Source organism: Gorilla gorilla, chromosome 16 (genome assembly GCF_029281585.2).
Source record: "Gorilla gorilla gorilla isolate KB3781 chromosome 16, NHGRI_mGorGor1-v2.1_pri, whole genome shotgun sequence".
Taxonomy (NCBI): domain Eukaryota; kingdom Metazoa; phylum Chordata; class Mammalia; order Primates; family Hominidae; genus Gorilla; species Gorilla gorilla.
This window is the reverse complement of record NC_073240.2, coordinates 58143582-58358063: the sequence shown is the minus strand read 5'-3', so window position 1 is coordinate 58358063 and position 214482 is coordinate 58143582. Positions and strand designations below refer to the sequence as shown.

At 44.1% G+C, this 214482-nt stretch overlaps 1 protein-coding gene and 2 pseudogenes across 5 annotated transcripts; 1 reads left to right on the top strand and 2 right to left on the bottom strand.

The window, feature by feature from the left end:
• Nucleotides 1-40689: 40689 nt before the first annotated feature.
• Nucleotides 40690-213836, bottom strand: CGNL1 (cingulin like 1). 5 transcript variants are annotated; one of them, XM_055364037.2, is made up of 19 exons: nucleotides 213742-213836; nucleotides 150602-152218; nucleotides 149733-149827; nucleotides 147738-147843; nucleotides 137144-137245; nucleotides 136457-136605; nucleotides 134928-135063; nucleotides 128289-128501; nucleotides 74454-74660; nucleotides 72880-72984; nucleotides 67738-67890; nucleotides 66633-66803; nucleotides 62567-62728; nucleotides 59643-59732; nucleotides 47609-47692; nucleotides 46791-46915; nucleotides 45708-45816; nucleotides 45169-45332; nucleotides 40690-44053 (listed from the first exon to the last, which is right to left on the bottom strand). In XM_055364037.2, exons 2-19 carry the CDS (start codon nucleotides 152201-152203, stop codon nucleotides 43918-43920), a joined length of 3909 nt encoding a protein of 1302 aa, XP_055220012.1. In that variant the 5' UTR covers nucleotides 152204-152218; nucleotides 213742-213836; the 3' UTR covers nucleotides 40690-43917. The 5 variants fall into 5 exon arrangements, with proteins under 5 accessions (XP_055220012.1, XP_030858181.2, XP_030858180.2 ...); XM_031002321.3 differs by having other exon boundaries at nucleotides 40690-44056; nucleotides 213742-213830; XM_031002320.3 differs by lacking the exon at nucleotides 213742-213836 and adding an exon at nucleotides 204051-204465 and having other exon boundaries at nucleotides 40690-44056.
• LOC134757315 (2-iminobutanoate/2-iminopropanoate deaminase-like) lies at nucleotides 88245-106313 on the bottom strand (annotated as a pseudogene).
• On the top strand, nucleotides 185176-185275 carry LOC115930859 (uncharacterized; annotated as a pseudogene).
• Nucleotides 213837-214482: the final 646 nt, after the last annotated feature.

The window sequence follows — 214482 nt, the reverse complement described above, 5'->3', positions numbered from 1 at the left end:
TAATCCTCACCAGTGCCCTTTGAGGGAGTCACTGTTGTTACCTTGTATCCCCATTTTGCAGATGAAGACGTTGACTCACCTAGGGATTGAGCAACACAGCAGGCGACCCACTGGCCTCTCAGTGGCAAAGGTAGGATATGAATCCCCCATTCCGACCCTAGTGCCTTGCTTGTCCCCTCTGCTGTCCCCTAACAGAGGGAGGAGGGAGTCCCAGGCCAAAAGAACTAGCATGCACAAAGATGGAAGGAAAGCAAGGGAAGGTATAAAATATGTTTCAAGAATTGGAAGTATCACAGTGCAGAGGGAAAACAGTGGAGAAGCAGCAGAAGGGAGCTGAGGACATCATGAGGAACCTGTGTGCTTAGCTGGAAATTTGGCCTTTATCTTGAGGACAAAGTGTTTTTCAGCAAGGAAAGACACAATCTCTGTCTACTGGTCCTTCAAAGCCCGGGTCAAGCACTGCCTCCCCACGGAGCTCTCCAGAAACCCCTTCCCCAAACACGCATGCTCAGGAACTTAGCAGCTCCGCGGGACCGTGTCTTCTGTTAGAGTTATCTATGTGTGTGCCTGTACCCTGTCCTTCTGGAGGGCAGAGGCCAGGCCTTGACCCTCTCTGAATGCCCAATGGCACCAACAGGGAAGATGCTGAAAAAAAAAAATGTTGCTAAACAGAATTACAGATGATCCTGTGGAACTCACTCCATTTGTAGATGAGGAAACTGAGGCCAGTGTACACAAGTGACTTTCCCAAAGTTGCACAGCCTGTTCTTCACCATCCCCATCATCATCCTCACAGCAGCTGTGCCTGTGTCCTAAGTGCTTTATATGCATTTTCTCAACCAGTTCTCACAATGCCCCACAAGGTGGGCTACAGTTATCGCCCCTGTTTTGCAAATGAGGAAACTGAGGCCAGAGACATTAGGTTAATTGGTGAGCAGCTGAGACTACACATCTAGTCTTCTAACCCAAGTCCTTCTGCTCTTCTGCCACACTCCTCTCTGCATCCTCCCATCCACCTATCCCTTCCAAAAAGAAAATTGTTCATGACAGGTTCCTTCCCATTCCACTTCCACGAAGCCCTCTAATCTACCCAAGTCTTTTTCATATTATTAACATCCTATTCACACTGTGTTATAGCTCTTTACAAAAGCAGCAGACGGCTCACTAGCTTGTGAGCTCTGTGTAGAAGCTGGATCTTGTTTACATCTCTGCCTGTCCAATATCTAGAGCAGGTAATTGACGTGCGGTAGTGCAAGTAAATGTGGAAAGAATGAAGAAATGTTATTACAGAGTAAGATTTCAACTCACTCATGGTCATGCAAAACAGAAACTAAGATCCTTGCCAACCCAGCTCCTAGGGTGGGCCAGGGACTCCAAGCAATTTGGCAGCTGAAGCAACAAGAGCCCCAGGGTTGTCCCAGCCAGACCATTTCCCCAAAGCTGGCTGACAATCGCCAAGGCCTGTGGGTGGTGTGTCCAGGCAGATGCCAGGCCCCGGCTTATACCACAGCTCCTCCCTAATAGGCCAGCACTAGGAATCTCTGAGGTCATAAGGAACTGCAAGAGAGAGGAGAGTGGGGAGCCCAGAAAGTGGGAAAGAAGGAAAATGGGAAGACAAGTAGGACTGAAATCAATGGAAAAGTGGATCTAGAGTGGAGAGGAAAAAGTAAAAAATGAAGTCACAGTCACTGGTTTCTATTAATATTTCTGAGAGAAGATGATTTTTAAAAAAAGATTGACTCTTTTCAAAAGAGGAATCAAAAGCTGAGAACTTCTGCCCAGTCAGAAGTCCTCTGGAGTCTACAGAACCGAGAGTGGGGAAGAGGGCCAACGGGAGGGGAACAGGGATAAGGGTCTGGTGTAGAAGTTCTCCACATTCCCTTGCAACATGACTCATCTACTCCAGACCCTCTGAGCATTGGTGATGAAGGGGTTGCTAGTGTTTGGGCTGGAGAGAACAGGAGCTATGACAAAACAGTCTTAGCTGTCATCCTTTTCTATCCACAGAAATAGCCACATAGGCCTAAGAGCAGTCCTGGATTTTTCTGCTAAAGCACAGGTGTGTAGAAAATTCCAGATTGTCTGTATAAGCACCCTTCATTTTCTCGTAATCAGTTACTGAATTTTACCTCCTTCTCCCATCCCAGTTCCTAGAATTATCTTTCATATCCTCTAGGTCTCTGCTTCTGAATTGTCTTTGTTGCTTTCTGCTAAACTCTTTCCAAATTCCATTGGCATCTTTAGTTGAGAGGCTTATGATAGGACCCTTTTCTCCAGCAAAGTCCTGAGCAGCAATGACTCATTATTTCTTGCACAAATGATCAAGAGTTAAATCACTGGACAAGAGCACACAGTAGATGAACCCAAGCAATGCTGGCCTTCCTGATATTTCGTGCCCTCTTCACTCTTATATCTCTGAAGCTTCTCTTTCTTTCTCTCCCATTCAGCTGCAACAGCATCCCGAAGTCCTGGCATATTCTCCCATTCTGCATGCCAAACAGACCAAACTTTCACAATAGAAAAAGGACACATTTCCAACCAAGGACAAGGGTAATACATTACAAAGCCCCTTTGGATAAAGTAGAACAAGAAACACCCCATATTCACAGGTTGTCCGAGAAACAGGGAATGGGGCCTAGAGATAAGGAAGGCAGGCTGAAAGGAACCCAAAACCCCAGCCAAGTCATCCAGATACACAGCAGTTATAGGCCTGTCTAGACACAAGGGCTGGAACCACTTGCTGATCCACCCTGGGGAATACAAGCTCATTGGAAATCATTCTGTTGGCTCGCCAGTTAACCCAATGAACCAACAGGCAACCGGCAGAGTAATAATAAGCCAATTCATGGAACAAATATGTACCAAGCACCTACTGTGTACTGAGCACTGGGGACTGAGGTGAGTAAGACAGCCCCTGTCTTCTAGGAGTTCACAATCAAACCAGGAAGAGAGATGTGCACTTAGCAAATAAAATGATAGCTAACACTTTTATATGGCACTTACTGAGTTCACAAAGCTTAAAATGCATCAACACATTTAACTGTCGCAGCAACTTAGTGAGGAAAGCATTATTATGTCCCTTACTTTGCAGATGAGAAAATGGAGCGGCAGGGAGGTTAAGTAACTTGCCCATGGTTCGAGCACTAGTAAGTGGTTAAGCTAAGCTTCAACCCCAGGCAAGATGGCTCCAACATCTGCATACTTGACAATTCACCTCCTCTACTGGGATAGGGGCCAGATTTGAGGTGTGTCCAAAGCACTTATGGTAGGCAGGAGGGAAGCTGCTTGGGCAAAGAACAGTAAAGGCTTTCCTGGGAAGGTGGCATAGGAGTTGTTGGCCATGAAGAATGAGGAGGAAAAGGTAAGTGCATTCCAGACAGAGGAGCTGGAAGAAATAGTGGGTCGGGGGATGAGGGAAATGAGTTAGCCAGTTCAGCTTGAACTTCAGGGCAGGAGGGAATGGCCAGAGACAAGTAGGGTGGGGTTAGATTGCAAATGGACTTGAATAAAATTGAGACTTAATAGCAGATGATGAGCTATTAAAGTTTTGCAATTAGTGCAGTGATATGATCATATTTGTATGAAGAAAGATGGCAGGCAGCAAAGAAAGGAGTAAGGATGGCAGACAGAGCCTGGAAGGCGAGTACTTTGGAGTGCACTGGAAGTGTGGCCATGACGTAAAGAGGCTCTGCACTAGGGCAGTCGGTGGCAGTGGAGTAGAAAGGAGGGGATGGATTCAAAAGGCAGAAAATCCACAAAACTTGATGACCAACCAAAAGCTGGAGAATTTTTGTAGGCCACCCCAGTGAATAGTCGACAAATACCTCTACAGATCCTGAGGGATGGGGAATCAGCTAAGAAAATGAATGAAATAAAGGATGAGTGATTTCTTTCTCAGCCTTGGGACTTCACCCAAGTCTGAGATTAAACACAGTGAGACAAACCTCAAAACCTAGAAGAAGGCAGCATTCTTACTTTTCAAAGTAGCTACTACTGTGAGCTTGGAGAAAACCTTTTGATACAAAGGCAGAAACCTTACGTATTTCTTTTCTCGGGAAGATACACTGATGACTGTCTTTAAGAGGAAGTAGACTCCACCCAATGTCAAAAAAACAGTAATAACAAAAAGGAAGGAATCAGTCAGGTGAGACACGTGAAAAGAATTAGGGGCCTTCCTGAGAAGCACGGGGCAAGAAGCATCTCTTTTTGTAGCCCACGTGCTTCCTTGAGTAATTTACCCCAAAAGTTAGTGACCGGTCAGTAATTGTCATTTGGACAAATTAAAATATGAGTAGTAACTGTATTTAAATCTATACCAAAAAAAATAGACAATCTATAAAACGGAAATTCTTTTTTGCTCTTTTTTTTAAAAATAAAAAGTCCTGAAATGTTTTGTGTGCATATTCAAGCAGAACATCTGATATGTCTATTTATGCAATGACTGTCATTTTAGGTCACCCTCTCCCGGAAGTAGATTCTGAGCCAAGGACTCCTATGTAGGTGATCATTAGGGAGGTGCTCCCAGGAGAAACCAGGAAGGGAGTGGGAGACCCAGGGAGGGGAAGAAACAAGCAAGGATGCAACCTTAGGTAAAGTTTCAAATTCAGCCTGATCCATGGGCAGCTCTGAAGTATAAATTGCACCTCACAGCTACTTCTGCCTCAAGACAAAAGAACTAGGGCATTTGTACTCTATACTAGTCAGTCATTGGCTAAAGTTTCCCCGGGTATGGGGATGGAGGGTGGGGGAGGTACATGAACTCTCCGGCACTTGCAGTACTCCACAGGGGCAAGGAACCTGAATATCCTTGGAAAATCCTCTGAAAGTCACAGGCACAGACCATTAGCATCCAAGGATGCAAAAGCTAGGGAATGGACACACAGAGCAGGTGAAAGGTGGCTGAAGAGATATGCATGGGTATCAACTGTGTCCACTATAGCTATATATTATTTCTGTAAACAAATCAAGATATAAAGGTAGATACTGGCCAGGTGCAGTGGTTCACGTGTAATCCCAGCACTTTGAGGGGTTGAGGCTGGTTAATTACTTGAGCCCAGGAGTTCAAACCAGCCTGGGCAACATAGTGAGACCTCTGTTTCTACAAAAAATAAAAAAATTAGTCTTGCATGGTGACAGGCACCCGTGGTCCCAGCTACTCAGGAGGCAAAGGTGGGAGGATTGCTTGAGCCCAGGAGGTTGAGGCTGCAGTGAGCCATTATTATGACATGGCACTCCAGCCTGGGCAACAGAGTTAGACCCTGTCTCAATAAATAAATAAATGTAGATACCAGTGGGTATGTAATATGTCACCGCTTAGAGTAAAATCTCTGGGACAATGATAACAATAAACCACTGAATGGCCCACAGAGTCTGGTACAAAACAATGTGGATACAGACAAAGAATCAGGGGAGAGAACACTCATCTACTGATGGAAGAGATAGGATCCAAAAAACAAATAGGCTGGAGCCAGGAGCAGAATCTGACGAGATGAAATCTGGCGGGAATAAATTTGTGATCCTAACCTTGAGTTCAAGATCAAGAAGAGCACAAGACAGGACTTGGCAGACTCAGCTCAGCAGCAGCATGTGCTACAGATGCCTATGGAACTCAGCATGGCCAGTAGCTCCACAGAAGCCCACCCTTCTGTGCCCTAGAAAATCTCATCTGATTTCATATGGGATTCAGAGGAAGGCAGCTACTCTGTGGTGCTGGCTGAAGCATGCCAGAATGTGGCCTTCAGGTCTGGGTGCTGTGGTTTAAAGGAAAAGGGAACACCCAAATGATTTCAGAAGAACATGACCCAGAGGGTATAAGAATGGTGGGAGATGCAAGTGATAGAACTGGGAATATTGTTCTTAGAGAAGAAAAGGCTGGGAGACATGTTAAATGACTTCCCTTCTTGAATGTCACTCACTGTGGCAGAGAGATTAGACCTTCTGTGTAACCCATAGTGTAGGACAGGGGCCAGTAAGCAAAAGCTGCAGAGAGATGGAGTTCAACCACAATGTGAGGAACAACTTTAATAGCCAGAGCTAGCCAAGGGAAGGGATAAAGGAAAGAAATTGGGAAGGGTGGAAACGATGGGCAGGGATACCTCAAACATAGGCAGGGAATTCCCTATCCCTGGAATGTGGCTCTGCCAGTGGTCACCAAGCCAGACTGCACACCAAAGCTGCCTGGGGACTCGCTAACACTGCACCTTGGGTCCCAACCCACAGCCATTCTGATTTCATGGATCTGGGATGACACCCAGGAAGCTATATTCTAATAAGCTCCCCAATTTTTTTATTATGCCATCATCCAGCATTTGTACTGGGCCCAGGTCTGAGACTGCTGCTGAAGACAACTCATCAAGGATGACTAGAAAGGACTCAAGCTCATGTGGGGAAAGGGGCATAGAGTAGATATATTTATTCCCTTCAAATTCCAGAGGTCTGGGGCCTTGGGATTGTGGGATTCTAGCTGTCAAATCAGAGGAGTCCGTCTGAAGAACACTGTTTAATAGACAGCATGGGCTTTGGAGCTAAACTAACATGCATTTACATTCAGGCTGAGGAGTCCTTCTGAAGAACACTGTTTAATAGACAGCATGGGCTTTGGAGCTAAACTAACATGCATTTACATTCAGGCTGAGGAGTCTTGGGCAAGTCATTTTCATTCTCCAAGTCTGAATCTTCTCACTTGTGAAATGGGGGATAACAGCAGCACCTCCTAGGGTTGTTGTGAGGCTTGAAGGAGGTCATAAAATATAAACTATATGACTGTAGTAAGTCATAGCCCTCAAGAAAACTGAAGACCCTTCTAAAGAAAACTAGGAATTGCCTGCTTATTTTTTTGGTAATGCTGAGTATGAAAGATGACATAATACTTTTTTAAGTCTGGAACAATTTCTTCAAAGCAAAAATATTGAGTGTTCCATGCCAGTGTTAATATAAGACATTTAGAAAAGAATAAAGCCCTTCTTTTCCTCTATTTGATTTGCTTTATTAAGACAGATTAATATAGACAACCAATTTATTCTTAGCATGAAAGAAGAGAATCATAAAACTTTTAAACAGAACAGTATTTATTTTTTAATCCTAAGAAGATCGATAATACTCTCTAACATTATTTTTCTGCCTTTAGGCCTCCAATGAACTCATGTAAACAGGTTTCCATTATAGCGTCTGTGACAAGTATAAACTTTACCATAAAACATAGAATATGAACCATTTTCCTCTAAGTTCAATTTACTCTGTCCTAAGTTGCTATCTGGCCCCACTCCAGCTGACAGGGGTCTTTCTGATATGCCAGTAGTGGCTTCAGGCAGGGTCTCTGCTTGTGGCTGTGAAGGTTGTTCACAACACAAAGACTTCTGTCTAAAAGAACTAATGTTCCCCCTGACAAACTGTGCCACTGACACCGTCCCTAAAAACTCCATAAAACTAATCCGGGAAGAAGGGAGGGGAAGAAATATAAATAAGCCAAGCTTGCAGCACACTCAGCATCCATCATAAGACCAGCTCGCTGTCTGACCTGCTTCCTCATGGTTGTTTGGTGCCTATGGCCTCAAAATCATGTAGATCCTGTTCCAAGATTATAGTTCCACCTCACTACTCTCTAGATAACAACATGAGTATTATCAAACCTTAAGTTTTCCATTTGAGATATTCTTCAGGTCCTGCATACCAGTGAAACTATGGACATCAGCTGGTCTGAAGGACCCCATGAAAGTGGACCCACCAAAGAATGTAGTTTCCATGTCCTGATGATTTCATGTCCCTTACCCCAACCAATCAATGACCCCAATTTTCCAGCCCCTCACCCTCCATGATCCCCTTAAAAGCCCCAGCCCAGAACTCCTCAGAGAGGTGGATTTGAGGGTCTCTTCCTATCTCCTCACTCAGCATTGTGATGATTAAACTTTTTCTCTGTTGCAAACCCTGCTGTCTCAGCATATTTGTCTGTTACTCCACAGCAGGTATATGAACCTGCTGGTCCTGTAATACCCCCAGCTTGGGGCTATGCTCACTAGAGAAAGGGATGCCATTTCTAATTCACACAAAATCATAGGGATTTTGTGGATTTCCTGTCCTGGATATGTGGGGCTCTGTCATTTTTGTGCAAAATCCACCCCCCCGCACACAAAATAACCTGTTCCTGCCCTTAGCCTTCCCCAGCTCAGTTAATGGGGACTCCTTTCTTCTAGTAGCTCAGCCCCAAATCCCTGGAATCACTCTTGCTTCCTCCTCTTACTCTCATACCCTACATGCTATCGATTGGTTTCACCTTCAGAATATATCCGGAATCTAAGCCCTTTCAATTACAGGGGCTTAAGCCACCATCACCTCTCCCCTAGATCCTTGCAGTCCTAACTGGTCCAACTGCTTCTGCCCTTGACCCCCAAAGTCCATTCACAACACTGAGGTTAACCCACACTGCTCTGCCCAAAGCCTCCAGTGGCTTCACAGCTCTTCAGATAAAAGCCCAAATCCTGGGCATTTGTCTGTGTTTCCATCCCCTAAGTGAGACCCAAGTTTGATGAGGCAGGGGTTTAGTGTGTTTTGTTGATTACTCTAATACCAACATCTGCAACAGTCAGTGCCTGGCACAGGACATGCAGTAATTCATTCCTGAATGAATGAGTGAGTGTTCTTTTGCCATATCCCCAGTACTGCAGCATGTTCAGATCAGTCCATCCAAGATCCCAACACCTCTGCATAGGGGGTGGTATGGGCTCCATTACTCACTGGACCTGAAAAATACATCTACTTCCGGTCCAAACTTCCCTCTAATCTGACTATTTCTGCCTCCCTCACTCAACAGCAGGTCGTCTCAGACTTTCCTCTTCAAGAATAAATGTCACTAATCTCTCAGTAAGTTGGGGTTTCTAAAAACAAAAGGAACTGCCTATTTGGACCTGCATAAAAGGCCCTGGAGCAAGAGAACAGAAAGACTTGGAGAAAGAGGGAGGAATGTGGAAAAATACCTACAGCAGTAAAAACAAGGGACGACTTAATCACTCCATCAGTTGTGTAGTGACACACCTTAACACTTTATTGCAGTCATTCATTCTCATGTCCCCATCACCCTCCTCTAATGGGAGTGAGTGCTTGATGTCAGAGGCTACTCATTAATCGGAGCAGACACATGTACATCCAGAGACACACAGTCATCATGCTGGGTGCCAATCCCCAAACCCTGCTTCACTGCAACCTCAGAGCAGGAGTGGAAGGAGGGACTGGGAGGCTGCGTGCTTCTGTCTCCTGGACACACGCTCTGTCTCTGCCTTCCCACAAAAACACCCCATCAGCACCCTCTCAGTCAGCATCACTTCACCGTGACCTCTTCTGATAGCCACTCAGCTCCCACTGTCCCTGTCAGGCAGGGAAGATACCCTAGTGTTATGATTACTCCCATCAGAGCAGATGGGACAGGACCAGGGTCTGCTCAGAGGGGCAGGAAGGGAACTTCAAGATCTACCCCAGCTGTGGGGGCTGATGGTGAAATTGAGTTTAGCTGAGAAACGGGAGGGAGCTACTTAAGCAACTCCCAGTCACAGTCCCAACCATCAATCAGGAACAGGGAGTTTAAGATTAAACAGCTGCAAATTCTGATAGGTGGGCTGAGACCTGCAACAGAGCCAGAAGAGACACCAGGGTGGGCTACCAGGGAGCTGCGGGACTTCAGGCACAGAGCAAAAGGTTCAGGATAGGATGACCAACACGGTCCAGTTTGCCTGGATTTTCTGTTTAGCACTGAGTCCTCTATCTAAGGAAGCCCCATTGGTCCCAGGCAAACCAGAATGCTTGGTCACCCCAGATCACAGCAGCCAGCAAAGATACAAAAGCAAGACCAGACCCTGATATGAAGAAGGGATGCTGGGGACACATGCGGAACAGTGACTCCAGAAGAGTGGCCCAGACAGAAAGCCCAGGTATGAGGACCAGGACAGAGGAGAGAAACTGGACTTAAAAAGAGGTGAGGTTAAGTCCCTTCAAGGAGGTTAAAAGACATTCCATTTATTTTTTTTTAAATCTGTAGTCAAACAAAATTGGTAAAATCTAGGTTAAACAAAAGCAGGCAGGTTTAAGACAGTACATACTGCCCTAATGTGCATGGAGCGTCTTCAAAAGAAGAAAAACTATTCAGGGTTTTTCCAACTTAACGGACCACAGGGCCCTCCCAACCCCATGGAATACCTGCTATAATAGAGCCCATAGGAGGCCAGCAAAATGCAAGCCCAGATGGGGACAGATACTGCTTAAAGCAGCCTTTCAGGAATGTGCCTTATCTGGAAAGAAAAGTTCGTTTACACGGAGACTGATTAGCTGGGTTAATCATTGTCAGGCTAGAGAGCCAGATGGAAGGACAAAGTCTCCATTTTAGACCTCATGGCCAAAGGGGGGCGGTGCAGCCTCCATCGGAGGGATGGGTCTAGAGTCAGCCATTTATCAGAGATTAAAGTACTGAGGCTAAGGACTGTCATTTGTCATACCAAATGTCTGAAATGGACATCAGCTTACCTGGTGACCCTCTATTCAGAGAAAGGAGGGGCCCAACTAACCCAGGAGTGGGATTAGGAGAAGCAATTTTCCCCAGCCTATGGCCGCATTAACTCTGAACGGGTGCAGGAAGAGGGTGAGCTGCCCTGAGAGTGACTTCTGTGGCTTCCGCATTTATCTTCATCTCGATTGGAGGGAAGCAGCTGGATCTGATCTGGTGGGAAGAGAGAGGACACACAGAGAGTTCTGGAACAACACTGAACCTTGACATGCCTGGTGCTGGCAACACAAGCTCACTGGGTGCTCGGCCTTGAGAAGAGCTGCTGGAGCATTTCTGGGAAGCTGAGTGGCAGCCTCCTTCAAGAGCAGATTTGTGTTCCTAGGGACGAGCCCCTGCGGGAGAACAAAGGTGGATAAGACCATCGAGGGCTTAGGTTTACAGTTCTTGGCATGTATGACATACAGTGTGGTGGAAAGAGCATCAAATGCAGGCCAGGGAGCCTGGGCTCTGGCATATCTGTGTTGACCTGAAGTCTTCACCCCTCTGGGGCTTTACACTCCCCCATGATAACTGAGAGCTTTGGAGCAGATGCTCTCCAAAGCTACCTTTTAGCTTTGACATTCCCAAAGCATTGTTAAACAATGTGATTCCCAAACATTTCTTCGTTGTTCTTTATTCAAGTTATTGACTGTTATTTCCTCCAAATCTTAAGCAGTTTACTCTTATTATAGGTCAAGCCTCTGCCACTGGGCAGAGTTGCAGGTTAGGTTCCCAAGAAAACTAGATACAGCTCCCCTGTTGGATGTTTAGATCAAAAGACAGGAGAAGCCACCTGCACCCAACCTACATCCTACACTCTAGTAACTGGGATGATTTCGACTTTCCAGAATGTGCTATGGGTCTCCATGCCTGTCTTTGCTTGTGTTCCCTGGAACACAGACTCTGAGGTGGGGACTTGCGTGCAGAAGGGTTTTTGGGAAGTACTCTTAGGAGACTCCCTGTCCTGGAGTGAGGATGGCAGGACTGGTAGAGGGAGGAGCTGAACTCTGATGCAGCCACACCAGAGGCCTCAGCCAATTCCATAGGGAGCTCTGGAACAGGATGGCTCTTCAGAGTTGTCCTCAATGTGGAGAAGGGAGCTGAGCCTTTGTACCTACCTATTAACCAGTCCCTGGATTCAGGCTTGCCCTGAGGAAGGGACCTAAGATTGGGGAGGCAGCTTACTCCAGTCGAGGGCAATTCCTGTGGGCCATCGGCATCCTCCATCACTCCCTGCAGCTGGGTGAGGAGGATGTGGGTGGCACGTTGCAGCATCCACTGCAGAGTCTTTGCTCATCTCCTCCCTCAGCCATGCCCAGACGCCTTCCCCTCCCATCACTGCTGTTGTGCCTCTCCCAGCATTTCACTACTTTTTGTGTAACCAAGAAGTCCTCAAGGATAAGACTGCCTTATGCATCTCTGTTGCACCAGACTTCTACATCTGAAAAGTAGCAAGAAGGAAATAGAATATACTGAATCAATGAGGTCTCTGCATCAGACTATGGGTTCAAATCCCACAGCTACTCATTATGAGAGTACTCAATTTCCTTCCCTGAGCCTCAGTTTCTCCATCTGTAAGACAGGAGAAATTGTCATTTTCACTGTCTTTTAAGGTGGTTAGAATTAAATGAATGATATAAGTTAGACATCTGGCACATGGTAAGCACTTAATTAAGAAGAGGAGCAGAGAGGCTGTCTCCTGTAGCCTTTTCTCACTGGCCTATTAGGGAAGATCTGGAAGGGGAGGAGGAGTCAGGGAGGAAGAAGCTGTGGGCAGCTGTGACCATGAGTGGGCATCTTGGGGGAGCCATGGGCCCTTAGCAGTGTAGGGGCAGGGGGAAAAAAATGAGGCCAATCCCCCAGGGAGTGTAGGCTGGGGGTGTGATCCCCTGACTATGGACAGCTGGGAAGGTCCTGACATGGGAGGGAGGGAAGTTGAGGGGAAGACCTGAGGGCAGGCTCAACCCCAGCCTTGAGCTTGTGTCCTGTTTCAGAGCATCGTGTCTTAGCCCTTCATCAGACATTATCTTCACAAAGATCTCTGAAAACACTCACTCCATGGTGTTTATCATCCTCCCCAAACAATGTTCTCAGTGAATAAGCAGACAGACATATCATAAATGCCAGGCGTTTCCTCCCTCTCCCGTTTAGATTTCAGGACAATGCATTTATCACTGTTTTATCATATGGGCCACCACATATACTTCTGAAAACAGAAAGCAGCCTGCATTTGAGGAGGCTAGAGAGCCTGACCGCCTGTATCCTGTCTCCTATGGGGCCGGATACCCCACTGCAAGCCCACTTCCACTTCCTCCATTCCGTTCCTCAACAAAACTATCCAGAAGAGAAACATTTTCCCATCTGGAGTGGAGAGAGACCTTTGTCCTGCCTACATGAGGGTGAAAGGGGAAGGCACCCTGTGACTAGACACTTCTAACTCTCCAGCCTTCCTCGCAAATTTCAATGAAGCCTCTACAATCTTACGGTTTAACATGATTATATTCAGATTGTGGGCATTTTATATTAAATGTTATGATATTTTGCTTAAGATCCTACAGAGTACAAATAGATACACACATGTCTTGTGTTAAAACTTTACTTAGAGTAGTAGCATTTGTCATAAATACCTGGCTAAGATGAAACCTCCTTGGTCCAGCTGGCTCGGCATATCATTCTGTTTGGACAGTTTGAAATGAGGGTCAGAATAGACCCTAACTTCAGCCAACTAAAAAGTTGTAGCCTTTCTCACTGGCCTATTAGGGAAGATCTGATTATTCTATTTCAGGAAGAGGAACGGGAGAAGGAGTCAGGGAAATAAATTGCACTACTTTGCAGAATTGCATAGCTTCCTTCCTTCCTTCCTTCATTTATTTACTTGGCCATCTCTTCATTTACTAACTCAATGGACATCCAGTTATTGAGTACTTTCAATGTGCCCAGTATTGTCCCAGGGTTGTAGGAAATACAAGGATGCATAAGACTCACCATTGCCCTGGAGAAGCTTGCAGTTGGGAGCGGGGCAGTGGGGAAGAAAGGCAGGGCTGCATGAAAGAATTGTGTGTTTGTGGACCTAAGAGGGTAGTAGAGAATGTGAGACAGACAGGATGGCATGGACGGGGTTGGGCTAGCCTCACACTCATAGTTCTTATGGTTGCCATGAATTTTGCCATTACATTTAATCCTGAAAGCGCTAGGAAGCCACTGAAACATTTTAAGCAGAAAAGCCCAATAAGACAAGACTGTAAGTGGCACCACCAACTATGAACAAATGAGGGGTGATGGTAAAGAACATGACCTATCCAGTTTATAACCCAGGCATCAAAATGTGCCATAAAGACTCCATAAATATTTGTTGAATAATCAATGAATTCATGAAGATGTTTCAGAATATCAGGGGAGGTGTAATTTCTGGAGATAAGAGGATAGGAGGGATTGGGACCTTCTGGAGTCTGGAAAAGGTTTGTAATTATCACAATAGGAATCCAAGAGATAATAAGAAAATGATGAATAAAATGATTGCCAAGCCGATCAACATTATTAGCCATCAGGGATATGCAAATCAAAACTACAATAAGACACTACTTCACATACATGAGTGGCTATAATTAGAAAGATAATAACAAGTGTTGGTGAGATATGGAGAAATCAGAACCCTCATTTGTGCTGGTGGGAACAGAAAACTGACTGACCACTTTGGAAAACAGTCTAGCAGTTCCTCAAATGGTTACATATAGACTTAACATAGGTCCAACAATTTTACTGTCAAGTATATATCCAAAAGATATATACCAAAGATATATATATATAGGTCCACTCAGAAATTTGTACACAAATTCTCATAGCAGCATTATTCACAACGGTCAAAAAGAGGAAACAACCCAAATGCCCATCAACTAATAAATGAATAAGCAGTATGTGGTATGTTCACAAACAGCATGTTATTTAGTCATGAAAGGGAATTGAGTATTGATACATTCTACAAGATGGGTGAACCTTGAAAACATTATGCTAACTGAAGAAAAGCCAGTCACAAAAGACTATATCTTGCATGGTTTCGTTTGTATGAAATGTCTGTAATAGGCACATCCAAAGAGGAAAAAAAAGTATATTAGTGATTGCCCAGGTCTGGAAGGACTCCTAAAGAGTATGGAATTTCTTTTTAGAATCATGAATATGTTCCAAAATTGATTGTGGTAATGGTTGCACAATTCTGTAAATATTCTTAAAACCATTGGTTTGTACACTTTAAATGGGTGAATTGTATGGTACGTGAATTATAGCTCAATAAAGTTGTTACCAAAAAAAGACACAGTGATACACATATTTGTGGATAAAACTTTTACACACACACACACACACACACACACAGTGATTGCCAGACCATGGGGAGTCCAGCAGGGGAGTATCATGACTTTGTAGCGGAGCCAATCAGTCTGATTTTCTTACTTTCTCTGAGCAGTCTCAATGGTTGAGGGGAAAACAGCACATGAAAAGAACAAGTCAGTAATAAGCAACAAGAGTTAACAGTTGCTGAGAGCATCTACAGACCAGACACTATAGAAAGCTTTGTCCACATTCTCTCATTTTATGTTACACATGTCTACGTACATATATACATATATATTCTATCACATCCTTCCAATGAGGTAGATGCTCTCATAAAGTCAATGTTGCCTCCCCGAGCATGGGAGCTGGAGCCAGAGGCTTGAGTGGAGGTCAAGGAGGGTGATATGTTAATGCACCAGGAGGGGCCCAGGCACCTGTAGTCTCAGGAAGGGTAAAGAACTGGTTCTGAGAGTGGAGCAGTGGCTTGCAGAGCTGCACATAACCTGAGGAATTAGTGGTTGCCTCTCTGACTGTGAGTTCTCAGAGATGGGATAGTTTGAAGCATGGTGCCTTCCAAGGTGAGGAGGAAGTAGGGCTGAACAAAGGGCGAGGGGTTTGGTCACAGGGCTGTGACAGCCATGACAGGTTGCTCATCATCCCCAGTGGTGACATGATGGAAGTCTTCCAAATCTCAAAATTCTATGAATTTCAAGGGGATGGACATGTCGAGGACACATCCCTGGAGGAAAGTGAAGGGGAACTCCGTCACCTACCAACCAAATGTGGAGATGGAACATGCAAGAACCAGGACCCTGACGAATACAATTGCTTCTGTCAGTGGTTCCCAAACTCTCCATTGCCAAGGGCATCTTTCAGTCACACTCGCTAAGAATAGCACATTTGGAAAGTTTTTGTCTATCCAATTACATTTTAATGAGTAATTAATTTGTTTTCAACATTTCTATTAATCAAGGAGATTAACAATTGCCAATTAGAGCTTCTAACGAGCTGAGACCACCAACCTTGCCTGGCTGGATTGCTGTTGGCCCCAAGCCAAGAAGCAATGATCCCATCAGCCAAGGCAGCAGTGCTTGGGAAGCTGTATATTTTCTTTCCGTCAAGCTTTTCAGAGTAGCGGAATGGCCTGCAGGTCCCCATGAGAACATCACCAGGCCCAAAGGGTGCATAGAGCCTTGTGTCAGGAATCATTGTCCTCATCTTGTCCCCCATGGCCTGGGCCGTCTTGCCAGCAGGCAGAGCAGAGGGAGGGGCAGCTGTAGATTGGGCCAGGATTTGCGTCCCTGAAGGACAATGTGGTAATTAACATTAAACAGAGGCTAAGGCATTGAGATTTCATACGCATCTTTCCCCAAATTTCTAAAGTTGTGCCAAGCCTGTGTGATTTTGTTCTTTTCAATAAAGGCAATCTGTTAGGTTTAGAGTCTAGAGGGGAAAACCAAAAGAACGTGAGCCATTTTTGTAATTTTAATCTTTCTAATAGCCATATTTATTGACAGTAAAAGGAAACAGGTAAACTTAATTTTACTCATATATTTTATTTAACCCAATATATTGAAATATTATCATTTAACATTAATATTAATTATGTTACTAGTAAAATGGTAATAAGATATTTTACATTTTCTTGTACTAAATCTTCAAAATTCATCGTGTATTTTACACTCAGGTCATTTCAATGTGTACTGGCTACAGTGTGAGCGCTCAATAGCTGCAGGGTGGTAGTGGTTACAAAGCTAATAAGAAGAGGAACTGGAATTGGGACCCCCAAGGGGGAACTGGGACCCTGTTCCGACCTCCAAGTCAGTTCTGTCCCTGCTGCTATGCAAGACCTATTTTTGTTCCAACACAAGTTAATGACTTCTCTGAAGATTTCCTTAAAGGTTACCCAGCCCAGCCACCCACCCAAGGTGGAGGGACCTATTGATGTGGCCTGGAGTTCACGGGAACATCATAGCACAAGATAAACTCGCTCAAGGAAGACATCAGGGCCAAGATGATAGACTTCAGGGCTACTCGCTCTGTTGCCCAGGATAGAGTGCAGTGGCTCAATCACGACTCACTGCAGCCTCAATCTCCCTGGGCTCAGGGGATTCTCTTGCCTCAGCCTCCCAGGTAGCTGGGACTACAGGCATATAGCATCACACCTGGCTAACTTTTGTATTTTTTTGCAGAGAAGGGGTTTCGCAAACTCCAACTCAATTAGATGAATTCTGGCTCCATAAGAAGCATGTGTTTCCCGCTGGGGCCTCCCCTCCGACCTTCCAGAACTTGGCACTCAAACTAGGTATATCTTATCCCTTCCCCAAGTCCCTGTCTAGCTGCTCTATCCACATACAAACTCAGCGGCTATTTTCTACCATGCAGACTGGGATTCAGAGGAAGAACCTGACACAGGCAGGGGAAGCAGAGGAAGCAATGGGGAGAAAGAACTTGCAGGGTTCCTGCAATGTTCCCTGATTCAAATTCCCTGTTCGTGGGCTCTGTGAGACATCCCTCCAACCACAGAACAAGTTCTTTCTGCCACTTGAGGTCATCTCAGTGAGTTTTGGATGATTGCAGCCAGTTGACCCTAACAGCTGGGCCTCACTTAGAGGCCCAGGAGTGGGCTCCAGTTGAGCAGAAGCCTGCAGCCTTATCTCTGCTTCCTCTTCTAGATGGCAGTAGGGCCACCCCAGTTTGTCCCCACATCCCATCAGCATTTCTGAGGATTTTGTTCAGTTGCAATTCAAGTTTACTGGGGTCCTGCCATCGAGGACCTAAGGCCTCTGTGGGCCTCTGTCCTGTCTACTCCACATTCAGAGCCCTGGCTCTCTTCCTGTGAGTCCAAAGCTGCCCATCAGGTCTTCTCTGATCCCCAGTTGGAACACATGCTCCTTCTGCATTCCCACCCCCCTTACCGCGTCCCAGGCTTCACTGTTAAGCTCCCACTTCCTTCTGTCCTCGCTGTCATTGGAAAGCTGATTGGATAGCCAGCTTCCTCACTTAGTTGTGGGTAAGGACAATATTAATCACCTTTTATTTTCTCAGGTTTCTCCCCACACATCTCCTTCCCTGTGCCTACGAAGTAGTAGGTGCTCAAATGTGTTGACTGAAGGAAGGACAAGATGAAAGGAGAAAAGGAGTGAAGGAGGAAGCAAAGGAAGGACGCTTCAGCCACTTAGTTAAAGTATAAGATAACATCTAGTCTAATTCAATTCTAGACCAGACTGCCTGCAGGAGAACCTCACCAAGAGGAGCCAGGCAGCAAGGGAATTGCAGCCTGCATGGTGCAGACAAAACAGCCCCGGAATGGCATCTTTTTCAGGGAAATCGAAAGGTCTTAAGCAGCGAGCTCCCATCATTCAGATCCTGAATGCTCTAAGGGGATCATACAACTGCAATTTACTTCTGCATATGCATCTATTACGGTGTTCACATCTGAGTGCAGCACAGAAACAGTCTTTTTTTGTTGTGTTTCTGTTTGTTTGTTTTGAGATGGGGTCTCACTCTGTCGCCCAGGCAGGAGTGCAGTGGCTCAATCACGGCTCACTGCAGCCTCAACCACCTAAGGCTCAGATGATCCTTCTGCCTCAGACTCCCAAGTAGCTGGGGCTACAGGCACACATCACCACACCTGACTAATTTTTGTATGCTTTGAAGAGATGGGGTTTCACCATGTTGCCCAGGCTCGTCTCAAACTCCTGAGCTCAAGCGATCTGCCTCCCTTGGCCTCCCAAAGTGCTGGGGTTACAGGTGTGAGCCGCCACACCTGGCCCAGAAACAGTCTTTAAGAGGGATGTGGATATTCAAGAATTGAAATTTAGAGACTCAGAAAATGGACCTAATGACAAACAAATGTTTTTTGAGAGCCTAACTGTTTCCAGATGCTCCACTGGGCACTGGGAATACAATGGTCAGCAAAATAAGCACGGACCATACACATGTGGAGTTTGTAGATTGTGGAGTCAACAGCACACATCAGAAATTGACTCAAAAAAATTAAAATCTAAAGGCAAATAAATGTTAAGCCATTATTTTGAAAGGCAAAATTGAGATAATAGAATAAGGTTTGGATTCAGACCAGAATTGGGTTCAAATGCTGATTTTGCAACATTTAATGAAAAGAAGACAAAATTATACACACACAGGGTTTTAAAAGTCCAGTGGTTCTATAAGTTTATAATGAAAATTAGCAACCTCTTGCCCCTTGATCCCCATTGCTTAGTCACAGCCACTTTTAACTCTTTAGTCTATTTCTTCTGGTATTTATCATCATATATTTCAGTTACACACTTATATGGCCATATCTAGATTCTGTTTAAATTTTAGATCCCATCTAGTGACTCTTCATGTGGAAACTGAGGTTTTGGTCTCCTAAATCTTCCTCCCACATGCCTCCTCATTCTTCAAATACAGCTGTATCGTAATTTTGTTTAAATCAATAATCACGGCTTATGCTCTCTGACCACGTGATCATCAGTCACAGGCCATGAAGTGCATTTTATAGTAATATTTTCTTTCGTATACAACTTTTTGTTTTTCCTGAAGCTAACAACTATCACCCTTTCTCCATGTATTTAGCTTTTTATGTATTAATACTTATTACTAACTCATCACTAGCTTTCCTTCAAAAGTGACAGTCTGTCACATGACCAAACTCATCCGGTCATATGTCAACAGCATTTTTTTTCTGGAGACAGCCTCCACCTCCACTTCCCGGAAGAGCTCTCTAAACTCCTGCTCCAGCCTGGACTGGTGGGGCTCCAGGCAGCCCCATGGTGCCATCCTGGGGCTTCGCTTGCCGTCATCCAGGGTGTCCTCTGGGCATTATCTCCTGGGATGGGTTACCTGCTTCCTTTATCTCATGCTGTCCTTTTTTTTGGATAATTCCCTCATTTTGGAGGAATATACCCAAGGGTAAATAGGAATTAAGGATTTCAAGACATTGTATTTCTGAAACTGTCTTGATTGATAGTTTGGGCATGTACAGGATTCTAGGGATAGAGAAGTAATTCTCTCTTAGAATTTGGAAGGCATTGCTGCACGGGTTTTGGCATCTAATGTTGCTTTTCTTGAGAAGTCTGATGCCATCCTGATTCCTGATCTTGCCTTGCATCCCCCTAGGGATTTTAGGGCCTTTTCTTTGTCTCTAATGGTCTGAAGCTTCACAATTACAGTAGTCCCCCCTTATCCACAGTTTCCACAGTTTCTGTTACCTGTGGTCAACCACGGCTCAAAAATATTAAGTGAAAAATTCCAGAAATAAACAACTCATAATTTTTAAATTGCATGCCATTCTCAGTAGCGTGATGAAATCTCAAGCTGTCCTACTTCATCCAGCCCAGGATATGAATCATGCCTTTGTCCACCTCTATATGCTACCTGCTCGTTAGTCACCTAGTAGCCATCTCCATTATCAATTTAACTATTGCAACATCTCAGTGCTAGTGTTCAGGGAACCCTTATTTTACTTAGCAATGGTCCCAAAGCACAAGAGTAGTGATCCTGGCATATTGTTATAATTGTTCCACTTTATTATTGTTGTTGATCTCTTGCTGTGTCTGATTTATAAATTAAACTTTATCACAGGTTTGTATGTATAGGAAAGAAAATGTTGTATATATAGGGTTTGGTACTCTCTTGGTTCATTTTGTGTTGCCATAATGTAATACCTGAGGTTGGTTAATTTATGAATAAAATAAGCTTGTTTGGCTCACGGTTCTGTAGGCTGTACAAGCATGGCACCAGCATCTGCTTCTGGTGAGGGCCTCAGGCTGCTTCCACTCATGACGGAAGGAGAAGGGGAGCCAGCATGTGCAGAGATCACACAGCAAAAGAGGAAGCAAGAGAGAGGAGGGGAGGTGCCAGACTGTTTTTCACAACCAGCTTGATTAGGAACTAATAGTGTAAGAAGTCACTCACCCCCAAGAAAGGGCATTAATCTGTACATGGGTAATCTGTCCCCATGACCCAAACATCTCCCATAGGCTCCACCTCCAGCATTGGGGATCAAATTTCAACATGAGGTTTGGCATGGTCAAACCTCCAGACTACAGCAGGTACTATCCGAGGTTTCAGGCCACCACTGGGGGTCTTGGGACACATTTCCCAGGGATAACTGGGGGCTGGGCACATGCATTGTTGTGGGTGTTTTTCATGCATTGTGCTTGGCACTCTGTGGACCTTTTACATCTATAGATTCACGTCTTTCAGAAATGGAGAAATTTCTTGAATTGTGTCCTTCTCCCTTCCATATTCTCTGTTCCTTGTCTATGGAACTCCTTGGACTGATCCTCTAATTTTATTATGTTTTCTCTCCTGTTTTTCACCTCATTTATGTTATTACTCAACTTTCTGGATAATTACTTCAATTAACCTCATTTTCTAACCATTAAATTTAGTTTTTCTTTCTGCTCTCAACTTTGAAGTTCCAAGGATCATTTTGGTTCTCTGCTATGCTAACCTCTTGTGCTTGTCTATGTAATCTCTGAAGATTAATCAATCACAGGACTTTGTTGTTGTTGCTATGGTACAGGTTTCTTTCTGATGCCCAGATTGCTTGTTTCCTCCCTAGTTCCTTGTTTTGTTTTGTTTGTTTGTTTTTGTTTTTGTTTTTGTCTATGTCTTTGATATTAAGGACTTCTCTCAAATGCCTGATGACCCTTGACTGTTCGCTCATATTTCAGAGTGAGGCACCCAATAGTTGATGGGGTGACATTCATCAACTATAGAATTCACCAGAGGGTAAACCACTGAGCAATTTCACCAAGGTACTCCCAACCCTCAACATCTTTTAAATTCTATATAGGCCTGAGCTGCCAGACATCTTCCCTAGAAAGGAATCCTCGAGGCTCCTGCTTGGAAGAGATCAACCTGGCTGCCAGTGCTCTTGGAGCTGGGCCTGGGGAGGAGGCCAGTGGTGTCACCACTCAGCACATATACTCACTCAATCCCCCATGTGGCATGGTACCCTGTCCTCAGCTATGCTGCTGCCCAAAGCTGGCAGCTCCAGAGAAGAAATATCTAGACTTCTAGCAGGAGGAGGGAGAGGATCTAGGGACATTGAAATATTTAATATACAAACTTTCAACAAATCCTATTTTTAGCTCCACCTGTGCCCATTTTCAGAGGACTCTGCCTACTTCAAACTTCACCCCCAACCACATAGGCTGTGCCATTTTCTGGTCTGTTAAATTGACACTTTGCCCTCTCCTTCCGGCTTCCCAGATGCCATTGCTCTTGCTTACTCTCCTATTCTCTTTTATAATTCTTGTTTTATCAAGTTAAAAAATCCCTTCAGTGTCATTTTCATGGGGTTTCAGGAAGGAACAGTACTACTCAAGCATGTCAACCTGCCCTGTTTAACCAAAAGTCTAACTATGCCATCTCGCTGAGCTAGTTCATGTCTCCAGGCCTTTTCTTCCTCATCTGGAAAAGGCTGAAAAAAATACATACCTTATAGAGCTGTTTTGAGAATAAAATAAAGTAATGCTTGTAAAGCACTATGTATGGTTTCTGGCACATAATATGTGCTCAATACATAATGGCTATTATTCTCAGTTACCAGATCCACTCTAGCATGCAGAGTGGAATTTTTTTTTCTGCATTGCATGCACAATGACAGACAATGCAGCAAAAAATATTCAGATTATACTGAGGTAGAACTTCCAAAATTCACAAAAATTAGATAGTGGAAGTAATTCTTAGTCAAAGATGTCATCTTTCTATAGCCATAAAATTTTAAGACTCTAATGAACAGTCACAGTTTGGGTTAGTTTAGACATAGTCCTCCCTGGGACTAGATGAGATGACCTCTGAAATCACAAAGAAGCAATTCATCTCTGATGAATAAATATCACAAGGAAATGGAGCAATGGTAATAAGCCCATCATTCCCAGGTATTTGAATTGCTTTATTTTCCAGGCTGGTTGCTCATTGGAATATTAGAATTTTCTATGAGTGATATAACATAGGACAGGAAACAGGCAGGTGGACTGTACCAGAAAGTGGTGTCGTATAGTATTGCAAGGATATATTTGCACTGGAGCTGGGAAATTAATTTGAATTTAAACAAGAAATAACCAGCCCTTAGACGACAAGCCTTCATGAACCAGGATTCTGAGCTGCTCAGGCTTAGAAAACACACAGCTCTCCTGGGAGTTGAGTTTTGAAGGGGGTTCATGCATAGAATCTAGTTATCTTTTTTTTTTTTTCAGGGTGAGGTGACAGACAATAAAATGTTAACACAGAGAATGCTTGGGAATTTATAAACTTTGGTGAGGAAGAGAGGTAGAAACATGGTTTCTCTAAGGAGCAGTCATGCTTGACATTTTCAGAGGAAACTGGCATACACATTGATGCTAATGTTGGGGGAAACAGTTGTGTGTGATTTATAGATGATGAAAAACATTTGACAAGAATCTTTTGCAAAGGCTATCCTTTTTAAGGAGTCATGGCTGTAAGGAATGTTCTCTCAGGCATAGAGAACGGGTTTACAGATAAGAAAGAACACTCATAAACAGCAACTGCCCTGTGGAAGAACTGTAACCCCAGGGCCTTCTAACTGCTGGGCCTACCATCAATTTTTCGCTTCTTTTAAAAACTTAGCGATTGCATGTTCACTATTTAGGAACACAAACTAGCAAAAACAAAAAGAAAAACTTCCTGAAAACCTGCCACCAATCTTAGCTTTTTCACAAACGATCTTTGTATAAGAAGAAAGATGTAGAAAAATCTTCTGGTTTGGACCAGGGGTGGTAGCTCACGCCTGTAATCGCAACACTTCGGGAGGCTGAGGTGGGCGGATCACGAGGTCAGGAGATCAAGAACATCCTGGCTAACATGGTGAAACCCTGTCTCTACTAAAAATACAAAAAAAAACTAGCTGGGCGTGGTGGCAGACGCCTGTAGTCTCAGCTACTCGTGGGGCTGAGGCAGGAGAATGGCGTGAACCCGGGAGGCGGAGCTTGCAGTGAGCCGAGACGGCGCCACTGCACTCCAGCCTGGGCGACAGTGCGAGACTCCGTCTCAAAAAGAAAAATCTTCTGGCTTGGACACAGTACTAAGTTCCTACAACGATGCCAAGCTTATGGCCTGCACACAGAGGGGGAGTCTTCTAAGACTAGCTTTGAGGGAGCCTCAAAAGCCATTTTGCTCTATCATAGCACCTGACATCTTCATCATTACTGATACATTTATACTAGGGAAATATCAGGACTCAGTGAGTCTCTTGAGGAAAAGCCAGCATCTTATTGGCCATTACACACCTTAGCAGCGGTTACATTGCTATACTAAGGCCAACACCTTGGAAAGCAGAGCATAGGGCTCTGGAGAAAAGGGAAGTAACACGGTGCTTTGCAAATTGCAAAGACCTGTACAAAGGGAATGTTGTTATTATTGGTCCAAAGCAATGGGATTCTGGGTAAAACTGTGATAGAGGCTCTGCACCAAAGACATCAGACTCATAGGTCAGCAATGCCAATAAAACTCGGATATCAGTCCGAAAACTGTGGGTCACCAAACAGAGACAACTGTCTAAACAACATGTGCAGTCACGAGACATGCAGGCCTGGTATCCCTGCCAAGAGGGTCAGAGTTGTGTGGAAAACTTCCTCTACACTCTGGAATTGTGCCCTGTGGCTGTGACTGCCTGGCTTTTAGAGACTTCATGGTAACTGCAATTAAAAATGCAACAAACCCTCATACATGACAGGTGGGATTGTAAAGTTATACAGTCACTTTGGAAGACAATTTGACAGTTCCTCAAAAGGTTAAACATCAAGTTACCTTATCACCCAGCAATTCCATGCCTGCAATGTACCTAAGAGTATTGAAAACATACGTTCAAACAAAAACTTGTACACAAATGATCACAGCGGCATTCTTCATAATAGCTAAGATGTGGAAACAACACAAATATCCATCAATTGACGGATGAAGAAACAAAATTTATATTTTGTTTGTGTTCTATTTATATAATGGAATACTATTCAGCCTTAAAAAATAATGAAGAACTGATCCATGCTACAATATAGATGAACCTTGAAAACATGCTAAGTGAAAGAAGTCAGACATAAAATGCCACATATGATTCCATTTATATGAAATGTCCATAATAGGCAAATTCATAGAGATAGAAAGTAGATTAGTGGTGGCCAGGAGCTGGGGGATTTGGGTGGGGAGAATGAAAAGCGACAGTGGTATGGGATTTCTCTTTTGGGTAATGAAAATGTTCTGAAATTAAACAGTGGTGATTGTTACACAACTCTGTGAATGTATTCAAAGCCCATGTATTCTACACTATAAAAGAGTGAATAATAAGGTATGTAAATTATGTTAATAAAGGTTTTTTATTGTTGTTGAGATGGAGTCTTGCTGTCACCAGCCTGGAGTGCAGTGGCATGATCTCAGCTCACTGCAACCTCTGCCTCCCGGGTTCAAACAATTCTCCTGCCTCAGCCTCCTGAGTAGCTGGGATTACAGGCACGTGCCACCACGCCTGGCTAATTTTTGTATTTTTAGAAGAAACAGGGTTTTGCCATGTTGGTCAGGCTGGTCTCAAACTCTGCCCTCAAGTGATCCACATGCCTAGACCTCCCAAAGTGCTCGGATTACAGGCGTGAGCCACTGTGCCTTGCTGGAAGCTACTACTAAAAGAAAATATCTGAAAACTCAAAGACTTTTTATTCTTTCCTACCTACTGGCCAGAGATCTCTTAGCCTCCCCTCAGTATGCTAAAAGTACATGAGTAAATAGTCTGCCAGAAAGGGTGGAATAACCTGGGGACTATTACACCGTACAGTAGCCAATTCCATTTTTCTATAATAACTGGCAATGAACACTCCCAGGCATTTTCATTATTAGTGAAAACTCTGCTTAGAACACAGAACAGAATCAGAGGTACAGGAGCAGCCCCCGAAGTTACACCTCTGGTTTGGTTGTCTGATTCAGGAAGGAAGAAGGTCAACTCCACAAGCCCCACCCTGGCAGGTGTGCGGAGCACGAGGGGGCCTTCCTGAGAGAGCAAGGAAGTGGGGCGGGAGATATCACTGCTGACGAAAGAGACAAAACCACATCCAGCCAGGGGCTGCTGTTGCAGTATGGAGTTCCCCTCCGCGATGTGAGCAAACAGAAGAGAGAAAACCCCATCTCATGCCAGGATCCTTTCAAATAGGTCTCTTTCCCAGCCAAGCCTACTTTCTGCGACAGTTTTTCCCTTATATACGAAGCTTCTAGCAAAACACCCAGCATAGAGTGGGAGCTCAGTGAATATTTGTTTCATGAATTAATAGCAACATTTCTTATGATGGCAAACAAAAAATAAATAACTAAAATGTTCTACAATGACCTATTGGGTCATGCACAATTATGGTATGCCCATAACTAGGCAAGTCATTTAATATTTCTATGCATAATTTTTTTTGCTAAAATAGAGTAATAGTACCTATCTCACAGGGTTATTGTGATGATTAAATGAGCTTAGGCATATAAAACAAATAGAATATTGCATAGCATATAAAAATTACAAAACAAATGTTAACTATTAGTATTATCATTCCATGGAATACAGTGCAATTATTAAAACTGTGTTGAAAAAATATATTTTTTTGAAAAAATATATTTTTTTGAGAAAATATCTTTTTATAGCTGGAAAAATTCACAATAATTTAAAAAAATAAGCTATGTAATAGCATAAACAATAAGATTCCACATTTTGTGAAATAAACATCCATGTAGAGAAAAAAGCGTACACAAATATACATAAAAATATTTATAGTAGTTATTTCTAAATAGTGAAAGCAAGGGGGCTTTCTTTATTATTAATTGCTTATCTATTTTTCAACGGTCAGTATAAATTATTTGAGTAAGTATAAAAATTAAAAATCCAATTGAATCAGAAAAGCATTCATATTATTTGACACAATAATTCCAATTTGAGGATACTATTCTTTAAAAAAAGTCCCAAGTACCAAAGAAAATATTGCCTGTAAGAATTAGGTAAAGTGCTGGGCGCCGTGGCTCACGCCTGTAATCCCAGCACTTTGGGAGGCCGAGGCGGGCGGATCAGGAGGTCAGGAGATCGAGACCATCCTGGCTAACACAGTGAAACCCCGTCTCTACAAAAAATACAAAAAAAATTAGCTGGGCGTGGTGGCGGGCACCTGTAGTCCCAGATACTCGGGAGGCTGAGGCAGGAGAATGGCATGAACCCCAGAGGTGGAGCTTGCAGTGATCCGAGATCGTGCCACTGCACTCCAGCCTGGGCGACAGAGCGAGACTCTGTCTCAAAACAAACAAACAAACAAACAAACAAGAATTAGGTAAAGTGTGATGATTTTTCTATAAATTATAGAATAACATATAATGAGTTTAAAAGATTGATGTTCAAAATAGGCGTTAAAAAGCATTAGAGTAATGCTTGAAAATATTAGAAAATGCTATCTATATTAAGTTAACTGGGATACAAAGGACGAGTATCTGATCTCAAGCATATAACAGAAGTAATCATTGGCAGAAACAATAGTTGACTCTCTGCCCTTTGTTGAAGTTAACTATATTTGTCACCTTTTGACCAGAACAAGGTGGATTCTTTCTCAACAATTTACAAATTAGCCAGAAACCCCTAAACTTAATAGAACTTCAGTTCTTCCAGGTGGAGGGTTGTCCTATGACATAAAACTAAAATCATTAAATCTATCCAGTCTAGGAAAAGAAAAGCCCAAGAGGAAATATGCTGTCCATGTATGAAATCATAAACGTTCAGGTAAATATAGCCCTGTTCATTTATCAAAATGTGAGACAAACAAAAGTTATTTTAATTCTATCAGTATTTGTCAGGCACCTGCTACAAACAAAGATGAATAATGAGACAGACTTTGTCCTGGAGAAGCTCACCACCTAATGATGTAGGAAAAAATAACTATAATCAGCTAACCACAGTCCGGAAGCGCTGCAAGAGAACAAAATACCACAGGAGCCCAGGGAAGGGGGAAGTTTGGATTTGAAGCATCACCTGGGACGTAACCTTGATGCTAAAGCTTTACACTAAAGCATGAACATGGTTTTGGTAACCGGCAGACTGAATGGTCAAATTCCAAGCAGGGATGCCGTCCTTCACTGAACCACTGATGGGCATTGGGGGTAGCTGATCACTCTTAGAGCTGTGTCCCTGTGCACTTGCAGAATGTGTCAGCATCTCAAGTTGACAACTTCTTGAGAAGTTGAGGGAATGACGTGGGAGAAGGAAAAGATCTCAACAGCCCAAATCCAAGAAGCAGATCTTTAAGGGCAATGCAGTGTTTTAAAGCGTGCTATAGAAGTACATGAGAGGGGGACCACACTTAAGCACAGCCCATTTAAAATGCTTTAATTGCCTATCTGTGCAATAAGACTGAACCAAATGAATATTGACAAATCCGCTAACATAATCTAGTCTTGCCTTGCATTTATAAAGGTTAGGACCCAGAATTATAATGTTCTGTTTAATTTCAAATGCCTGCTGTCTGACAGGGGCTTTCTCCCGAGAAAGGCGTGGTTCTTTCCCTCAAGGGGCTCCCACCCTGGTGTGAAGAGACACACACATCACAATTTCAAAGCCTCGAGGGAGGCACGGGCCTGCCTGGGGACAGCCAGAAGGTCCTGCTCCCACCAGCACCCTTCACTTTTAGAGCAAGGAGGGAGTGACCAGCATGGACTAGACAGAGGGGGAGGGGTCAGGAGTTAACTCACAACCAATGTTAAAAATGGACTTAAAGAAGAAAAGGATGTTAGCCTGGAGAAGAAAGAACTTAGAAGGGGCCTAAGAGCCTTTTTGGCTATAGAGCCACAATGAGGAAAATGGGGAGAGTGGGTCAGTGCCACACATCCCCAGCAGCAGGCAGCGCAGAGATGATCACATCTAACAACACAATCACTCCTGAAATTCTACAAAAATCCACAAAAGAGAGTACAGAAAGAAACCACAAACAGGGCCAAAAAAGGATGGGATGAATTCAGGAAGATAGGAGAGTGGGGGCTGAACTTCCACCGCTGGGTAATAAGGGAAGCAGGGACGTGAGGACAGACGTTCATGTCTTCCCACAGGAGGCCTTGGAGCTGCTGACAAGGCATCTCCCAGATGACGGAGCAGGCGTGGCAGGACGCCATCTCGCTCAGCGCAGCATCTGGTTAATGTCAGCACCGGATCTGGTGACGGCTGGTCTCTGCTGAGACATGGCAGGAAGTGTGCTGTGAGATCTGGTTAGAGGATGTCAAGAGGACCCCCTTGCCACAGCCTAACCAGTGTGTTCTGGACCCCACGTTTCCCTTTCCAAACTCTAATCCATCCTATCATTGCTCAGGGCTTTTTGACTCTGCTCCTTCCTCCCCTCCCCACACACATAGAACCTTTTATTCCAAAATCTAGCAGTACATCATTGGTTAGTAGAAAATAACTCTCAGAGCCGGGTGCGGTGGCTCACGCCTGTAATCCCAGCACTTTGGGAGGCCTAGGTGGGTGGATCACTTGAGGTCAGGAGTTCGAGACCAGCCTGACCAACATGGAGAAACCCCGTCTCTACCAAAAAATATAAAATTAGCCAGGCGTGGTGTCGCATGCCTCTAATCCCAGCTACTCAGGAGGCTGAGGCAGGACTATCACTTGAACCTGGCAGGTGGAAGTTGTGGTGAGCCGAGGTCGCACCATTGCACTCCAGCCTGGGCAACAAGAGTGAAACTCCTTCTAAAAAAAAAAAAAAAAGGAAGAAAAAGAAAATAACTCTCATAACTTAAAACAAAAATCAACAAACAAATCCCCCCCTCAAAAAAAATCCTATAACATAAACTTCCCAACCACCTAAAAACCCAAACTCAAAATGTGTTTCTTTTGTCTTCCCTTCTTGAAGGAAGTAGGTCTGCACGGGCCTCCCCATCTCCTAGAGCTTGCACACAGCTATGAACCTGCTCTCAACAATGACTGGACACTTCCTCTCGGTTCATGGAAAAAATTGCTCGTAATTTTCCAGTTTGACTCAAGCTATCAGCTGGCGATACAGTTTTTTGCCAGCTTTACAGTCATTACATTACTCAAACAGAAACCCTTTTGCAGGTGACCTTGAAAGTTATTAAAAACTATTCTCTTTTTGAAGGAAGGACTTGTTGGGGGCGCCTGGTAGAGGATGTCTCGACTGGGTCTGGTGGTGACGACATCCTGGAAAAGGAACAAGATCCAAGACACCAATCATTCTCTTATACAACGCATCCTTGAATTTTGAAGAGCCTGATATTGTGGATGGTTTGTATTGTCACTTGGCAGCAAAAATAATCTACACTGAATACACAGAAATAGTCCTCCACAGCCTCTGCCCGGGCTTTCCAGGTTTGACCACTGGGCAGTGCCTGTGATGCTCTCTGCTGCCACCCAGTGGATATACTGAGAAAGGTCAGGTAGGATGTTTAAACCCAGAGGTTCTCAGCGTGGTCCCCAGACCAGCAGCATTGGCATCAAATTCTTGGCTGCCCTAGAAACTCTGGGAGTGGGGCCAGCAGTCTATGTTTTCACAAGCCCTCAAGGTTATTCTGATGCACACTGAAGTTTGAGAAACACTAGTGTTGACTAGGTAGTAATTTGCACCCAGGGATGTGTGAAATGGATCATCAGATTTCTCCATTGGGAGAAGCCGATTGTCCTTATTGATGATCAAGGATCACACCTTTTATAGGAACTAATTTCACTGGCTATTTTAAAAAATTACTCGTCTTCTCAGAAATGACAAGAAGGCATAAACCCCAACTCCTCTGCTTTTTATCCAGAATCTCCTGATTATAAGCAGCTACTGCTTCCTTGTTACTAAGAGTGGTATTCAAGGTTCTCCAAAAATATGGATCCAAACGTGTTTTCCAGTCTCACCTCCAGTAATTCTCCACTTCATTTATTCAAGATTTTAATGCAACTGGCTGATCCTCTGAGCCCAGCTTTCATCCCCGTGTTCCCTCTGTTTTCTCCACCAAAGATGCACCCTTCTAGGAGATTAAAATTTCGTAATAAACAATTCTAAATTTTCAAGCCCATTTTAAAGCCCTTTCGAATGCCATTTCCTCTATGAATCCTGCCCTGATTGCTCCAGCCAATGACAGCCCTTCCCATCATGAACCTCCACCACACTTCATCTATATCTCTTTTATAGTGCTTTAAATTCCATCCCTTGTTTTTTTAGTTCTCAGTGGACATTTCTGATCCCGTTGGGTCCAGAACTGAGCCTTATTCATCTCAGCATAAGCCAGTGCAGACTAGGTGCATAGTGACTGCCCTTTGAAAGGTATGCATGAATAACATAGGTCTCTCACAAAATAGCAGCTCACAATAAACGTTGGAATTCAATTTGTTGCAATGCGAATATTACAACAGTTCACGTAAGAGTAACATAGGAACACCAGATCACCTGGGCAACACTGGGAAGGCAAAGCTTCGTTTTGTCCAAAGTCCTCTTTGGGACTTCACCACTGATGGGTGGGGCCCTGGATTACAGGAGCCACTAATCTACTCCTGTGCCATATTTGGGCCAGAAGCGTCCAACAGCTCCCCCTGCTGTCCACCTCAGCTATTACATCAGGACTGTGAAGCCTTCCCTCACCCATCAGTCTCTTCTTTAAAGAGCCCACCTGAGATCCCAGAAAACCACATTTCTGCAGCCACTACTAACACCTGGTTGAAAATGCTGTTCCCCCCATCCCCCCAACAGACCCAGAGCCTTTGGTCCAAATCTCCTGTTGCCATCTCAGGAAGATGAGATCTGGCAATATTTCCCTCCCAGGCCACTTCCTCCACTGGCTCCCATCCTCACTACCTTCCCCAATAAGTGTTCATATGTTTAGAGTTTTGACCACTGTGGACGTGTTAGGGAAGAGAGATGCACTGGGCCTGACAATGCAGCTGGGGGTAGGGTGCCCTGTAAAGAGAACCAGAAAGGCAGTGGGAAGCCAGAGGGCAAGAGATCCAGGAGTCCCCGAGAAAAATGTACAAGAAGCAGAAGAAACAAAATAAACTAGAAACAGTGATTGTCTCTGAGTAGAGCCTGGAGAAATGAGCGCCAAGGATGGAAGACTCACTTTTCATTGTTTTACCCTCCTGTACTATCTGCATTTATTTTACGTGCTACTCAAAAACCACACTAGACAATAAATAAAAAATTAAAAGGACTCACAAAAGGACAATTTCTAAAAGAAACTTCACTAACCATATAAAAAGATTGCCCTGGTGAAAGAAAGATTAGTTTATTATTTGGGAAGAAATGTTAATAATCAAAGCTGAGGGGAGAGAGAAAGGGAGAAACTGCCACATTTGTAATTTCTTGGGTCTGTACAAACTAGTAAACCCTTCTGAAAAGCAACTTGGGAACTGTATTAGTCCGTTCTCACACTGCTATAAAGAACTACCTGAGACTGTGTAATTTATGAAGAAGGAGGTTTAATTGACTCACAGTTCTGCAGGCTGTACAGGAAGCATGACTGGGAAGCCTCAGAAAACTTGCAGTCATGGTGGAAGGCAAAGGTGAAGCAAGCACATCTTCACATGGCAACAGGAGAGAGAAAGAGGGGAGAAGTGCCACACACTTTTAAACCATCAGATCTCGTGAGAATGATCTATCACGAGAACAACATGGAGGGAATCTGCCCTCATAATCCAGTCGCCTCCCACCAGGTGCCTCCCCCAACACTGGGAATTACAATTCAACATAAAGTTTGGATCACAGAGCCAAACCACATTAGGAACTTTTACAGAGACTTAAAGATGTTGTCTTTCCTCTTCTCTTTCTGGTCATCTAGCCAAAGCAAATTATTTGAAAGATGAAAAAGCTACGGATACAACAGTATTTGATGTAGGAAGGCAGAATTCCAAATCCTAAACATTTGTTAATATACGAATAGTATTATAGTTAACTGATGATAGAATTCACTCAATGTGATGTGATTTTTAAGTGTATTTTTAAAAAGCATTTTTAAAAAGTGATGAAGATTATCTAATATCAATAATGTTAAGTGATAACAAAAGCATATACAAATCATATAAACACTGCAGTTGTACCTATGCTTTAAAAACTGTGTAGGAAAAAAAGACTGGAAAGAAATGAGCCAAAATGCTAATAATGGTTGCATCAGTATGGTGGGGTTACTTTCCAAATTTGTGGTAATACAGTTACCTTATTCTATATAGAAAAATAAATATGTAAAGGAAGTAATGAATCTTTTCAATCTCCCCACCTGCCAAGCAGGAGCACACGGGAGGCCTCTTGGCAAGTTGAGGTGTCATACCATTTCAGGACCATCCATCTAGGAAACGCGTACCTAAGAACACCCACCACCATGCATGCCTCTAGTTCCAAAGTGTTCGAAGAGCTACTCCCAGGATGTAAGGATTCCAGCTCCTGGGTTGAACTTAAAAGTTTGCTAAATGTAGTTCACATTCCAATCATAAAGGGTCCAAATGGGATATAGCAAAATGAACAAGGCAACTACCCCAGTTAGCCCAGGGATGTGTAAGCACCCCTCTCACCCACCCAACCATCCAAAGAGGACTGCGAGCACCATAACCCATAGCGACAGCACCCAGGGAAGAACAATGGTCAATTCCACACCAGAGTTGGGCGTTTCAAGGGATGAATGAGTGTATTAATCAAGGATCCTCAGAGGATAGAACCAGTGGGTGTGTGTGTGTGTGGAGAGAGAGAGATTTATTATAGGAATCGGCTCATGCAGTTAGGGGCAGAGAAGTCTCATGATTTTCCACCTGTAAGCTGTAACTGAGTCCAAGCCCAAAGGCCTGAGAATGGGGGTGTGGGGGGGTGGGTAGCAGTGATTGTGTAACTCCCATTCAGAGTCTGAAGGCTGGAGAGCAAGGAGCGCTGATGTCAGAGTGGGAGAAGACGGATGTCTCAGCTTAAGTAGAGAATGAATCCTCTATTCCCCCACCTTTTTGTTCAGTTAGGGCCCTCAGCAGATTGGACGGAGCCTGCTCACAGTGGGGAGGGCCATCTGCTTTACTCGGTCTGCCGATTCAGAGGCTAATCTCTTCTGGAAACACCCTCACAGACATACCCAGAATTCATGTTTTACCAGTTATCTGGGCATCCCTTAGCCCAGTCAAGTTGACATCTAAAATTCACCATCACACAGAAGATGCCACCACCGTTCCACAGGGGACAGAGCTGGTGAGACCTTGGTCTTTGTGAGCCTGAAACTAGACATGTGGCCACTAAAGGAAAGCTGAAAATGCCACCCCCACAACAGGCCAAGAATTCAGTGTTCTTTCCAATCAATATTCTTTAGTATTTATTCTCCATACTGGAAGGACAAGGGGAAACAGTGCTCTGGGGTGAAAATGGAGAAGAAAGTCCTCCGGGGCAGTTTTTGGTGTTCCTCTTTTACTGTTTAGGCCTGGTCAGGTCTGGTCCCAAACTTGGACATCCCAGCTCAGCCAAACCTCACCCTGACACTACCTGCCTGGGTCCACTCTCCTTACAGTGCAGTTCAGTCACTGTGCCATTGGTCAGGTCAGCCCTTGGGGTCTTACCACTCCCCGGTGTGGCTACTAAGGTACTGACTTCCTTTACACTGTTTTTTAAACAATGCACCCCTAATTACACTTGAGATATTTTAGAATCTTGGTAGAATTTGAGCACCCTACAATATAGCTCCCAGCCTGGCCTGCCCTGGCTCTGCTCCACAGTGTCCCCCTGCCAGCCTTCCCCGTGCCCAAAGACTCCGCTGTGTGGATTCCACTATAGTGACCTTCAGTTTCTAACTGAAGGGGGTGATCTTTTGTTTTAAAAAACTGCAGGGCATTTGTGTGAGCACCCCTCTCACCCATCCGACCATCCAAGGAGGGCTGCAAGCACCATGACCCATAGCAACAGCAGCCAGGGAAGAACAATGGCCAATTCCACATCAGAGTGTCTTGGTTGTTCTTCCAGGTCTTCAAACAACTGCTTTTAAGAAATTTTTGCCCACCTTTTCTAGTTGTTCTCAGCAGAAGAGTTCAGTTTGATACCAGCTACCATGTCATGCCTGAAGCAGAACTCAACTCCTTTCGAAGCAGATGGCATATAAAGCAATCAGTATTTTAAAAACTCAACATTCAACACTTAATTTGCCAAAAAAATGACCACGAAAAAATAAAAACAGCCTTTCACTGTCTGACTGCCGCCATCACAGGTCGCATTCATGCGCCCGGGAAGGGCGCATGTCCCAGTCGGCTTTGCTCTATCACCACAGCGTCCCCACTTGGCTGAAGTTGACATCTGACAATGTGAAGGAGCAGATTTACAAACTGACCAAGAAGGGCCTGACTCCTCCACAAATCGGTGTGATCCTGAGAGATTGACATGGTGTTGCACAAGTACGTTTTGTGACAGGCATAAGAATTCTTAAGTCTAAGGGACTTGCTCCTGATCTCCCTGAAGATCTCTACCATTTAATTAAGAAAGCAGTCGCTGTTCAAAAGCATCTTGAGAGGAGCAGAAAGGATAAGAATGCTAAATTCCTTCTGATTCTGATAGAGAGCCGGATTCACCGTCTGGCTCGATATTATAAAACCAAGCGAGTCCTCCCTCCCAGCTGGAAATATGAACCATCTACAGCTTCACCCTGGTTGCATAAATTTGTCTATGTACTCAAGCAATAAAGTGATTAAAAAGAAAAACAAATGACTAAATAATCTACATCAACATAGGCCTCAAAAAAACATAATTTTGAATGTAAAAGTCAGAGTACTATGTACAAGACACTGAGATGTATATGACATTTTAAAACACACAAAACATACTACATGGTGTTCATGGATGCATACATGTAAAAATAAAATTGAATAGAATACCCAGCAGATTTGAGAATAGTGGTTGCCTTTGGCAGGGAGTGAGGGACAAAAAGAGAACTTCAATTTTATCTGTCATGTTTATTTAAAAATGTAAGGCAGACAGATATGAACAGCTGTTAACCACTGTTAATTCTTGGTGGTGGAAACATAAACAAACCAAATCCCTCCATTGGAAATGCCCAGAGATCAGATGTCAAGCCTTGTTACCTTGCCTATTTCTTCCTTCCTCTCATTTGCTCCTCCCTAAATGTCCATGTTGCTGTTGTTGGTAGCAGAATCACTGTGACTAAGTCCACAGCTGGCTTAACATCTGCCCAGCAGGCTGTGGACACAGGCTGGCACTTCTTAGAAAGCACACGCTCCACATGATGACCAGCGCAGGGGTGGAGGGAGCGCTGTGCTTCCAGCCTGCACCCCTCTGACTCTCTCACAGGGAATAACCAACCCTGGTTATCTTGGGTGCACCTAACCTTTCCACAGGGCCTGGGAAGGCCACGCGACTTTAGTAATCCCCAAAGCAACTTGCACCTTGATTTTAGAATCCAGTAGCCGTGAAAATACAGACAAAAGAAAAAATTTTGCCATGAAGGGGAGGAGGTAGAAGAGTGAGTTATTCATTCTCTGCTTCAGAAAATGAACTTAGTTTAGAAAATCATCCATGTCATCCATGTCAGGAACAAGCACTGCTTAGGAAGGCCAGAGCTTTGGATCCTACCCAGTCTGGAGGAAGCGGCAGGTTGAAAGGAGGCCAGTTCTGGTTTCTAGTTCTTCATTATCTAAATACAAGCAGCAGCTTCCCCAGGAAGAACAGACAGAGACATGAGGGAGCCGGAGCCCCAGAGGGAGCTTGGGCACCCATTTTACAAATCCCTCGCTCTGCAGGGAGTCCTATGCCTGTCTCCAAAGAGCCTCATTATTCATGCCCAACGATAGGCAGGGACGGATGAAAGGCGGGGCAGCCCCAGCCACGGAGAGAAGCGAGCAAACCAAGGAGCTGGACTGGCAGGCTTCTCGGCCCTTTCCAAGGCAGCAGGGGCTTTAACTGGAGGCGGCTGGCTTATCTTAATCTCCAAACCCTTTCCTGGAAAACAAGCCCATCCTAGAACGGCGAGAGGCCCAGAGGTAGCTGGAGTCAGTGAGTCAGGCTGGCAGCACGCAGCAGGTGGCAGGGGGTTTTGCAGAAAGGAGAGGCAGGCCATCTGCCTTCCCTTAGAGCGGGCCTCAGGCTGCAAGCACAGACTTGCAATCCAGAGGCCCAGCCTTTGTGCCCAGTGTCCTCAGCTAGGGAAGCCGGCAGTGACTATTTCAGAGGGGCAGCAGGGTGAGAATGTACAGGGTAAGGGTGAGAATGTACAGGGTAAGGCCACTCTGGGTGGTTAGAGTGACAGACCTGGGACTTTAGCCACTTTAGCTACTAGTTGGGTGACCCTGGGCAAGTTACTGATCTTTACACACAATTCCTAACATGTGAAAGTGGGTAACGCCACCTACCTCACAGGGTGCAGATTAAATCAGATAAAGTGCAAAAGATTCTTGGCCCATAAGATCTGCCCAATTATGGCTTCTGCCCTGTTAAGGGATCTTAGGCATTAGTTAAGAACCATTCCCGCTGCCCCAAAATACTACTGAGTCTGTTCCCATAGTAAAGTTTTACAGTCCCTGGGAGGGGTCCAGAGGAGATGCCCTGGATCTGTACATGTGGCAGGGGCACTACCCACCACCTGCACACACAACCCTTCCCACCTCCAGCCCACCACACACTGCGCCAAAAGGCTGGTCCTACTTCCACAGCTGTAGCCCTGCTACTCACGGGAAAGGCTGGGGGCCCAGGCATCCGCCTCCTTCCAGATGAGCTCTGCACATGCCCGTAAGTCCCAAAGCTTGCTGTGACCTACAAGGTTTCTCCCTGTCTGGACACAGGTCAGCCTCCTGCCCACTCACAGGGAGGCAGAGCCCATTCCCACTGGGACCAGTCCCCCGGCTTGGCAGAGACTATGCTGCCACCTCCAGGAAGGCAGCTCACTGCTGCGAAGCCCAGGTTTCCAGCCTCCAGCCCAACACCCAGTACTCGGGCGAGAGGTCTGATTAGGACTTCAGTCGACAGTGTTTTCTGTTGGGGACAGTCTGCTGATTTTAGGTTGCAAGTGCAGTTTTGCATGTTAGACTAACATGTAATGTGCACCACATGACTATTATTATTATTATGGTACAGCGACAGGAGAGTTTCGTCACAAAGCAGTCTGGGGGTTAGGAAGATAAATGTTCCCTGAAAACCACCCAAACTCGAAGACTTGCTGATGTTGCCCCAAAACCACTTTCCATACAGTGAGACAGTGGGGAGGCCCAATGACCAAGCAGAGCAGCCACCCCACGCAGCTCAGACTCAGAGAAATCAGGGTGGCCTGGCAGCAAGGGAGCACTCAGAATAAAATGAGAGATCCAAAGATCACAGCAGTAAGTGGCACCAAAGCAGCCAGGCTAGAGGAACAGCTAAGATTTCCTGGCCAGCCACGTCCATGAGACCCGTGGCTTCCATGGCTCACTTCATCTCCACCTGCCTCTGACTGCTGTGCTCAGGATGGAGGCAGGCAGCAGGGTGTCGAGTTGCATGGAAACCCGCCATTGAAGGGGAGATCTGGATGACTGGGAGTCCGTAGGAGCCCCTAATACAGGCACCAAATTAAAGACCTATGTCCTCCAGGACGTGTAAGGCTGGGTGAGAGGCAGCAGAGTGTGAACTCCAGAGCCAGACCCAGAATCCAGTTCCAGTTCCCCCACATCCTACCACATGCCCTTGGTTAGGTTAGTAACCTCTGCCTGGGTTGCCTCACTTGTCACAACGGGACCTGCTCAGGGGATGATCGTGAGGATCAAGTGAGCCAATAGGCAGAAAGGGCTTAGGCAATGCCTGGTACCTAGCAAGTGAGTGCAACACATTAGCTGTGGAATTATATATGGTCTCAGGGAAAACAGTGGGTATGGACTACAGATAGAGAGCTAGCAAAGCACAAGGAAAAAACAGACACGTTTGGCATCACATAAATATATGAAGGACTTAATATTGACAGGTCATTTCCATGTAGTTTCATAACGATTTTGTAGCCCTACTGTAAGCACCTAAAGGTCCTAGACCGTGGCCTAAACCTTGTTCGCCAGCAGTTCCTGGCCCACACTGGCAGGTGCTAATTGTGGGCTGGCTACTTACTCTATGTGTGGCTGATGGCAAAATGCCCAACTTCCCTGAGACTTAGCTTCCTTACCTCCCAAAAAACCAGTTTCCACCTTTCTTCAAAAATTGTTTAATTGCATTTACCCTGCAAACTTCTGGAATCACACTTCCCATCCCCTGGGAGTTGTTGACAACTGTTGTGAGACCAAGTGAGATCCTGCGCAGTGGGAACCTTGCAACCTTCCCCCCACACTACTTTCAACTTACTGTTGAATGTCTCTCCGACATGCACTTCTCTTAGCTTTCATAACCAGTGAGGGGCACACACTCCAGCCTTTCTTTATTGACGGAGATGGGCTGGGCCTTGGTCATGCCTGTGAAAGTCAGTGACAATCTTTAGCCCTATGTATTCGGCAGGTCTGAGGGCAGGACCAAGGCATGTGGATCCCTCTGCAAAGCCTAGAACGTCTGAATTTGGGGCTGTTACAACCCTGAGAGGAACCTGCTGTCAAGTCATTTCTCCCCAATCATTTGAAGATTTAGAACAGAAACATTTCCGGCTAATGACACTCTTCCAACAAAGACAGGCTCCCCGTAACTATCCACAAGCTCAGAGGAGGAATGCTGAGAATGTGAAGGAAATGAACTGCCGGCCTGGGGGACGTTTTTCCTTTGGCTCTGGGCCTCCTGAGTCACATTCTTCCTGAGGGCGGGAGGGAAAGGTATCCGCTCAGAATCTCATTTCCACCAAGAGGACTTCAGCTGAGGGGCCAAATAAAGAGGCCTAAATACAAAAGCAAATAATGCTAAAAAGGGTGACTTTTACTACAAATTAGAAAATTATGTACCTCAACATACCTGACTTTAAAAAAAAAAAAAAAGGAAACAATCTATACAAAGGCTTTGCATTTATTAAAATTAAAAAATCTCATTTACATTAGGTTACCCCTTCCAATTAGAACCAGGAGAATCAGTGCTGCCAGAGAGCTGGAGGGATAGGTCATCCACATTGACCTGGAGGCAGAGGCGGTTGTGGACAGAGCTCTGGACAGGACACAGCAGTGAACTGCGGGGGCTCAATGAAGGACTGCTCTGGTGGGTGGGCAGTGTGGCAGGAACCCACCAAGGCAGGGACCCAGAGAGGAACAGCAAGAGAAAGCCATGACCCACCCTTAGAACTGGAGGCTGAAGGAGAGATCACCCAAGTCCCAGGGGAGCCCACTTGAAAGTGCCACACAGAGCAGGGAGTGATGCAGACACACCCAGAATTCCACCTGCTCCCACTGGCTGAACCCAACCAGAGTGGCCATCAGGGAACCCATGGCCTGTACGGGTCAGCCTCCAGGGGACAGGGCAAAGAATAGATAGATCTGAGGACAATGATCATCACCGGTCCCCTTCCATGAGGAAGCTGCTTTGGTTTCTGTAAAATAGAGACTGTGGTGCCTGCTATGGGCCTGGTGTGAGATCAAGAGAGATTATGGGCCAACTAGGATTGCAGAAGACCTCAAATTTAGGAAAAGGGGTAAACAGGGGGCTCCTGCTTATTCTGTAATTAACATTGAACATGCTCCTCTTTTGCCATTTTCTGGAACGGGCAGTTTGGATTTCTCAGAACATCACAAGAATCCAGAGCCATTAATTCCCTCAGCATTCACCACTGACCAGTCCCCACCCTTCTGTTTCAGAAACCGGTCCCAGGGCTGGAAGGCCTCCAAGTTCCACTTCCCTCAGTAGCTCCCAGCCACTCACCTTGGCAGTTTCTTAAAGGACACAGAGCCAAGCTCTGGAGAAAACAAAGAAGTCACAATCACAGGAGAGTCAAAATTCCCATTGGGTGACAGCGTTTATTGAAAGGAAATCTTGCTTTATCCAGGAATTCACTTACATGGAGGTAGCTGCAAGGAGAATGTCTCTTTCTCATGACAACCCAAAGCAACCAAACCATACCCTAAGGCAGAGACGCAATGGAATAAGTCAATGGGCATTGTAGAACGACATTCAGAAGCAGGAAAAACCATAAAAGATACAGGATGATTGTCTCTTCAGTATCGCATTTGGCCATGTATGTGTTTTTACATAAAATATATGTTTTCTTTTTAAGCTAGCTAAAGAAAATACTCTTGATCGGGGTTAGTTCTTAAAGCAAAAAACAGAAGAAAAGTATGTATATATAATAAAATTAAAGAACGATAGCATGTTATACCTGGAAAGGACGGTGGGCCCTAATCTGCACTTTGTTCCAGGTAATCCATGGCTCTGAGAGTGAGCACACTGTCAAGGTCACTGGGGTGAGATGAGCTGGGACTTGAAAACCCTTCTCTTAACTTTCAGTCTCAACTCTTCCCACTCCACTATACCGCATGCATTGCCAACTCCCTCAGAGTGTAGGATAGCGCAATTGTCAAAACGCATAACAGCCTATTTTTAGGGTAATGATGCAAGTGTTTTGAAAAGTGACCTGTGTTCTCTTTGCATGGGCAGTTTTGCTTCTTGTAGCCAGCCCCATGGCTACTGGAAAGAACTAGCCAGAATGAGGGGCAGCTACTTTCTCACAAACCAAAACAGACACACACTCCCAAAGTTCTTGGGTGTGCTGACCTTCCCCAGCAGCGTCTCTAGGTATGAGTGGGCTGAGGCTTCTCTCAGCAGGCTTACTGGCAGATGTCTAACGATGGGAGAAGCAGCAGGGAAATTATGAACATATCGAGGGTCAAAGTGAGCTCTAGGGAACCAGGCTTGTTGCGTCCTCAGAAGGACAGACGGAGGGCTGAGTACAGAGGTGCTCAACCTCCATGTCGATTTGATTGTCATTTATCACCCCCTTTCCTGACACTGAGCTCCAGGAGGGGAGGAATTTTTGCCTGTTTAATTCACTGCTGTATTCTGTGTGCCAAGGACTGTGCCTGACATATCACCGATGCCCAATAAATATTTGCTAAATGAATGACTAAAGGGAGGAATCGGCCACACCCCACATAAGCAGGCAGAGGTGAGAATCACCCCTGGCTGTGGTGAGGATGACAGTGACCCTGTAGATGTGGAAGGGGCTTGGCTGTCTGGCTCCAGACTCCCACCCTTAAACTGGGCTGACCACTCTGAAACCTGCCAGGTTGGCTCTGACCTGGCGCAGGTGGGACTCCATGGCAACTGTCATGGAGTCCTCTGGCCCACAGGCCTCCACCCTATTGGGATGGTTGGGGACACTGCTGAAGCAGCTGAACACTACCATCTCTGCCACATATATGTCACCAACTCACAGGGTCCTCTCGCTGACCATGTCCTGTCCCATATTCTGACCTGTGGAAGCCCAGCTGTGACTGGGCCTGGCCTGTGGGCATGCCTGGGGACTGTCACATTGTGAAGTGACACAGGAAGGCCAGGAGGGAGTCCCCGGATATCTAGCATCCTCCCAATGCTATGCTCCCTGAAATTCCTCTCCAGCCATGTGGCCTGGCCCCCAGACCTCAACCACTCCCTGCCAGCCTGCTGCTGGCGATGTCGCTTTGTTCCAGGAAGTTGGAAGGAGTCCTCCAGTTTGCACAGACATGCCTCTGCCTGACTTCTGTTTCTTTCTTCCCTTCCTCGACATAATCCTGAGATCCTGCTCAATCCACCTCTTGCCCACACATCCCCCAGCTTTCAATAACTTCTCTGTCTTCCTTCTCACACTGGGCCCTATACCCACATCTGCCTATCTCCTCTCTCATCTCCCTTCCCCCATGACCTTACCAGACACCTCCCACCTCATTCTCACACCTAAGTCTATGAACCTTTCCCCCATACCCTCTTATTCCCCCGATCCCAAAAGCTTGCTGTGGGACATGACCACACAGCCCTATCCTTCCAGAAACGGCCTCATTTGTTTAAGGCCTTACCTACAACTCTCCCTACCCAACCTGTGTAAAAGAAATTGCAATCAGTGACTGGGAACAGGTCTCAGCACAGTTCAGAAATTATAACAGAATTCTAGATAAACTAAGCAAACAAGGCCATAGCTGCAGTCACAGACACAAGCAACCTTCTGGCTTTCCCCTGTGCCAGTGACTTGTTTACCCAGACCATGTTAACTGCTATGCTCAGTCTTAGCTGTCCTTGACCACTACAATTCTTCTTTTCCAACTTTGGTTTCCAAACTGGTCTTTGACTTTATTTGACTTTCTCTCTCTCTCTCTCTTCTCACCTCTGCTCCTCAACACTTAAAATCTAATAGCTTCATATTTTAAAAAAGAATACTCAATGGTTGGGCGCGGTGGCTCATGCCTGTAATCTCAGCACTTTGGGAGGCTGAGGCAGGTGGATCACCTGAGGTCAGGAGTTCAAGACCAGCCTGACCAACAGGGCGAAACCCCGTCTCTACTAAATACAAAAAATTAGCCAGGAGTGGTGGCGGTCATCTGTAATCTCAGCTACTTGGGAGGATGAGGCAGGAGAATCACTTGAACCAGGGAGGCAGAGGTTGCAGTGAGCGAAGGTTGCGCCATTGCACTCCAGCCTGGGCAACAAGAATGAAACTCCATCTCAAAAAAAAAAAAAGAATACTCAATACAGATGCATGAACTTTACAAACCAGCCACCCTACCAAGCCTCCATCACATTCCAAACCCAACAGCAGCAGTTCGTGAGAAGGTCTGGTTTAAAATATGTACAAGCTATACATGGTTTCCTCCCTGCACAGTGCTATTAAGTAAGTCCTAGCCTTCTGGACCCTTTGTCTTGGCAGTGGGAGTGATGAGGGGGCAGGGACAGCAATGCAAATAGTGGCTGTGGAACAGGGGCCTCAGCCTACCAAAGTGTATCTCTCACAATACCCCAGTGGGTGGTGGCTCCTGGTCCTCAGGCATCCCAACATTTTAAACTGCAAAAGCTCCCCGTCGAAGACCCACTGAGAGACCCTGGCGAGGAACGTAACACTGAGGAGCTGGCATGCTGTGCAAAGAGGCTGTGATAGGTCTCAGTGGCAGACAGATGCTCCCCTCCCTGCCTCCCACTTTGGGTGGCTGCAGCTCCTGCAGGAATGACAGGCACTTCCACAGCCCGGGAGAGCACTCAGATCTGGCTGGCGACGGTGCTGTCCTTGGAGAATGTGTAGCTCACAGGCGCCTCATAGAGGCTTCCCCCATCCGTGCTGAGGTCATCGTCGTCATCCATGTCATCCAGCACTTTACTCGGCAGCTTCTTCAGTCTGCTGAAATGACAAGGGGCATGTTTCCTGGCCCTGGGCCAGGGCCCATAGCTAATTTGGACTTAAAGGGAGGGTTTTGGGTTGCTGTCCCTGCACCACACTGAGTGGCACAGAAAAGAAACACATGAATGTAACAGGTCTCCACCTGATGGCCCCTTCAGCCACAGGGAGCCCACCGCCCCCATTTCAGCACGGAAAGCCTGTGCTGGTGGGGTGGGCCAGGCTGGGATAGGATCAGTATTGTTGATTTCCCCAGGCTGTTATTATTCATCTTGTCTTAATTTAAAATTTTGGTATCTTGTTCACCATGGATTGCATGCATTATCTTTTAAATATTGCATTAAAATGTTATCTATCTTAATTATTGAGATTTTTGGTGCCCTCTTAAATGCTGCACCCTAACGCCAACCTTGGGGCCAGTGACCTGATAGGCCCTGTTTTACAGGACTCTCAATGGGCTGGAGCCTTCTGTCCATTGATGAGAACTACCCGGGCAGCCAGCACAGAGCCCCACGTCACAGCCAGCGTCCAAGAAAGGCTCAGCTCTATGGATTACCATAAACCTAATCTCATGAACCTTACCTCATACCCCGGGGAGAGACCCTAGAGCAGAAAAAGCAACCCACAAAGTCCCCAACCCTGCATTCCACGTCCCCATCCTTAGGACCACGGCAGACAGCTTCAGAGAGCTGCTCTCTCCTGGAAACCAGGCTTGGGGAATCCTAGTCCTCTTGAGGATACAAACCAGAACTTCACCTTATTTCTCCCTAAGTCAGAAAAAAGCCCAGGATGGCCCAGGAACTGCCCCTCCATGATGGTGTGAGCTAGTCTTATCTGCCCTAAGCCTCCGTTTCCCCTTATGATCAACAGGGATGATATCTACCCAGCTCAGCTGGCATTGGGGCATTGGTATAAGAATGACATGCATGAGACCCTACTGCCCATGTAAGGTGACTAAAGTGGACACAGCCACCTTCACCTCTAAGATACGATAACCCCAAAAGCAACAATGAGGAGCTGGCTTGAGATAACAGGAGTGTGAATGCTCTGAAAGCAGAGCCTGTCTCAACCGTGGGGAGATTACCCGGCCCTCTGTGGCCTCCACACCTGCCCACCTTAAGTCCTTCTTCATGGAGTTGAGCTGCCCCTGCAGATGTTCATTCATGTCCATCTGCTCCTCCAGCTCCCTCTGCAGCTTCTTTTTAGAACTTTCCAGTCTGTCGATTTCCTCCTCAGCCTCCTCCACCTGCCGCTTCATGGCTTTCAAACGCAAGCTCAGCTGCACCGGGAGAGAGTGTGGGTTGAGTGTCGGCTGATGGCCCAGCCCCAGCGCTCAGCTTACCCCAGGTCCGGCCACCATCTCCCCAGGCAACCAAGACATGGGCAATGGGGCAGCGAGTCTCTTGGGAAACATGGAGAGCAGGCACTAAGACAGGGTGACTCTTTAAAGCCAAACTCAGGGTGTAGAATTTGCTGATACCCCCTAATTATGTAGGCAAGAAGCCCCCATTTGATGATGTGACTGGGTGCGTGGAAAGGGAGGAATCAGCCCACTCACACTCCACTCCTGCTCAGGGAGGCCTTGCCTCCCTTGCTCCCTCAGCCTGAGACACGCTATCTCATCTAAGAGCAAATGCACGCAGAGGCTCCCCACCTGGTCCTTCTGATCAGTCAATGACAGGTGCTCATCATCCACCTGCATCACCAGCTCCTTCACTTTCCGCTCCAGCCGCCGGTTGCTGAGCTGAAGATTGGCCCGATCCCTGGAAGAGGGGAGACAGAACCAAGAACCCTCTCACTCCCATCCCTGCAGGGGGCCCAGCCTAGGCTGTGGAGGAGGGGAAGCTCCAGCCAGAGGTGCCTGGTCAGCTCAAGGCTTAGGGTCAGGGAAACACAACTTCACAGGAGAAAAAGCTGCTTGTGAGAGACGTGAGGAAATGGGGCTCTGAGAAGGGGAGTGACTGGCCCAAGGCTTCAGAGCCAGCAAGGGGCTGAGCCATGGCTAGACCTGCCCGGAGTTTCTGAGCTTTACTTTGTAAGGCAAGAAGTCACAAACTGCAGATGTCCTGGGTCTACTCCAGGCTGTTCTGGCCTGACTCCCCAAAAGTCCAACTAACACAATAGATAATGTAAAGTGTCAAATGCCGGCACACCACGCTCCTTCTAGGAATGTGAGGGGCTGTGAGTCAGAATGACGGCTGGAAGGCTGCTCAAGTTGAACCTGGTGCTGGCCCTCGGGCTGCCATTAGAGAGTTAGCTGCAGAGAACTGAGTTGCTGGAAAGGAGTGTACTCACTTGATCCCATGTCCCTCCCACACACTGCGGGAGGACCTGCCCCATCTCTGACTGGTGGCTAGTCAGCCTCTGCTTAAATACACCTGGCCGCCAGGGCAGAGTCAGCCTTCTGGCCTCTAACGTGGCTCAAACTCGGTAGCTTCTAAGGCAGCCTGTCCTATTTAGAGAACGGGAAAAGGGACAGCAAGTACAGTGGCACCACCATAGACTGAGAAGTGGGGGTCCTAAACTTTTAGCCAGGCTACCTTACTCAAGTCACTTATTTTGATGGGTCTCTGTTTTCCCACCTATTAAATGGAAATAATAAAATTAAGGGTGTAGCTGCTCTGCCTTCCTCACAGGCTACGAGGATCAGGACAGATCCCAAATGTGACAGCACGTTGCGATGGGACTGTCACTGCCCACTGGGGCCTCTGCACTGCAGTGGGTGGGCCCGGCTCACCTCTCCTCACTCTCCAGGCGGTCCTCCAGCTCCGCGATCCTGGCCTCCATCTGCACAACTAGCCCCTCTTTGCTGGACCTGTAGGAACCTTCCAGGTGGATAATCCGGCTCTTTAAGTCCTTGTTCTGGAACAACATAAGGAGACTGTGAGGGGCTATGTGTCTGCCACGCTCTGTGCAGAGCAGCGAAGAATACGGGGCAGAACCTGGTGTTTGGTCGCTGCATGCGATGAGGCTGCTTTCCGCACCAGGGCCTGTGGCCTGGAGACCCGGGGAACACAGAGATGTTTCCAAAGAAAACCCTTGAACTCAGCTGCAGGCCAGAAGAAGAGGTTCTATCACACTCCCTCATAAGCCTGAATGAAACCTTTGCCATGTCCTAAGACTCCCGGATGTCAAACGGGCTTTGCTTTGCCCTATAAACCTACAGGGGGACAGGAGAAATAGGCTCCTTTGCCAGTCCTGCGCAGTGAAGAACATGAACAGAAATCATGTAAAAGAAATAATGACCCGATGAAGCTTTCTGAGCCACTCATGTGTTTGATGACGTGGATTCTTTTTCATTCTCTTTACATTAGAATTTAGCCCTCTTCAGGATCTAGAAAATAACACACGCAATTCCTCCTCCCTCAGCTGCCAAGCTTCCATGCAGATTTCATATGACCGGGAAAAACAACTCTGGAAAAGGACTGTTACCCCCCAGAGTTCTTGGGATGCCAAGTAAAGGAGGGACCTCCAAGGGCTTCTAGTTCAAAGCAGTGAAGTGGGGGAGGGTTAGCGGATGGACGGGGAGGCAGCTCACAGGCTGGCTGCCCTCACCTGCCTCTCCAGGGAAATCTTGTCACACTCCAAGTCTTGTCTCGCAGCTCTCTCCTGAAGTAGCTCATTCCTCACCTGCTCCATCTACAGCAAGCAGAACAAAAGCCCAGAGGTTAGAAGGACTGTTCCTGTATCTTTTGTACTGAAATGGTGGCAAGGAACTGAATGTCAACCTCCACTTTATGAAGGGGGTTGCCCTACCCAGCCCCTCATGCCATCTGCTCTGGGGTACGGGATCTGTTTCTTAGTTCTTTCTTGGTTTCTTGATGATTGCAATACTGGTAATACAAATAACAGTAAGAGTCAAAGCTAGCCCTGCTGTCAGGGGTTGAACTGTGTCCCCTCAAAAAGATATGTTGACGCCCTAATTCCCAGTACCTCTGACGTGACCTTATTTGGAGATGGGGACTTTAGAGAGGTAATCAAGTTAAAAATGAGATTATTAAGGTGGGCCCTAATCCAGTATGGCTGGTGTCCTTTAAAAGGGAGAAATTTGAATGCAGAGACAAACACGTACACAGGGAAGACGGCCACGTGAAGACGGACACAGGGAGGGCACTCTGGGGAGATGGAGGATTGGGGTGATGGGTCTACAAGCCAGTGATTACCAAAGATTGCCAGAAACCACGAGAAGCTAGGAGGAGGCAAGAAATCATTTCCCTACTGGTCTCAGAGGCAGCATGGCCCTGGTAACGCTCTGATTTCAGATTTCTGGCCTCCAGAACGATGAGACAATAGATTTCTGTTGTTTTAAGGCACCCAGGTTGTGTTAGTTACAGCAGCCCTAGAAAATTGGCACACCTGCTTAGACTCCACAGGTAGGATCCCATGACACTCACAAACAACCCTCAGAAGGAGGTAACAGTATCTCTCTGAGGATACTAAGGCTTCCAAAAGTCAATCAACTTGCAGGGTGACCCACTGTCTAAGTTTGCCTGGACTGAGGATGTTCTCAGGCTGTTTCCCCGCTGAACTGGGACAGTTCCAGGTGAACCAGGATGAGTCAGTCACTCAACTTCCCCAAGAGGTACATAACCAGGAATGGGGGAGCTAGCATTCACCTGTGCTCCTGACTGCTGCATTATAAGCTCAAACTCCAGAAAGGGCTTCCCAGAGCCATGAGCATATCTCAGACACTGCTAGATTTCTCCTTTTTTATACCAGAAACAAAAGTCAGTAAGAATGCTGAGCAACATCAGATGACCTGACAAAGGCTGAACACTCCTGAGGGTTTCCTCTATGCTCAGGAAAGGAGCCTCGCTGTGTAGCACCAGGGAAGAAATCCCATCGCCTGACCATCAGCATGTCTTCTCCCAATTCCCAGTGGCTTGTGCAAGAGTAAAATGAGTTATGAGGCGGAGGCTCCAGACCCTGTTGCCAGAACTGTCCAGCAGAGGGCAGCCTGAAGAAACCAGAAGAATCAAGCCAAGCCAGTAAAATAAAACCACCTTTTCCTTCTTAAGGATGAAAACGAATTCCAGGATCCAACATGGCTAAGAGGTGCACACACAGCCCCAGACGCCAGGGCCTGGAGAGCATTTGACACAGGCTTACTTGGCCTGGCCTCCAGTTGAATTTCGCCACCTGTACAAGCACCCCAGTGAGTAAAAGATAAGCTCACCCCTTCCTCACTGTCCCCCATGGAGAGCAAGAACTGGGGTCCCAGGAATGGCCAGAGGAGACACCCCACATTGGGCCAGGCTTGCATTTGCTCCCTGGCTCCCCTTGTCCCGACCGAGGTGTGTCACATAGCATGATGTCACTGGCCCAGAGTGGGCAACGGGGAAGGGGGCGAAATGATGCTGGTGGGACAGGCAGGGTTGGGACACAAAGGCCTCCAACACCACAGGAGGAAGCTGGGCCTCTGCCCCTAGGTGAGGGGGCACCAGGAGGTCCAAAGAAAATGCTCACATTTTAAAATTCCTAACTGGCATCTAAATCATGGAGGTTCAGAATGTTCAGCAGAGGAAATCGAGGCCTATGGTGGCGGTTATGCAAGTAACCTCAGGAGCAGGGCTAGAGACAGGCTGAGCCCCTGCACTGCCCGTTACTTCATGGCTCTGTCTCTGGACCGTCTAAGTGAAAGGGATTCCAACAGACCTAGAGTTCAAACGCAGCTGTAGCATAAACATCCGGGCACACAAGGGCAGTCCAGCCTCCTTAGGGCATCTTGCATAGAAAAGGGAAAAATGCCAGCAGTGGCCAGGACCAGCAGGCAGGGCACGTCCACCCAACTCAGGCCTGCTCCCACTCTGCTGGGCCCCAGGGCCCTCAAGAATCACACACTGCAAAGAGGGCACCAGAACAATTGCTGTCACTGTTACCCCAGCACAAAGCGCAAGGGGAATGAATGCAGGCTCACGGCCCTGCTCCCAAGGTGGTTTCTGAACCAGCCACTGACACCTCACACGTGGAGGTCAGCAGAACAGCTGGGCCACGGGACTGAGGACAGACGTGCCTCCAAGGGGCAGCCGTTCTGTTCATGTGCCCAGGGCAGGGCCCAGCACTTCACTGAGGACATGGTTAAATTTCCACTGCAATGGGAAACAATTACAGAGAAAAACAGCAGTGGCCTAACTTGTCCTGGGGCTCTGTCTGTCCCTCACCTGTGACCTTGTTGATCTAACTTCTGGGATACAGGCTCCTAAGCAAGGAACTTGATTGAATGAGACACCCTGTAAGGGCCCCCGAGCTGGCCAGTGATACAATAAAAGCACAACCTGGTGCCTCCTCTACCCTTCAGGGTACTGTGTGGCACCCTTCTGAGGAAGCCAGAGGTGCCTGCCTCCATCCTTAGGCAGAGTAGCCACCCCGTCTCTCAACCATTAGGAGTTTCCCCTGGGGAAAACCCACATTGTCATAAAGACAGCAAGCATGTGTCTGCGAGTGCACACGCTTGTGTGCTGGGCAAGGGTAGTTAGTCTCAGAACGATAGGATGGGTTTGTTCACTGTTACAAATGACATGATGTGTCTTATGCAGGACATTGTGACAAAGAGACCCAGGCAGTGCCCGCTCTCCATATAGCCTAGTGGGGGACAAATGAACGAGCCCTGCATAAGAGGTCAGTGTCACTATGACAGGAAAGGACAGTGTGCTGAGGTGGGTGCACTGGGTGACTGCCCAGATTCAGAGGGCCAGCAAAAGCTTCCAGGACACAGACACTAAGCTGAAACCTAAATGAGATCAGGGATAGGCAGGGTAGAAAAAAGGGTAATATGGTTTGCCTGAGTCCCCACCCAAATCTCATCTTAAATTGTAGTTCCCACAATCCCCAGTGTCATGGGAGGGACCCAGTGGGAGGTAATTGAATCACGGGGGCGAGTCTTTCCCATGCTGTTCTTGTGATAGTGAATAAGTCTCACGAGATCTGATGGCTTTATAAAGGGAAGTTCCCCTGCACATGGTCTCTTTTGCCTGCTGCCATGTAAGACATGACTGTGCTTCTCATTCACCTTCAGCCATGATCATAAGGCCTCCCCAGCTATGCTGAACTGTGAGTCAACTAAACATTTATAAATTGCCCAGTCTCAGGTATGTCTTTATTAGCAGCATGAGAACAGGCTAATACAATGGGCAGGGTAGGGAATGCAGCTTTCAAAACCGGAAGGGGGCAGACCACCAGTAACACAGAGTAGGAGGTAAGAAAGAGAAGGGCAGTGTTGGAAGGAATTAGCCATGTGAGGGAGGTGAGGGGGCAGGTTAAGCAATCGATGGATTGGGTGGAGAGGAAGACAGAGAGTAGTCACACAGGACCCAAAATCATACTGTGACAGTTGCTCACAGATTTATTGTGCTTAGGAAAGCAAGTCCTGCGGATTTGAATAGTATTATCTCATTTACTCCTGGCCACCACCAATGAGGTAGGCAGTGTTAACATCCCCATCTGTGCCTAGATTCCTCCTGGTGATGCATGTGGGGCCAACTGGGCAATGCCGGTGGAAGCCACAGAACAGGTTAGCCCACCAAGGAGCGACATATAAAGAATAAGGAGGATCTGCAGCTGTGCCCTGGGGATCCCTCCAACCCCCCATGTCAGGGGAGGCAGGGAGAATCCAGGATCTATCCCAAAAGGCAAGAAGGGCAAGGACTGCCGGTAAAGCACACAGGCTGGACAAGAACAAGTTTGCTTCTGGAAGGGTCTGCAGAGAGGTGAGCCTGACTGCAAAGCTCAGGGGAGGCGCTGGAGGTGAAGAGGTGGGAATAGACACCACACTTCTCCTCTGGAATCCAGCAGCGACTAAGACAGCAGCTATGACCCAGGGCTGGAGGGGGCACGAGGGTGTGCAAGAAATGCCCACACCTATTGTTAGGTGGCAATGAGAAGCCACAGAGGAGAGAAAAGTCACAACCAGTGAAGGGAGTCACAACATCGAGAAGGGAGTGTCACAGGAGAGCAGCCACCCAGCAAGTGGAGGGACAGGATCCAGGCCTGTCTTGGGGTCAGAATGTGGGTGGGGAGAGGAAGAGGATCCTCCAGGGCTTGGTGGAAGGCAGGAGCCTGTAGCTCAAAGGGAAGGTAGAGGCAAGAAAGGGAGGGAAGGTAGATTATTTTCTGAAAAGTGAAGGGATAAAGAAAAACTGGAGGCTTGTAGAGAGACAAAGAAATCTAGTTGCTATGGAGTGTGCGGCTGAAAAATACCAGAAGACAATAAACGGCCAGCAGAGCAGAGGCAGGCATCGCTCTGCAGCTGTGCTCCCGGCCAGGAGACCCAGAGGGGAAACACCAAGAATCAAGAGCCCCTCAAGCTGGGCACTGGGCGGGAACTCTCCGAGGCAGATGTTATCACCCTGAGTTTCCAGGTGGGAGGTCCAGAAACAGCTTCTGAGTCAGAGTTAGGTGGAAGCAGCTTTGGGATTCCAACCTAGGTTTTCTGACAAAAACTCATACACTCTTTTTTCCCCTCCCCATTGTGTCTTCGCAAACCTGTAGGACCTAGGACTCTCAATAAAGGAAGAAGACCCACAAGGAGGAGAGTTTAGACAGGGACTGTGGAGCCCAGAAGGAGAACGTGTCTATGGTGGAGTGAGGCAGAGTGCAGAGAGTGCGTGGAGGGATTCCAGGATGGCCAGGTGGTCACGCAGCCCTGGGCCCAGCCTGGGGGTTCAGGACAAATCCTGCCACATAAAGCAGCAGCCACTGGCCAGTCTTGCACCCTCAGTGCCAATGTCTGAAAAATCTGGATCCCACCAGGAAACAGACTTCCCTGTGCAGAGCAGCACTTAGCATGGCAGCATCCCCAAGGGTCCCCACAGGTTCAAGACCTCCCTGGAGGGCCACTGGAGAGCCCCAGGATAATGGTGACTCTCCAAAGGGGGGAAAAAAAGGAATTATTTATCCCCCACCATAGCCCCTTAAAAGATGGCTATTAAAATGGAAATGTAAAATAAATCAGAGTGAAGAACAGGAAGGAATAAATGTGTAGCCATAAAACTTAACAGTTACTGTGACCTGAGCAGGCAGTCCATTTCCTTCAGTCTTTGCAAACCCAGGCTTTTGGCAAACATAATAGGCTTCCTTTTGTTCTTCAAAGGACAGCCTGACATGAAATTCTAAAGTAAATCCACCATGTGGAGCCTTATACAAGAAATACTATGTGGTATTATGGACAATGCCCCAAGAAGGATGGGTTTCAACATAAACCCAGAAGTATCCTGTGTGTCCCTGCTGTTAGCTGTCCTCAGTGCAGTGATCCCAGGACTAGGCCCCTTGACTTGGGAATATCGTAAATCAAATTCTTACCCTGAGCCCACACTGGCACCTGCCCTGGGGCGGGGGGGTGGTGGGGAGGAGGGAAAAACCTATGGCTTGGCTGAGCCAGCCTCCTGGACCAGAGAAGAGTAAACTCAAGGCTGGGAAAGTATTTCTTTATATAAGCTTAGTGCTTTCTATGTTGTTTACCCTTCAACTACATTAAATAGCACGAACAAAAACTTTCCAGTCAAATTAAAAACAGAACAGGAGCTGAAGGCAAAAGTATATCACAGCTGGATTGAAAGAATGCTAAGCCCTGAGCATTTTGATCGGAAATCACAGTATCAGATTCCAGTGGGTTTTATGTCAGAGATACCCATGACCTAAGCCAGCTCTCAGAATTGTAAGTAGCTGCCTTTTGGGTTAATGGAAAGCCAGAGCTATTTGTGATGGCCAATAACAACACTGAACCCCATCACCTGTGTTTATCATTGGGCTGTAAAGAGGTTGGCAAGCCCACACTCTTGGCTGGCATTAAAAATAATAATCACAAAATAGGAAAATCATTATTAATCAACTGTACACACTGGGTTTTTGAGCAGCTGATACAATAAGAGGCAGTTCTGAGATTAGGAGCATTTCATTTTAAAAAAAAAAAGAAGAAGAAAACCCCCCTCTGATCTTTCACTCACAACTGCAAAGACGACAGTCCCATTTAGCAGGGGTGGCACCCCTGATGCTGACTGAGGAGCAGGTGTGAGCCAGTGAGGAGCAGTTCCCAAAAGTGACTGTAGGAGCCCACAACTCTATCACTGGCATTTAGTCCTGCAGTTGCTGAGGCAACAAGGCAGTCTTGCTCAGTCCCTGGAGAGACCATGAAGCCACCCAAAGCTTGAGTTGGTATTTTTCCTGCCTGCCAGCTGCCTGGGCTTGATGAGTCATCTTTCCACTGGGCTGGGTCATCATGGTCTCCATAGCCAAGAGAACGCCTTCCCATGTAGGCCCAGCTCTGCTGTGAAGCGTTTGCAGCAGTGCTTATCGAGCCAGCACAACAGCCTACTGGCCTTTAATTTAAAGCATATGAAGCAGGACCTCTCTTTGGCTATTTTAATCCTGCACTCATAAAGAATCAGGAGAGGATCAGCTGAACTTAACTCCTCACCCATTTTAAGAAACACCACTTTTAACTTGGGAATGGAGACCCAAATGCATTTGAAGGAGTGGTCTTTAAGACCTTGACATAGTCTCACTCAGGGATGATGGGAATAGGCAAGAGGCTTTGGAGTCAAACTGTGACTCCACCTCCTACAAACTGTGTGACCCTATGTAGTCATTTCACCTTGAAAGCCCTGAAAACAACAAGAAAGTGAGTGAGGCACCCAGCACAGTGCCTAGCACTTAGGGAATCATTGGTAAGGATGGCAATTGTCATAAATGGAAACATGGTTTTTAGAGGATGGAAAGGAAAAAGGATTACTCTGGATTTAAACAGACCAAACGCCAGCAACTTCAACTTCTTTCAACTTATAAGCCAATCAGAAACCTTTCTGTATATGATGGGACTATACTTGGGTGAGAAAACAGATACTCCTTACTTCTATTTCATAAAGAAGATATCATTTTATCAACTCCAAATCCATCCCTTCTCCTTCACAGCAGTCAGACTTGAAAACAAAGTCCAAACATCCAAGAGGTTTGAAAAACGTTTCTCTCTCAATTAGGATTTCCTGAATCCATCACTCTGAATAATACTGTCCTGAGCCTGTGAAGGAAGCCCTTAGAAAGGCTGTGATATGGTTTGGCTGTGTCCTCAACCAAATCTCATCTTGAATTATAGATCCCATAATCCCCACGTGTTGTGGGAGGGACCCAGTGGGAGGTAACTGAATCACGGGGGTAGGTTTTTCCTGTGCTGTTCTCATAATAGTGAATAAGTCTCATGAGATCTAATGGTTTTATAAAGGGCAGTTCCCCTACACACACTCTTTTGCCTGCCGCCATGTAAGACGTGCCTTTGCTCCTCCTTTGCCTTCTGCCATGATTGTGAGGCCTCCCCAGCCATGCTGAACTGTGAGTCCATTAAACCTCTTTCCTCTATAAATTATCCAGTCTCAGGTATGTCCTTATAGCAGTGTGAGAACGAACTAATACAGGCTGGGAACCTATAAACAACATGGCCAGCATTTAGTGAGTGCCAAATGTATGCATAAGAGAAAGAAAGAATGGAGGCATGGAAAGGGTCAAATACACCATCTTACACAGCCTTTCTTGTCCTCTGCCCTGGTAACAGCACAGTTGAGGCCTCCTCTCAGTCGCCCCTTCTCCAGTCCTCACCCCCACCCCTGGCGCATGAGTCTTCTAGAACACAGTGTATGCTTCACTATTCTGCTCAATAGCCTTCGATGGCTGCCCACTGCCTTCACAATAGAGCCATTCAAAACCCTCAGTCTGCCTCTTCAAACTTATCTCCTTTCATTTCCTATGGAAACTGGAAATCTGATTGACCCACATTCATCCATTCATCCATTCATCGCTCCTCAAAATGCTGTATAGGTCCCTACCTCCCAGTCTTTGTTCACACCATTCCTTCTATCTAAAATCCCATTCCCAATCCCCTTGGTTTATTCACGTCTTACCCTTTCTTTAGAGCTGACCCCAGGTCCCCACCCTCTTTCTAGTAATTCTTCCACACTCACTCTTGCAACAATGGTCTTTCCCTCATTAGCTGCTTGAATCTTTTACTTGCCATTTAGTATCCACTGTTTTTTATTGTTAGTTATCAATTTTTTAGGTCTGACCCATCTCCTCAAACAAACTGTAGCAACTCAAGGTCAGGGACCATTTCTGGTCCTCTTGGAGCTTTACTGCAATGCCATGCACACAGCAGGTATTCATCATATTTGCAAGCACAGGTAGATAGAGCACTGCCTTGTAAATTGAGACCTAAGCCCAGCTCTGCAGTCAATTGCCTGCATGACTGTGGTCAAATCACCAGGTGACTCTAGGCCTCAAATCTCTCATCCATTACAGTGAAGTGGGGAGAGTTGGACTCTGAGGTCCTTGCCAGATCTAACAGTCTATGAGAGGCGCTGGCCATTCACTAATATTGCTGGAAAACCTTTTTTCTGGCTTATTCACTTACGTCCCATCACTAAGACTAGTGGGAGATGTTTGGGGGAGGCAAAGATTCTGCAAAGGAGCTTGTGAGAATTCAGAGTTTAAGGAGAGAGCTGTTAAATTTGAACCTTTTAATTTAAAGAGAACAAGATCGCCAAACTAAAATGTCCCATGCATTCTCTTTTCAGTGCCTAGTAGCAGTTTGCTAGGAAGGCAGGGCCGATGTTATTACTTGGGTTCAAGATAACAAGCACCCTTTCCTGTTTTTAGGAGATGTCCTTGTTAAGGAGATGTCATAAGGTCAGCATTTGATGGGGGAGAGGAAAAGCGGTCTTAAGTTTTGAAGTTTCCCTTTTCTGGCTTTGATTTCAGCAGGAAAGCACAGGCACATGGCCCTAGAAGTTAATCTAAGTGGACCAGAAGAGCTCAGAATCAGGGCCCATCTGTCTATACCCAAGGCCCTCCCCAGAGAGCCTTCATTTCAAGAGGCAGGAAATAAGCCTTGGCTCAACCTCAACTTTGAATGAGAATGAGATGCTTTCCAGGGAGGCGGGTATTTGGCCCACCCATTTCTCTGCCCTCCCTCACAAGTCAGGAGGCAGCAAAGGCCAGAAGAGAAGCTCTCAGAACACAATCAGGAGACACCAGCGTTTCTGTTTCATTGGCTTACCAATTCCTACGTCCATGTGAATGTGCTCAATTTCTCCACTTATAACAAACACCAGGCTATACCCTCCCTATCTCAGATGATGCAGTGAGAAGAAAGAAAACAGAAGAGGGAAAGAGAGCTGGTAGGGAAAGAGGCTATAGACATTGGTGGAACTCATCTTTTTAGGCATGGAACTCAGATACAGGGAGAGAATTGGGGGAAAGTAAAGGGTGAGTCAGACGCTTCTGGATGTATGAAACCTTCTTGCAGCATTGCAATGTTAGAATTCAGAAGAGCCTTCAGAGATCACCTGGATCAATGAATTCCTTTTGATAGATTTTAGAGACTGAGCTCAGAGAGGCTGGGACTCTCCCAGAGGTAAATGAGGCTAGTGCAGGAGCCAGGACTGGGACTGCCAGCCCACTGCTCTCCCCAGCAGACCAAGTGAGTTCCCTTAACTTCCTCCCTGGACTTACTTCAAGTCCTTGGTTCCCTTAACTTCCCCCCTAAACTGACATCAAGTTCTTGGCTTAGTAGAAATATTTTTAGCCTTGACCACATCATGGACAGCAGTTCTATTCCCCATGATCCAAGTGCTCAGTTGAAAAGAAAAAGAAGTGTCCAGAGCAATTCTGGGACCAGATCTCTGCATGATCAGTTCTGTCAGTGTTGGGCTGTCAGCTAAGCTAAGGGAAGCAGACACGTTCTGGTTCAGTGTCTGTGTTTTGTTTCTGATATAAACATGGAACTGAAGGTCTGTTTTAACGGCCTCATTACTGATAGGATGACAGGCTTTCCCACTATTCCTCTCAGCATAAGCCACAAGAAGCGCTGGCAAACAAATCCATGGTCACATCCTTTGTCATTGTGAATGTTTAGCGGATCCTGACATGTCTGGGGGGAACGTCGCTACTTAGCCAGGCTGGCAGGGGCTCATCACAAAACAGCTTTTATTCCAGTGAGAGAACTTAGAAAACAAAGTCTTCAGTAACAACCCTGGGGGGCAGTAGAGGAGATGTCAAGGTTGAGCTCTCCATCTGGACCTCTGATTTGCAGGAAGGTCCCTCTCTAAACCTGTGCAGCTCTGGCCTGATAAGCTGTTGCAGCTCCAGAGAAATCATAGCCTGGGAACACGCAGACAGAACCCACTCTCCATGAGGAGGGTGGAGGGAACACAGCTGGGTTGCAACTTTCTTCACTCTCAGGAGCAAAGGAGCATGAGTATCCCACTTGTTTGCAAAGAAATCTATCAACAGGGACCTAACAGAATATGGAAAAGCAGCCAGTGATTCACGTTCTACTTTGAGCAGGGCTGCGTGCTCATAAGGTGCTATCCCCAAGCTCTGGAACTTCCAATTCTTGGTCACCCTGAACCGAGGAAAGGGAAGTCCATATGAATAAGCAGAAGAGACCAGAGGAAAGTGCCCTTTGGAATAGGGAAGATTTGAAAAAGAAGACAAAAACATAAGGCAGAAAGTGGAAGTTTCCCCAGTGGTTATGAATAACAATCTGTTGGCCATAGAAGGAAAAGTGCTTTTTAGGGCTGAGGCTCTAAGGGTCATTAGTTCAACAAGCAAGTGTGTGGAATGTGGTAGCCAGCACCATGTTAGGAGCAACAGTAAGTAGGCTCTATGATGCAGCCTTTTCCTTGACAAGCTAATTAGCAGTACACACACCTATGAAGCATTCACGTTCAATAACACTACTTTCCAAGTGAATGCTTTTTGCAGTTTTGGAAGGAGTTTCACTTACATTTGATCCTTATGACAACACTGTGAGACAATCGGGGAGAGTTATTCTCATGTTATAGATGACGGAACTAATTTCTCAAGCGACGTGCAGATAATACATGCAGTATTATCCAAAGGCTTTTGACCTTTGTTTCCATTTTTTAATTAAGTGAAGGTTCAGAGGGGCTTTGAGATAGACTGGGAGTGGCAGGTGAGATCTGGGGAGAGCAGTGAGATCATGAGGAAACAGAGGTACTGTTAACTAGTTTCTGTGTCCCCAGTGCATGCCCAAACCACTTGACAGATAAAATATGGAAGCATTTTGGGAAGAGGATTCAGAACACTCGGTGGCAGTTTCAAAGATAATTAATTTTTATTCACTAGTCTCAGCCCTTCATTTACAAGACACCTGTGGATACATGTAGAAACTTCTAATGACAGAATGTGCTTTTAATGACAACTTACCCAGCTGTACGCCTAGAGCCTTGAAATGGTGCTGGGCGAACTGTATATCAACATTTAGAAAGCCCTTCACTCTTTCTTGACTAGCACTGGCACTTTCTTAATGAAAAAGATGAAAACAAAACCTAAAAACCCTGAAATGACGCTAGGTATAGATTAGGAAATAATCTGACCAAGGAGTAAAATTTAAAATCTAAAATACAAGTAATCTGGTCAAAGTCTCTCCTAGAAGCTCACTATGGTGATGACTATTCAATCTTCCATCAATTTCTAGATAGCATGAATTTTTCTCTCCTGGCCTTAACTGAAGCCCCAGGTTTAACCCCTCATGTTCCTTTTTCACACAGGACAATCCACGCATCATTCACCTATAGAACAGTACCTGTTCCCTGCTCCTACTGATCCTCTCAGACAGCAAATCTGAGTTGTTTCTCTCTTCTTCCAGTTCCATCTCCAGTTGAGACACCTTGTCCTAAGAAGGCAATCACAAACACAGTCGACTTAACTTGCACTGACCGGGATTAACAGCAAAGGCTGCCCCACAGAGAAACAACCCTAAGGGCAAATGAGAGCTGACTACCATTAGAGTTTGGAAAAACAATATATCTATTTCTTACATTGCCCAAAGCAGATATTTCTTAAACTATGTGTTTCATGACTTGTAATGTAAAATGTGTAACATAAAATGTTTATGTAGAAAACACGTAAAAGAAGAAAAAACATTATCCCAAACCCTAATGCAAACACTAAGGATATTTGAGCATGTTTCTGTCAAGTCTCTGTTTCTCCCTGTGAATTAATAACTTTAAACAGATCTACCCAAGCCAGTGCCTGTAAAAAGACAATGTGGAAAAAACACTTGACGCTCCGGACAATCTTTTGTCTGCAAGAGCCTTGCAGGAGTCAATCTATAGCAGCCTTCTAAGCCTTCTAAGGAACAGCATGCATTTGCACGGTGCACTCCCAAACCTGCACTGGATTAACCAAAAGACAGTGCTAACGAATTCTGTTAAACTCATTGTCACTTCAGAATAATAATTTGTGGCTTCTTTGTTGGCTCCTAATCTAACCTAATTGAGTGTTCAGAGAAAAACATTTCAAAGCAGCTTTGTGTATGAAGAAAAGAGGCTTCTAACACAAACCACCCCACTTAGAACTGGGGGTTGTCAGCCTTGAGCACGTGTTTCTCCTGTCACCAGCCAATCTGTCATAGGTCTAAGTAAACTCAGAGCCACAAATGCTAAAAAGCAATTGGCATTCCAAGTTTTAAATGTGAACTGGCAGCATTTGTATATAAATATTGTCTCTGCAATTGCCAAAGTGGATTGACAAGCAATGGACACCTCTATCCCTAAATATTATTCTATTTATCACAATAAAACACCCAGGATTCTTGTGAGTGACTGTCTGTGAACGGCCCCCAGGTAGTGATCAAAACCTATAGGGAAGCTAGAAAACCCTCACCCAGGAGCCGAGCATCTCAAAGGCCAACTTGGATTGGAGCTGGGCCCTGCACCGAAGCCTCCTGTTTATTCAGTGGTTCCTGATGCCTCCAAGACCAGTCTCACTATAGTCAGACATCACTCAGGATCCACAAGAGCTGCATTTACATACAACAGCCACCTGAGTTTACAGAAAATGTCCGTCGTTAGGAGAGCTCTTGAGTCTTGAAAATTAATTTAAGTGCTAGTGAAGGAGCAGGCAAGACGTAGTCACAGCAAGATGGTCCTGCTAGCCGCCTCTTAGGGGACGAAACACCCCTCAAGCGCATCTCATGGTAGCAGGGTCTTCAGAGCCATTCATTTTGTAATTAATGAGAAAATAGCTAAATATTGCAAAGGGGCAAATGAAACTTAGCTATGCCACTCCTTCTAGACCTAAGTCGGCCAAAGGAAACGATCTCTTTAGTCAGGATATAGCAGTGGAAATGACCTAACAACCCAATCACCAGCTAAAAGCACCTCTTTATAAGACTCTCTTCTTGCCTAAAAGCCATACTGCACAGAACCCAGCAGGAGTGTTAAGGGTGCAGGCCAGGGCCATTACTCCAAAGGTTCTTCCTCCACTGCCTGAAGAGGCTTTAGCTTGTTTTGAGCCAGGTTGTTTAAGGCCCTAGAATAATCAGTTTCTAGTTAAGTGGGTTGACCTTAGCTTGCCTTAAAATTACCTCACCTAAAGAGATCAGAGCCAGGACATTAGCAAAATGTACAGCAGTCCAACAAAAGAGCAATAAAACTGTAATCAGGTTATTCTAGTCTCTAAAAGAGGCCCATCTAATAAAATCTTCAATGACTTAAACAACACTCCCTAGATATAAACAGCTACTAAGTCCCCTAGAGGTTTTAAAAATTATTTCTGTTTATTTGCAAAGTTGAATCAGGAATTCCATTGATTTTGAATTTAAGCCATCTCTCCATGGCCTTGAGCACTGTCTTTTATCAAAACTTTGACAATTTTAACTTCTCTGAAAAGACTGAGGCTATTTTTTAGTGTCTCTCTCAATTCCATTTTTTCAGTGTCTCTCCCTCTCTCTAAATTCTACTGGGGTGTGTGTGTGTGTGTTTCTGGGGGTTAGTTTTGCCCCTAAGAATTATTCTTTTTTAAAAGTTCAGATGGAGTGATTCTAAGGTTCTTCTTGTCAACCTCAGTGAACTGTTCACACTTAGATTCTGTTACTTCATTTACAGTTTTCTAATATGTGGTGTTTTCAGCTTGTGACTAGATCACCCCCATCTGGTGACTGCATTCAGCACTTTCTGATATGCTGTCTTGGACTATGTACATACTATGTATACAACAGTAAATTGAGCCACAGTGTGCTGCGAGCTCTGGCAAAGCCCAATAACCTATAAGGGAAAATGGGCCAGAAACAGGAAGCAAGAATGGAGAATGTGGTGTGGCAAATGAAGGATGACGATTCCTAGGAGGCTCCTCTCCGGACCTGCAGCAGTCTGGTTCCTTCTAGTTAGCTGGAAGCACTGCCCCAAAGAACAAACAGAAAAGGAACTATCTGTGCCCTTAGGCAAAATCACCTAATGTCCCTGGGAATCTGCTCCATTTCCTCTCAAGACAATGAGAATGTTAGACTAAATTATATCCATCATTCCTTCTAGCTCTGATGTCCTGAGTCTATAAATGACTTGCCCCTTCCTTCAATCAAGAAATAACCTCACTACACCCAGCTGTGGGAGACAATAAAAACCCAAGACTTCCCAAAGGCTGAGCTGAGAGCAAAGAGGCTGCTTCTCTCGTGGCCCAGCCTCGCTCTCTGCAGGTCCCCCAGCTCACACTGTGCGGCCCACAGACCTCCATCTGCTTGACCAGTCTGCTGCGGTCATCTTTGAGGTGACTCTTGGCTTCCAGCTCATACTCCAGGTCCTTCAGCGTCTGCTCCAGAAGCTGCCTTTTTGTGAGTGCTTCATCCTGAGCTCTCTGGTAGTCCCGTAACTCTTCCTCCATCAGACGCATCTAGGAGGAGAGACAGCTGGGATGGTTTTCTGGGGTGCATCAAGAGCATAGAGACCTCCACAGACAGTGCACAGGCTGACCCCACCAAAAGGAAGATCAGCTGGACCCCCACAATATGGGAGATCAGAAGACCTTGAGCAAGTCCTACCTCCCTCTGGGCCTCACTTTCCTTTTTGTAAAAAGAGGGGGTTTTCCAGCTACAGGCAGCAACCTATTAGGTTACAAATTCTATTTGGTAGATGTTGACCAGCACTTTTTAATTAAATAGAACAGAAAAAATACCAGAGTATTAGCAAATATTGATTTGCAAATCTTTTGTGCTAGACATTCATATATTTGTGCAGATGCGTGTATTCCTGGGTTGCAAGATATAGTTTTTTTTTGTCTTTTTTTTTTGAGATGGAGTCTTGCTTTGTTGCCCAGGCTGGTGTGCAGTGGTGCGATCTTGGCTAACTGCAGCCTCCATCTCCTGAGTTCAAACAATTCTCCTGCCTCAGCCTCCCAAGCAGCTGGGATTACAGGTGCATGCCACCACACTGAGCTAATTTTTGTATTTTTAGTACAGATGGAGCTTCACCATGGTGGCCAGGCTGGTCTTGAACTTCTCAACTCAGGTGATGCCCGCCTCAGTCTCCCAAAGTATTGGGATTGCAGGCACGAGCCACCATGCCCAGCTGAATGCAAAATGTCGTTTTTACTCGGTCATGTTAAAAACTCTCGAGAGCCCCTTAACTAAATACATGTTTCCCAGGGGGTAATTTATTGTCTACCTGTATCACTGTCACCTCAAAAGAGGTTTCAACTCAGTGAAAAAGAACACACAACTGAATTAATGACCGCAAAGCAACCTACTGGCAAAAAACCTAACAACATACACAGGCACATTAGGGAAAGCCACCGCTTTGTAGAAGAACATGATTAGCTATCTTCATTTATAATGTTGTTCTTTTTCCATCCACAAGGTGGCACTCAACTAACAGCTCTGAAGAAAGTGCAACAGACAAAACAGCTTGATTCACAAGGGCCAGTCTGTGTCTTGAACTTCTCTGGAAGCTCCCTGGGGAGACCAGCCAGCTCAGGGCACAGTAGGTCTTCCTTAAACATCTGTGTGGGCTGATCTGGTGAAGCCGCAGGCTGTCTGCTTTGTTCTAAGTGTCCTACCCTCTTGGAGTTGGTACTAGTATTGAGTAGAGCTAGTCTCAGGAATAGAATACACCAGGGGGTCTGTTTCCTTCAGAGTATATGAAAGCGAATGGCCATCTCCACTACAGAATGCCACCCTTCTGCAGTGTCTGTCACAGGAGAGTTGGAAAGCCCCAGTAGCTGAGGACAGCTTTGGAGAACCCGTGGAAAAACTTGAGGAAATGTGTTCTTCTCTGGGAGGCTGACAGGAGCACTGGGCATTTCTACGAGAACAGCCTAGCCTTGAAGATGACATCTCCAGATGAAGACCCACATCTGGTTTTAGTGGTTACCATGACAGAAAGTACATGAAAGCACAGAATGAAAATCACCCCATGGAAAACAGTGATGGGACATTTTCTGGAAACAGAGGATGTGCTATATTCCAGAGCATTAAAAAAACAAAAAACAAAAACAAAAACGCTCTATGACTCAAGTTTCCTCATTCACAAAATTGGGATAATTATAAAATCAGCCTTCTAAAGCTATTATGAGAATCAAATGAGATGATACCCAAAAAGAACATGAGTGTGAGGGTCAGAAAGAATGACAGGCAAATGTGCAGCCTGCGTTTCCTTCCTGTCCCCCTTCCCAATGCCCAGCATGCCCTCCTCCACTGCTCAGCACAGCCCCACCTTCCACACCCAGCAGGTCCCTCCTAACACCCGGTAGGGGCCCCGTCATACTCAGAGTCCTTGACGAGGGCCGGCAGAAGAGATTAACTAGCATGGTGTCTGTGAACAATGTATCCTGAATCATAAGCAAGCAAACAACTTTTGAACTTCCTAGTGCTACCTTTAAGTAGTTAAAATCACCCTTTGCTAAAAGAGATTTAGAAAATAAACTGAACAATGGTAATCACTAAGTCTCGATTCTCTAAAGATCATGCTTATCAGAGGTAGAATGGGTGAAAAATGCCTATTTCTCTCAAAGCAAAGGCAGCCACTATTACAGCACTTAGAACGGACTCCTGTAGCTTTTGGGGTTTTTTTTAACCAAGATCTTCAACCAGCTCAATCAAAACACAAGCAGAGGGGCAGTGAACAGAGTTGAGCTTGAGTTTTTTAAGGATCCAGAGTGACCTTGGCTTGTTAATTCACTTTTGTTTTAAACAACTCCATCACTCTACCATCTTAGTCAAGGGTGGTATCTCACTGCAGTTTCCCTGCAGAATGATGAGGTGTCCATGTCTGTTGCTCACATGGAAACAGTGTCTCACAGGGCTGCATCAGTGAGAAAAATCCAGGAAGGGCCATCTTTATTTTCCTTGCAAGGAATCCTTTTTTTTTTTTTTTTTGGAAGGACTGCTCTTTTATAAACAATACTGGTCTCCATCTGGCCTTAACTAGTCTCTCCGGACCTCAGTTTCCTTATCTAACAAGAGGATCTCTATGTTTCCTTCCAACCCAAGGATTCTATCATAAAAATCATTATATAAAACGCAACGGGAAGTATTTTTCAGGGGTCATTGTGACACTGTGATCTTTTGAAGTCAAATCAGACCAGGTGCTTGTTGGTGTTCTGGCAGATACCTGAATCCTTCTGCCTCTGTGCTGTAGTAATAATTGTGATTTTTTTTTTTAATACCAAAGAGAACTGTGATGTCAGTGTGCTAATTTCACTTCTTACTTGGAGTCCTGTATCATATAACCCTGAGCCAAAGGGGATCCATTATCAGGGGCCTTTCAAGAGTGTTCTAGAAGCCTGCAATAAATATCTATTGTTCTTTTACACAGTTTCAGCACTGACTCATGGGTGACTTTTCTTTGATCATCAAAGAAATTAAAGTTTGTTTTTTAAAGAAAAAAATGTTTTCCTGTGGAATCTTGGTGCTCTCGGCACTGTTCATGAAAAACAATAAGCCCCTAAAATTAAAGAAAAGGAAATTAATATTTATGAAGTGTCCGGGATGTACAGACTCGCTGCTACACAGTCTCACATATTATCTCATTTAATTAAGTCACTAATATTTGGTATATTTTTAAAGAGGTAGAAACATATGCTCAGAAAACTGGGGTTAAGTTGCTCAAGGTGACCCAGTTGGCAAGAGGTATAGCTAGAAATCAGCATAGGCTGTGCTTACATTTTGAAGCCTCCGGCTTTCCATTAAAACAATCAAAAACATCCCCTTTCTTTTTCTCAGTTCTTGAGAGGCCAAGCCTGAAGGGAGCTAGCATTTGGGTTTCTTTGCTCAATTATTCTTAAATATAAAACCAATGTTTTAATCATTTCAATACTCATAAATTCCTGAGGATTTCTTTTATTCGCCATTATTGTTGTTGTGAAACTCTTGTCCGCCACCCTCATGCCAATAAAAGTCTGTATTTTCAAAAATCAATGGCCAAAAAACAGTCAGTTACTGTAATCCCTATTCTAGGATTAAATTAAAACATGAAAGCATATAAACAAATCATCTGGACACAGCTGGGCACATCATGGCTGCTCCACAAATGGCAGCTAAACATTTTAGGCAAAAAATTGTAGATTCATCAAGAAAATGGTCAGGTTAAAGCTGTGTCCATTTAGCCTCACAGTCCACCGGTGGGTCCTTTGTGCTCCAGAATGCCATTTGCCCACAGAACCCATCCAGAAGGTGAAGAATGAAGAGTCAAGCACCAAAGCTGTCTCACGAATCTACCCCCAAGTCCCTCACAGAAGACTTTCAGGGCAAAGGATACTTTGAATAAGGGATAAAGGAAGAACTTATCTGGCCAGGCATTACCTCATCCTGCATTTTCATGGCTGTCAGTCGGGACTTTTCTGCCTCCAGGGTTTTCTCCTTCAACTGTCTTTGCATTTCTGCGAGCTCCCTGCGGTTTTTCTCCTTGTACTCATCCAGCTGGTTCTGGAGCTCCAGGGTTGAGGTACGGGAGGCCTCAACAATGTCTGCCATCTAGAAGAAGTGACACGGGTGTGAGCCCACCCTGGGATGCTCTGAGACCAGGGTCTGGGTCCCTTTTCAACACACAGCACATCTCCTCTTCTCCCTTTCTTCTACGGCCCCCTCAAAGATGGCCCAGCACCTGATCCTGAGTCGGCCATGTGTGGGCACCTGTGACTTGGAAGCAGCATGGAGGAGTGAGCAGGCACGTCCTTTGGAGCCAGGCACACAGCCTCAGGGTCCTAGGGCTGCTGTGCCACTTACCAGTACATGACTGGGGCACGTCGTTAACCTCTCTGGGCCCTGGCCATGTCCACAATGGAAACACTGAAATCATATCTACCTTATAGGGTTGTTGTCAGAATTAGTATCCGCAGATCCAGATAAAATTTTATCAGCAGATACAGATAAAATTCTAGTTAGAAACAAAATAGTAAAGTGCCTGGTACATAATACACGTCAGAAAACAGCAGACACTCATGTCAACCCCCAGAATACAGAGAGCCTGCCAGCTTTGTGCCTTTACCCTTCTGGGTATGGTGGGGCAGACACGAAGAGAAAGAGCAGCAGCTACTGAGCTCTGAAGCTGCCTTTCACACTCCTGGACAAGCAATAGAGATGCAAAGGTAGAGACTCTGCACAGAGATGTCGATTCTGATTCAGTCAACATTGGTTCCATCTGCACTGACACACAGCCTTCTTCTACTAACTGTTAAGAGGTGATTCTGGTGCCCAGAATCCAGAGGGTACTGGCATTAATGTTTTCCAGACCAGTTTCTATCTTTTCAACAAATCCAAAGAGCTGCCTCTTGGGATCTGCAAATCCCTGACACTTTTGTGCTTAGACCTACTGCAGGTTTCCCAGGCTTTCACTAGACCCTCAGAGGGGACTGGGTCCAACAAAGACATCTGGCCCTACATCCTCTTTCCTACTCCAGCCCCTTACCTCCTTCTGCAGTTTCTCAATGGTCTTGCCCAGGTGCCACCGCTCATTCTCCATCTCGTTCTTCAACCTTCTTAGCTGCTCCTTCTGCTCACTCTCCTCTTTGAGCTTCTCAGACAACTGCATCTGCTCCTGGGTAGTCCGACTCAGATTTCCCTGCAAATGGCAGGGAAAGGACAGTGCTGTCACCTACTAACCAGGTAGCCACAGGAACGGGTGGCACAGGGAACTTCATAGTCACACTGCAAAGCAATCAGATCTGTTAAATTCGTGATGAGGAAGAAGATCAAAATAAAGCCGTCAGAGAGATAGAAAGGCATTGTTGGTTCTGAAATTCAAGGACCAAAAAGGAAAGCTGACTTACCCAAAAACATCCACAGGAATGAAGGGGCAGACAAACAACGTGCTACAGAAATACATGGCCAAGGCTGCTGGTAGTGGGAATTCAGGATAGTGTCTGAAAACCTGAATGTTCATGCTTGAAAATCAAGGTCAAGTTATACATTACAACAATCTAAACCTACTTGGCAATTTATATCCTGTGACACACAGCATCACACCTAATGTTCCAGTATTTACTATGCTATGCAGATGGTTCTTACAGTTAAAATAACTAAAAATGAATCGCTAAGAGAACACTACCCCACAGAACAAAGGTCCATTTGGGTAAAGGCAGTTGTCATCAACAGAATCCATGAATTGGACTCAGACACAGGCAAAAAGGAATTTGGAAACACACAGATTGGTGAACTTGATGAACAGAAGGTGTTAAATGGAAGAGACACTACTCAGATAAAATACTAGTCAGGTAGGTGGTTGTTGATTGAATCAGCACCAAATACTAGTGCCTACCATAAAATACAACTATCTTGAGTGCAATACTCCCCTTAGTTCCCCTGAGGCTCTCATCTCACAAAGTCACACAGACTTATGTTCTTTATGTAAACAACATGCAATTCCAAAATAAAATCCTAAAATATTATAGGAAAGTTATGGTGGCTTCTTTAAATGGCTAAGCATTAGGGCCATAGGTACAAGGATAATAAGAAGACGCACAACTCGGAACAGAGCAACCTGACACAAACACAGACTGGATCATCTCGAAAACGTTGTCAGGCACTGAGGGCTGACTGGGCCACTACAGAAACAGCTCAGGGCCTACCCAGTCTTGTGTCCCTGCAGTGACTGCACAAGAACAATGGTTTATATTTGTACAGTGCTTAACAGTTTACAAGCTGCTGCCACAGGCAGTAACTCAGGATCTTGAAAACATTCCAAATTACTTCGGACTCCCCTGGTTTGCAGAGCATAGGAACAGATCTGCTCTGCCAACCATGTGATGTGGGGCTAAAACACCACTCGTAGCGGCCTTCCGGTCCCTGGGCTCTGTTGGGCTGGCTGCACTTTGAGAAGCAGCCAACGTGGCCGACCTGCTGAAGTTAATTGCTGCAAAGAACCAAGGTTAACAAAAGCTGTTGGGGAAAAGATGGTGGCAAAAAGAAAGGTAATCAGAAGTTCAGTGTGGGGGGAATTAGCAGGAGTGTGCTCCAGCACAGCTGCTGCTGGGCACCCACCAGAAGCAGGGTCAAACCTGGGGTTTCTGTTGATCAATGATTTAGCAGTGTTGGGGCAAAGGTTGAGGAGGAGTTATAGAACCAGTGAGGTATGGTATGGGACAAAACCCTCAAAACACATGTCCCAAAAAACGTCAATCCGTAAAAACAACAAATACAGAGGGCCCCCAATGGCTTCCTGTAGAACCTTCAGGATCCAACTCAACCCCCTCCCCATAGGAATCCCCCAGCCTTTCTCCTCCTCTTAGACCCCAATCCCAAGGGCTCCAGGCAGCAGACAAGCCAACCCAGCTCTACTCAGCCTCCATGTGGTTCGTGCATGCATTTCTGCTCCACTCTTGGCTCAGGCAGGGCTGCCTGGCTCTTTCTCCTGAACCACAAAAGACACCACAGACTCACCACTCTGGGCCTAGGGCCTGCCAACACCTGCCATCCCAGCACACACACATTGCCTAGAAGAATATATTTGCTACATTATTTTTAAATTATTTCTTATATGCTTCCCTCTTTTGCAAGGTAGTAAGCTCTGTAAAGGCAAGGGAGAGATTTTCTGTCTATCTGGGTATGTTCACTACTAGGCATATGATAAACACTTAGCTATTAAAAATGAATGCCTATCCCCAAAAGTGATCCCAAGGCTTCTTATGTTAGAATCACCAAGCAAGGATGGGGTGTCTGTACTTAAAATATAGATTCTAGCTTTTTCTGATGGAATCACAATTTTTCTTAGCATGGGGCCCATAATCATTTGCATTTGAAAGCTTCCCAGATAATTCTAATATCTACTAAGGTTTAGAAACACTGTTTAGAACAACGGTCTTCCTCCTCCGTAATTCAAGACATATGTTCCAATAAGTCACTGCTGAGAAAACGTCCCAAATTCACATGAAAAGAAGCAAACATGGCAACTTTGCATTTTTCTGACCCTTCATGTGGACAGTATCAGGAGTGAAATGCTCTGTAGCTACAGAGACTCTATTTCCAAGGCCAGCAATACAAGCTCATTGACGAATAATGAGATGAAAATTTAGGGAAAATATATCAGGTTGGAGAATCTGAGACGCAACATGGGTACATGTAGGGTGAGTGTCCTTGAGCTCAGGGACCATTATCTGTCAATGGACGCAGATTTTACCCTATGACTGAGGTCCCAATTAGCTCATATTAACGACAAACAAGTTGCAGGTGAGCCTATGGGTGTCAAGGAATGGGCAGCTTAACCAGAAGGAAGTTGGTCTTCTTGGAGTCCCTGCCACTCAGTGTCTGTGGGCTGCAACAGTGCAAGCCTTGGGCCCTTTTTCCTTCATTGTCTCAATACTCAAAAGTCCAATGGGGTGGGAGGGAAAGCCCTAGGAATAACGTATGCACTGTTATCCCTTCCTGAAGGAAAGAACTGTGGTTTCTCCAGCAAAGGCTTCTTTACTTCCCCATCTGCAGAAGGCACTTTAAAATAGAAACATAGATGCCTTGCCTTAAGTGCAGTTCCAGTAGCCCTAGATAGCAACACAGTCCTGAAGCAAGCGGTAGGGCATTGAGCAAACCAAGAACAGCATCTGTATGCCCCTCTGCTACTTTTTAACTGAGTCATGGTAAATCAGACATAAATTTACCAGCGTCTTCAGCTACTATGTAAAGAAATCTATTTATCATACGTGAAGATGCAATAGACCAATAGCACAAAGACTGAGAAAAATACCAGTTACTTTTTTCTTTCCTCAAGGGCTAAGGTCCCTTTGAGTTGCCAGCTTCAAGGACGAGACGTGCACAGAAAGAGTAACCAAACAAAAGGAGCTGACTATCTGGTCTCCAATTTTAAAGAAAACAAAGTATTTCAGAGCGATGGTACTTTTTTCATGGCATTACTTTTAAGACCAGATAATTCAGGTAAAGAGTGAAACCGTCAGGCCCATTTTTAATTCTTGCCAGCTGCACTGCCAGTGGCTAACACGGCCACACACTGCATGAAGCACTCTCACCATCCCCACACCACTGGGAAAACAGGCCTCAACAAAAGTAACATGTCAGGGATAATTTCCAAGGCAAGGCTAGAGATCCAGAGGTGGGGGTGGGTGGGGATTACATTAAGATCTTCAGGCCCCAAGGCCATCACCTGTTCTGTGCACTGAATTCACTATGAGCGCAGATTCCCAGCAGGGGAACCACTTCCATATGTGTGAAAAGTTCCTGTTTGACCAAAGGAAAAGTTCTGAGAGACCCATAGCTGCACCGGGGACTTGGTGTGGACATACCATGAAGGTAGAGATGTTTATCCCTATAGAGTACAAATATGTTTCCTTTCTTTCTGCCCCCAACCAGCTCACAAATTTAAACCCCACACTCTGGCAGCCAGGTTGGGTAACAGTAACCAACCTAAGCTTTAAACAGCAGCACAGCAAAAGTGCCATCCACACAGAATCAACCCCACAAGATTTTGTAATGAAGATCTAGATTTAAAGAAATAAAAAAAATCCAAAGTGAAGGCAGTCAGACATTGAACTCAGGAAAAACTGGGACTTTACTATACACAAACACGAGTTTTGTCCCAAGAGTAGGAGAAGGCACAGGCTTCTGATTTGGGGGGAGAGTCCCCAAGCTAGGCTGACCTGTGGGAATCCTTCCTCTCCTCTATACTCTAGGAGATGAAGCTGAACACTCTCCAGGAAAGCTGCAACAAGGCATTTACAAATCTGAACCTGACTCGGCTCTTAACACTTTTAATGCCCCCACTTCACCTATCCCTGACTACAAGTGGGTCCGGAATGGAAAACTTTAACAACCTTCCTCTTAGACAACTCTCAAAAACACTGGCTTCTACCTCCTCAGAAACTCACCTGAGATACTTAAGCAGCATCCCGAGAGCCAATAGGAGAAGGACACACCTGCATCACCCGGAGGTCACTGTGCAAAGTCAATCAGAACGGCAGTACAGGCCTTTCTTGAGAATGTACTTCAAATGGGAAAATCTAATTTTCTAAGAACCTACTGATTTTGAATAGCGATAGCTATCCAGTTTCAAGGAAATGACTTCCTCCTGCCTCTCTGAATAGCCATCCTGAAGGAATGTACTCTATAGAGTGCATTTGCTCACAGAAGAAAGGAAATTGTCTTCTGCCAGAAAGCAGACTCCACACCGCCTCGGAGGCCAGTCCTGCCGGCCTTCTCACACCACTCATATTTCATCTTTGGAAAGCTGTCAAGCTCTTTAATGTCTAAATGGAGGGCTCTCTGCCTTCGCACTACTGACATTTGGGGCCTGATCATTCTTTGCAGTGGGGGCTGTCCTGTGCTTCATAGGATGTTTAACAGCATCCCTATCCCTGTTTTCCACCCACGAGGCACCAGTAGCATCTCCCCAGTTGTGACAACCAAAATTGTCTTCAGGCATTACCAAATCCCCCCCAGTTGAGAATCCCTGGTCTAGACGGATAGTTCAAATAACTGAGTGGTTATTATGGGTGAAAGGGAGCTACATGGAAAGAGAGGGCCAAGGACAATCTCCACACATCCCTCTGGTGTTGCGTCTCTATGCATTCTTCTTGAGGGAGTAATGACAACAGCCCTTGGTGTTTACCTGAGCAGCCTCCAGTTCATTCTCCAGGGCCCTTCTGGCTGACACAGCTTCTTTTTCTTCCTTTCTGGCGTGCACAAGGGCCTCCTCTAATTGTCGTATTTCTCCCTACAATGAAACACTGGGTCAGTGTGCACTTAGATGTGTGCTGTACCTATGAAACTGACTCAGTGGAATCAAATGAACACCGAAGACACCCATAGATATGGCAGTGGCTATGGTCACAATGCGCCTGTCACAGACCCAAAGTGGCACACGACAGCCGTGTTCTTGGATGTGTGTGTTTATCTGCAGCTCCAGTTCTCAGCCAGGTGTGAACATCCACATTATCTCGGGTGATTTTTTATTTTTTATTTTTTTAGAGACAGGGTCTCACTATACTGCTCTGGCTGGTCATGAACTCCTGGGCTCAAGTGATCCTCTCGGCCTCCCAAGTAGCTGGAATTACAGGCATGAGCCACCATACCCAGCTGGGGTATTTTTTTTTTTTTAATAGAAATATCTGGCCTTATTCCTGGAGATCTGAAAACAGTAGGTATTGAATGGACCCACACACACACAGTTTTATAAAAGGTATCCAGCTGGTCCTGATGGATGACTGCTATGGTTTGAATGTGTCCCCCAAAAAGCACGTGTTGAAAGTTTAATTGCCATTGTAATGGTATGAAAAGGTGGGACCTTTAGGGGGTGATGAGGCCATGAGGGCTCTGCCCTTATGAATGGGCTCTAACTGTCACAACAGGAGAAGGTTCCTGGTCAATGGACAAGTGTGGCCCCCTCTGGCCAGTCAGTTCCCCACTCCACCTCTGCCCTTCTGCCATGTGATGCCATTCACACTTCAACACAGAAGGACGGCCCTCGCTAGAGGCTGGCACCTTAATATTAGACTTCTCAGCCTCCAGAACTGTGAGAAATACATTTCTATTTTTCCTTAATTACCCCAATGTGGTATTCCATGATAGCAGCACAGGACAGACTAAGGCAGTGACCACGTGTGTCTCCTCCTTCACTGTCAGCTGCCCTTTCCTACTGCTGAGAGTGTGCCATCTCTCAGTCACAGCTTCCCACTGCTAGAGGTCTGGCCAACCAGATAATTGGCTTGTTAAAATCAGTGTCACTTCAAAAACATCAACAATGAGTTAAAAAAGAATAAATAGTCTTGAGTGAGAATCGGTCTAATGGTGGTGTTAAGACAGCCCTTTCAGGTGGATGCCTGTGTGAAGCCATGGAAGGCTGGGTATGTCTGGTATCTGGGTATGTGGGGATTCCTGTGCCTAGACCTGTGCTCCCGCCTGACCTCACCGTCCCTGTTCCCTGGCCTCCCTGTCATGCCACTCCCAGGGGAACAAAGAAATGGCTTGCAGAGAGGATGTATTCACTATTGCCTTGACCTTTCCTACTACATCATGACAATAAATCCCTTCCCCACTTTTGAAATCACTTACACAAGAAAGAAGGAGCCTGGGCGACAGAGCGAGACTCCGTCTCAAAAAATAAAAAATAAAAAAAATAAAAAATAAAAAAAGAAAGAAGGAGCAGCAGCTGCCAAAGCTGGGCCTGGGCCCAGCGAGCCTCACCTCGTACTTCTTCAGCGTTTCCTTCGCCTTGGCTTCATCGCCTTTCAGGTCCTCGATCTGCCTTTGAAGCTGAGCAACTCTCCGCTCCAGCTCTTCGCTTCTTCCCTGCAGCTTCTCATTCTCCTCCTGCAGAAGCTTCACGCGCATTTCGGTCCCCGCCTGGTCTTGCTCTGAAGTGTTGCTCCTGCTCGCCAAGACCTCGACATTCTGTTAAAAACACAAAGCAAATGAACAAGGAGACTGATGTCAAGGAGCTGTCCCCAGGCTGGAAGAATGGCTGGCATTTATGAAAAACCCATCGTGCCCACTTAGCCAGGCCCTGTGCTGAGCCAGGGGTCGGCAAACGACAGCCTGCAGGCCAAACCCAGCCCCCCACCTGTTTTGAAAAGCACAGTGTTATTCCAACATAGCCACGCCCTTCCATTTGCAGACTGTCTGTGGCTGCTTTCAAGCTACAACAGCAGGGCCGAGTGGTTGCAACAGAAACCCCAGAGCTATGGTGTCACAAAGCCTAAAATGTTGACTCTCTGGCTCTTTATAGAAAAAGTTTGCCAACCCTTGCCTGTGTTAAGATCTTTACATGGGATTTCAACCTTTTAACAATTCCAGAAGGTGGGTGCTCTTCTTATCGCCATCTTAAATATGAGGAAACTGACACTTGGATAGTTTAAGTAACTTGTCCAAGATCACTTAGGAGGAACTGCATTCGGGCAGGCTGAATCCAGAACCTGTCCTCATAACCCTCGCTTTCTGACATGTCCACTTCCCTGCCCCATTTGCATGGGCAGGGTCTCTTTTTTTTTTTTTTTTTTGAGACAGAGTCTGGCTCTGTCCCCAAGGCTGGAGTGCAGTGGCGCGATGTCGGCTCACTGCAAGCTCCGCCTCCTGGGTTCACACCATTCTCCTGCCTCAGCCTCCCAAGTAGCTGGGACTACAGGCGCCCGCCACCACGTCTGGCTAATTTTTTTTTGTATTTTTAGTAGAGACGGGGTTTCACCATGTTAGCCAGGATGGTCTCGATCTCCTGACCTCATCGTCTGTCTGCCTCGGCCTCCCAAAGTGCTGGGATTACAGGTGTGAGCCACCACACCTGGCCCAGGATCTTTAATAGAAGCTCTTGAGGAAGGGCAGCTTCAGAGTACAAATTTTTTTCATGTCCAATATAAAACAGAAATTTAAATTAGCTTAAATTAGGATACAGTTCATAGTGTAAGCTCTAGGTATGCTGCACACAATCCACAACAGAAAGGAAAGACAATCTCAGGGTGGTTATTGTTGATTCCAGAGGTCACAGGGGCTTTGTATTCTTCGGTTTAGCAATTTGAAGTGATGGGAAATGGTCCTGCCCCACATTCCACCTCTCCAGGCAGATCTCTTACCTGTCCTCCATTTCTCCACTACTACAAAGATGCCAATATCAGCAAATCTCATGCCTACAACACAATGCTACAGATGCCTGCAATAAAAGAAAGGCCCAGGGAGGACAAGGTTAGGCTTTTAAAGTCTGTATCACAGCCCATGTGTGAGAAGTATCTGCTAGAACTGCTCGCTTATATAGCCTGTTGGAAAGATCTTTACTTCTCTTAACAGTACAGTAAGCTTATTATCCTGAACCTAACCAGTTAGAGAATTTCAGGAACCAGAGCATCCTTTCATGGCCCAAAGGTTTAATTCCATACAACAGAGAAAGCCCATCGGAGCCAAGCAACTGAGTTAGAATGAAGTTAGCTGGCATTGCTAGGAGAAAACTAAGGTGTCAGACAGCTGAGACTTCTCAGGTCTATCAGGATATCATCTCCTAATGAAACCAGCAAGAGGACATGTCACAAAAATATACAAGAGGAGAAATAAAGTGTAGTTGAAAACTTGAGGAAGGATCTAAAGAATCTAGTAACTGGTCAGACCAGGGAAAGAAAAAGTCTAGATTGCCCACTTCTGCCCTAACTCTCCTATTAACATTTGAGACAAAGTTACAGTTATCAAGACAGGGCAGTACTGGCATGAGGGAAGGCATATAAATCAATGAAACAGAATTGGGAGTTCAGACATAAACCCCTACAGGTATAGCCAACTGCTTTTCAACAAGGGCGCCAAGACAATTCAATGGGGGAAAGAATAGCCTTCAACAAATGGTGCCACTACAATTGGATATCCACATGAAAAAGAAATGAAGTTAGACGTCTTCCTCATACCATACACAAAAGTTAACTCAAAATGGATCATAGGCCCAAATGTAGGATCTAAAACTATAAACCTCTTAAAACACAGAAACAAGTATTTGTGACCTTGGGTTAGGCAAAGGCTACTTAGCTACAACACCAAAAGTACAAGTGACAAAAGAACGAACAGATAAATTAAGCTTCTTCAAAATTTAAAACTTTTGTGCTGCAAATGATGCCACCAAGAAAGTCAAAAGACAACGACCAAAATGAAAGGAAATAAAAGTCATATATCTAATGAAGGACTCATATCCAGAATATATAAATGATTCTTTAACTCAGTAACAAAAAGACTTAAAAATGGGGCCAGGTGCGGTGGGTTACGTCATAATCTCTGCACTTTAAGAGGCCCAGGCGGGCGGATCACTTGTGGTCAGGAGTTCAAGACCAGCCTGGCCAACATGATAAAACCCCATCTCTACTAAAAATACAAAAATCAGCCAGGCGTGGTGGTGCACACCTGTAATCCCAGCTAATTGGGATGCTGAGGCGAGAGAATTGCTTGAACTCGGGAGGCAGAGATTGCAGTGAGCTGAGATGGGACCACTGCACTCCAACTTGGGTGACAGAGCAAGACTCCATCTCAAAAAAAAATAAATAAATAAACAATGGGGAAAGGATCCGAACAGTATATAAAATCCAATATGCATATGAAAGCATATTCAACATCATTAGTCATTAGGGAAATGCAAATTAAAACCATAATGAGATACCACTCCACATCCACTAGGATAGCTATAACAAAAAAGATAATAACAAGTACTGGGGAAAGTTTAGAGGAATTAGACCACTTATACATTGCTGGTAGGAATGTAAAATGGTGCAGCTACTTTGGAAAACAGTTTGCCAGTTCCTCAAAATGTTACACAGAGTTACGGTAGGACCTAGCAATTTCACTCCTTGGTATATAGCTAAGAGAAATAAAAACAAGGGACCGGGCACAGTGACTCACGCCTGTAATCCCAGCACTTTGGGAGGCCGAGGCGGGCAGATCACCTGAGGTCAGGAGTTTGAGACCAGCCTGGCCAACATGGTGAAACCCCATCTTTACTAAAAATACAAAAAATTAGCCAGGCGTGGTAGCAAGTGCCTGTAATCCCAGCTACTCAGGAGGCTGAGGCAGGAGAATCGCTTGAACCCAGGAGGCAGAGGTTGCAGTGAGCCAAGATCACACCATTGTACTCCAGGCTGGGCGACAAGAGTGAGACTCCATCTCAAAAAAAAGAAAAAGCATATATTCACATAAAAACTTGTACATGAATGTTTATAGCAGCATTATTCACAGTATCCAATAAGTGCAAGCAATCTACATGTCCATCAAACAGTGAATGGGTAAACAAAATGTGGCATATCCATAGAATGGAATATTATTTGGCCATTCAAAGGAATGAAATACTGACACACACCACAACATGGATGAACTTTGAACACATTATCCTAAAGAAGCCAATCACACACACACACACACACATACACACATCCATATTGACATTTATATGAAAGTCTGGAATAGCAAATCTACGGAGACAGAAAATAGATTAGTGATTGCCCTGGGCTGCTACAGGGAGATACAGGGAGGGATATGGGGAAGGGGCCAGGAGTGACTGCTAATGGCGATGGAATTTCTTTTTAGGGGTGAGGAAAATGTTCTAACATTGACTGTGGTGATGGTTGTACAACTGTGTGAATACTAAAACCACTGAACTGTACACTTTCAATAGTTGAATTATATGAATTATATGCTATATGAATTATATCTTAATACAGCTGTTTAAAAAAAAAAAGGGTAAACAAAAGTTACGGGAAACCTGGGGCTGGAGTAGGGATGGTGGAGAGAGATGATGCATTTACCCCCGTGGTCTGGAGGTTTGCTGAGGTGTTAGAGAGGGGAAGAAGAGGCTCAAGACCATCTGCCCAAAGCTTTCAGTAAAGCAAAGAACACTTAGATGTGTGGTCAGCACCCTTTCATTCACCCGGAAATCTCAGGAAGAATGAGGATACTGAAAACCAGACCTGATTTAACCTGGATTGGGGCCTAACTAGCACCTTAGCATGTTAGATAAGGGAACCTGGACTAAACTGTGATGTTTAGAACTTGGCATGCAAGTTCTTCACCCAGCTTATGGCTGGCAGGGATTTATTCCAATCTTAACTTTCAGTGGCATGGGCTGAGTATGACACTAGGAGACCTTGTGTGTATTGAGACACTTAGTCCTTTTTTGATTATTTGTAAAGTGATACTATGTTTTTCTCTATGTCTTCACATTATGTTTACAAATAATTTAACATGAGCCTATGTTAGCAAATCTTCCCAAAAGTCCTCTCCCATTTTCATGCTCCCGCACCCCGACATGGCCAGCTCACCTCTTATATAAAGCCCATAGAACAAACTTTCCTTTCCTGAAACCATACCTAATTCACTTGCAGTAGTAATGGAATCTGAAATAAAAATAAAAATCCTAACCTTTTGTTCAAGGCAAGTACTACATGTAAGTTCTTCTCCATGACCTCCCAGTGAAGAAAAGAAACATGGCGGAGAGGACCTTCAAAGTTCTCCCAACTTTGAAGTGCTCTGATGCTTGGATCTATGTATCATCTTTCCAGATGAGACTTTGTGTCTCATGGATGTGGCAAAGCCAGCAGAACTGCACCAAGACAGAGCTGGTAAAGAGCAACTCAAGTGGAAGTTCCCTGGGAACAAGTACTGCTGAAGTCATTGAAGTTGCTGGCATTATGTTTCTACGATTCTCTGATCCCAAGTCCTATACGTTATAACAATATTAGAGAGGAAGCACCATCATAAATAAAACCAAAAAGCACACAGTTTTTAATAATTCATTTGGCCGTATCTTACCACCTATGTGATGTCTTGTTTTAAAAGAATTATATGGATTTGCATTTCAATATTTTAACTATTATTCACTTGTACAGGTAGTCGATTCCTCTGCCACTCCAAAAAGTTGGAAACACCGCACCAGATTCATCACCACAAAGGCAAAAGTAACAACTGTGACATTTTCTATCATTTTTCAAGATTGGATCATCACTTAAAATTACACCAAGGTTATTTTTTCAGCTATGAGGCAGCCACATCAAAAGGTTTGATAACACAGTATGTGTAATGTGAGGAAACGTATTCTCATCAATTGCTGGTGGGGCTAGAAACTGGTACGAGGCTCCTGGATGGCAATTTGGTAGTATCCATCAAAATTACAATGTACATTTCTTTTGACCCAGAAACTTATCGTCTATCATTTTATCCCATATGTGTGCAAAATGACATATAAATGAGATTATTCACTGCAGTACCTTAATAGCAAAAGATTGCACACTACTAAAGGCCAATTAGGTACTAGTTAAATAAATTACATCAGGTCAATAGTATCTTGTGCATCTGGGAGAAAAAAAGAACAAGAAAGTGAGGAAAAAGCAAGGGACAGATTAGTAGATATAGCATGCTTCTGTGTGTATAAAAAGAAGGTAAGAGGGATAAAGATGTATTTACTTGGCTACATGAGAAACTGGTAACAATGACTGACTATGAGGCAGGAAACTGGGGCTATGTGGAAAACAGCAGAAGGAAGTTTTCAATTGCAAACCCTCTGGCAATTTTTAAATTCTGAACCATGGAAATTCAACATGTATTACCATTTTTAAAAATAAATATACATTTTCTTTTAAAAGACTGACCATCAATGGTCACAGGAACTCAGAAAACAACCCACCTCCTCGGCCAAGTTCTCACCTCCTCCAGCCTCTGGAAACCCTTCCTTTGTCTTTTCATGGGTACCTCTGGGCCATGAAAGATAGCGGAGCCGGAGCCCCAGGAGCAGCTGTACAAACACAGCATAGCGCCAACTCTCCCACGCCAGTTTACATAGTTAAGCAATTCCTTTTCACCACATATAGCTGGGAGAGTGGAAAAGGCCCAGATGGCCCAGGACTTGCAACTACACGAGTGCTTCCCCAGCTTTTCCACTCCAGCAACCCTAAGGCAGAGAAGTCCAGTGTGGGGTGATGAGAGACATCCAAGGGACTGCAAAGAACTGCTTTCAAGGCTTGGGTTTTTCCATTATAAATGAATGTAAATTTTGCATTCAACACCATAGCATTTTTCATTCTATTATGTCTCTTTTTATATTAAGGATACTGTGTTCTTGGTATTCCAGGAAGTGGTGTCACTTTTACCCCGTGACTTTGCCAAGCACTCTCCTCTTTGCCCACCCGGCACACAGACACATGTCCCATCCTAACACAGACATAAATCACCTCCAGAATAATTCTCATTTATACTTCTAAAAATGCTTCTCTGTCTGTTTAGAGGAAACAGCAAAGGCTCTGAAGTCAGCCAGATCAGATCCAAACCCAGGCTGTGCCTCTTGCTGGGCCTTCCACTGGGCCTGGCCTCACAGAGCCTTAGTTTCCTATCTGAAGAAGGGGGATGAAGCTGCCCACCTCGTACATTATTGTAAATAACTAGTTAAATGGGATTACAGCTCTCATCATAGCCCTTGTTATTACTGCTAGGTCCACTAAACTCACATCTGCTTCCCAAAAGGGAAGGACTTCACACAGCTTACCGGCTGTGGTTCCAAATCGTCACACTTGGCTTCAGGCCACTACCTGCACATTTTTTACCAGCTAAAAAAATCAAGCCTAGACTTCTCAAAACAGAGAACTGAGGTCTTCTAATAGTCCTTCCAGGGCGACTACACTGCACAAAGAAGATGACACCCATCTTATTTCAAGGGTAAGTCAGGTTTCTTGGTTGGCTAATTTATTAAAATCTTAGCCCCATTTCCCAGTCAAGGGTGGTGTGGTAAACTGATGGCATCTAAGAAAAACATTCTTCTAAAACAGCCAAACAGCATGCTTCAACATGCTGAATTGCTAAATTTCCATTACTTTAAAAATAGTTGACTTTTAGCCATATGCTCCAATTACCGATTTTAAAAGAAGGAAAAAAGAAATATAACAATTGTATCACACATATGCAAGAAAGTGAAATCCCACTCTTTGCCATCAAGCCATTCATTGCAAATAATCACCTGCCTGCAGGCTGGCACATTTTCCACATTTTCATGGGTTAACACCCACATTTAGAAGTGTTCACACTGGCCCCTGGAGACACAAGAGACGAGCACAAAACCCCCCATGGCACCATAAATGGCCCCATTTTCATGTTCTGCCTGATTCAGGAAGCTGAGGAGCGCTCCTTATAGGTACACGGACCCGACACCTTGGACAGGCTCGCTCCTGATGGACAACAAGTAACCACATAGGCCAAGGGCCTCCTGCTTGTCCTAGTGCCGACCCAGTACACAGACATATCAGGTTTTACTAATTAACACGGCCTCTGCCACAGCCGGCTTTTGTTTCCTTTCTGTCTCTCTTTTTTGCTGAATGAGTGAAAACAGCTGAGGCGTGGAGGCCGGGGCATCCAGAGAATGCAATGTTGGTGTCAGTTCCATCTCGCTGGCCACCCCCACGCTCCAGTGTGTTGGGGTTGCAGGATCCCAGCTGAGAGGTACTAGAAGCATTCCCTAGGTCAGCTCATCTGCTGGGAAATTACTGTCTTCTCACCATCATGGCTGTGGACGTCTGCTTTCACCTGCACAATAGGGCCCGGGTCACAATAATGCATCCCTTCCTCACTCTGAAGTGTTAGGAAAGCAAGTCCCCCATATTGTGTCTTCAGCTTCCCCCTCACCTGAGCAAAGGTCAACTATTCAGGTACAGAAACAGCATATATTTTAGTCTTAACTAGCATACTTCATCCCTTCTCCCAATCATTTGTTAATTTCCCTGGCATAAGGTCTCTAATCTTGGGCTTCTCAAATTTTAATGAATTACCTAGAGATCTCATTAAAACGCTCATTCTGACTCAGGAAGTCTGGAGTGGTACCCAGGACTCTGCATTTCTAACAAGCTCCCAGGTGATGCCAATGATGCTGGTCTGTGGATACCCCTTCCAGTAGTGAAGTCTAGGCTGATTGGACCCTTCTCAGCTCTCAGGGCCTTTCTGCAGAGATTTGAGCTGAGCTCCTAACTGGTCAAATCCTTTATGCTTCTTGGTAGGATTCTCAGTTCCTGGGATTTGGCGTTAGGCCGCTTGTGCGCTACTGCAGGCTTTGCAGCCAGCTCACATTGCAACCTTCCTTCTGCAAGCTCTTACCCCCTCTGAGTTCAATTCACATCCTTAAAGAAGGTATAATCAGTAATACCTAAACAGATGAGAAAATCAAAAAAGAGATACAAATCTTTAAAAAGTTGAAATTATTTTAGTAATGTAAAGTGATGGGTTCCTTCCCTCCTCCTTTTTGATTTGCCTACTTATCATTTCTTGGGCAAGATGGGGTTGAGCCACTGCAAAATATTTTTAAATCCCATGCTCCAAGAAGAACATCAGAATTTCCAAGTTTTCTCTCACTGTATTTACCAAAATTGCCGACACCAATCTCTCCCAACATATCTACAGTTCAGAACTCAGTTGGTTATACAGTGATAAGCTCTTTTTGTTTGTGTGTGGGGGGGGGGGGAGGGCGGAGGGGCACAAATAAATAGTGCATGGGAGAGATGGAAATAAATGTGGCAAAGGAAGTGGCAAAGAAGTAGAGGGTATTCATCACCCAGGTCCCAAATATTTCCAAGGAAGAGTTGATTCCAATGCCAAAAATCATACAGATCAATATTCAATTTCTTTTTGTTAAAAGATGTGAATTCTAGACCAGACCCCGCTAACAATTCATGTATGATGACGATAGACAAATCATTTAACTTCCATCTGCCTTCACTTTCTCCCTCTGCAACACGAAAGGGTCAGTCTATCTTGTTTCAATGTCCTGGCCAGCTCTAACAGTCTGGGATTCTAGAATGAACTTGAAGAAGTCAGGCAGCATTAGGTAGTCCTGGAATTCAGTGAGCTAAGATGACTAGAGGTTCTACTCCTACTGCCTCATGTTTACATTTTATTTTCAAATGCTGCCATTTAAACCAGATCATCTGTAACAATGTCCCTGCCACAGCATCCAGAGGTGAGGGCCATTCTCTCCTTATGGTCACTAACCTGCCATACTTGTAGAGTTTACATATACCTTGCTTAATGAAGATTTTATTTACATCCTGTATTTTTGTTGCCCTGGTGGCAATTTTCTTGCTTACAGAACCACCTAAAAGATACTCCCTTTTAATCATATTCAATTACCCAGTTTTTCCTATGGCAACTCAGTGATTACATAGGTTAAAAATGTCTCTGGTTTTCTTCATAATGTCCTTAGGAAATAAGTCAACATGCTTCCCTTTAAAAAAACTAGTTAAGATTCACTCTCAGAGTGGCCTGTAATTAAAATATAGGTCCAAGACAAAAGTTACAACAATAAAATCCTCACATTTGCTCACAGAATGCATTTGACACACAATAAACCTACAGAGATACTCAAGAAGAAAATAAAAATACTTCTGACCACAACACACTGCAACTAAATAGATGTAGAGCAGTTAAGTGATTTGATTTTTCCGAAACACAACATGCTCCATAGTTCAGGTCTTGACATATGGTATGATTCTGTTTCTATAAAATGTCCGGAATAGGCAAATCCATACAAATAGAAAGTAGACTAGTGGTTGACAAAGGATGAGAGAAAGGGGGAATTCAGATGAAAGGGGCTTCATTTAGGGTGATAAAAATGTTCTAGAATTAGATAGCGGTGGTGGTTACCCAAATTGTGAATATATAAAAAACCACTGAACTGCACACTGTAAAATGCTTAAAATGAATTTTGTGTTATATGAATGTTATCTTAATAAAAACAAAAGAAAACAAAAAGAGCGCAGGCCTTGGAGTCAGCAGACCTGAATTGGTCCTGCTTGTTCTTCTCGAAACTTCAGTTTTCTCATTATTCTAAAAATGAATTGAGACATTATGCAAAGCACCTAGCAATGTTTCAGACACATAGTAAGACCTCAGTCAATGACCACAATACGTTAAGGTTGGGTAGACAACAGTCACACACTCAGGACTTGAACCCGGTTCTCTGACTCCTTGCTTGTGACCTCTGCTAGTTGCTACCAGTTTCTTCCAAGTGGGGGCAGCAGCTTGAGGGAAAATTCCCCAGAGCCAGCCAGGGAAGTAAAAAGGAGGCCCCGGACCTGCCAGCTGGGGGCTTCAGCTACATCCACACACTCACCAAGACTGCATTTCAGGGGCTTCTCTGAAACACAGCCTTAGGCCTTCCATTGTGCCTTTGCTTTGTTTTTTTAACACCACTCCTTAGAAAAATTCTTACAAAATGTTCCCCAGTTTCCAGGAGATAAAAGGAGCCTCACATCATATTTATAAGACACCACTTCCCTCACCATGAGAGCCACAGTCTAAGCTAACCTTGTGACCAGCATGTAAAAGTTCTGTTTATAGAACCCAACATGCCCCTGCAGTGCTGTTCGCCTTCAAGGAGCTGCTGGCTGGCGGAAGGGACTCCACCCAGACAATGCCCTGCTTCCAGCGCTCTGCGTCACTAGGAAAATATTGGGGGGTGGGAACCGGGTAAATGCAAGCGTTAGACTCCCAGTTAGAGTCGCTGTCACAGACAGACCACATGGCTTTACAAATGATTACAAATCAGCTTGCTGTCAGCACACACATGTCCAACAGGTTCAACAGGATTTTTGAAGAAAGAAGATAAACAAGCAGCCAAAGGCTCAATCTGGAAGCTCACAGGCCTACTCCAGTCCACAGTTCTGCCCTGCACCCCTGCCCGGAAGTCTTGTTATTTGTGAAAACGGATCCTTCAACTTTCCCATTTTGCTACCATATATCCATAAATGCTGAAAGGGTCTCTCCTGAATTATAAAAATCATGCCATTTTCAGAACTTAAGTACAAATGCTGAGGCCAAGAACTTTCAATGCAATGGACGCTTCTCATTAGTGCTTCCTTGCAGCCCCAAACAAGACCAAATTTCCGTATAGAAAGCTGTCAACTTTTCCGTTTGCCCCACATTTCCATGGCCACAGGAGGGATGCTAAGCAGGGACTGGAGAAAGAAAAGGACATGGCCTCGGTAGGCAAGAGCCTGGACCAAGACTGCTACAAGCGTTTAGGCTGACTCTGGTACCCACAGGGTTAAGACACCTGACAAGAGTGACCTTTATTATTTCCTCCTTTAAAGTAGTAGGCTGTTCCCTGAGACAGAGCTGAGCAGACCAGGCTCCTACAAAGCCCAGAGTCCCCTGGTTCCTCCTTGCAAGGCCAGGCTACCTGGGTCAATAGCCAGCTCTAACTGACTAGCAAGGGGAATGGGGCCAGAATAGAAACGTCCTGATCCTGGTATAGTCACCTGACCACTGTGAGGTTTTGTGCAAGTAACAACTTCTCTAAATCACAGCTCAGCTTTCTTAAAAACAGGGTGGCGTTATGGATCCATTCACTGCACGGATCAAGAAAAATGAAAGATAATGGTGCGAAATGTCAAAGGATGAGTTGCTATATACACAGCAAACAGTGTCCAGGAAGGAATTACTATGTACCACCCAGAAGTTACAGAGCATAAATCACAGATTTCCTTCTATACAGAGGCCTTGAAGGAGGTGTGGTGACTTTTTGGCCCCCGTCCTCTTAGAGCAATTGTTTCCCAGCCATGCTGTTGGCAAGACTCTCACTCGGTCCCTCCTTTTCTGAATGGAGAATAAAATGCCGCCCCCTCCCTCAAAAGAGCTGGGACAGACAGAGTGGGAGGGATGGAGTAACCACGTCTAATCCAAGACCTTCCCCAGGACTGCTCTAGGGCCAGCCCTCATCTGTTTTAAAAAGGAACCATCTTGGGGTGCTGACCAAACAGGCCCCATGAATCACTGTGAGGGTCATTAGTGCTGTTCACCTAATATTTCCAGTTCTTCTCTCCTCCAAACACATGTAATGTGCTTCCCTGCCCCCTTGAAGTCAGGAGTGGCCATATGATTAGCTTTGGCCAAGGAAATGCAAGAAGTGGCAGGTGACATGTCCAGGTACAAGCTCCAAGAGCCCATTAGTGATTTACCATATCCTCCTCCTACCCCACTGCAGAGATCACCAACACCTGGGTCCCCCAGGGACTCAGGAACAAAGCAACCAACTCCAACCCTGCCATGACTGGATGTGAAGCATGAGCAAGAAATAAGCTTTTCTTCGTTAAGCTACAGAGCTTTGGAGGCTGTTTATTACTGCAACATCATCTAGCCTATCACATCAGGTAAAGACCTACTATTATACTTGCAGATCCAGCCCACCTGGCTCACATCCATTAAAAACAAAATCTGGAGTTCATCACAAGCTTCATTCCCAAGGACAAGTGGGGCTTTAACAAGGAAAGAGCCTGGGCTCCCAGACTCAGATAGACTTGAGCTTAAATCCTGGCTCAGCCGCCCACCAACCATGCAACTCTGAGCCCGTCAACTACCTTTTACTGAGCTGTAATCTCCTCCACTTTGAAAGGGCAATGATAGTACCTGACATACAGGGTGGTGGTGAGGATGAAATGTAACGTGTGTAAAGTACATAGCATGTGGCCAGGCGTGCACTGTGCACTAAGTAGACAGGAGTGATTCTGCTAACCCTCATCATCATTATCATCATAATCACCCTGCTTTCGTCAATGACCAGCAGTGAACCCGGAGGCTCTGTTTCCTGCTCTGTAAACTGGAAGAGCAATGCCATGCCACTCCCAGCGTACTCAGCACAATGCCACGCAGGGCACAGGGGACAGCTGCTCAATAACTGTGAATACCCATACCACCCTGATATGATTTGGCTGTGTCCCCACCAAATCTCAATTTGAATTGTATCTCCCAGAATCCCCACGTGTTGTGGGAGGGACCCAGGGGAAGGTAATTGAATCATGGGGGCCAGTCTTTCCCATCCTAGTCTCGTGATAGTGAACAAGTCTCACGAGATCTGATGGGTTTATTAGGGGTTTCCGCTTTTGTATCGTCCTCATTATCTCTTGCTGCCGCCCCATGTAAAATGTGCCTTTTGCCTCCCGCCATAATTCTGAGGCCTCCCCAGCCATGTGGAACTCTAAGTCCAACTAAACCTCTTTTTCTTCCCAGCTTCGGGTATGTCTTAATCAGCAGCATGAAAATGGATTAATAACACACCCCTTCCACTCCAAGCCTTTAGCCAGCCTGCCCTGAGCGAGCCCTGGAACACCGCAGGCTGATGAAGCTGCAACACCTGCCCCACACACAAGGGGGCCCAGTCCTCAACTGGTCCACTCTGAGCTTCAGGTTGCCCTCCAGGATGTATCTGATGAGAGTCCCACTCCCTCCACCCCTAGCCAGGTCACCTGCTGTCATTTACTGGACCACAAGCACTGCATCTGGCAGGGTACTCTGACCTTGGGGACCCCAGTCTGACCCCTAAGATACCCACATCAACCCAGGTGACTCGTGATTTTGAGAAGCCCTCTTGGGTGTGAGTCACAGAGACTTGGCCCATCCCTGGGGCCAGCTCATCAGGAGTAGGAGGAAGGCCCATGCCAAGGCTCCTACTGACCTAACTATTGAGGATCTGGAGAGCCTGGCAGCCCCTGCCTGGCCCTGGCTTTGACAATTAATGGTGTTACAGCGAGGCTCTGCAGAGTAATAGACTTCGCATCTAGGAAAATCTGCCATGTGCCACAAAATCCCTAGTCACACACTAAAAGCATCCCACATGGTGCGTCCTTAGGCGGTAGCTTAATGAAATGCTATGCCTGGTACTGACATATTCCAACTGCACTGGGACCTCTGAAAGTGGACTAAATAGAAGGAACACTGGAGGCTGAGCAGGAGTGGGTGTCTTGGTCCCAGGGCAGCCCCTGGGTCAGTCTATGTGACCTGAGGCAGTCACAACTTCTCTGAGCCTCATTTCCATGACTATAAAATGTCAGAGAAGAGAATCCAATTAAGGATTGAAGTATCCACCATTGATTATCTACAGTCACTGAATGTACAACCTGAACAAGGTACAGTGCCATTTTTAAAGAGTTTAAAGTCCCAGAGAAAGTTCAACATGTTCATAAGTGAAATCTAAGTAATCACTGCCTGAAGACAGGCTCATGAGCACACTGGTCTGAGGTCTCTAAGGTCATACCCATCTCTGCGATTATCTGCAGATAAAGGTTATTTCCTCTCTCTGACCTACCAAAGTTTCCATTTCTCCAGATAAATTAAAACAGGCCTGTATTTCATTCATCTTACCCATTCATAAAGTCACAGAACATCAGCATTATTTGAGACACCAACTTTCTCAAGTTGAAACCCTAATTTGAATTTCTAACACTTCCTTCCACCTTCCCCCATATCTCTGGAAGATAAGCAGCCATTCAGCCTCTGCCCCGGGCGCTGGAAACACACTGCCTCTCAAAACAAGCCTTTCCATTTTCCCACAGCTCTCAGGCATGGAAACTCCTCCTTCACACTGAGCTGACCTCTGCATTCCTACAATATCACTGAGACCAGCTGAGGATGGTTTAGTGAGTCCTTCTTCCAAACGAGAGCCTTCCAAAAACTTAAAACCCACCCTCATACCATCCTGTCTTTCTTTTCCTCTTAGGCTAAACTGTCCAAGGTCCTTCCTCACTCACTGGCAGGTTGTACCAAGTCTTCTCTCAAAGCATGGGGGCCAAAATCAAAACAACACTCCCTGCAAGTTGGGCCTATCAGCATCCTGATTACCAACTGCTCTAGGCTCCTGAACATTCTCCCAGAGAACAGAATAGTCAGACCCCACACAGAGGCTAGAAATAAAACCTGGGGCTTGAACTAAAGACTACCAACCAAAGGAAGTCCCCACCACCTCTAGACACACAGACACCCATGGGACCCTTCCCAGAACTTCCCCCCTGTGAGTGCCGCTGCAGGATCCACGGTGGCAGTCAGGGCACTGCTGCTGGGGTCCCACTCCTGCTTCCATCTCTTCCTTAGCTGCCAGTCCCTTTCCTCTTTCCTCCCCATCTAGGGGCCTCCAATAACCCTCTGGCTCCTGTGCAGCTCTCGGATGGCTCCTAGAGGTCACCTCTTGCCCCAACCCCATCCCTTTTGCTGGCAACTTGTACCTTGACTTCTGGGGGAAAATCAGACAACACCCTTTTCCCTTAGCCTCCTCCTGCTCCCCACTTCTTCTCTCCCTCTATGGTCAACACCCCGTCTCCACCTCTCAGCCCATCCCATGCCAGGCTATGCCTGGGGAACTGGACAATAAGCCTAACTCCCCACATTGCCGCAGGTAAGTTGCTGGTTGCACCCCCTGAGGACAGGGCTCTCTGCCTAGGCAGGCATCACTAGATTTTCTGAGTGCTCAGTCTATGCCAGACACCGGCTATGTGCTTTCCATGAGTCATCTCACTGAATTCTCTTCGGCTTCCCGCTGAGGGAGGCACTACTATTAACTGTTATAATCCTTTGCTTCTAAGTGAGGAAACTGAGGTACTGAGAGGTAAGTCACTTGCTTAGGGGCTCATAGGTATAAGCAGCAGAGCCAGGAGCCAACCCAGGCAGCCAGACTTGAGAGCCCACAGGCTGAAAACCACACCAGGAGCCCTTCTGGGCAGGGCCTCCGTCCCACTCTGTGCCCAGCCCAGCACCTGGTACATAGCACACTCACGATCCAAGGTTACTGAATTAATCAGCTTGATAGAGGTTTTTATGTGTCTAGGTATTTAATACCCTGTGATACTCCCCAAGCATACACACGCATTCTCCCACCACACATGTATTCTATATTTCATAGTTAATACACACTATTTTAGCAGTGTCATGGGCTAAATCAACTATTGTTAGCTGGCCTGAGAACCCAGCCTCAATTCATAACAATGTCTCTGTGAGAAAATTCCTTCAACTTCCAAACACCTCACATAAAAATAAAATGTTAGCGCCCTCTGTTCCTAAAATAAGCATTCAGTTAGCAGATTCATTCATAGGATGCTGTCTACCTTTGCATTGCAAAAAAATCTGTCCTGGCTAAAGTCGGCCTCACTTTGTTACATCTTTGCCTCATAAAAGATGCCTGAATTTCAGAGGAATGTGTGAACTGAACACTCCACACTTTTTTTTCCCAAAGTCTTCATTCTCAATCCAAATTTTTCACAAAATTAGTTCTCTGGGAGCACAGGCTCTTGCTGACCCTGATAAATGATTGCCCTAATTAACAATGTTCAGTTCCCCGAGGTGGCTGGAATTCCAGCTCAGGAGGGGCCTGACGTTCGTTCTAGCCTCTCATTTTCCAGATGAGCAAACTGGGGCCTGGAGAGGTTAAGTGGCCTGTTCAAAGTCACACAGTGACATCTCAGCCGTGGCGGGAAGTTGATGGCCTTGATGCCAACTTAACCTCCTCCTCAGGCTTCATCTATTAACGTAAGTAATTCCTCTCCCGCTCCCTGACAATGGCAGCACCATTCCCAACACACGGCCTCTCTGCCAGTGCTGCACAGGAACCCACGGGCTGCAAGGGTCTCCTTATGCTTATCGGGCCTCAGAAAAACACAGAAGAGCCTCTCTTGTTTTCAGCTGTTGACATTGGCCACCCACCAAAGGAAAAGGGTATGAAGGAAAACATCTCACACTTCCTTCTCAACCCCAAAGATTCACTCCCCATTCCCACTCCCCACACCCAGGTTCTCATCCAGTCACTGCTAGAAAGCAAGGCTGCCCAACTCCAATACACACCTCACCACCCAACCCATTTACCAGGCATCTTCCAGAATGACCTAGCCAAGATGGTACTTCCACCATGACACAGCTCAGAGCCCAGGACGACTTCCAACACACAACAAAATGCATCCAAACTCCCCTCAGCCTGGCCTCCAAAACCTTCCTAAATTAAATTCAGTCTACCTATTCCATCTGATCTGCCCAAGGCTTCAATTCAAACCCTGTGTCAAACACATTCCTCTTTGTACTGGGTCAGGCCCATTCCCAATTACAGACCTTGGTATAATATCTACAACTCTCTGTGGAAGGTACCCAAAAAAGAATCAATTATGTAATGCAGTATTTCGCCAGAAGTATGCTATGGAATGAAATATTGTGGAAGATCCTTGAAAAAAGATTTGCAGCCCGGTCACACTGTGGAAAATTCTTATGGTCGAGTCCTTTCTCAGAGAATCACAATTTACATTAACCCACATATTAAAGGCTCTGAGAAGTTACATAATAAGAAAAGCCATTTAGGCCAGGTACGGTGGCTCACGCCTGTAATCCCAGCACTTTGGGAGGCCAAGGCAGGCAGATCACTTGAGGTCAGGAGTTTCAGACCAGCTTGGCCAATATGGTGAAAGCCCGTCTCTACTAAAAATACAAAAATTAGCCAGGTGTGGTGGCACAAGCATGTAATCCCAGCTACTCGAGGCAGGAGAATCACTTGAACCTGGAAGCCAGAGGTTGCAGTGAGCCAAGATCACACCACTGCATTCCAGCCTGAGTGACACAGTGAGACCCCGTCTCAAAAAAAAAAAAAAAGCCATTAACTTTATTTCATGAGTTCCCAAGTTTATCTCAGCTCTTCCTTCCTTTCTCCACCTCTACCACTGCCATGCGACTCCAAGCTGCCAACGTTTCCTTCCCGGGCAACAGCAAGACCCTCCAAGCTGGTCTACCCACATCCCCTCTTCTGCCCTTTCCAATCCATCCCCACACACTGGGGCAGGAGAAATTATTTTGAATCCCAAATCAGATCATGTCACCCTCCAACAAATGCTTCAGTGGCCTTCTTGTGCTCTTAAGGATAAAGGCAAAAATAACAAACAAATCTCCTTAATTCAGTCCCCAATGTCTGTATCATCTACCTACCCTTCCAGCCCCATCTCACGCCACACTCCTCCTCCTCACCCACTCCATCCTTCTACTGGCTTTTAAAAAAAAAGTTCCTCCTGTACCATACTTCCTCCCACCCCAGGGCCTCTGCATGTCTGCCTGAAGACTCTGCCTGCTGTCTACCAATCCTCACCTCCTCAAGGAAATGGTCCCTGACCACCCAAATGAGGTCAAATCCTAGCCCCTCTCCTCCATAAGCCTTGTCATGGGTGCAATTTTTTATTTACTTGTATGATTTTTTTCCTATGTTTTCTGTAAACGTTTTAGGATAGACAGCATGCATCCATTTTTGCTCATAGGCTTAATACAGTGTCTGGCCACAAGTAAATACTCAAAAAAAGAAAAAACAAACAAAAAACAAACAAACAAACAAGCAAAAAACAGGTTGGGCACAGGGGCTCATACCTGTAATCCCAGCACTTTGGGAGGCCAAGGTGGATGGATCACTTAAGCCCAGGGGTTTGACACCAGCCTGGGCAACATGGCAAAACCTTGTCATTACAAATCTCCTTGAGAGGCTGAGGTGGGAGAATCGCTTGAGCCCGGGAGATTGAGGCTGCAGTGAGCCATGATCAAGCTACTACACTCCAGCCTGGGCAACAGGGTGAGACCCTGGTCTCCAAAAAAAAAAAAAACCTGTTTCACCAATCAACCTAAGTATGAGCAACTGATGTGAAAAAAGAAAGCACAACACAAGACTATATATTCTATAGTGGAGACAAGAACCCAATGCTATGAAGAGGAGGTGAGGGAGCCTTAACTCTATTTGGGTGAGACGGGTAAAGCTGCAGAGTGCTTGGTGCCACACACAGAGGGAAGGGAAAGGCAGTGCAGATGGAAAAAAAACAGCACATGCCACAGTGTGGTACCTGTGGACGGGCTGCTTTCTGCTCGATTCTGTTTTCCATCTAGACCATGCCCACCTCTGATCCTCAAGGGTACAGAGAATGTCTTTCACACTCTTCTTAGCATGACACTGAGGGCACCAGGAAAATGGAAGTGCCCACTAATGTGAGAAAGAAATGCCTCCCTATACAATGGCTGGGCTTCTTCCCTGCAGGACTCCTACAGGCCGCCGCCCGTGTGCATGGGTGCAAGCCCGCATCTCTGCTGCACAGCATACATGCTCAGCTCCTGTGGCCTGAGCTGAAGCCACCATTTCCAGATTCTGCAGGGCCTGCCCCTCTGCCTGGCCCACCCACACCCTCCATTCCTGTGGAATTGCTGCATTTCTGGAAACTGTAGCCCTCTCTTTCACCTCATTCTGTGGTAAGCAGCTAGCTCCAATAATTTTCCTATTCATGTTAAATAAGAAGCAGAGAGTGAAGAGGTTCAGGCCACTCAAGACCCTTGTTTGCGGACTTTTACTTTGGAGGATCAAAGTTGAAGCATGAGAATGTGTCTTTATTCTTTTTCCCCTGCTGAAGCCAAGAGACACATGCCAGACGCTTCTCCTGGAGTGTGCTGTCACAACAGGAACCCTGCCACCACCCGCCCCACCCTGCTCCCCCCACCTGCCCCCAGTTCCCACTCCAATCTAAGTAGGCCTGTTCTTTGTTCCACAAAACAAACAGTGAGTTCTGCCTGTCAGGGCAGACAAGGTGCACACACACAGGAGCAAACAAAGAGGCCCTCTTGCCAAAGGCCTTCTTTCCTGTTGGACCAACGCTGTCACTGGTGCCCTTTGTTTGAAGTCACCAGATGCACCAGGCACTTACAGAGACCTGCCACAAGATCGCTGGGCCTGCACCAGCTGGGATATCAGTCCCCAGCCATCCCCATACCACCAAACACAGCAGGATATGTGGCCTCGGGGGTGTCAGACTCCCATTCCTGGGGTCTGCTGCTCTGTTTGGATTGCTGAAGTGCTGCTTCCACACAACGTGGATGCAACTGCCATCCTTCTCAGCGTTGCCGGACTCAGCAACCACAGAGCAGTTGCTATGCCTGGCCCCTGGCCCTTCTCCCCTCTCTGAGTCTATCAGCACCCATCTGTCGGTGGCCAGACACTGTGCTACCAAGTCTTGAATGTATGGGCTCATTTCACCCTCACTGTGCTCTGTGTGCTGGGCTCTGTAATTATCCTCATTTTATTGATTAGGAAACAGGGGCTCCAACCAGTGAGGTGTCCTGACTCAAGGCACACAGCCAGGATTCGATGTGAGTCTGACTCCGGGGCTCATGCTTTCATCCTCTACAATATACCGCCTACCACCCCAACTACTAGCGAAAGGCCACCAACCTCTTTCTTGATCATTCCTTTACAAGACAGACTTGGAATGGAGTAAAGCAGCAGTCCCCAACCTTTTTGGCACCAGGGACCAGTTTCGGGGAAGACAATTTTTCCATGGATCGGCGGAGGTTGAGGGGAGGGATGGTTTCAGGATTAAACCATTCCATCTGAGATCATCAGGCATTAGTTACTACAGATTCTCATAACGAGAATGCAACCTAGATCCCTCGCATGCACAGTTAACAATAGGGTTCGTGTTCCTGGTCCCTAACAGGTCACAGACCTATACTGGTCCATGGCCTGAGGGCTGGGGACTCGTAGAGTAGAAGGCAGGGCTCAACCCAAATATCAGGTCAAGCACAACTCTTGATCTTCTCAATAGGTAATTCTGTTAAAAATTATCATGATTTTCTGAGAAACAGTCACGTTTTGGTTTTAAGGCCCTACAAGTAAGGAACTAAGGCTGTTTGGAGGGTTTTGTTTTGTTTTTAACATATTTGTCGCCTTGGTAAGCCTGTCTAAGTGAGCTTTAGGATAACCCTGAGAACATTTTCCCAGGAAACACACACTTCCCTCCTCCTGTCTTTCACTCATTTATCTTATCTTGGAGTTCATGAGGCTCCATTCCACAGTCATTCCTGGTTATCAGTTTTGCTTTTACAAACAGCATTTATCTGGATTGCCAAGACATTCTTGGCCTTCTGGAAATATGCTTTCATTTTTTTTGTCAATTAGTTGCTTTATGTGCTTCCAAAGTTATGCTTTCACATGAAAATAGATGTCTTCCCAATTCCCTTGGCCTTCACTTGGTATTAACAAAATTTACAATGGAACTGGGACCTAATGCTTTATTAAAGTCTATCTACATCAGGGAAAATAGGGCTGGTCACACTCCAAGTCATGTGAAACACCTCCCAAGACAATGTGGATTCATTTAACACCCTTCCTTGGTGCTTATAAGTGCCTCCCCAAAATCATTCATCAGTGCTCTCATATGTAGAGCTTGAAAACAGTAGAGTGGCTATACCTTTGTATTTTCCTAGACGGAGAGTCCCTAGGGCTGATTATTTACTGTCATCCTTTCGTTCTCTCCTTAATGGTGTTCCTAGGTCAAAAGGGCAAACAAAGGCTGTTTTTGAATCATTGCAGGTATAAAACCAGAAATTTACATTTTACGAGACATTTGATTTTAAAGAAACAAGCTGGTAATAACCATGAGGAATACTTGACACAGAAGGGAGGCCTTCCCACAAGACAGCTCAATGCCACCTTGAGGTCTCAGAGCCGGCAGAGGTTCCAGAGTCACTGCATCTTACAATCCACCAAGATGCTGGTAATGAGACCAACACCAACTGGAAGGCATGGTGGTAAATGAGCTGACTGAGAAAGCAAGAAGGATACTGATGATACCATGCAAATGAGTTGCTGACAGCTGGTTTCTAAGTTACACACGAAAACTATTTCAGAGATTTCACAGGAAATGCTTCCTGTAAAAGCTACAGGAAGCATCATGGTTTAAGGACCCACAGGGTATAGCCAAGTTATATGAACTGATCCTCTACCCTATAAAGCCCCCCAGAAGGAGGTAAAGAAAGATTTTTAAAAGACCTTCATTCAAGCCATTTCCAGTAGAGGTGATGAAAACAATCTTCACGGTTCCTGTCATACAAGGAATGAGTGATAAATCCCTAAGACAGGAGCAATGAGAAAGCTATTGCATGCAGAGAAGAGGAGCTACCTTCTGGCTTTACAGTTAGAATTATACATGAAGCACATGGAGACATTTAGAGGGATGGCAAACACACCAGTGTCTGAGCTCATGCCTAGACACTCGAGTTTCCAGGGAACACCCTTGGCCAAACTCTGCTGGATGAGATGCCAGCTGAACACTGTGCACCATTGCAAGTGGCTAGAGTTCAGGAATGAACAGAAAGCCATAATCCAGTTGTTCTGGGATGGAAAATATAATGCATACCAGTTTGTAATTAGTCTGAAATGAAGAATCAGGACCATTTAGCCCCAAACAGAAAGAACAGAAAGTTCATGGGATTGGGCCGATTCCCAAAACAAAATCCATCTCTCCTCCTGCTTTTACATTTTCTACTTCTATTTTTAATGGCTTAATCACATATGAGTAGTTTATTATAAGTTGCTCATAAATGAAGGGTGTTAAATGCTGAATCCAGGTGCAGAGGAGAAAAAAGGAACAAAGAAAAAGGGTGGCGGCAGAGGTGGACTCTTCCACAGCCTGGATTTCAACAGAACCACAGGAGGGTCCTAGAGACACGTAGAAGAGAACGAGAACTCCACCTCTGTACTTCCATCATAAACAAAGCTTCTTGGCCTCCATTTCAGAATACAGATCCTTCTCAACCCCTCCCCACTCACACACTATCCAGTTAGAAATATTCATTTGATGGCTATGCCTTGAGAACAGTAAGTCACTAGATGAACCTATAAATGTAAAACTTTTTAAATGGCAAGAACACAAGCATATAAAAATGACGGTCTTTGGAGCCTACATCCATTGCTTTGCAGATTTATTTTTTAAGTGATTTTCAGGTTCATAGCCCCATCAGTGTTTTCAAATCTCTCTCTGAGCACTTATTGTCCATCTCATTCTTCTAGGTACTGGGGGTTACAAATGTGGTACATGAATCCATCCCTCATCTACACATATTTAGGAGAGATGCCTGGTTCTCTTGGGGTTCTGGACTATGTCTTGCTTATCTTCTTAGCTCCAGTACCTGGACCAATGTCATATATACAATTGGAGCTCCATAACTACTTGTTATTTGTTGAAAACCTCTGATTGTGGAAAGTAACTATGCACCTATTATAACCATAGCAGATGGAAAGAAGAGCATCGAATCTGAGAATATGCAATCTCACTAAATCCACTAAATGGTACTTCAAAGGCTTCTAAAACTTGATAGCATGTTTACTTAAACACATGAGTGTATCTGTGCTGCTGCCAGGGAGTGGAGCTTATGATCAGCCAGAAGTCCTACTAACTCATGGGTCTTCATTCTATAGTTAATCCCCAAAACTGAAAGAAAAAGAAACAGCAGATATCATGTATCTCTTTTCAGTTTAATCAAGTTGATTTTTAATCCCTTGTTTCTGACCATTGAGATCATTGTGAATCTTGGTTCTGCCATTTTGTACTTGGGCTGTCTCTGCCTCCTTTGGGTCACTTACAGTCTTGATAAGCATGCTTTCTGTGTCTTTATGTCATGAAAAACAAGTTAACAGGACAGGACCAAGAATTCTCTCATCCATCACTAGAAAGCTCCTTCCAAAATCTGTCTGTGGCCCAAATCTCCTTGCCTAGTAACCCTGTCAAAAGAAGAGAGCACAATTGGAGTAATTCTGAATGACTGCAGACTTGTAAGGATCATCTTCTTCAGCTCTTACTTAAATTTTAATATTTTCAAAAGAAAGGCAAGAGGATCAATATGATTCAACTTTACCAGCATTAACTTCACTGCAAATTTGAAATCATAAACTCACTATCTAAAGTACTAATACTGGTCTAATGTATTTATTATGTTCTTTATCTTATTAACTCCTGGTATCAAACCAGACCTCAGAATCATACTCATACACTCACATTTAGCAGCTAGACTCGTCCCCTTATCCCACGTGCAGAAGGACAGATGTTTTCTCATACTTCACAGTAAGGAAGTAAAATCTGGAAATAAAATGCCCATACCTGATGGCGTATTCAAGACTCTGGGACAATGATTGTTTCTTCTTCAGTGATGTGTGGGCCTGAGGCATGTAGAGATGACAGTGTGCATGCCTGGATCTCAGCATCTACCTCCTCTCTCTGCTCATGGGTCCCCAGGTCCCCAGGCTAGCAAGGAAACTTGGGTATAACTTCCAGCATTATATGTCAAGAGAAGCTTTAATTCCCCTGAGGAAATGTTATGGGTTTTTTTTTTCCTTATGGACAACAAAAGTCATCAAGTTGATCGTGTTTCCTTTTTCACTTTGCCAGAAGTCTCAGGACTACATCTCTAATTCACCTTCAAGATTATTGGACTACATGGCTGGGTTCTATTTGTCCTCACTATCCCCAGAATTGATTCTATTTACATTTATATTTCCTATGATCTTTTAGAAATACCTTTTTTATTTTACTGTATGTGCTTTTGTAAGTATTCTCAGATTCAACCTATGAAAAATGTCAATGTATAAACAAAGTTGCAAATCTATTGCTCACAAAGTTTCCTTGCAAATGAGAACCTAGCACTCCTTAATCTGTACACTGTTATTAGGTAGGATTGGAGTGTAATCCTGAAATGTGTGTGATGCCTCTGAGGAAATGAATCAAGTTAGGCCCACCTCATCTTTTGAACCTCAATTTCTAGGATCAATGAACTGATCAGACCCTCTAACCTCCCTTAAGATGTGCCTCCTATTGCCAGGTCTCCAGGTTCTGCCTTCACCAGAGTGAGAAACCTAAGGCTTTAGCTGATAAATCAAGTGTATGCCTCCAGATAAGTCATCATACCTGAGGATTTCAAAGACTAAAAGCCTTAAATGAAGTAATAAAGTCTCTGACTGGAAATATCTGGAAGTGAGCTTTCCTTAGTTTTTACCTAACGTCCTTTTCCAGCTCTTGATCCCATTCAGGATACCACATTACATTCAGTCATCATTGCTCCTCAGGCTCCTCTTGGCTGTGACAGCTCCTCAGACTTTCCCTGGTTTTGATGACCGTAACAGTTTCAGGAGTTACATATACTGGGCCAGGTATATTTGCATGAAGGAGGAGGAGGAGGAGGGGAGTTGGTCCCAGTACTATTTGCATCTTTCTTGGGATGAACATATTTTTAAAGCACTTTTCTGACACATTCTCATTGCAAAACTTATGCTGTTCTCTAAAGTAGAGAGAGTAGGCATTTCTTTCTCTTCCTAAATTATTTGGAACTCTTCTATAAAGGAGATTCATCTGTTCTTCCTACATCATGGGCATCATTATCCCGTTACTATTCTGCCTTGATGCGAGCAACTTCGAGTAGAGGGACTCAAAGCAAAAAGTGGTACATGTAGTGGATTCAGGAAACATATGTTCTAGGGCTCATTCTTTCATTGTATCAGCTAACAAACATGTGAGTGCCTCCTGTGTGCCAGAAGCTGTGCATAAAGATGAATGAGGAGCTCACAGCCTTGCAGGGCAGACAAGAGAGGAAGTTAACTGCAGTGCCAGTGGCAGAACAGAGATGCAACTGGTGCCACGGAGAAAGCAGTGGCACTGTGGGAAGGAGGCTACTTGAGGATGACTTCACAGAAGAGGCACCAAACTGGGTGTTAGAATATTCCCCCAGGTAGGTTTTTCTAAACGAAAAATTATCTATAGAAAAGCTTTAGATTATAGAAAAACTGCTAAAATAATACAAAATTCCCTTTCATCCCACACTCGGCTTCCCCTGTTACTGCATCTTACATGAACATGGTACATGTGTCATAATGAATGAACTAATCCTGATCTATTATTATTAACCAAAGTCCATACTTTATTCAGCTTTCCTTAGTTTTTACCTAACATCCTTTTCTGACTCTTGATCCCATTCAGGATACCACATCACATTCGGTCATCATAGCTCCTCAGACTCCCTGGTTTTGATGACTGTAACAGTTTGAGGAGTACTGCGCAAGGTATATTTGCAGGATGTCCCTCAATTGGAATTTGTCTGATGTTTGGGGTAGAAAGACCATGAAGGTAAAGTGTCATTTTCAGCATATCATATCAAGGGTATATACTATCAATGTGATTGATGCTGAAATTGATCACGTGGCTGACGTAATGTTTATCAGGTTTCTCCACTGACTCCCCAACCCACCAAAAAAAGTGACTTTTTTCTCCCTCACTTCATCCCGTACACTCTGGAAGGAATTCACTATGTGCAGCCCAACTTCATGAGTGGGGTGTGAGCCCCTACCTACTTGAAGGCAATATATCTAAACAAATTATTTGGAACTCTTCCAGAAGGTAGAGTCCTCTATTATTCCCCATTTATGTATTCAATTACTTGTTACATCAGTGTGAACCCCATGAGCATTTATTTTATTTTGGGGTCATAATCCAATACTACCTTATTTTGTGACTTTGGCCACCGGCAGCTTCTGTATTTCGTTCCTGTGTCCCTGTGCCATACCTCATCAATGTGAGTGCACGCGCACACGTGCGTGCGTATGTGTGTGTGTTTGGAGCACTTCCTTACTTTCTGGCACTGCTAGGTAGGTTTTTATAATGTGGTTTCTAAACTTCAAAGCCTGCCCACGTTAACATCATCTTCAAATGCATCGACGTCATAGAATTTTAATGCCAGAGAGGGCCAGAGGTCATAAATCCAGTATCCCCATTTAATATAAGATAAAGCAAGGTTGGAGCAGTTGCCTGAGGTTACAAAGCTTTTTAATAGCAGAGTAACACAGCCACTATGAGAATTCCTGATTTTTATTGCTTATTTTCATTTTTTTTCACTATTTCAAGTAACTACTGTTGTCCATGTGTAAAAGTCCAGTCTACAGTAGAGAAACTGTGTCTGTCACGAAATCTCTCCAGGTGACCAAGTTACCATCAGTAAGGCTGCACACAAAGCAGGGTTGAAAATATGCTTCCCCAACCTCCAGACATCCAGAGAAAACGCTACTGTTTTTATTTTTCTAATAACAGCTTAATTTTCCTCACAATCTCTCTAATTTCTCTCACAAGCTCTCATCTACCTACAATGGCAGTAACCCTAACTTGAACTTAATAGTTAGTAGTATCTCAGTCACTTCTGGTCTAAACAGTCTCTTTTGAGTAGATGCTTTAATATCCAAGCTTCAGCACCAAAACTAATATCTGGGAAACCACTTGAATGGTAGGGAGCCTGGAAAATAAAACTTAAGAGGAACAGAATAGTGCTAAGACAATTCAATGAGGCAAGAATCGTCTCTTCAACCAACAGTGATGGGACAACTAATATCTACATGCAAAAGAATAAAATAGACTCCTACCTCATACTATGTTCAAAATTTAATTCAAAATGAGTCACAGACTTAAATGTAAGAGCTAAAACTATTAAATTCTTAGAAAAAGAGTAAATCTTAAATCTGCATGTCTATTTTCTATCCATTAGAAAAATATTATCTATATAAAGTTTTGGTCCATTTTCTATTTCTTTACCCCTACCATTCAATTTAAATATTTTAATTTTAAACTAGTAAAGGCAGAATTACCAGAATCACATACCTGACATGATAACTAAATATTTGACATCACTAAATTTATTGGAATTAGGTATGCTTTTGATTATTTCTCAGGAACAACTCATCTTTCCTACATGTTATTTCCCTGTTATTTGAGTAACTATGTAATGAGTATCTCTTTCCTACATTCAGTGATATGGGTGTGCATAAGTGTAATTTGTAACATCAATAACTGGATTCACCATCTAATCTTCAGTTCATGTTTAATTCTATTATATAGTGTTTCCATAACTTTGGATACTTCAGTCAAACTTACACTTTTCATCAATTATAAAAATCAAGATGTTAATTAAGATGTTATATCAACTGTGACAATGAAGACGTTAAAAATTCCGGACTAGACAGCACTAGGCCCACTTATAGACAGGCTGTTGTGAGAGGTCCTTGAACAGCTACTGCTTCAATTTCAACCTGGCCTCCTTTGGGTAAAGCAGCAACATGGTAAGCAGCTCTAGTAGAAAAACCACTCTTAAAATACTGTTTGTAGATTACATTGACAGCCCTGAAGTCATTTGTGTCAGCTAGCCAAACAGTTGTTTTTACCACATTAGTGAAGTCACAGCCTGCAGCTTTCAAAATATCACCCATGTTCTTAAGGGCCTGTTTAGCTTCTTCTGTTACCCACTCTTGGCACAAGCTGTGCACTCGAAAGGTTCATGCCTAGCTCTCCTGAAATGTAAAGGATCCCGTCAACTAACGCAGCTTGACTGAAGGGACCAGTGTACCCTTGGGCTTTCTCAGTGTTGATCACCTTTCTGATCAAGGATGACATGGCTAAGTCTTCTCTCTTGCAACCCCTTCGGGAGAAGCAGTCCCTACACCAGTTCTGCTCACTTCTCACTTGACTGCAGAAGAAGAGAAGGTCTTCATGACCTTGGATGAGGAAATGGTTTCTTAGATACGACACAAGTACCAACAGAAAAAAAAGTAAACTGGACATCATGAAAATTAAAAATCTTTGCGCTTCAAAGGATAGCATTTAAAAAGTGAAAGGACAATCTGAAGAAGGGGAGAAAATTTTGCAAATTAAATATGTACTAAGAGACTGATATCCAGAATATATAAAGAACCATTACAACTCAATAATAAAAAGACAACCCAATATTAAAATAGGCAGAGAATTTGAACAGATAGCTCTCCAAAGAAGACATACAAACGGCCAATGAGCACATGAAAAGATACTTGATATCATTAGTTATCAGAGAAATGCAAATCAAAGCCACGATGAAATACCATTTCACACCCACGAAGATGGCTATCATAAAAAAGGCAGATAATAACAAGTGTGGGAGAGGATATGGAGAAATGAAGACCCTCAGGCATTACTAGGGGAATGAGAAATGGTTCTGTCACTTTGGAAAACATTTTGGGAATTCCTCAGTTATTTTATGACCCAGCAACTCTACTCCCAGGTATACACGCCAAAGAAATGAAAACGTCCGTCCATGCAAAACCTTGTACCCTCTGTATACTTGAAAACTATATCCAGAGACTGTAGAATATTGGTGACTCTCCTTGAGAGAGGTAATCTAAAGGTTTTTTTCTCCCCACTTAGCCTATCTGGCAGCATTTGAACTTTTACAGCAACTCTGTTTCGCAGATCTGCACATTAAGAGAAGTAAAAAACCAGTAAAGGCAATGTTCTCAATAACAGCACAATCTACAAAGCTAGCAACTCATCACAATTCTAATCACTTAGTTCTGTATAAATATCCGCCTCAACATGGATCTTTTTAAAATATAAAATAACCTGAACAAAAGGAAAATCTGAGTATATAGATTCATTTGGTAACAACCAATGACACTTATATTATTACCAATATCAGAGAATGCCAACCCTTAAGAATTCCTCAAAATGCTTTTGAGAAAAATATGTATCCTAACCCAGTATGTCAGTACTGGCCAAATGGTCCCACTAAGTATCACTTTTGCCCAGAATAACAGCAATAAACCAATCCTCCTCTTTAACCTTTTTTTGACTCTGTATACCTGAAAATAAGTAATGTTGGCTGAAGTCAAAATAAGCTTTAAAAAAAAAGTTGAATAAGCTCAAGAAAAGAAAGAAAAAGTTGTTCTTTGCAACTCATTTACCATCTTGGAAAAAACCATCTCCCAAGGAGAAGTACTCTTGTTCTTCATAATATGAATTTGCAAATATTCATCTCTTCCCTCCATCAAAATGCACACATACAATAAAGTGTCTAATCCTAGTCTTTCTAGTTGCTGGGCAATTACAGTTTAGTGTGGTTGCACTGGTAATAAAGGTATTTTAAGTTTGTACACTTAAAAGCTTCACTTGCATCAGGAAATAGTTGAACTGGGCTGGGAAAACTAGCAGCAAAGTAGTAGATAATCTACATAATACCTCAAGCATGGCTGGTAGGGCCAGGTCTACAATTATTGTGACATCTGTAAGAAGTTCTAAAACACCACTCCCAGTGGAAATATAAAACAAGGACAGAATGCAAACAGCCTCCCCCTAAGGAGCATGCAACTATTGCAAGCACCTGTTGGGCCCAACCAAAATCAGTAGCTTCAGCCTAGCCTTTCTCTTGTGCCAGATACCCCTCTTCGGGTGTCCCACAGATGCCTCAAACTCAACACGGTCAGATTCAACATGCACAAAATGGAAGTCCTCATCCCACTTACCAATCCAAGACATGGACCTCCTCTGGTCCTTCTCAATGCCTCCAATATTCACCAGTCACCTAACGTAAAAGCTGAAGGTCACCCTTGACAAGCTGTTCTCACTCATTCTCTCCAATCAATCCACAGCTGTGAGGAGGGACTTCAGTTAAAAGGCTAAAATTTTGGGAATAAGAGAGAGGAAGACTGAACAGACTCATCTGAGTGACAGAATGGACCAGACTTGGTGATAAGAACAGTTTATAACTCTTGCAGAAGCGCCCAGTATCTGTCTGGCTTTCCAAGTCTGTTTCTCTCTTTCTCACTGATTTATTTGAGCCCCTCTTCCTTTCCCCCTATGACCTCTTCCCTGACTCTTTGCAGTGATATCATTCCCATTTCCACAAAGAGAAACAAAGTCATGTGGCCCTAAAGTTTGGTTAACATTTTCTGACAGATGACCTAACACAGGAGAAGCAGGGAAGGTTGACTGGGACCAAATTCCTTGACCACATCTATTAGCTGATCCCTGAAAGAGGTGAAGTTTCAGGCCTCAGCATGGTGAGCCTGCCCCTGCCCTGGAGCACCAGTAAGGCAGCTGATTCCACAGGTCACCACCTCAGGCTGCCTGAGTCAGCCTGGGCCCTGTTCCTGACTCACCCTCACTTCTGATTCCAGACCCCTGACTCAGCTACTCACACATTCCTGACTTCCTGGCCCTTGACTGGTTTGCTGACTTACCTTGGCAGACCTTTGAATTTCTCTAGAGGCCAATGCTAGATTATTAGGAGAGGTTAGTGAGACGGGGCACCAAAAGAAAGAAATGGCAGGTGGCTAAACTCCTTTTAAATCAGCATCCGGAGAGCTGTGCTGCTGCCATCAAAGAATGGCATACAGGACATTCAATGTACGTCTATCTGAAAAGATCCTCCCAATGTATTGTGAGAGAGGAAAAAGGTGTTGTCAAAAGTATGATCCAAAATATATTTTCTTCTACCCTATACTGTTATGCATTGTTCAATTTAATTTAAAGCAAGCTTTTTCTATCATTTCTTTTTACTAAAGCAACTACAAAATAAAAAATTCCACACAATTACAATTTGAATGGGAAAAAGCCTCTGTGGCAAATACTATGACACTTCACATATCCTCCACTACTTACTTTTAACATGAAAATATAATTAGATTTGTAAAACACAAAAAAGGATGTATTCCTATTTTTTGTATAACTCAGGCTGTGAATAAAGATAACTTGTCCAACTAGTAACAATATTTCTATTGCCAAAGGAAAGAAAAATCACTTATTTTTATCCTTCAGGTTGATTCATATTTACTATTTTTGAAATCTCTTTCTAGCAAAATATACAATTTTTTCAAGAATATATACCAAGATAAACCATATCCTGAGCCATAAAACAAACCTCAACAAATGTAAAAGGACTGAAATCATACAGACTGGTTTTCTAACCAAAATGGACTCGAACTAGACAACAGGCAAACACCCAAGCACTTAGAAATTAAACAACACACTTCTAAGTAATCCACGAGTCAAAGAGCAAGCCTCAAGAAAATTTTTTTTAAACACACACTGACCTGAATGGAAATTAAAATAAAATATATGGCATTATATGTTGATACTAGAAAAAAGGAAGTCTGAATTCAATAATCGAAGCTCCTACCTCAAGAATCTGGAAAAGGAAGAGCAATATAAACCCAAAGCAAGCAGAAGGAAAGAAATAATAAAGAACAGAAATCAATGAAACTGAAAACATAAAAAAAAAAAGAAAAAAAAACAAATGAAACGAAAAACTGATTCTTTTAAAAGAATGAGTTCATGTCCTTTGCAGGGACATGGATGAAGCTGGAAACCGTCATCCTCAGCAAACTAACACAGGAACAGAAAACCAAACACTGCATGTTCTCACTCATAAGTGGGAGTTGAACAATGAGAACACAGGGAGGGGAACATCACACACCGGGGCCTGTCAGTGGATTGGGGGTAAGGGGAGGAAGCTCATTAGAAGAAATACCTAATGCATGCGGGGCTTAAAACCTAGATGATGGTTTGATAGGTGCAGCAAACCACCATGGCACATGTATACCTATGTAACAAACCTGCACGTTCAGCACATGTATCCCAGAACTTAAGGTAAAATAAAAAATAAAAAATCTAAAAAGCACTAATCAAATGTTAACAAAAAAAATCAGTAAGATTGACAAACTTCTGGTAAGACTGACAAAGAAAAAAAGGATAAAATACAAATTACCAATATCAGAAATTAAACAAGATATATTACCACAGACCCTGCAGACATCTATAAACAATTCAACACACATCTGACAGCTTAGAGGAAATGGACCAATTCCTTAAAAAGTACAAACTACCACAACTTATGCGATATTAAATATAATAATTGGAATAGCCTCATAACTATTAAGGAAACTGAATTCATATTTTAAAACTCCCCCAAAAGAAATGTCCAGGTCTAAGTGGTTTCAGTGGAGAATTCTACCTAGTGTTTAAAAAAGAATAAACATCAATTCTACACAATCTCTTCCAGAAAATAGAAGAGGAAGAAATCCTTCTCAACTCATTTAATGATGTCAGTATTATTCAATATCAAAATCCAAATAGTACCCTAAAAGAAAGGAAAATATGAAAAAAGGACTATAAGCCAATATATTTCATTAATATAGACACAAGAATCCTTAACAAAATACAAGCAAATAAAAGTCAGCAATGTATAAAAGAATTAAACAGTAGGATCAAGTGAAGTTTATTCCAGGAATGCTAGGCTGGTTTGATAGTTTAAAATCAGGAGGGAAAAATCACATGATCATATCAATAAATGCAGAGAAAGCATTTAACAAAACTCAAAATCCATTCATGATTTAAACTTTCTTTAAGCTCCAAACAAATTATGAATAGAGAGGAACATTCTCAACTAAAGAGCATCCAATTCACAAAAGATCTATAATTAACATTATATTTAATAGTAAGAAACTGAATACCTCCCCCTAAGACTGAGACTAAGGCTGGGATACCTGCTCCCACCACTCTGATTCAACATAGTATTGGAGCTTCTAGCCTGCATAATAAGGCAGGAAATAAGAAGCAAAAGGTATATAAATCAGAAAGGATCAGAAAGCAAGAAATAAAACTGTCCCTGTTTGCAGATGACATGATTGTCTATATAAAAAATCCCAAGGAATCTACCACCTCCCTGTCACAAAAAAAAAAAAAAAAAAAAAAAAAAAAACTTTGTAGAATAAGTGATTTCAGCAAGGTAAAGAAAGAAAGGTCCTGATATAAAATAAACATAAATAAAAACATACAAATGCATTTCTGTATGCTAGCAATGAACAGAAGGATACTAAAATGTAAAAATATACCATTTATAATCACTCAAAAACATTAAACCCTTAGGTATAAGTCTAGCACAACACATACAGGACTTGTATGCTTGAAAATACAAAATCAAATGATGAAAGCAGTGAACATCTAAATAAATGGAGATTTACTTAGACCATGTTCATGGACTGGAATACTCAACATAGTCATACTCAACCTATCAAAACTTCAGCAAAATTTGTATAGATACAGACAAGGTAATTCTAACATTTATATGAAAAGGTAGGCCAGGCACAGTGGCTCACTCCTATAATCCCAGCACTTTAGGAGGCCGAGGTGGGCGGACCACCTGAGGTCAGGAGTTCAAGATCAGCCTGGGCAATGTGGTGAAGCCCTGTCTCTATTAAAAATACAAAAAAAATAGCCAGGCGAGGTGGCGGCTGCCTGTAATCCCAGCTACTTGGGAAGTTGAGGCAGAAGAATTGCTTGAACCCGGAAGGCAGAGGTTGCAGTGAGCAGAGATCATGCCACTGCACTCCAGTCTGGGCAACAAGAGTGAAACTCCATCTCAAAAAAAAAAGAGAGAAAAGAAAAGAAAAGAAAAGGTAAAGTAACTAGAATAGCTAAAACAATTTTAAAAAAGAATAAAGTGGAAGATTCAGTCTACCAGATTTTAAGACATAATATAGCCACAGTCGTCAAAACTATGTGATATTGGTAGAGGGATAGACACACAGGTCAATGAAACAGAATAGAGAGCCCAGAAATTAACACAAAAATGCCCAACCCACTTTTACAGAGGTTCAAAAGCAATTATTGCAGGAAGAATAACCCTCTCAACAAATGGCGCTGGAGCAACTGGATATTCACAGGCAAAATAAATAAACCTCAAACTAAACTTCCACCTTACACAAAATTTAACTCAAAATGGACTGTGAGCTTAAATGTAAAATGCAAAACTAAGAAACCTTTAGAAAACAAAAACACAGAAGAAAATCTCCGGGATCTAAGGTAGGAAAATAATTCTTAGACTTGACACCAAAAGCACAATCCATAGAAGGAAAAACTAAATTGGACTTCATCAAAACTAAAGACTTGTACCTTTCAAAGACCTTGTTAAAAAGGTTTTTTGTTTTGTTTTGTTTTGTTTTACTAGAGATTGGAAGAATGTCTTTACAAACCACATATTTGACAAAGTGCTCATATCTAGAATACACAAAAAATTTTCAAAACTCAACAGTTTAAAAAAAAACAAACCCCAAACAATCCAATTAGGAAATGGGCAAAAGACATGAATAGACATTTCACCAAAGAGGATATACGTGGCAAAAGAGCACATGAAATGACATTCAACATGATTGGCCATTAGAAAACTGCATAAAACCACAATATAATATCACATATACCTATGAGAATGGCTAAAATACAACATATTGACAATGCCAAATGCTGGGAACAATTCAGAGAAACTGGGTCACTCATACATTGCTGTTGGGAATGCAAAATGGTGCAGCCATTCTGGAGAGTAGTTTTGCAGGTTCTTTAAAAGCTAAACATGTAATTACCACTCACCCTAGCAATTGCACTCCTAGATATTTATCTCAGAAAAAAATTAAAACACATTCACACTCCTAGATATTTATCCCAGAAAAAAATTAAAACATATTCACACTCCTATTTATCCCAGAAAAAAATTAAAACATATTCACACAAAAAGCTGTGTTCATAGAAGCTTTATTATAATAGTACAAAACGAGAAACATCTCATAAGTCCTTCAATGAGTGAATGGTTGAACAAACTGTGATGCATCTACACTATAGAATACCACTGAGCAATAAAAAGGAAAGAACCTGTTGATACATGCAGCAGCTTGGAGGAATCTCCAGAGAACAATGCTGAGAGAAAAAAGCCAATTCCAAAAGGTTACATTCTGTATGACTCCATCTATATACCATCCTGGAAATGATAAAATTTAAAAACCAGAGAAAAGCACAGTAGTTGGGTCAAGGAGGGATGGGAGGGAAAGCGAGATGGCATGGCTATAAAAGGACAACATGAAGAATGCGGGGAGTGATGTAAATGTTCTATATCTCAGCTGTATCAATGTCAGTATCCTGGTCATGCTATTGTACTATAGTTTGCAATACATTACATTTGGGGGAAACAGGATAAAGGGTATATGGCATCTAGCTGTATTTTTTTTTTTACAATTGCATATAAATTTATAATTATCTCAAAACGTTTGATTTTTAAAAAATTCTTTTTTAAACTTTGCCCATCTTAAAAAAAAAAAAAACCCAGGTCTTTCCTGGATCACTGGCTTGACTAACAAACGTACTATTTATTGGTTGAGCTGATAATTTCTGGATACAAAGAGAAGGCATTTAAGGTGTACTGTTCATTAAGGAATGATTTGGGGGAAATAATAGAAAATCTACAATGACATATCAAACGAAGTTGGTTTCAAGAGGAAGGGGGATGGCCTAAACCAACTGGTAAGAGTAAGAAGGTTCCAGATCCACTGAGTTATGCCCCAAGTTCACAGACTGATCACTGGAAACCAAAAGCATACCTGTCTCCTCTTTAGAAGGCTGTATAAATTCTCAGCCAGCGCATACAATTTTTTTTAATGAATATTAGTTTCATTCTGAAAGATGGGATATGGGTCATTTAAATTCTTCTGATGTCTTTCCAATGATCTCTTCAAACTCCTGCCCAAAGACCACCAGAGACAGCTACAACTAACTGGACTGTGGTATTTTCCCCCACAGACAAATGATGATAGTTGTAACTTTTAAAAGTATTATATTCAATGCATATTTTCCTTCTTTATTTCTTTTTTTTGAGACAGAGTCTCACTCTGTTGTCCAGGCTGGAGTGCAATGGCAGGATCTCAGCTCACTGCAACCTCCGCCTCCTGAGTTCAAGCAATTCTCCTGCCTCACCATCCCAAGTAGCTGGGATTACAAACGTACACCACCACACCCAACGAATTTCTTTGTATTTTAAGTAGAGACAGGGTTTTACTATGTTGGCCAGGCTGGTCTCAAACTCCTGACCTCAGGTGATCCACCCACCTCGACCTCCCAAAGTGCTAAGATTACAGGCGTGAGCTCCTGGCCTCAATGCATATTTTCATACCCATGCTCAATGCTGTGGACAGAGAGACCCTAGAAATAAGAGGTATAAAAATTACCCATCTCAGGTGACAAAAGTTTCATTTATCCTCTTCTACTCCATGCCAACTCCTATCCTCTTCTAGAGTCTCACAGTTCGTTCACACTTTATTTCACAAGTCACTTATTTAGTAACCACATACTGCTAATACTGCAATAAAACCAACACTTGCTGCCACAGGTCTTTGGGATAACGGTGAGCCAAAATTCCTGGAGTAGAAATCTCACCTGGCATAATACGTAGCTCACAGCTTCTCCTCCATCCTTTGCTGTCACCCTCTCATACCTTTCAGACTCACCTTTTCCCCCTTTATCCTCTAGATATTTAGCTCAAACTCCTCTTTCACTTCTTGGTGCTACCAGCTTCCCTGCTTCCTCTCCACACCACCTCCCATCTTCTCACTCTCCCTTTGCACTTTTCTCCTTCCTGCCTCCCCTGTACCTCATTCCCATCATACTTCAAACGGCTCTGCCTGTTTCGTTTTGTCTTTTGTTTCTTGAGAAGTTTCTTCAAACTGCTCTGCCTGTTTCGTTTTGTTTTGTTTTTTGTTTCTTGAGAAGGAGTCTCATTCTATCACCCAGGCTGAAGTGCAGTGGCACAATCCCGGCTCACTGCAACCTCCACCTACTGCGTTTAAGCGATTCTCCTGCCTCAGCCTCCCAACTAGCTGGATTACAAGCATGCACCACCATGCCCAGCTAATTTTTGTATTTTTAGTAGAGACAGGGTTTCACAATGTTGGCCAGGCTGGTCTTGAGCCCCTGACCTCAGAAGATCTGCCCGCCTCGGCCTCCCAAAGTGCTAGGATTATAGGCATGAGCCACCATGCCCAGCCCCTTTGCCCATTTCTAATGCTGATTGTTTCTATTGCTGGGCACTAGTCAGTCCCCAGCCCTCTTCCCTCTAGCTCGTGCCCTTCCTTTCCCATGACTCCTTTTTCTGGCTTACTCTGTTTTTCACTCTCATCCTCCACACCCTCACCTTGGTCCAACTGCCTTCTCCAAAAGTACATGCATGTTTACAGAGCGTGTATTTGTTGGCTGGATAAAGGTGCCAGCCAATGTACTGGAAAAAGCAATAAACCAGGGACCCAAAAGCTGGATGTCAGAACCATCTCAAACAACTCCTTGCACCTTCCTGGAGAGCTGGGGAAAGGAGAGTGGCAAGTGGGCTTCTGCAGTGCTTTGCAGCTAGCTATTGATGGAAATTAATCAGATTCTACATAAGAGATCAATAAACAGATTAATTTAGATACTCCCTAATAAGGTAAGAATCTGGGCCAGGAGCTGTAGCTCATACCTGCTATCCCAGCACTTTGGGAGGCAGAGGTGGGAGAACCACTTGAGCCCAGGAGTTCGATACCAACATGATGAGCAACATGGCAAAACCCCATCTCTAAAAAAAATACAAAAAGTAGCCAGAGGTAGTGGCACTCACTTGTAGTCCCAGCTACTCGGTAGGCTGAGCTGGAAGGATGACTTGAGCCTGGGAGGTCGAGGCAGCAGCGAGCCATGATTATGCCACTGCACTACAGCCTGGGTGACAGTGCGAGACTCTCAAAAAAGAATCTACCCTTGGGTCACCATGTATCCTTTCACAGTCTAGGCCTATCTAGCAGCTAATGAGCACTTTTAAGCTATTAACAGCTTTCCACAACACACCACAAGACAATCATTGCTCTGGAGCAGGCTTTATTTCAGGGAAGGGAGGTAGCAATGTCTACAGTGAGAGGATCCCATCCAGTTAAAGTGTCTTCCAGAAGGAGCTGTGCTGTTGACTTGAGGATGTTCAATCAGTTGAATCTTCTCGCAGCATCAGAGGCAAAAGACTCGGAACTTCTCAAGAAACAAAAGCTGTGAATTTAAAATGAAAGAAGCATGGGGGACGGGGAGGCTCTTCACCTGCAATATCTACCAGGCCCACACGTTGTTCTGCCGCCTCTCCTACAGAGCATCTTGATCACTGTGGCCTTTGTCCTCCTACCACAATGAGCGGCTCCCATGGAGAGCCAGGCCCCTGACCTTGTGTGCCCTCTTTGTAAGCCCCATGAACACCATGAGCCCACGGTCCTGGCTGCTAGATGCAAACAGGGCCGGATGTACAGGAATGTCAGCCGTAAACTCAGAGACAGGATTAACCTCAAAACAAGAAGTTATTTTGGGGCCTTACTATCCTGTTAGTTAAATGACAGGCCAGAATCTAATTAATTTCTACTAGTGTTTTGTCAAGGTCAACACCAGTGGCTACACAGGGGCAAAGTAAATTATTAACCCTCCTTCTCCACTGGGCCTGAATCAGCCAGAGAGTTCACCACCTGCCAGCCACATTTTCTCTCCAGTTCAGCAGCAGGAGGGGCATGGTACACAGCACAGGCATCTGCTTCTGGCCTGAAGGGTCACTAAGACAGCTACAGGAAGTGGCAATGAGTTGAACCTGCAAGGGAAACAGTTCACAAGGGGACGGGGAGAAGGAAGCGCTGCACACAGGGTAGGAGCCTGGCATCCTGGTGCCTCCAAAACCCCGAAACCAAGCAGCAAAGGAGCCATGGAAGGCTTCTTCTCACAAAAAGTCATAGGCTTAGAGTCATGAAATGCCTTGACCAGGCAGAAAGAGGTCCCTGTAAATCAGAGACCATGAGGGGTCCAAAGAACATACCTTTCCTTTGGACTTGGCATATGCTGGACTCAAGTTTAGGGTCATAGTTATAAACCCAACTGGCTCAAAATACTTCACCAGATGGACTCTATCGGACAACCTCACTGCCTATTTTCCAAAGTTTACTAATGCCTTGGTTCTTGCTCCAAATACATGAAGAACCCAGTGTTTTCCAACGAAGTTTGCTAGCATCTAAGTCTTTGTTGCACTGTCATCCAGCAAACACTTTGCAGAGTAGATGTCTTTGGGCTCTTGGACAATTCAGGGATGGAAAAAACAAGATTTTAACATCCTCCTGCACCACATCTCCACGAATGCTTTCAGATGTATCTCTAATGCCACCTTCTCTGGACTCTATCATTTATTTGCTTGACTTCTTTGTCCCCAGCCTTATTTCAAAAAGTCTTTGAAGCACGTCCAGCCTTTTATTTCTAACTGTAAGTGGACTCAGTGTTTCCCTAAACCCAGAGACTGCCAGTATTTCTTCCCACTAGACCACACACTTGAGAAACATGTGCAGAAATTTAACAAATAAAACAAAAAGAAAGAAAAAGAAGGGAAGTGTTAAAAGGAGAAATATGTGTGCTTGGCTATATTCTCTCCTTCATCTGTAAGTTCCCCAAGGATAAGGCCCATCCATGACTTTGGAATTTCCTGAGGAATGGAACAAGCCTCTCCCAGTCCCCAACTCCTACTCACTGCTGACAAAACAGCATTACTTTATTCATTACTGTGAAAACTGCTGCAGTCATCCTGTGGAACAAACACCTTGCCCTTTATTTTGTCTTTCATGAAACTAAACTAATAATGCTGGTTCAAACAAGTTCTGTTCCCTAGTGATGACTCGGACAGAGGGATTTTTCCATTGCATCTAACTTGGACTTGTTCTGGCCCACATTTCCAGAATTCTAACGTGTGGTCACCGTGAACACATGACTTACTCTGTAGCTAAAACTCACTAAACCACATCTAATCACTTCAGAGGCCACCTACTACTCTGATGGTTTCTACTGAATTCATCTGTCACCAACTATTTGCCTAAATCCATTTTCACCTATCCAGTACCTCAAGTAAATAAGCACTCAAGAATATCTGTTGAATGAATAAATACATGAATGCAAACAAAACTATTAGCTGTCTAAGGTAAAACTATAAAAGGCACAAAAATGAATAAGGAAAATGGTTACCCCTAAAGAGGTGTTCAAGTCTCAGAGGAGAACAAGACATACTTTGGTTCAAGAAGTTCCCTGCGTCTAGAATGTTCTTGCCCACCCATAAGTCACCTTGCTAATTCCCACTGCCCCCAAGACTCACCCAAGCCTCACTCCCTCTTAGGAACCCACCCTGGCCTGCCTACACTGAGCAAAGTCACCCTTTTCCGAACTTCTGCTTTCCGTGCCATATGCCAGCTTCTCATGCCCCACACCAAACTGGCTGTCAGCTTTCTTGTCTGTCTCTGGCACTAGGCTGGGGGAAGAGTTGAGAGCAGAGGCCACCTTGTCCATCTCTGCACCCCAGATTTTGCATGATGCTTGATGTGTTGAGTAAACAAACAAAAACAACAGGCAAAGCAAAACACAATAAATGCCACCCGAGGGACAAAAGACCCTAGGGATTTCAAAGAGAAAGAACAGCAGCTTCTGGGTGGACCCAAGAAGGAGATGTCATCTGACCTGAGCCATGACGGATGGTACGATTTTAAATGGCGGAGACCAAAGCTCGGGGGCTGGTGAAGGACGTTGGGGACAGACAGGCTAATACGAGCCAGGGGAAAGAAGAAAGAAAGCAGGGAGACCACTAGGGCACACGCAGAGAATCCAGTGAGAGAGCACAGGACAGCAGGTCAGAAAAGACAGTCTGAGGCTGGAATACGTACAGTCCTGGGAGGATTATTTTCCCCACTGCAAGAAGAAGATTCTTCAGGATCAGAGATGTGGTGTGTCAAAAGTATTCAGTCACTCCATCTATTGCTCATTAACTAGGCTTGGGGTTGCACAGCAGTCATTTATGTAAAAAGAGAAGAAAACACACACACACACACACACCACACTTGTATATACATAGATCCCAGTTTCTCAGAGTGACATGATTGACATTTTGGGTCAGATATGTGTCTGTTGTGGGGACTGTCCTTTCTTGCAGGTCAGGACTGCAAAGCAAAGTCCCAGAGGTGGCTAATACGGAGTAACAGGGCACACTCTTCTGTGGAGGTGACAGGGAATCCTTTAGTTTGGCTGGCATCAAGCTCACCAGGGACAACAGTGAGGGCCAGGGTTGCAAAGGCAGGTGGGAGCCAGGTGGTGGAGTGCAGGCCTTGGAGACCAGGCAGAACTCTGTAACTGAAGGGAAGCCACCAGGGACTTGTGAGGGTGGCCAACCTGCAGCAGGTGGTGTGGTCAGAAGGGGGCAACACAGTTGGGGAAATAGGGAGATAGCTGCTGAGGCCTGAACAAGGGCAGCAACTGTGAGAAAGGAGGTCAGAGGATGGAACTGAGCTGCTGTGGATGTGGAAGCCACAGACCTGGGTAGCAGATAGAAGGTGAAGGTCAAGGTCAAGGCAGAGGCAAGGGCCCCCAGTGACAAAAAATTAAAAATACTTCACTAAACTTAGGACTTCTTCTTGACCTGCCTTAGGAGAGGTGCAGATCAATACTCTTATTTCACTGTACATGGAATAAATTCAAAAGATATGAAAGGTTTATACACTGTTTTTTGAAAGTTTTCCTCTTACTCCATCCCCCTACATATCCCCAGAAGTAACCACTATTGACTAGTTATCTTCCTCTTGAAATAATCCATATGTGCACAAGCACATATGCATATATAGCAATATATTATGTATGTTTTTTATAACACAAATAGTATCCCTTTATAAGAGAGGAAATAAAAACAGAGAAAGACTAGGAGAATTCTATGAAGTCAATGACAAAGTTGGGTTTAAAACCCTGACCTGTCCTTAAACTATGCTGGCGTCCTTTATTTACCTCTACACATTCTGATTCACTCATACAGCAAATACAGGGCATTCTGCAAAGTACTGACAATACGAAGGACAAGACACCCCTCCTTCAAGATGAGGAGCATGGCATATCACCTAAGAGATATAGTCCAGCGTGACAAGGACTAAACCAAGGGCATGGCAGGATGCTGTGGGTTCTGCTAGAGCCAGTGGCTATCAGAAAATGCAGCTTCAAAGAGATGGTTTGTCAAAATGTTGTATCAGTTGTTTATTCCCACACAACAAATTGTCCCAAAACTTAGCAGCCTAAAGTGACAAACATTACCTCACAAAGTTTCTGAGGGTAAGGAATCAAGCAGTGACTCAAAGGCTGGGCACGGTGGCTCACATCTGCAATCCCAGAACTTTGGGAGACCAAGGTGGGTGAATCACCTGAGGTCAAGAGTTCGAGACCAGCCTGGCCAATATGGTGAAACCCCATCTCTACTAAAAATACAAAAATTAGCCAGGCGTGGTGGCGCACACCTGTAGTCCCAGCTACGCAGGAGGCTGAGGCAGGAGAATCGCTTGAACCCGGGAGGGAGAGGTTGCAACTGAGCCAAGATCACACCACTGCACTCCAGCCTGGGCGACAGAGTGAGACTCTGTCACAAAAAAAAAAAAGAAGAAGAAGAAGAAGAAGAAGTGACTCAATCAGGCGGTTCTGGCTCAGGGTTTGTGATGAGGCTGCAGTCAAGATGTTAGTCAAGGTTATAGTCATCTGAACGCTTGACTGGGGCCAGAGGATCTGCTTCCAAGATGGCACACTCACATGGCTGTTGACAGGTGGCTTTAGTCCTTTGCCACATGGGGTTTTTCGCAGGCTGCTTAAGTGCACTTACAACATGGCAGCTGGCTTCCTCCACAGCAAGAGATCCATGAGGAAGCAAGGAGGAAGCCACATGTCCTTTATGATCAAGCAATGGAAGTCACACTCCATCATTTCCATAATATCCTATTAGTTACACAAATCAGACCTTTTCGACATGGGAAGGGACTACAATGGAGCAAGAGGACCAGAAGGCTCAGGTCACTGGGGGCCAACGGGTTACTGTAAATGCCTTATGCACTCTGATTAACTTTGCCACTGTAGGTATTCCTGTTTCCATACTGGTTCTTGTCTAATGAATTTAGAGTTTATGACATATTCCATTTTCTGCTTAAAGTGATCAAATAATAACGCCAAATTTTTCCACCAAGTAAAAATCTACTTAATGATCTTGTCAAGTCTTTAGAAAAATATCCATCAGGCAGATTTAGAGGGTCAGAGAGAGTATAACAAAGATTGAATAGGATTTCCAATAATAAAATTAAAGCTTTTTTCCTTTAGATGTTAAGGATTCAACTGTTTGCAATATTATGATGGCTATGACTGTCCCAGGCTATTTATAATAGCCCCACTGACTGCACCACCCAATTCTTGTGGCTTGACCATATCCACATCTGGAAATGCATCTGGTGTAGGGCCATCAGTGAGTAGCCATAGCTCCTTTGTTACTCACACTTCCAGACTCTGGGCAGTGTCCATGGATGGCTCAGAGATTTCAGAACATCCACTCCACATGGGGAGATAGGCAAGCACCCCACTACGTTACTTTCTCTGCTTCTGTAACTGTTTAAAGGTATTCCCAGTGCTGACCCATTATAAAAGCCTTATTAGGCAAGAAACAAATAAAAACTTTCCTCCTACAAAGCTTCTCCGTCAGCATACCAAACTTCTGCCTTCAGCTATAAGCCCTATCATCTCTCATCCACCTGCCCAAAGACACATGTTATAAATTCAGCAGACTGGCACTTAGCAAGGAGCAAAAACTCATAAGGAAAATGGGGCCCTACATAATCCTATTCCCATCCCTTTCTCCACAGGAGTCAGGAGAGACAGGGACAGGTAATAATCCCTTTAAAAATAGAATGAAATTGTGGAAGAGACCTCAAAGATCCCGTGCCTCCATCCTAAGTGTCAGCATGAACGAAACATCCCAGGGCCTCCCACCTCTCTGGTCAAGCCCAGAGCAGGCACTTTTCCATGGAAGTAATCTGTCTGTGTCAAACATTCACACTCCCCCACAAAAAACACATACACACATACCTGCTTGTCTGTCTGTCTCTCTCTCTAAAAATCTGTCCTTCAGATGCTCCATAAGGGCTGCAAGAGCTGTTCCCTATCTGCTTCTACTTCCTCTCATACCAGACTTTCAACCACCCTTCACAGCCCAGCCTCACTTGCCATGGTTTAACAGCTTGAACAAACCACACTCCTTTCTGCTGCAAGCCCCTTGCACATGCTATTTCCTCTGCTTGGACCAGTCTCTGGATTTTTAAAAATCTAGTTAATTCCCATTCATCCTTCAGATTTCCATCATCGTTTTCCTCAAGGAAACTTTTTCTCCCTCCCTGAACTTCAAAGCATTTATCACATCTGAATTACACATGTATATATTTTTTTCTTTTTTCTGAGATGGGGGTCTTGCTATCTTACCCAACTGGACTCAAACTCCTGGGCGCAAGTGATCTTCCTGCCTCACACACCCTGGTAGCTAGGACTACAGGGTGCACAACCACACCCAGAAAATCACACATTTATCCATGTGATTATTTTACTTGCACACCTTTCTGCCCACAAGACCACATAAGATCCTCAAAGCTAGAGACCACAGCTTGCTTGCCTTTATATTCTTGGTGACTAGCACCGTGCTGCCACAGAAAACACACTCAGGCATTTGATGGCAAATGAATCCGCATATCTAAAGATAAACCAGCATATCTTTGTCTTCTACAACCTAACCCACGGCAATTGACTCTAGGCAGCTCAGGTAAAACACCAGGAGTGACTTGCAGAGATGCTCTGTTTATCCCTCATGGAGGCCCGCTAAGAGATCTGTCCATTACCCAGCCCCCCAGAGTTTTTTCATGACAGCCACTGACTCTCAGGACATGGGAGGCACCTGGGATCAGAGCCACAGAATGGGGCACTGGGCCTGTGATGGGTTCAAAAGGAACATCCCAGGACACCACTCTAGACCTCTTATTTATATACTTTTTAATCAATACAAGATGCAGAAGAGTTATACAACTATTAAAAGAGCCATTTCTGGGGCAGGCAAAAAAAAAAAAAAAAGAGAGACAAAAAAAAAGAGATCTTTTTTTAGCCTTCAATCTTCCCATTTCACTTTTGCCTATGGAAAGTTCCATGTCACTCTAGACAGGCTTGAGTCTGTGGAAGAGATATTTTCCTTTTCCTGGGCACCTGATTGCAAACCCCACCACTTCTCCAGCTCTCAGTAGCTGTCATTCAGGGTAAGTTGATTATTTGAAGTTAAAATGCAGAGGAAATGAGGAATTTGTGCTGTTTCCCTAGCTAACCTGGCTCCCTTGGAGAAGATAGAAATGAGATTTTACACTGAATTAGCCATGTCTTAAGGGAAGCAATTCCACTGATCCTGAGATTAGCACTGATTTTACCATTTGACCCTCTGCTGACCTTATGCTTTGGAAGAACTTGTTCAGAGATTGGCAGGAAAGAGGGAAGGGACAAAACTAGAAATGACATGGGAACATGGTACCAAAACATATATTCATTTCTGTAAGACTCAGTGACATTTCCAAATTGCTGGGTAAAATACACACACACAGCCAAAATTGGAGGGTGGTGGTGAAGGGGGAGAAGTTTCAACATTATTGAATTTGAACAAAATTCTTACAAGGGTTAGACAATATAAAATATGGGCAGAAAGAATTTACAGTATCAGGAACAGACAAGACGAAAGTACAGAAACTCAGTATGGACACGTATAAGGCAAAAATAGCCTCCTTTTAGAAACTCCCCCAATAGACTGTTAACTAACTCAAATGAACTGCCCTTCCCCTTGCTTTCCTGTCACTGGATGTGGCTGCTTCTCTTCAGGTCTCTGTGTCTGTGTCTTCTCTTCCTCCTCAGGCCCTCGGCCCCCTTCGCTTCTTTCTCTCTCTGTCACTCGCTCACACTCCCTCCAACGACTCCCAGATGGATAGGGCAGCCCTGCTCCTCACTCATTGTTCACACAGAGGGCCCCCAGGACCTCAAGATGAACTCATTAACCTTTCCATTCCCAGTACAGCCCCCTTCCAGGCACCCAGAGACGATGCCTGCTCAGGTCAGCTGTCTCTCTTCTTCCTCCTCACCCCAATCCATGCTCCCTGTGAGGTCTCCTCAGTCAGCCCCTACTTCCTGCTCATTCCTCCTCACTCTCTACTTCTAACCATTCTAGCTGCAGCCTCGGGTCACATCACCACCAAGTAATGTCCCCACATTAGGTCTCTGTATTAGTCCGTTTTCACACTGCTGATAAAGACATACCCAAGACTGGGCAATTTACAAAAGAGAGGGGTTTAATTGGACCTACAGTTCCATGTGGCTAGGGAAGGCTCACAATCATGGTGGAAGGCAAGGAGGAACAAGTCCCACCTTGGATGGCAGCAGGCAAAGAGAGAATGAGGAAGACGCAAAAGTGGAAATCCCTGATAAAACCAACAGATTTCGTGGGACTTATTCACTACCATGAGAACAGTATGGGGGAAACCACCCCCATGATTCAGTTATCTCCCACCAGTCCCTCCCACAACATGTGGGAATTATGAGAGTACAATTCAAGACGAGATTTAGGTGGGGACATAGCCAAACCATATCAGTCCCTAATAAAAGAAACATCATTGCTCCCTTACTGACTACCAACTAAAAATAGTCTCCATAATCTCACCCCACCCCACCTTTCCTATTTTAACTCTTTTTGTTTATTCTTTAACACACACACACACACACGCAACCTTTTTACCAAAGAAAACTTCAGTGCTGGGTGCAGTGGGTCACACCTATAACCGCAGCATTTTGGGAGGCTGAAGTGAGCAGATGGCCTGAGCTCAGGAGTTCAAGACCAGCCTGAGCAACGTGGTAAAACCCTGTCTTTACAAAAACTAGCCAGGTGTGGTGGCGTGCAACTGTAGTCCTAGTTCCTTGGGAGGCTGAGGTGGGAGGATGGCTTGAACCCAGGAGGCGGAGGTTGAAGTGAGCTGAGATCGTGCCACTGCACTCCAGCCTAGGTGACAGAGCCAGACTCTGTCTCAAAAAAAAAAAAAAAAAAAAAAGAAAAGAAAAGAAAAAGAAAGAAAGAAAAAAAGGAAGAAAAAACTTCACACATTTGCAACAAGTAGAGAGGATAGGTAATTAACTCTCATCTACCCATTACCCAGCTTTAACACACATCAATGCATGGCTGATCTTGTTTCATCCATACCCCACTGACTTCCCCCAACAAATTTTAAAGCAAATTTCAGACAGCCTATAAAAACCTCAGTATGTTTCTTTAAAAGTCAGAGACTTAGCCGGCCATGGTGGCTCATGCCTGTAATCCCAGCACTTCGCCAGGCCAAGGTGGGTGAATTACCTGAGGTCAGGAGTTCTAGACTAGCCTGGCCAACATGGTGAAACCCCATCTCTACTAAAAATGTAAAAATCAGCGGGTTGTGGTGGCAGGTGCCTGTAATCCCAGCTACTCAGGAGGATGAGGCACAAGAATCATTTGAACCCAGGAGGCAGAGGTTGCAGTGAGCCAAGATCACACCATTGCACTCCAGCCTGGGCAACAAGAGTCAGACTCCATCTCAAAAAAAAAAAAAAAGACAGAGACTCTTAAAAACAATAGCACTATTATCACCCCTTAAAAATTGTTTAGTTTCTTAATATCATTAATATAGAGTGTTAAAATGTTCCCAATGATTTTAGATATTTTTGTTTTTTACAGTCAGTTTGTTTCAGCTGGGATCTGAGCACGGTCCACACATTGGATCTCGGCACCCGCCCCTTAAATCTCTGAATCTGTAGCCACCTTAACTTCATTTTCTCCACAAAGCCCAGCCCAGACATCTCACTTTCCCACCTACATGGTATTGCTCATGCTGTACTCAGTACCCAAAATGTCCTCAGCCCGCATGCCCAAACATCACTCAAAATCCAACTCAAATACTGTCCCCTCCATAAAATCTTTCGTGATTGCCACCAGTCCTCCTCCTAAGCACAACCATGGGGCCTCCTATGGGGATTCCTATATGATTTTATCTCCACTTCACCTGGGTCATTTACTCTTGTCTATAATCAGCTTGAGAGTTACATATCTCCCCTTCAATCTCCTGGAAGGGTAAATTCCACCTGATTTATATGTATAGTCCTCACGAACTTAGCACGATGCCCTGTACTTGGCAGTTGCCCAGTAAATCAATTTGTAGGTGCTGTATTTAAAAATAATGCAAACGAAGAAATGAAGGATGGCAAGAGTATCTCACATGTCTTCAACCTCCCTCCTCTTCTCCCTCATCCATTCCCTTGGGAGACATTTGTTGCATAACTGCTGTATGTTGGGCACTCTGAAAGTGCCTAATGGCCCAAAAGTCATATTATCTGGCACAAAAATAAAAGTGGCTTTTTGTCAGCATCAAAATACTTGCAACTCTTAGATGCAAAATTACTCCTTTGAAGATTAACATTAACATCATGATACTGCTCCTAACAAACAAGATTTGTTCATTTTCATGAGAAGTAATTTGAATTTATAAATTAAAAGCCAAAACTGTCTAATGGTTGGTCTTCAGATTGTTGAGGACTCTAAAGACATCTCCCTTTTTGTCTATTCATTCATCTAACCCACAAACATTTACTAAATATCTATTAAGTACCAAGCACAATGGTGTTACCAAGTAGAAAATGATGACAGTACCTAGTACGACAGGGAAGATAAAACCTGGAGCAAAATTGCCAACAATACCAGGTCTCTAGAAACTGTAAGGTCCAAAAGGGAGCGAGGGAAGTTCCTGGAAGAGCTGGAATTTGAGCTGAGCCTACTTTCTGAGAAACTTCAAGAAACTATACTGTCTGTACTTCTCTTTTGCACAAGAGTTGCAGGTAGGAAGGGTTAGGTTTGGAAAAAAGAAGCCAACAGCTGTGAACAAGGTTAACTTTACTCCCAGGTGGCAGTCATTCACATCCCTATTGAGCGCCCATTTCCTCTAAAGGGTTCCAGCCATGGCCACAAACCCAAGGAAGAAGAAGACATTTCCTTTTTAAAACTAAAAAAAGTGTAACATGACCAGAAACAGAGAAAAAAAGCATGTTATGAAATAAGTTGCTTAAGGGCTTAGTCCTTTAAAAGAATGTTTGGTAGATATACTCTCCTAACAGACTACGAAGATCCATTTCTCTATAAGAAGAGAACTTAAATAGTGCACATTATAACCCAAACCTCCACCGCTCTGCCAGTGAGATGCAATTCATTCTGCTGGGTGAGGAAACCCCACATAACCTAGGCATTCATGAATTCCATCCACTGAGCAATCAATCTGTTCTTTAAAAGATACGGCTGATGTGTTTACAAAATACACTACTACAGAGTTATCTGTTTGGAATACCTGTACAACATTCGAAATATAATTTGACATTTTTCACCAAATGTTCTAGTAATGTAAAACCTTTAGTGCTCAAGATAGGATAAAGTGCTGGTTATTTTACAACGATAAAATAGCACTTTAGGGGGTTTTGACACTGGGGCAGTGGCAAGAATAAGAAAAACTGATGACAGAAGGTTGGGCTGCTTCATAAGACCTATTGAAGTAATAAACTTTTTAATGCAATAAAATTTCTTAAAGAAATGTCCTTTTTTTTTGGGAGGTTGAAGCTGATGGACCACCTGAGGTCAGGGGTTTGAGACCAGCTTGGCCAACATGGTGAAACCCCGTCTCTACTAAAAATACAAAAATTAGTCAGGTGTGGTGGCGCATGCCTGTAATCCCAGCTACTCAGGCAGCTGTGGCAGGAGAATCACTTGAACCCAGGAGGTGGAGGTTGCAATGAGACGAGATCATTCTACTTCACTCCAGCCTGGGTGACAGAGTGAGACTCCAACTTAAAAAAAAAAAAAAAAAAAGTCAGTTTTTAGCCATAGTGGTGTGTGGGTTCTCCTCCTGGGGCAGGAAAAATCTAAGTGTAAGAGCGCATATTTAAGAAACATTATTTACCAGATTTAAAAATTATATTTAATTCACTCTCCTCCAAATATTTAATAATCTTAATATTCTATTCTATAATACCAAGACATAAATAATATAACCAAAAACAGCATCCATCTACTAAATTGACACATTTGTCCCCCATAAAATATGACTCTATCACATTTGTTAAGCAGCCACCCTCAGAAGCAAAAGCTAATATGGTGAAAAAACACAATCAGGATCCTCTTTAAGAAACTGCAAGGAAGCCGCGCACAGTGGCTCACATCTGTAATCCCAGCACTTTGGGAGGCCAAGGTGGGCAGATCACTTGAGGCCAGGCGTTCGAGACCAGCCTGGTCAACACGGCGAAAGCCCATCTCTACTAAAAATACAAAAAAACTAGCCAGGCGTGGTGGCACATGCCTGTAATCCCAGCTACTTGGGAGGCTGAGGCAGGAGAATTGCTTGAACCTGGGAGGTGGAGGTTGCAGTGAGCCAAGACCGCGCCATTGTACTCCAACCAGGGTGACAGAGCAAGACTCCATCTCAAAAAAAAAAAGAAGGAAAGAGAAAGAAAGGAGAGGAGAGGGGAGGGGAGGGGAGGGGAGGGGAGGGGAGGGGAGAGGAGAGGAGAGGAGAGGAGAGGAGAGGAGAGGAGAGGAGAGGAGAGGAGAGGAGAGGAGAGGAAAGGAAAGGAAAGGAAAAGAAACTGCAGAGAAATTCAAAAGCAAGGCACAGAAATTCACAGAATAATACTAGAGTTCCCGAAAAGACCTCCCACATCACCACTGAAAAAATTCAACAGGAACTACATGGCAGGGACTGAAAACCCAGTCAGAAAGGAAATTTGTCCTAAACTAACTTTCACTTGCCAGACACTGCACGGATGTGACTATGTCCCAGGCACCATGCTGAGCTCAAGAGGCTAAGAGCACAGGCTCTTGACTTGCATATGGGGTGTATTGGTCTATGTTGTTTTATTTATTTCTTTATTTATTTTGTAATTTGAAGATATGCTTAAAAGTTGGGAGATCTCAAAGAAACATCCAGATATCTGGCTTCTTGAAAAAAATGAAAGATCTAGCAACATGGGCCCAGCATTCCCTCACTGGCAACTCTAAGCTGGAGCAGAGAAGCCACTGACCGCTCTAGCAAAGGACATGCCCTCCAGCCAGCTTGTCACAGTCCCCACCGTACCTTCCTATCATCCCAATAACAGACTCAGTGCTTTACTCATTTATGCTCCCTGTCTGGCCCCAGAGGTACTAGAGTTTGTCACTCCCTCTCAGGAAAAAAAAAAAAAGGACAAAAGTGCCCCCTATGCCTAAGAAGTGCAGAGTCTAATGGACAAGGCAGACAAGATGAGAAATTATAATAGGGTATGATACAAACTACAGTAGAAGAATGGCCAGGGTTCCACAGAAACCCTAAGGAAGGTGAAGGAAGGTGCAACTAACTCCACAAAAGGGAGTATAGGTATCTAGGGCATGTTCATAAAAGAGAGGACATTTGGGGAAATTCTTGCAAGAGGACAACAGCCTGGTCAGATGGCAAGGTAGGAGCAAGTCACTCTACACGTGTGAATAGGTGAGAGGTCTGAAAGATACAGAGTTTTCTGGAGATGGGTTAGGCAGAGAAGGGACTTCTTCCCTACCATGCTAACAATTTTCAGCTTAAATCTGGGGCAATGGGGAGTCAAGCAAGTTACTTAAGCAAAGGCTGACACGATCAAATTAGGTTTTGTAAGGAAAGTTGCTGGCAGCAGTATAGAAAACAACCTGGAACAAACAGCCCTTGCTGGCCCACACCCCAGTGGGTACTAAGGCGAACCCCTTTGTGTTAGCTTCCCGGTGCCTGGAAACTGTCCATTCTCTGCCAGTGATACACGTCTTGACTACTTCGCCTGTTTCATTTTTACAGACGGATATGGGTCAATGTAGTTATCGCTCTTGAAATGGCATAATGAAAATACTATGAGTTAATATATAATGCAGACATTTGAACAGGTAACATAAGTCTCTACTGATTATCTCAATTCCATACAACAAAGATATCCTTTCACCTACCATGTGTCCTTTCCTCACTTACATATCTCTGACAGTAGAGAACCTGGAAGCTTCCAATAAATAGCCCCCACCTCATGTGAGGCACAAGTTTGATTTTCCTTATACTTAAATCACTACAAACATATCCCCCAACACTATTCTCAACTTCCCTTAAAGGAGCCACCCAGAATACACCACATTAAGTCACGTTTTGAGGCAAGATTTAAGGGTGATAAAGATATGGGTCCAAAGGAGAAAAATTTTAACTCAGTAGCCTATTGGCATGTACCTGATGAAGCAATAGCACATAAAGATCGATCACAAGGATACCAGGCTGTTGCACAGAAATGAAATGAGATGCAAATAACAGGCATGTCCCCTCAAAGCAATAAAAATTAAATCGGTTTCGCTTTTCTCCCTCAAATTCAGTCAAATCTAAAAAAAAATAAGATAGGGAAATCAACAAGAGGCTTTTAAAAATGGTCTCCAAGTTGTAATAACCCCAAACAGTCTATTTCCCAGACTTTTTATTGTTATAACAAACAAACCCATCTTTCATTTCTTGTCATTTGCAATTACTGTGCCATAATTGAAAATGAGTGAATCACCATAGGGCTTAGGGAAGAGAGGGCCTACTAGCTCTGAGCTGTCACTGTAATCATCACAGAATAAACAATATCAAGAATTCTTTCTTCATCATTTTTAACCTATATATTGCAGAGTCTCTGAAAATTTTATAATCTGTAATTCCCCTCTTTCCCTAAAGATGGCATGACATTTCAAACCATTTTCCCCTTCAAAATATTGTTTTTCTCTTCTTCAACAGCCAGTATGACGTCTGCCCCAAAAGACTTCAGCATAATTTTGAATCTATTTGTAGGAGCCAAGAATTCAATTAAGAGAAAAATTATCTTGGAAGGGTTTGGGCAATTCAGCCAATTAACCCTCTTGTAACTGTGCTGAGAAAAGAACCTGAATTGTCCAACAAAAGGCTACACAAAATCAAAAGGAACAGACTAGGGTGGGGGATGAAGGATTCCAGGAATCTGGGTCCCATCTGCACTTCTGCCCATTAACATGGTCACACAATGCCCTCGGCCTCTGACCGTTAGGAACGCCTGGGAGAGTACATCCCTCCACTCTGCAAGGGGCTGCAGAACCTCAAGTGTTCATATGCAGCTTCTTCATCTCCCCATCTGCAATAGGATTTAACCAATGTCCCTACCAACGTTTCAGTTTATAGACTTTAAAAGGTCAATAGCAGGACCATTGAGCTTATTCTTTGTTAATAAGCTCTGTGTCCATGATCTGATGAATTGAGATTCACTCTCTAATTAAAAGGAATGAAGGGAATTTGCAGCGGTGTGGGAGAGAGGGTCTTACCCTTTCATCTGTTCACAAGCCAGATTCTCCTGCCCCATCCCTCACCTTGGTTGCTTCTTCCACACTCTCCCTCAGGGCCTGCAACTCAGCATCATATTGCTCCTTCAGCTTGTCCATCTCCTGATCATGGCTGGAAACCTCTTCTTTCAGGGCTCCCTTCAGGGCGGTGAGTTCACGCTCTCGCTTTCTCAAGAGGTCTTCTTGCTCCTCTTTGGCAATCAGCAGATCTTGAAGATCCTGTTTTGCCTGTAAGAGCTCCTAGAGAGGGGAAACACGAAGGGAGAAGGTGACAATGAAACATCTTGTTGAGAGGCCCTGTATCTCCCCTCCAGTTCAGTCCCCATGTGCACAGCCATCTCACCTGGCCTTGCCACTCTCTCCTTCCTCATCCCGCACACCTGTTTAGACCATTTCTTCCTCTCCCCCTGCATTTCTCAGAGGCCATCATTCCCTTGGATTCCTCTGTCTCTGCTTCTTGGAGATTTGATTGAATTTGAGGGAGAAAGGGGAAACTAATGTAAATTTCACTGCTTTGGGGAACACGTCTGTATCTTCCATCTCGTTTCACTTCTGTGCAGTGATCTGTTGCCCTTGCTCTTGCCCTGTGCGTGCTGTTGCTTCACGGGGGCACGCCAGCTTGCCTACCTTGCTTCATATCCCCTGGGACCCTGAGTGTGGTCAAACCCTTCATCCACATTCCTCGTACTCAGGACAACTTTGCCTGTTTTTCTTCTATCTCATTTGCCCATCTGAGCAGAGCACAATATTCACATTTTCCCCTTCTTAACTGCCAAGTATTAATGAGGAAGGTCACAAAGCTGGGGCAACAGGCTCCACTATAAATCACATTACCTGAGCCCAGTGTGTCCTGCCAAAGGCTCGGCATTCCTTTCCCTCCAGCATCTTTGTCCCAGACCTTCTTAGTTTTCCAGCTCAGGACTCGCCCTCACAGACACCTTTGCTCTTCCCTCAGCCAGAGAGATGTGGGCATCTTGGCTCCCTCTCCACCTCAACCCCTCTCTGCACTCCAGGCCTTCTTCCACCGAGAGTCCCTCCACAGAGAACGCACTGTCCCCTGCCAGCCTGCTCCCAGTCTTCACTCCATCAGTTATTGACATGGTTTGGCTCTGTGTCCTCACCCAAATCTCATCTTGAGTTATAATTCCCATAATTCCCACGTGTCAAGGGAGGGACACTGTGGGAGATGATTGGATCATGTGGATAGTTTTCCCCATGTTGTTCTTGTGATAGTGAGTTCTCATGAGATATGATGGTTTTATAATGGGCTTTCCCCACTTCATTCACTCTCTCTCCTGTTGCCTTGTGAAGAAGGTGCCTGCTTCCCCTTCTGCCGTGAAGTTTCCTGAGGCCTCCCCAGCCATGCGGAACTGTGAGTCAAGTAAACCTCCTTTGTTTATAAATTACCCAGTCTCAGGTAGTATCTTTACAGCAGTGTGAGAATGGACTAATACAGTTGTCTTTTCGTTCTGCCATTTTTTTCCTATCCATATTCTTGAATCTTGGCTACCTGCCAAACTTCAACACCAAAATGTCTGAAAGCATAATTTCTGTTCACTGCCTCTACTTCACAACTGCCCATTCACTCCTTAATCTCTTGCTATATGATTTTTGTCCCTGCTCTACCAAGACAGTCCCCTCCAAGGTCATTGTGACCTTTACTCATATCCGATGGCCTTTTCCCAGTTGTCAATTTTCTTTACCCCTCTTTCATCCTCCCTTCCTGTCTCTCTAAGATGCCCTTCTTTCTTGTAATGCCAAGATAACACAGACTCCTGTTTTCTTCCCTCAGGCTGTTTCTTCTTTGATAATCTTTTCTGGCTTTTCACTCCCTCTTCCCAAAATCTATGATGATCTCCAAGATTGCAACTTTGAATTCTTTATTCTCTTTTAGCAAGCTCATTTTTGTTTTTCCAACTATTAATTCTATGTAAATGACTTCTAACCTTTTACCTCTTACCCTTCTCTGAGTTCAAACCTGCACTAACACATTCAAAGACCTGCTAGATGAACCCATCTGGATGTCCTGCGGCACCTCAGATTCAGTAAGATTACAATATCAAGAGAATTCATCATGCTCCTTCCTTCCTTCTTCCTTTGTTCTTTGTTCTTGTGAAAAGCACCACCTGCCCCCTCAGCACTCAAGCTCAGAAACTTGGCAGGACTTTGACTTTCTCTCGTCCTAGTCCCTCATAACCAAAAAGTTAGTTCTGCAACATCTTCAATCCTTTCTGTCGCCTCCCTGGGTAAAGCCCTCCTCACCTCCTGTGCAGGTGGTTTACGATAACCACTCAGCTGCTCCCCACATCCAGGCTCTCACCTACAGCCTCTATGGCAATCCATGCAGCATCTTCAGTCCGGAGTGCCCTTCTCCCTTCTCAGGCCCATCTCTTCCTGCCTTTCACAAAATCTTTGAAGACCCAGATACGGTAAGACCTCCTCCAAGAGGTCTTCCTTGAATATCCCTCTTGAATACCCATCTCACTCTAGCTGCTCTTCTCACAGTACTTAACACTTTTTATTTTACATTCTATATATTTTAATCATTTTTCTCATCTGCATTTGACTCCCCCACTTATCCTTGTTGAAAGAAGGATACAGATCTGATTTATTATATTTTGATGCATAGATTAATATTGAGAGCACTTATCTGTTCAGATATAAAAAAACAAGTGCAGTACAGCAGGTGTCTGGAGATGTCAGAATTCTAAACTCGTCAGTTATTTCACTTGTGGCTTCTGCATAAGAACACGACCTGTTTTCTTGGAACCCCTGGGGAATCAGAGGCATGGTTGCCACCTGGGGACCCAAGGCTTCAGAGATGATAAGCTACTTTCCATTCAAGAATTGTCCCTGATGAGGGTAGAAACATTTTATTGATTTAAGTATAACCGACAACAAGATCTCTTTCATTTTCTCTAGGACATGCACCTCCATTGAACCAGGGGAACCTGTACAATCCCAGGGTGGGGCTGCATTGCACAGACTAAGATTTTGCCCATCAAGAATCTAACTAGCAGGCATTGACAAGCTCAGATGAAATGTCAAGAGACCCATGCAGGTAACGAGGCCAGCTCTAGCTCTTTCAAAGCACCAAACACAGAGATCTTATGAAATTATACCCTGTCCTCGTATTTATCAAAGAGGACGCCCTGCTGCCGCTGCCCAGCCCCTTCTTAAGGAAGATCAGAGTCTCTCCTGAATTACTGTTGCTTCCAGCTACCCCCCAGGGCTTCCTGGAACCGCCTGCCAGCATCTTTAGTGCAGGCCCTGTGATTCTGACCCCTGTTTCCTGCTTTTACTCTCACACGTTTCTCAATTGTTTGGATGATAAGACAGTTCCTCTCCCCACACTTATGTTTTCCAGCATATCTCTATGTTTTGTGTTGCCTTTTGTGTGCTGCCGCCAATGCATGTCAAGACTGAGGTTTTTATGGTCCATTCTGCAACGACATGCTGTTATCTGTTGCTTAAGTGGACTGTGCAGCACAAATCCAATCAGATTACACCTCGCCATATCAATTAGTAGCACTTGAAGTTTTCCAGAGTAGAGACTAAAAGGTACACGATGTTTCAAAAACTTCACTCCATCACCTCGGGGCTTAATTATTTCAATCAAAGAAGGGAGAGAAAAATACATAAACTTCAAAATATAAGTATACATCCATTAGAGGTCAACTTGCCTCTCTATGGACTCCAGTTAAAGAAAACAAGAGAAAACTGGCTGTCTGGGAGTGGCGAGAGCTAGAAAAGTTGACTGTGTCTGGTCCTTATACATCATAAGAACTGTGCTGAGCATTTCTAACAATCCAGAGAGATGGATATTCAAGGAGATGAAGATTACTATTCTTCATAAACGAACGAAGCTCTGAGATTCTAACATGCCTAAGACCACACAGCCTTATAAGCAGTAGAGTCAAGAATGGGACCCAGATGGGTCCTAATGCCCTTTCCCTTCACTATGATCAGTACAGACCTGACCACAAAACCACATACTCAAGAAGGCTGAGAAGCAAGCAGTCACACTGGAGTTCATCCATTAGATGCTATTATGGTTTGGCTGCATCCCCACCCAAATCTCATCTTGAATTGTATGTAGCTCCCATAATTCCCTCATGCTGAGGGAGGAGCCCAGTGGGAGATAATGGAACCATGGGGGTGGCTTCTCCCATACTGTTCTTGTGGTAGTGAGTAAGTCTCAGGAGATCTGATGATTTTAAAAGGGGAAACCCCTGTCACTTGGCTCTCACGCCTCTTGTTTGCCACCATGTGAGGGGTGCCTTTCACCCTCTGCCACGATTATGAGGCCTCCCTGGCCACAGGGAACTGTGAGTCCATTAAATCCCTTTCTTGTGTAAGTTGCCCAGTCTCAGGTATGTCTTTATCAGCAGCATGAAAACAGCCTAGTACAGATGCCAACAAAACAGAGCACTGTGTTTGGCTGGAAGGCCCTTTAAGGAGGTCCACCTTCTTAAACTAAAGCAAAGAAAAACAACCAGAGCCTGAAGAGACAGGTAGAGGGAGGTCTGAGAGAAAACGGAACATACTATGAGACCAGCTGTTCTGCAGCAGCAGCAAGCAGCCACCCCACGACCATGTGCACTGAGAAACAGGCACCAGGATGTCGAGAACGGCAATGTATTTGCTCACAAAAAGCTCTACTTCACACACCACCTGTGCATGAGTGTGCCACATCAAAATGAGGAAGACACCAGTCTAGACCCTCTTTTGCATAAGTGCTTCCCAGAAGTTCCACAGGGTCCCTATCTCTGGCCCATGCTCACTGAAAGCATAAATAAAAGGTTTTATAGCAACGGTAGCTGACAAAGAATTCTGTCATTTTTTTGTTCCAGAAGGATGGCCGAGGAAGCATCACACGGCTGGTGAGAATCATGATATTTTTGGCTGCCTTTTTTATAAAAATGTGTAGAATGTTCAATAATATCATTACAAAAGACGTTTTAGAGACATAATTTCTGAACACAATCTCTCCTCAGACCAATACAATTTTATAACCAGACTATTTTAATGAGACTGAAGTATCTGTATCTTGGCAAATGCCAGGGATAAAACACCACAAGACTCTGCTGGAGTGAGGCCCATCTCTCAGCAATGCAGGCTCCCATCAAAGCAGACATATGATAATTAGAAAACCGCACCATCGTGGCACTTAGCAAGCTGTCTCATGTTGACCTGTCACCCTTGGAATGGAAGGTAATGCATTCCTGACAGAGAAGTGGTGGAAACCTGTTCTATAATCATTTTTATAACTTGAGCTGAAAAAAAAAAATTTCAGAATCATCTATTTAACTAAGAATAACAAAGTCAACCCTTTGTTGGTCAATTTTATGGTTTACTCTAACAAAGTATTTTCTACTATTTCTCCCTTCTTTTTTTTTAAACTGTTTTATTTATTTAGGGACATTTATTTATGTAGGGACATTATGATTGTCCTTATATTATATATACATGGGTAGATGAAACCTATCAATAGATAGGGAGGCAAACAGAGATTATAGAAATAAAAATGGCTGCTTAGGTATTAGGAAAGTATGTGTACGTCCCCCCCTCCCCCTTTTTTCAATTTTCATTTTATGTTGTTTTAATATTATTTCAGTGATAAATACATATATCTTCTTGTCTTTGTAACTCTGAGCCCTGAGAGAAAACAGCACCACGAGAAGCAGTATTATACCAAGAATGTGGTGGTTTTTAAGGAATCATTTGATAAAAAGAGGAATCCCAGTTGGTAAGGAACAATGCTGAGGGCTTCTCAGGAGAAAAGGTCTGAATAGGGACAGAGAGATGGTCATATGTGGAGAAGAGGCAATCACCCTCCTCTGCCTATGTGAAAAATGGATTCATGAGAACTCCTGGGCTGGGTGACCAGAGTCACTCATCTCTGAGCTCCTGCCAGGTCATCGGGTGAAGAAAGGCTAAGTTCTAAAAAGTAGGACCTAAAATCTCTCCTGGGGAATTATTTCAAAACTGGAGGAGGAAAGGAGTGACAGAACAGTAGACAACTGAGACTTAAAGAGTGTTCCAGGGACTTCAGAGCCAGAAACTTCTAGCCCCAAGTAAGGGAGAGAGAAAACACCTAAGCCCAAAGAGGGAGGAAGTAGAAAATTAAATATTAACAAAGTACCTTTATGTTTTGACTTTTAATTTTTTTGGCTTTGTTCTAAATTGTTTATCATCTCTTTGTTGGGCTATTCCTACAAACCACACTTATAAAGAAGCAGGTTCCAAAACTATGCTAGAATACAGGTGATGATAATGTTACAGCAAACATCAAACACCTAAATGGGTGCAGAGATGAAAGTCCTGTCTTTTTCTGACCCTCAATTATACTTATTCCCTCTCCCAAAAATGTAGATATTCAAAACCAACATTCTTGCTTTCTAATAATTTCATACATGTGTATCTAATACCTCAACAAGATAATAATCTACAGAAGAGAGAATACATAATAAAAACCCATAATAATTAGCAAATGCCAAGCTGAGAGGAGAGAATGAAGTGCATCCACCAACTCACAGATCATAAGAGCACAGGTGGAGCAGGTGTGCACATCAGAAAGTGGCTCGCAGTCCACAAACCCCAGCCACTCCATCTTTCCAGGCAGGTGGGGCCTGTCTTATCACCTGACCCCACAGCCCTGCTTACCTCAATCAGAGCTCCCTTCTCCCTGTCCTCCGATCGCTTTGCACTGTCCAGTTCATCGTGCATTTCTGAGAGCTGGTCCTGGAGATCCCTGATCTCAGTCTGATGCTGCTCCCGTTCCATCTTCACCTGGAATAGCCTGGCAGGGAAGGAAGCCCATTAGACAGGCTCTTCTGGGCTCTGCTTATTTCCATCCAGTCTTATTTCTGATCTTCAGAGGGATACACAAGTCTCTAAAGCCCCAAGGAGCCTCCCCATTCTCTGTTCTGCACTGAGCAAGGGATCACCAACCTGAAAAGGTGGCTGAGAAGAACTTAGGCTATGGTCTAATTGCTTACAAGAGGATAAATGAGAACTCAAACCAACAAAGTGGGTATGGTTATACAGAGACATTTTCTCCCCAGAAGGAGATGGTAGGGTACTAGAATTTGGATGCAGAAGATAAAGAAATGAAAAAGAAAAATTTCCCACTAAAGCCACCCCATCCTTCCACTGTCTACTATCCCAGTGTTCTAGACCCGGAGAGCTGGCAAATTATGGTCTGTGGGCCAGTTCAGCCCACTGCCTGTTAGTGTAAAGTTTTACTAGAACATGGTCATGCTCATTCATTTATGAGCAGCCATTTCATTTCACGATACAATGGCAGAGCTGAGTATGTGCAACAGACTATATGACCCACAAACCCTAAAATAATCACCACCTGATGAAAAAAAAGTTTACAAAACTCTGTCCTGAACCAAACTCACAACTACTATACCTTTTTATTTTGTAAAACTTTTACTATACCCTATATTTTCTGATTTTTTTCTTACTAAACTCTTTTCTGCAATTAGCCTCTATGATTGTTTTAAATGCAAAACACCACCATCAAAACTGCAAGGACAATCAAATGCTTTTATTATATAATGTCCTCTTTTTCTTGAACATCCCCCTAGATTTCATTCCTACTTGACTTTCCACTTAAGGCTTCTGTCGTCTCCACAGAACGTCATAGCACTGTGTATTCTCAGACCTTGGTTTTCGATTCCTTTGCCACAGCTTTTAATACAACACAATGGCAGGGGCATCTTGGACCTAACTTTCCTTCTCTGTAGACTCAGAGGAGGTATAAGCACCCATCACAAACACCAGCACCATCAAGGATAAAATACACAGGCTGAGAGCTCACGGGGGCCACGTAACACATGCTTTTTAGAAGCTGGGCCCAGGCTCCTTGAACTCTGTCTTTCAGTATCAGCGCTCAGTGCTCCCTGCTTCCCACTTACCTGCTAGGAGGTCCACTTTAAGGACTGAAACTTTGTAACGCATACTTCAAGGTGCACAAAGAATGTTAAGAATTACTAACCTTTTTGTTTATCAGTCTACATGTGTCGCCAGCTTCATAATTTTACAAAGATAAGAGGAAGAAAAGGAAAAGTCAGCTGCCTTTATAAATACTTGGAAGGCTGGGTAGTATTAAATGGACAGAAAGTTTCTAGCTACATGTCATAGAGAACCTGGGAAGGGCAACAGGCTCTCAGCCCAGAACTTACTCCTCCAGATTCTTCCGGAGCTCCCCTTCACTTTCTTCCAGTCGTTGCTGCAATGTGGAGTTCTCCTCCACCTTTTCGTTGTGTTGGCTTCGGAGCTCTTCTAGATTTGCTCTCATCCTCTCTCTCTCTTCTTTAATGTTCTGTTGATTCTAACAGGAATCAGTGTGATTTTAAAGTACCTCCACTGTACATTAACGTAACCCCACAGAAGCCTACTTCTCAACAAGCAGACTCCATATCTTTGCACTTACATTATTAAACAACTTAATCAAACTATATAATTAAGGCACAGGAGTTCTTAACTAGAAAGAACATCAAATATTTATATTTAATGAACTATTATACTTGTAAAAGAAAACACAAACACAGCCAAACCTCATTCTGCTATTTCTATGATTTAGTTCAGATGTTTTACATACATTTAGTTTCCCATTGGCCTGCCTAAATCCAACAGGGTTTCTTTTACTCTGTCTAAGCAAACAGTCTCTATAGGCTTTGGTTACATTAAAAAAAAAATTCTTTGGACAGCAGCAGCCAAATACACAGGAATTTACTCAGTGATTAGAGGAATGTTTCTTTTGGGGGAAAAAAAATTGGCTTTCACTCTGGTTATCCCAATGCATGTAAAATATTCTTTATCAACCAAGACAGAAATGGAAAAAATAACATAAAGGAAAAACCAGATACCTTGACTTCCAGTTGAAGCTGTCTCTGAAGTTCAGCCACTTCTATGGTCAACTTGCTTTTCTGTTCCAATAGATCTTTGACTTCAGATGTGGAATTACAAGCCTATAATTAATTGCAAAGATATACTAATTTAAATGTTCAGGGTGCTTTATTTTAATTATCTTCCCCCTCCAAATATAATCAGTGCAGTAACAGATGAGGCATAACGCTAAACATTTTAAGACCCAATTCAAACATCAACCCCTTCAGGGAACCTTCCCTGACTTGGTGGGCAGAGTTAATGTTACTGCCCACCTTGGGACTCCAGTGAACTTTATTCTACAGCATTTACCAATCACAGGTATTGTTTCATCAGGTATATCAACACTAGTCCAATATGACTAAAACTTGCACACATGGCATATTTGTTAGAAGTCCGTAATGTATTCTCTAGAATATTATAAAATAGCAATGCATTAAATTTAGGATAATAAAACTTAAAAAGCCTCTCCATAATAAATTCTATATTCCAGAGCATGGAAATCAATGGTTAGCAAAAAATCAGCAACAAAATCTTTTTGTAAGTAAAGACATTCATTTTTTTCTATTTTAATGGCAGAATATAGTTTAGCTTTAGTGTTTCTTAAGAGTGGTTTGAGAATTACTACATCAGGAGATTATGAACTTTTATGGGGCAGGGACTAGGTTTTATGCACCTCTGTATCTACAGAACCCAATGTATCTCATAAATTTAATCAAATCACAGTAAATGATTGTTAGAATTCTGGTTTTGCCATGATAGAGTAGCAAATATCAGATTTACCCTCCCAGCAAAAACTATGAAAGCTAGACAAAAATATATAAAACAATTGTTGACAGGCACTGAAAAGCAAGCAACACAGAGTTATGATCCTTACAAAGGAAAAGACAGGAGGTAGCCCCACATTCACCCTGGGTTCTCCATGACTCCATTTCCAAACCACAGCACAGTAAAATTTTATAAGCACAGACAATGTCATTAGGAAATTGCAAATTAAAACAACAATGAGGCCGGGTGGGGCGGCTCATGCAGTAATCCCAGCACTTTGGGAGGCTGAGGCAGAAGGATCACCTGAGGTCAGGAGTTTGAGACCAGCCTGGCCAACGTGGTGAAACCCCATCTCTGCTAAAAATACAAAAATTAGCCGGGCGTGGTGGCACACGTCTGTAGTCCCAGCTACTCAGGAGGCTGAGGCAGAAGAATCGCTTGAACCCACGAAGTGGAGGTTGCAGTGAGCCAAGATCATGCTACTGCACTCCAGACTGGGTGACAGGGGAAGACTCCATCTCAAAAAACAAACAGACAAACCAACGAGATACCAATATATACGAATTAGGATGGCCAAAATTCAAAACACTGGCAACACCAAATGGTGGCAAGGATGTGGAGTAACAGAAACTCATTCTTTGCTTGTGGGAATGCAACATGATACAGATAATTTAGAAAATGGTATGGTTGTTTCCTACAAAACTAAACATGCTCTTACCATACAACCCAGCAGCTGCCCTCTGGGTGTTTACCCAAATTAGTTGAAGTCTCTTGTCCACACAAAAACCTGTACCCGAACGTTTATAGCAGCCTTATTCATAACTAACAAAACTTGGAAGCAATCAAGACGCCCTTAAAAGGTGAATGTATAAATTGTGGTATATCAGACAATGGAATATTAATACTCAATACTAAAATGAAATGAACTACCAATCCATCAAAACGCATGGGAAAAAATGCACACTACTAAGGGAAATGAGCCAAACTGAAAAGGTGATATACTGTGTGATTCCAACTATAGAACACTCCAGAAAAAATAAAACCATGGAAACCATAAAAAGATTACGGGTTGCCAGAGGTTAGGGGAGAGAAAGGAACAAACAGGCAGAACACACAGGATTTTTAGGGCAGTGAAACTATTCTATATGATACTAAATGATAGATACATGTCATTGTTCATTTGTTAGAAGCCTGTAGAATGTGCAACACCAGGAGTGAACACTAACGTAAACTATGGACGTCTTTGAGTGATAATGATGTGCCAGTGTAGGTCCCCTGATTGTGAGAGGTGCGCTCCATGCTGTAGGATGCTAACAGTGGTGGAGGGCGTATGTGGGGACAGGACAGTAAACGGGAACTGTCTGCACTTTCCACTCAATTTTGCTGAGAACCTAAAACTATTCTGAAAAATAAGGTTTGTTAATTTAAGTGAGAAAAGTGTCCAGAGAGTGGCAACTCACTGATGAAACAAACAGACATTAGAGTTTAGAGATGGTAAGCAACAGGGATTTCAAGGTCAGGGTACGAGAGAGGAGAGAGGTCCACAGAAGAAGTTCCAAGAACCTACAATAAATACTCCCTGGATTCTTGGATGATATCCTAAGCCGTATATGAGCAGAGCAAGAGTTCAAGAGGACTGCAGAGAAGAGCTATTAGGAGGCAAAGAACCCAACAGAAACTTCACAGGTTGCCCAATGCTAGGGAGACACTAGGGTTCCAACTCAACCAAAATAGAGAAACCTTGGTGGACATTCTGGCATTCATTTGAAATCCAAGAAAGGAACATGGGTCATGTCTTAGGAGTAAGGGCAAAAACTTAAATAGACACTCCCTAATAATGCCTAGAACAACCAACCATACAGAATCAAGGTAATCTGTAAGTAATTTAACTGTCTGTCAAAACAAAATTTAACATTCTTCAGGGGGAGATAACACATTCCGGAACATCTATAACTCATCACCCACTCGGTCTAGCATACAATTAAAAAAAAAATCCTTAGACATGCAAAGAAGTAGGAAGAACTAACCAATAACTAAATAAAATACACAACAGACATAGAGATGACCCAGACGTTAAAGTTAACAGATAAGGACTCCAAATTAACTATAACTAATATTTTTAAAATAGAAACAATTATGGACAAATGGTTTTTGTTTTTTTTTCTTTTGAGACAGAGTCTTGCTCTGTCAACCAGGCTGGAGTGCATTGGCCAGATCTTGGCTCACTGCAACCTCTATCTTCTGGGTTCAAACAATTCTCCTGCCTCAGCCTCCCAAATAGCTGGGGTTACAGGTGCGCACCATCACACCTGGCTAATTTTGTATTTTTATTAGAGACAGGGTTTCACCATGTGGGCCAGGATGGTCTGGAACTCCTGATCTCAGGTGATCCACCCACCTTGGCCTCCCAAAGTTCTGGGATTACAGGCATGAACCACCGTGCCTGGCCCTTTTTTTTTAAATCAAGTTCCAGAGATAGATTCTATAAAAATATAACCAAGTAGACATTCTAAAACAGCAGTACACAATATCTGAAAGTTAAGAACTCATTGGATCACAGCTCACTGTAATCTCAAACTTCTAAGCTCAAGTGATCCTCCTACCTCAGCCTCCTGAGCAGTTATGACTACAAGCATGAGCCACCATGCCTGGCAATTTTTAAATATGGTTTTTGTAGAGATGGGATCTCACTATGTTGCCCAGGCTGGTCTCAAACTCCTGGCCTCAAACAATCCTCCCACCTCAGCCTCCCAAACTCCCAGGATTACAGGCGTGAACCACTGCACCTGGCCAAAGAAAAGTTCTTAAAAGAACCATCCTTTAAATGAAGGATGAAGAAAAACATTCTTTTAAAGACATCTTAAAAGAAAAAGTAAGATTGACATAGCCAGAAAACAAGACTAATGAATTTGAAAGGTCAATAGAAAATATCCAGAATATCTGATGCCCCAAACATACAACATACATACACACACACAAACACACACACGAAAAGAGAGAGAACAGCACAAGAGATATGAGGAACACCATCAAAATTTCTAAGATACATGTAATTGGAGTCTGAGAAGAGCTGGGAGAGACCGAATGTGAAAGAAGCAATATTCAAATAAATAACAGCCAAGAATTTTTCAAATGTGATGAACCTATCAAGTCGAGAGCTCATTGAACCCCAAGAAAAATAAATAAAAGAAAAACCACTCTTAGGCACATCATAGTCAAAATCTAACAATTGACAATAAAGATAAAATATTAAAAGCACCCAGAGGGAAAAGACACACCACTTTCAAGAGAATAGCACTAAGAATGATGGCTGGCTTTCCAATGGAGCCAAATGAGGTCAAAAGACGAATAACGTCTTTAAATTCATGAAGCAAAACAATACTTGCCACACTAGAGTTCCTCAAAACTGAGAGTGAATGACAGCTATTCTCAAACAATGCCCACGAAAAGTACTACAGGATATTAAAAAAATAGTTCTCCAGGCTGAAGGAAACCAGTCCGAGATGGAAACACAGAAGTACAGAAAGGAATGAACAGCACTGGAAAGGGACTACATCTAAATGAAAGATGTGCGAGACCTCTCTAACAAAAATGACAGAACGCTGCTGAGAGATGCTAAGACATAAATAAGTGAGGACAAAGTTCATGTTCACAAATAAGAACACCAATAACATTAAGACGTCAGTTCCACCAAATTTATCTATGCATTTGGTATAATCCCAGTCAAAATTCCTAGAGGCTTTTCTTGGTAGAAGCTGACAAGCTGATAAAAGTTTATATGGAAAGGCAGAAGACCTAGAATAGCTAAGATAATCTCGGAGAAGAATAAAGCTACCAGATCTGAAGGCTTACTAAAGTTGCAGTATTTAAACTGTACAATAGTAGTGCAAGGAGAGACAAGTAGACCAAAGTAATGGAAAAGAGTCTAAGTATTACAGAGGATATAGCCACTGGAACTGGCATGCTGCACTACCAGGAGTGTAAATTGTTTCAATCACTGTGTAAAATCATTTGGGAACATTTAAAAGTACACCTAATTTACAACCCACAAATTATACTCTTAGATATATTCTCAAGAGAAATGAGTGTGTTTACAAAAAAAAAAAAAGTAATGTTCAGTTTGGCATTATATCTAGCAGCTAAATACCAGAAATGACCACTAAGAGTATACACTATGTTGACTGATTACAACAGAAAACTACATTTCAATACAAAATAGCTACCAGCATATGCAACATTAATGAATCTTGCTGATATAATGTTGAGGAAATGAAGCCGGACACACGAGAGTACTTATTATAATACATATTGTAAAATTTTATTTATGTAAAATTCAAGAAAGGCAAAACTACTCTAGGCGATAGAAGTCACGATATGATCACCCCCAGAAGGAAGGGGTACAATTTATGGGGAAGGAACACAGGAAACCCAGGAAACCTGGGTGATGGGAGTGTTCTATATCTTGATCTAGATGGTATTTGCATGGAAGCAAACCTATGTTAAAAATTCAATGAAAACTTTCATCTGCTCTCCCTCTCCCTCCCCTCTCCCCTTTCCACAGGCTCCCTCTCCCTCTCCCCTTTCCACGGTCTCCCTCTCATGCCGAGCCAAAGCTGGACTGTGCTGCTGCCATCTCGGCTCACTGCAACCTCCCTGCCTGATTCTCCTGCCTCAGCCTGCGGAGTGCCTGCGATTGCAGGCGCGCGCCGCCACGCCTGACTGGTTTTCGAATTTTTTTGGTGGAGACGGGGTTTCGCTGTGTTGGCCGGGATGGTCTCCAGCTCCTAACCGCGAGTGATCCGCCAGCCTGGGCCTCCCAAGGTGCCGGGATTGCAGACGGAGTCTCGTTAACTCAGGGCTCAATGGCGCCCAGGCTGGAGTGCAGTGGCGTGATCTCGGCTGGCTACAACCTCCACCTCCCAGCCGCCTGCCTTGGCCCCTCAAAGTGCAACATTGCAGCCTCTGCCCGGCTGCCACCCCGTCTGGGAAGTGAGGAGCGTCTCTGCCTGGCCGCCATCCCACCTGGGAAGTGAGGAGTGCCTCTTCCCGGCCGCCATCCCATCTAGGAAGTGAGGAGTCTCTGCCCGGCCGCCCATTGTCTGAGATGTAGGGAGCGCCTCTGCCCCGCTGCCCATCGTCTGAGATGTGGGGAGCGCCTATGCCCGGCCGCGACCCCGTCTGGGAGGTGAAGAGCGTCTCTGCCCGCCCGCCCGGTCTGAGAAGTGAGGAGACCCTCCGCCTGGCAGCCGCCCCGTCTGAGAAATGAGGAGCCCCTCCGCCCGGCTGCCACCCCGTCTGGGAAGTGAGGAGTGTCTCCGCCCGGCAGCCACCCCGTCTGGGAGGGAGGTGGGGGTCAGCCCCCGCCAGGCCAGCCGCCCCATCCGGGAGGGAGGTGGGGGGGTCAGCCCCCCGCCCGGCCAGCGTCCCCATCCGGGAGGTGAGGGGCGCCTCTGCCCGGCCGCCCCCACTGGGAAGTGAGGAGCCCCTCTGCCCGGCCACCACCCCGTCTGGGAGGTGTACCCAACAGCTCATTGAGAACGGGCCATGATGACAATGGCGGTTTTGTGGAATAGAAAAGGGGGCAAGGTGGGGAAAAGATTGAGAAATCGGATGGTTGCCGTGTCTGTGTAGAAAGAGGTAGATATGGGAGACTTTTCATTTTGTTCTGTACTAAGAAAAATTCTTCTGCCTTGGGATCCTGTTGATCTATCACCTTACCCCCAACCCTGTGCTCTCTGAAACATGTGCTGTGTCCACTCAGGGTTAAATGGATTAAGGGCGGTGCAAAATGTGCTTTGTTAAACAGATGCTTGAAGGCAGCATGCTCCTTAAGAGTCATCACCACTCCCTAATCTCAAGTACCCAGGGACACAAACACTCTGCCTAGGAAAACCAGAGACCTTTGTTCACTTGTTTGTCTGCTGACCTTCCCTCCACTACTGTCCTATGACCCTGCCAAATCCCCCTCTGCGAGAAACACCCAAGAATGATCAATAAAAAAAATAAAATAAAATAAAAATTAAAATTAAAAAAAAAAATTCAATGAACTGTATAGATGGAATTTGTGTAATTTACTTTATATAAGTTATACCCCAGTAAAACAATATAAAACCAGATATTTGTTGAAGACTTATCTGTTTGCTAAGTTATACCCAAAGCCCCTGCCTCTGTGTTCCCAAGACCCTTTATACATATATTTGTTACAGTGTAATCTACATTACACTAGAGATTATTGCTCAGTCACCGCAAGTGAGATTCCATCCCTCTCTGCATAGCCTGTATGCAAGTAGTAAATAAGTGTATGTTAGCTAAATTGGCTTTCTCCTTTTAGATGTTACATTTCCATAATGAAGAGGGATCTGATTGAAGAGAGTCTATTATGAAATATTATCTCTCTGATCTGAGTATGAATATTAATGGATCTTTTTTTCTTCTTCTTCTTCCATGAAAATAACATGATGATTCTCTCAAAAGGATTTGGCTAAAATCCTACAGTAAAGTGGTTAGAAAACTACAAATAGCTGAGGGGAAGAAATAAAAGTAGGAATCAAAGCTAGAAACGGCGGCATCTTGGCTCACACATCCCTGAATCCAGGTGCAAGTTGTGTGTGATAAACTTGGAATGAGGTACTTCCCTACCTACTCCTGTGAAGACGATTAGAAACACAAACACACAACTTCCAATTTTCTTAGGCAAAATAACAATCCATTTTAGAAACAGAAATCCAACCCAATGAGGGAAATTATACATTGTTCTTTCCCATACAAAATCTCTACCTGCTTTGCTGTTTTCCAGTATGGTCTCCGTCCCTAAGGGAGAGGGTTCTTACATTCTCTCCTAATCACTTAAGTGACACCGCAAAGATAAAACTCTAAAACCTTTGCCAGCAAGTAATCAGATTCCAAACCTAAGAGGGAGGGAAGAGGAGTAGGAAAACGTGGCAATTAAACAGTCATGGAGCTGTAATAGGAACCTGAAGTCTAAAAGTCTTGGTTCATTTTCTCATCATCTCTTGATTTGGCAGCTTCTTTTGTTGTTGTTTTTAAGAGACAATGACTCATTCTGTCACCCAGGCTGGACTACAGTGGCACAATCATAGCTCACTGCAGCCTCCACCTCCTGGTCTCAAGTGACTTCTGCATCAGCTTCCTGAGTAGCTGGGGCTACAGGCATGTGCCACCTCGCCCGGCTAATTTTTTAATTTTTCTAGGGACAGGGTCTCACTACATTGCCCAGGCTGGTCTCAAACTCTTGGCCTCAAGAAACCATCCCTCCACAGCCTCCCAAAGTGCCGGGGTTACAGGTGTGAGGAACCACACCTAGACAGGCATTAGCTTTTTATTGGTCTCTCTTTCTCTAATCTTACCTCTCTCCAAAAGCCACAAAAGGAATAAACTTTCACAAACACAATGGTATTCACATCTGTTTAAAATCCAACAATGGTAACCCATCCCCTTCCCAGCCCGAAATGGAAACTTCTTACATAACTTCCAACTTCCAAGGTCCTTGCTACCAGGCTCTTCCTCAGCCCATCCTGGCTCTGTGTTCCCACTACACTAAATTCCCTCTCAACATGGCAAACCCATGCCTCTTTATATTTGTCTGTGCTATTCACTTAACCTAGAACACCCCAGCTTCCCTTCTTCTCACAAATAATTCTATGATCTCTTGGGGCACCATTAGTGTCACTGTCCCTAGAAGGGCTACCCTGACTTACCCAGTTCAGGCTGTTCACCCCTAGTCTGTGACCCACAAGGACAATCTCAACATCAAGGCCAAAGACTGCGCTCACTCTAAGAACAAACAGGTATAATTTACGAGTTAAACATACGCCTAACTCACAACTCAGCAATTTTACTTCTAGGTATATTCTCAAGAGAAATGAGTGAATGTGTTTACTCCCCTCCCCAAACAAGTACAATAATGTTCACAGTAGCTTTATTCCTAATAGCCCCAAACCAGAAATGTACACCAAGAATACACACTATGTTACAAAGATACAATGGAAAATTACATTTCGATACAAAAAAAACTACGAGTACATGCAACACTAATGAATCTTGATGATATAATGTTGAGGAAATGCAGCTACACACACAATAATACATATCGTGAGAATTTATATAAAAGTCAAGAAAGGCAAAACGACTCTAGGTGATAGAAGTCAGGACATGATTACCTCCAGAAGAATGGGGTGTAACTGATGAGGAAAGAAACCCAGGAAACCTGGGTGATGGGAGTGTTCTGCATCTTGATCTGGATGATATTTGCATGGATGCAAAGCTATGTTAAAAATTCAATGAACTGTACAGATACAATTTGTGTAATTTACTTTATATAAGTTATACCCCAATAAAACAATATAAAAAGGATATTTGTTGAAGACCTATCTGTTTGCTAAGTTATACCCAAAGCCCCTGTGTTCAAGACCCTTTATATTGCTCTATAACAGCCGGTGAGATTCCAACCCGCACTCCCTGCATAGCCTGTACGCAGGTATACAAAAAAACAAAAATCGTGTTGATAATTTGGACTTCAGAGTTTTAGCAAAAAAATACTGGACTGACTTTAAGAACTATGTAGAGCTCCTCAAGGCTATGTATATGCAAGGACTATGGTGTAAAGATTCCCCAGTGGGAATTGCGTATGTGTGTGTACGGCATTGTTCTATTTGAGGCCACAGCAGCAGTCATGGGTTAGCTGAGTGCTGGGGGAATAACAAGTAGTAAAGATGGTAGGTTGATGCCTAAAATTATCCCCTGTATGCACGCTTCCCAAGTTAGAAAGAAGCTACAGACAAGTTTCCTATTACCTGCCTCCAGGTATCTTCCTCTTTCCTTCCCATGCAGAATTCCCCTGGGAGGGGAAAAGAAGATGGACAAGCAAGAAATGAGTTCCACACGAGGCGGTGGAAGATTGAGGAACAAGTGTTTAGCCGTACTCTCTTACGAGTGGCTTCCTTCCAGGGCACCAGGTGTGTCTGACATAGAGTAGTTGTTTATCAAATGTGAGAGGGCTCCTTCCTTAACCAAAAAAATCTCTATGTCCCCACTCAAATTCAGCACAATCAATCAGACAGGCAGTTATTTAAAAACTAACTTGGCACCACTGGGCTCTTTCCTGTCCCCTGCACCACAGCTGATCAGTGTCACCAGTCTCTAGTCCCATTCTCTTTCACACCTGAAGCTCCAGAGCTTGGGTCCAAGCCTGTTCACACTTACCTTCCATGTTTGCCTATGACAATGCTAGTCTTCCTATTCTTATTTTCCTCTTCTAAATCTCACCATCTGTTTGTATCATCCTGTTATAGTCTATGTATTTTTAAATAAAATATCTTTAAACTTTTCTGGAAAAAAGGCTGGGAAAGGCCAAGCATGGTGGCTTACGCCTGTAATCCTAGCACTTTGGGAGGCCAACATGAGTGGATTGCTTGAGCCCAGAAGTTCGAGATCAGCCTGAGCAACATGGTGAAACCATCACCCTACTAAAAACACAAAAATTAGCCGGGTGTGGTGGCACATGCCTGTAGTTCCAGCTGCTTGGGAGGCTGAGGTAGGAGGATGGCTTGAGCTCAGGAGGCAGAGGTTGCAGTGAGCCAAGATCATACCACTGCACTCCAGCCAGGGTGACAGAGACTCTGTCTCAATAAAATGTTGCTGCAACATGTAAAACACGAAGAGTACTCCTCACTACTCAGGCAACTTCCCACTTACTGCTATAAACAAACATACAAACTGAAGAAACAGCAAGTTGTTTACCACATTCCATGCTAAATGCACTCTACAAAATACAAAACTTCCATTTACTTGGTTATTTCCTTGGGCGCTCCCAGCTGCTCGAGACTTTAAGGTCTGGATTTTCTCAAAGACCAAGTTGACTTTCCTTTTAGTAGCATCGTCATTATCAGTGCTTCTGAAAAAGGGACAGCAGAGAAAACAATGAGGGGCACAACCACTGGTCTCAGAACAATTTATATGTCATGACACACACCCAACAGGTCCTTTAAGGAGATAATTTGCAGGAGCTGTGAATTAATTAAAGCCTCAGACAAAATCAGTGTGAGAGTAGGATGGATGGTGTCTTTTTTTTTTTTTTTTTTTCAAATAAATGATGTGTTACCACTCAATTTGGGACAGGGTTCCCACTTGCAAATATGTGAGAGGGACGTAAACACATCCTCAGTAAGCTTGGAGAAGACATCCAGTGAACATTTAGTAATTTGTTGTTTGATTCAAATGCTCATGTCCATTCCAAAAAGAATTCTCCTTTTCTTTGAAGGAGATATGTGTATATCTCTCTCACACACACAAACATGCTGTACATCTGAATCTTACACTAAGAATGATCTACAATGATCTTTGTTTAACCTATGTTTAAAAAAATAAAACACCTAAGCCAAGATTATCAACATGGCAGCCCTTTGTCTGGGCTTTCACAGGTAACACTGGGATACTAAGTTTCATTAACTTCTACCACACCCTCAGCAATTAGAAGAAAAAGATTTAAAATAAACTTCCTTCAACAGGCACCTCCCACTAAAGTCTGTCTTACCAATGTCTCAATAAATCATGTGCCAAAAAATACATACATAAAAGAATGTAATGAATTTTGGCCAGGTGTGGTGGCTCATGTCTGTCATCTCAGCACTTTGGGAGGCAGATGCTGGTGGATCACTTGAGGTCAGGAGTTTGAGATCATCCTTGCCAATATGATGAAACTGTGTCTCTACTAAAAATACAAAAATTAGCCAGACATGGTGGCGCACACCTATAATCCCAGCTACTCAGGTGGCTGAGGCAGGAGAATCTCTTGAACCTGGGAGGTGGGGGTTGCAGTGAGCCAAGATCATGCCACCGCATTCCAGCCTGGATGACAGAGTGAGACTCTGTCTCAAAAAATAAAAAAAAAATAATGAATTTTAAAAGTCAAGATTTCTTCTACCTTAATCTTAACATGGTAAAGTCTTCCACAGGGAGATACTAATAACCAGTTCTTAGCTAGATTAATCTTTCGGGTTACTTTTTTTTCCCCCCTTTCAAAAGATCCCCTGTTTTATATTTTGAGCCTTACTATGTTGTTGGCTCTAAAACTGACAAATAATTGTAAGGCACAATACAAAAATATACAGTATTTTGATACCAATGAGGATTTGCCAACTGGCTGGTTTTCAGTCATGTAGGCTGTAAAGCTTTTTTCTTTATCCTTCCTCTTAATCATATCTGTTGAGAGAATTGAAACAGAAACTTCAAATTCCTTGCTCAAGTTCCAGCACAGTTAGTATCTAAGTAAGGGCTGAAACCCTGATTATTCCACCTCAACCACCAAGATAAGCATGGAAAGCACTGCTTTTAAATGACTCACACATGCTTTCAAAATAATGGAAGCAGGGGTTCTTGGCCAATGTTAACTCTGGGGAGGGGAGGTGTTTTTATTTGTAACTTCTAAAGGACTACCACATTGCATGGAAGAATTCAAGGTGACGGCGGACTCCATTCAAACCTGAAGAGTAGACACTCTTCCTATCTTTGAATTTGCTTTTGAAATAGTAAAGGGTCACTTTAAAAATGTATTCATTTTAATTTTTAAAGTATGGTGTCCTTTCCTACACACCCCTCCCAAAGCCCCCACCCCATACCACACAAGACAAATGCCGTCAGGAAAACCCCAGCCATTGAGTTTTAACCCTCCAACGGCTGGCACAGGGCAAGAAAGGAAGGTAACCCTTAAGGCCTCGGAAAAGGAAATTAAGAGTCCCACCAGAAACAACAATACTTTGCTCTTTCAGAGGAAAAATCACTAACCCTTCTTTGAGGTAATTGTAGAGAATCTGCTTAGCTGTCTCCTCATTGGTTTGCTGAGTGAGCTCTTGCTGGCCCTTTAAGAGATCCGGTGTGGCCTGGAACATAAGGCCTGTTGTTAGACCATGAGGATGAAGTTCCCAGAGGCTTCCAAATACCAAACAATTCCTCCAGTGAGCATCCTTCTTAGAGCCAGTTACAACATTTACCAGCTTCATAATCTTGGGGAAGTTACTTAACTTCTCCTCGCCTCAATTTTCTCACCTGTAAATTGAGGTTAACAGGTACTACCTGCACAGGGTTGGTGCAATCCTGTAATATATAACAAATAGTGCCTAGCACTTAGCTACTTTTTTTTTTTACCATTTTATCAATATCATTTTTTTTATTGTTACTATCAAAACACTAAATGTGCCACTTAGATTCTCACTTGACAATTAACCTAAATGAAAATTAACCTAATTTTTCAGGCTAGAAATTAACCCAGTCACTCAGTTTTATGAGGAAAATTAATATATCTACACAAACCTAACTATTCAGCCTCTGTGTAGAAACAAATTCTGCATACTTTCAGATCTCATGCATACACAAACAAAACAATTGGGCCTCTCTGTAGCGTCTGCCAAGTTACTTTACAGAGAGATCACAATGGGAATCCAGCTGAACTTCAAAGAACCCAGAAAACTATACAATTGGCAGTAGGACATCATCAGTAGGACACAATTGGATCCTGAAACAGATCAGCTGTGTGATTCCTGATACAAGATTGAGGATGTGTAATTCCTATGGCCTCCTGCAGCATGAGTACATCATTAGATTATTTAGAAGGAAGAGAAAAAAAAAAAAACAAACAGGAATCGCACTAGTGTTACCTGAGTATTTGAGGCCGAAGGAAATGTCTTCACGGAAATTTTCTTGGCACCAGAATCAGGCGAAGTTGCTGCTGCCCGGTTCTGTAACATCAGCGTAGCGGTGGCTGTTTTCACCTCCTCCTCCTTTTTACTCTGTGCACCAAGGGAGGGCGCACGGATCACTGTACTTTCCTGACTACCTCTGGTTTCCAGAACTTTCCCATCTATGTTCGACTGGGGAGGACTGGAATGGGCACATGAAGCCCCGTGCGCTGCTCCCTGCAGCTTTGCAAAGGTGCGGCCCACGCTATGTTTCCCACGGCGCTCCTGAGACAGTGGCCGCTGCGGGCACACCTGGGAAGGCCGGAGGAGGTGTTCGCTTGACTTGCCCAAGTTCCTACTGAATTCAATCAGGTACTCCGAGTTCCCTTGGAGGCCAAAAGGAAAGGCGCTATCCACGCTTCTGGATCTTTTCCTGTCATCTGGATTAATTCTGTTTCGCTTCCCAGACCTTCCTCTTCTCTGAAGCCCAGGTTTTTGATCAAATTTTTCAATTAACTGATCCACACCAGGAATTGATCCTGTATCAATATCCCGTCCAGTTCCTGGCAGGAAGGGAATATACCTTCTGTTTTCATGACGATTGACGTTGTCGGCATGGATGGCACATTCCTGATCATCCAGTAAAAACCTGTACAAAGAGTTGGCTGACGTGGGAGTTGTGGATGACGAGGAGGACCTCCGGGACCGAGCTCCATCCAGGACGGGTCCCGCTGAATCCTGTCGCCGGAAGGGAAGAACATCTGGCCTGGTTTTCTTGGTTTCAGGGTGGGCATGTGGGCTGTGGGCAGTCAGGGGCCTCCCGCTAGTGGAAAGGGCCTCCTCTCCCACCCTCTCCTTGGTGCAGCTCTGAACGTTTACACACACTGAGGTCTGCTTTTTGGGGTCCTCTATGACCACGGAGCTGCATAAACGAATAGCTGTCACACCAGATTTGGCCGGGTCTTCCAAGGACGGACTGGTAGGCTGGGAATTGCTAGGTTTGGGAAAGCAAGTCCAAGGCTTCTTATTGTTGATGCCTTCTTCTGTCAACTTTTTTAGCCAATTATTCTCAGAAGGCTGGTGATTTTGTAAGTTCAACTCATTCTTTTCAGGGTCATAGGGTTGCAAAAGCTCTGGATGCCTCTGAAAGTTCAGCAGGTGAGATGGCTTCACAGACCCGTCTTTGCGATCTAGAACTCCATTCTTGCCCTCATGGAGCAGGGGCTGTTTCAGGTTTCTTATTGGGCTAGGCTGGGCGTATGGGTTTTCTGGAAGCTGCAGTTCTTCACTGTTCTCCTTTGGCACAGAACCATTGCTGGAATGTAGAGGCAGGTTATTTATCACTGGAGGTGGAAAGGGTGGCCCATTTTCAGAAAACGATGTGCCTGCTAGGCACCGTTCTGTGTTATTCAGGACAATATAGGGGTGACCATCAATTCCCTGGACCCGAATACTGACACCGTAGGAGCCTGCCTTGGAGTTCTGGGAACTCCTTGATTTTTGGGTATCATCACTTGCGAGTCTCAGATGGACCCCATATTCCTGCTGCACATGTTGATATTCACCGAAATACAGCTCCATGGTTCACTGTTCCAGCTACCAGGGAGAGATGGGGTAAAAAGAGGACATTAGGTTAGAATTACATCTGTTTAAATGAAGACTGAAATAATTAGGAAGGGGAAACTTCAAAGTTCAAAGAAAACAAGACATTTTAAACAGCAAAGACACCTCAGAACCAAGTGCTGAAGGGCAGCCCTCTGGTGACCCAGCAGGACTTTCTGGATGCCCTTCAGCTCACGTGGCCACTGAGTTTGTCAACACTGGGTTTGAACCCTGGCCTGAGGGCAGACAACCCATGTAATGACCTGACACTTTTGGCATAGCTTCATTATTCTGACTTTGTTATTCTGTTTTGGGCTGTTCTGGTTGCTTTTTTTTTTTTTTTTTTTTTTGTTTAGTTGGTTTCCTGAAACTTTATGCTGTTTATTTTTAACCAATAGGATGTTCCAGTTACCAGCATTTGAGAACTAGGTACTTTTCCATGAAAATAATTAAGAGCTAAGGAATTCTGACGCTCACCATTTTTCTTTGTTACTCTGCAGTTCATTTTCCCCTCAAAACACTTTCAGCCTTTTTTACCCACAATCTTGCTGCAAAATCTTTAACACTACTATTTGAATATAATGTTTCCAACACTTTTACCATAAGGAATCAGTTGTTTGTGAGACTGACAGTGAAATTAAATGATTATAAATCATTTTCAATCTTTTCTTCTTAGCAAAAAAGTTCAATAGCATATTGATCTGGAAAATGTTATTTAAAAAATGAAGAACACTCAGGGCTCTGTATTTTGTGATGGGTCCTGATGCCAAGAATAGTTGCCGTCGCCTTTCTGGTGTGTGGCCAACCTTGTCAGATGACTGCAGAGAGCTCACCAAGCAGGATGCTCACCCTGCCTCACACTCCGAGGTTCCTCACCAGAAATTCACTTCTAACACTTCGCAAAACAGCAATGGCAAAGGGACTCCAGGAAGAACAGTAGCAACTGGTCACAAATAACAGTTGTCTTTTTTTTTTTCCCACTTTTGAGAGACTTTTTGAGTTTTCCTTCTATTCTAGAGTCAATCTACTAGCACATTTTCCAAGAAAATCATCTATTCCATCCAATTTTCAAATTTATTTGCAGAATTTTGGTAGGATAAATCATTTATTATCTAATGTTGTGTTTTCTTCTATTTCTTGATTACACTGGTAGAATATATATGTGTATGTATTTTTTTAAATTGTTTCCCTAAAGAACTAGCTCCTGGATTTATCAAGCATTTTTTTAATTTTCAACTTTACTGAGTTCTAGTTTGATTTTTATTATTTCCTTCCACTTTCCTTTGTTTTATTTTGTTGTTCTATTTCTAACTCCTTGACTTGGATGCTTTACTTGTTTATTTTCATTCTTTAATCACATAAATTGTGGTTTGTAACTATGTCACTTAAAAATTATGTCAGTTCCTACTAATAGACTCCCCACATAGCAGCTTAAGACAGGAACTTTTCCCCAGAGATAGGAAGTCTAGGACTGAAAGAGACCCTGGGATAAGGAGCACCCCTTCTATCTTTCCACTCATCTGTCTTTAACATATGATTAAAGATAGCTTATGATTACGATTACAAGATAGCTGATCCAGCATCACATAGCCCAAAAGCTTAGGCCAAGTGACTCAACCTTCTTTTTAAATAGCTTTCCTGGAATCCCCACCTAACAATAATCCCATATATCTTATTAGTGAGAACTTAATCATATGGCCACCCCCAGCCGCAAGGGAGATTGGAAAATAGGGTACTTAAGCTGGTCATCAACATGCAACAAAATCAATGTTCTGTTAGTAAAAAGAGAGGAGAATGGACTTTAGAAAGGCAGCAAACAGTTTCCACCACAGTAATGTTTCTATTACTATTTTCTAGATAGTTTCTGTTTGGGGTTTTGATTTCTGCTTTGACCCAAGATTTGATTCTGAGAAAGTTGTTGCATATGTAGTATTTTGTTGCTGTGCTGTTTTTGTTTGGAGGGTCTTTATTTGTAAATGTTGCTAATCTCTACCTGTATTGTGGTCAGAAAATGAAGTCTCTACCATTTCTTCCTTTTTAAATATATTGAGCTTCCCTCTGTGAGCAAATATACGGATAATGTTTGTCAATGCTTCACGGATACTAGGTGTAGTCTCCATTTTAAGGGATAACATTCAAAATCTATCCATCTGTACAACCTTAATAATTATGTTGTTTGGCTCTAGCACATCTTTACTTGTTTTGTCTCTCTGTTCTGTCTTGGGGCTTTCTGAATATATTCAGTTTCCTACTAGTAGCATAGTGTTGTCAGTTTTGCTTGGTGATAATTCTTTTAAATCTCAAACATTTTAGATACTATCATTTACCACTTTAAAGATAGGAACAACTCAGAGAGGTACATTCATCTGTAATATTTATCATTATCTCACCAATTCCAAATATTTCATTGTCAACTTTCATTTTCAGTTATACTATTATTTTTAAATAATTTATTTTTTAATCAAAGTAAAATAAGTGAAAACCTACATTCTTCAGCTTCCCTTCCCTGATCCTGAACACACTGCACATGAGGGAAAAAAAAAAAAAACACCTGCAAATTTCAGCTATTTCTTCTAATACTTACCTCCCTTTTGCTAAACAATATTCCTGACTGTGATTCCTTAACTTATTGGTTCTACATAGGGTGGATACCACACCATACATACAAGTCTCTCATTTGGCTAACCTACCAATAATAAAATCAAGAGTCAACTATTTACATTATTATGACAATATAAATATTCACTAAAAAATTATATACTATGGTCTTACAGAACTTTTCTTATAAAATTTTTACTTTTCTAGCGTTAATGATCGATTACTGTTTTACTTGTCTTTTCTATATACCTATCCTTAAATCTTTCCCTCAACTACATTACATCTGTTAGATGCTTATCAGTATTAATTTCCAAATGATCAAAATATCAGGTAATTTGGTGACCTCTTTTTTACAGTCTTCCCTCCTCCTACCCTATATTAGGGTCTCATTGCTCTCTTCCTTTTGTGTTATATTATTTTCTGGGTTTCATGTCTTCCTCTTTGTTAGTTTACCCAATTGGTCTGATAGAAGACACTTCCAGTAGTTTTCTAAGAAAAAGTCCAATGGAAAAAAAATTTGACTCCTTGTATTTTGAAAAACGTCTTTATTCTATGCTTACTTTTGATTGGTGGTCTAGCTGGACATAGAAGCCAGGTCAGAAATAATTTCCATCGTATTTTTTAAAGCTTTGCAAACTTCATTATCTTCTAGCTTCCAAGGATGTTTTTAAGAATTCTGAAGCTCTCATTGTACCCTTTCCTTTGTGTGTGACCTGTTTACGTTCCCCTTAAAGCTTTTAGGACCTTTTATCACTGGTGTTCTGAAATTTCATAATGGCATACCCAGGTGTGGGTTTTATAAAATTGGGGAAAGTGGACTCTTTTATAAAACATGAGCACATAATATATATATTCTTTCAATTTGGAAATTCATGTCTTTAGTTCTATAAAATATTTTTGCATTCTTTCTGTGATAATGTTCAGATTACTATTTTATTTTGTTCTTGGTTTCTGCATCTACTATAATAGCAATGTTGAATTTTTTAGATCACATTTTAATTTTTCATATTTCTTTTCTCTCCTGCTTTTTACCTCCATCTTTTTTGTTCTACTTTTCAGAGATACAACTTCAACATTTTTTAAATTCCAGTATTTAATTTGTAATACTCAATAGCTCTTTCTTGTTCTCTAATTGCTCCTCTTTCATAAATGTTATTATTATTTTGGATATGAAATAACTTCTCTCTGCAAGGAAAACTGCAACTTTTTTCTAAAAACACGTTTTCTCTGCTTTCTGCAACAACACCATCTTCTGCACGGTTGTTCTTTTCCTGTTTTGGCCCCTACTTTTCATATTGAAGGCTTTGGTAATACACCTGATGAACCCTGACTGCCTGATCCTATTTAAGAATGAAGGACCAAAGCAGATTGGCGGCTCTGCAAGTGTGGAAAAGACTATTAGTTGGTGAGTGTCAATTAATGTGAAAGAAAAAAGTATTCCACTGAAGAACCCATACATTTCAGTTATCTGGGGGCATTTTTTTCTGGAGTTGTTCAATTTCTCAAGGAAAGTCTTCCACTTCATTGCTGGGGCTGCACACGCCTGGCTGCTGCCATCATGGACAGAGCGGAAGAGTGACCAAGCTCCCAGCTGTCATCAGTTTCTCTTTTTAGTCACCCCCACCAACACCCCAACACCATTCCAGTTCCATTTCTCCAGAGAACAGACCTCCAGGCTGCTGCTGGGGTGGGGAAGGGAGACAGGGACAGGGTGTAGGGTCTAATTATGCTGGTTTTAATAACTCCCTATATTTGGCCCATCTCTCTGGCCTACTATGGTAACAATGCCTTCCCACTTCTGAGCCTCTCTGTGGTTCTGCAGGCAAAGCACCTCATTTCAGCAATGTGGGCACTTTGGGTGGAGGGGTCTAACCCTCAGCCAGCCCGGGGATCACCCCTGCATCGTTGCAGGAGTTGCCACCAAAGCCTCCACTGCCATTTTTTGCCTCTTGCAGGTTTAAACATTTTTTCTCCCCTTACTATCATTTGAGTGGAATTTTGAAAAGGAGAAGAACTTCTAAACTTATCTGGTTTGACAAGGCTACTAATATCATAAAACAACTCAATACTAAGGACAAGTACAGCGAGCTTGCCTTAGACTAATGAAGTGATGTGTGAGGGCTGACACCAAAATAACCAGGTGTGTCTTAACCCCTTTTTTCTGAGCAGCATTGACATATTTTATTCTGCATCTCTAAAAGTCTTCATATTTGTTAAAGTTTCTAATAATCTTTTTGAACAGAAGAAATTTTTTGTGTGTGGTATTTACTAAATGGGGTTATTCTACTCACCAATAAGTGTTGTAAGAAAAATCAGTTCTTATGCTGACACTGACTTTTCAATGAAAATATTTCCTCTTTTATTAGTAAAATTCTTGTGCAGGATTTATGGTCCATTTGAATAGCTATTCCTACTACAGTCAACACTAATTACATTTCAATCTTTGAATAAAGCCACCTTGGCTTATTACAATCTTAACTCCCTGTTGGTAAATTAATCCACATATTTAAATTTCATGAAACATCCACAATTTACATTTCCTTGACAACAAACCTCAATCCAATATTTTCATGGAACAACATTTCTCAGCTGGGCACTGGTGTCTTAAGCAAATGTGGATTTCCTTCCCAATCAAAGTGTAAACACTGAATTAATTAATGAATTTAGGGACAGCTGTTCTCCACTTTCAGGCACTGGGCCACGTTTACAATCCTAATGCACACCACAGACACGCTTGCGCCGTCGGGGACTAAGCCTAACCAAAGGCTTACATAATTTGGCAGTAAACGCTGATCAATTGCCAGGATGCAACATTGTGGCACTTGGCAAATAAAAGTGGTGTTTTGGAGTGGAAATAATACTTTATGAAAAGACTGCTAAATGATGATAATTGCTTTAGTTAGCGAGATCAGTGAGTGTGTTTGTAAGAACAAAGGGCTTAGCTCTTGGAAGAACTATGAACATATGCCAGAAAGAAACATTTCCTCTCTCTGGGCCATCACATGTTATCAGCTGAGCATGGAGATTAGTCACGTAATGCTGGTCCACACATCCCCGCCCCACAACTCTAATTCTCAGTGGCACCTCCAGGACCTGCATGCATATTCACCAGCCATTCCAGGGGCCCTGTAGCTACTGAGGAAATGCAACCAGGCAATCTGAAACCTTCACCTTTATGCTGTGGCTGGCCCTTGCCTCCAAGGACAAGAGTCCCCATCAGTCAAGCCAGGCTGGCTCAAGCAATCGGCATAGTACCTAGCATGGGGCAGAGACTCTAGGTATGTTTGCTTTGAACAAGTAATTCTATTTTACCACACAAATCACTTAAAAGAGCATCTAATACAGTGGGTAGAGAGGTGATGAGTCTCAGTGCAGTCTTGAGTTTAATTTTAGGAAATAAGAATTCATCCACCAACCAAAAAGTAATTTCCCCTGAGTGGGATCCTGTGACTGCCTCATTTAGAGAGAAGATACTGCCAGTCTGATGATAAACACGAGCTAAACCCTCTAAACCCAGGGTGGCCAATCTTTTGGCTTCCCTGGGCCACATTGGAAGAAGACCAATTGTCTTGGGCCACACATAAAATGCACTAACACTAATGATAGCTGATGAGGTTTAAAAAAAAAATTACAAAAAAAACTCAAATTGTTTTAAGAATGTTTACGAATTTGCTTTGGGCGCATTCAAAGCCATCCTGGGCCACAGGCAGCCCACGGGCCGCAGGTTGGACAAGCTTGCTAAACAGTGGTTAACACATCTACTCCTAAAGGATGTGTCTGTGGAACTAGTGGGAAGACAGAATTTTGTATGGGGATATTCACACTAGAACCTCAACCAGATGAAATTGAAAGATCAGGGTGTGGAAAGCCAAGATTAGCAAAACACATATTAGTTTCAATGTATTCCCTAACATGACAGAAAGAGGCAGCCTTACCTAAACTGAGCTTTATGTTTTCTCTCTACGTGTTTTATAGTGCAAATGTAGGAAACTGACCAAACTCTTCAGATTTTAAAGGAAGTGTCTTTGTATACAGTCAACCCTTCAGAACTCCCTGGGAAAACAATTTCAAAAATAAACTTGAGGTTTGGAAATGAAAGCAGAGTTGCTCTCTGTTTCACACAGTTCAGGATGGTTTGAATGTCTTCAAATGAACCTGACAACTAAAACTTTTCTATTTGGGGGGATAAAATAAACTTTTAACATTGAGTGCTACAGCTTCCCCCTAAACCCACCTTGTACAAAAAGGAAGATGGCAAAAAAGAAAAGCCTGTAAAAAGGCTCCTTTTACTAGGGTTGGAGACCTAGGAGAATCAACCAGGAGTTTGAAAATCTGGAGTTGGCCAGGCGCACTGGCTCACGCCTGTAATCCCAGCACTTTGGGAGGCTGAGGCAGGTTGATCACCTGAGGTCAGGAATTCGATACCAGCCTGACCAACATAGCAAAATCCCATCTTTACTAAAAATATAAAACATTAGCCGGCCATGGTGGCGGGCACCTATAATCCCAGCTACTTGGGAGGCTGAGGCAGGGAGAATCACTTGAACCCTGGGGGTGGAGGTTGCAGTGAGCCGAGATTGCACCACTGCACTCCAGTCTGGGCAACAGAGTGAGACTCCATCTCAAAAAAGAAAATGTGGAGTCACTGGGACTCAACTCATCTGATCCACATGGCCTGGCCCTGAGAGCATGGGCACCAAGTGGCTCTCCCCCAGGAAGCCCCCACTTCCCCCTGGAAGTCTACCCGCCTCATTTCCCTGTGGATGGGTCCCACTTCCCTTGCCCACTTCTCTTAACTGATTAGCACATATATCACCACTTAATTTACAGTGTCCATATGTTATCAATTTAACTTTTATTTTTAAATTTGTATTACTTTAATAAATTCAGTGGTTCGTATTTTATATTCTTCATGGTTACTGAAAAAGATACAGAATTCATGTCCCAAAAAAAGTGTTAGATAAGTCATTCATCCTTTTCACCTCTTGAGGCTTAAAATGATTTCTGAAAGTTTCTCCTACCAGGGCAGAGCTAAGCTACAAAAGTTTACAGTTCTGAAGACAAGTAATGGCACCTGACTCCGAGATGCAGAAGCAGGAAATATTTCTGACATGTGGCTCAAGTCCAATATTGGCTCTGGACAAGTTCTTTAATTTCTCTGTTTTCCTGTCTCTAAAGTCAGACTGTCAGTGATGACTTCATAAAGTAATTAGGAAAATCACATATTGTATGCTAAATGAAATGACGAAGATCAGCCGGGCAGTGGCTCACGCCAGTCACCCCAGCACTTTGGGAGGCTGAGGCAGGTGGGTCACTTGAGCCCACGACTCTTAGACCAGCCTGGGCAACACAGGGAGACCCCATCTCTATGAAAAATACAAAAATTAGCTGAGTGTGGTGGTGCGCACCTGTAGTCCCAGCTACTCATGAGGCTGAGATAGGAGGATCAGCTGAGCCCAGAGAGGTCAAGGCTGCAGGGAGCTATGATCATGCCACAGCATGCCAGCCTGGGTGACAGACTGAGAGACCCTGTCTCAAAAAATAAGAGGGACCTGAGAAAGATTTCAATGTAGCATTTATGGGCACAAGAAAGCTGGCTTTGTTCATAAAAAGGTTTTGAAACACTTATGAGAAAAAGACTAAAAACCCCCACTAATTAACCAAGCAGCATTAACCACCAATATCCTGAAATAATTTATTAACTAATGAAGAAGCCAGAGGGCTGAGAATCTAAAGTACAATGCTATGTCCATAGCGGAGATTTAATAAATATTTGTTGGGTGAATAAATGAACATCTTCATACTGTCATGTACATAGAAAACCTCTCAACCAGAGATAACAGATCCACACCATTTGTGCTACAGTTTCCTCTATGAAGCCTAAGTCCAAATTATATCAATAAAGGGTTATTATCGTTTTCTCTCTAAGCACAAATCTGGCTTCAGAATCCTCCTCATCACTGCACCCCTGCAGTCACTACCAATTGGTTGGTTAGCGCAGACACAAAATAAAACGCACTTGCCATCCCTGACATATGATACTTACCTAAACCTACACCGAAGCCAAAATGTCCAAGAAATAAATTACCCACCCCCCAAGTCAAGTGGAGTCTTCTTAGATTTCTCAGTGTTGTCACTGGTAATTGTGTAGTCAACTCAGCACTGAAAAGCTACTCAAACTCAGGGCATACCTTACGCTCAGGTTCACACTGTTGGCATTAATACCATCAGACCACGCTACCAAGAGGAAGGGAATATTTTTGCAAGTACCCAACAAAAGAAGCTTCTGTTCTTAAACTGTGCAGCTGCACTTTTTTTTTTATTATTGTTGTTGTTTTGAGATGGAGCCTAGTTCTGTCACCAGGCTGAAGTGCAGTGGTGCAATCTCGGCTCACTGCAACCTCTGCCTCCTGGGTTCAAGCAATTCTCCTGCCTCAGCCTCCGGAGTAGCTGGGATTACAGGCACATGTCGCCACGCCCAGCTAATTTTTGTATTTTTAGTACAGACAGGGTTTCACCATGTTGGCCAGGATGGTCTCGATCTCCTGACCTCATGATCCGCCCACCTCGGCCTCCAAAAGTGCTGGGAATACAGGCATGAGCCACTACGCCCGGCCCACAGTCTGTTTTTATGACCTTTACTTTAGACATTTTTTTTTCCTCCAGTAAAAATCTGTCTCCCTTCACCTATGAAAATCCTGTTCTTTCTTCGAGGCTCACCTACTGGAGGCAGCTCCTGCCTCTTCCCTGGCATTCCAGCACAGACCAGCACCACACAGCTTAACACAGGCTCTCCAGCCACGGCTTCTCTGGTAGATTAGTTTTGTCCCAGCAACCACATTTTAAGCTTTTTCTACTGATTCTGAGTCAGACACACACATCATTCCTCCACGAGGCCAGCCCCGGTGATTTCTTTGTATCATCTTGTTTGATGAGATCCTCACAGCACCTGTTCTCTCCACTTTAGAGATGTGTAAACTCTGGCAGGTAATTTCCTCTGAGGCCTTACACCTGGGCCAGGGGCAGCACCAAGATTTAGACCCAGACTTTGTCTCTAAGACCTGCACTCTTTCTTGAGCAGAGACCACATTTTCACTTTTCTGCCTCCCACAGTTTGTATTTAATTATGCTGACATGGTCATTGGAGGGCTGTGGACCACAGCATGTCACCATGTCCCGCGGCACTGGTGTGCCAGCAAGACAAGCTCTCATCTGTCAGAGCTCAGTGGAAGTGTCACTCCTTGGCCAGGCCTTCCTCCTTGCCACATTTCTGACATCCAGAACAGTGTTTCACACATAAATGAATGAACTAATAAAGCATGCTCAATGTACACAGCTCTCTGAACTTCGTTTTAAAATGTGAACAATGTAAAAGAAAAAAAAAAAGTCAAGGTTTTCCATAACAAATACCCATCCTTCAGGCATCTCCAGCCGAATATTTAAAACTGTTTAAAACATGAGAACCAGATCCACAGCCTCAAGGGGGCTTTCCTTCCCACCTCCAGCCTCCACTTCACAAGGTATGTATGTTCCAAAAGTAGAAATTAGGCCCTGGGGTTATCAAGTATCTCTTAAGGGAGGCATGGGGCGTGTGGAATTCCAGCAATGCCAGCTATAACAAGCCTGGTTCCCGGAACATCCTCGCAGATGTCTGCAAAGTGAATTCCAAAGCTCAGTATTCTCCCTCGGAATATGTTGTGCTTTCAGCAAAGTATCTCTTTCTTCTCGGTCACTCAAAACAACAGATCCAATCAGGGAAAATTAGCCATCTTTGTCCTCATCAGGGAAAGGGGTGAGGGAATGTGCATCATGAGCAAATTTAGCCAAATGACTGCAAAATCCAGAGCCACTGGGGAAGCGTCCATGCCATGCAGCCTTCCCAGCTCCCTGGGCGTCATCGACTCACAAACAAACACAGTCTCATAAACGCATGAGTCAGTTGTTTGCACGGGTCCCAGAGAGACTGTGCTATAAATGATAGGCACCTGTATTTGTCCACAGAAACCTACTCTGTATTGTATAGTGTGGCTATTAAAAACATGGAAGATAACACTGTGTAGGCACCCAAAATGTTTAAAAATAAAATCAAAATAAACCTTCTGAAATATTTTTAGAAACCTAGCAGCTTGCTACATGTATAAATTCAGGTTCTCTGTTGTTGTTCAAGACAGCTGCTACCTGCAAAGTTGATGACACCAGGGACCTCATGCCCCAGTAAGACCTTCCTCCCCAGAATTCTCTCAGATGGGCAGCAGGGGAAGGGGGACTACCCAAACCCAAATCCTAAAGTCACCCCAAACACGCTGTGCCTTGCTCTCACCAGCCCCTCAGGTACTTGCAGAACGGCCATTCGTTTAGACATTGCAAGCAGTGCTGTGGCCCTTAGCTCCCTCTCTCCTTCCTAAAGCACCCTCACCCCATTCCAGCCTTCATCTTCTGCCCCAGGCTCCCTGGCATCACAGATCTATATAGATGGGTCTGTTAGCCTCAAATTATATGTGGAAATGAACTGGGTAGAAACAAACACATACACTCAAAGGAAATGTGTGAGGGAGAAGGACCATTCATGTCTCCTTTCAAAGCATGAATGTGTCTCCTGGCCAGTAGCTGTATCTCATCCCTGTAATCCCAACACTTTGGGAGGCTGAGGCAGGCGGATCACTTTACCCCAGGAGTTCAAGACCAGCCTGGGCAACATGGCAAAACCTTGTCTCTACAAAAAAAAAAAAAATAGCCAAGCATGGAGACACGTGCCTGTAGTCTCAGCTATTCAGGAAGCTGAGGTAGGAGGATCACTTGAGCCTGGGAGGTTGAGGCTGCAGTGAGCCATGATTGCACTACTATACTCCAGCCTGGGCAACAGAGAGAGAACCTGTCTTTAAAAAAAAAAAAAAAAAAAATGTGGCCTGGTGTGGTGGCTCATGCCTGTAATCCCAGCGCTTTGGGAGGCCTAGGCAGGTGGATCACTTGAGGTCAGGAGTTCAAGACCAGCCTGTTCAACATGGTGAAACCTTGTCTCTACTAAAAATATAAAAATTAGCCAGGCATAGCAGTGTGCACCTGTAATCCCAGCTACTCAGGAGGCTGAGGCAGGAGAATCCCTTGAACCTGGGAGGCAGAGGTTGCAGTGAGCCGAGATCATGCCACTGCACTCCAGTCTGGGTGACAGAGCAAGACCCTGTCTCAAAAAAAAAAGAATGTGTCTTCTTCTTCTTAGCCCCATTTCTTAAGTGCAGAATCCCTTCCTCTCTGATCTCCAGGAGCCAGAGGAAAGGAGGAGGGCCTGGGGCACAAGTTAGAATTGGAGGGGGGGTGGTCCCTGCCTACATACCTTCCTAAGCCAGGCCCTAGAATTGGTGAGTAAAGGCCATCTACTCCATTACTCCATTATTTTTATATTTAAATATTTTATAATATATAGATGTCTCCAGCAAGGAAGTTTCACAATTTACATTTTTCAATAACCAGAAATTAGACCGGTAATCCAAAATTGAAGTTTTAATTATATAAACAAAAAAAGGATTATATATTTTAGCCTTTTAGGGTTTGTCAGTACAACTTGTGTATTCATATGAATGCGGATTTTTTTTTTTTTTTTGAGACAGACTCTTGCTCTGTCACCCAGGCTAGAGTGCAGTGGCACAGCTTCAGCTCATTGCAATCTCTATCTCCCAGGTTCAAGCGATTCTCCCACCTCAGCCTCCCAAGTAGCTGGGACTACAGGCACATGCCACCATGCCTGGCTAATTTTTGTATTTTTGGTAGAGATGGTTTCACCATGTTGGCCAGGCTGATCTCAAACTCCTGACCTCAAGTGATCCACCCACCTTGGCCTCCCAAAGTGCTGAGATTACAAGGCGTGAGCCACTGCACCTGGCCTGAATGTAGATATTTTAAAATTTCACTCTCTTGAAAGCATGCTAAAACTTCATAGCCCACTCAGCGTCTTTTTATTTTTTATTTTTTTGAGACAGGGTATTGCTCCATCACCCAGGTGGGAATGCAGTGGTGAGATCATAGCTCACTGCAAACTCCAACTCCTGGGCTCAAGGGATCCTCCTGCCTCAGGCTCCCAAGTAGGTGGGACTATAAGCACGAGCCACCACGCCCAGCCTATTATTCTTATTTTGTTAAAAATAGCTTCCTACCAGCAGTTTTGGAATTTAAAACTTTTTCCTTTCCCTGTCCTCAGCCACACCTTCAATCTTGCTTAGTTCCTATTTTAGTCTTTCACAAGCTTGTATAATGTAAAGATGCCTCTAAAGAAAAAAAATTCTCAACGATTCTTAGTGTTCATTTAATGTTTCTCATAAAATGTACAAATATAAAATGATTATAGTTCTTATATTACCATCAATACCAAAACATCTGCACGTTAAATACAAATGCAATTACAAAGCCAATATAATTCCAATTCACAACATTAATATGTAGGATGATCATTTTGCTGAAACTGTATCACCTTATATGGTGTGAACAGGGACTTCAATAGTGCAAGTCATGATTTCATTGCACAGATGTTACCTACCTTGTACAATGAGATGCCTCAATTTTCTACCACCTTTTTTTATTCAAACAACTATGAAACCTTCATTTCTCTAGTTTGCCATAAAACTGTTGGGTCTTCATGGGGTGTAAGGGCATCGTTTATGTGTTCTGTCCACCTTGGTTCTTTCCACTAGCTCATGATACTTACAATAATATAACCCGACACCCAAACCATTAAAAACACAGACACTGGAATGGCGTGGTAGTATCTGTGGTCATCAGCTCATCTGGAACATGCTGATACTAATGCTTTACGTAATTACTAACAAGTTCTTACCAAGATCCTATTACTATGCTAGTCACTCTTCTACAGCAGTTAAATGGGGAGACAAGGTCCTTTTTCCCACAGAGCCCACACTCTGGTAGGGAGAGTGAGGATGAATAAGAAACTCACATAGCATGGTAAGAAAATGAACTGGGGTAGGTGACAGCGAGGTGATGGTGGTGGTAGTGAAGGTCCATTCTAGATAGACAGTTAAGGAGGCCCTCGCTGGGAAGGGAATATTTGCTTTGAAAGAGAAGATGAGATCTAAGCCGTGTGAGTGCCAGGTAGAGAGAACAAGTTCAGAGCTCAGGAAGGAGAAATGTGCTAGGCAAATCGAAGAATCAGTGGGAAGGCAGACTTGGCCAGAGCCCAGTGGGAGATGCGGAGGGCAGAACAGCTAAGGGCAGAGGAGTGGGCAGGAGCCAAACCCACAGGGTGTCGTGGGCCTGAATATAACTCTGGGTTTTGACCCAAGTGGGGCAAGAAGTCACCAATAAGATTCGAGGTGTTACTTAAAGCCAGGGACTGGAGGAGCTCACCTAGGAAGTCACATAGATGGAGAAGCGAGGATGGAGCTCCAGAGCCGAGCTGCGGTGGCTCTGCAGCCCCGCAGCAACAGCATCGCCTGGCAGCACATGAGAGATGCAGAATCGTGGACTCCACCCCAGATCCACTGAATCATCACCTGCTTTTCCCACATTCAGAATGAGGATCTATGCTCTAGCAGGCCAACACTAGGAAGACAGGGAAAAGAGGAGAAGCAGACACAGACAACTGAGAAGGAGCAACCAGGGGGATGGGAGGAAATCTGGAGAGCCTGGCATCCCAGAAGCCCAGAGAAGCTGGGGATGCAAGAAGGAAGGAGGGGTCAGGTAAGCCAAAGGCTACCATTAAGCAGGCAAAGACTGGAGCATCATTGCACAAGACGGGATGCAGATGGAACATGACCTTAGCAAGAACTTTGATGTCAGAGTGGAAGGCATGGAAGCTGGACCAGAATGGGCTAACAAAAGAATGGAGGAAAAATAACTCTTTCAAGGGATGTTAATCATGCAGAAATTAATGTAAAAAAAAAGGCTGTCTCATAAAACAGATGCCCATCCCACACTCTTCCCCTTCAGCCCAGTTTGAAATCTGCTACATTTATTTCTTCTCTCCAGGGATGTGTTTACAGCCATGGGGGTTGGAGGTACAAATAAAAAGATATAACCTGGTAGTTATGCTCAAATATTTCTGAGCAGGACCATTACCTAATTTTACGGACTATTACTTTTTTCCTTCCTCTGGCTGTTGCCTGTTGTCTGAGTTCAGCTGAGCCCCTAAGGGTGTGACAAGATCAGCTGAAGAGGTATGGTCTGTGTTTAACAAAAACCAGTTGCAGAAGCATATGGAAATACCTCCTTATCCTGGGAATGCCGACAAAAACATTGATAAGAGAATCCAAACCAGATAAAAAGAGTCACTTCTTTTCCCTCTCCTCTACAGAACCCCCATAGCCATTCATGCCTACCTTCTACCCCCAAACTACTCCAGGTGGAGGGGAACTTATATAAAATCACATTCTCAAGGCAAAAAGTCTTTTGGGGACCATCTAACACACCCCTGCCTTCCCTTAGATGAGTCACTTTCAAACTTCCTAGTTCCAAATTTTCAGGCCCAAACCTCTGCTCTGGGATCTATTTCCATGTCCATCACCACTTTTCTTACACCAGTAATGCAACAATAGCAATTCCAGTTTATTTTCTTCCACGTAAAGCCAATACTGACACTAGGTGCCTCACCTTCGCCTCACTGTCTCACAACATGCAACCTGGGAGCAATTTTTAGTTTGCAATAATAATAATAATATAATTAACTCTTAAACACTCTTACTATGTACCAAGTACTCATCTAAGTACTTTTACATTAAACATTAACCTGCTTTGAACTATGCTGTCCAAAACCATCCTCCAGACATTAACCCAGTGTTGAACATTAACAGATGCACTTCCATTTGGGGGTTAACTGATGACCACAGAGCAAACTGCAAAAAGAGAAGAGTATTTAAATGTCTTCGTTTTCTCCTAGGAGCTCAGTTTATGAAGGTTCTTGTATTAAAAACCAACACACAATTTATTTTCCTGGGTAGATCTCTCCCATGGGAGTCTTGAGTCACACCATTAGAAATCATGGGGTGAAGCCCTGGACAAATTTACCCTGTTCTCTGACTTCCTGAGGGTGGCAGGAAGCAGACATTTCTACCAGAACAGTGCCAGGTTGTGAAATGAAACAGGCAATAAAAGAAAAAAAAAATAACTGCAAGGAAAGGAGAAAAAAACTGAAGAGGAAAAAGGAAGAAACATAAAAGGGAGACCATGAAAAATTACCCTCTGGCAGGGTTTACGGGTTTTTGGTTTTTGTTTTTGTTTTAATCACCCATCTAAATGACAGGGCCCCACATGGACTTCATTTGGTCACCTAGGCTGGTTACAGCTCCAGTCACTTCTCTGCTTGTAAAATATGAGCAGATATTTGTAGGCAGAAGACATGATGATCAATCTAAAGAAGCCAAGAACACTGAATAACGAAAGGGGAGACATTAAAAACTCACAGTCAGCATCCCAGAGAAAAATCTGCCTCCAGAAAGCCTTTCACTTAGGCCTGGGAACAATCACTCACATCCATATTCATGATCTCAGGCAGGACCCTGCTGCTGTCCCTGTCCACACAGGAGCACACGATGCCTGACACTCTACACAGGAGCACACGACGCCTGACAGCTCTGCATACTGAAGAGCAGGGACGGGACCCAGATCCGGGGCCACTGACATCACCATTCTCTACTTCCTTCTCAGGGTGTTTCCTGCTGTAAAAGTGGGCTCTCCTGCTCTAAAGCAGGCTCAGAATATTTGGGGAAAGGGGCCATTTTTTCCTTCAGTTAGGTGATTATACTGTTTCCACTGAGAAACATTCTCCCAATCCTAACGCTTGTTTTAGCCAAAAGTGTCTTATCAGACCCTTAACCTGGAGCTCTTGCATCTAAATGCACCACCAAGAACATTACCTGAACAGATCTCCTAAGCCCAGGATCTCCTAAGCCAGGAGGAAAGAGGGGTCCTTTCGGTGTTTAAAGGTAGAAAACGAATTAGGAAATTTGGTTTAAGAGCCTCTCCACAGCACAGGGATGTCTATACTTTTTCTATGTATAATGGTGTATTAGTCAGCTTGGGCTCCTATGACAAAATACCACAGACTGAGTGGCTTAAACAACAGAAATATATTTCTCACAGTTCTTGAGGTAAGAAGTCCAAGACCAAGGTGCCAGCCAATTCAGTTCCTGGTGAGGGCTCTCTTCCTGGCTTGCAGGCAGCTGTCTTCTTGCTATGTTCTCACATGGCCTTTCCTTGGTAAGAGCACACAGATAATCTCTCTCACTCTTCCTCTTCTTATAAAGCCAATAATCTCATTTTAAGGGCCCCATCCTCATGACCTAATCTAACCCTAATTACCTCCCAAAGATCCCATCTTCAAATACCGTAACCTTGGGAGTTAGGATTTTAACCTCTAATATGAATTTTGTGAGGACACATTCAGCCCATAGCAAATGGATGGGAATAAAAGCAAGGGGATGGGAAAATAGTACAATATCATCATCCAGCAGCATGGAGCCACCAAACATTCAGTAGGTAGAAAACGAATTGTTCACAAGCTTTTTCTAACTTAGTTCCCTAATGGCTGAGTCTTTATCTTCCTGCTCATTTATCTCTTTTCAAGAGTCATCAGACTAAAAAGAATCTAACTGCATTAAAAATTATATGAAACAACTTCACAGAAGGGGGTGATAGAAAAACATGCTGACCTAAATAACTCCAGAAATGAGTGGAATCTGTAAGACCAAAGGCAAAGTTACTGTACATAAGTATTTTACTATAATTGATAAAGTTGTTTCCCATAGAGGAATGCATTAACGATTCCAAAACCACTATATGTGTATACTGGAATTGAACAATTAACTAAACAGATGCCAGGTGGTGGGAGTCTGCTTACTGCTGGAGTAAGAAGTTATAGACATGCAAGGGGAGAAGGTTAGAAGGACCTATGTGGTAATTGAAGAAAGTGGAGACATCAGTATGAACTCATGTTTCACCTGATATGTAGATGGTTACATATAGGAATATTTATAAACATGTCTATATATACAGGCTAGTGTACACATCTATGTTTTCTTGCTCTTTCAGCTGAGAGCACCGAGAAGCAACAGTACTCCAGTATCAATGAGTACCCAGCACCCAGATCTTGGTCTCTAATACCAACAAGTTCTCCAATAAAAGGAAGCAGGGTTCTTTGAATAAATGGCTTATTCTTCTAAGACTAGGGCAGGAAATATACAAGATGAACCTGGAGTATCCTACAGTGCCAGAAATTAAACAAGTGCTTAAAAAAGGAACCAAAATTACCCACAATGATTAAGGTATATCAAAGAGACACAGGAGCCAACTAAAAGATCTCCCAATGGCCCAAAAAATAGTGTTGGATAACTCAAAGTATAAAATAAATATCCATGAATCCACATTTATGACTAAATAAATACATAAATGGGGAAGAGCAGACAACTCACCCATGCAGAATTCCAAATAATTTATTTAGATAACCTGCCCCAGAGGACAGGGAACATAACTCCTCACTTCTTATGTGTGGGCTGCACATAGTGACTTCCTGCCAGAAGCTAGAGTATAGAAAGAGGGGGAAAAGAACAACTTCACAGTGGAGAAACCTGGCAGACACTGATTGAGCCAAGCACGTGCTTTATCAAGATCAATATCAGTAGTGATAAATCATGTTGATATGTCCTTTGATGAGAAGGGTGCTTTATCTCTGTGGTCTTCCTCCCACATAGAAGCCCCATAATGGGACTTCCTAATCCCAGTCTAATCATGAGAAAAATATCAGACAAATTCCAATCCTAGCAAATACCCAACCGATACCCTTCAAAACTGTCAAGGTCATCAAAAACAAGGAATATCTCAAAGCATCACAGCCAAGACGTGACAACTAAATGTAGTATCCTGGATGGGATCAGGCAACAGAAAAAGGACATTAAATAAAACTAAGAAAATCGGGATAAAGTGTGGACTCTAGCTAATAATAATTTATCAAAAATGTTTCATTAATTATGGTAAACCAATTGCATGATATTGATAATAAGGGAAATTGGGTGTAGTTTCTGTATGATCTTTGCAATTTCCTTATCAGTCTAAAGCTATTCTAAAATTAGAGGGTTTTTTTTTAAAGCAATGTCAAGAAAAGGGAGGCCAGGCACGGTGGCTCACGCCTTACTGTCAGCACTTTGGGAGGCCGAGGCGGGTGGATCACAAGGTCAGGAATTTGAGACCAGCCTGACCAACATGGTAAAGCCCCGTCTCTACTAAAAATACAAAAATTAGCCGGGCGTGGTGGCGCATGCCTGTAATCCCAGTTACTCAGGAGGCTGAGGCAGGAGAATTGCTTGAATCCGGGAGGCGGAGGTTGCAGTAAGCCGAGATTGCGCCACTGCACACCAGCCTGAGCGACAGAGCAAGACTCTGTCTCAAAAAAAGAAAAGAAAAGAAAAGAAAAGGCACCAGGCAGTGAAACCCACTGATGCAGTCAGTGTGGTCACTCCAGGGCTGCATGTCCAACTCCCGACTCACCCGCCAGCTCTGGCACGTCGGACGGCCAGCGCAGAGAAACTCACATCATTCAATAGGTCACCGGGCACACATGCTGGTCAGGTCTCAGAACACTGCTCTTCCTCTGCCAGGAAGAACAGGGCAAACATCTCCCTGGGCCAGTGAACACACAGCATCACATCACAGGTACATAAAGAGAAGCCCAGTAAGTCTCCAAGCTCAGGGGACTAGACAAGGTAGGGTGTGAATATGAGAAATGTGGTGATAATTTATGAGCTGTGGACAGTTTCCCACAAGCCAAAGAGTAGAACTAGAGGGCTAAAAAAGCAGCAAACTGCCATCTTACAGAAGGAAGAAGGAGCAGGCAGAGAGCTGGGCAACCATGGTAGACCGACCTTCCCCAGGAAACATGCTTCTCCAAGACAGACATGATAATTGGATGAAAAACAGAGCTGATTTAGTCACAGAGCAGAACGGGAGAAACCGAATAGGAGAGAAAAAAAGAGAAACAGAAAGGGATTGAGAGCAAGAAATGAGTACCAAAAAATGAGACATGAGATGGAGGCAATTATATGGAACAAGATATTCATTACCATTGTTTAGCCATAGGAAGCCACAGTGGCAGGAAATACGGACTGGGGTGTTATTTTGGCTGAAAACAAGGGGTAGCCAAGTTAAAACATTCCTTAATAAGCACCACCTGAGAACCCAGCATCCCTGATCCACAGACAAGAAGCCTCCTCTCCTCCCTAGCAATGCCTCTTCCCAGCTACTCCTCTCTTGTAAATGCTTCCCCCTTAACCCGCCACTTAGGTGTCCCTGATGGTGTCCCCAACATCTCAGACAACTTGGACTGCTGCTTCTACTACCAACCCCCAAAGGCTCAAGCCACCTCCGCCCCTGTTCGTATGCAAAGTCAATGCTGTCAAAGCTCTGAGCCACTTAGCTGAAGACAGTGTCTGCCACCCAATGACAATGAACCAATCCAGAGACCCATCAAATACCCAGGAAACACCTCCCTAGACCCTTTCCCATCACCTCTCCTTCACAGCAGCTGTATTTTCACATTTAGATGATTTTTGTTTTAATTAATATGTCTCCATCATCCATCTGTAAGATCCATGAGAACAGGGGCTATATTGGCTTTTGCTCACCTTTTTCCCCCAGTATATCTGGCATAATGCAATTGCTTATGAATTGAACGAATAAATGAACGAGATAGACTCCTTTTCCCCAGCAATCTGAAATCCCCAGAAGGAAAAAAAAAAAAAAAAGCACTATTTCAATTCTCAGTGACTAATGTAGCATTTGACCTTGGAGTCAGTTTACCCACAGAAATGGCAGAATAGGCTGGGTGCAGTGGCTCATGCCTATAATCCCAGCATTTTAGGAGGCCAAGGCAGGTGGATCACCTGAGGCCAGGAGTTCAAGACCAGCCTGGCCTAACATGGCAAAACCCCATCTCTACTAAAAATACAAAAATTAGCTGGGTGTGGTGGCACACGCCTGTAATCCCAGCTACTCGGAAGGCTGAGGCATGAGAATTGCTTGAACCCAGTAGATGGAGGCTGCAGTGAGCTAAGATCCCACCACTGCACTCCAGCCTGGGTAAGACAAGAAAGAAAGAAAGAAAGAAAGAAGGAAGGAAGGAAGGAAGGAAGGAAGGAAGGAAGGAAGGAAGGAAGGAAGGAAGGAAGGAAGGAAGGAAGGAAGGAAGGAAGGAAGGAAGGAAGGAAAGAAAGAAAGAAAGAAAGAAAGAAAGAAAGAAAGAAAGAAAGAAAAGGAAAGGAAAGGAAGAAAGGGCAGTATAAACAATTAGGGATTTAGTGCTATTAAACAAACTAGATACATAATAGTGCAGTAATAAATAATACTGAGCATTTACCAAGTGCTAAGTACTATGTTAAACACCTTATATTCACTATTCAGCAACCCCGCCAGGTAAGTATTAATTAACACCATTTTGCAGGTGAAGCAACTGAGGCTCAGTGGTTAAATCACTTGCCCAAGGTCACCCAGATAGAGCAGAATCAGAAGTCATCAAGGCCTGTCTGAGTCCAAAGACCATTCTCTTCATGACTCCAGAGTTCAGCTATATAACAGCTACTATTGTAGCTGAACTCTGGAATAGATGTTGGTTGGGGGCCTAGAACCTAACCACCTTTCATGACACTGAATCCTCGGGAAGATGCAGCCTAACTCCAAACAATCAACTAACTGCAAAATAAGCTTTTAGAACTCATCTGGTTTGTAGGTTGGGGACCACCTGCAGAGGATTATGAAGAGAAAGAAGGCTGAGGATGTGGTTTCCAGGTAACCAACACTCCAGCACTGACTAAAGCATCTGTGTGTGCACCCCAGCAGTAGAGACAAGTTCCTAGGATACTGTGACACCAAGTGCCTTCTGAGAGCAGCGTGCCAATCTGGAGGCCTTCCTGGAGCAACATAAATTCAAAACAGAAGCAAGATGGCTGCAGGCAGCTGTAGGCCCTGACACCAAGAAGGCTATCTTAACAGCAGGGATAGAGGGGTCAGGAGAGGATGCTGGCTTAAGTAGAAGGAAGAGCAGGTTGCAAAGGTCTAGCCAGGGATCTTAGTGGAAAATGAGAATGTTCCTGACGACTTTGAAGAGGTGGTGAGCTGACGTTCCAACAGCACTGGGAACAGAAACCTCTTCTGCCTAAATAAGCAGTGAGACTTTGGGCAAGTTACCAACCTGCAACTCTGAACAAAAAAGGAATGGTCGGTTTCCAACCCTACATGTAAAGAGGCTAGAAGTTGTTACACTCATCCTTACAATTAAAAAAAAAAAAAAACACTGAGCAAATCAAAAAGAGGGTGGCTGCTTCAAGGGGCTACCACAGGGACTAAAAGGGATCAGCAATGTGGAAGTACCTTTTCAATTGTAGTACACTCAAGAACTAGAAGGCCTCAAAACTGTATTTCTGTGGGTTTTCTCAATCCAACCTCTGATATTTGAGGACTACAGAGACAGCAGTTCAGTCTCAGAGAGGAGGTGCACTCACAACACAGAGGCCCCAGAGCAGGGATCCCACGGCCGGCAAAGGGACACTCAGGGAAGCAGCCGCCATCTCTAATGCCACTGGAGGTTCGCTGGGAAAAAATCAGGAGAAACTAACCTTGTTCCCTTTTCTGGCAGAGCTACTACAGAAGGAGCCCGAAGAACTGTAATCATGCAGCTGGATTTCTGAAAGGCATCATCAGCTTTCCCTTGGGGGCTTTGGTTCCACAGACATTTACCAAGAACATGCTCTACGTTGGGCCCGTGCCAGGCACTGAGGGAGACAAGAGTGATGGAGGACATGTGAAAGCAGGAACAACCCTGCCTCCAAATGGGGCTCAGAGATAGGTGGGGAGCTCATTACTGCAAGAGGGTGGGTAGAATCTGGAAGACTTTCAAGGGAAGGAATCTTTTTGCAATTTAGTGGCTTAAAATGATTCAAATAATCAAGGGGCAACAGGGCTGCATTCCTCATTTTAGGGAGACTCTGTCTCCTTGCCTCTTCCTGCTTCTAGAGGCCACCTGCATTTCTCAGCTCTTGGTCCCTTCCTCCATCTTCAACGCCAGCAGCATAGCATCTTCTCTGGCTTTGCTTCCATTGTCACATCTCCTTCTTGGATTCCAACTTTCCTGCCTCCCTCTCTCCCATATAAGGACTCTTGTGATTATCCTAAATAATCCAGGATAATCTCCCCAGCTCAAGGTCGTTAAATTAAGCATATCCTTTTTGCTGTGCAAGATGGCATAGTCACAGATTCCAGGATTAGGAATTGGGCATCTTTGGAGAGACACTGTTATGCCTATCATGTAGATGGAAGAGTCAGCGTCCAGGAAGAAAAGAAAAAGGACTTAAATGTTCAGACGGAAGCTGAGATGAGATAAGGAGATGTATTTGATTTCAGTTGTCCCAGTTCTACCTTCCCAAGGCTGCTGCCTCCTGCCATGGGTTCCATAAGACACCATTCATCTGTTCCGTGAAATGCCCCAGAAGATTCTTCATTGTCCCTTTACCCAAAACCACACAACCCACTAAGTGGTGGAATGGGATTTATGCCCATTCTGTCTCACCCCCAAAGCCTGTGTCCTTAACCACTAGAACTTCGGAAACATAGACAATGCAATATATGAGAGTTCAGCAGCCAAACAGATCAGCAGGCTGGAATCATGGATCAAGTCCAACAAAAATGAGGTTTAATAAGGAGAATTTGAAGCCCCTAACCCTAACCTCAGCCTAAGAAACCAATCATTTGATTGTAGGGTGGATGAGACGTGAAAGCAAATCTTGGTTTTGGTGGGTTGTTTTTCTCGGTTTGTTGTTGTTGTTGTTGTTGTTGTTGTTTTGGTTTTAAAAAAGTGTGAGGAACACAGGTGACAAATTCACTGTGAGATAATTGGCAAACACCACGGTGACCTCTGGAAATGATATATCTAGTTTCAACAGGGCAGGGCAGTTAACCACACTGCAGACTCCCCTTGAGCCCAGAACAACGCCACACAGCTATCTCAAAAGTCTGTCTCTTCACACAAGTACTGTTCCTCACTGCACTCACCACTATGCTTATCTTTGGTGCGATTATCTTGGTTTTCTGTGTATACATAAAGGGACGACTGTTACTGAGTAAATACAAGATGGGATCCTCGACTCTCAGATTTGGAAGAAACCTGCTCTTATTGTGGGGCTGACATTAGATTCCCTGTTCAAATCTGCCTGTGATGGACGGCCAGCCCCATCTGCCTTCTTTGGAGCCTCTGAGGAACATGCAGGGAGCCCAAAGGATGAAGGGGCCACCAGCCCAGCAGCCCCCTTAGCAAAGGGAACCTGCTGATGCTGCTGTCAGCTCCATGCCCAGCTGATGTAGGCAGCCCCCTCTGCTTGAGGCCGATCACCAAGAGTCTGGTTTACAAAAAACAGCAGCCAGATTTTATTACATCCAGATCACTTTAGTAAACCTTCTCTTCACATAGTGCCTTCAAGTCAGTTGAGGCTTTAAGACTTTTCATTTCTGTTAGAATATTACAAATAACTTCATGAGATCCACAGCCCCAGGTACTACAACACAGCTCATATGACTGCAAATGGGGCTCTGGAGGCATCTCCTTGAAACAGCCACAGAAAGTTCCCTGTAAAACTGATGCCGACACTGGGGGATGAAAAGGCCAAGCAGTCGCCCTGTGGCAGCCAAGCGTGCCCGATGGTAGAGAACTCCCACAAAAATCTACCCAGCAACATTGTTGTCAAAAAGGTCAAAAGGGATCCAAAAAGCATTTGATCTACTTTTTATCACTGAATGAGGGTATGGGAAGAAATCTAGTTAGCTATGCTTATCTTCTAAATAAAATGTCTGTTGATTAATTTTTTAAAAGAAAAGAGAAAAAAGAGTGGCCAGGAAAGAGTGGTTTCCATACTGAGATGCTGGCCAGGCATGGTGGCTCATGCCTATAATCCCAACACTTTGGGAGGCTGAGGGGGATGGATGGCCTGAGCCCAGAAGTTCCAGACTAGCCTGGGCAACCCCTAGGGACAACCCCTGGGCAAAACCCCCATCTTCACAAAAATTAGCCAGGCATGGCGGTGCGCACCTTGTCGTCTCAGCTACTCAGGAGGCTGAGCTGGGAGGATGGCTTGAGCCTAGGAGGTTGTGGCTGCAGTGAGCCATGATTGACCATGCCACCGCACTCCAGCCTAGGCCACAGAGCAAGACCCTGTCTCAAAAGGAAGGAAGGAAGGAAGGAGGGAAGGAGGGAAGGAGGAATGGAGGGAGGGAAGGAGGGAGGGAGGGAGGGAGGAAGAGAGGAAGAGAGAAAGAGAGAAAGAGAGAAAGAGAGAAAGAGAGAAAGAAAGAAAGAAAGAAAGAAAGAAAGAAAGAAAGAAAGAAAGAAAGAAAGAAAGAAGGAGAAGAAGGCCGGGTGTGGTGGCTCACGCCCTAATCCCAGCACTTTGGGAGGCCAAGGTGAGTGAATCACGGGGTCAGGAGTTCAAGACCAGCCTGGCCAACATGGTGAAACCCCATCTCTACTAAAACTACAAAAATTAGTCGGGCATGATGGCACGCACCTGTCATCCCAGCTACTCAGGAGGCTGAGGCAGGAGAAATCCCTTGAACTCAGGAGGCAGAAGTTGCAGTGAGCCGAGATTGCACCACTGTACTCCAGCCTGGGTGACAGTGAGATTTCGTCTCAAAAAGAAAAAAAAGAAACTGAGATACTAAGAGATGGCACTGGGCACAGAAGGAGGGGAGTAGAGCTGGAAGCATGATCAACTCTCATCACATATGAATACCAGGATGGTTGTCATGTGAAAAGAAGATTAAACTGGTCTGTGTGGCTCCAAAGGTTAGAACAACCAATAAAGAGTAGATGTGCCAGGGACACAAACTCCACTTCAATCGAAAGGGGGAAATGAGCTTTCTCACAGAGATGCGTCAAGATAAACTAGGCTGTTTCAGGAGACAATGAGTTCCCCATGAGTTGGAGGAAGGCAAACAGGGCCTGGCTATCCATTCACAAGCAGGTTTGCGAAAGGAGTCCCGCATCAGCCAGGTTCCTGGGAAATGTGATAATCAAAGATGCCATCTCATATTTACTCAGACAACAATCATCCCTTAACAGATACAGAGAACATCAAGATAATCACACCAAAGAGGCCAGAGGAGAGCAGAGTGAGGAACAGTATTTAAGAGAAAAGAGGATGCAGAGCCACCAAAGAACAAAGGGTTTTCTCCAGATCTTGTCCGAGCGTTTTATCTGTACAGAAAAGGTCTTGAGGATAAAAGGCTCCCTGCTGAGTCAAGCTGCCTCTGTCTACAGCTAGGATGAGGGTGGTTCGGGCCACCCACTAACATCCACTGCCTGTGAAACTCCAGCCTGGGACAGAAATAAACGAGAATCTCAGGAGTGACTTTCAGGCACATCACCAGCACCCTTCTGATGCCAACACAAACTCTCCAAACTGTCATCAGCTGGTTGCGCTCTTGGCAGAGGAAGGAAGTCAATCCAAACCTGTCCCAAAAGGAAACCTGGGAATGTCACACAAGAAGAAGCTCTGAACGTTAGCGGGGCTTTGAATGCTAGATAATCGACAGCAAACACAGAAAATATGAGCGCTGATGGAATTTTCCAAGAAGCATTTGATGCTCTTGTTTAAACTAAGTAATCTTCCAGGACTAGGAAAGGGGTGGAAGACAGCACCAAGGCTCTCAGTGAGGTTTTTTAAGATATTAAGAAGCTCTATACAGCAGCTGAGCCAAAGGCCAGTGGAATTATCCACGTCAAAAGAGAATTGGGGGGGGTAAAAAAAAACTAGTGAGATCTGGGCCAGGTGCGGTGGCTCATGCTGTAATCCCAGCACTTTGGGAGGCTGAGGTGGGTGGATCACCTGAGGTCAAGAGTTCGAGACTAGCCTGGCCAAAATGGTGAAACCTCATCTCTACCAAAAATACAAAAAATTAGCCTGGCATGGTGGCAGGCACCTGTAATCCCAGATACTTGGGAGGCTGAAGCATGAGAATTGCTTGAACCTGGTAGGTGGAGGTTGCAGTGAGCTGAGATTGTGCCATTGCACTCCAGCCTGGCTGACAGAGCAAGGCTCTGTCTCAAAAAAAAAAAAAAAAAAAAAAAAAAAAAAAAAAAAACAGGAAAAGAAAAAAAGAAAACTAGTGGGATCTGGACAGTGCATGGCACAAATATCAGAACAGCTAAACTGCAAGTTCCCTGAGGACAAGGAAAACAGATCTGGTTTTGACTCCCCAGAGAGATCACAGTTGGTATACAAGAGAACGTCCAAGTGAACAAATATCAAGCCAGCAGTGACTCCAAGAAAGGAGGAACAGGAAGGCTCTAGACAGCTGTGATGATTCTGGAGAAAATAAGCTCGTATTCTAAAAAGGAAGACTCAGAGACCGGCTCATGTCAGGAAAGTCTCTGTGTCTGTGGATGGAGTCCAACATATGACACTCTTTAGTCATATTTTGATATTAAGAAAACATGGCCAATATCACCATCCAACATGGTATAAATGTGATAAATTTTAGTAAGACCTTCAAAAGTTATTTTTTAAAAAACTTGGTCTTTGTGGTACAGTAACAATTATGTTCTCTAAGCTGTTACAGGTTATCTTTAGATTCTTGTATGAAAACACCAACACCACATATTTATCATCTTGTTTTCAAGCAAATCTGATTTTTCCACACTGAATCTGACAAGACACAAATGTCACAAACTTCAGTCTCTTATTAAGGATTGCATTTTATTTTTTTGGCAAGAGAGAAAATAAGCTAAAGCGATACAATTACATCCTGACTAATACAAGATTTGAAGGGCACTCCCCATAAGCGTGAGAAAATTAAGAGGCAGAAGTTTAGCATTTTGAAAAACTAGTTTAGCAGATAACATAGCCTCAGATATTGTGGAAATAATTTATTTTTTCTTTCTCAATTGTTGTTATTGGACCTCTTCATACTCACTCCTCCCTCCCTGCTACACACACATACACATGTTGGGACCACACAGACACAGCCAAAATGCCTGCCTAGAAAGAGAGAGGTGGTGATGGGAAGGCTTCCAGAACACTCTCCCATCTGCTGACATAGCCAGCGACATGGAGTAGAAGAGGGGAGAGATGATGGCAGTCAGCCCCAGGGATCAAGCCTCATTTAGGTCAAAAGGCCAAGGGTAGGAAATACAGCCCAATGGTGGTATAAACCATCCTCCATATCAACTAAGGAACTAGGGTTTACTGAGGAACTATCATGAGTCAGGTACTGTTTTGTGCACTTTGCCTAGGTTCACATTTAATCTACTTAACGACATGTAAAATGAGAAAACTGAAGGACAATGACTTCAAGTAATTTGATTGTGAAGCTGACAACTGACAGACCTGGGATCCTGACGGAGTCTGTCTCACTCCACAGTCCTCTCTTGCCTCCTTTCCAAGGCCAGGCTACCTCGAGCCTGGTCCTCACACTGCAAATGATCCCCTGAACTAAGACAGGATTCCACTTCCTTGAAGTGGCGAGTTCTCACTGGTCAGAACCCCAAACCATCTCAGCTGAAGTACCTTCTGGGCTAACGGCTTGTGCCTTTAATCTTCCAGAACAGAAGGATCGTTGTCATCTCTCAGGCCCGGAAAGGGCGAGATCCTCACACGAGGCATCAGATGAAGATGCTCTGCAGAGAAATTCCTGCTCATCATTCCCTTCCCACTTGATTTTTCAAACCAAGCAGTGGTTTTATTGGACTTATTTCTCTATTTTTTTCTTGTAAGAACAACTCCCTGGTTAGACTCAACTTAGAACTTCTATTCTTGTTTTAGCAGCTTCTAAATGTCTAAAAGTTATATCAGTCCCAGCCCGACTTGACTCTTCCTAACAGCTCCTGACTTACATGGAACATGGCATCAGTCAACTCCACGCCCTCTCGGGACCTGCAAGCATCCTACCTTCTCCCTCCCCCTTTCACACAACATCAGTTAGTGATTTCTTCCTGTTGACCCTGCCTCCTGAAACCTCTCAGCCATACTTCTCCATCCCCACACCATGGCCCTAATTAGAGCTATATGCATCTCTCTATTGGATTACAGCTGTGGCCTTCTAAGTTGATCCTCAGTCTTCAGGCTTGTTTTCCTCCAACCTGTTCTCCCCATGGCCACCGTGATCTTTTCAAATTTGTACTTCAGCCTAAAAATTACTCAGTGATTTGTTTCTTCTTTTGCTTTCAGCATAAAAACACAATCTCCTCAGCATGGAATTCAAGACCAGGCCCCAGACATCTCCAGCCCATGTGCCTCCCCTGCGCAGGCTCTGCACCTACTCACACGTCTCCAAATGCATGGCGCCCCTCTGCTTCCTGAGCTTGCCAGCCCGCTTTCCCCAGGCCTAACCTTGCCAACTCTCCCCTGGACCAGATTTCAGACCTTTTGTTCCCTCAGCACACACACGTGTGCACGTGGTTAGTTCTTAATGTCCTCAATTAATGCACACATGCCTGAGGGTAGGAAGTCAAAAGGCAATGTGTGTGTGTGTGTGTGTGTGTGTGTGTGAGACAGAGTCTCACTGTGTCACCCAGGCTGGAGTGCAGTGGTGCCATCTCGGCTCACTGCAACCTCCACCTCCTGAGTTCAAGCGATTCTCCTGCCTCAGCCTTCTGAGGAGCTGGATTACAGGTGCACACCACCACGCCTGGCTAATTTTTTTGTATTTTTAGTAGAGATGAGGTTTCGCCATGTTAGCCAGGCTGGTCTCAAACTCCTGACCTCAAGTGATCCATCCCGCTGCCTCGGCCTCCCAAAGTGCTGGGATTACACGCATGAGCCACTGTGTCTGGCCTAAAGGCAATTTCAAGAACGTATCTCTTTATAAAAAGGGCGTCTATGAACCCCTATGCTCATTGATAGAAAAGGACACTAATGAGCTGGGTGCAGTGTGTGTGCCTGTAGTCCCAGCTACTCAGGAGGCCAAGGTGGGAGGACTGCTTGAGGCCAGGAGTTTAAGACCAGCCTGGGCAACAAAGGGAGACCTCATCTCTAAAAAACTAAACTAAAATTAAATTAAATTATGTTATCCCAGAAAAGTGGACTAATATCCAGAGGTTTGGCTCTGGGAAAACTGTCCAAACTTTGCTTTGGGGCTTAAAAGTCACATTCTTGAATAACTGATTCTCCGATTCCAAAAGGCTCACCTGGGCAGTGCACATTTGTGGAAAGATTTGTCTCTGAGTGAGGCGTTCAAGATAAGGATGTCTATCAACGGAAGTGACTTCTGTGTATGAATGTGTGTGTTCATCATCCTTGAGGTTTGGGGCCCCTGAGAAACTTAACTCTGTTTTCCCTTTACCAAAATAAACATAACTGTGTGCCCTGCCTTCAGCTGCTTGTGGGAAATGGCTTCGTGGGATAGACTGTTTTCTTCCTGAGCATCCCACTTTCTGCAAGATTCCAGCAGAACACAGATATTTAGTCAGGTCACTTAACTCCTAACTTACTGCACCCTCTCACCGCCACATATTTTGAAAATACCAAAGAGAATAACTTTTTTCTGCCGGGAACGGTGGCTCACACCTGTAATGCCAGCACTTTGGGAGGCTGAGACAGGTGGATCACGTGAGGTCAGGAGTTCAAGACCAGCCTGTCCAACATGGTGAAACCCCATCTCTAATAAAAATATAAAAATTAGCCAGGCGTGGTGGTGGGCACCTGTAATCCCAGCTACTCAGGAGGCGGGGGCAGGAGAATCACTTGAACCCAGGAGACGGAGGTTGCAGCGAGCCGAGATCGTGCCATTGTACTCCAGCCTAGGCAAAAAGAGTGAAACTCTGCCTCAAAAAAAAAAAAAAAAATTGAGAATAATTTTTTCTAATACTTTCAGATATTAAACAAATTGTCAAGCCCCACCACCCTGCCTTTTTTCTGAGACAGGGTCTCACTCTGTCGCCCAGGCCAAAGTAGTGTGGTGGCACAATCACAGTTCACTGTAGCCTCAATTTCCCAAGGTCAAGTGACCCTCCTGCCTCAGCCTCTCAAGTAGCTGGGACCACAAGCATGCACACCACACCTGGTTATTTTTAAATTTTTTTTGTTGAGACAGGGTGTCACTATGTTGCCCAGACTGGTCTCAAACTCCCAGTCTCAAGCAGTCCTTCCCTCTAAAAAGTGCTGGAATCCTTCCAAAGTACTGGAATTACAGGCATGAGCCACTGTGCCTGGCAAAACCCCCTATTTTTTCACAATTACTTATTTAAACATTTTTTTGAGTGGTAAGAATAGAAGTAATTCACAAAATAAAACAGATGAGGAGCTTTTTTCTCATCATATTTCCTAAAAACAAAGAAAGGAAAAGGTGTCCAAACATCAGGTTGCTGTAAGTTATAGCAAGTCAGCCAAGAGACCTCTTGTAAACGCTAAAACTTAGCTCTGACCACCTTAACGGAAGGTCTTGAAATTCTTCATGTATACAGAAAGCCATTCAGGAAGCCCACCTCCTAACAGCAGGGGCAAGTGGCAGGACTTCTGTCTGCAATAATCAGATGATCCAACAGTTACCAGCTCTACCCCCATCAGAGGGAAAATTCATGTCAAAAGGACAGATGGCCCAACATTCCAAGCTGCCTGTGAATAGATCAGGAATAAGTCAAAAGTCATAAATTTAAGTTAGCTTACTTAAACTGATTGTACGGGTCAACTAGTACAGTAAGCACCAGTATTTGGTAAGCACTCAGTATTTTGATAAATACATTCAGGAAAAAAATTTTTATTTCAGATTGCATTCAGAGCCCAGCACTATTGATCATTGGCAAATAATTCAGTACACTCACTAAAAATTTTCTGGATTTGCACAGTACTTATGTAAGTTTGATTACCATGATCTCACGTGTGTGCCATTTTTAAAAACAGTTTTGAAATAAGGACCCTCTGGGCCAGACGGGCGTCTGGTTTCCTGAGACATTCACTCCAGGCTTTCAGTTCCCATCTCAGGATCTAGTCACTACCACTTACCCATGTTACCATGCCACTGCCACTTCGCATGATGGCAGAACAAATTCCACAGAAAGTTCTAGGCTACTTCACTAAGCTCCTAGCTGAGCCACTCGCCTCCACCCTTCTCAGAACCCTTAACTGGCTTCTAACTCCCATCAGATGAAAACCCTTATGCCAGCCTGCAAAGTTCAGCGTGCTCTGCCCTCCTTCTCTTAGAACCCCCACCCTCACTCCCTCCCTCTAGCTACTGTGGCCTCCTTGCTGTTCCCAGAACACACCCAGCAGCCTCCTGCTCTTATGCTTCATGCCTTAGGGCCTTCAGCGTCCCTGTCCCCTCTTCACAGTGCCCTTCCCCCAGGCAGCCGTGATCTGGAGGCTCCTTCAGGTCTCACCCTCCTGCTGCTTATCAGATAAATCTTCCTGGACCACCTGGTAGAAAAGGCTTTGCCAACAAGTAGGATTCTCTCCGCCCCATCCTCACCCTCTACCTCATCTGGCCATACTTCCTCTTAGCGCTCATCACCCACTGATGCGCCTCGCCTGTGTGTTTAGTGGGATCTTCTCCACCTCTGCTTTGCTTCCTGCTGTATCCTTAGGGTGAGAGTAGGGCCTGACCCACAGGGGGTACTTGGTAAATATCTGTATTAAATGAATAAAAAGCATTTATTTGTATTAAGCATAAGTTGTAGCCCCACTAGGAAAAAAAGAAACAGAGAGAGACAGACAGACAGACAGGAAGAAAAAGAAAAGAAAGAAAAAGAAAGAAAGAAAGAAAGAAAGAAAGAAAGAAAGAAAGAAAGAAAGAAAGAAAGAGAAAGAAAAGAAAGGAAAAGAAAGAAAAGGTCCACACCTTCTGCGAGTTTTTCTGTCTTCTTAGAGCCCTGGGGAAAGGCTCAGAGTCTGGGCTGAGGGAGGAGGACATAAGAAGGCACAGAAAGAGCCCTGTGAATGAACTGCCTTCTCAGGATCCCCAGCTCCACTCTGCTCCCCACTCACCAAGCTTACCACACACCCTTGAAAGGTAGGAAACAGCTGGAGATGGCAAATGACAGATCAAAGGATGTCACAGAAATTCAGGAACCTAGACAGTATCACAGCACAAAGATTTGGAAAGAGAAAATCTTACCTGAAGGCAGGAAAAGCAAAGGTGACACACAGCTCCCAAATCGGGAGCAGCACCTAAGGGTAGCCCAGAGTCAATGCCAGAGTGATGGGAGAAATCAGACACCCGAGTCAGAGTGGGATACAGAAAGCAGCCCCGCTCAAGAGTAGGGAAACAATGATATGTTAACGTCATCATTGACAATGGAGGCAATGGGGTGGGTGAAGTGAAAAAGGCAGCCATCATCTTAATGCCTAATGTGGACACAGCACCTTACACTTTAGAAAGTGCCAATACAGGCTCACTTCAGCAGCACATATACTAAAATTAAAACAATAGAGATTAGCATGTCCCTTGCACAAAGATGATATGCAAATTCATGAAGCATCTCATATTTCAAAAAAAAGAAAGGAAAGACAGCACCAATACAAATGTGGCTTTGTTGATTCACATAAAAAGACAGTATGGTGGGCAGTACAATGATTAGCATTCCCATTTTACAGGTAAGGAAATCAAGGCTCAGAAAGGTCAAGTGATTTCTTACCCAAGATTACACAGAAAGCAAGTAGCATAGTTGGAACTTCAGCGGTCTTACGGCTCCAAGGACTCCTAACCCTTTTAATCTCCCAATTCCACATGAACTTGATTCCCGAGTACCCTCTTGACATGATTAATAGGAATCTACCCATGTTTGGCTAATGACTGTTCAAAAGCAGGCGCCCCTCTTGAGTTCCTCCAAAGATTTATTCCATGATCTCTTTACTGGGAAGAAATTTGGTGTTCTCTGAGCCTTCTTAGGGTGCTCAAAAGCTGAAGTGACCAAAGAGAAGTCAAACCTAGGCCTTTTATAAAGGTTGCCTCAGGGCTCTCTGGGAACCCACAGCCAAGTAGCTGCAGAATAACTAAAAGAAGCCACTACTGAAAGCATTTTTATGTGAAAATGCACCCTTTGCAAAAATGTTCGCTACAAGGATCCATATTTTTCAATAAGCACCTTCAACATGTCATCACCACAGTTTTGCATAGACACTTGGTTTCAGAAAATCTGTGACAGGTTCATTGGATTTATTAGAACTGCATTCTTCACTTGAAAATATCTTACAAGCTATAAAACATTTTAAAAACTCTGAGCGTTCATAAATCCATGAAGATGCTGTTCTGCTTTTTTCACCAGCAGGTAGATGCAAATTGAAAGAGGGGGAAAAATTTGCCCTGATGTTTCAAGAGGTCCAAAGCTGGGCCCTTCTAAGCTCAGCAGGGAGAAGCAAGTGAGAGAAATAAGCTACTTTCCTGGAAATACTGCCAGGCTTCCAGGTCCCTGGCTTCTGGGCTTGGTTAATAAGAACAAGCACACAGGCAGCCTTGAGAAAGGGCTGAGAAGGAAGAGACAGTTCCAGCAGTCAAAATCAACACCTTGAATTGCACTGGAAGTAGTTGGAAAGTCAAGTCTGACACCCAGCACTAGCTCAAGGTACTCCCTGGGCAGCAAACTCTTGGCTCTGGGCATCAGCCAGTGCTATGGGAGGCCCCTTTCCTCTATGGAAGGCTTGGAGGGGGTCAGGGGAGGTAACTAGGCTCTGGGGCTGTGCATCTGTCTTCTAAAAGGCAGGGGCAACCCCTAGATCCAGGGAAGAAGCCAGCCCTGGGACAGAGCAGGAGTGCCTCTCTAGACACGGCCATTAAAACCCACTGGACACTCCCTCGGGATGTTTCTTTCCTTCTGCACAACGTCACCTCCATCTATTTAGATTGAGTATTTTCCAGCCCGCCTCTAGCCAGCCAGATGTTGCCTTTCAAAGAGTAGGTATTTTTCTAATTATTTCCAGGAGAAGCAAATAATCTTCAGCCACTGAGGTCTGCCATGGAATTTACTTTTCCCCACAAAGGGCTGCGGGTCAGCCTCTGCCCATTGCACTCAGTGGGCACACAGGAGGGCAGACTGCAAATCCCTGCAGTCGATGAATCCTGTTTTGAAATAAACTCCTTGGCATCAGTAAAGAGTTAATTCACCTCCCAGGTTTTGCATTCTGTTTTCTGGGTTTGGGAGATGGTTTTTAACCTCGCGTTTCTTTGCATGGAGGTTTACTGTTGTTGGGGGGAAGGGGGAAGCATTTTAAACACACTCCCATGCTTGCAAAAACAATATCATTTTCTTAGCAGCAGAGTCTTGGCCCAGATGCTTCCGGGAAACCAGCATGTTGTCCTGGGCCCCAAAGAGGGGCGTTTCAACCTGGCTGACAAAGCTCAGCATGAGTCCAGGGGCAGGCTGGTCTGGCCAAGACCACCATGGAGGTTGCCACTGAGCAGACAGACCCCTTCGTCAATAGCTGGCAATCAAGGCTCCTTGAAAGACTTCCCTGACATCAAGTCCTGGCAAGTATTGTGGAAAGTACAGCCTCCAAATGATAGCAAAGGATTCAATGGTGGCCTTTTCTGACATCATTTGAACCACCACCTCCAATTTCTCTAGGAGATTCAGAAAAGTGCCCACCCCTTATATTTTCGTTTGGAATTACACATATGTGCAGTTAGAATCTCCAATGTCTTCTGCCTGCTGTCTTGTCAAAATGATTCAAGCCTGTAGCCCTAAAGCCCTGCACTGAGGGCTGGGAAATACCTTCCTGGGGCGTGAGATGGCAAAAAACAAAAGGTCCCCATGAATAACTTAATCTAAAGCAGAAAAGGGGAGAGGTCAGAGCAGCTGAAGCCTTTGAACTCTTTACCTCAATGCCATTGGGTACTTAACTTATCAAACACTTACCAAGCACCTACTATATGCAAGTCACTGCACCTTCAAGATGGTGATGGAGACACACTGTGAAACCAACAGACAGCAGGGGTATTCGTTAGGTTAGGTTCTGCAGCATGTAACGGAAAACCCAAAATAATTTTGGCTTAACCAATAAGACAGAAGTGTGGAGGCAAGCAGTCCAGGGCTGGGATCATGGCTCTGCAGTCATTAGGGATCCAGGCTCCTTTCTTTATGCCCTACTTACTTAGAGCATGGTGTGCTAGTCCATTTGGCATTGCTGTAAAGGAATACCTGAGGCTGTGTAATTTATAAAGAAAAGAGGTTTACTTGGCTCACGGTTCTGCAGGCTGTGCAAGCATGGCACCAGCATCTGCTCAGCTTCTAGTGAGGCCTCAGGAAGCTTTTACTCATGGCAGAAGGTAAAGATGGAGCAGGCATGCCACATGGCAAGAGCAGGAGCAACAGAGGTGCCAGTCCCTTTTAAGCAACCAGGTCTCACATGAAATAGAACAAGAACTCACTCACTCACCATGGGGAGGGCACCAAGCCATTCATGAGGGATCTACTCCCATGACCCAAACACCTCCCACCAGGCCCCACCTCTAACATGGGGGATTACAATGCAACATGAGATTTACAGGGGACAAAACATCCAAGCCATATCACATGGCTTCCATCTTCATCGTTACCTCACAATCCAAGATGGCTGCTGGACTTCAGCCATTGTGTCCATGTTCCAAGCAGTATGTAGAAGGACAGAGAAAAAGAAAAAGGGTACATTGCCCATAGAAGTCAGTCCCTAGAACCTTTCCACAAGCCTTCACATTTCACTTACTAGAGCTTAACTCACTAGCCCATCAACAGGAGAAGAGGAGGCTGGGAAATACTGTCTTTTGGCATGGCACATTGTACACCCTCCAAAAAAATCAAGTTTTTGGTTACTGAAGAAGAAGAGGAGAAACAGGCACTGGATATAAAATTAGCAGTTTTTACCACAGAATGCGTCATAAGGAAATTTGAGAATGAGCCAATTTGGAGTGCTACTAAGTTCAGAAGAATTGGTAGTAGAAAAAAGGATAGGTATAAAAGAATGAAGGCTCAAATGAAATGATTCTTCAAGGACAACTAAACACTTCATCAGGTTGAAGCTGTCATGAATAATTTTCCACAACCATCCACCTTTGAATTGAACATATTTTATGAAACACTTGAGCTGGTAAGGAAATGTCTTAGGCATGCTAGAACTCGGGCACCAGCAGAATCACTTGGGAACTTTTTAAAAATTCAAATCCCTGAGACCCATTCTTGGAAATTCTGATGGATGGTTTGGAGTTGAGGCTTAAAATTCTGCATTTAAAAAAGAAAAAAGCAGCTGGGTGCAGTGGCTCAATGTATACACCGTCCAATCCTATTTCCAGTAATTAACTCTGAACAGAAGAATTATACAAACACTTCAGAGAGTACAAATACTTATATATGAGGTATTTATAATAGTCCAAATATCCATTAATAGAAGATTGGCTAAATTACGATATATCTATACCAAGGAACACCAGGAAGCTATTAAAAACAACCAACAAAAATTTATATACACAGCCATAGAAAGTATACAAATATATTGTTAAAAATACAAAAATCAGTACCAAAATAACATAGAGTAACCCCATCTCTGTAAAAAATATAAAGTTACAGAAAAATCTAAAAAAAAATTATCAAATCCTTAAAGCGTAGTTATGACTGGAGATGATAAAACAGGGTACCTTTCATTTAAATAACACATTTTTGTAATGCTTCAATTTTCATTGCAAACATGCTTTTTTCTTTTTTTTTTTTTTTTTAAATTTGAGACAGGGTCTCACTCTGTCGCCTAGGCTGGAGTGCAATGGTGCAATCCTGGCTCACTGCAAACTCTACCTCCTAGGTCCAGGCGATTCTCCTGCCTCAGCCTCCCAAGTAACTGGGATTACAGGCGGGCGCCACCACGCCTAGCTAAATTTTGTATTTTTAGTAGAGACAGGGTTTCACCAGGTTAGCCAGGCTGGTCTCCAACTCCCGACCTCAGATGATCCGCCCACCTTGGCCTCCCAAAATGCTGAGATTACAGGCATGAGCCACCATGCCCGCACAAACATGTATTGTTTTTATAATAAGAAAGAAAATAAGAGAATGGAAGCTCAAATGGGCTTTGAGCATCCAAAGCTGTGTGTGCTGTGAAGCCCACCATTTTCTTTTTAGGCAACAAGCTGCCTCAAGCACAGCACCCAGCATAAAACACAATTCAAACTCAGCCTCCTTCACACACAACTTCACACAGATGGAAGTTACAATCCTTAGCCCAAAGCCAAGTAGAAGCAACAAAAGCATGAGCTGCTAACAGTATCAGTTACAGAAAGTGACAGAAGAACCACAAAAGGCAGACCTAAGAATGAGAAGAGGCTGGGTGCAATGGCTCACGCCTATAATCCCAGCACTTTGGGAGGCCGAGGCGGGCATGAGGTCAGGAGTTCAAGACCAGCCTGGCCAACATAGCAACACCCCCATCTCTACAAACAAAAAAATTTAAAACTTGGCTAGGCATGATGGTGCACACCTGTACTCCCAACTACTCAAGAGGCTTAGGTAGGAAGATCACTTGAGCCCAGGAGTTTGAAGCTGCAGTGAGCTTTGATTATGCCACTAGCACCACCACTTTGGTGACACAGTGAGACCCCATTAAAAAAAAAAAAGGTATTAGAAATACAGCAATTTCTATAGCTATTTAGGGTAAGAACAAGGAGACTTACACACCTAGAGCCTCTAAGGATATCTCCAAGTAATAAATAAGATTAATAAGAATGAAAATAGTGAGTTTTATTTAGTTTCTAAGTTTTCATAGAGATGGGGTCTCACCATGTTGCCCAGGCTGGTCTCAAACTCCTGGGCTGAAGCAATCCTCCAGCCTCAGTGCTGGAGGCTCCCCTCCCAGAGTGCTAGGATTACAGGAATGAGCCCCTGCACTCGGCCTGCAATCCTCAATGGACAGATTCCATACTCCACTCCGAAGACAAAACTCAGAGATCTTTACTCATTGTCATGAAGACGTAAAATCAGAAATGTAGCACTGTCCATTTCTTGTGTCTTTCTTGTATTTTTTTTCCTATTTTCCCCATACAGAATTTTGTTAGAAAAAAAAAAAAAAAAAACTATAGATGTCCTGGGTCTTCAGGTGATTAAGCATGGCTTCAAAAAACAAGATTCTACTTTTCAAAAAATAATCAACCAAAATTGTGACCAATAATACAAAGTCCAAAATTGTGACCAATAATATGAAGTATTCAAATATGGACCACAATTAGAATTTGGGGATTAAATTAAATATTGAAGAAGTAGAGAGTGGAATCATGGTTATTAGAGGCTAGGAAAGGTAGAGAAGAGGGTAGGATAGAAAGAAGTTGGTGAACAGGTAAAAGTTACAGCTAGATAGGAGAAATAAGTTAATTTATTGTACATTTTCAGATAGCTAGAAGATAGGATTTCAAATGTTCACAATGCAAAGGACTGACAAATGTTTGAGGTGATGAATATACTAATTACTCTAAAGGACTTCCCTAAAAAGTCCACCTTCTATCTTACTACCTCCTCCACCTCTCTGAGCACTTTGTATATATCATAATTTAGCCAATCCTCTATTAATGTTCATCACACATTGTATACATGTATCAAAATATCACTTTGTTTTCTCATAAGTATGTACAATTATGTGCCAACTCAAAAGGAAAGAAGGATTTGTGAGAGCAAAAATAAAATTTAAAGGGCCTGGATTTTCAAAATAATAAATTTTTTCAAAATATTCATGGTTAAACAACAAAAACATGGATTTAATGCATTTGGAGGAAACTTTGGGGCAATTTTTGTTAAAAATACAAGGCCTCTGCACCAAATGATAAAGTACTGTGTTCTCTATTCAAAATGCTGTTCCCACATTTTAATCTTCAAGTGGGTTAAAACAATAGAGGTATGTGTACCTTCCCAACAACCTGCCGGTTTGAGTAAACTCAATTTACACCATGACGCCAGCCTGGTTTTCCAACATGCTCAGTTATTATGTTTGAAAGACTGGTTTTTCAAACAACACGCTGCCATGAGGGTCCCACTTTCCCACAGTGCCGGCGTCTACTTTTCTGGGAGCCAGAGCTCACAGCGCTTCCCAGCACTGCAGGACCAGGTGCGTGGCAGGCATACAATAAGGGCTGGCTTCCTTTCCCCTTTCCCTCTTCCTCCAAATAGAACAGGAAAATGGTGATATGATACAAACCTATAATAACACCAAGTCTTTCCTCCTGGGCTTCCATTAATCATTTTCCTATTTCATTATATCGCCATCCAAAATCCCCATTAACAGTATCTTGCTTGCAGGAAAAAAAACCCAATTTGTATTCAAAAAAACAAAAAAGGAAAGAAAAGCATACATATATGTAAATAAAAGCAGAGGGGAAAAAAGAAATATACCCAAATATTAACATGTATTTATCTTCATGGTAGAACTGAAAAGTTTTTAATTTTCATCTTATACTTTTCTGTATTTTCCAAATGCTTTACAATAAGCATCTATTGGTTTTTTCTCATTACAATTAAAAGTGAAAGAAAGATTGAAATTTAAATGGTGCTGGGTGCGGTGGCTCACACCTGTAATCCCAGCACTTTGGGAGGCTGAGGCAGGCGCATCTCGAGGTCAGGAGTTCAAGACCAGCCTGACCAACATGAAGAAACCCCATCTCTATTGAAAATACAAAAATTAGCAGGGTGTGGTGGCGCGCACCTGTAATCCCAGCTACTCGGGAGGCTGAGACAGGAGAATGGCTTGAACCCAGGAGGTGGAGATTGCAGTGAGCTCAGATCACACCACTGCACTCCAGCATGGGCGACAGAGAGAGACTCCATCTCCAAAAAAAAAAGAGCAAATTTAAGTGGTACAAGGTGTTCCACTTCATATTCTACAATAATAAAATAGTAATGAAGACTACATAATCAAGAAAAAAGGCTCGTGACATGTCAAAGGACACAGGGATAACATAAAATAATCTATACCCCAAGATTAAAACGATGGGAAAAACTATATAATAAAATGATAGTGGGGGTTTTTTCTCCATTTTCTGGCTTCTGTAATGTGATTCTATTACTTTTATAATTTAAAAATTAGCTTTTGAAGCATTATAAAAATTTACAAAATGTACATCAAAAAATAAATAAGACATCTTAAAGACCCTGTCTTAGTAATTCGCAAGATGAGATACTAAGAGAGTTAGGATCAGGAGCTTCCTAGTTCAGGAGTCAGTAAGGCCATTTTCTCCAACACCACCACTCCGCCAAATGGAGGCAGCCTCCACAAAGGCCTGCGGGTCCCCTGTGGGTCACAGGCTGATGAAGGAGAACCGTTTTGACTGCTTCATAGCAACACTGGCTCTCTACTTCAAGGCCAGCAATGGTTTACAAATGCCATGGACTCCAGGGCTCTCTGACCTCAGCCTACCATCACCTGTTCACTTCCTCCCTGTGGCTACACGGGCTTCTGATCCATTCCTCTTCACATGACTCTATTTTCATCCCCCCTAGCCTCAGGTTAAATGTCACCTTCCCGAAGAAGCCATATCCCAGAAGACTGACTTCTTTCTGCAAGACTTTAGCAAACCCCGTCCTGAACCCACAGATTGAAGTAGACCCTCCCAGCGCTCCAACAGTGCCCTATGCATGGATTCTATGTTGGAGTACGATTATGTGATTTCTGAGTCTTTCTCTTCCACTGGACTATAAACTTCTAGAGGGCAGAAATCAAGTTATATTCATTATTACATAACAGCACAACACCTTCCATATAGCAAGAGCACTGTAATTGTTAAAATTGTTCTTACCAGGTAAGTCCATAGGCTATGGAGTCAAAATCCATATCAAGTTTGATATGGATTCTACTACACACCCACCAGAATGATGATAGTCATTACAGTGTTACGACAGAACCACTGAACCCTCTGCTAGGTGGGAGTGTAGAAAACAGTTTCACAGTATAGAACACAGCTCCACACCTATTAAGACCCAGCAGTGCTGACCTAGAAATATACTCAAAGAGCCGTATACATATACAAAGCATGTACAAGAATGAACACAATTAGGCCAGGCATGGTGGCTCACACCTATAATCCCAGCACTTTGGGAGGCCAAGGCAGGAAGATCACTTGAGGTTAGGAGCTCAAGACCAGCCTGGCCAACATGGCGAAACCCCGTCTCTTTTAAAAATTAAAAATTAGCCAGGCATGGTGGCATGCACCTGTAGCCCCAGCTACTTGGGAGGCTGAGGCAGAAGAATCGCCTGAACCCAGAGGTGGAGGTTGCAGTGAGTTGAGATCGCACCACTGTACTCCAGCCTGGGCAACAGAGGAGACTGTTTCAAAAAAAAAAAAAAACAAACAAAAAAAAAAACAAAGAAAGAAAGTAAGTAGCACAATAAATAACAACCAAGAACTAAAAACAACCAAAGTCCATCAACAGTAGAATAGAGAGATCAACATTGAGGCATATTTGTACATTAAACTATACAATAAGAAATGTAGCAATATATTTAGCAATGAGGAAAAGCAAATTATCACTACATGCAAATCCATGTATTTCACATCAATGGATGAATTTCACAAACATAATACTAAGTAAAAAAAGCCAAATACAAAGAGTACATACTGTATGAATATGATTGTTTTTATGAAGTTCAAGAACAGTCAAAGCTTTTCTGTGGTGATAGAATAGTAGGCAACTTTGTTGAAAAATAACAACCAGGAGGAGGCACAAGAAAGCTTCTAGAAGATTCTGTACATTATAATTTATGAATTAAAAAAATGTTTTTTAACTTGGTTCGTACCATAGCGCTAACCACTTACCAGCTGCTTGGTCTTGGGCAAATGTCTTAACCTTAAGCTTCAGTTTCTACATTTGAAAATGAACATATAAAGAAAACCATCAACTACTTCACGGGAATGTGATGAGAATTAAATTAGGCAATGCACATAGAGTGCTTAACGTAGTGCCCAGCACATGGTAGAGCCCAATATACAACAGCAAAAATAGCAGCACCAAAGTTCTACTGATGTCTTACTTGGTGCCAGGCACTGCTCTTAGCTTTAAGCCCTTACTCACTGTGCAATACACCATGCCCAGTTCCTGTTCTTATTAACGAGTCAAGGCCAGACGCAAAGGCTGTGACCTGGGCATTCAGTAGCCATCTGTGCATAACGCGAATCACAGCATTCATTTCAAGAAGGGTGAATCACTAGTTATGCTGCTGCTGAGGTTTCAAAGAAAAGAAACTGGCAGGAGTCACACATTGGGATTATGTAGCTTCCGAAAGCATTAGCTGCTCTTTGCAGAAGTAAGAAGATTTTATTCTGGTGAAATCACTCATGTTGAATTGAGGACTCATTTGGGAACTGAAGGAACTCATCTTTCTTCCCTAAGGAAACAGAAGAAACAACTAACTCTCTGTTAAAAGTTATTCATGTTGACTAGCTAAATTTACTATCTTTTAATGCAGTTCAGATTTATAATTAAAATAATTGGGTTTTTTGGTTTGGTGGGTTTTTTGTTTGTTTATTTAAGACAGAGTCTCACTCTGTCATCCAGGCTGGAGTGCAGTGGCATGATCTCAGCTCACCGCAACCTCTGCCTCCCAGGTTCAAGCAGTTTTCCTGCTTCAACCCCCAGGTAGCTGGGACTACAGGCGTATGCCACCACGCCCAGCTAATTTTTGTATTTTTAGTAGAGACAGGGTTTCACCATGTTGGCCAGGCTGGTCTCGAACTCCTAACCTCAAGTGAGCCTCCCGCCTCAGCCTCCCAAAGTACTGGGATTACAGGCATGAGCCACTGCGCCCAGCCAAATAATTGTTTAAGTACATGCTTACTGTGTAAAGTAACTGAAAATATTGTTCATGAAGCAAGGGGCTCAGATCATATAAGATCATCTCCAGCCACACCACCCTGAATGCACCTGACTATTGACACTAAGCAGGGTCAGAACTGGTTAGTTCTTGGATGGGAGATTACAATAGGTCATTTGTAACACTGATACAATAGTCTCCAATTTACAAGAATAACCTGTACATTTGAGAATGGCTCAATTCTCATGAATTGTGGCTTCAAATAAGAAATAGCAAACTGCCTGATTTTGAACCTACCCCCACCATTTACTAGTTATGTCACCTTGGGCAAGTTACTAAATCTCTCTGTATCTCAGTTCCTTGGTAAAAATGGAATCAATAGCATTACTATAAGAACCAAATAAGCCGGGCATGGTGGCTCACGCCTGTAATCCCAGCACTTTGGGAGGCTGAGGCAGGTGGATCACCTGAAGTCGGGAGTTCGAGACCAGCCTGACCAACATGGAGAAACCCCATCTCTACTAAAAATACAAAAAATTAGCTGGGCTTGATGGCACATGCCCATAATCCCAGCTACTGAGGCAGGAGAATCGCTTGAACCCGGGAGGCGGAGGTTGCCGTGAGCCAAGATCACGCCATTGTACTCCAGCCTGGGCAACACAAGCTTGTACTCCAGCCTGGGCAACAAGAGCGAAACTCCATCTCAAAAAAAGAAACAGAAATTACCCTGGTTTGGTGGCACGTGCCTGTGGTCCTAGCTACTCGGGAGGATGAGATGGGAGGATGGCTTGAGCATAGGAGGTTGAGGCTGCAGTGAACCATGATCGTGCCACGGCACTCCAGCCTGGGTGACAAAAGGCTTTGGCTTTAAAAAAAAAAAAAAAGTTAATACATGTTAAGTACTTAGAACAGTATCAAGCACTGTTTAGTGACATAGAAGTGTTAGTATCATTAATTTTTATTATACTTTCTGATGCAGATGCAGAATTCATGTAAAATTACACCACTTAGTCACAAAATCTGCAGATATAATACAGACTATCTGAGAAGCAGATAAGGATATATACTAAGATCATGTCAAGTAAGCATGACATTTGGTCTTTACAGTAATACTTATGCACACACACAAACACATGCACTTTCTCTCTCTCTCTCTTTCTCTCTCTCTCAAGAAATTTAACTCGGGGCTACTCTGGAACATAATGTACCAATGATCTCAGGTTCTTTGGATCCCAAAATGATCCCAAAAAAAGATGTTAAATATTACTTTTCTTCCAAGTATTTCCAAGAACCCATTAAACACACACATGCATAAATACACACACACTGAAAAGGTACGCTTGTTTTCTGTATTTCAAAAGCACACTGGAATCATTCCACTGCACATTTGAGGAGCAAAGTGGATGGTGTTCAAACACAAACTCTTCACCCTGCAGCAGAGGAGGCCTACTAAGCTTTTACATTTTCCTCCAATTGTGAACACTGAAAGCTTTTCATTTTGTTCCAAAGGAAATGATCTTACCATAGCTCAACGATATTATCATTGTCTGAATAAAGTGGGTATCCGGTGGCCATTGCAGAAGGCCTAAATGCTAAAACCCAAGGGTACAAAAGTTAAAAGTAACTCAATAGAAATGTCAGTTACAACATTCTTTCTTTTGATTTATGACCATCAAACTTAGAACCCTGGAGCAAGGGAATTAAGACTATGGCACAATGTAAGGGTAGTACTCTACCTCCCCTCCTTCCACCCTTGCCGCTAAAAAGTCCTTCAATACCCATTTTATTTTTGTATATGGAAGAGAATTAGACTTGAAAATACCACTACATATAATTCTTTCATCTCACCAACAAGCATATTCACACTCTTCTACTAATACTGGCCAATCAGGTTGAAAATCCCTATCTCACAACTGTTATCTGTGTCACATCATTAAGATAACAATTTTTTATGTATTAGTCCAGGGTATCAAAGAACTTTATTTTTCCTTTAAAAAAAATGACTGTTCACTCTATACTTAGTAGACTTTAAACATCTAGACTCCATTCAAGCCACACACTATTAACACAGTTAACATGAGATGGTGGTTTCTTGCCTTTGCTCTACCCTCAGTTGTAAAAACCTTATACAGCTTTATTATCCAGATCGTGGGACAATAGCCTTCAGTAGGAGACAGATGATGAATACAAGGTCTCATACTTACACTGTTTCCTTAGCAATGAATTAGATTCTGGGAGCTCAAGGAAAAGGTAGGAAATGACAGTCATACTTCTTTGCAAGGTAAATTTCCAGCAGAATGTACTTTCTTGCTGACTTGAGCTGCTTGGTTGGGTTTCAGCACCTCATAAAGTTGTGTTAGGTCTTGACCTAAACATTCATTCATACTTCAAATGTGTTTTTGTCTCTACTAGGTAGAAGACACTGTGCCAGGTACCAAAAGAGATTTAAAATGACCTTATTTCACTCCTGGACTTTTCCCCTTCCCCAACCTCCCTCTAGGCTGATCACACACAGCTAAATGCACTCCTATCCTATCACATCATGTCTCAGATAATGCCCCTGTTAGGGCCTTGGTTTCCTCTCTTTAATTCCTCCCACCCCTACTAAGAAAACACCTATCACTTTCTTTTGTATTATAAAGGTAATACATGCAGTGATATTTATAAAATTCAAACAGCCAAGAAGGGCATGAAATGAAAAACAAAACCACACCACCATCCCATGGCCCAGAAATAACCAAAATTCTTGGTTCCAGAAATTTATATTCACAATCAAAAATTAAGGCTTTTTTTCACCATCTTATGGTGCTGAAAAAATTAAGACTTTTATTGTGATGGCGTCAGGTTGGGGGGGCGGGGAAAGAAAAATTTGAAGGTGTTTATTTTTGCGAACAAAAAAATGGGATCTCAGAATCCATGCTGATTTGCGTCTTTTCTGTTCTTTCCTCTTTTCCTGCCTCTGGACATCACTCTGAATAAGGATATGATGGGTAGAGCAGCAACAGCCACACTGAGATCATGAGGAAACAAGCTTGAAGGCAAACATCAAACACTGAGGCGAGGAAAGAGGAAATAAGCCTGGGTCTTCAAACTAACTCCCCCAACAGCCCAGACTTTGGACTTCTTGTTTACATGAGGTAACAAATGTCATTTTGAAATGTCTTATTTAAACCACTTTTTAACCACTTTTTGCTGTTTTTATTCCTATGTAAACCACCTTCAATTGAGTTTTGTTTACTTGCAAGTAAAAGCAGCCCCATTGCCAAACTGCTGTCTAGATAGAAGCCCAGTGAATTTATAATCCCACACTCAGCACGTGTGAGAGTGTCTGTCTCCTCACACCCTTGGCTTTACAAGGTTTTGGTCCCCATCTATTCCTGGTTCATTTTCACTAGTGGCTAGAGCCTTTTCTTCCTCAAAGTCTAACAGCTCTTCACTAAAGAAATGGCCCATTGCAAAGCAGTAACAGCAAGGCTGCTTATCATTGGCCAGTATTTCACTCATTCTGCTTCGCCTATGTCATCCCTTATGGGCATGAGGCTCACATGGCTTCTTCCAAAGCAGACTCTGTCATCACAGGGCCAGAATATACTATAACACACAACACCAGTCCGGACTCTGCTAGACTATGACAACCATGGGGTGTGGAAAGACAGACCGTAGACTGGGAACAGGGTGGCCTGGCTCTCATCTGCCATTTTTGAGCTGGTTGGCTGAAGACAAGTCACCTCACCTCCTGAAGCCTGTTTCTTTGGATATAAAAGGCAGGATCTGGAAGCTACAGCCTAGGATCCTTATGAAGATTGGGACATGGTACACACAGGCACTGATGCTAACCTGTCACTGACTATTGCAGGTGGGACTTAGGCTGAGGCAAGCCCCTGGCCTCCTTCAACACTGTGGTCCTTCTTTGTCCTCTTTGCCCTCTCAGCTTGTCACACTCCTGCCACCACAGTTGGCAGCCTGTCAGGTCATGACGGCTGACCCGAAGAAAATCAGGCCCATCCTTCTGCTCCTCCCACAGATAGGCAGCACTCCCACGAGCCCCATCGCAGTGAAAGGACATGATCAATGTCCAGCCAGCTGAGAGGCAGGGCATGCCAGCGAATGTACAGGAAATGCCAAGGCCTGGGCTGGTACCTGCACCAAATGCATATGATTTTTCACCCAGTCAGCCTACGTCTCGCAAGCTCCCAAAAGGCTAGTTTGGCCCAAACTGCTCTCTTCCGTCTTATTCATTCTCTACCATTGTGAATGAAATTATTGTTCTCAGTGCTTTGCTCCTCCGTATACATCTACCTTCTTTGCCATATGACTTCGAGTTACCTCCTACTAGAACGGGCCAGGTATACTTCCTCACCCTGCTGATGTGGGGCTTGACAATGCAATTTGTGTTGGCCAAGGGAATCTTGGCAGAACTGACAGTGGGCTGGTTATAGACCAAAGCTTTAAGAGGCTTCCAGCATTTCTGCTTGCCTTCTTATGCCTCTGTACTCTGCCCAAGGCAAGCTGGCCCTGCATATTTGTTGCCCCTGCAGCCTGGGCTGCTGAATAAAACACATGTGGAATAGACCTCAACCCACATGGAAGCCTGGAGTCTGGCTTGGCCAAGTGAAGCACAGCCTGGCTCAACCAAACCATACCCAACCAACAGCTGAGTGAGGGGAAAATGAACCTTTGTGGTCGTAAAGAACTGGGATCTGGGGCCAGGTGCGGTGGCTCACACCTGTAATCCCAGCACTTTGGAAGGCCAAGGCAAGTGGATCACCCAAGGTCAGGAGTTCGAGACCAGCCCGGCCAACATGGCAAAACCCTGTCTCTACTAAAAATATAACAATTAGCTGGGTGTGGTGGCATGTGCCTGTAATCCCAGCTCCTTGGGAGGCTGAGATAGGAGAATCGCTTGGACCCAGGAGGTGGAGGTTGCAGTGAGCCAAGGTGGCGCCACTGTACTCCAGCCTGGGCAAAAGAGTGAGACTCCATCTCAAAAAAAAAACAAAAACAAAAAACTGAGATCTGGGATTGCCTGTTACATGGCAATATTAAGCAGCAATATCCAATACAACCATTGTAAGAGCAAATATAACTAAGTTTGCCTGGCACATAATGACACACGATGATAAAATATTTACGCTTATGTTAAGGAAATCTGAGTCCATTCATCATTCAAACACATACAGAGCACTCCTATACATAAGGCACCAGGCAAGGCCCACAGGGCACTGAGTAAAAAGAAAAACACAAAGGTAACTAACTCCTGCAGGTGTCTTTTTGGTCAAGTGTAACTCCAAGCTTCCTAAATCCTACTGGGGGAGAGGGAAGGGTCTGTGTTGAAAAAGTGTCTGCTCATTTCATTCATTCATTTACTATCCTGGGTTAAAACACAAAAGGCATGAAATTCAGCATCTGTGCATTTAAGTGAACTCTTACATTTGTTGATAGCAGAATCTACTTTTTCTGCAAATGTACTATTCACTTAAAAGACAGTTGGAAACTACAAGTTTTTTTGGTTTGTTTTTTGTTTTTTGAGATGGAGTTTTGTTCTTTTTGCCCAGGCTGGAGTGGAACTTGAATCATTTTTAATGAACTCCTTGGTTCCACTAATCTTCATTTATTTCCTGAGCACTCTGATGCCCCAGGCACATGATTTTTAACTTTGCTAGAAAGCAGCACACACATCATTCCTAGTTCCAAAGCCCAGCTGCCCAGGTGCAGCCACTGATCACGAATTATTTTAAAGGGTAGTTGACATCCCCTTGTGCCCAAAATTTAAATTTAAAAAGAAAAAAAAAAAAAACACCTCTCTATAGTTTGACTCCGAAGTCTTCATTTTTACCTTTAGAATTTTATTTCATCTGCAAATGTGAAGATTCCTCCTCTAAAGGACAATGGAAAAAGACAAATTTCAGCCAGACTCCTTCTTCCATTCACCTCCACTCAGAAAGTCATGGGAGACTCCCACATCTAATAGCCTTTGCCATGAAGTCTTTCCAACAATCTTTTGGAAGTCTAAATAAAATCTAGATCCACTGGTTTGTCCTTCTTCCCACATTTATTCTCTCCCTCGGAGAACTTTAATAGATTTGCCAAGCATAATTTCTTCATCTGCGAGTCATGTTTTCTTCAGAGTCCAGTAACGTCACCCTGTCCCATGGACTGCACAAGGCTGCCAGGTATGCAGGCAAATTAGCTCCGATAACAAGAAGCATTTCTATGATTCTAACCAGAAACTCACCAAAGTGAAGTGTCAGTACAGTCGTGCGAGCACACATATCTACAGCTACCTCTGCAAACACTGCTCCGAGCACTGGACACACAAGAATTCATAGAACAGAACCCCGGAGCGAGGATTCAGATCCGGGCAGTCCAGGCCCAGAATCCAGACTGCTAACTGCCCACCTTGGCAGCCTCTACAAATCACCAGCGCGTGTCAGCAGCTCGGGGCTCCCCTCACCCTCCTGTCTTCGTCCAGCACAAAGGAAAGACCACCCTAGAATTTTCTTTATTTTAGCTTTTCCCAGGACTCCTCTAATGACAACTCCGGAGTTTTCCCTGAAGCTAAAGCAGCCTGCTTCCTCTTCTCGGGGCCTACTCACCTCTCCAGAATCAGAGAAAAAAGTAGAGCCTCCTCCAGCTCTCAGACCCTAATGCCCCAGAATCTCAGGAGCCTGGCACTGCTCTCCTAAATGCTTTAATCTCTGCCCACTGAAGCCCCCAGACACTGCAGATAAGGTCAGAAGTGGGGCAGGGTAACTGCCCTTCCCAGGTAGGGAAATGCTTCACCTCCTTCCAGTCCAGTCTCTCTCCAAGGAGCTGGTTTTACATATCTATGTGGCTTTTAGCCTTTCTGAATCTTCTACTAGTGGCAGCTGAGGGGGGCAGGATAGCCAAGAATGTCCTCCACCCCCTGCCCAGCCCCCATCTCTGAACCCAGTCTGGGTCAATGACAAGCTACAAATCTGGCCCAGGCCTCCACCTGGAAATCTAAAGCAAAGGATATTATTAAAGTCACAGGTTAAGGATCACTCACTCCACAGCTCCTCATTTAGAAGCCTGCAGTGGCGTCAAATGTAAACACTTCCCAAGAATGCTTTAAAACAGGGGGAGGTTTTTATTAAGCGACTTAATTGAGGGCCACTTCTCATTGTGGGAAGCTTTTAAACTGATGAATAAAAGGGGCCTGGTGGTGTTTTCCAGACACTTGTTTTTAAAACCTGTCACGCAGAGTCATGGGGAAATGAAGCACCACTCAGGGCCCCCATGTGTGCTCCTGCTGCTAATTCTTCCACAGAAGTAAGATACCTAATAAGACCTATTCCCCAGCACCAAGAACCTGGCATGAGGGCTTCATTCCACATTCATTTCAAGGGTCATTAGAAGTACTGGATGGGAAAAGTGGAAAAAATAAGGCTGGCCAAGAAGGATCAAAATCAATGAAGAAAGACACTTTAAAACTTGAAAACAGGGCATGACTTCAGAGAACCACAGGCCTGATGACACTGAGGCTTGGGGTGCTCTGCAAAAAAGACACCAGGTAAAAAGTGGTGAAGTGCTGGCGCATGTTACAATACACAGATGACACCTTGAAAACATTATGCTAAGTGAAAGAAGCCAGATGCAAAGGCCATCTATTGCATGAAATACATTTATATGAAATATCCAGACTAGGCAGTTCCACAGAAACAGAAAATAGATGAGTGGGCCCACAGGGAGGGAGTGGCTGGGGGAAGGGAGGAACGTGGAGTGACTGCTCTACGGGTCCAGGGTTTCCTTTTAGGGGGACGAAAAAGTTTTGGAATTAGATAGTGGTGATGGTTGCACAACATTGTGAATGTACTTAATGCCACTGCACTGTACACTTTAAATTGGTTAAAATGGAGATTTTATGCTGTATTTTGCCACCAAAAAAAATACCAAGAACCAGAAAGATCCTTTTTCAGCTCCTAAATCAGGAGCAAGCTCTTCATCTGAGTAAAAATACACAAGCTACAAGCCAACATCAAATATTATTTTACTAACAGCAACTCATTTATTGAGCTAAGCTCCCATCTTCACCGCACACCTCACAAGGACCAGTCGCTGAAGCCTCACACCCATCTTCAGCTGGGTGTTATCGTCGTCACTGTCATTATCCTCATTTTACAGGTGAGGAAACTGAGGTGCAACGAGGTGAAGTAGCTAACCCAGGGTCACACAACAAGCACGGGAAAAGCCAAAGGTTGTACACAGAGCAGCCTGTGAGTGGCTGACCTCATGCTGTCAACCACTGGGCCACACTGCTTCCCGAATCACACACCCTGCTGCAGGAACTATTTGGGGGGCCTCGTACTATGCCCGTAACACAGATATTCTTCGTTGAGCCCCAACCATTTTAGTGTCCTTGACTGAAACGGATCCCGTGAAAAATACCTTCAAAAGGCATACCTTAGGAATCACACAGCACATTCACATACCTAGAGCTAGTTTCACACATGCAGAGTCAGAGCAACATGACGAGATGGGAGAGTGACACAATTACCTACCTGTCCTTTAACAGGGGAGAAAAGCGAGGCTCACAAGTCTGTAGCAGTGCAGGCCCCACTCCACCAATGTTCTCTGCAGGGAATGGGTTTAACCACCCCACAGGCTAAGTGGTTTCACTGGTTTTAGCATGGCTATTTATATGTAAACGATGCAAGCAAGTTTCAAATGAAGTTAAGTCATGTTTAATGGAGAGAAAAGGAGGTGTTCCCACCTCAGGGGCACCTGTGGGGTAACCCAGAGGCATCAATAAAACGTTAAATTCCATTCTTGCCACCCTACTTAAGAAAGGAGGGATCTTTGTCCCTGGCCAATAGTTCCCTTGGATCAGAGATGTTAAAAAGAGCTACCGTCAGGGTTTCTTAGCCTTGGCTCTACTGACATTTTAAGCCAGATAATTCCTGTGGGGGACTGTCCTTTGAATCAAAGGATATTTAGCAGCATCCCTGGCCTTGGCCCATTAGATGCCAGGAGCCATCACCACCCCAGCCATAACTACCAAGAATGTCTCCAGATATTGTCAAATGTACCCCCGGGTGGGGAGGTTGGGGGGACCCTCTTTGAGAACCACTGTACTATGTCAAAGAGATATGGCTTGACTGTATGTGGTAGGCATTACATCTATTTTACAGATGAGGAAACAAACCTGGAATGGAAGAGGAACCAAAGAGCCATCACTCCTAATGATCGTCAAATAGAGCTTCCAATCCAAGTGAGTGAGACCTTTCTTTGCCCCACAGTGTGAAGAAGGAATGAAAATACAGGAGATGAAACTACTTTATTTTTCTCTGTCACCCAGGCTGGAGTGCAGTGGCACAATCTCAGCTCACTGCAATCTCCGCCTCCTGGGTTCAAGCAAAGCTGGGACTACAGGCATGAGCCCCCACGCCCAGCTAATTTTTTGTATTTTTAGCAGGGACAGCGTTTCACCATGTTGGCTAGGCTGGTCTTGAACTCCTGATCCCAACTGATCGGCCTGCCTCAGACTCCCAAACTGCTAGGATTATAGGCGTGAGCCACTTCACCCAGCCCAAGGTGAAACTACTTTCTACTGGCTCATGCATTTAAATGTTAAACAGGAAAATGGATGGTGGACTTGAACCTTACCAGGTATTTGGTCCTCAACTGCAAAGAAAATATATTCTGCAGACCCTGATGACAAGAGCAGCCCCGAACAATGCATGGAAGTCTGAAGGGCCTCCCTGATTCACTCAATAGTCTGCAAGCTGGGTGTAGGGATGCCCTTCAAATAAGAAATGCTTTAAGCAAACAAGCAAAAAATGATTCACTATGAGAACTTGAAATGCATACAGGACAGCATGCTTTTATCAAAAATTCTCTCCTGTTGTTTTTGCAAAACACTCCCCACACACTCTCACTCTACTTAAGGCTTGTCTGTTTTTCTGTTTAGATATCACTGTGGCTGCTAGAGACAGAGGAAATACAAGGATGTCAAGTTTCAAAACACTGTCTTTCTTCCTTCTTCCACAAAGCTTTAGTGAGCACCTATTTTCTACCAGACACCAGGTATACAAGGTCAGTAAAGAGGTCTCGTCTCTTTAAAGGTTTGTTTGAAAGTTTATGGCAATTTTTTTAAAAAAGAAAGAAAAGAAAGTTTATGGGAATTCAGACACATAAACAAAGAGCACTTATGTTGTTCTCATTGCCAAGATAAAGGCATATACAGGCTATCAATAATTTGTTGAAGAAATAAGTGGGTGAGTTCAAGGAATGAATGAAGAGCAGGTGCAGCATCCAGGCCTCTATGCCTAATGAGGTGGTAGTTGTTAGCATAGCTCAGAGCCAGACAGCAAGGGTTTCAACCCTGGATTTCAGCACTTTGACAAGTTACACAATTTCCCGTGGCCTTGTTTCTATCGCCTGTAAAATGGGTTTATGATAGCACCTATCCCATAGAATTGCTATAGTAAAAGCTCTACGATGGGGCTGGAGGCAAATGCTATGGGAGCATTTGCTGTTATGAGAATTACTGATCTTGGGCAGGTCTCCTGGAAAGTGTCTGGCAACTCTCTCCCTCTTTTGTACCCCATCCAGCTGCCTCACACCCAGTAAGTTGGACTCAGGCCTGCAGGGAGAAGCAGTCATGCCATGAGCAAGCCAGGCCTGGAGAATCAGCTAACTGGTGGGTCTTATCTCCTACCCCCTATTTCCCCTCTCCCTTCACCCTACCTTCTCCTCCCACCCCACCCACCCCACTCCCCAAAGCTTATAAGTGGCCCAAGGCAGCACAGACTGGTAGGGCTGAGCTAGTCTGGCCACAACCAGACCAAAGGCATTTAAGCCCCAAACCTGAAACTCACAAGTAAAAGAAATCTTAAGTTTGGGCTGGGCACGGTGGCTCACGCCTGTAATCTCAGCAGTTCGGGAGGCCTGGGTGGGTGGATGGCTTGAGCTCAGGAATTAGAGACCTGCCTGGGCAACATGGCAAAACCCCACTTCTACAAAACACACACACACACACATAAAAATTAGCCAGGCATAGTAGCCTGCATCTGTGGTCCCAGCTCCTCGGGAGGCTGAGGTGGGAGAATCACTTGAGCCTGAGTCTGGGAGGTTGAGGCTGCAGTGAACTGTAATCACACCACTGCACTCCAGCCTGGCCAACAGAGTGAGATTATCTCAAAAAAAAAAAAGAAAAGAAAAGAAAAGGCAGATGTGGTGGCTTACGCCTGTAATCCCAGCACTTTGGGAGGCTGAGGCGGGCGGATCACAAGGTCAGGAGATAGAGACCATCCTGGCTAACATGGTGAAACCCCATCTCTACTAAAAATACAAAAAATTAGCCGGGCGTCGTGGCACGTGCCTGTAGTCCCAGCTACTCGGTAGGCTGAGGCAGGAGAATGGCTTGAATCCAGGAGGCGGAGGTTGTGGTGAGCTGAGATTGTGCCATCGCACTCCAGCCTGGGCAACAAGGCTGGGCAACTGTATCAAAAAAACAGAAAAAAAAAGAAAAAAGAAAAAAAGGAAGAAAGAAATCTTAAGTTTGTTAAACTCCACCCTGCAATCCCTTTGCAAGCTCTTTTCTCTCTCTCTCTTATCTCTCACTCCATTCTTTATCAGGTCCTCTCCAGCACCTAAAGCTTTCACAGTAATCACCACTCTAAGTGAACGTTCCAGGTTTTTGATACTTGATTAGGGCAAGGACGGAGGCTAATCAACTTTTCAGCTGCTGCTGTATAATTCTGAGTAAGTCATTGTTTATAGAAAGGAAGATAAAAACCACACAGGCAAAAAAGGTGGGGAATCAAACCTTTTTTAATACTATCAGCTACAAAAGAGTTCAAGGATATATATTAGTTCGTAAGATATACTAGAACCTCTTCATGACTTTGAAAACTGGGCCATTTCTTTTTCTTTTGTAATCAAGTCAAAAGAGCCCCATTGTTGAGAGTTTAACAGTCCTAGTTGGAATACCCAAACTCCCAGCCTTAGAGAGGAAGGGGTCCTCACTTGGAAAATGGAACTAACAACACTCCCATCACAGGATTCCTGGATAGTCCTGGTCACAGTCGTTCCTCTTCCCTATGTGGACTATAAATTTGCAAGGGAAAACAGAGGGCCTGTTTTGAATGCAATGAAACACAAAGATAGAAAACTAAGGGAAAAGGTCAAAAACAAGAGAATTCTTGAGGCCAAAACTAGAGGTCATCTTACCTCAATCTTCCAGCAAAGAGATAAGTAACAGGAAAAGATTATTAACAATCGAGGAGGTTTACAGACCTAACACACTACAAAGCAATCACCTGAACGATTACGTACTCTACCAAAGCAAAGCAGAAATCCCTGTGATTGGGCAGCAGGGAAGAAACCCTGCCCTGTAAACAAAGAGGCTTCTGGCCAGGCTGGCAGAAATATTGCATGTTCATAACAAATGCTCTGTGCACTAATCCCAAACACTCTAACTCCATGACGACCCTCCACTAACTCCCTGGAAATGTTCCCTGGAGCTGATCCTTCTCGGGTTGAAATATTCAGCTAGTGCTCATTGTAGTAATGAACATTCATTCACTAGCCCTGTTTTAAACTCATCTCTAATTATAACTCCATATGGCCTCTAAGCCCTTACTACCTGTAATTTTAAGAGCTTGAGGTAATTACTATGCAGCAAAGTTTTGTTTTTGTCACAAGTACCACATAAACAGGAATTGGATGTGCACAGCTTCGTTTTATTCTAGAATGCCCAACGCTGAATTTTGTTTTTAATCTCTTACTCAACAACCAATTATCTACAGAAACTCAGAGGTTTGCAGAACTTGAAGAAGGGTGGAAATCACGTCTCTCTAACCTAGGATGTGGGACCCATTCAGAGACTTTCTGCACAGCCTAATCTACCCTCTTCTTTAAGACACCTAGAAAAGCAGCAGTCCATAAAATTTCCCTTGGGATCACAGGGTTGCAGTGGCCTTTAGTGGAATACTTTCTCTTTAGGTCTGAACTGATCTACTATTTTCCTCTACCTCATGTAGAGGAAAATAGTAAATTTCCTATTTACTCGAGGTAGAGGAAAATAGTAGATCAGTTCAGACCTAAGGAGACTGTGATGTTAAAAAATAAACAAGGCACTGAGAACACAATTTCTTAATCAGCTCAGCTTAAAAGGAGCGAGAAACAGTAGAGAGAACTTAGCTTTGTATTCAGACAGACCAGAGTACTCTCGAACTTCAACTCTGCCATTTTATTTTTGTTGTTTGTTTTTAAGACAGGGTCTCACTCTGTGACCCAGGCTGGAGTGCAGTGGCATGATCATGGTTCACCGCAGCCTCAACCTCCTAGGCTCAAGCCATCCTCCCATCTCGACCTCCAGAGTAGCTGGGACCACAGGCATGCACTACCACACCAGGCTAATTTCTGTATTTTTTGTAGAGGCGGTATTTCAGCATGTTGTCCAGGCTGGTATTGACCTCCTGGGCTCAAGGGATCCCCCTGCCTCGGCCTCCCAAAGTGCTGGGATTACAGGCATGAGAACTTTGCCACTGTCAAGTACTATGCACCTTTGCAGGATTCAGCACCTCCTTGGGCCTCAGTTTCCTCATCTGTAAAACGAGGTCACTGCCACCTGCCTCTCAGGAATGTAAAGGGTTTACAGTAATGAACGAAAAGTGCTGAGCATGCTACCTGGCACTTGAAAGGCAGTCAATAAACAAATAGTAACTATTATAACCATGAGGTTATTAGCCCTATGGGTCAGCTATTTGGAAACCACCTACCCAAGGGAAAAACAGTGTGAAGTCCAGTTTTCAGCCTGCCCAAGGAAGCCTGAGCTAAAGCGACCATGGTATGATGAGGAACCAATGTCTGCCCATTGGCAGGAGCCATAGACACAAACCCAACCACTTGCTCCAAAAAGTGCTGCAGCTGTGGCTTTCACACTGCACTTTGCATTCTCCTTTCAGCTCTGTTGCGGAGGTGGCCACTACTAAGCTTACTTTACCAGTTACTAATGTGCCAAAAATGGATCCAGCCACATTCTCCATGAGCTTCCCACCCCCAGGAAGTACCCCTGTTCAGCAGACTCCAGAAGCAAAAGACACCTGCCAGAATCTGGTCTCTTCCTCCACCTCCCACCTCCCCTTTGCATGATGGATACCTGCACCCTTCTCGCTCCTGGAGTCGGACATATCCAAAATCAGTCGTTTGGTGTATGGGCCTAATAGAATAAGCTTTAATGTAAACCCAAGTAAAGCATGTCTTATGCCTCCTGTGCCAATGAATTGAGGAGGCATCTACCCAGGCGAGGCTAGCCAGGTGCCCCACAGTACCCCATGGGCCACTGTGTTCCTCTTGATTAGAAAAGTTCCTAACTTATTGCAACCCAGGGTTTACATCCCCACCTGACTCAGGCCCCTTAAGGCAGGAACATTATCCTGTTTACCAACAACTCTGGGTAATACATAGCTTTTGCTAGTAACAGGGGCTAGTAACAGCTGGGCGCAGTGGCTCATGCCTGTAATCGGAGCACTTTGGGAGGCCGAAGCAGGTGGATCACCTGAGGTCAGGAGTTCAAGACCAGCCTGGCCAACATGGTGAAACCCCATCTCTACTAAAAATACAAAAATAAGCGGGGTATGGTGGCGCATGCCTGTAATTCCAGCTACTCAGGAGGCTGAGGCAGGGAGGATTGCATTAACCCAGGAGGCGGAGGTTGCAGTGAGCTGAGATCACATCACTGCACTCCAGCCTGGGTGACAGAGCGGAGTCTCAAAAAACAAAAACAAAAAGACACCTTAGTGTGAATTTAAGATGAAGCACTATCTCCCCCAAGGATATTGGCTTGAGGGATGCAGGAGGGTGCATGAAGAGAGAAGTACAGGGGGCTGCAATCGGGACACCGGGGACACCAGGCTGAAAACAGTAAGCCTTCCCTCCTCGGTAAAGGTCAGTCAACCCTAGTGCTATTTCCATCCCCCACCCCATTCCCCTTTTTTTTTTTTTTCCTTTTCCATTTTCAGGATTTTCATGTCATAACTGGTTTCTTGATAACAGCAATGTCACATGCCTGAAAAAAGTAAGCACTTGGTCATTCAGAGAAAATTACCCAATTTTTGGTTTCCCCTTGAACTTTGTTTTCCTGCTCTGATGCCAACCTCTCAGCCATGCCACCGCCCTTTAGTGCCGAGATCAGAAGATGAAAAGAAAGGAAAAGCATAAAATCAGTTGGATATTTTTAAAAGGCCAATGGCATCTCTTAGATAAATGGGTTTCACGGGGAACGAGAGTTAGGAGGCCATTAAATTTTTTTAACTCTCCCTCACCCATCAGCACAAGCAAATTAAACAAGGAAAAAAAGGAAGCCACCAGGGCAATAAATTCTTAATACAAACCAAAGGCCTTTTCTAGTTGCTGTATCCCCTTTCCCTAAATGAAAAAGTATCTCACTAACCCTTTCTTCATATTTTTCTTCACTTACTTTCTTCTAATCACTTTAGGATATTAGAGCTGCTACTCCAAAGTGAGAAATTGCAATAAATGTGCTTAGGCCCACATTTACATAAACTTTTCTTTTTGGGGGGGTAGAGTGTATTATTATATTCACAGTGTAACTCTTGCTGTTCAGGTGTGACTTTTCAGACACCATGAGTTCAACAGCATCCTCGAATAAGCATTTTTCTTTTCCCAATTGAGACAAGATTTGGAAGTTAACAAACCATTTAATAATATGGCTTCATTTTGTTGGCATGGTCTCACTCACACACACACACACACACACACACACACACAACAGTAGGAAAACACTTTCCATATAGTCTTGCTCCCCAAAGGGTGATGATTCGGGTCAGGGGACACCCTGTAAGACAATGCGCTGCATGTAACCTCCATTTCAAGCCAAAGCCAAGACAATGAAGACGGCTCCCACAGGGTGCACACCTCCAGCAAGTGAATACAGTAGTAGCAGCAGAGCATGGTCGTGGAAGTTGGGGAAAAGCGAGAAAACCAAGTGGGCAAAATTATGTCATTTTTGTATTTTTCAAAATGAACGTTCTTTGGACTTACATTAGCAGCTAGAAATGAATGTAAATGTTCTTTCACTTCAGCAAGGCATTCTTGAAAGGATGTCATCCCACTGTTAATAAAAATATAGGCCGGGCACGGTGGCTCATGCCTGTAATCCCAGCACTTTGAGAGGCCGAGGTGGGCAGATCACCTGACGTCAGGAGTTTGAGAACAGCCTGGCCAACATGGCAAAACTCTGTCTCTACTAAAAATACAAAAAAGTAGCCGGGCATGGTAGCGGGTGCCTGTAATCCCAGCTACTTGGGAGGCTGAGGCAGGAGAATCATTTGAACCAGGGAGGCATAGGTTGCTGTAAGCTGAGATTGCACCACTGCACTCCAGCCTGGGCGACAAGAGCAAAACTCCGTCTCAAAAAAAAAAAAAACACATAGAGGGCCACCCCCTAAGAAAAACTTAAAACCACTGATTTGTGGTCAGGTAGCAACATCAGGGTGGAAATTTTAATGCAAACATCATATTTGGGGTACAAAAGTAAATTAACCAAGATCCCCGGAGACTATCACATTACTAAAAAGGGCAGTGAAAACACATTTTCTTGATAAAATATATGACCTAATTTAGCCAATATAAGCATGGTTACATTTTCCTTAGTCCTACTTCTCTATCATTTTTAAGATCATGTGACAGGTGTCTCAGGTGTCATCTCAGATGTGCCATGTTATACACTGTGTTCTGTCTGCAGGGCTTCATCATACTTCCAGAATAAGTTTAATCTACAAAAATGGACATATGTTAACACAAATATCAACCACAAAACCTTAAGGATGTTGTTAGCTTTGGCTTTTTGAAGGAAAATTCTCCACATTTATGCAACTCCATTATCTATGTGGGGGAGTCTCCGGAGGGTCTCCAAAAGCTGACCAAACCCTAAAGTATTTTTTCTCCTTTTAATCTGAAATCATTCCCGAATATGACAAGTCAAATTATCACTTGGTTTTCCCTGAATAGGACAACCCTGTATTATAACCTTGACCCTGACAAGGACTGCTTGGTTCTAATGCCTACACTCCCACCTCCTTGGTAGAAAGTGCCCTGGCAGTATTGACTGTAAACAGAGAGGTAGAAACAAAGGGATCTTCAGTAAAGGCACCATCTACTGTCTAAAGTTGGAAAGCACCAATCAACAGGTTCTTCAGGTGGAGAGGTGGATTAGGGAAGAGTTATGAGGACCTGAGATGAGTTCTAGATCAGGACTGATCTTGAGCCGTCCGAAGAGTGGCTGGTGGGAGCAACTCTCAAAGCAGAGGTTTTCAAACTTGCCTGCACATTAGAATCACCTGCGGCGTCTTAAAAATTCCATTGTCCAGGCTGCAACCCAGGCAAGCCGAATCCAGATCTCTGGGAGTGGGACACAGGCACCAGTATTTTTTAAAACTCTCCAGATGTGCGGCCAAGTTTGAGAACCAATGCCCGCAAAAGCATTCCCAGCGAGCTTTGAGCAACGTTTTGAGCGGCATAAGCAGAGTCGGGAGGGCAGCGGCCTTAGGGTGAAGAACACACAAAGCAAATATACAAAGTTTCAAAAATCCTGTGTAACTAACTCCAACATGACAGCCAAGTACCTGTCTAGAGGCCAAACAGTGATGCAACTTGGAAAAGTCCCGGGGAGAGCTAGAATGTGTGCTCCGAGTGAGGCGGGGGCTCTCTCGGGGATGACCTCCCTGGGCGGCGCAGTGGTCTGGAGGATCGGGGAGAGAAAGGTCACACGCCCCTTTCTTTCCAGGGGATGGTCCGGCCGAGCACGCCGAGGACTTGAGTACGACAGGATAGGTCAGAAACTGCTTCGCGTGAGTCTCTCCCAGCTGTCACTAGAGCCGGAGGGTCCAGGCAGGGGTGCGAAGGCAGAAAGTCCCTCTTCACTAAAGGGAGGTTCTGCAGGGCCTCCTCCCTCCCACCCCGCCCCGAAGCGGGTTCCCCAGGGATCGCCCGCATCTGTTCTGCGCCTGCCTTCGGCGGGGCGCGGCGCGGGAGTCCGGGTCGCACCTTCGAGCCCCAGGACACGCGCGGCGCGGGGCACCGAGAGTGGACGCGCGGACTGAGCACAATGCACCTGGCTGAGCCCGAACCCCTGGGGGTCCCGCCGCCCTGGGCGGCCCCTAGCACCCCGAAGCCCGGTTGCCGGCGCACACCCCGCCCCGCTCCAGCCCGGAGCTCACTCACCGCCGCCGCCGCCTCCTCCCGCGTCCAGCTCCCGCCGCAGCCAGCAGAGCCCGGCCGGAGTGCAGGGGCCGCGGCGCCGCCAGGAGGCCGAGCGAGCCCGCGCCCCGCCCCGCAGTCGCCGCCCGCCCTCCTGGGAGGAGGGGCAGGGGCTGCCGGCGGGCCCAACCCTCCCTTCAATCCGCCCGCGGCCCGTCGGGACGAACCTACCCAGGCACCCCCGCACCACCCGCTCTCGGCTCCGCTCGGCCCCGGGCTGCGCTTAGACCTCACCCCTTCCCGGAGCCGTTCGTCCTTCCACCTCCCCTCCGCCGTCACCGGGCATTTTTCTTCTCCCAGCCTCGGCCTCTCCAAATTCCTGGCCTGCAGGAAGCCCTCCCTATTTCGCGCTCTCGACTGCGCCGAGCTCAGTTTACCCCTTTCCCTTCCTTTCCCTGCTTAGCCTTTTTCCCCCTCACTGTCAGAAACTTAAGGGATAGCGCTCTTCTGCCACCGCAAACCCACACCTATTTATTGAGCACCTACTGTGTCTAGACACTGGTGGGGAGGTTATCCCACTTGCGCGGTAACAAGAAATGTCTGTCTCTGTTGGAGAAACAGGAAAGTGAGGCGCCTCGTAAGGTCACACAGCTGGCGGTAGTAGGGCTGGGATTCGAATACAGTTTTTAGGTCCTTGTTTAGGCCCACCCCACGATAAACTGCGGCATGCCTCTCGCTAGCTGTGAGAACTTGGGCAAAATGTTA

Bases quoted from the DNA above. Each gene is read 5' to 3' on its own strand.
- CGNL1 (XM_031002321.3), bottom strand. From the start codon at position 152,203: ATGGAGCTGTATTTCGGTGAATATCAACATGTGCAGCAGGAATATGGG. The intron at 147,844-149,732 runs GTTAGTGATTTT...TCCCTTTTTCAG, and splicing joins TACAATTACCTCAAAGAAGG to AAGCACTGATAATGACGATG. The intron at 62,729-66,632 runs GTAATGCCTGGC...CTCTCCTCCTAG, and splicing joins CCATGAAAATGCAGGATGAG to ATGCGTCTGATGGAGGAAGA.